The sequence below is a fragment of the Trichomycterus rosablanca genome, chromosome 20 (genome assembly GCF_030014385.1).
Source record: "Trichomycterus rosablanca isolate fTriRos1 chromosome 20, fTriRos1.hap1, whole genome shotgun sequence".
Classification (NCBI taxonomy): Eukaryota; Metazoa; Chordata; class Actinopteri; order Siluriformes; family Trichomycteridae; genus Trichomycterus; species Trichomycterus rosablanca.
In genome coordinates, this window is record NC_086007.1 from 24,131,387 (window position 1) to 24,419,744 (window position 288,358).

At 40.5% G+C, this 288,358-nt stretch overlaps 3 protein-coding genes across 5 annotated transcripts; 2 read left to right on the plus strand and 1 right to left on the minus strand.

Annotated features, from left to right (window-relative positions):
• Positions 1-702: 702 nt before the first annotated feature.
• On the plus strand, positions 703-28,027 carry arhgap32a (Rho GTPase activating protein 32a). 3 transcript variants are annotated; one of them, XM_063017389.1, is made up of 22 exons: positions 703-794; positions 4,904-5,021; positions 7,526-7,616; positions 8,537-8,631; positions 8,734-8,818; positions 13,698-13,784; positions 15,147-15,284; positions 16,090-16,182; positions 17,180-17,302; positions 17,406-17,483; positions 17,736-17,817; positions 18,580-18,729; positions 18,823-18,925; positions 19,866-20,010; positions 20,167-20,249; positions 20,482-20,589; positions 21,228-21,373; positions 21,486-21,687; positions 22,299-22,441; positions 22,527-22,595; positions 22,673-23,329; positions 23,891-28,027. In XM_063017389.1, the coding sequence occupies exons 2-22, from the start codon at positions 4,927-4,929 to the stop codon at positions 26,098-26,100; spliced, it is 4,983 nt and encodes a 1,660-aa protein (XP_062873459.1). In that variant the 5' UTR covers positions 703-794; positions 4,904-4,926; the 3' UTR covers positions 26,101-28,027. The 3 variants fall into 3 exon arrangements, with proteins under 3 accessions (XP_062873459.1, XP_062873460.1, XP_062873461.1); XM_063017390.1 differs by having other exon boundaries at positions 780-794; positions 4,908-5,021; XM_063017391.1 differs by lacking the exons at positions 703-794; positions 4,904-5,021; positions 7,526-7,616; positions 8,537-8,631; positions 8,734-8,818 and adding an exon at positions 11,897-11,902.
• A 10,411-nt stretch (positions 28,028-38,438) lies between these two features.
• cadm1b (cell adhesion molecule 1b) lies at positions 38,439-163,385 on the minus strand. The gene is made up of 11 exons (XM_063016771.1): positions 163,295-163,385; positions 82,457-82,477; positions 75,649-75,795; positions 69,010-69,162; positions 67,400-67,537; positions 64,276-64,434; positions 61,868-61,964; positions 60,454-60,626; positions 55,907-55,966; positions 39,692-39,817; positions 38,439-38,557 (listed from the first exon to the last, which is right to left on the minus strand). Exons 1-11 carry the CDS (start codon positions 163,368-163,370, stop codon positions 38,439-38,441), a joined length of 1,269 nt encoding a protein of 422 aa, XP_062872841.1. The 5' UTR covers positions 163,371-163,385.
• Positions 163,386-184,513: 21,128 nt separating this feature from the next.
• Positions 184,514-284,248, plus strand: ncam1b (neural cell adhesion molecule 1b). The gene is made up of 21 exons (XM_063016979.1): positions 184,514-184,652; positions 220,413-220,487; positions 222,047-222,256; positions 222,956-223,099; positions 227,887-228,024; positions 231,290-231,407; positions 233,886-234,046; positions 234,137-234,279; positions 242,590-242,619; positions 248,570-248,720; positions 251,638-251,825; positions 251,956-252,052; positions 252,736-252,906; positions 255,235-255,360; positions 260,095-260,097; positions 264,927-265,051; positions 267,849-268,029; positions 277,525-277,720; positions 278,570-278,686; positions 282,139-282,672; positions 283,675-284,248. Exons 1-21 carry the CDS (start codon positions 184,601-184,603, stop codon positions 283,790-283,792), a joined length of 3,078 nt encoding a protein of 1,025 aa, XP_062873049.1. The 5' UTR covers positions 184,514-184,600; the 3' UTR covers positions 283,793-284,248.
• Positions 284,249-288,358: the final 4,110 nt, after the last annotated feature.

Here is a 288,358-nt window from a genome sequence, read left to right on the forward strand (position 1 = left end):
CTGCCTAGATCTGCTTTGCATTTTGGGTGTGGCCATGATGTTTTGGCTCATCAGTGTACATTAAATACAGAGCTGTAGTTAATACAACATTGTTATAACTATATGTTAAAATATGAAGATGAATGTTGGTGTTTGAGCTGTTTCTAATAGAATATTCTTTATTTATGAGCTTGTAAGTGTTGTTTTTGTGAATATGTCAATGCAGCTCGTCTGAAGAAATGAGTTTGACACCCTTGGTGCAGTTGTAGCCTAATGGTTAAGGTACTGGACTAGTATTCAGAAGGTTGCTGGTTCAAGCCCCACCCCTGCCAGGTTGCCACTGTTGGACCCTTAACCATCAAGTGCTTAGACAATATACTGTCACAGTACTGTAAGTCGGTTTGTATAAAAGCGTCTGCTAAATGCTGAAAATGTGAAAGTGGTGCAAATCGTGTCAGGTAAAGTGCACACTCGATCAAGCGATTACAGAGCGCGGATTGGGACAGAGCCTCTCTACTGTTTTGTAGGCTACGTCATCCGGCTCTGCTCTGAGCCACGCCCACCAGCGCGCGCCTCTGCCTGAGCCTGAGGTGACCGCAGTAACGGCTGCTCTGTGTGACTGAGCTGAACTCCAACGACTCTCTACTCGCTTCTTTATTATTAAATTATTACATTTAAAATACATTTATTGGCTTTATATTCTTATAATACGTGTTTTAAAGGAGGACAGAGATGGACGAGAGGCTAAACCGAAGCGTTGAGTGGTTAATTCAGTGGATTTAGAGAGACGCACTGCAATATGCGGCCACAGATAGGTGAGTTATTGATAATTGAATGATAGTATAAGAGGAAATGTGACTAATAATGTATAATTTCTGATGTTTTTATTATTATATTCATACCTGAAATGATATTCCCTGTCCTAATTAACATCTAATTTACATACAATTAGCATATTATTAACATATTACCTGGTGCAGGTAGGAATACAGGTACTGGGGGTACAGGTACACTTTTAGTGCATATATTCACTTTAATTATGCGGGTGATTCTTCAGTTGGGGGAACTTTTACGTCCCTAGGTTATAAATTTGTGTAAAAATACTTCATACTACATCAATATTTTGCTACTTTGGCCTTGTCCCCAACCCAGACTTTAAAACTTTTCTGCTCTAATAAAATGCTAAGAAGTGATCAAACTCATTATATAGTTTTATAATAACTTAAAAAGAATGTAAACAAAATGTTTTTTTTTTCATATTTGTACAACCTATGCATATTTTTGAGCAATATATTACTGTCCCCAGCATTATCGTCATTACCGCAACAGTGTACGGTTTCTGTAGGGAATCATTTGAAGGTAACGCTTGTTTATGTTGTAACCATGGAAACAAAGACTTGCAAGGAAGCACATGCCAGCCACGAGAGAAGATTGACATTTTAATGTGTGGAAATGTGAGTAATTTAATCATGTATTCCTCCTGATCATAGAGTATATTTATTCAGCGTCATTACCATTTACATCAGTATGGCAGTACTTTACCAAAAAAAAAAAAAAAGAAATTTACACATTATTTATATGTATTTTAAGTGCATCTTGTACTAGCTGTTGACTAGCTTTAGCAAATCCATGGCCTAGCTAGTTTTTTTCTTAAAAAAAGTAAAAATTGTCATTACCGCAACACGTCATTACTGACACATAATGACATTTTGCTATGCCACTTCGCAAATAAATATGAAATATTAAAATTCTATATAAGCTCAATTGTAGCCATCATTAAGTCTTTGCTCTAAAGCATGTAAGCATTATCTTGACATAATTAAAACTAAATTATTACTGATTTTATTTTTCAAAAGTTAAGATGGTAAAAAGAGCCCGCAATTGAAGAATCACCCATGCATGTTTTATACACGATATTCAAAATTGATGTACACATTATGGCAAAAAATTATGTGGACACCTGTCATTATTGAAGTCAGGTCTTTTAGCCACATTAAAGTATTCAGGGTGGCAGGGTGGCAGGGTGGCAGGGTGGCAGGGTGGCAGGGTGGCAGGGTGGGTAGCACTGTCGCCTCACAGCAAGAAGGTCCTGGGTTCGATCCCCAGGTGGGGCGATCCGGGTCTTTCTCTGTGGAGTTTGCATGTTCTCCCCGTGTCTGTGTGGGTTTCCCCCGGGAGCTCCGGTTTCCTCCCACAGTCCAAAGACGTGCAAGTGAGGTGAATTGGAGATACAAAATTGTTCATGACTGACTGTGTTTGACATTAAAACTTGACGTTAAAATCCTAATAAATAAATAAATAAATATTCAAACTTAATGTACACTATATCGCAAAACGTATGTGGCCACCTGTAATTATTAAAATCAGGTCTGGCTAACAGGTGGATTCAATAAAAGTATTCAGTTTTGTTACAGTTTGACCCTGTGAACTATGTGAGGTCCATAAAGGCATGGTTGCTTGGCATGGAGTTTGGTGGGAAGAAACTTCATTGGCATGAACACTCCATTATACATCTTCAAGATGAATCGGAATGTAGATTGCAAGCCAGGCCTTCTTGTATACCCTGTGCCCTTTTGACAGAATAGACACAAACTCTCATGGATACAAAACAATATTTTATGGAACGCTATTCCAGAACAGTGGAGGCTATTTAGGTACAAATAAAAAGCTAAATCCACTTTTATAGCTTTGGTTTTGTAATGGGATGTCCAAAATTAATTGCTTCATGTCCAGGGTGATGGTGGGTCGGATGTTATCCCAAAGAATTGGGTGCACACGCAGGGCAGGTTGGCAGTCTGTTGCACTTAGTTCCTCAGGGCCCAAGTGCAGTGTGGCATCCACTTTAACTGCAGTACTATTGTGTTTCTTAAAAGGCTTTAATGAAGTGACTAGTTTATAATGCTTATGTTCTTCTGCTAATGTTGCTTTTGGATGCAGTTTGAGATCCAGTAGTTTATGTGGCAATCACGGACAGACCATTTTTACATCCTTTAATGCAACTCTATAGTAATGCCCATGGTTTTGGAATGGGATGTCCAACACACTCGTGGTCAGGTGTCCACATACTTTTGGTCATATAGTGTATATGATCTGCAGAGTCTCACATTAATACGATGGCATGATGCAAAATATCTGAATATTTTTAGTTTTGAAAGTTTGTGCTCAAATCCGCATGAGGATTGTAATATTCAGTCTGTTTACCAGCACAACAGCCTCCTTGTTTGTGGTTTTAATCATTTCAATGGTGCTCTGGTGGCGCCAGCCCACCACCACTGAGATCCAGGTTCGAATCTGCGTCAGGGATGGCGTCCGATGTAAAACTGCACCAAATCAGGTATGCAGACCCATTATGTGGACCAAAATCTGAAGTGGCAATAGAAAAAAGTTCCAGATGATAAACAGAAGATGGTGAACAGAACTTGGAAGACAGAGTATAAGGATGTAGTGAAGAAAGTCTTGTTGCCTAGCAACTAAACATTCATCAGCTTCTATAGGATCGCATACAGTGATGACAGATGATCTTCCACCAGCCATGAAGCAGCATGATGTTCCCCCAGGATTGGGAGTCTTTTAAGTAAATCAGAAGAATATTTAATAGAGTTAAAGCAGAAAGTCTCTGATTCACATTCAGGGCAGAATGAATAAACACAAGGCTAAAATATTCATTTATTCTTAAGGCAAACATGCTGACTAGGTAAAAATTCATACATGTATTTAAGCTTTTATCAGATAAAAGCTAAATTCTGCTGAGTCAGACACAGTTTGTTCACATGATCTTAGTCAGCAAAATCACCTGCCTGTTTAAAACAGAACTGCAGAGGACTGAGTGTCCTATTTTTCTTCTAACCACCAAATCTGTCACTTAGTGACAGAAATTTCAGGCTAAATCTCACTAGGTGTGAAAATAAAACAAGTATGTTTGGCTGCAAAAAGTCTGTATAAAATTATTTTTTTTAAAAAGCACAAGAAATTTGAATCCCATATAAGGTAAGATATCCTTTATTTGTCATATATACATATACTAACATACAGTACGGCGAAATTCTTTCTTGGCGTATCCCAGTTTGGAAGCTGGGGTCAGAGCGCAGGGTCAGCCATCGTACGGCGCCCCTGGAGCAGACAGGGTTAAGGGCCTTGCTCAAGGACTCAACAGTGGCTGCATAGCAGAACCTGGATTTGAACCGCCAATCTTCCGGTATATAGCCCAAAGCTCCACCCACTAGGTTACCACTGTCCCATTAATCAGCCTACATTAATCAGCCAAACCATCAGGACCACCTGGCTAACATGCTGTCAAAACAGCACTGACCTGCTAACACATGGACTCCTCAGGACTTCTGAAGCTGTCCTATTGTATCTGGTTCCAGGATGACAAGGACCAGCATGTCATAGAGTGCATCCTGGAGCCATCTTTTACTCGGGAACAACACACATGTGCCCGGCCCTCCGCTTGAAATAACTAAAATTCGTCAGACAAGGATGCTTTCTTCTGTCCAGTTCTAATGCTCATGTGCCCAGTGTAGGTGCCCTCGGCAGTGGACAAGAGTTAGCGGGGACACTTTGTCTGGCAGGCGCTCGGGTGGCGCGGCAATCTACAAACAAAAATTACAAATAAAATAGCTAAAAAAAAGAGAATGTCTTAGGCATCAATATTATCATCAGAAAATAGCACAACTGGAATATGAGGTGACCTTGAAAATGTCTAGTAGTTAATAAATCAGACTAAGTAATGAACCCTGTTGCTTTAAGTGCACACACACATAATCTGATTAATCCGCAATACATCATGTCGGCGAATGCAAAAACCACCACACGCGCTACATGCCATCGCTTAGAGTGGGTTAACGTCTAGCCATTCCGCTAGCCAAGGTTAAAGCTTTATTCGGTACCGAGCACCAATCTGCTCTCCTCCCTCCCCCGGCAGACAGGCAGCTGCTGAGGTGAAGCATGATCATGGAGGCAGGCAGCGACTCCGCTGCAGCACCGTACAGAGCAGCTTCAGCACCTTCAGGAGACACGGCCGCTCCAGATCCCCTTCAGAGGTGAGTCACGGATTCCCTGGCCTCTCCGATTTGCTTCGTGTCATTGTGGAGGATTATGATTAGTCATGGGTGTGTGTATGCGCTTGTCAGGGATTTTAAAGGGCTAGATGAGGAACGCTGTTCTAATCTGTATATGCTGCAAGAGCCTGCATGAGCCGTACGTTGTGGATGGGAAGTTGCATACGACATGTGACTGGGATTATATTTATGGAACCATCTATATTACGTATATTCGCTATGTTGTATTTCGGTCATTTCTGTAACAATGTCTTTATAAATATGGCAAGTTACATGAAATAAACCACCAGGAATCACGTAACATTAATTAAAATGTTTTTTTTTCATTCATTGAATTTCATCTCCCCATTTTACTACAGCTTTATCCTCGTCAGGGTCGTGTTTGATTCGATTTCCCTGGAATCACTGGGCACAATGTATTAACACACCCCGGACATGACACCAATCCATCACTGGGCCTCAGCCACCGCCTCCTTAGACATAGCCAATCATGTCTGTATGTAAAAGCCAATATGTGTAGTTTCTAGTGTAGTTATTCTACCAGCTTAGTGCCGGTTTAGGAATATTTCTGTCCTGTCAGTGACTTTAAATTCACAAAAGATTATTCTGTCTGATTGTGTGATGTTAGATTTGAATACAGTATGTACTTGTTACTTTAAGTTTCAGTTTGAGTTTCTGCATTCGTTTTCAGAACACAGAGTTTCATCAACCTTTGTGCTCATCTCTAGAGACAACAGCGACAAAACCACCCTCCACAACTCACATTGTTCAAACTTCAGTCTTTCATTTAATCTTTTTTGGGCACAATAAAAGCCTGGTAGGAGCACAAAGCCTCTCGGACTCACCTTACCCGCCCCACGCAGCTGCTCACATTTCAAGTTACTGTTTAAGCCGGTTCTTTATGTTGGCTTTTCAGTTGTGAATAACTGACTAAAGTGACGCTTTTGTTCACTGCTGAAATGCACTTGCTTTTTATGCTGTTAATCAGCGAGGTTTAGAGTACGCTACACGGCCAAAAATATGTGAACAACCATAGGGCATGCTTGGTGTGCAAGAACTCCAGACTTCAAACCTGTTGAACAGCTCTGGGATGAATTAGTACTTTAGTGACTCTTTAAGAACTTGACTGCCCTGTCAGTGACTTATATTTGGCAAAAGATTGTCATTCTGAAGTCATTATTTTGAATACATCTTTTAGAGTATTTGGTTTTACAAAATGGTACGCCTTAGCAGTATTAAAAGGGCAACTATGTTGGATTGGGTTGTGGTCAGGCTGAATGGATCGGGCCAGTCATGTAATGCTCATAGCAAACCATTTTTATCTACATTGAATTTTTGTGCATTTACATTTAGCTTCTTTAATCCAAAGCGACTTACAGTGACAGTATGTATTGTCTAAGGTTAAGGGCCTGGGCTTGAACCAGCAAGCTTTCGATTACTAGTCCAGTACCTTAACCACTAGGCTACAACTGCCCTCCAGCCAGCATGCTTTATCAAACTGGTGCCACAATGTATTAGCCTACATTTAACAGTTCTTCACTGGAAGAATCATACACTAGACTTTTGGCCTCTGTGGCTAAGAACCTCTGATCTAGGATGATAAACTCTAATTACTCATATTATGCTTTTTATTTGTAAAATCATACAGCGCTAGGTGGCAAGTGGTCTGTTACACTAGAGATACAAGTTTAAATCTCAGTGGTGCTATCAGCTGGACGTCTGCAGGGATATTATTGGCTATGTCTGAAGAGGGGGTGACCAAAGCCCCGTGATGGGGTGGCGCCCTCTCAACTTTTCGATTGATAGCCCTAAGCTCTACCCATTACATTTACATTTTTGACATTTAGCGGACGCTTTTATCCAAAGTGACTTACAGCAAGGGCCTTGCTCAAGAGCCCAACAGTGGCAACCTGCCAGTGTTGGGGTTTGAACCAGCAGCCTTCTGCTTACCAGTCCAGTACCTTAACCACTAGGCTACAACTGTCATTTCTGTATGTAGACGCCTGAACCAGCCCTGAATCCCAGCGATAGAGGGCTAGCGCCAAATTGGTATTTTAATCATTTAAATATTGCAATAGTTTGTAGTTTATATAATTTTAATTCAAGATTTAAGGAGTATATTTCTCCAAGTATGGCCAATAGTATCAAAACTTTAGATGTCAGCTTATATTTTGTTTGTTTGTGTGTCTTTGCATTTACGTAGGCCATAACATAGAAAGATTTTCATTGGTCATACGGTGCAGCCCTAATAATCACAATATCCTCCCGGTTAACCTGCATAATGTTGTTTTGCATATCGATTCATCCACAGCCTCGGAATTTGAATATGTCCTCTTCTTGTGTCATGCATTATCACCATGTTCCTCTAAATCAGAAGGTCAAACACATCAGGTTCTTTCCTTCCACATTCTGTTGTGCCATTTTAAAGGTAAGGTGCATTTTTCAAACGCTTACCCTTTTTACTGTGTGTACGTGTATGTACCCAGCCCCCACTCACCGGAGGAGGAGGAGGATGTGCAGGAGAGGAGGCCGAAAGCTGGAGAAAGAGCCGGGTGGGAGGATGCCATCGCTCTTATGGTCAGTATCTGATGCACATTCTTCGTTCAGCATTATAAAACGGATAGTTCCGGTCCTAAAATCTGATTGGCTGAGCCGCGTTCGAAGCCGTTGTAAAATCCCCGATAAACGCACACCTATGACCACCTCACATCATTCCATATTATTACGCCACTGAAAACACTGTTAACGGACTACGTGATTTCGCGGAAGAATGCTTTTTGTAAGTGTTTTTGTAAATAAAAACATTTATTTATTGAACATTGTTGTATTTTATTATATTTTATGTTGACTGCTGTTTTTTAAAAATAAATTTAGCGCGTCCAATTTCATCCCATCTATCATCCTCTCATTAGTGCGGATTCCTGCTCCTGATTGGGGCTGACGAGGCCGTTCCACGCCTCCTCCGAAACGTGCACAGCCAATCGACCGTCTTATCACCCACACTTGACGAGTGTAGCGTGGCAGAGTACTGTGCACGGAGGATCACACACTCCGCCACACCCCCTCCCGTCTCCATACAGGCGCCACCAACCAGCCAGCAGAGGGCGCAACCGCCCCGTTCCTGAGAGAGCATCCCCTACGGTCTCAAGTCCCGCCCCCCACCCGGACAACAGGCCAATCGTTGTCCATAGCCGCCCAGCCTCGACCGTAAAGGCAGAGCTGGATTCGAAACGACGCTCCTTCGAAATCCAGCCCTGGTTGCAGCGTGTGTCTTTTTACCGCTGCGCCACCTGAGCGGCGTTGACCGCCGTTACATAAAAGCAATAAGTTACTCGAGACCATGCGTTACTGCTATGATTTTATCACGGGGAAGGTCGTTTTGACCTAAAACGTCTTTCCCCGCAGTAACGCACGGTCTCTCGTGGCTTATTGCTTTAATATACTCAAGCGTATAGAGCGCTGTGTAATAATGTGTTGGCGTGTTTGTGTTTGCATAGGCGAGGGATGCCACCGTCCTCCCTGAACTGTCAGCTGACTCGTCTCTTCGCTCATGCACCAGCACTGCTAGCATGAAGGTCAAGAACGTGAAAAAGTAAGAGCCCCTCATTTCAGCTGTTTTCACTCCATTATGCTACAGTTTTATTTGCAACAGTATATAGCAACAGTGTGCTGATGGGCTTTCTTCTTTATGCAGACTGTCTCTCTCCAAAAGCCATTTCCCTCGCCTGGCTGAGTGCGCACACTTCCACTATGAGAATGTCGACTTTGGCTCTGTGCAGGTGAGCCAAACAAATCAGGCTTGCTTTTAGTCCAGGAAAAAAAACCTGAGTAAAATGTGTGTTTAATAACCAAACCTCAGGGCGGCACGATGGGTAGCACTGCTGCCTCACAGCAAGAAGGTTCTGGGTTCGATGCCCAGGTGAAGGGGTTCGGGTCCTTTCTGTGTGAATGTTCTCCCCATGTGTGTGTGGGTTTCCTCTGGGATGGGGGTTGGGAATTGTTGGCTGAAACATCAAGGCCATTGGGAGGCAGTGTAGAGGTACACACATTAGCGGTACACGTTTCCCTTGGTACCTGTGCCCTTGTGTGGTCCCATGATCTATATTACTATATAGCAACAGTCACACTTGGCTATTCCTAATATTCCTAATATACTGTAGAAAAGGCTTCATGAAGCCAGCATGCAAAAACCATCAGTAAATAAAAAAGCCAGTGAAGATATTTGGTCCAGTGACATCACTGTGTCTGTATCAGGCAATGTAAGAACTGCTCACTCCCCAGTATATTCCCCTGACTGGCTTTCATAAAGCAGAATTCTCTCCCTGGATCCTAGCACTCCTCGATTTGAATCTCAGCTCTGCTACCAGCAGGCTGGGCGCCTACACGAACAACGATCGACTTGTTGCTTAAAGGGGGGGTGCCGGAGGGGGTTCTTCATAACTGATGCGATTACGACCCCTGCTGGCTGATTTATGGCGCCTGCACAGGGACGAGGGATAGTGTGTGATCAGGGTCTGGCTCTCTGTACACAAAGCTGATCCACATATTAACTCACCTCGTGCAGGGTGAAGCGATGGAGTCGTCTACTGCATACGTACCGGAGGGGGCGTGTGTCAGTCACGGGTCTCCTCAGTCAGAGTGGAGGTTAGCAGCAGTAGAGAGGAAGCGAAATGCAATTAAGTAATTAGATATGACTACATTGGGAGGAAAATTAAGGGACAAATGCAAAAAAAAAACATTAAACAGCCACATCTGAATTTAAAGTATAGCCGAATAGGAATGCCTTTTCTCTGAACACTTTGTGCATTGTGCTTGGGTAGCACAGCCGTCTATTATGCTTGCCCACCACCACTAAAAGCCGGGGTTTGAATCTCAAAGGTGCTATGGCCTGACGGGCGTCTACACAGACTTGATTGGCTGTATCTAGGAAGGGAAGGGGGTGGAAATGGTCGAAGCCCTGCAGTGGTCCAGGGTATTCCTGTCATGTACTCAGTGTTTCCTGGTGGAACCGGACCCGCCGTGACACTGACCAGGATAAAGCAGTTAATGCAAATAAATTGAGGGAAGAAAAAACTAGTTTGCATTTCTCCTCAGTCTCCAGTAGAGAGCAGTAGTTGTCTGTTCTTGTTGACTCAGAGCTTCTCATGTTCTCTGCAGGCTTTACAGCGTATTGATTCAGGATGCTGGTGCTGTGGTATCTGTTCTCTACATGTCGTGCATCATGGTGTAAGAACACAAGCAGATGATGAATAGATTTTTGTTCAATCCTCAAGTCTCGGTCCTGTAAGCTCTGCACACGTCCACCATGAGTGTGATGCTGCAGTATCCTGCACCAGCCATGAGTTACTAGTGCTAAGTGTGTCACACTGACATACTGCAGCACACACACACACACACACACTGTATTGCCGCATCAGAATGCACCACCACACACCCACTTCCATTACAATAATCAACAGGGGTACTCACGATACGCAAACCCTTCATGAAGCACACCCAGCCATTTCTTAGTAAAGGTCGTTCTTGAATAAATAAGCCACTACAACATTATTCCGGGCTGAAAAGATCAAGGGCATTCTGGACAAGCAGGGTTTTAACCAGTGTTTAATTTGTACTTGTTCTCTCAGGCTGCCGTCACAGCATGTTTTATTGGTGCAAGGCTAATTTAATCCACTTGGCGTCCAACCAGAAATTTAGGAATGAGTGGAAGGAGTGGAACGACCTTGTTTTTGTATTTTAAACACTATAGCACTCCAAGCCTATATTTAAGGCCCTACCTAATTACTGCTGTGAAGAATGCATCATGGACCGTGTAATATGCAATTTGCTGTGAAATTCAAAATGTAAGGTTTGTGTTTAGCGATTTAACATTTTTTATTCACATAGCGTTCAAGTGCCTCACGTTTACTGGTTAATTTGCACTATGAGGTGTCCTAGCAATCCTACAGCAATTCAGTTAGCAATCGCTTAGTCAAAATGTCCAAGAGGTACTATTGGGTAACTGAGTTTGGAAAATTCCCAACCAATTCTGTGGATTCAGGATAACAGGCCTTAGTCATGAAAGACATTCTAAAATTTTTCTGTTATTGGTACACCAGTGAGCCAAAACATTAGGACCATCCACCTTATATGCTGTCAAAACAGCTCTGACCCATCAAGACATTGACTCCCAAAGACATCTGAAGGAGTCCTGGGGTATTAGAGCCCTCAACCAATAAGAAGTACTGCTCCCAATCCAGCTTCTGTATTTATATGATTGATGTGTAAACTGTGATGCATTTAAAATACAGTGGGAAGTTTATAAAACTTCAGAGTTTAGATGAATAAGTATTGTAGTCAGTAGTGTAGAATTTTTAAGCGTTTGTGATACCTTATTAATTAAAAAATAAAAAAAATAATGCAAACTGGCTCAAGCATCTAATACGCTACCTGACCACTGTGGAGTGTTTTAGCTCTTGAGTTGGAATCTCAACAGTGCTACTGACCTGACCTGTTGTTCTACACAAAGTGTGACTCCCCAAATGAGAACCTGCTGCTGGTTGGTGAAAAGAAGCAGCCAGTCACTGCAGGCATGTTAGAGGGGGCGTGTCCAAGTCTGTGGCTCTTTAGGGAAAATAAATTTTATACTAACATTTAACAAGCCTCTAAAATGAAATGACAACTTACTTAGCTACGTTGTCTTACTCCTGTTAATTTTCTTTATAAGTAATTCAGTTTGGACGAGAAATAAATGCTCAGCATTGAGAACTATTTTACAGATGAAGACTTGATTACAAGCTGAAAGATCGTCAGATCAGAAGAGCCATGTCACAAAGGGATTTCTGATTTGTCCATAATATTAAGACAACAGTGTGATATTCAGAGTAATGTTACTGTTATAATCTGCCGTCTCAGTACCCTGTCTAGGTGTCGTTCTTTCTGTGATCATGTCAGAAATATGAGGTGCTGATTAGCTGGAACTCACAGATCCATCTCTCGGTGCTGTATCACTCATTTTGTGCTTTTTCAGCACTGCTGTCTGCTGGCCAGCTGAGCCGTGCTCAGTCCCACATCACCTCAGGAGGGGGGTGGGGGTAAACCAGTGCAGAAGAGGAGGAGTTGGAGACCGGTTTTGTCCTGGTTTTTAGTTGTAATGAGACACAGCAGCAGACACATCTAACCGCTGCATTACAGCGAACAGCATGGGAAACTTTTCCCTGATGGATGTGTGCTGCTTTTCAGACAGATCTGGATTCCTCTTACACAGAATAGGAGGGGCTGTGTTTGATGAGCCTGGGCTGTTTGAACTGCTGTGACTGTGGGGAGTGTTTACAGAGTGGGACAGTTCAGGTGTTTACCAAAGCATTCAGCACGGAGCTGAATAAAGCAGGATGGGCTGATAAAATCATTCAGGCTCCATTGTGGTGAGGATTGAATAGTGTTCTCTTTTCGTGTGGTAGATGTATGGAAAGTAGTGCTGGAATGTGTAAATAAGTGTTGTATCTTGTATGATGAAGGATTGGCACTCTGTCCAGGGTTTGTTTTTGTTTTCACCAGACCCATCGTGACCCTGACCTAGATGAATTGGTTGGAGATAATGAATGTATATATAAATTATGCATGAGGACTCAGGATGTCTTGAAGGATGTGTTGAATAGCCAGTTGCTTTTTTCCCATAAAGCACTGTTTAGTTTTGTTATTAAATAGAGAAACGGTTTGTCATGTAAGAATTTGAATCATCTGACAGTTTTGTTAAGAACATTGTTAAGAACATTCTTCTATAAAACTCATGAATGATGCAGTCGGTTGCCAGGTATTGTCGTTCTCATTTAGAGATGTGCGAATAAGCTCTGTAAAGGCTTGGAAAATTTACTAGTCCCAAATTACCTACAACTAGTAGGGTGGCTCGGTGGGTAGCACTGTCACCTCACAGCAAGAAGGTCCTGGGTTTAATTCCCAGGTGGAGCGGTCTGGGTCCTTTCTGTGTGGATTTTGCATGTTCTCCCCGTGTCTGTGTGGGTTTCCTCCCACAGTCTAAAGACATGCAATGAGGTGAATTGGAGATACAAAATTGTCCATGACTGCGTTTGACATTAAACTAATGTAACTACCTGTTCTGTCATGAATGTAACCAAAGTGTGTAAAACGTGACCTAATCCTAATAAATAAATACCTATAACTAGTAAAAATGACAATGTACTATTATGTCTAGTTTGTTTTATCTGAACATGTTTTTTTTCAGCAGGTTGTGCATACATTATAAGCATAAGGTATAGGAAATCTTATCTGACCTTCCTCTTCCTCAGACAATCATTGTCTGTTTAGCGCAGATTAAAGAATTTACTCAAAAAGGCCATATAGAATTGAGCTGCAGTGGTCCAGAAGCAGCATCAGTCAAGACGTCCAAAATGTAGTAAAAATCCTTCCCAGAACGTGGCAGCTGTTAGCCATGAAAAATACAAATTACTGCCAATGGTTTTGTAATAGAATGTCCAACTCATGGTCCAACAAGCACATGGTTCATGGTCAGATGTGAACATACCATTGTGTTTTCCTTAGCTTTAATAGGAATCATCTTTCTATGTTAACACAGGTTGCTGACATGGCTGTTCATGCACTAAGGTCTGGCCCTCGGACCATCCGGTTGAATCATTTCTCTCTATCTTTTTCTCTCTGCAGCTCACGCTGACCGAGGAGCAGAACGATCCATTGCTTAGCAGCCTCAACTCAAAGGAGCTGGTGTATTTTATCCAGATCTCTTGTCAGGTATTGCTGGTCTTATTTATTATTATAAAAATATCGTAAAATGATGAGTGTGCATGTGTGTGTGTGTGTGTGTGTGTGTGTGTGTGTGTGTGAAAGAGAGGGAGAGCTCTGTTGGTTTCCGTAACATAAATCTGAATAGCTGGGCTGTTATGCCAAGCTTTGCCATTGTGGTCGAAAGAGGAACTATAAACTCAGATCAAAAGGGCAAAACAACCAGTACACTTGTTGTTGTTCCAAGGAACAGCTGACAGTTCAAAGCACAACCTAATCAGTGTTTGTGTGGTCAAAAGGTTATGGACACCTGTCTGTTATCTCGCTGAACATCCCATTCCAAACGCATAGGCATTAACATAAATTTTAACTTTAACAGTCTCTTCTGGGAAGGATTTCTACAACATTTTGGCTTGTGTTTGTGGCCCACAATCAATTTTTCATGGTTTTAAAGAGATTACGGTCAGGGCTCTATGCAGGCCACTGAGGTTTTGTGAACAAGGGCACAGTAATGCTGGAACAATAAAACACCTTTCCTTAACTGTTGCCACATAGTTGGAACCACATAATTTACTTTATACTATCATAAAAATAATTTTAAAACACCTGAGCAATGGGTTGGGGCTAAAACAGCCGAACTTAGTAATTAGTAGGGTTATAATTAAGAGCATTTACATTTGCGGCATTTGGGAAACCTTTTTATCCAGATCGACCTAAAGTTCAAACAATTGAGGGTTAAGAGCCCTAATAATGGGCCCAACATTGACAGTTTGGTGGTGATGGGGCTAGAACAAGCAACCCTCTAATTACTAATCCAGTCCCTTAACCACTGAGCTACCACTACCCTATATGTTTAACATTTGTCATTTAAATCAGATTATTACTGGTGACCCACTTTCATTCTTTCATTCAAATTAATTTTTTGATGTGCACCAACATTGATGTCTGAACAATGTGTGGAAGTGCAAGTTAAAATGGGCAAAAAGGAAGTTTAAAATCCTCACAAAATGGAGTTCTTCAGATTTAAATGCTGGGTTATGACGCTGGGTTTAGTTCTTGGTTAGTCCATGTGCTTTACAGTAATTCTTTAATTCTCCAAAAACGTACAATTGGCTGAGCTTGGTTGGGACAACTACTTACCAGCCATGGCATAACTGTTTTTAATCAGTTATCAGGTATGATTCATATTCTTATTTTCATCATCAGTGTTAGTGCCAGACCTGACAAATGCTCTTTTGACTTAGGAAATTCATTCCTTCTTTTAGTTTCTGCACCCTGGCATTTTGTTCTGTTTTGGTTAACATGGACATTGTATCCTGCTAACTCCTGTATTATTCCTGTGTGTGTGTGTGTGTGTGTGTGTGTGTGTAGGGAAAGAAATGGATTGTAAGACGGTCGTATGAAGACTTCCGCGTCCTCGACAAGCACCTCCATCTCTGTATATATGACAGAAGGTTTTCTCATCTAACAGAGCTGCCCCGATTTGAGAGCCTTAAAGACACTGCAGGGGTAGCGCCATATCCCTCTTTACTTTATGCTCCCTAAATAACAGGTTTAATCCTAAGGCTGAGTGTATGGAAGTAAGCATTTTTAATACTTTTAATACTTGTAAGTTTGAATCGTAGCTGTGCTACCGGCGTAGCTGGGCACCTAAACAGGCACGAGTGGCTGCTGCAAATGTGACTTCTGCAGGTGGGAAACTCACAGAGTAGCACATTATGCTCAGACAGGTAAAAAGGACAGTGGATGCCTAGTGGGTACAACTTTGGGCTAACGATCGCAAGGTTGTTGGTTTGAATCCTGGCTCTGCTGTGCAGCCACTGTTGGGCCAGTAAGCAAGGTCCTTAACCCTTTTGGCTGATCCCCCGGCTGATCTTACACTCTGATGCACAGCAAAAATAGTCATTGTACTGTAGAACCTTATATGTACTGTATATATGCCAAATAAAAGCATGCCGTATGTGATGTCTATAATCTAGGGCACCAGAGGAGGCAGAGGTGGATTTACAATCAGGGAATTGGAAACGACTAGATTTGGGATGAACCCAGATTCTGTTTGCTTCATGTTGTGTAATGTACAGCTGATTAAACACAACTGGTTGTGTATTCTTCATGCAGTGGGTGCTTTCACTAGCATTGATTTTTACTTTACACACCCAGCAAACACATAAAAACACATCAGACAGCAAATAGAGAGAAAACTTTTTTAATTAACTTACTTTCAAATCAGTTCTTCTGATTGTACTTAGGTCAGCTTGTTAACAAAATTAAGGTGATCATTATTTTTCGTCTGTCTGTCGTCTTGCTTCCTCAGCCACTTTCCCAGATGCTTACTGCCTACCTTTCCCGTCTTTCGACCATCGCTGACAACAAGATAAACTGCGGCCCTACGTTGACATGGATGGAGGTAGGGTGCGCAGCATTGGCTCATTGATTTTTACTCATCCATTAAGCTCAAAGCTCAGTCTTTCAATGAGCCTCTAGCAAATACATTCAGAGTGCTGTTTGGAAATGTGAGTTACAGACCAGTCTTGTGTGAAGATGCTGAAGAGACGCCCGTCGTCTCATGTAGCATTAGTCACTTGATGAACACAAAGCATCTTTGTTGCTGAATGAACTCGGATTTCACTCGCATAACACACCTGGTACACTAGGGAGTAACGTGCACCCATTATAGGTGCAGGTGGTTCAAATCTATTGTTATCAGAATGATTCCGAGTAGTACCTGAATTACTTTGAACTTGACAGAGTACATGGGCGAGGATTTTCATTTGCAATGGTTAAAGGTGGAATTGTTTGAACCTGAAAAAAAGAATGTGTATTTGTGAAAGTGCCTGGGATTTTTGTGAGATCCCTCAGTAAGTGAGATGAGAAGGCAGACTGAAATTGCTCCTGGCTCCCTTATGCTGAATAGACTTGCTTGGAGTAAAACACAAACAGCAAGATTTAGAATTTAAAACATTGTTTTATTATTATATAATCAGCATAACAATTTGAGTAAAATGTTTGACCTTAAACGATGATAGAATTTCAAAATATCTTGTATTGGAGTGCCAATCGGGTGGTACAGCAGTCTGTTATGCCAGGCCCCCACTGCTGCGATACAGCAGCTGTAACGAGTCAAGCTGGCTTAGCATTCAAGCTGGCATGGACTCAACAGTTTGTTCTGGGAGGGCATGGGCTGACCTCTAATACATATGAAGTCAGCCACATTATCTTTTTAAACAGCTGATGTAATAGGGCAGCTGAACATGTTCGGAGGAGAGCGCTGACTTGCCTTGAGAATCACAGAAAGCAGTGAGAAGAGCGCCAGCTTTGTTCTCTGAGACTTTTTGCTATATACCTGTATAGTTTTATCTGTCTAATAATTTTGATTGTTTTGTCTGTATCTTTATTTCACTCAGATTGATAATAAGGGAAACCATCTGCTGGTCCACGATGAGTCCTTTATAAATGTGCCAGCGGTCGCCGCTGCTCATGTCATAAAGCGCTACATAGCTCAGGCTGCTGACGAGCTCTCATTTGAGGTGATTTAGTCCCTTTAAGTCCAGGTTTTGTACTATTATTGGACCATTATTTGTTTATTTCTGTAAACCAATGCAGTGCAAAATGGTGTTTTTTAATGTTTAGGTTGGAGACATTGTTTCTGTCATTGATATGCCTCCCAAAGAAGACTCGGGCTGGTGGAGAGGGAAACATGGTTTTCAGGTTTGAGACACTTTATACCACTTTATTTCTCAGATGATCTGAAATCCACTAATGTACTAAACATTTGGTACTTCTACCATGCACAGATGAATGTGTGGGTATACAGTTACTAACTAAATCAGCATGGATGTCATGCATGGCGTGGAGCTCGACAATGTAGTAATGGAAATTGGATGAGAGAAGAGAGAGTATCCACTTATTTCTTTTTTTACTTGGACTGTTGACCTTCTTGCCTGTTTATCCTCTTTGCAGGTGGGATTTTTCCCCAGTGAGTGTGTGGAAATAATCAGTGAGAAAGTTTCACCAAATGTGACCAGTACATTAGCAAAACCAGGTAATGTGTGCCTTTGCTATTGAGAATATGTAAATAAAAGATGACCACTTGTAGGGTACACATATTCTGACCAAATGTTTCATGTTAAGGATTAAAACTGTACCTTGTGTATGTCTGAGAATCAGGTGTGGAACATTTAAGAGAAATTAGATAAATGTAATCCACCACAGAATTATAGATCTCGCTATATGGAGAGTGAAGTATAAGCTATTTTGTCACTCAGGTGGCATAGCGATAAAATACGCTAGCACACCAGAGCTGGGATTTCGAATACATCGTATTGAATCTCAGCTCTGCCATCCGGCTGGGCTGGGTGGCTATATGAACAACGTTTGGCTGTTGTTCATCCAGGGAGGGTGCCGGATAAGGACCTCAGAACTGGTGCAATTATGACCTCTGCTGGCTGGTTGATGGCGTCTGCACAGAGTAGAGGGACAATGTGATCAGGGTGTGGCTCTCTGTGCACAAGGCTGACTCCCATATAAACTCGCCTCGTGCAGGTGAAAAAGATGCAGTTAGCTACCGCTCATGTGTCGGAGGGTGCATGTGTCAGTTCACGCTCCACAATCGGGGCGGAGGTCGGCACCAGTAGAGAGGAAGCATGATGCAATTGGCTAGAAAATGGGAGAAAATGCATTAAAAAAGAATTAGCCATATATATGATGCCACAACAAGACATAATGTTCTTAAATATGTGGGACAAAAACTGGTCACATGACACTCTTGAGGGTTCAAATACTTTTTCGTTTTACTCTATTCCAGTGTCTGGTAAGCATGGGAAGCTGATCACATTTCTTCGTACTTATGTGAAGTCGAGGCCCACCAAACAAAAGCTTAAGCAAAGAGGGATACTGAGGGAAAGGGTGTTCGGCTGTGATCTCGGGGAACATCTACTGAACTCAGGCTCTGATGGTGAGGGAAGCACCGGAACCTTAAATTAGGAATCAATATCAAAACCAAAAGCATTACCTCACTAATGTTTTATTTTTAATCTTTCTGGTCCAGTCCCTCAGGTCATTAAGAGCTGCACTGAATTCATTGAAAAGCATGGGATCGTGGATGGAATTTACCGCTTGTCTGGGATCTCCTCCAACATCCAGAAACTGCGGTAACAAATCCCTTTTAATGAAAGCAATGATAGTTCAAAGGAATTGCGGTTTAAAACAAGAGAAGCTGAAATAACATTTGTTAGAATGTTTGACCCACTGGGAGAAAATGTACATTGGCAAAATCTGTTGAATCAGAAAGTGAAAATGGATCATTTATAATTATTCTCACTGTTCTGATAAGTAATAAGGTTCTGCTAGACTGGAAGATGCATAAACACATTTATATAATGTAAAAGATGGACATCGCAAAAGACCATCATATGGCAACAGTTTGTCTATCTGCCCTATTTTACTTTAACAGTGGTTAAGGCAGAAGTACCCTGGACAGGGTGCCAATCCATGGCAACGCTTCAGACGTCCCTCCCACCACCCTCCTCAGACAAAGCCAATCATGTCTGTGTAAACGCCCGGCCGGGCCGACAGCGCTGCTGAGATTCAAACCCGGATCTCAGTGACAGTGAGCTTTCGACCGATATTGTGGCGACCGGCTGGTCCACCGTTATAGTAAGGCGAGGGTAGGCGAGGGCAGAGCCCATGATGCCGTGCGGCCGCCGCCGAGGCATTTGTGGGGAATAAAAAGTGTGTTTTGTGGTTATTAAAGTGGTTTGCTTGTATGTAAATAGTTATAATCCAAATGCTGAAGCACGTAGTGCATTTTGTGTTCGTTGTGTACTTTGTGTTAGGTGGCAGGTGCACGTTCTGTGCTTGTTAAAGCTATTGTGGGAGTGGTCTGCCCACGTCAGATCTGACTTTTGTAATACAATGCAAGGGCAATTCTTAATAAAGAGCTACTGCTTCCCTATTAATCGCCGTCTGGCTGAAATACCTGAACCCAACAATCTCGACAGGTGTCCAAAAACATTGGCTGTACTACCTTGTTAAAAATACAGCTTATTTCACAATGTATTAATTACGGCTGCATCCTCTACTGTTTGTTAGGCATGAGTTTGATTCGGAGCACATTCCAGACCTCACTAAGGACACCTATATCCAGGACATCCACTCTGTAGGGTCCCTGTGCAAGCTGTACTTCCGAGAGCTTCCCAACCCTCTGCTCACCTACCAGCTCTATGACAAATTTTCAGTAAGCACAGACAGATGTTTTATTCATGAAGCTGCTGCACCGTACACATAAAACATCTACCCGACATTTGGACATCGGGTCCAGATGCATTATTAATACTAAAAACGTGACTGTTCATGTTTTTTTGTGTAAGTGTGCATGTGTGTACTTTTATAGGAAGCAGTGTCAGCAGCCACCGATGACGAAAGACTGGTGAAAATCCATGACGTCATTCAGCAGTTGCCACCTCCACACTACAGGTTAGTTTGGTGCACAGTACACTCTGCTGACAGAAGGTAGTACTGCAGTCTGTTCTGTTAACAGTACTGAAGCAAAAGTGGTATTAGGTAGATTTTTGCATTAATTACCCGTAAAATGTGATCTGATTCTTCATTATTTATTTGTAAAACTTCTGTACTAGATGTTTTATAGACTTTAACGTCTAGTTTTTAAAGATTCTTTTTATTCAATCATTATTATTTACTTTTTTAGAACTCTTGAGTTCCTTATGAGGCACTTGGCACATATGGCAGCCTTCAGTTATGTCACCAACATGCATTCCAAAAACCTGGCAATCGTCTGGGCTCCCAATCTCCTAAGGTAAGTTGTTTTATGCTGTTAATATACATTCAAAATTCAAGAAAACGCTGCTTTCCACTTTCTTAATAAGTTATAACTTTTCAGCAATACCTAGCTGCTCCTCTTTCGATTACCAGTTCCCTTGTCTTTAGAAGCCGTAACTAATCACCAGAACTTGCAAAAATTAAGCATAAACACAGAGGAAAAGGCGAGAACAAGGCGAGCCTCATGGCAAAACAAAGCTTATGACTAATGTAAACAAAGAGATGTTCACCGGCTAGCGGACAATTACTGAACTACTGGTCTTCACCGCTTCTCACGGGAATTTTAAATAATCAGGACCAGACATTCCGTTTTCCAGATTTTGTCCATTAAATCTGAAATCCATTAAATGGAGGTCCAATAAATCAAGGTTCCTCTGTTTTCCTCTGGTTCCTCTGTTTTATTTGGCTTTTTACTTCCAGTCCTACTCATCAGTCTACACTTAATCACCCAAAATGATTAAAAAATTGTTACAGTATGGATGGACTTTAAGGACTGTGTCCTATAAATTGTCTAATAAATTGGTGTGCGTGATGCAGTTTCTGACTTTCAGCATGCATACTGAGCACAAAGCTTGTGTAAATGCTTGTTTTACTAACGGTTCCTGTGCATCGTAGGTCTAAGCAAATCGAATCCGCCTGCTTCAGTGGCACGTCTGCCTTCATGGAGGTGCGCATTCAGTCGGTTGTGGTGGAGTTCATCCTTAATCATGTAGACGTACTCTTTAGCTCCAGACTCAGCACTCTGATTCGTGAGAGCTCAGGTACTGAAAATAAAAACGAATGCTTAATTCCACTCAGCTGCTGGACATGTGAATGTTTTAAGCATAATTAAGGTTAAGTAAACACATCTCTGTATCATGAATTAATTTACAGGCCACACCACTTTGTCCCGGCCCAAGTCTTTACTGGTGTGCTCACCGTCTACTAAGCTGCTGTCTCTGGAAGAGGCACAGGCCCGCACTCAGGCCCAGCTCTCCTCTCCTGTGTCTCCTGGAAGCAAGTACATCGAGGTGGGAGAAGGACCGGCTGCCCTACATGGCAAATTTCACACCATTATTGACCTTCCCCTGGACAGGTGTGCTCATTTGAGTTTATTGCATTACTGTTATAATACTATTACTTTTGTAGTATGATTTATTTGCATTGCTATTATGATATTTATGTATTATTGCATCTATCCCACTTTAGGTAGGTGTGTTGCAGACGTTAAACTCTAAATTGTTTGTATCTACAAAATACTATTAAGTGGATTAAAAAAACAATAGGTATCCTTTTTTGTACTTTTAATCGTTAATTCAAGGTTTTTGCGTATTTTTTATGCATTTTACCCCATTTTTTCTCCCAATTTAGCATAGCCAATCCACTGCTGGGGACCCCAACGGCGTCCAAGGAGGGTGTACCACTATTGGACTCCCTCTCTCTGACAGTGTTATAAATGAATTGCCCTGTTTTTGTGTAGGCAGACCATAATGATACATTATATAATGGCAGTGTGAACACGTGTGTGCTTTCAACAGTGTGAGAACAACAAATCAGAATGCAGACTGCAGACCAGACCTGGTGATGCAGTCTCACGGTGCTACCTTACTTGCACTCTTGTGGATGAATTGCAGCAAATGCCTGCAGTTATTTTCCTATTTGTTTGTCCTTTTTAATTAGACTAAATGATGTTTTATGCTCTCATAGAAAGAAGGCTCAAACCAAGGTAAAGAAATCTCCTGTGGCAAGCTGGCGTTCATTCTTCAGTATGGCAAAATCTACTACATCCAAGCGTAAAATGCGTCAGCACCCCAGTGAGCCTAGTGGAATAAAAACCATGGCTCTTCCAGGTAGGACATTTCTTGTATTACTTACCCACATTGTCTTTAAAACAACCAATAGTTCATGATCAGATAGAGACTTAACTTCTCTTAGGTGGTAGAGGAGATAACGGAACTCTACGGTCAGCCAAAAGTGAAGAATCTCTTTCCTCAAATCTTGAAGGTAAAATAAAATTCTGTTCATTTCAGTTGTTTGTGCCGTGTCTGTCCACTAAACATCTATTTGGATCCCTATTTTAGGTGGATCAGTGGTGTATCAATCACGCAGGCCTCGCTCCACCAGCGATGCCCTTTCCACCTCTTTCAACGAAGACCTGTTGAAACCCAGAGTCCATAAAGACTCACAGACAAGCTATAAAGACAGCAGGAAAGCCCAGGCTGTATCCATCACGTGTGTACCTGCACTGATATCCAGCCCGCAGTCGGCTGATGCAGATTTTGGCATAGCTCAGGGTCTGGACTGTGACCCAGCTTTGTTTCAGGGCAGTGCATTAGCTAGTGAAGGAAGAAAAAGAAGCACTAACCAAAAGGACAGAGGCACTTCCAGGGAATCGGGATCTTCAAACGAGGTCACCGGTCCCACTGGAGCGTCTGATTTCATTCCAAAGACCAGAGAAAATGCAAATGAAAGGCATTTAACTTCAGATAAGTTGATTACAGCGACTAAAGAGCCAGACTCCTCTGAGACGGCACCTGTGGGTCGCACCCAGAAACCTGAGGTAGATTCAGAGACAAAAGATCGGTCTGTTTCTTCCACTGAAGTAAAGCCATCTGTGGTCAAGGCCAGTACGTCTGCACAGGGCGAAGATCAGCACCAAAGGCCCTCTTCTCTACTTTCTGAAAGCCTGGATAAATCTACTGATGAGCAGGCCAGAACAGTGAAGCAAACAGAATCAGGTATGTTCATGATCCAAAGTGTTTTAGTCTTTATTAATGCGACCATCCTCTTTTTACCCTTATAATTAAGGCCCTACCTAATTCACAGCTGTGAAGAAATGAGCCTTTTCCTGTGTAATATGCAATTTGCTTTGAAAATCAAACTCTAATGTTCGCCATGTAACGTTTTTCATTCACATAGCATTTAAGTGTCTCACGTTTACTGGTTAATTTGCGCTATGAGGCGTCCTAGCAATCCTACAGCAATTCAGTTAGCAATCGATTAGTCAAAAAGTCCAAGATGTCTCAGTGTAAAGCAGCTAAAAACACGGCTCGGGTAACTGAGTTTGGAAAACTCCCAACCAATTCTGTGGAAGCGGGGTGGGTGTCAAAACACGGACGAGAATTTATGTCTTTGAGACCGTCACTGGATGTTTTAGGTTTACATTCAACTATTAAGGTAGCTGTGCTGTGTATTGTAGCTTCAGTTTATTCTATTATTTAATTTAATGACTGGTGCCATTCAAATCTCTGAATTGTTTATCTTGTTTGTGTTCTTCAATTCATGTTTCCTGTCTTCAGGTGCTGTGACATTTGACTGCACACCAGGCCTCGTGAGGTCCGTGTCTCTCATAACCTCCCAGCCGGCGGTAAAGAGCGCCGCCCGGATGCTGGCTCTGGCTCTGGCTGAATCAGCCCAACAAGCCACATCGCAGAGAAAGAGAGGTAGTTCCGAACCCCCCACTCCTATTTCTCCAGTTCATCTTCAGGACCCGCTTTCTATGTTGCTGTGGCCCTCACCGCTGTCCTTACAGCCTCAGAACTCGTCCACTAGTAAACAGGTAAAACCTTTGAGCACCATCTCTACCGGAAGCTACACGGATGCAGGCAGCCCACAGAGCACCCGTGCCTGCCACGGAAGTGAGAGTGGACTCAGCTGCTCCGATGGTGGTGGCGGATCTGCCGAAAGTCCTGAAACCGTTTTACCCTCCCAGGATGCATCTGCTGCAAAAGGACTAGATACTAAGCAGGCTCCCGAGAGCCACAAATCTGTTAAAGAAAATGTGCGCCATGTTGGAGTCGGTACTGATAACGGAAGTCCAGACGAAAGCTCAGAGGTGGAGCTCAATCAATTCCAGTTAAACAGTTCTGCATTGCATGGCTCCTCTGAACGTCAGTCAGCCTTGGCTGCTCTGCTCAGCAAGCAAGCTGCCAACGAGTCTAACTTTCGTGTCATACTAGCAGAAGCTTCCATGCCAGCGTCAGTCCATGACGTTCTCCCACATGCTCCAGTTTCTCCACAGACTGCACATTACCCAGGCAACCCCAGTGATAACATGCCGAGGACTTCGGGATACATTTTTCTTTCAAGTTCACTGGGACAGACGTGTCATTATCAGCCTGATTACATCCAACAGCAGCCCAAGATTCCTTTTAGGGATGTATACAACACCCTGGCACCAAGGACCATACACCAGTCTATTAAACACAAAAGTCAACGAAGAGACGACTACTATTCAAGTTGTTTTTATAGACACGGTGGCCCGAGATACCCCCCGATGGATGGTGCGTCCGTGTATCCCACTATCCGTAGGGTGCGCTCTATGCATGCACCACCAGATGACTCGTTTTTCTTCTCCCCACAATCATCCAACCAACACAATACTTTCCAGCGACCGGTTTCCTCAAATATTCACCACGTGCGACCGTACTTTGTGGATGGCAAAGTTCAGTACAGGTTCAAGCCCTATTCCGGAGCTCAACATAACCCGGATCAATATCCAACAAGCGGCCATGGGTACAGCCACTCCTACAGCCTGCGCAGGATGCCTTCTCATCCTGGTAGGGTTATAAGCGGGGGTGAGAGCCATCACAACCCCTGCGTCAACCTGCCTTTTAGCAGAGAGGGTAGTTTTGTAAACCAAGGCATCAATCCTTTGCCAAGGATGAAAACTGTTGCTCAGCATGAGGTAATGGATGCTGGTGTACAAGATCGACTTTTAAATCAGTCTGTCAGACAGAGGACTGCTGCGAAAAAGAAGCCACAAGATCCTAGTTTGCCCCTGCCCCATTTTCAGAAAGCGAGCCAGAGGTGGCAGGAAACAGTGCACACCAGGAACAAATCAGATTCAGGCAAAGATCTGCTCATTTCCACCGAAGGTGCTGATGGAAAATACAGAGTTACAATGGTGACACATTACTCACCGGAGCACCCACTATCCGACCCTGAGAGTTTAACTGCCACTGAGATGGGCGTGAAGAGGAGTGGGTACAGCACCAAACTCAAGCAGAGTCGTTCCATGCAGAACTACCCACAGCACATGCTGGAGTCTCAACCACTGCCGCCTAACCTGACTCTGCATAAAGAATACAGCTGCCCCGACTTCAAACACACCGACACCCAGATTCAAAGCCAGAACCAGCTGATCATGAGGAACTGTCCTAAAGAGGACTATCAGCACGTTTGGGTCAAGGACAGTGATCTACAAAGATTAGAGAGGTCACACAGCATGAAAACCCATCAACAACCCAGACATGTCAAAATGACTGTGGATCATGATCACAGATTATCATATCCCGCCCAGATCAGACAGAGGACTCGTAGCATGTTCGCACCATCTCGCACCAATTACATGGATTCTTATGTGCCTGTGCAGCCCAAAGGTCCTGTCATGTACCCAAACTATGGCTGTATGCCCCCTCATAGATCCAGACTGTACACCACAGATATAGGCACTGGAAGCTTTCTCCGTTCTAAACTTAGGTCTAAGACAGAAGTATACGCTGAATGACAGCCACTTGGTTGTGGGTTTTAATTATATTGGGAATTTTTTATGTTGGGAGTGTAAGAAAAACTTTTAAGACTTAAATGTGGTGTGAAATTTCAAGGGTCATTTAATGTCACACTACATAAAATGACACTCACAGAGCTTTGATTCATTAAATGAAGTGTAGGTGTAAAGAAAAATATCTGGTTGCTTTATCAATTATCACACATTTAATAATCATAGATTTTGATAAATGTGGCTCATATTTAAAAAGATTTCATTTTCAATGACCGCTTTGTCCCTGTCAGGGTGTGTCCGGTTCCTTTGGAATCACAGGGAGCAAAACAATTACACACCCAGCACAGGACACCAATCCATCATGTGACCTCAGCCATCCCACCCCTTCACCCTTTATTCCCAATCTAGTTGTTTACAGTTCTCAGATTGTAATAGCACCGCAGTCTGCCCTGACCAAGGAGTGCTGACCTCATGGACCACGGATAACCTCATGTTTTACACACTTTGGTTACATTAATTACAGAACAGGTAGTTACTGGTTACACAGGATTCATCAGTTCAGGTTTTACTATCGAACACAGTCATGGACAATTCTGTATCACTAAATCACCTCACTTGCACGTCTTTGTACTGTGGGAGGAAACCGGAGCTCCCGGAGGAAATCCACACAGAAAGGACCTGGACCGCTCCACCTGAGAATAGAACACAGGACCTTTTTGCTGTGAGGCGAAAGTGCTGCTTATACCCTGATGCTTTCCATATAACTAAAATATATCAGTGCTGCTTGCAACATCTTTAATTAAAAACAATTAGCATTTTCCTTCAAGCATTTTCAGGGAGTTCAAGTTCCAAACCAAAATTTGCTAGGCCATGCAAAAAGGCCATCTTCTTATTGTTGCTGTCTTGTTTCTTGTAGTGTTGATGGTTTTCGCCCAGTGTTTTCACGTGGTAAACAGGCCAGCCGCAACCCTGACCAGGATGGATCTGGTTGATAAAACTGGTTGACATTAAATATAAAATGATTTTATACACCTATTCGTTAGCAATGGGTATAGAGAGGCTTTAGCATACATGTGACTAAGACCAAAATCACTTAAATCCCCTACATACAGGGTTTTTATGCTGTAATACTTTACCAGTTTGTCATTTGTTTTTTTATTGTGTGCAAATTATTTTGGCAAGCAGATGGTCCAACTGTGACTCAAAACTGCAAACCATCACATCAATCTGCAAACTTTTCATTCCAGTTCATTACGTTCACTCAGTGAGACACTGATGTCTCATTTATGTCTATTACAGTGTAAAAAATGTCAATTAAAATAAATTATACACAAACACAATTGAGACAGAAGTTGGTAATGGCTTTAAAATATTATGTTAAAATATTAAATGTTTTTTTGCACTGAGCACTTTATTAGGTACACTTATTTAATACGTTCATTTATTGATTATTTTATAAGCTGCTCCTTATTAAATTGTAAAACCAAAGTGTAAAAACATGACCTTAAAATCCTAATAATGAAATAAACAAACAGATAGATGTACCTAATAAAGTGCCGTGAGTGAATGTAGTCCATGGATAAGGAAGCACTTTATCGTCCGGTCTCTGTTATGTAATAACTAGACATTTAAATAATAAAGAAAAAATTATTTAAAAATTTATTATTTCCCCAATTTAGAATTTTATTAAAGAACTAATATTAAAAGAACTGAGCTAGGGATTGACCCTGAAAAAAACAGGGTCAGGTGGCTGAATTGACCATTAAATGGTTACAAATAGAACTCTATTGTACATTTATATATTCATTTCGATCAAAGGAGTTGTCTCATTATTCACAGTGCAGTTGTGCATTATTCATGTTTGCTTATGTTGTTGAATCCTTTTTTTTTACATTGTACTTAAAGTCTTATTAAAGTTGTCTATTTAAAACAAGTGCTGTTCATTATTTCTATCTTGCAAAATATTTTAATGAATTTTTAAAGTGTTTTTTACAGTATTATTGCTTTCAGAGTTATCAACTATAACTACAGGAATTATACTGTATATATCATGTGCAGGTCACTGAAGTGTCTTTAAACTGAGCTTTTCGTCATGTCTTTATAGACCTTGCTTTGTGTTTGTGCACAGGGGCACAATCATGCTAGATAGGAAGGGACCTTCCCTAAACTGTTGCTGCCACATTGGAAGCATCTAATTTCCTTTATATAACTGATTTATTACACCTGTCTGTTAGCAATTGTTGTGCCATGAACTAAAAAATTAGAAGGGGTGTCCCAAAACATAGTGTGTGTGTGTGTTTATCTTGAGAATCTGCAGTGTATTATTTTAAAGAGCACGTACAACAGTTCATAGAGCTCATTTTAAAGTGCTGTAGCTGAATGATCCTGTTAAAACCTCCTCTTCAGTTGTTTTAATTCTAATGAACAGCAGAGGGCACCAAAGCAGTAGAAACGTTACACTTACTGCTGAATGTATTATTTCTTTATTAGGATTTATTTAACGTCATGTTTTACTCGTTTTTGTTACATTCATGACAGGACAGGTTACACAAGATTAATCAATTAACAAGTTTAATGTCCAACACAGTCGTGGACAATTTTGTATCCATAAATCACCTCACTTGCACGTCTTTGGACTGGGAAGAAACCCACACAGACACGTGGAGAACATGCAAACTCCACACAGAAAGGACCCATACTGCTCCACCTGGGAATCGAACCCAGACCCTTCTTGCTGTGAGGTGAAAGTGTTACCCACCGAGCCACCCTGCTGCTAAATAAATGTCATGTTTATTTTAAAACAGTGGAATAACAGTATTAAGATAACAAATGCACTGATAAAACAAAGCCCTGACTTTACTTATACCCTAATGCTTTCCATAGAACTAAAATATATCAGGTGGCGCATAGACACAGCGGGTAGTATACCTCACAGCTCCAGGGTCTTGTGGACCTGGGTTTAAACCTCACCCTCACCTCAGGTCATTGTCTGCGGTTCTCCTATTTGTGTACCTCAGGTAACCCTGAGGTAACCCCCACCTCCCAAAAACATGTAAAAGGTGCAGTAAGGATGTTAAACAGTAGCTCATTTCTTCTGTCCTTTCCTCATGGTGTAGTCTTACCTTAAATGTTGTGTGCCAGACCCACCATGAGTCTATAATTCGGGATGAAGTGGTTATTGACGAATGAAAATAAAAATGATTTCATTAACACTAATGCAGGATCTTTGTTGGATTGTTATATTTGGGTTTTTATAAAACACTACCCAGAACTGCAGAGTGAAGTAGGTTATATAGTTTTATACATGAAATGCTTTGAACTGACGGCAATTCATATAAAACATTGTTAATGAGCCACCTAAAGTGTTCCATCAAGCTGAGAGTCATAAAAATGAATTGATAAAACGCTCAGCCTAGAGAGAACCTCCTACAGACAGCCAGCTCAGATACAAACTGCAGTATGTTATACAGTGTTAAAATTTTGATCTGTGCACGGGCAAAGGGAGCGAGAAACCCAAAACCCTTGAATAAATCTTAATTTGCCAATTAAATTATGTATGACCTTAAAACTTTTACTACCTAAATTTCTGGCATGGTATCCATCCCACGTAACCTCTCATAGATGCATGGTGCATTCATGTTAAGGAAATTATTGTTAAAACCACTTGTTAAGGTCTTTTTAATTGGGCATATTTACAATCCCATTTCAATTCAACTTGGAACAGTAAGAAAAATGCTCATTCAAAATTTGACTGTGGTAACGTGTTTCAAAAAAAGTTGGGACAGGGGCCTGCTTACAATTGTGTTACATCATCTATTCAGTTTAACTGAGGACACAACAGTCCAGGATCTCTATTGTCATATACTGGCAGTTGTAGCCTAGTGGTTAAGGTACTGAACTAGTAATCAACAGGTCACTGGTTCAAGACCCATCACTTCCAAGTTGCCACTTTTGGGCCCTTGAGCAAGGCCCTTAACCCTAAATTGCTTAGACTGTATACTGTCACAGTAGTGTAAGTCGTAAGTGTAAATATTGCAGTTCACAATGAGCCACGTTTTCAACAAATTTAGGTAAAGAAATATTGATCTTTTATTTTTGCAGCACTGTGGTTTAACTTTGACACCATTGCATTTGTTTAATTGTCTTAATTTCCCAAGGCTACAAGGTTCCCACTGCTGGACTCACAATTTCGTTGATGGTTCTTATTTTTGAGGTTGTTATCTCATTAGTAAAGGCTCTTATATCAGTAAAGAAACAGGGGGAAACTTCATATTATTATTTATCCAACAAGCTTAGTTTTTAGTTTAGGTGCACATACATGAAAAATCTCTAGCCTGTGCCCTCTCTCTCTCTCTCTCTCTCTCTCTCTCTCTCCTCTCTCTTTTTTTCCGACAGCTTTCATCTCTGATTATACATTTGAGATTGGACCTCTGGCTCTGGTATATGCATGCTGATGGCTTCATTATGCACAAGAAGCTCTGATTTTCAGTTAAACTATTATCAGAACAGCCTGGCTGCATTTATACTAATTTACACCACCACAACTCATACATTACATCATTTACATTCATTCATTTTAACAGGAGCATTTAATAAACAAGAGTAAAGCCGTGCAATCTATAAGACAATCACAAGCTGTATTATGAGTCGCAGTGAAGAGCTCAGATACCTGATGCCACACTGTTATGTGAATCCACCTTTCTGGCACTCGGCAGAACAAGAATGAAGGAACTGCAAAAGATATTCAGATGTAAAGATTTGTCTTTCCAAACCAAACAAAGATCAGAAATGTCTAGACTGTGATCTTCTCCGTGGGTCTGTGTATGTGAAAGCTGGTGAATAAAAAAGCAGGACATGAAGAATTTTGATGCCTTTGAACTTGGTGCTGGTGAAGACTTCTGAGAGTCCTTAGATATCAAACAGACACAGAAATGGATCCTAGACCAAACCAAACCTCTCACTCGGTGTCTAAATAATTAAAGTAAAGTTTTATTTTGGATGTCATGAGAGGAACCAATTCATTTATTCAAGGCAACAATGCTTGGAAAAGTGTACAGGAGGGAGAGGACAGCCGACACTGAGAATCTACTGTGAATATTAGTAGGCTTTTTTGGATGGAGGTGTTTCTATCTCAGTGTGGTCTGTGTGGAAAGTACTAAAACCTTGGAGTCACTGCAGCCATCTATCTGAATGGGACACTTGGAGCTAAAGCGTTCTGTTTTTCTGTCCTCGGGAGGAGTCCGTGTTCAGCAACGGGACCATAAGAAATGAGACAGTCAGAGCTACAATCATTGTGCACTCAGCTATAGAGCGCCAATGGAAAACAGTAATGACTGGGCAGAAGCTATTCGCCGTGTGCAGATCAGTCTCAGATGTCACTTCAAGGACTGACTTAAGAATCTGAAATGTACCTCTACCAGTACTGTGCCATGTAAAGCAAAGCCCAGATGGTAACGGTGGCATGTAAGCAAATGTGCTGCTTACTAATTTATAAGACCTGGTGATCTTGATGTCCCTGAAATAACCTGGATCATTTATGATTAATATAGCTTCATTTCCAGGAGGAAAGGTTACTTACTTAACAAAGATAGAACACTTGATGTGAATGCAAAGTCTTCCATTAGATCTGTGGTTCCTAAACTTTTAAAAGTCCCGTACCCCTTGAGACATTTTAGTACCTGCTATTGCTCCATACATACAAACTTCTACCTACACACACTATATATTAATGGCTGGTATACTTCTACTTCACTGATTATACAAAGGATTATGTTTTTAAAAAATGTAAGCTGATGTAAAAGTCAGGAAGTATGAAAGCCAATTCCCATCACCTACAAGTTTAAGTCAAGTTTCAAAGCTCAATCTCAAAATGTTGCTTTTCTTTCTTTAATATTTGACTTTTTAATGACACTTATACTCAATATCTCAAAATATCTGAAAATGATTATACTTCTGTTCTACTTTTTGTCTCAGTATTCAGGTTTTATGACGTGGTTGTGGTCAGGCTGAGGCTGAGACATATTAAGAGCCACAGTGTTTAATATACTGGTAGTTTGATGGCTCTCTGCCTCACTTGACCAAGTTACTGATGGCAAGCTAAGCTAACCTAGTCCCAGTAAACATTAAAATACAGGACCATACAGTAAATATGAATATAAACAGCCATTCACATAGAATAGAGCTAAACTAGAGTCCTGTAAGGTGCTTGCACACATTGCTTGAACCCATTGTGAAATAATTGAATTGTTTTACACTAGAAAGATTTAGAAATGGAAAAAAAAACTACAGTGCCATGGTTCTTTATGGTGTGTTGATGCTATCAACATCTATTTTTAAAGCCCTTAATTAAAAAAGCTCTGTCTCCATGGAGAGTATATCAGATAGCATTTAACCTCATCAAAAAAAACATCTCATAAAAGACTGCATAAATAGACAGAAAAAAAAAGTTTGGGCCATGAACAATGAAGAACATGATTTGGATAATGATTTCACTCAAGTTAAAATTGTAATTAATTTAAAAACTAATTATCCATTAACAATGGTAAATAAGATTCAGGAGAGATAAATGATTAACATAAGTGCTGTGTGCTTTCATCGTGGGAAGTAAGAGGTTTAACAGTTAAGAGCAGAAATGTGCCGAGTTGTCACACCGGTGCTCACGGTGAGTGTTTCAGGACGTTACTGCACTGTTGAATAAAATAAATGAGAGAGGGTCTGATTCCAGCCTGGAATAATCATTCTGATCTTTAAAAAAAAGATATTTTAGATGGCAGGATAAGTCGCTCCAAGTCTGCATGTACTTCTTAACATTAATGATGCCTTCACACTTCTGTAAGTAACCTTTTATTCTTGCACTGGCTTTTTAAACCTTATGAGCTAGAAACAATCAGGAACTCTATATACCACAGCATGTTTCCACTTTGTAACAGTCCATCTGAGATGATCCTAGAGAAGATGGTGATGATTCTGGATGTTGCCAAGCGACCCACATTTTGTCCATGATTTTTACCGCTTACCCAGGCAACACAAACGATGCATCAAAACCAAACACAAAACGAAATATACCTGGTATCTGGTCCCACTGTGGTTTACAAGACGCAGCGTAAAGCCTCCACATGGACAAGTTCATTTTGTATTTATGTACCTGTTAAAATCTGTTTATTTAATTATTTAATTATTTAGATTTTTGTCTGCGACCCACTTTTTGGCTCTTGACTCCCCCAAGGTAGAACTCCCCCCAGTGTTTAACCTTTACTGTTACTCTTTAGCCAGCATGGAAACCGTTCATAAGCTTTGACAGTCCAGTGTGGGAATTTAATGTCTGAATTATGCAAAAAAGAAAAATAACAAACAAACAAACAAGTCTTAAACAGTCTTAACATGAATCTATCTATTTTTTATTAAGACAAGTACTGCTTCATTTTTTTAAAAAGGTACTTTCATGAGCAAATACAAATTGTGGATGTAAACATGAATACAGAAATACAAACTACAAAAAATGTGACAAAATCTTTGACAAAATGTATCTGAACAATGAATAAACTAACTGGGGCTGATTCAGCAGGTGGTCTGAAACATAACAAGGAAACTTTACTGTTTACTTTCAGATCACCTCACACTCGTATCATTGCTGTGACCGAGCTAAACAAAGAATTAACATTTAAACCAGTGCACCGGGTTCGAAGGATTGATATTAATAGAACTTACTGAATGGAAAATACTCAACATTATGATCTTCCATTCGTTTAGGAAGTGTAACTGTTTCGCTATGGGACCTACATTTTTTATTCTACCTGAGATGCAGTAAAATAAATTTGCACACAGACCTGAGACATAAGAATAAAACTGAAACTTTACATCTGACATTTTACTGTTTGTCTATAGTTTTGATTTACATTGTTTCCCCACGTACAATTAAACCTTTAAATATACAGATCTTAAATAAAAAGAAAACAAAAATAGCACTTAGTGGTGGATATTTAGGGTCAGTTTCATAAATATAGCCTTACTGATTGTACAGATGCTCTTACAGTAGCTTCTCATTTAGTCTCATTTGTGAGGCCAGCCGGTAGAATAAGATGTAACATTTTGAGTTTAAACAGCGCTGACAGTGAGTGCAGCTACACTCCGTTTTCCTAAAATCAATCCCAATACCAAAAAAGTAACAATGACAGAACATGTGAAACAGCACAAACTCGTGTAAACAAACTGAATCTTGAACGTCGTGAAGTTCCTGCCAAGATGTGAACTGAACGCAGCTCTGCTTACATTTTCTTTAAAGCTTCTTTTTCTCTTTCATACTGGAAGAGTCGAATTCATAACACAGACAAACCCTCAGAATTTAAATGTATCAGAAATAGGCTTGTCATTTGATTGAAGTCTTGTAATGTACTGGACTGTTCTAATATTTTTAGTGAGGAACTAATTCACACTGTTATTTTTAATTCTCCCAGAGGTGTTTTGATGCACTTCTACGAGGGTTCTTCAAAAAGTTTACGCACTTTTTAAAACTCTGTTTATTAATATTTTTTTTTATTTCAAAAACAAACTACATCACTTTTCGACAGTCACCTTCCAATGCATTTTTCCAGCGTTGTACCAACTTTTTTATAGCCACTGATGCAGCGCTGCTTTCACATCATCACATGAAAATCTTTTTGCCCTTCAAGCTTCTTTGAGTGTCCAAAAAGGTGGAAATCAGATGGCGCTAAATCTGAACTATAAGTGTCTCTCAGTCTCGCAGACACGACCAATTACTACTCCTCCACCCTCACTGTTTATAACCAAAATATAAAAGTGCAGAAACTTTCTGAAGATCCCTGGTATATGGGTAACAGCACACTGTTCAGCATTGATGCACCATTATTTATGTCTACCTCCTGTACTGAGATTTCCTCTAATGCTACAGTGGAAGCTGTAGATTATAGTTTGTACAGATTAATATTTATTTTAATGCAATTTTCTAACTTGCTGAGCACAGTTTCACTTTTAAAGTTCACTATTTAGACATACTCATCACATTTAGGGATGTTTCATGTCCTCTTTAATTCATAACACAGGCAAAACTAATATTTAAATATTTTAGAAATAGGATTGCTATTTGATTTAGTTCTCTCTGGGGTGTTTTAATGTACTGGTGCACTTTTTGCATCCTTCCTCAGGGATGGCACAGTGTCTCAGTGAGTAGCACTGTCACCTCACAGTAAGAAGGTCCTGGGTTCGATTCCCAGGTGGAGCGGTCTGGGTCCTTTCAGTGTGGAGTTTGTGTGGGTTTCCTCCGGGAGCTCCGGTTTCCTCCCACAGTCCAAAGACGTGCAAGTGAGATGAATTAGAGACACAAAATTGTCCATGACTGACTGTGTTTGAGATTAAACACTTGAACTGATTATCTTGTGTAACCAGTAATTACCTGTCATGAATATAACCAAAGTGTGTAAAACATGACGTTTAAATCCTAATAAATAAATAAATAAAATAAACATCCTTTCTCATGAGTAACAGCACATTACACTTCAGGGCACAAATTCACACTTCTTGTTTGTTTTGTAAGCTTGTATGACTAAACATCAGACAGACAGTGTTACATACTGCGTATCGTGTCACTGGTACTATTTTAACATACATATACAGTAATTCTTTACACTAGTGTGCAGTTTGGCAGTTTGGGATTCAGCCCACTTCCACTCGCTGTTACCTTAAGCTCCGTCTTTGGCTTGTAAAATTTTAATTGAGTTTAGTTTAAATAAGACTTTATTCTCAGACACCTTTAAGCCAAAATCCCTCATCTGTGTCTCCAGTCGTCACATTTCATTACATGGCTGGTATCGCAGGACGAGGTTTAAACATTATTACTCAAAACTAATTCTCTACGCTGAAAATGAATGATGTAGTAATTTCAGAATATCACTGATCAGATTTATTACTATTAGTTTCTCCCAACACATTTTTCTTTCTGCCTTTAAGCTGCGTTCAGCACAAAGCTGAACCACGGGAAAAATTTATTGGAACGCCCTTTTAATTCAGACTTTCGAACTCAGAGCTTTTCTGAGGTGTGAGTCTGTGGCATTGTTTTATTATTAAAAACCACAAAAACGCAGCAGGATATTTGTTTTGTGTTTGGCTTTTTGAACATTACTGGAGTGGAAAATGGGTAAGTAATGCTTTTTCTTTTTGGATTTAATTTAGTTCTGCTTAGATTTTAGGGAAAATCAAGGAAAATACACACTATATGGCCAAAAGTATATGGACACCAGACCATGAGACTGTTAGAAATCCCTCTTTAAAATTATAAGCATTATTACGTAGTTGGCCTCACTTTTCAGCTTCAACAATTTTCACACTTCTGGTAAGACTCTACAAGGTTTTGGGGTGTGTCTGTAGGAACGTGTGCCCATTTAGTCAAAAGAACATTTGACACCAGTGCCGAGTATCTGAATTCCTTGGTTCAAAACTCAGCGTTGCCACCGGTCGGCTGGGCGCCATCTGGCAGGCATAATTGGCAGTGCCTGCAGCAGATACTAATTGGCCACCATATCTGCAGGGTGGGGGCCGGACCATGTGTGTGTGGGTGGGACCTTCACATTTGTGAGGTCAGACACCTACGATGGACGAGAGCACCTGGCTCCCGACTGATGAGACCATTTATCCATAAAGTTTACACCGGGTTGAGGTTATCACTTTTCTACATAATTTCCTTCCAATGCATTTTTTCAGCGTCGTACCAAGTTTTTAATGCCATCAGCATTAAGTTTTTGGTTGAGCAAGTAGCCACTGATGCAGCGCTGCTTTCACATCATCATCACATGAATATCTTCTTCCCCTTAAAGCTTCTTTGAGCGTCCAAATAGGTGGAAATGAGATGGTGCTAAATCCGGACTCTCAGTCACAACCGATTATTACTCTTCTCACCCTCACCGGTTCCAACCAAAATATAAAAGTGTGGACATTTTTTGAAGATCCCTTGTGATTTCTTGAACAGCTTAGTAACTTGTCTGTGGAGATTGTATGGATTTATGCTGTTAGCTAAAATGGTCAAATCTAAACCTGGTGTACAGGTAATAATCTCAAATACTGCTCTGAACATGAACTCATATGATCTACACAACACACTGTGTTTTCCATCCTGTTCCAGCACCCATAATCCATCACAGGGGCAAAGAAAAAAACAGCAAAACAGAGTCATTATATAAACATGTAAAATCAGGACTTTAGGCATCTACGTAGGATGAGAGTTGAGAGTTAAAGAATAGAGATGTGGAACGTAAACAAATGAAGCTGGCAGGATGCCACTGAGAACACTGCAAAGGATCATGATGTACCAACCGAACCCGTCACGTGTTACTGTGTTTTATTAGGAGGAGAACATAATCTTACAGCTACCGGCATGTTACCAGTACAGATGCCTACCTGATGCCATCCTGTACGAACAGAAATAAAGCAAGAGCTGTGTTAAGCTGTGTGGTCTGAGACCACATGTCATTTCTGTGATATGTAATATATAAGAGACTGCTGGGATTACAGACCACCTCTCTCTATCAGAACCAGAATCAGGGCTGGTGTACTATTTGCTTTGGCATTCATTTTTAATGCACGCCTGCAATCATCATTAAACCACCGGGTGGGCATTTACGACGTGGCAGAAATTAATGAAGACTAATGCAAGCAGATTATTTGCACGTAGAGAATCGCTATTAAATAATGCAAGAGCGGAGGGCGAGTGCAACAGATTTCAGCTCAGGTTTGTCGTAACACTGTTATCCACCTTTAAACTCGATATCTGAGGGAAATGAAAAGAAAGAACGGATGACAAATCACTCGGAACAAATCCATTAAAAAGACGTAAACAGTTCTTCTCAGGCTAAATCTCGACCTTTGTATTAGCATGTGGGGCGCGTATTCCACTTGGCTGGCAAACAGCGTGAGCAGGAGTCGGAGGAACTGATTGGGCCTGCTTCAGGAGCGCCAGCAGTCTGCCAGCAAGTCGTGGGTGCAGGAATGAAAAGGTGTCGGTGAAAATAAATAGAACAAGGCACAAATATTTCTTCCACAAATGTTGAGAAAACTGAACAAAACTGGTGGGAGGTTTTTGGAGATGTCGGATGGGGGAGCTTGTTTAAAAATAAAAAATACAAAAAAGGAAAAAAAAGCAAGCTTCCCTTCAGCCCCTCCATGCTACACCTCTTTAGTCTTAATGGCAGCGTCGCTCCTTCTTCTACTGTGTCCTGTTTTTCTGAACTCTGTCAATCTGTCCAAATCCAGCTAATTAATCAGAAACCCAGGAAACCCTTCCCTCCTCAAAACCAGCGCTCGTCATCCAGCAAAGAGGTCTGCGTACAGAGTCTGAATTAAATGTAGTATTCCTTCTTGTCGTCCGTGTTGGTGTGTCCTCCCTCGGCGTTGATGATGGCTGTGTCGGCATCCGCAGCATCGTCCGCACCCTTGGCTTCGTGGGTGAAGTAGGTGCCTGTGATTTAGACAGGAAACAAAGCTAATAAGTAACATACAGTGCCTTGGAAAATCATTTTTTTCTATTTATTGATGCATTTTCTCCCTTTTTCTCCCAATTTGTCTTCCGCTGCTGTGGATCTCTGATTGCGTTCGAGGAGGGTATATTTGCTGCTTACGTGCCCTCCGACGCGTGCGCAGTCCTAGCGGACCCCTTCTTTATGCCCGTTGTTCTGCACAGATGCCTTTATCCACTAACCAGGGTCCTTGCACAGTGTTTGAAGACCCCACCCACGTAGTCCGGTCATTTCCCCAACCCAGCAGACACAGTGGCCAATTTGTGTCTGCTGTAGGCACTGCCAATTGTGCCCGCCAGATGGCACCCATCCAACCGGTAGCAGAGCCGAGACTCGAATCGGGGTGTTCAGAATCTCAGCACTGGTGTGCTAGTGGAATATCCCGCTGCACCACCTGGGCGCCTGAAAAACCATTTATAACCCATAAGCTGTAGGTCTGCATTTACTTAATCAGTTTATAGTTAACAATTCAGCTGGATAATTTTATCTGGGGTCTAATGGTATAGTAGAGACGACACGAGTCCGTACGACAAATCAAGCTGTTGTATCTAATCCCAAAGGGACATAGATCTGGAGAAAAATACAAGAACAACTCAAAGGCACAAAATAGACCTCAGATCTCAGTTTATTCCATCAGAAAATAGCTGCAATAGCTGACCCTGCGCTCTGACCCCAGAGCCAAGTAATACAATCCTCACTGGAAATACATTAAATATAATGCTGGTAGCATATTGCTGTGGGATTATTTTCAGCAGCAGGGACTGGCAGTCTGATTAGGATTCATTAAGAATTTGAGGATGTAAGTGCATTGATTTAAAGCTATCAAACTTAGCAACAGGTGAAAGTTTAAAGTGGAGGTAATTTGACACTAAGTGACCCAGTAGGAGGGTCAATTTAAACCCTGTTAAATAACTGAATAACTGTGGTAAGAATACATATTAAAAACTCCCGAAAAACTATATTCTGAAATATCCTGTACACTCCTCTTCTTTTTCTGGGGTTTGGGTCTCCATATAAGCCAAATAAAAAAAACAAAAAGTGTCAGTCTTTTCACAAGAGCAAAATTAAAGCTTCACCTTTATGTCTAGCAAAGTAGCGTCCCAAGATAATGAGCAGACAGAGCATGGCGAATACGACCACGGCTACAACCCCGCCAATGACAGCATGATCGATTTTCTGTGCCACTCCATCAGCTCTCGAATCTATAACACAAAAAATAGATACAGTTTAATAAAGCGGGACATGCTGTAATTAATGGTGAGTGAATTATGCTTATGTAACTATTATTTTATGTAAGGTATTAAACAATGTGTCACATTCTACAGTGTTTTGTTCCTGCACAGTCAAACAGACCCAAGTATTATTAAATCTTTTAGAATGGAACACTGGTCAAACTCAAAACTAATTAATTATTGACTAAAATTAGTTATTTACGTAAATACTACAAACCTCGAAGTACAAAGAGTTTGTGAAATGGTACTGAAACATTTGTAAGTATATATACCCTGCCAGGAATACCAGGGTACCAATCCATCACAGGGCTTAGCCAATCATGTCTGAGTAGACGCCCGGCCAGCAGATAACAGCACAACACTGTCCCGTTTCCAACGTTTTTGAAATTAAGGTTTGTAAAAGATGTATTACCATTCCGCTGTTAATAACAATAAGTAAAAGTGGTGTAAATTGCTGGGTAAATCATGCTACTACAATCACTAGTGTGTGTATTTTTAGTATCTGTTTACTTTACTCTGGGCCCTGATAAATCTGAGAACAGAATACAGAGTAACAGAATGAGTTAACATGTGGCACAGATGTGTAAGATGTGCAAAAAGAAATAGCAGTCAGTATCCAAGCAACTAAATATAATGTTAAATGTGTAATAGTCAGATCAGACTTGATAACTGGTCTGTAACTGTATTAGACATTAAGACTTTCTTAACTGTGATTAATCTTGTATTATTAAAGAAACATTTAAGAAGTATTATTAATGAACATGTTTAAAAAGAGACAAAACTGAGTTCAGCAGAGACAGATTTATGTAACTGAGATAACTTATGTAGACAAAGATTTAATACAGCATAGAGTACACAAACCCTACCCCCCCTCTTGGTGTCCACAGAATAGGTTGGTAGTTTTCCAAACTCAGACTCAGTTACCCAGTAGTGTTTGAGCTGCTTTACACTTCCACATCTTGGACATTTTGTCTAACCGATTGCTAACTGAATTGCTATAGGATTGCTAGGATGCCTCATAGTGCAAATTAATCAGTAAACGTGAGGCACTTGAACGCTACACAAATAAAAAACAAACAAAAAAACGCTAAACACACCTTAAATTTTACGTATTTCAAATTTAAATTACATATTACACAGGAAACGGCTCATTTAGGCTCATAAACGGCCATGAATTAGGTAAAGTTTTAGATATAAGCTGGTCCACAGAGTTCTTACATGTTCACCTGGGTTCTTTTGGGTTCTTCTGTTGCTTCCATTCTGCTCTTAGAGGAACACTTCTATAAAGCTTTTTAATAGAATTAATTCGAATAAATTACTGTAGTTGGCTGTAGGTTTTTAAACTTAAAAGTAGCTCTGTAACATTTGTAACATAACTGATATATTTTAGTAATTTTTTCTCCTCTTTTGATGACAACATATTGAGATCTTTTAGTGAGAGCTTTTAGCTGCTCCACGTTGCTGAACAGGTTCTATTTAACTGCTGTATATATTGAAGAGGACTTTAATCAAGCCCAAGTGTGTCCAATTAAACTTAATTCTAAATTAAATTTGGTTAATAGGAGGAAATTACTTTTTCTTACTGTGCTAGTTCTTTAATGACAGATGATCATTTAAAAAACTGTATTTTGTCAGTTCAGTCAGTTTGTTTGTATGTTAAGGATCCGCAAAAATCGACAAATCATGCAGGTAAACACTTGTGACCTTGAATAGGACGTCAATATTTCCAGGGAGAGTATTTTTATTTTTTAATATGATGGACTGCTTATGTGCCAGCTGTATACAAACACAACTCTGAGATAATGTAAAAGGTGAGGTTTTGAGCAGATTACATTTAGTTTGGTCATTTTAATGGGAAATAATCGACACTTCAGTCCATCAGAGGCCAGACTGGGTCAGCTCTTGTCCTTCTGCCAGCGCTTTAGTGCAGAAAAAAATGACATATCTAACAATGGTAATCTTTAAGTTTTGTGGTCGATGCAGCTCTTATGGTCACTTCTTGGAACAGGTTGCCTTCCAAAAGCTAAAAGTATACGTAAACATCACTGAAGGACCTTCTGAAATGTTCCCATTCATAGTGGGAGATAAAGAATATGTCCATGACCATCCACTTCTAGTTTGTAAACATGTTCAGCATTCACACAAGGCTGTACAAGTAGAGCGCATGTCAGATTACAAAAAGAATGCTGGGTGAATTTGAAAATAACTGTTAAATTTTCAGTGGATTAAAGGAGAAAAAGAAGATATACTTTATTTGTCATTTATACATATACAGGTGTACAGTACAATGAAATTCTTTCTTCGCATATCCCAGCTTGTTTGGAAGCTTGGGTCAGAGCGCAGGGTCAGCCATCATACGGCGCCCCTGGAGCAGACAGGGTTAAGGGACTTGCTCAAGGACCCAACAGTGGCTGCATAGCACAGCCTGGATTTGAACCGCCAATCTTCCGGTTGATAGCCCAAAGCTCTATTCACTAGGCTACCACTGTCCCAGTGTATAGTTTACATCTGCGGTCTTGAAAATTTTTATTGCACATTTAAACAATTTATTCAACAAAACGTAGTCTTTTCTACTAGATAGGATAGCAAGGATAGCTTACTGATCATAAGAGCAGGATTGTTGTGTCCACTTAGACACATTATGCAGATGATTTTATAGGTGTAATCACTAAATACCTAAGTTCTGATTTGTTAAATAAAGAATTGTACTTGTAATATGGTTTTTTTAATCTTTAAGTTTTAACTTTTGTGTGTTATTGGACTGGCTTGACCTTGTAAGTCATGTGGTTTGTTTGCTATACCTGTATATAACTGCTTGGACGTGATCTAATATTAGAGAATCTGTCACTTAAGAGAAATTCCACATTTCAAACAGGTAAGAAATGTAAACAAACAAGCTGCTTGAGAAGCCGAAGACACAATTTTAAATATCGTGTTTATACAAGCGTTTTGTGGAGCTCTCAAGTAGGATGAAGAAATCTAGAAAGAAAATACATTTTATGATGCATTATATAAATATAACCACAGAGGCCGGTCAGATTAAAAAGACGTGTCCAGTGAGAAGGTCATTATCAAGTCATAACCTCAACCAAGAACTAGCACCCAGTCCACGATTATACATTGATTAGAAAAAAGCACTGGTTTTATTTTGGTTGTTTTCAAATACCAGTTGGTGTCAAAGCTTGTATTTAAAGTTTCACAGTTAGGAAGCAGGAATACTGGCTGTTCAACTCTTCACCATTGTCAGATTTATTACTTTTATTAGCTTGGATGCTGCAATCACAATTGTGTAGCCCAACAGGGCCCAACAAGGGCTGCATGGCAAAGCTGGGATTCAAACTTTCAACCTTTCAATTGACAACCCAAAGCTCTACCGATTAGGCTACCACCATCCCTACATAATTAAAAATTTAAATTTTCCCATGTCCATGTGGACTACGTCTGATATCCATCAGGGATGCCCTGCATTGCGTCATGTAATACTCTGGGCTTGCCTGCAGCTCCACATGCTCTGTGTGCTTCCAGAAGCCTGTTCGCTAGTGCTAATTAGCACGAGACCAGCAATGGAGAAGAGAGTACTGTCACAATTCATTTTGTTCAGCAGCGCTGCCTCCTCCCGGACTTCTCCAGTCCTGAACTCGTCTCTCCTTTTCTGCTGTCTTCTGCCTGACATCCTCAGATAAATTAGCTGTCTGAGGGCACGGACGTCTCAGCCCGAGTAAAGAGGGAATTCGACCGAGCACGTTTGGACCTCAGAAACCCAAAAGGTGTGCTGAGATTAAACCGCTGATTTCAGGTATGGGGAAAGGGGGGTGGGGGAGTGAAAAGTCCATTTTTTCACAGATCAACTAAATTGTGTTTTGTAAATATGAACAAATTTAGAATTTGATGGTTGCAACACACTCCAAAAAAGTACACACAGGGGCAAAATAAGAGTAAAAAAGTTATAGTACATTTAAGTTCCAGCTTTCCACAATTAGCAGATTTAAAAAAGAATGTTTCTTAGTGCACAATGGCAAATAACGTAGTTTCTTTTTAACATCTACTGTTCATAATATTGTAAAAGGTTTCAGGGAATCTGGAGATCTTAGCCAGAAACCACTGTTGAATGTATGTGACCTTTGAGCTACTGTGATAAATATATGTGGGCTTGCAACCTGAAACTCTTTTACACACAGAGAAAGTCATGCATCAATACATACAGAATTTCTGCTAAATTCTCTGAGCCTGAGCTCATCTCAGATGGAAAGACAGTGGAGACGTGTGCTGTGGTCAGAGGAGGCATGTTTGGCACAGACAGGCATGTTCTTTGTGCCAAAGATGAAAAGGACCATCCAGTCTGTTATCAGTAAAAGGTAGAAAAGGCGACATTTATCATGGTATGGTGGTGCATCAGTGCCCTAAGCATGGGTGACTTGCATGTGTGTAAAGGTACCGCTGACACTGAGGCTCATATTAGGATTTTAGAAAGAGAGACACATGCTGCCATCAAGGTGACATCTTTTTCTGGTAAGTCAATGATTATCTCAGCAGGACGATGCCAGGTTTCATTCTGTATGCACTACAACAGCAGGGCTTTGTAGACACAGAGTGCGTATGCTTGACTGACCTGCCTGCAGCCCAGATCGGTCACCTGTAGAATGTATGGTACATTATTGTTGCAAAACTGCAATAATAAGTGTCCTCAGATAATAGGAAAGGTGATGGAACATGGGGGTAAACGTACCTCTCTCCCAGCTTTTTTGAGTGTGTTGCAGGCACCAAATTTAAAATGTAATTCTATTATCAAAATACAATAAAGCAGATCAGTGAACACACTGGAAACCTTTCCTTTCTTCCTGTATCATTTTAATAAAAATCTAAAAGAATTAACATCACAGATTCTTATCTTTATTGGGTTTAAAAAAAAAACATCCCAACTTTTTCTGGAAATGGGATTTGTACATACATAATAGATTAAATGCTGTTGCATTTGGCATGTTGTTGCCAGTGGCTTGTTCTCTTTGATCTCTTGCCTCATTGCCAGTGAAAGATAATAAGGAAACTCCCCGAGCTCTGCTTACTTTTAAATGTGATAATGGCCTCTCTGGGTCTTGCTTACAGTTGTGACTTCATTAATGTCTAGTGAGCTTTAGAACCCTGTACAAGCAGCTTTGTGAGCATTATATATTAAATAAGAGGGTAAAATAAATAAGGAAATAAAAATATGTTGATTTGTAGCTGGTCGAGGCTGTAGGCAATGCTTCTGATGTCAGCGGATCGTGCTTTACCGCCCTCGTTCATCAGTGCCGGAGTGAATAATTAAACTGCAGCTCAGTGACGTTACGAGGACAGACGGTAAAGAGCACACACCAGACCTCGGCTTCTGGCTCCTCCGGCTGGAGAAAGGCCCTCAGGTCAAGAGCAAGCATAGAATAAACCTTAGCAAATGAAAGTTCTTCAGCTTTGTTTGCCTTTAAAATGAATACAAAACACGTAAACAAAACGCTTAAGCTCAAGTCACTGAAAGAGCTTCTCAAGGTACAGAGGAATGACTCACTGGATCCCACAGCTTTATGTATTCAAAGACTTATGGATTATTGCATTCGGTTATTGCATTTCATAACATTTACACACACACACACACACACACACACACACACACACACACACACACACACACACACTGTTTACCAGAGGTTACACTGATGTTTTTCTGAATTATTTTACTGCTCATAATACAAACTTCATTTCCACAAAAGCTGGGACGCTTTCTGAAAAGGTAATAAAACTGAAATCTGTCATTTGTTCACTTGAACCTTTATTAAAAAGACAGTATTTTTAAAGACAAACTTAATTCTATTTGTTAAATATGAACACATTTAGAAACAGTTGCCTGCAACATGCTTAAAAAAGCTCAGACAGAGGCGTGTTTACCCCTGTGTTTCATCCCCTTTTTTTAATTAATAAGACGTTTTAATTGTTTGAGAATTAAAGATACTAATTGTTGCAGTTTTGCAAGTGAATTTTTTGCCCATTCTTAATGGATAAAAGACTTGAGGTGCTGAACAGTCCATGATCGCTGTCGTCTGATTCTCCTCTGTATGATGAGCCATACATTTAAGAGACAGATCTGGACTGCAGGCAGGCCAGTCAAGCACATACACTCTATGTGTACAAAGAATGAGCAGGTATTGTCCTGCTGAAATAGACGTAGAGTTTCTAATGGTTTTACAAACAATACAACCTGAGGGCTCAATGGTCACACTTATTCAGCAGTGGTTTTCCTTCTCTCTGAATCTTTTCATGATATTATGAACTGTAGATGGTGAAAGACTTGACATTTTTTACAATTTGGCACTGAGACGGTTTTCTCATGAAGTGTGGAACAATTTGGTGAACCACGACCCGTCCTTGCTTCCAAAGCTTTTAGTGAATGCTTCTTGTATCTTGATGACCTCGTCCTTTACCAGTTAACTGCTAACTGTGGAATCTTTCAGAACTGATTTACTTGTATAACCTTAGTCTTATTTTGCCCTCCTACTTTTCAAGTGTGTTTACAAAATACACAGGAAACTGGAGCCCCTGGAGGAAACCCACACAGACACGGGGAGAACATGCAAACTCCACACAGAAAGGACCGGGACCACCCCACCTGGGGATCGAACCAAGGACCTTCTTGCTGTAAGGCGACAGTGCTACCCACTGAGCCACGGTGCCGCCCCCTTTGGATAATTCTTATATTAAAATTGTGTGATCTGAGACTAAGTATCAAGTAATTTACAGCTGATCTACAGAACAGTTCTCCCAATCTTTTTTTTTTTTTTTTTCAAAATGAACTGAAAGCATTTAAACTGTTCAAGGATTAAATTATATAAAAAGCACAGATGATTTAGTGTGTTTAATGTGGTCTTGTGTTCTTTTCTGTGTGAACTCAACCATCAAGGTGCTTTACTGTATTAGAAGAACCTACATGGAAGGACTGCAAGAAAGAAAGTCGTCACTTAAAGCATGCTATACATCACTCGGATGTGTTGTGGTCTGATAAGCACAAAGTAGAGCACAAATTGATGTTCAAAAGTGGCCCAGTCAATGTCCTAATCTTAACCTCGTCTAACATCTGTGGCAAAAACTCATTATGGCTCTATTCCACCGTGCTAATAGACTTCCATCACTCCCCAACAAGGAACTGGCAAAGATTTAAAGCTCTATCATATTGTATATAAAAATGAGACTTGATCCAAAATACTATGTTACAGTAGCTGCAAAAGGTGTCTTAAACTAGTTCAGAACCACGGGATGATTAATTATAAATCGTAGCAATTTAAGGTCTAATAGATTTAATAGTTTTTTTTTGTGTTAATGAATAAAGTGTATCATTTGAAACTGTAATATCCTGGTTAAATGATAGAAATCCCAGGTAGTGACAATCATTTATGTGGAATAAAGCCTGAAGGTAAAGAAAATTAAAAGATAGAATGAAATAAGGCATCACACACTAAGGGTGAAAAAAATCTAATCAAAAATAAACCAAAAAAAGAAAAAAATCAAATTGCTCGTGATAATCCTCCTGGCATTTCAAAAAGTTCTGCTTTTATTTGTATTCGACCACAAACTTAGCCTTGAGGAACAAAATAACTGTCCAGCCTTCAAATGAGAAAGGCTTTATAAAACTAATAACATTTTCTCAAGACATCCTGGAGCTCTGAAAGCCAAAACTCAACAAAAAACTGTAATGAAAAGAAACATTCTGAACTTTGACTGGAGTGAAAGACGTTCTCAGGAAGAGTGGAGGACCTTTCCAAGCAAAAGAACTTAAATCATGTGGTGTCTTTCAACCAAGCTCTCTGAAAGCACTCATGCCTGCTGCCTTTGAATTGATCATTAATTTGCTAATGGTTTCTGAGAGCTCAGTCACAAAGTCAGATTTAAACTCTCTGAATACTACAACGTCTGGTCCGTGTGGTGTCGGCTCACTTTACTTTACTCAAATGAAACAATACAGAAGGCTGCTCCTCAGAGTCAAAGATTAGAAGATTACATACTACACCGAGGGTGTTTATTTCAAGAAATACTTTAATATGGAGAAAGCAGGATAAAAAATGATGAAAAAATGATAAAGTCTAGCAACCCTGCAAATTATATAGATCTGTTATCAACACCAGATGTTGTTCCTGATGCAACCCTACTGGACTGAAAGTACCCTGACAAGTGTATCTCCCGAAAGCTAGGCTTGTTTCAGGCACCCCCCAACCCCATGTTTCTTCTCATGAGGAAGCGGTTGGTTATCACAGAGAGCCACTCTGAACGTAGATATTTGCCGCCATGCATATTTGTGCCAATGCCTTGACCAAGTTGGAACAAAAGAAACTGTTAATTATGCATTGCTGTTAAATCTTTTTTTCAAGTGACCCTCAATTTCTCCATGATTTTTACCGTGAACCAGGCAACACAAACAATGCATCAGAACAAACTATTTTTAATTAATAAAAAAAAAAAAGTGGCAATCTGGTCCCACTGTGGTTTACAAGATGTAACGTAAAGCTTCCACCAGGGGGCGTTTATGTACACGTTGATTTTGTGTTTAGGTGCCTGTTAAAATTCGTTTATTACATCATTATTATGTTTCATTGCTACCGATTATTTTTTTGCTCGTGACCCTTGGACCCTTGAGTTATGATTCGCCATGTAGCCAAAAATTGGCAGTAAGTAATACGACAGTTTAAAAAAGTGTGTGCTAATAGGTCAGTAGTACAGATGATTATCAAAAAATCACTTTTAACACTAAATTACAGGCAAAGTAATATAACCCAGTGGTAAACATGTAAACATGCTCCTGTACCTGAAAGGCTTTCCACAATTCCACAGGATTTTGGTATAGGTTTGGGGGATTTGTGCACATTCAGTTAAAAGAGCATTTGTGAGGTGAGGCACTAATGTTGAGAAGACCTGATTCACAATCAATGTTCTAATTTAATTGATCCCAAGGATGTTGAGCCAAACGTGCAGCGATGAGCTACAACAGGTGACCAGCAAAAAGTGATTTGGCGTAATCAGACTACGAAGGAAAAAATGAGTGTCTCGGGTTGGAAATGAAGGGGGGTAAAGTCCAGTGATACTTTATTGAGTAAGACATTGTAGGACACGAGGGACAGGAGCATGGCGAATGGGGTTTTGTCATGGAAGAGTTCAGACTAGGGAAACAAATTGTTCCGCTAACCGTTGCTAACATTATCACACAAGTGTGACAAGCACATTCATTTCCCATGGATTCCGCCTCCTAAGGTTGTGTGTTCTGATAAATAGATGTGGTCTAAGAATTATTATATGACCTACATACAGCGAGATGGGAATGTGAGTGTTAGTACACGTCCAGTGCATACAGTACCCACTAAGCTACACGACAGTGGTAGCCTACTGGCTAGAACTTTGGGCTATTATTTAACAGGTTGAATAATAATAGTTGGGCTAATATTTAAACTCAGTTCGTTGTTCCACATCCATCCGTCATATTTGTAATTTTCTTTTTAAAAAAGAAAACTTGTGCCACACTGAATGCTGGGATTGCCTTCAGTGCTAAGGAAGCATTAGATGCTCCCTCGTTACTCAGTCAGATTATCGCTTAGAATTAAGGCATCTTAGTAGGCAGCATTTTAGAGTATCTAAGTATCTATCTTTAGACATGCCTTCTTCTCAGGAGCGTGTGTAGAATGATGTCAAATGCATCTATGTAGAGAGATCACTAGGTTTACGGACAGACCCTGTGTGTTTATAGACCTCGCATAGTGCAAAGGGGCACAGTCATGCTGGAATAGAAAAGGACCTTCACCAAACTGTTGACAGCATACAATTTCGTTAGCAATGAGTGTAGCTAAAAGACCTGAACTCCACATACGTTTTGCCATGTAGTGTATATTTCTCCGAACAGAAACCTGGGAGTCTTAATGCCACGTGCAGCACGATTAACCACATATTTCCTCAACACTAGTTCCTGCTTCTTCCAGCATATGTGCTTCATTCATGGGTAATCAGTACCTCATCCCTGCTCTCATAACAGACTAGGCTAATTAAAAAAAACGACACTAAAAAGGCAGCTCCGATGCTCGTAAAGTCGTCTGGGGTGGCAAAACAGCACGGCACAGAAATGAATCACCTGTGAAAATGATGGAACTGCAAAATAATGAGGCCAGAATGAGTTTGGATTAGCAGCATTGATGACTAATATACCTCAGCAATGATCCTCTGATCTGTAAACAATTGTGGAGTTTGGGGGAAAATCAGGGCTTGCAAGGGAGACTTGTTGAATGAGTGGGTGGGTGAGAGTGTGTGTGGGATTTCAAGCAACCCAGAATTTGTCCATGATTTTTAATGTGACTCAGACAACACACATAATGCATTTTACTCTGTGGTTTACAAGATATAACATAAAACCTCCATAATACATATAGTAATAAATAATGAAACGAATGAAACATGCAGATGGCGGGGTCAGAATTTGGCATAAACCACATGAATCCATATGTCATGCTGAGAGCTGCTAAGGAAACAGTACAGAGAAACTGCAACAAACGCCAGAACTGGATTTCACATTTGAGCGACTGAGAAAGAAGCGTAAAGCGAAAACAAAGTCCCCAGATAAATACGGAAAACTTTTAACGTAGTGCAACCACGTAGCTTACTGCATTCGTGTTCAAGTGCCTCACGTTTACTAGTTAATTTGCACTATGAGGCGTCCTAGCAATCCTACGGCAATTTAGTTTGTTTATTAGGATTTTAACGTCATGTTTTACACTTTGGTTACAGTCATGACAGGAACGGTAGTTACTCATTACACAAGATTCATCAGTTCACAAAGTTATATCGAACACAGTCTCCAATCCACCTCACCTGCACGTCTTTGAACTGTGGGAGAAAACCGGAGCACCCGGAGGAAACCCACATGGACACAAACTCCACACAGAAAGGACTCGGACCGCCCCAACTTGGGATCGAACCCAGGACCTTCTAGCTGTGAAACGACAGTGCTACCCACTTAGCCACCGTGCCGCCCCCTATGGCAATTCAGTTAGCGATCGGTTAGTCAAAATGTCCAAAGTGTAAATCAGCTAAAAACATGATTTGGGTCACTGAGTTTTGAAAACTCCCAACCAATTCTGTGGACCCAGGGGGCCCCCAGGGGGGGGAGGGGGGTGTCATCGCTGGATTGTCGCTGGATGTTTTAGGTTGACATTCAACTTTTAAGATAGCTGTGCCTTATATTGTAGCTTTTATTTATTCTATTATTCAATTTATGAGTGTTATTTAAGGACTGCAGTGAAATGGTGGCACTTTTCTTTTAAAAACCTTTAAAAATCTGTGATTTCTGAAAAACGAGGTCCATGAAATTAAGCAAATTTTCCAGTAAATTTAACAAGACCCTAATGATTGGTGTCTGCAGTAGCAATTGTCAGTTTTAGTTTCCTATTGCAATTTATTTGGAAGATGCATCATCAATGGTGGAAGCGAAGAGCAAAAGTTCCATCCAGCCTGGTTTCAATCTAGCAGTAGGGGATGTGTAAGTACCCAGAGACTTCCACAGTTATGTGTTCCAGTGATGAAAAATGAATAAGTGAAACAAGCCTGTTCTCAGATTGGCTGCTGTGGGGAGTGTTGGATTGGTGTTGCCGTGACTGTGTGATTTCTCGGAGAACGGCGGCGTTCGGTCGCCATCCACAGAAAAGCGTATTCAGGCCGTGAACTGTTGCCTGCTGCCTGTTGCTAGGCTACACAGAGAGAATGAAACATCAAACATGTATCGAGTAAGCGAGTACCGGGGTGCGAAAGCATAAAGCGTGCTCATGAAAGGCAAACCTCCTGATGCGCTCATTTTTAACAAATAGGTGAAGGAAGCACCGTTCAGCACCTGCGCTGACATCTGAGTTATTTTGTCGCATCCTGAGTCTCTCAAAAAGAAATCTTCACTAACACAGCACAGCAGAACACTATAGTAGGTTTTTCAAAACTACATTTAAAAGCGTGTCTGAGAAATATTAAGTAGAACGCAGGTTTAGCCCAGGTACTGCACTGGTAAAATCATGTTTTTCATGATTTATACCATACTGCATGGTAAATAAGCATGTCCATTATGGCTGAACAATGGCCTTTTGATTTGGTACACAATAGTGGACAAACTGAACAAGCAGAGGTCCAGATTTATCATCACAGGATTGTTTAAAAAGACATGTAAAATATAAATAACACAAACTGATTTACTGTGTTTAAAGGCCGTGCTGTTCATGTTGCATAGTGAAGTGGCCATTGTCAGGCTAAGACTGGACGACTGAAGCTGAGAAAAGTCCACCTTTGTGGCTTAGCTCGAATCAATCATTTTATCAGCCAAATATGACCTACGTACCAAGAATTTGTCTTTGTGAATTAGTCCGTGTGCATCTTTACATGACGAAAAGGTCAACAGTTGGGGCGCCCAGGTGTCACAGTGGGATAACCCACTAGCACACCAGCACTGAGATTCTGAGCTCCCAGGTTCGAATCTTGACTCTGCTACCGGTCGGCTGGGTGCCCTCTACCAGGCAAAATTGGCTAATGCCTGGTGGGAAAGACCGAAAGGGGTGTGGACCGGACTATCAATGCTGTGTAAGGACCTTGGTTGCCCAGGGTGCCTGTACAGAAGCACAGTGCAGTGACGCAGTGCAGAGACACACCGAAGTATGGGAGAACAAGAAAGGATGGGTGGACTGCGGACTGAAATGAGCAAATTAACATTGGTGGCATATATAAGACGCTTTTTATTCAAAGCGACTTACAATTATGACTGAACACAGTTTGATCAATTGAGGAATAAGGGCCTTGCTCAGGGGTCCAACAGTGGCAACTAGGTAGTGGTGTGGCTTGAACCAGCAACCTTCTGATCCTAGTCCAGTTCCTTAATTGCTAAGCTACCACTGCCCTAAAAGTAATTGTGCATTAAAAAGTGCAAATGTTTGTTTCCTGTGAGAATTATGATTACTTACTTTAACTTACAAAACCTTATAAAGGTTAACTTAGAAATACCTTATAAAATGTGTTGGACTTTCCCACGTTGCCAGTTTAATCTGTACATTTGACTAAAATTAAACAAACGCATAGTTTCAGTCCAGGAAATAAAATTACTTGCACGTTGTGTTACTGACGGATTCGAGTCACCTCACGTCTTGACCTGAACGTACAAAGAAAATGTTTAATATTTTCCCTCCAAATGTGTGACCAGGGGAGCGGAACACAGAGCCACGCTTTGGTTTAAAAAAAAAAAAGTAAAGCATTGGTGATAGTGGAGAGGCCATTTTCAGCATAATGACCCACCCTGTCATCTGTGTGTCATTTGCCCAGTGGCAACTCCATCATCCTCACACACAGCAGCATAAATACCCCTCATCAGGCAGATAAATGAAGCTGCCTCCTCATGCTTTACCTAAGGGCAACCATGCATAAGCTGGTACATACTGGTGAAAAAGCCCTGAGAAATATCTGGAGAAGAACTCAGTGTGTGGGGAAATGATGATGTCTACACTGACGTCTCTATTCATCTGTTTCTGGCATGTGACCAGGTCTGAGGTTTAGAACAATCTTCTAGTATTGGAACATAATACAAGCATGATAAGACTTGGACTGAATGTGTCAGCTTTTCTATATTCACAGAATCTATATCACTATCTATATTTGACCAAATACATTTATGTTGATATCTATCTACAGTATGTGAAGGAAGCTCTATGTCTATTTTAGCAGACAATTGTGGCTTTGTAGACATAGAGTACGTGTGCTTGACTGGCCTGCCTGCAGTCCAGATTTGTCTTCTTAGAAATGATATTTCCAAAAATATATACCCATCATGTAATAATGGAAACTGTTTAGTACCTGTGTGTATAGTATGCCATTTTCACCCCAGGCAGTCTTTTTTATTGGCATACACTACACTGAATTACCACCATGGAGGAAAACCGTGTTGTACAAATAAAGCTGCCTTGGCTGTGCTCTAAAAGCCGAGTGATTCTGACTACTGAGCTCCACATGCCCTAGAGGGAATATTGCAAAGCTTCAAGCTGTATTGGACATTGCTGATATGTATTTTTATCAAAGGCCAGAGAAAGCAAACTTCATGGCTGATAACCTTCTGTCTGCTTCAACAATTCCCACATGCCGGACTGGATTATTTTCCTTTGTGTTTGAATGGCAGGACTGACTGTAAACTAATCTGAGGTTAATACAAACATGGGTGATGCCCTCAGTTTCTTTATATGCACACAATCTAGAATCAATATCTACAGTATATATGACCCAATATATTTATTACACTTGTCTTAATTTCCTTCAGGATCATTAAAATATCTGTCTGTCTGTCTGTCTGTCTGTCTATCTATCTATCTGTCAGTCAGTGTATCTATCTATCTGTCTGTATGTCTGTCTGTCTATCGGTCTATCTATCTGTCCGTCCGTCCGTCCATCCATCCATTCATTCATCCATCCATCTGTCAGTCTGCCTGTCTATCAATCTATCCATCCATCCATCTATCCGTCCTTCCGTCTATCTATCTATCTATCTATCTATCTATCTATCTATCTATCTATCTATCTATCTATCTATCTATCTATCTATCTATCTATCTATCTATCTATCTATATGTCTGTCTGTCTATCTATCTGTCTGTATGTCTGTCTGTGTCTGTCTATCCGTCCATCCATTTGCTCATCTGTCTATCTGTCTGTCTATCTATCTATCTATCGATTTGTCTGTCCATCTATACATCCATCCGTCTGTTTGTCTGTCTGGCTAACTATTTATCTGTCTATCTGAACATCACTTACTAAATTACTAGTCTCAATTTACTACAAATTTGGGTCCACTGGGTATATCTTTGTTTTTCAACATAACTGGTACCATTCCTAACATTAACAAGCTTTACTTCTGTTGGTTACAAACCCTAGGCTGGCTACTTCTAGATGTTGACCTTCTGGATCCTTTAAAAGATTCCAAATAGATTTTTTTCCTGCCACCTTTCTAAGCTGGGCACCGAACATTTAGAGTTGTCCTATGTGGGCATGTAAATCAAGATTGCAACTTTAAGGTTGGCAGGTTTTTTCTAAGTAAAGCTGTTGGGGCGCATATTTTTATAGCTCCAAGCTGCAGTTTCAACCCTTTTCCATGGCATGGCTGCACTGGTTTTCCTTCCTTTGTTGGTGGAAAATGGTTTTATTTGGAATGTTAATGCAAGGTAAAGACCGATAACTCTCCACTTATTAATCCACACAGAAAATAAAAACCTTTTGCAGATAGAATAAACCTTGGTCACACGGATCCCTGACGTTCCTCTCTATACGACGTCTAATCCAAATTTGATGCTCCTGCCTACTGAATGTTTAAAGCAAAAGCTTTTTATTTTTTTAACACATACTTGTGTTTAACAGGTATTTGTACGCAGAGCACTTTGTATTTAGCAATTTATTTTGCATTATACATGATAATTATGCAGAAATGGCACAGCCACGTACAGGCGTTTTAGCGAGACATTACAAGATAATTTATTTGATGTTTTGGAAGGCAGGCACCTCTCTATCCTTTATTGCTTTTGCCAGTTCATCAAAAATTCATTATGGTGTTAAGTTCACTGGACCAAACAATGATATATTTGGCTTTGTTCTCCCAGCTAAGCAGCATTTTGTATGTAGAATAAAAAGAGCTTCTTCCATTTGACTGTCACTGCAAAGAAAGCTGTATTTGTTACCTGGAAAAGGTTCTGAAAATCAGTTCAATGTGCCCGTTTCTGACTTGTGAACAACCACAGTGTGCTTTTTGTACACAGTTCTCCAGACTCTCCAAGTCTAATAGGTGCAGTCAAAACTAGCCCTGACTTTTTCATTGGGTCATTGGGTGATCTGATTATGTCTTTTACCTTCTTGGTGTTTAATTGGTGTAAACATGCAAACATACACACACTCGAACAAATGAAAACATGCCACACAGGAAACACGAGGCACAAACAGACAGGACGATGCAGACAGGTGAGATGAAACTAGAACCCTGAAGCTGAAATAGGGATACGGTACCTTGAGCAGCATCAGGGTTGATGGTGGTAGTAGTATGTGAGGGGGTTGTGGCGAGAACATCTAGATGGGAAACAAAATGAACACACACACACACACACACACACACAAACACAAAAGACAAAGTGTGAAAAAAGATAAACAACTGAAGTCTTTCTAATACAGAGAAATCGAACAGAACATAAATTTGCCCCCTTTTGTAGCAGAAAGATTAATTTAACAATCTGAAACAAGCTGGTTAATTCAGTCTTTAAGGTCACATGTTCCTGCCTTCTGGATTAATTCATTAATCAAACTAATTGGCTCTTGTAGGACAGTTTGCCTTCAGGTTTCTTTTTTGTGAATAACTAAGCATTCCAGACTTTTACAGCCTTCTTATTAAGGGGATTAAAAATACTCCGGCTCTGGTTAAAAAATAATTAAAAAACGTGTCTTGGGAAGGAAGGGGGGTCATCTTAACCCTGTAACAGGGCACTGAGACACTGTCACAAGTAATACAAGGAAAAGGTGTGTTTCTCTGTATGTGTTAAAGCATTTCCTAAATCAATGGCTGGCTGAAAGGCAGTGACAGGAAGCTTAACACATGCCGGATTAGGAGTGAACTAGTTTGTGGCACCGCCCGGCCAGCAAGGGTGTTGTGCATGTGGCTTAGTTCATGGCTTAGTTTATTAGTGCAATGACCTATTGGCTATGTCTAAATCGGAGAAAAATTTAAGGGGGTGTATGCCAATAAATAAGTCACCTTGATGGCAGCATGCAACAATGGTTTTCTGAAGTGCTCCCAAGCCCATGTGGCTACAGTTTGTCATGCAATGCCGTCTAAGAACTTAAGGCTCACACACATTGAACAGTGTTTTCTGGCTTTGCCCTACACAGACTGCAATCCTTTCAGATTCCCAGAATCTTCTCACAATATTATGAACAGTAGATGGTAAAAGACGAGATGAAAGTAGATGCAATCTTACACTGTGAAACGTTCTTTTTTTTTGAAGTTTGAAACTCATCATTGATTCCCTCACGTGTTACCAATTCACCTGCTTATTTACGACCGCTGTAAGTTAAATATTCTATTTTTTTTTTGCTCTTATTTTGTCCCTATCCCAACTTTTTTGGAATGTGTTGCAGATCAAATTCTAAATGTGTTTCTATTTACAAAATACAATGAAGCTGATCTGTGAAAACATTGGAAATCTGGTTTTTCTGAGAATTAGCAAATCACAAGTCCCAGCTGTTTTGAAAATAGGGTTTGTACATTTTCATGAAAAAGTGAAACCTAAAAGTACTACAGACGCAACCCCTGATGGTACCACTCCATAAACAAGCAAAGGTATACTATAAATATTAGAATACTATAATAAATACTATTATTTGTGTTCCCTATCTGCCATGCTATTCAGTATGCAGTATAAAGTTTTGGACACAGTCGTTCATCATTTTGTGCTCTGCCTGTTTAAAGCATTGGATTAACTGAATTTGAAACTTAAACACATTTCTTCAGATTTGGTATTTGGTAGTATTCTGAAGTAGTACTAACGGACGTTTCCCAGCATGCAGTCCAGCACAGGTCCAAAGCCTGGTGCATGATCTACAAGGCAGCATTACATTTCACACAACCCACAAAATCACACCACATAATGCAGTGATGCTTTTATAAATCACTTTAGGTATCGAGCTGTGGATGGACAAGCCAGTCCGCTATCTGCCCATCATTCCCAATATTGTTTTTACCACAGACATGCAAACCCTTTACTGGGGGGAAAAATCACAGTGGACAAAATTGTCTCTCTGGCTCCGGCTCTTTATTCATCGATTTCCATCAAAAGACCCCAGTATGGATCCAAACACTTCCAACTAATGATAAAACATCAACGATGGCATTGAGCTGGGAGCCCAGGTTATAATATTTTTGGGAATTTCATGCGGCTAGTGGCACAGCTGCAGGCAGGTATTGAAAATGTCAGCGTCTTGTGCTGGAAATTGTGTATGCACCGACGCTCTGAATAGGATGTGGCATGCATAATAGTCAAGCAAACAGGAATATTCAACAGGCAGTTTGCAGGCCAGCTGACTCTCGGCTCATCGTGCTGAATGCTGAAAAATAAACGTGTTCCAGAGGAGAGGTGCAATATTTTCCACAGCCTGTAGAGATAAAAACACTTAATTCCAGTCTACTGGAGGTTTGTCACAAATCGCTTCCTTATCTTGTGCATCATTTGTCACCTGTTTTGCCCCACAAAGACTAGTTACACATTTTATACAGAAAAAGCACAAGCGTTAATATGGCATTTATGCCCTTGGCATCTGTAATAGTCTCCTAGATTCTTCACACAAAGTTTTGAAGTGTGTTTGAAGGAATTTAGGCTCTTTCAATTTAACAAGCATTTGTAAGCTCGAGCTTGGTTTTTAGGGGGGTTTTGTTTTTAATTATTGATAATGTATGGCTACATGAGCATGAATGTCAGTGGTGCGACCGGCCTGGTCATGAGCTCTATTAGCAAGACACAATGAGGAATCACCTCCATGCCGTGCACAGGGGAAGTTATTGCATCTAACATTTAATGCAAATTGCAAAGGAGAAATTTTACAACGAAGCAAAAATAGTAAAGGATGCAACTAAGTACGCGACTAAAGGAAATGCAACTTTATTGCTAGTGCACAAGAGACCAGTTCAGCACAACATGGACACCAGTAAAGCATTAAAAATAAGAATTCTCTTTTTCTTTATAATATTTTTTCAAGTGTTTTCAAGTGGTTTGTTGACGAATCATGATGTAGAAGAGCATTCACACACTGAGTCTGAATGGTGCTGATCTTTGTCCTCATGCTCTCTTGGAAACAGAACATTGTGTGTGAATGTGATTCACTTTTAGCTTCAGACAACATGCGTTATGATGTCTACAGTACACAGTTTAAGCAATTGGTGGTTAAGGGCCTTGTTCAAGGGCCCAACAGCAGTAACCTGGCAGTGGTGGGGCTTGAACCAGCGACCTTCTGATTACTAGTCCAGTAACTAGGCTACAACTGCCCAATAAAATAAATTAATACATTTACATTTTCGTCATTTAACAGATGCTTTTTTATCCAAAGTGACTTACAGTACTGTTACAGTATATTGTCTAAGCAATTGAGGTTCAAGGGCCCAACAGTGGCACCCTGACAGTGGTAACTTAACCACTAGGCTACAACTGCCTAAATACACTAATAATACATGAGCCTGATTTTATTGCACTTTTCCAGACAAAATTGACTGACAAATCAGAGCAAATACAATAAGTTTAGATGAAGGGATTAAAAAAGTAAACATGCAGTTAGCAGAGCCGGTTGATTAGCTTCATCATCGTCATGTGCTGGTGCTATTCCACTGTTCCTCTTGCACGAGGTCTGAGATAAGCAATATGCACTAATTAAGCTAGATCGTGTGATAAATGATGAAAAGCAATTCTGCTGTGAGCAACAGGTGTTTAGCTGCTCTCGTCTGATTGTTAAGCACTTTCGGCTGAGATGTGAAGCTTTTAATGTTATTAAATGCCTCAAACTCTTTATAAACCTTTATTTAAGGTTGCTCGGTGGGTAGCACTGTCGCCTTACAGCATCTGCTGTGCCCCTTTAGTATTTTAAAATGTTCTTGTCATTATTGGGGACTGTACAATCTAAAAATTATAATTTCACGTACTAAATTCATGAATCAGATGGAAAAGTTTTCTATTTATTTAGTACAAACATAACAATAGTTTTGATGCATTTTGTCTCTTTTGCTCCTAGTTCAGCATAGCCAATTTGTCTCCTGCTGCTGGGGACCCTGATCGTGTCAGAGGAGGGTGCATTCGCCCACCGGTCCACCGACTGAGGCCAGTCTTGCGCATGGAGAGTCACGCGCTGATCTCCGTGTTCCTCCACTTCTGTATAGGCAGCTCGGGCTACTAACCAAAGTCCTAACACAGCGTCAAAGTACCAGTCCACCATTTTTTTGTCTGGTCTTGTCCTACCCAGCAGACTTGGTGGCCAGTTTTGACTGCTGCAGGCACTAACCTAGTGGTTAAGTTACTGGACTAGTAATCAGAAGGTCGCTGGTTCAAGCCGTACCACTGCCAGGGTGCCACTGTTGGGCCCTTGAACCTCAATTGCTTAGACAATATACTGTAACAGTACTGTAAGTCACTTTAGATAAAAAAGCGTCTGCTAAATGACGAAAATGTAAATGTATTAATTTATTTTATTGGCACTATGCACTACATGGTCAAAAGATTATGCCCATGGTTTTGGAACGCTTCATTTAGACCTAAGTTAATTTCAATATTTATGATAATTAACCACCAGTTCAATTTGACAAACTAACACTGGCTAAATTAAATTAGCTGGCTGTTAACACTGGTGAGTGGCATTTCGATTGACCGATATGAGGTGATCAAGGTACTGCCCTTCAACAGACCGCTGCTCATGGACCCAGTGTGTACATCTATCATCACTTCTATAAAAAACAGTCGATCTGAATGACGTGTTTCTGTGCAGCTTGAGTATCTTGGATTAAAAGGTCAAAGCTGATAACGTACCGTACACATACAGGATGTAGTCATCGTAAGCTTCTCCCACCAGGTTGGACGCCACGCAGCGGTAGGTTCCGTTATAGGTCTTGTTGAGGTTCTCGATGAGGAGATCTGAACCTGTGATCACGGCATGTGAGGGAACATCATCGTCCACTTTGAACCAGTTAATTCGATGTGGCCTGTAAAACAGCGATGACACGTCAAACAAATCTAACCAAGTAATAATAAAAATGGATTTGTTAGAATTTTGGTCTGAGCCATGTTTCTATTCATATTTGTATCATTTTAAAAACTGAATTCCTGATTTTGTTGGGATATATACGCCGCCTTTCACAAGTATTCATCCATCTCGGCCTTTTTAACACATTATGAAGAAGTCTAAGTGAAAACCTAGACTTTAATCTGACTGAGAATTTGTGGCACTTCTTGAAAATTGCTTTTCACCAAATGTCTCCATCCAATTTAGGACATCTTGAGCAATTTCGCTACAATAAAAGAGAAAAATCTGTGTCCAAATGTGCAGATAGATACAGTAGATGGCTGGACTTTATCACCGAGGGAAAATTCTGGTACTACAGTATCACATAAATAAAATGACATTATGTACATGTAAGTAACATCAATGCAAAAAAACAACTATAAAAGACCTAAACATTTACACATCATGGACAAAGTATTGGGACACCCCTTCTATTTTTAATTCATGTGTTTCACAACAACAAATAGGTTTGATAAATCAGTTACATAAGGGACATTTTATCTTTCAAACACTGCAGCAACAGCTTAGGGAAGACCCTTTGCTCTTCCCAAAATGCAAAAACGCGATTTATAAAGACATAAAAGATCAGTGATCTCCAGTCCGGACCTCAACCCTACTGAACAGCTTTGGAATGAACTGGAACATCAATACAGGCTTTCTTGACCAACATCAGTGCCCAGCCATCTAAATGATCTTTTGACTGAATGGACACGAATTCACACAGAAACAATTTAAGTCTTGTGACAATTTAAGTCTAATTTAAGGCCTTAACCATTTGACCACAAGCTTATGGTCAGGTGTAAAATACTGTTTGCCTTATGTGTGTGATTACTGGTGTTTGTGTACAGATTACAGTTTTAAAGACTGTTACTAGATTTATAGGTATTTCAACCAGTTATAAACCCAGTGGGTCTTGTGGACCCCATGAGGTGCCAGAGATTTCAGATAAAGATCTGCAGTCTGTCTCTGCCAGGACAATCAAACTAAACATTCAAAACATCCAAAACAAATATTTTCACCACTTTTATAAAGTTTGTCATTGATTTTAGAGCTTACTGTATAAAAAGATCAAATATCCCCCATAGCACAGGGTTCAAGTACAGTGTTACCAGTTGTTCCAAAAGGATAAAAGAGGAAATGATGGATAGATCAGAAACTCACTGGGGTTTGCCTTTAGTTTCGCATGTCAGCTCGAGGTTTTCCCCCTCTCTCGTCAGGCCCTCTGGAAACTCCACTACGATCTTCACCTCTGGTTTATCTATCCAAAAGAAAATAAAGACATAAATCTACAGGTGACCTTACAGGCATGCACATTCTCGTTACAGTATCTGTCGTCCAGTTTAAATAGCCTTTACATTTTTTTCTGTTTATATTTCGCAAACATCTCTGCGGCAAATTATTAAACACATTTAAATCTTAATCAGCTCATTAGGACTAGATGCAAACACCCTTACAGGCTGGACAATGATCAAAACATACATCTTCAAACATACATCTACAATTCCAACAAGGTACCAATGTTACTAATGTAACTAATGTTGCTAATTTGTGGTATCTGAATAAGTTCTCCCTTATTATTTTTTTTATCTCTATTTATGCTTATAAATATGTACTGTACATATGCAGTCATGCATGTAAATTTGAAGGACATTTACTCTGTAAGTATATTAAATATGTTTAGTAAAATGTGGTTGAATATTTGATTCCCCTCACTGTACCACAAGCTGATAAAGCAGCTTATTCATTTCTTAACCATATTTTTCCAGTTCATGACAAAGTAATAGTATATCTCTTATAAGAGAAGCTGTAGGAATAAGGAATCTGGCCTGCAGTACATGACTCTTGGAGCAAATCTTTATCCCTCAGGTCTAAGGTGAACACTTGGGTGGTGCAGTCTGGTATTTAAACTCTATTTACTAGCAGTGTACTGTAAAATCCTCCTCTGGTTTTATGTGCGTTTGTCAAAATGTCAACCTTTTTCCAGCGAAGCTGATTTAGCCCGTCTTTTCTTCACAAAGGTCAGCTGGAGTAGTCATCCGTCTGAATAAATTAATATCCCACAAAGATTACAAAAGGTTAGGTCAACCTTTCTGGGACTCTGTATGGCCACAATAGTGTGCACTGATCACCCTCAATTATGATGCTATTTAGAGACGTGAATAGAGGCATAACAAGACAAAGCCGCTTTTAATTAAAGCGAATCCCAAAGCTCTGTCCAGGTTAATGACGTATAACAGACATGACTTTACTTCTTATTTGGTATTAAATCCTTTTTTTACTGAAACCTATTTCCACCCCCCAGTTTAGTCATAGTAAGTTTTTATACACTTGCTACAAATGCTTGTTATATACACTGATCAGCCATAACATTAAAACCACCTCTGTGTTTCTACACTCACTGTCCATTTTATCAGCTCCACTTACCATATAGAAGCACTTTGTAGTTCTACAATTACTGACTGTAGTCCAGCTGTTTCTCTACATGCTTTTTTAGCCTGCGCTCACCCTGTTCTTTAATGGTCAGGACCCCCACAGGACCACCACAGAGCAGGTATTTTTTAGGTGATGGTCTATTCTCAGTCCAGCAGTGAAAGTGAGGTTTTTAAAAACTCCATCAGCATTGCTGTGTCTGATCCACCCATACCAGCACAACACACACTAACACACCACCACCATGTCAGTGTCACTGCAGTGCTGAGAATGATCCACCACCTAAATAATACCTGCTCTGTGGTGGTGCTGTGGGGGTCCTGACCATTGAAGAACAGGGTGACAGCAGGCTAAAAAGGCATGCAGAGAAACAGATGGACTACAGTCAGTAATTGTAGAACTACAAAGTGCTTCTATATGGTAAGTGGAGCTGATAAAATGGACAGTGAGTGTAGAAACAAGGAGGTGGTTTTAATGTTATGGTTGATCGGTGTATATTATATGAAAATGGTCTGTGGTGCAAAAAAGGTTGGGGACCGCTGGTCTAGGCCACCCAAGCTAGACAGGTCTTTTTAGGGTTTGTGTCTTATTATATCTAATTTTATTTATGTATTTTGCCACTGTTGCCCTGACCTTGATCATTAGTGCCTGACTGCAAAGCTGATTTAAAAGTACCATAATATTAAGCACCATAAAACCATGAAGTATATTTATTAAGTACGTATACTTACAACATTTGGTCTGATCTTAGTTTTATCCACATTAATGAAACATTCAGTCCTGACTAGTAAGTATGTAAACCCTTCTTTAATTACTTAAGGACTCTCATTTAGCAATAAATCAGAAACAGTGGTGCTTTTTAACTATTGAATTTTTTAACTATTCCCGCATTTTATGCCACATCTTATCCTGGCTAAAATCTCTAAATGAATAATGGTGATTAATATGACCATAAGATTTATACTATTTTGTATGTGATTAGTTTAGAAAGCATGTAATAATGATTTGACTGCATTTTTAAAGGCTGGGGACTCCCCAAATGAATAATCATTACATTTATTAAGACCTTAAACCATACTAGAACACCTCAGCCTGAGTGAAACAGCAGCTCAGTGTAGTATATCTGACTGATGACTCACATTGTACTTCCAGATATTTTTGGGCTTGGAAGTCCTTCACAGCTGGATGGTCAATGATGCAGATGATGGCCGCTCCATCGTCTTCCTTGGAGACAGTATACCTGAGCCTGCTGGTAACAGTGAACATCCTGTCATACGTCTCCTCCACCGTCTCCTCGCCTGGGAGCCAAACACAAGAATGACAAGGTAACGGTAATGAGCACTCTCTCTCTCCGCTCCTCTCTGTTTTCAGAACGGCTCCTAATAACTCCCAGTCCCACATGAAGGCCTTTGAGAAATGATCCATCACCTCCAGACAAATCTAACATTCATTTAAAGTGGCAGACACATTTCCTAGCTGTCATGCTCCATACGCTGGCTGACACCCAAACTGTAGTTACATCATGTTAGCACCTTCGGATATAAAGAGGACACATGGTTGGTTTTTACAGAACATAACTGGTACTCCAAATCATCTATACATTATATTAATAAACTTTTAAGCTTTAATGATGGAATAAATACTACTACTGATAATAATACATTATATAATACTTACAAGCCATGTGGAGGCTTCACGTTACATCCTGTATACCACAGTGGGACCAGATTAAGATTATTTAGTTTTGTGTTTCGTTTTAATGCATTATTTGTGTTGCCTGGGTCGCTGTAAAAATCAAAATATACCTTAATAAGTCTAAATAGAAGCATTTTTTTGTAAATGTCCTGGACTGAAACTATTAAAGATGCTATGGCAAGATGGGAATTGAGCCTCAAATCAAATCAAATGTGTCAAACATCCTGGTTTTGTCAAATGTTAGATGATTTTTTTCTCTTTTTACCTGGTTAGGTCAGACTGAATCAGCTAGGCTACAGAAATGACTAAAATGTTTTATTAATCCCTTTAAAGTGCAGAAACAATTAGCATTCTCATTGCAAATATCAATCACTGTCTTTGTAGTGACGCTTGTTACACTCCTTAAGGAGATGAATGTCAGTAATGATGGACGTGGTTATCATACACTCATGACTGCTGTGGCTGTGACGTGTGATGAGTTGTTGTGGTACTGATGTTGCTGTTACACTCGTCGTGAGTGTAGTTTTACATTCACAGTTACATTTTCAGCATTTAGCAGACATTCTTATCCAGTGCAGCTTACAGAAGTGCTTCCACAGCTAGTTGTCACACTTCTGACAGGGATTCCTGTCACACTAGTGTTGAGGAAGGCTGTCACACTCATTACGGTGGTGATGAAACACACACTCATGCCTCATGATGAAAATGGTTGAAACATTTGGTTGCTGTGAGCCGTGAGATCACCTGATGCTCATTAAGCTTCGCAAAGGCCAGATCTTCATCCCGAAACGAGTGTGATTAAACTAAACTAAGGAGTTCCTAGAGAACATTTAGAGCACATACATTTGCAGGCTGTCAAAACTGTCGTTTTTTTAGACGGTACAGAAGCTCCAACAGCACAGAAGTCATTGCAGTGTTGATAATATATGCCAGGGATCTTCAAAAAGTTTCCACACTTTTATATTTTGGTTATAAGCGGTGAGGGTGGGAGGAGGAGTAATCGGTCGTGTCTGAGAGACTGAGAGATTCTTATAGTCTGGATTTAGCTCCATCTGATTCCCACCTTTTTGGACGCTCAAAGAAGCTTTAAGGGGAAGAAGATTTTCATGTGATGATGATGTAAATGCAAAAATGTTGGGGCAGGAGCATGCTTACCGCTGCTCTTAATTTATTGTTCTGTAATTGTTCGGGAGCTGTGGACACCAATTTCTGTAGCTGTGAAAGTGTTTCCCACATTATCTGGTAAATTTAGCACTGCTGCTGTACAACATTATATCACACTTCAAAATGTGATGCACATTTTCAATGAGAGACAAGTCTGGACTGCAGGCTGGCAAAAGATCAGAGTTTTTCAAACCCCACTCAAGGGTCGCAAGCTAAAAAAAATAATGATAATTAAATAAACAAATTTTAAACATGAAATGAACTTGACCACCTCTGCCCCCATGTGGAGGCTTTATGTTACATCTTGTAAACCACAGTGGGACCAGATTGCCACCATTTTCATTAATTAAGTATATTTCGTTTTGATGTATCGTTTGTGTCTCCTGGGTCGTGGTAAAAATATGGACAAAATGTGGATCACCTGAAAAACGTTCATGGTCTAGAAAAACCCTGGTTTAGATAGAAGCATTTTTGTCAATGTCCTAAACTGAACCTGTTAAAGATGCTGTGGCGAAACGTTCTGTAAAAAAGGGATTTTTTAGAAGACAACGCACTTCAACGTTCATTACCGTTCATTACTACACACATATTTATATATTTATATATAGTATATATAGTGTTCTCTTATATAGTTGTAATTGTCATACTGATGTATAATAGTCAATATTTTTAAATATTTTTTTATTTAAATTTAATTCTACCCTAATTTATTTACTGTACTTACTGTACTTATACTGTACTGGAGCTGCTGTAACACTCGGATTTTATCGTATCTTATCGTAATATAATGTTTTGTTTTATTATTGTAAGTAATTAAGTTGGCAAATATATTATCATGGTGATACAGAATCAGTAATTCACTTTTTTTTTTTTACTGTACTGCAAAAATATGCCTCTGTCAAGGCTTTAAACTACTGGTGATTAATTATTGACTTTTATTTTTATGACTTTTATTTCCACCCCTGACTAAGAGCACTGCTGAATTACTCGTTGCTCAGATTCTCCCAGTTATTTTCCCTGTAAAATGTTGTAATGAAAGTGTTTCTTGACACCAGATGCCCTCCCTCCTTGCATATCTTAATTTAGGAACGGCATTCATGATCAAATCACACAGGCTGCACACCCTCGTAACCACACAATCCACACTAGTAACTAATATCTAAAAAGAACCAGCTGAATGGTCGGGGTACAGCTGGAGCTTCTTATTCAAGTGCTTCCAAAACGTTTTACATAAATAAACCTCCAAAAATGATTCTTTTCTTTCCTTTTGTATAAAACGTCCCCGTCCTGTTAATGTCTCATTAAATCATCAGAACCCATCACAGTAATATGTACAGAGTGAGTAGAAGATGTTTAAAGTTGTGCATAATCAGAAAAGCATTATTGATGGGATGTAAATCTGACCTTGTAGGATCTGATCTCCTTTCTTCCATGTGATGCTGGAGGCGGGTTTGCTGCCCATGGCGGTGCAGGTTATCTCGGTTTCATTCCCCTCGCTCACCACGTCCTCACGCGACTCAATGATTGGGTTGCCCGGCGGAACTGGTGAACCGTAAACAGAGGCAGGATTAGAGAGGAGCTTGGGTCACCTGCGGCTGGATCTCTGTCTGAATCTTAAGCCTGGTCAACAACTTTCTTTTGCTCTGAGACCTGCTGATGATCATGTGGTGTGGATTTTTCTATACAGGCAGCACAACAGGGATTTGTGCTATGTGGTTTTACTTTGGGCTGTGGTTTTAATTTAGTTGATGAAGGCACTAACATATATTGTACATATTTATAATATATACTAATATAAGTGTTGGAATTACTGTTATAGGTATTTTTGGGTAGTGGCAATAAAATTTAATGATCAGAAGTATACATGTATGCACTTTGTAGATCTACAATTACTGACTGTAGTTCATCTGTTTCTCTACATGCTTCGTTAGCCCCCTTTCATGCTGTTCTTTAATGGTCAGGACCCCCACAGGACCACCACAGAGCAGGTATTATTTAGGTGGTGGATCATTCTCAGCACTGCACTGACCAACTAGGTAGGAGTGTCTAATAGAGTGGACAGTCAGTGGACACGGTATTTAAAAACTCCAGCAGCGCTGCTGTGTCTGATCCACTCATACCAGCACAACACACACTAACACACCACCACCATGTCAGTGTCACTGCAGTGCTGAGAATCATCCACCACCTAAATAATACCTGCTGTGGGGGTCCATCTGTGGGGGTCCTGACCATTAAAGGACAGGGTGAAAGCAGGCTAAAACAGTAAGTAGAGAAACAGATGGACTACAGTCAGTAATTGTAGAACTACAAAGTGCTTCTATATGGTAAGTGGAGCTAATAAAATGGACAGTGAGTGTAGAAACAAGGAGGTGGTTTTAATGTTATGTACAGGAATATACATGTAAGCACATACTGTATATTCATAGTCAATGTGAACACAGATTGTCATGTTTCTTATAATGAATGGTTGTGTGATCTGACAGAACAGACTCAGTTTAAGAGTCGTCTTCATAAGAACTTTGACTTTACAGATCATTTTATCTTATCAGACTTTGTGCTAAGGCTGAGCATCCACGCTGTGACTGTGTACAGCCCTGCATATCATTATGAAAAGAAGAAAGTCACTTCGGCGCGCGCTCACTTCCATTCATCTCTGCAGGATGTCCCAGTATGCTCTATAATAAAGCTCCATACATCAGTGCTATTCAAGTTTTTATATCCACAGTCGTACAAAGCTGACTTTCCAAAAAAAACCTCAAATCGTTTAAATGGGCCTTCTTAACAACTCGGAGAAATTCAGTGGATGCGCCTGTGAAAAGCAAATCATTCAGTATCAATAGTGCAACATCTGCTCCTCTTTTCTTCGCCCGTGTTATTGCAGACAGCATGAAGGTAATTGGTTGATATTGTGTTATGGTGGGATTCAATTAGACAAGTTCAATTGGCTGAAAGGATCGATGAGGGAAATCAATAATCATGATTTCGGTATTTACAAAGGCGGCCCGACTTACCCAGGACGGTGATGTCGGCGTAGGCTTCCTGTGGGGGGTCCGTGTAGAGCTGGCAGACGTATCTTCCCTCATCCAAGAGTGAAACGTTAGACAGCGACACACGCAGCTCGTTGTCGGAGAAGTTAACCAGCTGAAACCGGCTGTCCTTCAAAGCTAGGGAGAGAAAAAGCCTATTAGGAGAATGTCATAGCGTCAAGGCTTCATGCTCATTTTTACTGAAATACATGATTTTCGGTTAGTGATGTTGATTTTTTACACCCGTTGGCTGCTTTATTGGAAACATCTGTAGACACATGTGAATGTCCAATCTTGTAACAGCAGCTCAATGCATAAGGTCATACAGACGTGATCCAAGCACTTCAGATATTGATTACATCAAACATCAGAATGTAAAACAATCTGATGTGATCTGAAGGTCTTTGATCATAGACAGGCTGAAATGCTGATTTCCTTACACAAAGTGCAGAAATATCTCTTGATAAGAAAGGTCGGAGGAGAATGGCTATACTGGTTCAAGCTGACATGTAGTAACAAGACCAGTTTGTTTACTTTCATCCTGAGCAGACGCAACACGTCAAACCTTGAGATGAATGAACACACCTTAAACAGGGTGTGTATTTATCACAGGGTATCGCACACTCACCCATTCCCCATCACGCTTACAACTAGGGGCAGTTTGGAGCAGCATTTATGACTGGCACAAGACAAGGTGGCATTTTTAGGTGGATATGAACTGCATTACTATAAGCAAACCCACACAGACAGAGTAAGTAATGCCTTAAAGATCAAACCCAGGTCCTTAAGATCCTGGGGTTAGCCAGCACCCACATTATTTGCCTTCCTTATTTAGTAAAGGTCAGTGTTGTTAAAGTTTCGTGGCTCTTGAAGAAAAACCTGTCAAGTGCATTTTTCCAGCGTCGTACCAACTTTTTAATGCCTTCAGCAAAAAATGTGTTTGGTAGAGTGTAGCCACGGATGCAGTGCTGCTTTAACATCATCATCACATGAAAATCTTCTTTCCCTTAAAGCTTCTTTAAGCGTCCAAAAAGGTGGAAATCAGATGGAGCTAAATCTGGACTATAAGCATCTCTCAGTCTCTTAGACACAACCAATTACTACTCCTCCACCCTCACCACTTCCAACCAGAATATAAAAGTGTGGAAACTTTTTGAAGATCCCTTGTATATGTGACAAATAAAGACATTCTATTCTATATACGTGATTACTACTTTTTTTGCTTTTATTATTTCAAACATACAGCCCATTAAGAAATGTACTTTTTAAAATAAAAGAACTGATGAAATTTAGTTTTTGCTTTTTTCCTCTCCAGATGCAACACGATGGTGCATCTTATTAGGTTCTAAGAGACGACATCTCAACATCCACTTAATCACAGCTTCTAATGTTAAGAGCTTCTAGGAAAGAAAAATAAGCCACTCAGAATTACGATTAAACCCTCTCACTTCTGAGAAGCCAGAAAAGATAACAAGAATTTTTTCTTCTCTTTACTTCAACTGAATAGATGTCGACATGAGACGTTTTATTCCCCGATACATGCTACCTGTGCTTCCTCATCCACAGCACTCCAACTCTGATAGATCTGATAGATCTGATTTAACATTTTTATTACGTTTAATCCAATACGTGAAGTACAAGCCAGCTGTGCGAGCGAGATCAGTGGACATGAAAGAAGCATGACAGAGCTGCATGAATTATCTATGATTATTACAGTGCGCAAGAATTATCTGAAAACTCAGAGCGGCTGACAGTAAATGGATGTGATCGTCTCCTGTCCCAGCATGCTCTGCCTGACAGTTCTGCTCATTTCCGTTTTTGAAAGACAGAAAAGCAAAGCATAAAAAACAAGGAGTTACATGCTATTATATACAAATATTTTAATTTAAGAAAAGAAAACAGCAGAACTACAAAGAATTAGCATTAAAGAATCTGTTAATAAAGGTCTGGTTTTTAACTTCATTTATGTCAATATTTAATATTTATCCCTATATATATACCCACATATAAAACAATCTATATTATTACTCATATTGTATATAACTGATATATTGTATATAGTACACACTGATGAGGCATAACATTATGACCACCTTCCTAATATTGTGTTGGTCCCCCTTTTGTTGCCAAAACAGCCCTGACCTGTCGAGGCATGGACTCCACTAGAACCCTGAAGGTGTGCTGTGATGAAGAGATAATCAGTGTTATTCACTTCACCTGTCAGTGGTCATAATGTTATGCCTCGTTGGTGTATATATTATCAACTATTTAATCAACAGGGCTATGCAATATAGTCATTCAATGGATTGAAAAAGAATTCAGACCCCTTGATTTATATGGACAGAACTGCCACTATAGTGTTGCTTCGGCTATATGTATGGATGTTTTTGTATTCAGTTGCAATCATCCATCCCACAATTCCTGTTGTTGTGAAGCACCATCACAGCATGTTGCTGCCACCACCACGTCTCACCATATTAGCAAAGTGATGTGTAGTGCCTTTTTTTTTTTTTTTACCATAGTGCTTGCTGTTCTGCCCAAAGACGTCAATGTTCATCTCAAGAGACACTCAACAGTAGCTTCTGTCGTACAGCACTTTCATCCCTCTCTGACCAATGCCCTTTTTGCCAGAATGCCTAATGAATTATTGTATATCCTTGCCCCAATCTTGTCGCCTTTTCACAGTTTAATTGTGGACATCCCCAGATAGATCCAAGTGTGTGCCTTTCCAAGCTATGCCCAATTAATTCAAATTGGGACAAGTGGACTCCAGTTGAGTTCTGGACACTTCTTAATGATAATTGAAGCAAACAGGGAGCACCTGACCATGATGTGGAGTGCCACAGACAAGTAGAGCCAAGTAATTCAATTGTATAAAGTGCCTTGAAAAAAAACAATTGCCAGCTTTTGGACACACACAAAATGAGTTCATATTATTAAAACAAAACATGATGTAACACAAAGGGAAACTATGGAAAAAAACTTTATCTAAGAAATTAAGTTATCCAGCATGCATTTCACTCTTCTGAGATAAGACATTGACTCTAGTTAACTAGTTCAATTTAGCTTATTGAACACCGCCGGTCCTGATTTCAGTCAGCCCTCCAGAATGTTACACACATTATATTAAACATTACCGTTTATGCCAAGCACTCACTCAAAGGTTTGTATAGAAACACTATGTCAAAATCTGCATTTTAATTTATCCCAAGGGTTTAATGGAGTTTAGGTCAGGGCTCTGGGCAGGACGTTGTAGGTTCTCCACAATAAGCTCCACAATAATAAACAGGGGTGCAGTCATGTACTGCACAAGGAAATAGCCTTCTACAAACTGTTGCCATGAAGTTAGAATCACACACTTTTGGTCATACAGTGTACATGTTTAAGCCTGGATAGTTTGATATGGATTATTATGGATCTTTCAATATATTCAATATATTTAATAACAATATAAAAATTACAATAATTTGTGTTGGATTTCAATACATTCAATCTAAGTTGTTTTGAAAGCTTTAGACTGATTTGCAAATTAACTAAACTAACTGAGTAATGTGCTGTAATTAGAAAATCAATTAAATCTATAAGCATGTAAAATTACTGTAATAATTGTATGTATTTTCTCGTTTGTGTTTTTAACAGCGCATGTGGCCGTGGTAAGCAATACCGGAGAAAACCTCTGCTCGTATTTGTTTGCATCACCTCTGTTTGCATCACATATCACAGCAGTGAGTGACAAGAGCCATTATTCAGAGCTGACAAGCCCTTCAGTGTTGCCTCGCAACTAAAAACTCCCTCAGCACTGAAACTGAGAGGTTATACCTATGAATTGTTCAACAGGCCATACTTTTCCCAAAAAGCGAGCTGGCTGTCCGGTGAACATTAGACAGAATAATACATTATAGAAGTAGAAAGACTGGAGACTGAGTGGTCCGTCCACATCCCTAATGTAAGAGCTTGTGGCCAGAGTTTCAGATGTCATAATTTCTCAGTCTCTCTCACTAGGTTGTTTTTTTAGAATAGAGATGGTGATGAGCTCTTGTCAGGTGTAATTGCAGATGTAATATGCCTACTAGGAAAATTATGTAGCCCTAAGACATAATAATTAGATTTCAGATGAGGACATGACAAAAATGTGGCCTGACCTTTTTACTGATATGTTCTTTTACTTTCACACGAGCAAAGGAACGAGCAGAGAGCAGAATAATAATACTGGAGACAGAAAAATATTTTACTTACTGTTGTGGTTACCATATTTTATAGGAATGAAAACACCTGCTTAGAATTTAATTATAAACATTTAAGTCTGACACAACTAAATTAGATAGATTAAATACTTTCACAATACTGGAAGTACATGCACACGTGGCACGGTGGCAAAGTGGGTAGCACTGTCGCCTCACAGCAAGAAGGTCCTGGGTTCGATTCCCAGGTGGGGCGGTCCAGGTCTTTTCTGTGCTGATAGGGAGGGTCGTGTCAGGAAGGGCATCCGGTGTAAAAACTGTGCCAAATCAATAATGCGGCTCACGATCCGCCAGCGACCCCTAACGGGAGCAGCCGAGGAAATAGATAGATACATACATAGGACAGTTATTGCCTAGCGGTTAAGGTACTGGACTAGTAATCAAAAAAATCAAAAAGTTTGCCACTGTTGGGCATTGTTGCCCTTGAGCAAGGCCCTTAACCTTCAATTGCTTAGACAGTGTACTGTAAGTCATTTTGGATAAAAAGCATCTGCTAAATGCTGAAAATGTAAATGTAAATATTCAATATGATTTTAAACGTGACAAATGACTAACAGTATATAGAAACCCTTTCAGTTTATTCATTGCTGGTGTTATGCTTTTAAATGGACAGCAACAGTTTAGAGAATGGCTGGTTTCCTGTTCCCACAGTTTCCATTGGCATTTAGCAAATCTAAAATCCTCTACAGTACATATAAACACACTACATCTTTATGAAAACATATGCATTGTATACATAATTAATAAAAGTGTTAGTTAGCGTTTTTAAAAATTTAGCATTAATAATACATTACTATCTCAAGCATTTGATCAGGCACACAATGAAGAACAGGTCAGGTTAAAAAAAAAACGCTTTTTATTGCTTTATTGCCACATGAAACCAAGAAATAAAAAGAAGTCATTTCCGTATTGATTTTTATTGTCGATGTCATGAAAGGGCAAGTAGTAGGAAACAGGAGCGGTTTCCTCTTGTGGATAAAGCAGACATTGATTGCTGGGCAGAACGTCACTTAGCAGCTCATCAAGGCCGTTATTAGGCACAGAAGCCATGATTATATGCTCTGCATTCAGCATGCCAACGAGCAGCTAAATAATCTTAAGGCTGGAATACAAATGGTCTATTCGGAGTGCACTAATCAGGCCAACACAATTACACACTGTCACTCAGTTGTTAGAAGGACCTTGTCAACAATGCCATGCCTTGCTGCACATTCCAATAATAAGAAATCTTCAACTCAAGGCTCAGCCTGATCGGAGGGAAGGATGAATTTTGCACGGCTGTCAAGGAGGGAAAAAAAATACAGCTGCTTCCCAGACCTGAATACTAGTACACCAGTAAAAACATATTTAAATGTTTTATGCAATATGTGGTGTGAAAAAGTAATTGCCCCCTACTTGACAGCCTCTGGTAATGCACATGCCACCTGTAACTTTAGATCACTCAACAAAATAAAGGATTTTGACACAAAACATTTTGTAATACATTATTTGATTTATGTAAGGTAGAAAATAAAGCAACAACCACATCACATGGTGCAGCACCGCCACGACCCAATGCCTGAATAAATGCTTATAGTATTTGCCAGTAAATGTAAATATCCTGGTGCATAACACAACACCACCTAAGCTCAGGCTCAAGGATGCATGACCTAATATTCTCCTCAAGAATTTTCTCATAGCTGATGGAATTTACTGTTCTATTGTTATATGAATAACAGCAAGTCATCCATGTCCTAACCCAGCAATCACCCCACACCATCAGACTACCATGCAATGCAATGCTGTATTTGCTTTTCCACAGACATTGTTGCTAAAGGTTTACATTTTGATCTGTCTCTCCTCCACATTATCATAAAAATATCTCACATGCCATTCTCTCGATTAGCACTGGCTTCTTCCTTGCTGTGCTCTCCTTCGTATTTTGGAGTCATGAACACTGAGCTTGGCTGAAGCTAGAGACGTCTGCAGTTCTTCAGTTGTTGCTATTTCAAGTTTTCACTATTTGAAGGTAACTGCATTTTTGTGAGGTCCTGTAAACTTTCACATTTAAAACATTTTTCTCAGCTTTGTTGAAAATTTTCTAGATTGCAAAATATTTTACATACTTCAAAACAACTGCTCGAATTGTAAAAGAATTGGTTGAAATTAATGGTGAAGTTCAAGTCTCTATAGAACTGGCTGTCAGTGTGTGGTCAGTAGTCCAACTTGAATGGCAAACTTAACTAATCACTTTTACCACTGGACACCCTTATTCCCTAAATATTGCTTATATCTAAAATCACACGTGAATATATTATTTTGTTTAATAATCTTAAATAAATCAGTGTGACAAACACAGCAATGTATATGCTTAATGTGAGTAAACAGAGAAAGTGGTTCTTACGTCTGACATCTCGGAAGTAGATGGTCTGTCTGTTGGGGTTAAGGAGCTGGATGACCGAGTCGTCGTTGTTCTTCACCCAGCAGCTGATGGTGGCCGTCTCACCCTCAATTACTGACACATTTGCCGTCACCAGGTTTTGACCCTGTGCTGTACAGACAACAAAAGTAGAACGCAGGACGATTATAGAGTTATTTTTCACATTCAGTTATGTGTTAAGTCTAGGAACATACTTAACCCTTTAATGGTCTCACTAAGAAAATAAGGTTTCAAAATTATTTCTTTGCATTTCTCAGTTTCTTGGGACTATACCAACAACAAACAATTAAGAGTTTTACGAGTGCACACGGTATTTTTAATGAGTCTTTACCAAACAGTTGAGATGATCACAAAAATGATGTTTATTTATTTTTATTTATTAGGATTTTAACGTCTTGTTTTACTCACTTTGGTTACATTCATGACAGGGCACGTAGTTACTCAGTACACAAGATTCATCAGTTCAAGTCTTTCATTCCAAACACAGTCATGGAGAATTTTGTATTTAAACAATGCCTAAAAAGTATTTTACATACTGATGTTTAATCTGCATCAAGTATCTGTATCTTTATTTCATAGTGACCTATATTTATATAAAATGTTTAAATCATGCATCTGCGTAAATTCATTTCATAAATTGGACCATTTAATTCACTAATGAAGAAAAGCCTGAGATGCAACAGCTTTCTCCGTCTGATTTAATCAACATTCATCTGCATACAGCACCGTACAGCTGACACTTGTAGATGCACAGTTCATGTGTTTACAAATGTTACTTAAAATTGCGCATACATTGTAAAAATGCTCTATTTTTGTGGATTGAACATATCGATTTTACTGTGTGTATAACTGCCGAGTGTGGAGCAGCTGTGCTACACGTCTGCACATTGCATCGAGGAAAACAGAGACCTGGTAATTGCCGCTCACGGCAAAACTTTGTCAGCCCTCTCCATCTAAACACATGGTGATAGAGGCTGGCAATCAACAGCAGGCACTCAATGGTGTGAGATCTGCCTGTTCTGTTTATTCACACGAACACACTCTACCGGTCATCAACACACCTTTTACAAAGCAAATCTCATTCACTTTCTTCTTTTTTTTAAAGCTATCGTTGGCATAACACAGTGTGTTTATTAATGTATACATTATTAACAGTATTAACTTCATTATTAACAGTATTAAGCTTCATAACTGCAAACACACCCAGAAACATACAATGGACAGGGAGCCAGTCAGTGCCAGACAAGGCACCAAACACTAACCTATTCACTAATTTACTCAAACCTATGGCCAATAGATTTAAATAATTGTTCGTCGCCCCTGGAGCAGAGAGGATTAAGGGCCTTGCTCAAGGACCCAACATTGGCTGCATAGCAGAGCCTGGATTTGAACTGACAATCTCTACCCCACTAGGCTTCCACTGTTCCCGATTTACCAATTTAGTGAAGACATTTGTTGATGTGGAGAGGAAGAACCTATAGGACGTATTAAGAATATGAGAAAAACTTCACAGACAGTGACTGAATGTGATAATCGAACCCATGTCCTCAGGACACTTGTAGTTGGCACCCAATTTGACTGCTGCATCTATGTGCTACCATGATGCATTGCAGGAAAAAAAGAGAAACAGCAAAAGTCACATTGGTTCCCAAACAAATTCCTCAAACACACAGTGAGAAAGGGAGCCTTTAACAGTAGCTGTAAAAAAAACACTAAATTTAAAATTTTTATTGTGAGCAATCAGCCACCTTTAACCCACCTTGATATTTATGAAGTCAACAAAAGCATCTAAATTTTCTTACTTTTATAGGTTTAGACAGCCAGCTAACATGATTTGGGAATGCCTGGTGCACTCGCAGCACAACAACAAACAAGTAATATTGCTTCACTCCATAAATCGCCATTAGCAGGCACGACCGAGGCTGATAAAAGAACAGGAGATGCTGTGCCGGTGCGCACTGTGACCGCGCCTGAGGTTAAACATCCGTGACTCTCCGTTTCATATCACCAAATTCACCACGTGTAGAAAAAAACACATAAACAAATGAAAGCTCCAGGTCTGACCGGAATGTGGTTTGGTTTAACATTATATCCATTTATTTATTCATTGTCTGTGTTACCATCGCTTTATTAGATTCAGGGTCACGGTGGGTACAATTTACTGGGCAAAAGGTAGGAAATGCCCTGGACAGGTAGCCAGTTTATCACAGGGCAAACACACACGTTCAAACTTTTGTGAATTGGCAACCGGAGGAAACCGGAGCTCCTGGAGGAAACCCACAGAGACAGCGAGAACCTTTCAAATCCCCCAAATAGCATCTGTCATCAAGAAGGCTGAGCCGTGATACATACATAAATAAAGATCAAGAACGAGTGCAATGCCATGAGTAAATACAAGCAAATAGGTTCTGATCATTTCCCAATCTTACCTTGCCCCTGTCCCAACGTTTTTTTTGCAATGTGTTGCAGGCATTGAATTAGAAATCTACATATATTTACAGAAATGAATAGATGGGAAAAATGCTCCATCAGGAGAAGAATTGTTACCATATGAATCCATGTGGTTTTAGAATGGGATGTCCAACAAGCTTATGGTCAGGTATCCACATACTTTTGACAATCGTGTAAAAACACATTCATATGGAAAATAATTTTTTACAATTAATTCTTATGTATTAGTGTATTTATAAGCGAGTTCTTATATAAGGAAATGTTCAAGGGCAAACTAGATTGTTGTTGCTGACTCCTGAGTATTGAATTAAAACTGCAGCAACAAGGTCTTCCAGCAGTGTAAACAGTCTGTTGTTTATAACTGTAGGCAGCTTTAGCTAACTTCATGAGTACAATAAGAATACATTATTCAGCTTGCTAACTCAATGGCTTCCAGATAATATTTTACCTTTATATTTCAGGAGTTCACCATCTATATGAGTAGAGATGTTATGATGTATAGAACAAGACCTCACACCCTACAGCACTGCATTACAAACCAACATCCTTCTGCAATAAATATAATCATACTAGCATTCCTGTCTGCAATGGATTGTTTTTTTTCTCTACAGTGTTTCTACCCTGTGTCCAGTGAGCTCTACATCTATCGTGACACTAGCCAGGATAAAGAAGTTACAGTGAAGCCTCAGTTCTTGAACGTGTCACACATCTAACACTCCAGTTCTCAACCATATGCAAGTTCGGTTCTCGACCTACCAAGTTTTTATTGGCCAGTTTGCCTGTATCTGTTTTCAGTGCACACTTCTGCAAAAATTAGCTGTGTGAACCATCCTATTTCTCTGTTTTTTGTGTTTTTATTTATTTATTAGGATTTTAATGTCATGTTTCACACTTTGGTTACATTCATGAAATGGTAGTTACTCATTACACAAGATTCATCAGTTCACAAGTAAAACACAGTCATGGACAATTTTCTATCTTCAATTTACCTCACTTGCACGTCTTTGGACTGTGGGAGGAAACCGGAGCTGTCAAAGGAAACCCACATAGACACAGGGAGAACATGCAAACTCCACACAGAAAGGATCAAACCCAGGACCTTTTTGCTGTGAGGCGACAGTGCTACCTACTGAGCCAACGTGCCGCCCTTGTGTTTTTTTTTATATTCTTATTAAATAAGCCACCATGGGACCAAAGAAAGGTAGGGATATCAGCAAAACAAAAAGAACTCAGAGGTGGAAAAAGAACTCATAGCAAAATAGAAAAGTGGGTTTTGGGTGTGTGGTATTGCTATGCAGTTTGGACAGACAGAATTCCAGAGAGTCTCAGGCAGGTTTTAGTGGTGCGAAGAGACAGAGAGAGAAAAAAAACACCAGAAGGACAGTTAGCTGACATATTTTTTGGAAGATGATTCCCCTTTAAAACAATAACATCTCTCATCTTCACCTTCCTCACTACGCTCCACCTAAGTCATCAACTCTCCTCAGTAAAGGTAGAGTGTTAATTGTAAAGTTCATTTTGATTAATTTCATCTATTTATTGTGTTTAATGTTTGTGTATAATTTTATGCATGTACGTAATGTATTATTATACAGGTTAAAATGTTTTGATATGTGTAATTATGGGGGTTTGGAACAAATTAATCCAATTTACATTAATTTCTATAAACAAAAATGATTCAGTTTTTAACCAGCCTTCTGGAACCATCTAAGTTTGAGAACCCAGGTTTCACTCTCACATTTATTCCATCATTCTGCACAGGTCATGAGGTTGTCACAAAGAACTCTTGTTTCTGTTGTAACTTGTTTTTTTCTTGGTATTCGGATTTTTTCCTCTTTCTAAAAACTGTGCCAGTAGGTGGTTGGGTTACTCTGAATTTCCCCTAGTTGTAAGTCTTAAGAAGAAAAAAAATTATTTGATTGACTGTCCAGGGTCTATTTCCACTATTGCCACCAGAATGAAAGGGTTTAGGCTCTTGACCCACCTGATTTTGATTAGGATTACTAATCAAAGTTACTAAAGTTGTTAAGTTAATGTTAAATTTATTGGCGCTATGGGTTAATAAAATGGTGTTAGGAAACAGATTGCTGTGTAGAAAAGCACTGATGATAAAGTTAACCTGTTTTGAGGAGGAAGAGCTCCTTTGGGAACATGTGTTGTGTACTTGTTCCCAGCATGACCACTGGTGCAATATTTTTCTCCCTCTTTTTTTATTCCAAGGGCTGAACTGTCAAGAAATAACCCAGTGTGACTAGCAGGCCCTGCTGAAAGATAAAGCAGTGGCCTGAATTTATCCTGGGATGGATGAAGGAGCAGGAGAATCAGGTAAGAGTCAGGGGAGCGCTGTGTGAGCTGGCAGAAGAGATGGGGTGAGGAAGAGGCACACACTTGCACCTCAAACTGCTTCATCAATCCTCAGAGGAGTAAGAGCTCTTCTGCTTTTATCTTACTTCAGCCCAGAGCTATAAAGCTTTCTATCATTCATATCCATTCTCATTTTCAGCCTCGAAAAAATCATGCTAGGCAGAAAATAATCAGGATTCTGGGGCATTAAACACCTAGTTAATACCGATTGTTAAAAAGCTTCATTTGGGAAGTCTCCTAGCCAACCTAAACCCTAAGCCCTAGCTTTATTATTAATTTTAATAATAATTTATACTGTTACTGAGCCTCGTACTGTAGATTTATTGAAATAAAATAAAGAAAATAGTGTAGTGAACTGTGCCTTCACTAAGAGGTGATATATATGACTTTATTCCCATGTTAAAATAAAAAAATATCCTAATGTACAGAGGTGGTTTAAAGGACACTCCGTTAAATCCAGTTTACATTTTATTAAATTTCAGGCCCTGACCCTTAATACTCACAACCAGGACAAGTGGAGTGTAATGAGCACATTTTTAAAAAAAAAAATCATTTTCTATTTGACGCAGCACTACAGTAATATTTCTGTAGCTGTAAATGACCTTTTCCTTCGCACTGTGTGAATATATTAGTTTTTGAGCAGAAGATTGCCTTTTAACCGAACTGTGTCGAGATCCATCTAAAAAAAGAAAGAAAAAGCAGGCGAAGATGCAGAACTTGTTAGTGTGTGGGAGTGCACGGTAATTGTTTGCATCAGAGCACTGGATGTTGTGGAGGAACGGTCCTAAATAGATTTTATGTCTGAATTGTTAAGCAGGACTCAGCTGTGCAAACTGCAAATATTTTCTGTTATGCTGGTACATTTCTTTAGTGAATATGGATTTTTCCACAGGGCTGCTAAGTGGGTGGCGACACCTTTTCGAATTTACTGTGGCCTTGGATATTCTGCATCATAAAAATTGGCTCTGAAGCAAAACTCCAGTACATTCCAATCAAATCGCAGCATCCTTGGTGCAAAATTTTCTATGGCATTGTGTTGCTTTAAAGAGAAAATCCATTTCAATAAGAAGGTAGCTGCCACTAAGTTACCTTATTTTGTGTAAAGGTGAAGGTAGCACTGGCTGTACTATCAATGTACAAATCAATCCTACAATCCTCTTCACGAAACTGAAGTTTAATGAAAATTGTAAGAGACATGGCAACCAAATAGTCAAATAAACATGTTAATAAATGTAAAGTGCTTGTTCTGTTCATAGAAATCATGTGGATGGAATCATATGGCTTATATGGCATTTAATAAGTGCTAGTGCTTCTAAGAATTTAAACAGTTTTGGGGGGTACTGAGGTGAAGATTTCCTTGTAGTTGTTTGTATGGTAGAATTTTGGGGGCCTGGTCTCCTTTTAGCTGGTAGGTTTGGGTGAGTTTGGTGTGTCCTATGCGGCATCTTGTGTAGATAATTTGTTCCCATTGTTTTATAGGTATCGGGTATTGAGCTCTATCCGTGTTTATGGTAGGGTGGATCTCTACAGTTCTCTACAGATCTCTACAATAGGGACAGTTGTAGCCTAGCAGGTAAGGTACTGGACTAGTAATCCAAGGGTTGGTGGTTCAAGCCCAACCACTGCCAGGATGCCACTGCTGGGCCCTTGAGCACGGCTATTAACCCTCAATTGCTTAGACAGTATACTGTCATAGTACTGTAAGTAGCTTTGTATAAGAGCATCTGCTAAATGCTGAAAATGTAAATGTTGGTATATTGACAAGTACATTGTGTATTTAAAGTATATGTACATTCTAATGTCACTTTAAATAAAAACAAAACTTAAAAACTCCTTCACCCCCAACTGTACATCATTTAATAACGTCTCAGCTAGACACCATGCATCTGGAACAGTTAGCCATGCAGTACAAAACACTTCAAACACACAGTGAACAACTTAAGAATAGAAACAATACCTGTTATGGTCTGGGTAGCTCCTTAGGAGGCAGAAGGAAAGAAAACATGCAGACATGTACATGTTAAATACAGGAATTATAAATTAGAAATACAATGACATTGTTCAGAAGCAGTTCTAATTTCATCAATTAATTCTAGCAGGGGCGGCATGGTGGCTAACACTGTTGTGTCACAGCAAGAAGATCCTGGGTTTGATCCCCAGGTGGGGCGGTCTGGGTCCTTTCTGTGCAAAGTTTGCATGTTCTCCCCGTGTCTGCGTGGGTTTCCTCCGGGAGCTCCGGTTTCCTCCCACAGTCCAAAAACCTGCAGTCCGGTTAATTGGATACACTGAATTGCCCTGTAGAATGGGTGTGTATGTGTGTATGTGTGAGTGTCTGCCCTGCAATGGACTGGCGCCTCGTCCAGGGTGTTACTGTGTGCCTTGCACCCATTGAAAAGCTGGGATAGGCTCCAGCACCCCCCTACGACCCTGATTGGATAAGCTGTTAAGACAGTGAGTGAGTGAGTGAGTAATTCTAGCAGTATTTATTTTGAGTGCTGATTTACTATTTAATCAGTTGTGAGTCACTTTATTTTGGCCTACAGGTCTATACGGGAAAGGAATTCTGGGATAGATAACATTCAGGGTTACGTTTAGGAACATAAAAATAAGAATTAAGTGCCTTGCTGTGAAAAACTACAGAAATATACAGTTTAATGTACACTGATGAGCCAAAACATTAGGACCATCCCCAAATATTTGCATGACAATGCCTTTAACACTTGTAATGTAACGGTCAGTTCTGTATTAAATGTTGGGCTGACCGTAGTTACTCATGGATCACATGTTGAATGCAGCTGATATGAGCAGCACAAACAGACCCGAGTGACTCGGATTTGGAACAAATTGTTACGGCCAGATGAACACTACCAATCATTCCCTAAATATATGTACACGTTCTGATATCAATTATAATTCTAGCATAAATTAACATTGTCCTCCCACACTGAAATGTCTTGTTGCTCTGTGTTCTACCCACTTTGAGTTGCTCGTTCACTAAACCCTTTACCCACGTACATTCTCAGCTCAAATAATAAACACAGACGACTTGCCGACTTTGTTGCATTGAGTCACTGTAGGTGTAAATACAGGGTGAGGTGGTGGGTGGGAAGTGCCAGTTGTTCACATTGCGCTAACGTGTAGGAACCTCATTTACAAAAGCAACAAGGTTACACTTCTATAGTTTAATATAAATATGAAGAAATGTGGTCTCCTATAGTCATGAGATCTTGTGATCAGTGTCACAGTTACTCTTGGCAAATTCTTTCTACACCCAGCAAGCATGCAATTATTGTGGAAGAAGCAAATAAAAGAACAAATGTGGCTGCCTGCGGTGGGTGCCATGTCACATTAAATATGCTAAAAAGATATTTGTAAAGGGTGTTTAGAAGAAAAAACTGAAAAAATAGCCTGAACGCACTGGATCTAAACCCACTCATTCTATCTGGTAAAATGTGACACCAGGCACCTTTAGATATGAACTCAGATTGTGTGTAAGCCTTTGCTAACCTTGCATATACTGCAAAAGAAAACAAGTATTCACCTAGTACATGCATTTACTTAAAATGTACAGATGCAATGTATTTTGACCTTGTATAAAAATCTGTGTATTTTGAAGCATTATCAAGATACAGACAATATAAAAAAATTAGGGCTTTCGTTAATTGCGTTAATTAACGTGATTAATGCATTAAAATTTTAATCGTAAAAAAAGTAATCGAGAATAAAATTTTTAATCAAACTATTTTTATTGGGCTATGTTTGTGCCACTTTAAACATACATCACTGTGGTAATTTACACTGCTTTAACACAGCAACACTGTGTTTATACTGTATAACAATAAAACGGGTCTTTTTCCAGTTTGCGGTTGTGAGTTACAAATGACTCGAGCTGCTGCTGCTACATATTGGGAAATGTCGGGTGTTTTTAATAATAATTTTTGTTTGTAAAAAGCGTGAGAAATCATCACTAGACAAAATTACAGTTATTAATTGACGCTTTAATATCATCTTTGGTCAAAGCATGGATATGTGACGCGTTACAGGCTAAATGAGCTCAGACTCTGTCACCATGTCTAACTTTATTTCAGAGGAATTTGGATGGAAAGCCCATGGACTGAACACGTCGTGGAAACATTACAAACACTGGTGTTAAATGGATCGCAATGGACTGTGGATGCTTTAACATAGTTAACGATGTGGGTCGACATGACTTTATACGTGTTGCATATAGAAATGGTTCATATTAGTACCTGAGCGCCTGTTTTCAGTGGCAGGGTTACGCACAGGAAAAGATCCTCACTTTTGCCAGATAATGTGAAAAGACTTGTCAGTTTAAATGACTGAAAGATGGGTAGCTGTTAACAACTCTGGATAGGCATTGGCTGGCTTTCTAAAGATTTAATAATTTTATCATAATTTTATAAAAACATTTATTGGTAAACATGTTCTTGCAATATAAATGTGCATAACTGTTTAAATTTTGCTTAGTTATTTTTGCAATTGATTAATCATGATTAATTTTGTTCTAATCTCGATTTTAATCTCAATTAAAAATTTTAATCATGTGACAGCCCTAAAATAAATACATTCTTACTATGTTGCGATGCCTTAGTTGGTAACTACAGCTTAAAGCAAGGGTGGGCAATTAAATTTTCCAAGGAGCCACATAAGAACTTTATAAAAAGTCCATGTTGGTTTGTAGTTTAGTTAGCAAAGCTTCAGGTGGGATGCTCTGCATCGTTCAAGTTTTTGTATTTTTCTGTGTTTAGTAGCGAAACTGTGATATGAACTCTAGATTTAAATTGTGGTCCTTAAACAGCTTTACACCTGACTTTTGAAGTTCATGTTTTTTTAAAAACTTTATCGTCTCTGTCAGTTGCACTCGGTTCTGTTCGCCGACACATTACGGTGAAGCTGGATACACACGTCTCACACACATGTAAATCCAAACTTGCGGAAATTAAAAGAAATAGTGCTCCCGTCAAAATAAACACAATCCTGTTATATGGCATGTGTGATGTACAGTACATTTATTTACGTCTAATTTTTAATTGCCACTGACCTCATGCGGGCCGGTTGGGGATGGCCGTACAATGCCCAGGTCTGGCTTAAAGAAATCTGGGGGAAAGAAATAAGTGCATTTTTGCAACATTTGGCATTAATTTTGGCCCAGCTTTTTCATTATTCATTGTGGAATCACTTTAAAGTCTTCTACTCTTTGCTAATCGTACACTGGCACCTCCCAGACCATCCACAGTGATCTGAATGTAAACTGTTTGTTATTATCTACTGTATTGTTATTGTAGACCGCTGCTCGAGGTTGGTAAGCCGTATTTATAAGACCTGCTGCTGGTAATGATCCACCATACGATGTCTGAATGCTGGAGAAAGAGTGATGCAATAACCTGTCACTCATCGGGGAAGCAGATCAGAAGGTTTAGGTTCTTGTGTGAGGGAGCACATCAGCAGGGCAGGAAAGGGGAAGGAGAAGATAATGAGGACATCAGGACAGAGACAGCTGACAGGATATGTCATCCTCTCAGTAGGGTCAGCGCTGAGAGGACTGGGCTCAGGGTGATCGCTAGTTGCACTCGGTGATCACTGTGATGTTATCCATCACCCTGCACTGGCCTGATAAACTCCACCGTCAAAGTGAGCTGCAGCACACACTTCAGTTCAGTGTGGTGGTGTAATTATTCTCACCTTAAATAGAAACGTATTTATTTTATGTGTTTATTAAGTCACTATTTGTTGCATTTATTAAACGACTCATTTGCTTGTTCAGCCTGCAGGTAAACAAAACAGTTTCTAAATGAACTTGTCTTTTGTTTCAAAAAGCCAAAGCGAGTTTGATTTTTAAATGTGTTTCCTAGAAACAGCTGCTTTTACCATTTTAAAGTGTTTTATTAAACAGCAAATTATTAAAAATGCATAATTTTTAATGAATCTCTAAATATGTTATAGTATTGGTATTTTACAAAGAAAAGCCATACATCTACATTTTCGGCATTTAGCAGACGTCTTTATCCAAAGCAACGTACAATTGAGAGTATACATTGCAGGCAATTGAGAGCCTTGCCCAGGGGCCCAACAGTTGCAAGCTGGCAGATCTGCAACCTTCTGATTACTAGTCCTGTACCTTAACCGCTGAGTTACCACTGCCCATACAGATTTATTTTGAAGCAAACTATATTTTTCTCAAGTCCATGTTGTATTGGTCTAGTGTGATATATGATAGGGTGTCTAAATACTTCACCCCTTTCAATTTAGTTTGTCAGCAATACATTTGTCAATGTATAAAATACATAAATCTGCATAAAATATGTTTTATAAGCAAATTTAAAGAGCATTGCATATAAGATTGAAGAGGATATAGTTTTATATTAAATAAAAACATGATTAAATACATGCTTCACTTTACTGTACACCTAATCAATAAATTAATGCACATCTTACTTTTCATTACATTTTTTTATATATATAATTTTTATAATAAAATCAACTTTTGGTCTTTTCTCGGTTTCGACTTTAATGAAAAGTAGGACAGCTGTAGCCTAGTGGTTAAGGTACTGGACCAGTAATCAGAAAGTTGCCGGTTTAAGCTCCACCACTGCCAGGTGGCCACTGTTGGGCCCTTAAGCAAGGCCCTTAACCCTCAATTGCTTAGATAATATACTGTCACAACTGTAAGTCGCTTTGGATAAAAGCATCTGCTAAATGCCGAAAATGTAAATGTAAAAGTACAGCCTGGGCTAATGAGCTGGTTTTAGCTGGCAACCAGCCTCAGCTGCTCTGAGATTCGAGGGCTGATGGGTACTGGTCAGTATAAATATATTATGACCTCTGCTGGCTGATTGATGGTGCCAGCACAGAATTGGGAAATAATGCTAAACAGGGTGTGGCTCTCCGTGCACAAGGTTGATCCACATATGAACTCGCCTCATGCAGGTGAAAAGATGCAGTCGGTACTGCACACGTGTCGCAGGGTTGTATTGGTAAAGTTGAAGCGTAACGCAATCATTGGATATGACTAGATTAGAGAGGAAAACTGGGGGGAAAACTCGGAGAAAAAAATGAACAAAAGCATAAAATAAGCACAATGCAGAATTTAGCTTTTTCTATTTTACACTAAACTTATTTTAGCTCTGTAGAAAATCATTCATATACGATAGACGTTCCTCACAATGATACTTGAAAGCTAGAAACAGAGCGTATTGCTCTCAATCTCTTCAGAGCACCTGTGCTATTTAACATCCTCCCATCATAGCGGCGCATCTGTCAGCCACAACTCCATTCAGCAGGAATTTACAAATACTGCTACAATTTGTTTGCTGTTTCAATGTCTGCCGAGGAGCCGCAATCAGACACCTGTCAGAAACACCTGCTCCATTTCACCGGCAGGGTAAAGAACACAAGACTTTTGTTTTGCCCCGCGGTTTGTAATAAATACCGTTTCCAATCTGCACCCTTAATTTTTCAATTTCCCGCTCACCTTCTCAATCGAATCGTAGCCATCAATCAGACACGCTTTCTGAGAGACGAGAGGAAACGTGTTCAATAATAGAAATGTAGTCCAAACGTATTATCTGACCTTGTTTTCTGCACGTGGGCAACAAATTGCAGTGGCCACAGTGATGCGCTGTCTTAATTTCACCGACTGAACCTTGAAGCTCATTGTAGTCTTATAAAAAAGGAAAAAATGTGAAACTACAGCCATGTTGTCTAGGTCAGGCATTCTAGTCTTACTCAGCAACTTTAAAAAGGCTCTCATAAAAATGGCTGCTCTATCACAAACCATCAGAAGACAATGTTTATGAACCAGCCGATCCAAGATGTTACACAAAAAAATTTCGTTATGGTCTTAATGGTCTTGTGGTTTGGTTGGTTAGACCACAGTGAAACTTTCCAGCTTGAGTTAAAAACTTTATGCGCATAGATGTAACCAGTCAGGTAACATCTTTTTATTTTTATTGTCATGTTTTACTCTTTGGTTACATTTATGACAGGACAGGTAGTTACTGCTTACACAACATTCATCAGTTTAAGTTTTTAAAGTCAAACACACTCATGAACAATTTTGTATCTCTAATTCACCTCACTTGCTCGTCTTTGGACTGTGGGAAGAAACCGGAGCTCCCGAAGGAAACCCACACAGACACGGGGAGAACATGCAAACTCCACACAGACAGGACCGTTCCACCTGGCAATCGAACCCAGGACCTTCTTGCTGTGAGGCGACAGTGCTACCCACTGAGCCACTGTACCGCCCATCAGGTAATGTAATCTTGTTTGTAAAATATGACAGCAGTAACACAATGTTATGAAGATGCTTTTCAGCAGCATTGTCTGTCAATCTAATCAGAACTCCAATGGAAAAATGAATAATGCACAGTTCAGACAGATCATGGATAAACACTTGTGGTTTTAAATGCAAAAATGTCTGCAAATGCCGAAAACCATTGTTGTTTACTTTACATGTCCAGTATAAGTCATGATTTTAACCACATCAAACCTTAAGCAAAGATAGAAAACAACTGATGATGACCACATGACCTCTTCCATCTAACCAACCTGCAGAGGAATGTGCACAACTAGCTATACGTGGTTTTCACCATGCATTGCTGCTTTGAAGACCAAATCATTCTGGGAAAGGGAGGAAACCATTGTTGTTTTTATATTATGTTGCAAACCATTGCATTCCAAATAATAAAAATCTTTATTCACTGACAATGACATTTCCTTCCTAAGTCAGACAGGAGCACTTTCTGCATTCTGTCAAGCATTCCTTGAAGGCTGAGCTGGACGTGGATGAATATTTCATGTTTGTACATTGGCTCCGGTGTGAATTTGAAATTGCTGTAAATTATGAATGAATATTTTCTGCAGGCTTTCTGCAAATCAATGGCCAGTGACGTATGACGTTCCTGCTAATTCTGTAATGAAGGGAAAAAAGGACAGTTAATCATTCGGCAGTATTGCTGGCTGATCTCTCTGTGTTTATGGAGCGAGGTGGAGGTATGACGACACCAGTAATGACCCTTCGTTGACTGACAGTGGACCAGAACCGGCCATGAAACATCACTGGGCTGTGACAGTGAGTCAGAAAACGGTGATTAGCTCAGAAAGACATTTACAGATACTCCTGAAATCAATGCTGTTTTAAAACCTTGGTGTGGGAGCATTAAGACTTAAAATTTACATCTGGAGTGGATCAAAGACAAGCAGATAATGTACCTACATAATGAGCTTTCTTTTTATAAAAGTCTGGACGACTATTCAGTCTGGTATTACTAATGTATGTATATCAATGTGACATGGAAAACTACTTTTCTTTTGATACACTGTACGGTCAGGTGGTCAAACACTTATAATTAAGTTCAGGTGTATAAAAGCAACTATATTAAATCAATAAAAACAGCTTTTAAGTTTGTGGCTGTAACGAAGGGCTCAAGTAAACGAGGGCGGACAGACGCAGAGATGTTACGAAACGTTTATCATTGGGCAGTATTGTTTATTCATAACACAAGACAAGACACCAACACATGAACTATGCTAAATGCTAAATTAAATGCTACCTGCTAATGCTAATTTATTTATTTATTAGGATTTTAACGTCAAGTTTTACACACTTTGGTTACATTCGTGTCAGGACACGTAGTTACTCATTACACAAGATTCATCAGTTCAAGTCTTCGATGTCAAACACAGTCATGGACAATTTTGTATCTCTAATTCACCTCACTTAGACTGTGGGAGGAAACCGAAGCTCCCAGAGGAAACCAACGCAGGCACAGGGAGAACAAACTTTACACAGAAAGAACCCGGTCTGCTCCACTTGGGAATCGAACCCAGGATCTTCTTGCTGTGAGGCGACAGTGCTACCCACCGAGCCACCATGCCGCCCCTAAACACATAAAAACATTACCCTAAACGATGAGCAAGAGTGCAAGACAAGATACCCACACCAAGATACATATTCTACAGTACATGATTCTTAAAGCAAGATATCAAACAACATAACTACCAAAGTCAGAAACGTACAGTACATGCCTGGAGCATTTATCCTGATATGAGGTTCAGCTGTGGATCATTAGCTATAGTCCAATAATCATGGGGGCGTCCACTTGAAACTGTAAACAAAGCCTCCCGGACCATGTGCTCCATGAGCTCCGGGAGCACAGAGAGGCTGGATTAGTGACAGTGGCAACAGTTTGGGATGTGCCTTTTCCTTGTCCTAGCAGTGGTTTGACGGGATTGGTTTACAGAGCCTTGACCTCAACCACACTGAACATCATCAGAGGCAAAGTCATGCATAATTAGATTTATACTCCTGTTAGCAATGGGTGTGGCTGAACCACCTGGTGTCCACATACTTTTGACGTTGCGGTGCTGTACGTAATTGAATAATATGCTTTTTAAAAATGTAAAATGGGTTAAAACTCTGATAATGCACCTGCTAACGGTTCGTATCGCACCACTTCAACCCTTGAGCGGCTTTACCTGGCACCACACTTAAGCGTGTCATATTGATTGACTGTTTAATTACCTGTTTAATTTGTTGTTAATTTGCGGCTCATAGCAATCACGTATGACTGGCAAGAAGCCCGGTGCACAGCAGCTCCTATTTAACCTCCATCTGGCCCCACATCCTTACAACTGACGGAATATTATGGCCCTGAAATGCACGTTTAAAGTTGGGTTCGAGTACAATTCACGGCGGGACGTTTTACTGATCACTGTGCAGCTCTGATGGTTTATTAGTTAAAGCATTTTGTATTTCTGTTGTCTTCTACACTTACATTTCATGATATGGTATAAATGGCTCAGACTCTGAGCTTTCAGCTATTTCAGCTATTTTTGTGGCCACAACTGTGGACCCCTGACCATGAGAACATCCCATTCTGAATCCATGGACATTATTGGTATGCAAATATAACAGCCTCCACTCCTCTGGAAGGGTTTTTTTACAAGATTTGGTTGGAAAGGGGGGTAGGGCAAGGGTTTAGTGCCCAATGTATGACAAGTAGGTTGGGTTTGCAATTGAAGTTCTCATTCACCTAAAAGGATTTTAGTGGGAGGTGCAGGTGACTTACAGTGCCAGTCACCGGCTTCAACCTGCTTTTAGATTGTCCCTGATTTTTGTGGCCAAAACTGTGGACGCCTGACCATGAGTGTGTAGAACATCCCATTCATGGACATTATTGCTATGCAACTATAACAGCCTTCACTCTTCTGGAAAGGTTTTTTACAAGATTTGGTTGGAAAGGGTGTAGGGCAAGGGTTTAGTGCCCATTTGACAAAAAGGTTGAAGTTCCCATTTACCTAAAAGGATTTTAGTGGGAGGTGCAGGTGACTTACAGTGCTAGTTTTTAAATGGCAGTCTCTGCAGCTCATTCTCTGGCTGGGTTTTTCCTCCGGCCCACATGCTGGTATTCTTTATCTAAGACTCTGTTGTGTTCATTAAAAAATACTGTGTGCACTAGTAAAAAATATGAATTGTTTGTTGTTGGTTTTGTCCCAAAAAAGTAGGAAATGCAAAGAAATTATTTTTTAAACATTATTTTCTTGGTGAGACCATAAAGAGACGAGGAGTCCTTATTCTTTTTCAAAAACTCAGCTTGTCAGCGTTCATTTGTATTTCTTTTTATACTTTCATTATTTTGCCCATTTTGCATTTGTTACCCACCTGTTACAACAAAAATGGTTTGACGAGATTGGTGTCAAAGAGCTTGACAGGCACAGAGCCCTGACCTCAAGCCAATCTAACAACTTTGGAATAAGTTACAATAATGACTGCCCCCACTCCCCAGTGCTCTTGTGGGTTAATGGAAATAAATCCCACCACCACGTGCCAAACTCAACACGTATAAAACCTTCTCTGCAGACTAAAAACTGCTGCAGCAGCACTGAGTGATACAGCTGCTCATGGCTTTGATATAACGTTATTACTCTTGGCCGTGTTATACAGCCGCCACATGTTCCCTAAAACACAGAAAGCTCACCAAAGTCATTTTTTATCCAGACACTGGGCATATCTTCCTTTCTTCTATCAAGTCCAATTGCCGTCAGATCGAGTGATACAGCACAGTATGGGAGGACCACAGTGATGCATGTAAAGGGAGAAAGTCATTTCCAGTCCCCCATGGCTGTGAGCATAAATGTCTTTTTCCTCAGCATGGCACAGGCTTGTAATTGACACATGGCAGCTCTTGCTCACTGAATTTTAAACCGAAGCCTACAGGTAACACTGCCCACACACTGTCTCTCACATCTCACATTGATCTGATTCTCATGTCCTCAAAGCTCTACAGTACAGTACAGCTAATACAGTCAGTATGTTAATTGTATTGTTTTATTTTACTTTTTAGGTAAACCAGAATATGGTTTAAAATATATAAAAAATAAAAATTTTAAATGATTTTATTCATATTTGCTACATTAGATATGCAGTATGCCCTAATGAAACACCAATTAGCACGTAATTGCTAGTCTGCCGCTCAGGTGGCGCAGCGGTAAAATAAGCTAGCACACCAGAGCTGGGATTTCGAATACATCGTATCGAATCTCAGCTCTGCCAACCGGCTGGGCTGGGTGGCTACATGAACAATGATTGGCTGTTGTTCACAGGGTGGGAAAACCAGGCCAGGGTTCCTCATTGATGGCTGATTGATGGCGCTTGCACAGAGGCGAGGGATAATGAGGATCAGGGTGTGGCTCTCCGTGCACAAGGCTGATCCGCATATGATCTCGCCTCGTGCAGGTGAAAAGATGTAGTCGGTACTGCTCACGTGTCGGAGGGGGCGTGTGTCAGTTGTGAAGCTCCTCACTGAGCAGTGGAGGGTAGTATTGGTAGAGGGGAAGCGTAATGTAATCAGGGTAACTGGATACGACTAGATTAGGGGAGAAAATTAGAGAAAGGAATTAGAAACAAAATCATTGTAGATGTGTGGTCCTCCATGACCTCTGTTTGACAGACAAATGATAGGGTTCCAAATTTGGGTTCTCCCTGCTGTTTAAAAGGAGGGACGGGGTTTATAATACAACATATGATCTACAGTTGTTTTATACCTATATAAACATGTACCTGATAAAACGGCTAACAAATCTATATACATATCTATATAATACAGCATGTGCTGTAAGAGTCCCCAAGAGCCCAGAGATACGAAATCACACTTTGAGCCCCCAGACCGATTAACATATTGAACCTAAATAAATGATTTTTGTACCTTAAGGTCTCCTTGGGCCCCCTGTCTACTCGAGACTATTGGAATCATCCATATTTCAAATTTTCAATGAACGTCTCACTGTAGGTATATCCATCTCCTCAGAGGTTAGCATAGCATGACGAGAATTGATGTGAAGTACCGACCTGTCATCAACGGCAGCATCAAGGGAGGCAAATGACAATCGGTAAGTAGCAGTGAGTAGGTAGGTAGTGTATATCATTCCTTATGCTTAGTGCAATTACTGGTTCACTGAGGCACCGTTGGTGCATTGATGGGGGATGGGGGTGTTTGGGGGAGGGTCATAGAGCAATTCGACCTGCCCATGTGTCCAAACCGTCAGGGCAGCAGCAGTGGCACCACTCCCAACTGGTGGCCAAATCAAAGGGGATTTAAGTCTGTTTTAGCAAAGTTGCAGGAGCTTTCACCCACCTGCCTGTCTGCACTGTCTCTGTAATTGCAGAAACGGGCTTTAGTAAATTGCACCGAGCAAAGGGTCAGATGTGAGACAGGATCACGGAAACTAGATTTATCATTTTCTACCAGAGGAAGTGGTTCACTTCGTGATGCCTCCCTGAAGTGCTCCAGGCTCAAATGTGGAATGAAAGCCAGCAGGCATCTTATAATAACAACTTCCAAACAATTAGAGTCGACATTTCGCCCTGTAATGCGTTCAAAGCATCAAATAAAGCCTGTCAATCTCCTATTGCTCATCCACTTTTAACATGCAGTTATTCAGACCCGGATCTATTTTCCTCCCGACAGATGGAGCACATTTTGACTAAAGTATCGGTACTTCAAGATCAACAGATCCATCTATAGCACTCATTTGTGACTTGAAGGGTTGCCAAGGCAACAAAAGCACCCACTTATTGAAATAAATTTGTATTTGGGCTGCAATTAACTTATTTTAAGTCGGCTCCTGATTACTGCTCCAAAATGCTTGTGCTCTGGATTATAGAACTAGATTAAAGATTAGTATTGGTAAGCTTAGGCACTGATGTTTGGCAATTGATTCCACGCAGATCTATCAGACAATACATTTGACTTGAGAAAGGGAAAAGAAAAGTCAAGGCAATTGTAGCCTAGCAGCTAAGGTTGTCGGTTCCAGCCCCACCACTTTCAGGTTGCAGCTGTTGGGTTCTTGAGCAAGGCCCTTAACCCTCAATTGCTTAGACTGTATACTGTCACAGTACTTTGAAGAAAAGTGTCTGCTAAATGCTGAAAATGTGAATAAAAGTCACTTTTATTAAGACCCAGGCTACTGTGAAATACACTAATAGTAGGGCGACTTTTCCTCGGTTCGAAACTCATATAAGAATATACCCTCCTCAACTGCAGGAATCCCCCCACAACGGAAGACAAATTAACTACGCTGATTTGGGAGAAAATGCATAAAATATATATTTCAAAAATGGTCTAAAGTCTTTACGGACCTCAGTTCTGGAACAGGAAGAGCCTCCACAAACTGGTGGAGGCACAACATTGGAAGAATATAATTTATTTAATATGGTTAAATGGGTGTAACTGAAACATCTGACCCTGAATTTTGTAGTTTTACCATATAGTGTAAGTTTATTTTACTTATTATACAGAGGCAGTCGTTACACCCAGCAGTTATGTTAATAATTATACCTTAACTGTAACATGGCTCATCTGCTGAATGAAGTCGTGTCCTTCTGAGATGTCACAAACGACCGGAGAAGCCTGTCATATTGTGACAACCAGATCTCATGTCTGCACTATATGCGTTTTATCCACTTTCTCCATTGCAGGCTGCACTTGTTTTTGTGTCTTGTATTTGTTACTTTGTTTCTGTTATTTTGACCATCTTATTTATTTGCCTTTATCCCTTTGTTGTTCCTTCCAATCAACTCGTGTCCACACTATAGTTCTACATTGTTTAAAACATTTGCACTTGGGTTCTATCCCCATTTCTGCAGGCGTGTAGATTCACATTTAGAAGCAGACGCTTTTATCCAAATCGACTTACAGTACTGTGACAGTATACAGTCTAAGCAAATAAGAGTTAAGGATCTTTCTCAAGAGCCCAAACAGACACAACCTGGCAGTGGTGGGGCTTGAACCAGTGACCTTCCAAATACTACTCCAGTACCGTAACCGCTACACTACAACTGCCTCGTGCTTCATTAGAAAGACAAAACAAATCTAGCAGAGACAAAACAAAAAGTTTGCCTGCAGACTCTGACGACTGTGGATTTCCGCCTGTAAATCCTCCTGAATGCCGACTGTCTTTGTAGTCTGTAATATAAAACCAGCACAGAAATAATTACAGTGGTTTTCAAGGGACTTTCGGGAGCGGAGCGAGAAGCCGTGGGAGGGGATGAAGGCCAAATCCTTCAATGGTACGTTAGAATGCACGAGTGCAGCTTGTTTACACCGCGCTGTCATTAAATGTTTCATTTATTCAAACTGTAATAGAAAGATGTTATTATCTGTAATGTACTTTGTCTAGTGTTCGAAGAACACGTACAGCTGCTGATTATGTCTGTCATTGTATATTTGTTACAATAAATGATTACAGATCATACAACAAAGCATATTACCCACAGAGACCTTGAGAAGAAAATAATAAAACATGAATTCATTTATTTAAAGAGCATTTTATTTTATTTATTATATTCATTTAATTTATTATTTTAAAGGTATTCAACACCCAAAGCAACCTTGAGAAAAACAAACTACCATTAGTAGTAGTACTAACCAGTCCCCTAAATTTAACTGGTAAACCTGTTCAGTCAGCCATATAGATTATAACATTTCTTTCCCTTCCTATAAACATGATTATGGGAATTTGTACAATAATCTAATGCCACGCCCAGAATGTGCTTCCACTTTGTGTCCAGTGTTTTTTGAGTGCTCCAGTAATCACTACGGCTTTTACCAAGATAAAGCAGTGACTTAATATACATAATTACTTATTACTAATTATTAATTATTACTTTTTTACTTTTATTATAATTATTACCTCATTTCCAAAAAGTTGGGACATTAAGTAAAATGCAGTAAAAAGAATGTGTGATCCGTTAATTCTCTTGAACCTTTATTTACAATTTCAGCATTTAGCAGACGCATTTATCCAAAGTGACTTACAGTACTGTGACAGTATACAGTCTAAGCAATTGAGGTTTAAGGGCCTTGCTCAAGGGCCCAACAGTGACAACCTGGCAGTGGTGGGGCTTGAACCAGCGACCTTTCGATTACTAGTCCAGTACCATAACCACTAGGCCACAAGTGCCTTTATTTAACTGACACAAGTATATATATATATAGACACTTAAAATTTGAAGTTGGGACAGATGCAAAACAAGTGAAAAGTTTATAGAATATTAAAGTTACAGCGTTCCACAATAAGCAGGTGAATTGGTAACAGGTGAAGGATTCATGATTAGAAATTAGAAAAAGGAGGATCCACTAAAGAAGATTTACAAAATACAATAAAGTTGATCAGCAAAAACATTAAGAATACGAGGGATCTTCAAAAAGTTTCCGCACTTTTATATTTTGGTTGGAAGCAGTGAGGGTGGGAGGAGGAGTAATCGGTCGTGTATGAGAGACGCTTATAGTCCGGATTTAGCTCCATCTGATTTTCACCTTTTTGGACACTCAAAGAAGCTTTAAGGGTAAGAAGATTTTTATGTGATGATGATGTGAAAGCAGCGGTGCATCAGTGGCTACGAACTCAACCAAAACATGTTTTGCTGATGGCATCAGAAGGTGACGATGTAGAAAAGTGAATTCTTAATAAATAGAGTTAAAAACAAGTGCGGAAACTTTTTGAAGAACCGATTACTAACTGAATTGCCGTAGGATTGCTTCATAATACTAATTAACCAGTAAATGTGAATGTTGAATGAAAAATCACTATATACAGAACTTAAATTTTAAGAAGCCTCAACTATATGTTTATCAATTCAATGAAGATTCAAGTAAATTAACAAATCAGAGATTCTTCTTTTATCGTGTTTTATCAAACGCTGCAATTTTACTGCAAATTTAGTTTGTATTTCAGAAGCCTGCTGATTCTAAAAGCCTTTCCCAAAGTTTGGGACACTACAATTAATTTAGATATATCAAAAATGTTTAGTGCAAGAAAACCATTTCAGGATTGGTTCCTCAAAACTCCAGGGTCCTGGGTACAATCCATCTGAGTGTTTCTCTTATGTGGGTTTCTTCAGGTACTCCAGTTTCTGCCCATCTTCCAAAAATCTGCGCTTTACTAAATTGCTCCCAGTATTCCTTGTGAAAGAATGAGTGACCAGTGTGCTGTCCAGTGTATAAAACCAGTCCTGGATCTCATGGCTAGACTACAGACGTTTAGTTATCGTTATCAGGATTAAGCAGTTACTGTAGATCACTGACTAACTGAATGAATGCAAATAAAAAATCTCCATTCAGTCGGAGGTTCTTTTGCTTTCTGTGTTCTCACAGGAAACACTGTCCACTTCAAAATGTAAAAAATACAATAAAATGATCCATTTAAGATGTCTGTGCTTCCATTCCAATTTAAGACCAGACTGTTTGGACAGATGACACAAGTGTCAAGTGCAGTGGAGCTAAAGGAAACGACTATAAATGATTATTTCCAACGGTGTTTCCTCACAATACAACTCTGCTTTGGAACAAAAGGGGAAAAAAGCAGGAAATTAGCCTGTTAATTACTGAAAATTATAGCTGTTCCATTAATGCTCTATCATGGGCTTTTTAGAGCGAGTTACAAACCCTCAAAATGCTCAAACAAGAAATTTTCATTACTGCGAGTAATAAAACACACTGCTAGAGACACTGCTGGTGGACTATATGACATGAATAATTCCCTAAACAGGAAGCTTGTTTACTGCGCGCACTGCCAATCACATTTTTTAGCTTTCTTATCAGTAAACATCCTGAAGTCTTTTTAAACGATCAATTATTAAAATCGGCTTAGGCGACTGCCTTAGTCAACAATCTGAGAAAATCTGATTTATTCCCTGCTTTAAGACTTTTGAGAGGCGATTTTTCATTTAAATAACATTTAGCTTCTCTTATTAAAGTACATTATTGCTCATGTAGATTTATTTATTCAATGTGATAGATCATTAGTCTGATTAATGTAATGTGCTCTCATGCCATTAAAAGCGGCGAGCCTGCAGAGAGCTCGCTCTCCCTCTGACTTTCTTCTACAGCCCAACAAAAAAGCAAAAGAAATATGTGCTGAATGCTAAATTCACTACACTTTCTTTAGGTATGCCCAGGCATGCATGGAGCCGCTGGCATTTCAGCATCAAAACACAATTCTGAAACTCTAACTAAAAATACACAAAGATACAGACGGGTATAGAAGCATTTTATGGACATACTGGTGTTTATTAATGTACGTACATATCACCCTCCTAAACAGGGATCATTCCTACATCCTTCTGTTTTAAACTACTGCACATGCACTTTGCTGTAGCCGACCCGATGAATGCTGAGATGAATGTATCAGTGGCAGTAATAAGATCACTTAAGAACTAGGAACTTCATGGTGGGACTCCATTCACAACCCAACCCAACACTCTTGACCAAGAAGTGCTAGAAGGGTCAACTGGAATGTGCCAGAGGACAAGTATTCCCATGGTAAAACATGGGGGTGGGTCAGTAATCATGTGAGGATGTATTTCTACTACAGGAACTTCCAATCTTGACCGTCTTTCAACAATACAACATCCTCCTGTCTATCCCCCGCTCCCCAAAACCTCTTTTTTTCTCTGACGGCACTTCCAGAAAGAATGAATCCACCCCTCATTTCATTCAGTTCAGCGCTGTCTGTTAGCATAGACTGCATTAACGTCGATCCTGTGTCATGCCGCTACCTTAAATTGATCCCTTTAATCCACTGATTATCTAACCTGAAATCTCTTCCTTCAGAGAGACTCAGTTCCTGCACCTGCCAGACCAGACCAGGGTTCACAGGCCCGATCTTGCTTGTTAAAAAATCCAGTATGAGTTAAGATCCTGACCCAGCGATGTCGTTAAAGCTAAGCAGGAATAAAAAGAACATGAACGGCTTGTGTGACATTTTGTTAAGATAATTACTTGGTTCATCGATGCAGGGACAGTGATTCAGGTGCTGGAAACAGACCTCGGTAGGTCAAAGTCAAGCTCCTGAAGACAGAAATAGGGAGGTTTCTTCATTTAAATTAGGAGGAAATAAGAAAATAGCAAGGACTAACAAGCTTGACCCAGCACTAACCATGGTGGAAATTTAATCCCTGCCTCAGCTCATTTCTAACAGTCTGATATCTTTAGAGGTGGCGATCCCCACCGCTCCTTCCTGTCACCCCTGCGTTCCTGCTTTCCAAACTGTCCTCCTACCGGCGGCCTGCAGCCAGGCGTTATTGCGTCCGATCGATGCCGCGCTTTGACAGCCTGTTCAATCAGAGCCCCAGAGCGAGTTTTTTCCTGAGCTGCGGGAAACAGGTGGCCTTTGGGGTTGTCTTTAGAAATCACGCTCCGTGACAACGGGCGCGGTTTTGACAGCTGTTTTAACTGGCCTGATGTGGCTGTCTGGCAAATTAACACGGGGACGACGGCGTGTCGAGGCACCCCGGCCGGGGCCTTCTGCTGAGGCTCTGATTTTACCGGTGACACTTTAAAACAGTTTAATTTAGATTCTGCTCCCTGGAGCCCTGACACACAGATGTCTCCAGACCGAGGTGCATGTCCCATCATAACTCCCCTTCTGAGTAAAAAATCTATTTTGCTCTTCCCTGGGTGGAAGGTCCTTTTCGTGACAGTTATGAAATAGCTTTTCGGATGACAAAGCCTGAGAAATGGAAGTAATTAGTGATGGTGGACGTCATGGTACAGAGGCTGGAGAGGATGGCACGGATCTGTGCTAACTGCTCACATGCTAGCTAGGTGTCAGTGCTTAATAAAAGCATGTCAGGATACAGGCACATACACACAGGGTGAGTCTGGTTTGTAATTTTAAAACCAAATTAGACCGTAAGAGTTTGGGTAGAATTATTGACATTGTTATTATATTTAATCTGTAAGTACCTGCTGTTTGAATCTACTCAAACATGGCCTTTAGTAGACATAGAAATAGTTAACCATAGTTATATTTATTTATTATTAGGATTTTAACGTCATGCTTTACACACAAGATTCATCAGTTCACTGTTCACAAGTTTAATGTTAAAACACAGTCAGTCATGGACAATTTTGTATCCCCAATTCACCTCACTTGCATGTTTTTGGACTGTTGGAGGAAACCCACGCAGACATTGGAGAAGATGCAAACTCCACACAGAAAGAACCCGGACTGCTACACCTGGGAGTCGAACCCAGGACCTTCTTGCTGTGATGTGAAAGTGCTACACGCTGGAACACCAGAGCTGGGATCTCGAATACGTCGTATTGAGTCTCAGCTTTGCCTGTCATCTGGGCTGAGCGTCCACATGAACAACGATTGGCCTGTTGTTCAGATAGGGGTGGGATATTAAGCCGGATAGGGTCTCTCTCATAACTAAAGCAATTATGACCTCTGCTGGCTGATTGATGGTGCCTGCACAGAGGCGGGGAAAGAGTGCTGTCAGGGTGTGTCTCTCCGTACACAGTGCTGAGCTGCACTGCACTCGTCAGAGTGTAGGTGACAAAATGCATACAGCTGCAGCCCACGTGTCGGAGGGGGAGTGGGTTAGCTTCGTTCTCCTCAATCAGAGCAGGGATTGGCATTAGTGGAGAGGAAGCATGACGCAATCTGGCAATTGGATGTGAGAAAATGCAACATTTTTGAAGAACCCTCGCATATATTTATGTGATATAGGCAGATTTGATCTGATACTGATCCAACATTTCAGACCAGTATCAGACCTGATATCACTGCTATCCCTCAACCACAGAACTTGCGCCAACCTCAATCCAGAGAGTTTACAAAAACAGAATCTTTCCGAGTGAAAGCGTTCAGACGGGATTATTTAAAGCACCGTTCAGAATCCAGCTCTCTGTTTTAAGGGCACAATTAAGTCAGAACTTCAAAACAGACTGGAAAATTGGAGTGAAACTTGTAGATGGCATGGCATCAGTCTGCTTGATTAATAATTCATCATAAATGAGCCTTTGTGGATGAAAAACACTTTTTTTTTAGAGTCACTTCCACCATGAATAGCTGAGAGACGGCGACTGATAAAGATGACATGCTGAGAGCGACGGGAGCCTGTAATGACCTTCAGTTTTACAGTTTTCTACTTCTGATGTGGCACTCAGCTGACCGGGGGCTGCACCAGCTTGAATTAGGAAACGTAGAAAAACAATTTGCATGGACAAAAGACAGGGCGCAAAAATGGAAACCAGGAACTGTTGAATATCTTTTTCAAGCAGTGAAAGAACACCACATGACCATTGAAAGACAGGGTGAAAGCAGGTTAAAAAGGTATGTAGAGAAACAGATGGACTAGAGTCAGTAATTGTAGAACTACAACGTGCTTCTATATGGTAAGTGGAGCTGATAAAATGGACAGTGAGTGTAGAAACAAGGAGGTGGTTTTAATGTTATGGCTGATCAGTGTATATAGTTATAATAATAATTATCATTTAATGTTCTTCAGTTTACAGATGATGAAGTCATGATAAGTCATTAAGATATTAAGAGGTGTATAAAAGCAAAGATAAGGTTAACAGCCACGGTCCTGCATGCAAAATTACTTTTCAATCGGACACAAAGTCGCACCCTGAGGCATGCCACTGGGAGGACATTTCCATAACTGTGTTGCACCGTTATGCCTACATATTTCTTCCTTTTGGCTGAATAATTTATCTCCTGACCTTTAAAAAGAGAGACACAAATGTATTTGGGTGAAGATCTAGAGCCACAACTTTGATAAGCTAAGTGACACACAGTGAAGCCTGCAGAGAAACAAAAGTGATGCGCCGCAGGCAAAAACGTCAAAGTGTCCGTTAAAGTCTCGGCAGTGCGGCTTCGTGTATGTTGAAGGAAACAGTTTCTTCCATTTTACATGGAATAATGTGTTATATTTACATCACAGCATCACAGTTTTAAAATAGGATGTTCAACAAGCTATGGTCAGGTGTCCATATACTTTTGGCCAGTACATATCAGTGGATTAGATTGTGAAACATGCACGGTGGCTAAGTGGGAAGCACTGTCGCCTCACAGCAAGAAGATCCTGGGTTTGATCCCTAGGCGGGGTGGTCCGGGTCCTGTTCTCCCTGTGTCTGTGTGGGTTTCCTCCAGGAGTTCCGGTTTCCTCCCACAATCCAAAAACATACAGTCAGGTTAATTGGAGACACTGAATTGGCCTATAGGTGAATGTGTGTGTGTATGTGTGTCTGCCCTGCGATGGACTGGTGCCCCGTCCAGGGTGTTACTGTGTGCCTTGCGCCCACTGAAAATCTGGGAAAGGCTCCAGACACACACACACACACACCCCTGACTGGATAAGCGGTTAAGAAAGTGAGTGAGAGTGAGTGAACATGCCAAACAAATCCATCTTTATAGTCTATGTTGGCACAGAGTGCAGAGTATTGTGTGTTTCCTGCCCTTCATCTGACCTTTTGCTCCAAACGCTGGGCCAGTTTTACAGTGAGAGCGGATCAGGCAGAAACAAGAAGCGAAGACGCTCAAGACTTTGATAAATCGGCAATTAATGCACATTAAACAGAACTGCGAGAGCATTGTCTAAACATCAAGGTCAAATTAAGTGTACCAGATATTTTCCAGCATGTGAAGCCACTTTTTAAAGCTCATTAGAGATCAGAAAAGCAAAATGCACTGATGCTGACAAGCTATTCAGCATACTGCAGGTCGGAGAAATCATTTGGCCGTGGATGGAAAGTGAAGCCTCATCGATTTTTTTTTTTTGGTGCACTGTTGGAGTCTTGCAGTTTGGGCAAACGTTCAGAAATCGGGACCTTTATGCTGTAAGTTTCTACCATCAGAAATGTAGTGAGACTGACGTGTCCGTCCTGCCAGCTCCCTGACATATCAGCATCCCAGCTGAAGACTTACAAGCAATGCAGGCTGACCGAATCTTAGTCGAACTTAACACACACAGAAATGTGGCACCGCAACCTTCTAACACCAGCACGATCGACATATTGAATTACCTCTCCAGTGTACCTTACAAAATGCTATATTGCCAAAAGTATTTACTCACCAGACCTCAAATTTCAATTTCAATACTCTCCATAGGTCCATAAAAACATGGTGTAAGAAGTTTATTGAGGTGACCCGCCCAGAGTCCTGACCGCAACCTTATTAATCACCTTTGGGATAAATCGAAAATGGATTGCAAGCCAAGTCTCAGTGCCTGACCTTATGAGTTTGATGGACTCCTTACTCCAAAACCATGGACATTAAAATCGAGTTGCCCACTTTGCAGCTTCTGGAGGTGTGTCTGGGAATTTGTGCCCATTAAGTCAAAAGCTCATACATGTCATTTCCAGATTAATTGGTCTGAATGCTCATTTGAGTGAACAGTGGACAGTCTCTACCATACTGATAGACCTCAGAAAAGCTCATTTAAGGCACTTTATTACAGATATGAAGGACAAATAGATGGATGTATGTATTTCAGTATAAATAAAGAACAGTCTGTGCAGCTTGCTGTTTAATAGAACGCCTTATAAATGACCTGGTTCAAAATAAATATGCAGCTGAGTCTGCACTGACATATCATTACACTTTTCCAGACTTTTTCAGTCGTATAATGCATTTGCTTCAAGTTTAATATTAATAAGTATATCATGCTGGATTATTTATGTACCCGACGTAGCCAATTTCTCACACGCCGTTGGTGCCGTATTTCAGAAAACACTGGCAGGGACTAAAAACTGACAGAAGCCAGACTATCCAAACCAACAGCACTAATCTCTCATTTCACAAATACAATCCTGTGTGATCCTTGGCAAATGTTCATGTTGATTTAGTGAATAATCTGGATACCAACCGGAAGAGTATCAACGCATTTGTTGACAAGGCCCTGTTTTTCTATTTTCATGCTACATTGATATTGTTTACTGTGAATACACGGATTCATTGGAGTCTGACAATAAGCCAAACTTGTTCAATCACAAAAAAGCAACATTCCATGAAAGAGAAGTATTTTCAAAACGTCCAATCTCTTTAAATGCGCGAAGCCCCAAAACCTTCCCACTGAGCTCCATGTGTCGATCCGTCTGGCGCTGCATCTCTTCATTAGACAGCTCCTGAGAGCCAACTAGCAGTCTGTGATAAGAACATTAGATTGCGTTTCCTCTCTCTGCTGCGGCTCTTTAAAACATGTATGAAACGGTGAAGAGATAAAGCCTGTTTATCACATGTCCATATTTCTAACTACATTTAAGAATCTCAGCTGTGAACTGAAATGACTAAAATAAGGAATGATCACAGGGTAAACGGCTCGGTGGACGTATGTGGAAGTATGTGGATTGGTTGTCCAGTCTATGGGTCTGTCTGAAAACCTAGTGATCTCTCTACATAGACGCATTTTACATCATCCTACACGCTCCCGAGAAGAAGGCATGTCTAAATTCTTAGATGATTTAAAATGCTGCCGACTGAGACGATTGATATTCTGACTGAATAATGAGGAGCTCATGAGGAGCTAATGTGTGCTATCTATCTGTTTGTTTATCTGTCTGTCTGTCTGTCTGTCTATCTGTCTGTTTATCTATCTATCTATCTATCTATCTATCTATCTATCTATCTATCTATCTATCTATCTATCTATCTATCTATCTATCTATCTATCTGTCTGTCTATCTATCTGTCTATCTGTCTGCCTGTCCATCTGTATATCTATCTATCTATCTATCTGTCTGTCTGTCTGTCTGTCTGTCTGTCTGTCTGTCTATCTGTCTGTCTGTCTGTGTGTACGTGTGTGTGTCTATCTGTCTATCTATCTGTCTCTTAATCTGTCTGTCTATGTCTGTTTGTGTGTATGTCTGTCTATATGTCTGTCTATCTATCTATCTATCTATCTATCTATCTATCTATCTATCTATCTATCTATCTATCTATCTATCTATCTATCTGTCTGTCTGTCTGTCTATCTGTCTGTCTGTCCTATTTATCTGTCCATCTATCCATCTATCTATCTGTCTGTCTATCTATCTGTCTATCTATCTGTCTGTCTGTCTATCTGTCTGTCTATCTATCTATCTATCTAAATTTCAAAGGTCACACTCCAGAGTCTAGTAAAAGCCAGGACCAGTTCATATTAATGCTCATGGTGTAATGTTGTGTCCACTATACTTTTGACCGTATGAATTGGGAGGTCACTAAACTTTGTTGTGCAATGAAATGTCCCACACACAGGGGCCACAGCACCGCTGTATTAGTTCTATTTAAAAAATCTCATTGGCTGATCATTCATCTCACATCTGACCCTGATCCACTGACCTCACCACACATGAGCTGTGATGGATGTGAGCATTTATAGGTTCGGTTTCGCCAGGAGAAAAAAAGCCGTTAATTAATGTCTCAATTTAGTTATCTCTCATTTATTTCTATAGTGCAGAGGTGACTCTTACAGCGAACCCAGAACAATACACATCGGAGGAGAGCGTCTTTTGGCAGAGGTGTGCGCTGAAGAAATGCTGAATAACAATGCCGTAATCCATCACGGCACGCTGAGAGGCAGCGGACGATATTCAGCCAACGAAGGACGTCCTGAGAGGAGTTTGTCCAGTCCTGCAGAATGTACTTGGTCAAAGAACAAAGTCGGTGTGAACAGATTGTGATATAAACACTGATTTAATCCATTATATATTTATACACATACTGTATGCGTTGATTATATAAAAAGTGAAGACTTTTAGTTTTTTTTACTGAGTGGAGTTTAGTATAAACACATATCACAACTCCCTAGGGTTCTGAACACTAGTCCTGCACCTGATCACTAGTCCACATTAACAGCTCCCTAAGGTTCTGAACACTAGTCCTAAACCTGATCAGTAGTCCATAGTCATAGGTACTTAGGGTTCTGAAAACTAGTCCTGCAACTGATCACTAGTTCACATTAATAGCTCCATAGGGTTCTGAACACTAGTCATGTACCTGATCACTAGTCCATAGCCATAGATCCCTAGGGTTCTGAACACCAGTCCATAGTCTTAGCTCTAAACACTAGTCCTGGGTTCTAAACAAAGGGTTCTAAACACTAGTCCTGTACCTAATCACTAGTCCATAGGCATAGCTTCCTAGGGTTCTGAACACTAGTCATGTACCTGATCACTAGTCCACAGTCACATCTCCTTTTTTTCTAAGTACTTTTGTTTCCTTTTACATTTTAAAATACAGACTGGATGCTCAGCTCACGATCAGGTATCCACACACATACTTTTGGCCATATAGTCTCTGTACTCATGTACACGCCTAAAAACGCAGTTTCTGTGCTTTATTCATGCAAATACAAATACTCATCACACAAAAATGAGGATGTAGGCGCAAAAATCATGAAAATATGAAGAGTTTGGCTATTACATATTCTGTTTGATTTATGTTTGATAAAGGTTTGGGCATTTAGCCATGCATGCCTGATGTTTTTTGTGTGTATTTTTTTGGCTTTGGCTTCTAAAATCTGCTGTAAACCCTCTGAGGTCAAGTTACTGTTGCCAGGTACTAAATAATTTTTTTTGTAGCTAAATTAGGTTACTTTGTAAACAGATGTGACACTTATACAGTATCCTGCTTTTATCTGGCAACCCTTACATGGTTACGCAAGATTCATCAGTTCCAGTTTAATGTCAAACACAGTCAGTCATGGACAAGTTTGTATCTCTAGTTCACCTCACTTGCACGTCTTTGTACTGTGGGAGGAAACCGGAGCTCCCTGAGGAAACCCACAGGGACCTTCTTGCTGTGAGGTGACAGTGCTACCCACCGAGCCACTGTGCCACCCTAATGTGCAATATTAACACTACTGTACATTATGTACATCATTAATAAATTATTCAAAAATCAGGATCCTGACGCGACTGAACACCAGTCGTTCCATATTCCGGAATATTAGAAGATGAAAGTATCGAGTCATCTCGAGGTCTGGTTTTATTTATGCAAATGCAGCTCTGATCAGGCAGTATAATGATCCTCGTCCCTTACATGTCTCGGATTTAAAGTTCCATTAAATCTCAACCTCAGTTCATTAGAAGATTGATTGAGCAATAGTAGAAAGATGAAAGCTCTGGGTTTGTGCTGCTACGATCAGGAAGATTATTACACCGCGGGCGTGGCTCCTCCTGTCGGCTTAACCTTTTTCCAGCCCTCATTAACTCGGAGGCATGTCTGAGGGTACCGACTTGTCGTGAGAAAATAAAATTAACAACACGAACGATTACTTAAAAGAGGCAAGAGCTTCAAAACTGAGGGTATGTTTTAGGTATATCCTCATTTTTTTCAATTAGCCTTTGAATTGGTGCAGTCGATTCATCTTTGGCTTGGTGATATTTGCAAATGGTCATGACTACTGTAATCATGACTCCTTTGAAAGGTAAACCTCTGTAGTGTGATCAAGTCTACAAGTTAAAATTAATGTTACAGTATAAATGCAATCTTCGAAAAGTTTCCGCACTTTTACATTTTGGTTGGAAGCAGTGAGGGTGGGAGGAGTAGTAATCGGTCGTGTCTGAGAGACGCTTATAGTCTGGATTTACCTCCATCTGATTTCCACCTTTTTGGATGCTTAAAGAAGCTTTAAGGGGAAGAAGATTTTCATGTGATGATGTGAAAGCAGCGATGCATCAGTGGCTGATGGCATTAAAAAGTTGGTACGACACTGGTGATTATGTAGAAAAGAGATGTCATTTGTTTTTGAAATTCTTAATAAATAGTTTAAAAAAGTGTGGAAATTTTTTTGAAGAACCCTCGTACATTAATCGCATTCACAAGTAAACCAACTGGACGTTTTTCTTCGTCACCTTCACCCTCGGCTTGCTCAACAGGGTTTTTTTGGTCTGTTGGTGCTGGATTCTGTAAAGTTGCTATGAGACAATGTCCATTGTAAAAAGCTCTATACAAATAAATTGACTTGACTTGAGTTGACTAAAGTCTGACGTTTAAACCAGTTGGTCCCTTTAAAAATAAACTTTGTGAAGTAGACACTTCTTCACACTTCAGTTTGGAACAACAATACAAATACAAACGGCCACTGTAGCTGTTTTCAAAGATGAGCTCTTTGGAAAGGACCGCAGACTTTGGATGCGTCTCAAAACACTAATTGATGCTTTTTCTGTTCATAGCTTCTATGTCTGGACGTCACACAAAGATGACCATCTCCAAAAAGTCTCATTGCTCTAAATGTGCAAAAAATTTTAGAAAACAAATTGAAAATCTGAGGCTTCTAGATTGAGGAGACATCAGCCTGTCCTACATGAGGGTCTTTTGCAACCTGGTGTGTGACTTAGCCTTATAGGTGTTCAGCCCACAACCCTACATCTGGAGCAATTTGAAAGCAATGTCTAATACAATTTGATATAATACTTATTGTTGATGATATACTAATTAGCATATTTTGATTAACTATAGTGACATTCAGCACAGCTACTAACAACCAGCCTAAATGCTGCCATGTCACCCCATCGCTGCGTTCTCTTTAAAACCGTGATGCTCGTCTACAAAGCCAAAAATGGTCCAGCTCCAAACTACCTTAGAGAACTCATCACACCCCGCTCTGTACCACGCAAACTATGAGCCACCAGTCTCTCTCACCTTGATCCTCCAACCAGAACTCAAGAGAAAAAAGACATCAAGGGTCTTTTCTGTACTGGCACCCAAGTGGTGGAACGAACTTCCCCGTCTGTCCGAACATCTGAGTCTCTCTCTCACTAACGCTAACTACGTTAGTAACTCACTAACGCTCTTAATTTACTAACACTCCTAGTTATTTCTTATTTATTCATTTAAAAAAAAGATTTTGTTTAAATGGTTAGATTTGTCTGGTGTGAAAGAACTCCAGTGGCTTGGAGGAACTGGATGTTGACTGCAAGCTAAGCGTTCTTGTCCAGTACCCAGTGCTCGACCTTTCCAAAGCTGTTATGGCTGAATGGTTGCAAATTTACACAAACAACCACAAATCTTGTGAAAAATAGTTCCAGAAGAGTGGAGGCTGTTATAACCATGAAAAGTGGTCCAAGTTCATATTAATGTCCATGGTTTTAAAATGAATTGAGCTCATGCTACAGCTAGTAAATCGGAGTTCAGCCTTTGAAGATGACCAATATCATCCAGCTAGCAGAGGAACTCAGGAGAAACTTTAATAATGTGCAAGTGGCTCCTAAAAAGGTCGTATGAAAGGAAATAATTTATTTCTGGGATCATTCCTCCACAGAGGATTTGATCAAAGATAGGTGCAGCGGAGAACATGTGACAGCATGAAGAGGAAGGAGTGTGAATTGAAGTCTCGCCACTCAGTGGAATCCTGCTCGTCTCTTCTCTAATGCAATCTCATTAATGGCAGTGATGTGAGAGACTGGAGTAAATCATACACACCAGTCAGGATTCTATGACACTCAAGCTCTGAGTATTGGTCAGGACCTGATCTGATACTGATCTGATACAGACATCATCAGGATAGTTGACTTTCTGTAGACATCTGATGCCAAGTTATTTAGGAGCAGGTTGTGTGTCATGCTAATATATATTAGAACAGTTTTTTGCCCAATTGATACATTTACAGCTTGCAATATACCAGTGTATCCATTAACAGTAAATATAATACAGGTACATCTCTACATCTACTGTATATCCAAAACATGCCTTTTATAACAGAGTTTATCCCCCGACCTACTATTTTGGAAAGAATTTCTATTTTATTTTACACATGACTTGAAAAGAATTAACCCATAAGAGCTCGAGTTGGATTAAGCAGATTCTTCCAAGGGCTTTAGGTCAGGGCTCTGTGAAGGTCCGTCAATCAAACCATTTCTACACAGATTTAGCTTTAGTCATCGGAGTGTCTGCTGTTTTACCTGCCTTCAAGCTAACACTTGTCTAGAATGCCACCTGTCGGCTGGGCGCCATCTAGCAGGCATAATTGGCAGTGCCTGCGGCAGATACTAATTGGCCACGGTATCTGCAGGGTGGGGGCCGGACTATGTGTGGGTGGGTGGGCGGGTCTTCATACGCTGTGTAAGGACCCTGATTGGCAGAAGAGACGCCTGTGCAGAATGCAGGGGCGAGAAGAGGAGGGCTGTGCACGTGTCGGAAGAGGCGTGTGCAGCGACGTGCTCTCCTCGGATGCAATCTGGTATCTCTCAGCAGCGGAAGACAAAAATTGAGCGTGCTAAATCAGGAGGAAAATCGGGAGAAAATGCATTAAAAAAAAAAAAACACTTGTCTAGAATGCTATTGATGCTGTAGCTGTTAAGATTTAAGGCTACTAAAACTAAGTGGTCCAAGCCAAAAGCATTAAAATTAGCCTTAGATCAATTTTGGGAATAATTTATTACAGCCCTCTGTGGCAAGTACATTCTTAATTGCAGAATGATTTGCAAGATAAAACAATGTGATGCACAATACTCAAGTAAGAGTCGGGCGAGAGAGAGAGAGAGAGAGAGAGAGAGAGAGAGAGAGAGAGAGAGAGAGAGAGACGATTTCATGATCACGACAAATCACTGATGAAAACCCAAATTCTTTCCTCCTGAACCCACCTCTGAAACAGCACACAGAAGTCCATAGCTACTCCTAACACAGATGGTGTGGAAACTTGGGGCTCTTGTACGTCCCTTTTTCCGACCCATCCGATCACCTCTTCAGTTGTTTGTTTTAAAACCAAAGGTCATGACTGGCATTTAGAAATCAACAAAAGCCTGGAACATTCACATGCCCTTTCTTTGACATGCTACAGGAGCTGTGATCCCTCCTCAATCAGCCTGAGCGGGCTGCTAATACTAATACGCTCTGTTAGCAGCAGTTTTTTTTTTTTAATGGACGAGCGACAACATTCTCGTAGTGTCTAACATGGACTGACATTTTTACACTTACTCATTTGTGCCCTTCTAGAAAGGACAGATCTGAGCAGCCTGTAGTTACAAAGCATCTATCTCTTTAATTAAACATTTAAAATGACTAAAATACAGCTTACAATGTCTAAGAAAATTATAAAATAGCAGAATGTATAAATAATAATAAATATTCTAATTTAAAACCTCCCAATCTTGCAGTCTGTTAAATATGGGCTTATGAGTATGGTTGGAATTACTAGATGGGGGAATTGGAGGGGTCTGACCTTCCTAATTAATACCTGGACCCCCCCTAAAAGAGGTGAAAACAACGTTTTTTTAAAGGGGGGTCCTTAGATAGCAATAATAATAAACACTCTGTTTAACAGCGCGTGGTAACAAATCAAAGCGGCTGTGTCCCAAACCACACACTAGTGCACTAAGTTCTATGCATAATTAGTGCACTACTAATGGTTGAACTACACAATATGTAGCACATATGATGCATTTTGGGACGCAGCCAGGATATCGATTAAATGTGAATAAAAATGTGAGTAAAATGTGAGTAGAAATGTAAATACTTGTAAGATATAAACTGTGGACTGGATTTAAAAGTGTATCTATTCATTTTTTTTTTTTTTAATGATCTGTAATTCTCACACTGTTTAAAAGCGGGTGAGAACAAATCAAAGCGGCTGTGTTACAAACCACACACTAGTGCACTAAGTTCTACGCATAATTAGTGCACTACTAATGGTTGAACTACACAATATTTAGCACATATGACACATTTTGGGACGCAACCAGGATATCGATTAAATGAGAATAAAAGTTTGAGTAAAATGTAAATATATGTAAGATATATGCAGTAAAAATGAATAATTGTACGATATATGGCATAAAAAAGTAAATATTTGAAGGTTATATGCAGTAAAAATTAATAATTGTACGACATATGCCATAAAAAATTAATATTTGTAAGATATATGCAGTAAAAATGTGAATATTTGTAATATTTAAACTGTAGACTGGATTTAAAAGGGTGGAAAGGAGAAAGGACATAAACGTAAAAAGTACAACAGTGCATTAAAACACATTCAAAATGACTGATTAAAAATAAGCTCTTGAGACTTGGCTTGTTTACTGAAGTTAATGGTGTTTTTCTGGTGTTGTGGATTAAACTTTTCTGGTGGATTTTAAAAATACTTTGGCTCAATTTCAGTGCCGTTCATGGGCAATTTTTCTACGACTTTCCTCAGATGCAAAATCCTGTTAAGAAAATAGAGCTGGAACCAGAAGAATGATCAGGTTATTGACTGAATGTGTGCTTTTACCAAACAGACACGTCCTCAGCATTTCAATGTGGTTTTGTTAAAGAGTTTATGAATATCCATTTTAATCAGATTCTCCAGTCCAATATTCTGAGCCTGTTCGCAATTTCTCAGAGTTCAAAAGGAGCGGAACGGAGTGGCGGCCGCTCTATCTCGCTCTTCCTAAACCAATGATTGAAAAGTCTATTACATCACAGCTAGTAAATCACCGCTCAGGTCTGGAAGCCGAGTCTCGATGTGCACTCTCGGTTCTAGAGTCCTCTGGTTGAAATACACTTTTTAGTACTTTCAGAGCTTCGATGTCTCTTTGTCGTCAGATTACAATGATAAAAACCACCATACTACATTCACAGGTTCCTTCAGTTTGACCTCATGTTGAACGCTATTTACTGCTACGTTTCACTGAGGAGCCGCTGTCTTATTTTATGACTGTTTTATGGCTGCGCTAGCTTAGAACAAAAAGCACTCAAGGGTGCAGTACAATTATTCCCTTTGTAGGTATTACACATTTATTGCTCACTAAACTTACAGTAATTCTACAAATTTGCTGCAGACGTTTATGGAATGTATTTCATCAATGTCTGTGTGATATTTCTAAATGTTCCTCATCTGCACATTAAAGTCAGTTAAGCAGGTTTTTTTCTTTGTTGATTTATTTCACATTTATCATTTAAATCAGAGCATTAACAAGTTCCAGAAACAAAACAAGTTTGAAGTTTCTGCTCTATTGCTGATAATAATAATAATAATAATAGAACAGTTGAACTATAGACTGTGGGTCTGTCCGAAAACTTTTTACACATTTTACATCATCCTACACTCCTGAGAAGAAGGCATGTCTAAATTCTCAGATGCCTTAAAATGCTGCCTACTAAGGTGCCGTATAATGAGTGATAATTTGACTGAATAACGAGGGAGCGTCTGATGCTTCCTCAGCACTGAAGACAATCCCAGCATTTAGTGCGGCACAACTTTTCTCACAAAACAATAACAAACATGGTGGATGGATGCAAAGCATCTTTTCAAATGTAAATGATTAATTTAACTTGTATAAAGAAGGATGTACAAGTGTCATTTATTTGCAAATTCAGGCTCGTCGGACAGTTTAACCGTTTTCGGTACACTGAGGGAGATGCTAGCAGGTTGTGCCGCCTCAGCCCATTGGTTTGAATGGCCTGAGGCTAAATGCATTAGCTTGGTAAGTGTGTCACTGTCTAAGTAGTGCGTCTAAATAATCTGCCTTAAAAGTTCAATGTTTTATTAGAATCCTCTCTACTGAGGCAGCTGCCCAGTAGCTTCCCCACTGGCTTCCAATAGACCCAGTGTCTGTTTGTGTTTATACTTACATCCAGGGGCAGTTGGGAGTTGCCACTGCACCTTTTACATGTTTTGGGGTAATTGGAGTTACTTGATTTCCTGTGAGTACTAGTAGATTAGGGCAGTTGTAGCCTAGCGGTTAAGGTACTAGACTAGTAATCGAAAGGTCGCTGGCTCAAGCCCTACCACTGCCAGGTTGACACTGTTGGGCCCTTAAGCAATGCCCTCAACCCTCAATTGCTTAGACTGTATAATGTCACAGTACTGTAAGTTGTTTTGGATAAAAGTGTCTGCTAAATGCAGTAAATGTAGATTATGTGCTTGGTTACTGTTTGCATTAGAAATGTGCTCCCACTAAGTGGATTAAGTTTAAGATTTTAAGCCATAGCGTTTGCTTGCATATATAATATGTTTATGCTTTTAACATCATGGTGGTACAGCTGGTAACAGTTGGTTGCTCTTGCGACACCTGAAGTGCTGTTGTTGAGACATGAGAACGTCTAAGATACTAACAAAGGTGAATCACGTTCAGTTCACTGAATCACTCGCCCAGATGAAGCAGCTTTAGATCGCTCTAACCGTCCTACATAATTAATGCACCTTTTCTTCCCTCCAATTATAGTCCACTTCATCTTCCAGAAAATCCATAAAGGCCAAATAACTTGGCATTAATGAGAAGGAAGCTTGTTCAAAGTCCAAATTCACATCATCCATTTATCGATCTGAGCTGTCTGAAAAAATGATGCTTTTTAAATACAAGGTAAAATTTTCTTTGAAACAGCGATGCTTTAGTCATACACTAAAGTGCCAGTCTGATATTCGGCAGGTCTCCTACGGGGGCGTAGGGCTGCATAAATACGATGAGGCAGGGACCTCACAAGCTTGCAGAAACATTCTGTAGGTCAGTGATCCCCAACTTATTGGGTCATAATTATCCCCCTGTCATTGTTTGATAACGATGAGATCTGGGGACGTAAGTGGAAATGGCAAAACCCCAAACTCTTTCCTCCAAACATAATTTGGCGTCTCTAGATGTGTGTGGCTGCGCATCGTCCTGTCGGAAGAGGCCAAACCAATCAGAATGAATGCAGGGCATGAACGGGTGTGACTCGTCAGTAAGGAGGCACACCAGCAGAGAGATTCTGAGCTTTCGGGCTCGAATCTCAGCAAGGTTACATGGTGCTTTAGTAATGAATCTAGACTTTTCAGTGGTCACAATCTGTGAAGTTTGATATGACCTCTTCTTGTTTATTTGATTTTTATTTTATTAGGATTTTAACGTAATGTTTAACACTTTGGTTACATTCATGACAGGAAAGGTTACTGGTTACTCAAGATTCATCAGTTCACAAGTTTAATGTCAAACACAGTCATGGACAATTTTGTATCTCCAATTCACCTCACTTGCACGTCTTTGGACTGTGGGAGGAAACCGGAGCTCCCGGAGGAAACCCACGCAGACACGGGGAGAACATGCAAACCCCACACAGAATGGATCCAGACCGCTCCACCTGGGAATCAAACCCTGGACCTTCATTCTGTGGGATCTCCTCTTGTACTTGTAGGTTTCGTCCTAGTACTTCAGCTTCCCACCACTTTAAAAAAACATGCAGGAGATAGATTGGCTGCTCTAAACTGCTCCTGGGTGTGTGTGAACGAGTAGAAAAGCAGAAACACACACTGGGCACCATGCCAGTTAATTCCAGGGCAACACACACTCGGCTACTCGCTCAAGTGCTTCCGAGTGGCACCGGTCCCAGATCAGAATGAAGTTACTATAGAAGATAAATAAAAGTACAGAAGGTTCGTGAAGTTTGAATAATGAATGTGATGGAGCTGAGTCTGATGCAAAATGTCATGCACTTAACGACAGCAATGAGTGCCAAATAAGTGCAAATATGCAACTTTTGGAGAAAACGAATGCTAAAACATTCCGAACAAGAACGCGGCACACATACGACGGCGCCTCCTGCATGCCGTGCCATCTGTTTGCGCAGCGACTTTGGACAAGTTACAAAAAGGATAATGATGTGAATATCATGCGACAGTGTGCAGCAAAAGAAATTGCACCACCAGGACATAAACACAGATGGGAATCGACACAAGGTGAGATGGATTAATACAGTGTCGTACCAAAAATGCAAAAAATGCCCACCTGTGAGTTTGGATACTGTTACAACAGTGACGAATACACTGCCCTTCAGTACCGGTCAGAAGATGTTGTGTATATGTACGTAAACACTACAAGGCCAAAAGTGTGAACACAGTTCTATCTGATTAGCCTAGTTGGGGAAAGGGGGTGGTAAGTTGGGGGGCACAGTGGCTTGGTGGGTAGCACTGTCGCCTCACAGAAATTCCCAGGTGGAGCGGTCCGGGTCCTTTCTGTGTGGGGTTAAAGGTGCACAAGTATCATTATTTTCAAATTTGGGCTCGTCAGGGACAATTTAACTGTTTTTGGTACATGGAGGGAGACTGGCATGTTAGCTGGCATGTTAGCGGGTTGTGCCACCTTAGCCCATTGGTTAAAATGGCCTCAGGCTAAATGTGTTAACTTAGTAAGTGAAAACTGAGGTGACATAAGTAGTGCGTCTAAATAATCTGCCTTATAAGTTTGATGTCTTATTAGAATCCTCTCTACTTAGGCAGCTGCCCAGGTAGGTAGTAGGCAGCAAGGCAGCTAACTAGGATTTTGAACAGACCCCATGTCTTTATAAAACTTGGCACAGGGGCTTAGTTAAGTCATGGTCAAAGTTGAAAGTGTATTTATTTTATATAACTGATTGAACCTGGGCGGCACGGTGGCTCGGTGGGCAGTACTGTCGCCTCACAGCAAAAAGGTCCTGGGTTCGATCCCCAGGCGAGGCGGTCCGGGTCCTTTCTGTTTGGAGTTTGCATGTTCTCCCCGTGTCTGCGTGGGTTTCCTCCCACAGTCAAAAACATGGAGTCGGGTTAACTGGAGACACTGGATTGCACTATAGGTGAATGGGTGTGTGTATGTGTGGGTGTACGTGTCTGCCCTGCAATGGACTGGCGCCCTGTTCAGGGTGTTACTGTGTGCCTTGCGCCCATTGAAAAGCTGGGATAGGCTCCAGTACCCCCACTGCGACCCTGATTGGATAAGCAGTTAAGAAAGTGAGTGAGTGATTAAACCTGGTACCAATGAGATTGGCAGGAACACCCAAATTCAATAATTACAAAGGGGTGTCCACATATTTTTGACCACAGAGTTTCTTGGACTGTCTTGTACTTTGTAATTGTCCAACAGCGCTTACGTTTTAAGAAACGTTAAGAATTTAGCAACATCAATCTCCTTTTTGTTTACTTTAATCCACTTCCCGATGCTTTCAGTGCAAATCCGGTGCAAAACACCCGTGACAAATGGACGCAACCGGAGGAAACGCTGCCAAAGAAATTCAGATGCCGCAGTGCTGAGGAACAATACTCATTTTCCTGATGAGGAACCATTCATCTTAAGGCAAAGCTCTCAGTTTTAGTACTGCCAGGTGGTGAGCTTGTGGTCAGCACTTGATGGGTAGCTATAGCTCATAAATAAAAGCTTCCAAGTCAGCAGCTCGCCGTAGGTGCGCACATCTATCCTGCGCGCATTAAGCCTTCAGCCATGTGATACGTCACCTTAATCAGACCTGCCTGCTGTCATCGGCACGGCTCGAGATCAGACGCAAAGACCCGCCGTTATTGAAAAGTGCTTACCTAGAAGAAAAGAGAGAAAAGCAGTATTAGGTTGGGGGTTATTCTTCGCTTTGCAGCTGCGCTGTATTCAGCTGGTGTTGTGAATCTGTTCGCTGTTCTGCTCGAGTAGAGGCTTTTCATGACTCCGAGTAAAAAGGGTTGATTAGTGACTGTGTAAAGCGGCCGTATCCAGATCCGCAGGCGTCGGAAGCTGAGGTGTGCTCATTCCCTTAATGTAATCATTTTGTGAGCCCTGTTGTTCCACTTCAGAAAACCGCAGGAAACACGACGAATTCAGAAACACAAAAACAAACTGATAATTTTTTTCTTCACCTTTTTGGAAACCTTCTATGTTTATATTATTTATTAGGATTTTACCGTCATGTTTTACACACTTTGGTTACCTTCATGACAGGACAGGTAATTACTGCTTACACAAGATTCATCAGTTCAATTGTTTTTTGTTTTTTATTTTGTTTATGCATTTTCTCCCCTTTTAGGGCGTCCAGTTGCCAGATTGCATCATGCTTCCTCTCCACTAATGCCGATCCCCGCTCTGATTAAGGAGAACGAAGCTAACCCATGCCCCCGCCGAAATGTGGGCAGCAGCCATATGCATTTTGTCACCTACACTTTGACGAGTGCAATGCGGATCAGCACTGTGTACGGAGAGACACATCCTGACAGCACTTTTTTCCCCGTCTCTGTACAGGCGCCATCAATCAGCCTGCAGAGGTCGTAATTGCATTAGTTATGAGAGAGTCCCTATCCGGCTTGTATCATCACACCCCTATTTGAACAACAGGCCAATCGTTGTTTGTGTGGCCGCTCAGCCCAGCCGGCAGGCAGAGCTTAGATTCGATATGATATATTCGAGATCCCAGCTCTGGTGTTCAGTGTGCGTTTTACCGCTGCACCACCTACGTGGCATCAGTTCAAGATTTTAATGTTAAACACAGTCATGGACAATTTTGTATCTCCAATTTACCTCAGTGCACATCTTTGGACTGTGGGAGGAAACTGGAGCTCCCAGAGAAAACCCACACACACAGGGAGAACATGCAAACTCAGCACAGAAAGGACCCGGACTGCCCCACCTGGGAATCGAATTGCTGTGAGGCAACAGTGCTACCCACCGAGCCACCGCGCCGCCCTGAGAGGATAGATGATAGATAGCTTAAACAATGCTGGTGTTTTATCTTAACGCTAAAATCAGAAGAATAACAGTGGACGCAAATACAAAAAACAACTCCTAATGTCTCTCACAAGTGAAACACCCAAGAGGCCGGACCGATGCTAATGGAGGAAGCTAAAATGACAAGGTCGCTCGGCGTGGAGGAGGAGGGAAACAGACCCTGTCCACACCACCCTCCATTCACATCGACACTCCACCGCTACCGTAAGCCATTTAATTAAAAGCAGCTGAGCTGTGACAGGCAGGAGAGGGGCGAAATCTTCCCCACGCCATCGATCCGTAGCGCCGTGTTCGGCTCCTCACTGTAAGCGTATCAATCTCTGCCCACTCTCTGCATCAGACAATGACCGATTCGGAGAGGAAATAAAGGAGAAACAAAACATTTTACTCGCAGCTCCTCGGGGAGCATCCCTGACTAAAAAGCAGATGGTTTTAAATATGCTTGCATGGTACTGGGTAATTTGGGGACCGGTATAGAACGCATGACGTGTCTACAATACTGATGGAAAAGTGAAACGGAGAAACGAAACAAGGTTCGGGATCTGAGAAGCAAATCAGCGCTGACACTTCTGCTTTAGGGCTCGGTGGGTAGCACTGTCGCCTCACAGCAAGAGGGTCCTGTGTTCCATTCCCAGGTGGACCGGTCAGGGGTCTGATTTAGAGTTTGCATGTTCTCCCTGTGTCTGTGTGGGTTTCCTCTTACAGTCCATAGACGTGCAAGTGAGATGAATTAGAGATACAAAATTGTCCATGACTGTTTAAGATTAAAGACTTAAACTGATGAATCTTAACCAGTAACTACCTGTCCTGTCATGAATGTAACCACAGTGTGTAAAACATGCCGGGTAGTTGCTAGTACTGTAATCTATTAATCTATCAGAAGTATATAAAGGACACTCACTCACTCACTTTCTTAACCACTTATCCAATTAGGGTCGCCCGGGGGTGCCGGAGCCTATCCAAGCTTGTCAGTGGGCCCAAGGCACACAGTAACACCCTGGATGGGGAGCCAGTCCATCGCAGGGCAAACACACACCCACACCCACACCCATTCACCTATAGGGCAATTCAGTGTCTCCAATTAACCTGACTGCATGTTTTTGGACTGTGGGAGGAAACCGGAGCACCCGGAGGAAACCCACGCAGACACGAGAAGAACATGCAAACCCACACAGAAAGGACCCGGACCGCCCCGCCTGGGGATCGAATCCAGGACCTTCTTGCTGTGCCGCCCTTATATAAAGAACAATGACAGGATTTATAAGAACGGATGAAACGTGTAACATTACAGACTTTGCTTACAAAATTCACCTATGAAGAAATGAAATAGTGACAGTAGAATAGCCGAGCTCAGAGCTCACAGGGTCTCAATACGGCTTCGAAAAGTATACAAAAGTATTATTCAAACCCAGCTGTGTGAATTAGAGCACCGGCAAGTAGAATATTAACTGTCTGGAATGACTGAGGTTGAGCTGAACATCAAGGCTTGGTATGTATACACACAAAACATACACCAGCAGATGGTCTGTGAAGTGGGACTGGCAGTGATCTTCAGCAGAGCAGCGAGCGGCGCGGACGATGCCAAACACGAGATCACTGCCACGTGGCAAGATGAAAAAAAAGAGCAAATGAATGGGTGTTAGAAATAGAGCATATGAAATTAAGCTACATTAGCCAGACTCTTGACGTCTGCTGTTGAGTTCAATAACGCCTGCTGAAGATCTGACGTGAGCGCTGGCTGTATTCTACAGAGAGAGGAGAGAAGTATTCAACCACTTTTTATTTTGTTCACTGATACTGAAGCAAATCAGCGTGAGCAGGATTGCTTTAGGATTATGGAGAGTTGTACTGTTTAAAAGTCTTGGGTTTGAAAGTAATCAAGTATGTTTTAGTTATTTAATATACTGTCAGTACAGGTATCCACTTCAAATCGGTCCATTAAACCCTCATTTACATTTTCGCCATTTAGCAGACGCCTTTATCCAAGCGACTTACAGTAATGTGACAGTATACAATCTGAGCAATTGAGGGTTAAGGGCCTTGCTCAAGGGCACAACAGCAGCAATTTGGCAGTGGTGAGGCTTGAACCAGTGACCTTCTGATTACTAGTCCAGTACCTTAACTGCTAGGCTACACCTCATTGCTTCTACACTCACTGTCCATTTTATCAGCTCCACTTACCATATAGAAGCACTTTGTAGTTCTACAATTACTGACTGTAGTCCATCTGTTTCTCTACATACTTTTTAACCTGCTTTCACCCTGTTCTTCAATGGTCAGGACCCCCACAGGACCACTACAGAGCAGGTATTATTTGGTTGGTGGATCATTCTCAGCACTGCAGTGACACTGACATGGTGGTGGTGTGTTAGTGTGTGTTGTGCTGGTATGAGTGAATCAGACACAACAGCACTGCTGGAGTTTTTAAACACCCCCTTGCTGCGTCACTGCTGGACTGAGAATAGTCCACCAACCAAAAATATCCAGCCAACAGCGCCCCGTGGGCAGTGTCCTGTGACCACTGATGAAGGTCTAGAAGATGACCGACTCAAACAGCAGCAATAGATGAGCGATCGTCTCTGACTTTACATCTACAAGGTGGTCCAACTAGGTAGGAGTGTCTAATAGAGTGGACAGTGAGTGGACACGGTATTTAAAAACTCCAGCAGCGCTGCTGTGTCTGATCCACTCATACCAGCACAACACACACTAACACACCACCACAATGTCAGTGTCACTGCAGTGCTGAGAATGATCCACCACCCAAATAATACCTGCTCTGTGGTGGTCCTGTGGGGGTCCTGACCATTGAAGAACAGGGTGAAAGCAGATTAAAAAGGTATGTAGAGAAACAGATGGACTACAGTCAGTAATTGTAGAACTTCAAAGTGCTCATATATGGTAAGAGGAGCTGATTAAATGGACAGTGAGTGTAGAAACAAGGAGGTGGTTTTAATGTTATGACTGATCGGTGTATATGGTTTACAGGTGAACCTGGATTGGTGTAGAACTAATACCAGCTGCTAGAAAGAATCACAGCCATCTGAGAAATGTGTCAAAAAACTGCACCGTCTCCCTGAGGGCACCGGCTCACACTATGCCAGCAGCGGCAGCGATCGCTCATTCAGCTCTTCTGACAAGGCAGCAAAATCCTAACTGAGGAATCTGTGGGCTGGATGACCTCCGAGATGAAGCTCACAATGCAAAACCTTCAAAAACGTTCTTTGTAAAATGTTCAAGTTCCATTTAACGATTCTACAAGTACCAGAAAGGGACCAAATACAAAAGAGGTCAATCATCAGTTGCCTGCAGTAATAACCATCATCACAGACTTTAAAATCAAATGATGACGATTGCTGAAACAGGCCGATGCTTTCATTCATGCTTTAAAAGCTACTCAACTAATCACCATTTGGCAAAAAAAAAAAACCTTCACCAGTGCGACCCAAGAGTCTCTCAGTGAGTCTTTCCATCAAATAATGAAGTGGCTGATGCCAAGTGAAGGTCATTTTAAAGATCGCCCTTCTGCTAAAGAGCAGAACCAGATTTGGCTCCGTTTTACTGCAGTTATAACCACCCCTCTAAGTAGAGCAGCAAAATAAATGTTTATTTATTATATTAGGATTTTAACGTCATGTTTTACACACTTTGGTTACATGGCAGGTAGTTACTGGTTACACAAGATTCATCAGTTTAAGTTTTAATGTGAAACACAGTCAGTCATGGACAATTTTGTATCTCCAGTTCACCTCACTGTATAACAGACAGCGAATGAATGAATGAATGTCACATAAAACAGTATGTTTTCTTTGACATAGTGTGACAAATAATGACACAAACAGTTTAAACCTGAGTAAAGTTGGTAAAATTATCCAAAAATTATGTGGACACACCTTTTAATTACTGAGTTCGCCACTGTAGCTAAAACACCTCCATTCTTCTGGGAAGGTTTTCCAAAACCTGTCGGAATCCCTTTTAGTCAATGTATGAGGTCTGGTACTCAAAGACAAAACCTGGCTAGAGATTGACATTCCAATTCATCCCAGAGGTGTTTATTGGTGTTATGATCTGGGGTCTGTACAGTCTACTGGAGTCTCTCCACACCAAACAGGGACACAGTCATGCTGAAACAGGAATAGACCTTTTTGAAACTGTTGCCACAAAGTTGGTACCACCATATAAATCCTATAGAATTAATTTCATTTACCTTATTTGGTTGTTGCCGAAGCAATGAACTCAATAATTAAAAGTTTTGACAATATGGAATACAGTGCACCTCTGGGTGTACCGAATCCACAGCTGTATATTTTTTATTCTGAATTGAAGCATTACAAGGTGATGTTAGACCAAGACAACAGCCATCTGTCTTTATTAGTTGTTCTAATCTTCACCAGGGATCTGAACCTTGGGTACAGTCTGTGATTGATAGCTTTGTCTCTTTTCTGCTTTTTTCGCCTGAAGAATTGCTGTTGTAGGAATAAAAAAAGAAAACCTACAAATAGAACACGGCTTGTGAATCTATAGCATGAAAACACTTGGATCTTTTTACTGAACTTATGTTTTTTAACAAAACCATGTGTCACAATTATTAGTGCTTTTTGCAACCTTCCATGGCCAACATCAAAGCACTAAGTCTTCTATAATGCTCAATAAATAGAATGCTACTAATAATTGCTACTAACAGCTAATTCCTATCCAACACTGTAAGCAAATGAAGTAAAAGACTGTGAATAAATGCCAAAAATGTGAAAATGCAGCAGGAAACATTCACATCTTCCTTAAAGAAGGTACAGTTTAACTTATCAATATTATCATGACTTAAATATGACTAGAACCTAAGCAGGGAAGGTAAATATTGCAGTAATCATATGGTAATACTGTATAATTACAGTTAATTGCTCTGATCTTCGTGGTGAGTGGTATCAATTACATTAGCTACTCTTCATCCTCAATTCTTATTTGCATTTTTGTCCTATAAATGCTAAAAACGGATCTCCTAAAAGTTAAAACTTATATCTGTGCATAGACTTTATCTACACCTACACCAAACCTTTGGGTTCTACTCTCAAAAAATCGACTCTTTTAGAATTCCAGCCCTTCTTTTAGTAACACATATGAATGAGCACCGCAGTTTAATTCAGATCTTTTGGGTCTTAATTCATTGTTCTTTTGGAAAAGAGCACAGTGGCAGCAGGCCATGAACAGATTTCAGCTCTTTATGGGGATGTTCTCAAGCCAACCATAAAATATAATTTCTCTATCGGCTGCTGGGTTTGCCCCTTGGTCTCTGTCCACCGGGATGTGCCTGAAATGGTGACAGCAGGAGTGGATCTTGAGGAAAAAAGAAGCATCCTTGTGAGATGCTCGAACCACGTCAAGTGGCATTTTCGAATTTCAAAGGAAAATGTTGTTTTAGTTTTTTGTCTGCTGGATCCACAGACATTCTTATTTAAGCTGTGAGAGATAAGAGCTATAAGAAAGGTCGGGTAGAAAGCGATTGTTTTGACTTCCATTAAAGGTAGACTTGTCATTTTGTACTGCCAGGATTAGGATTACTGATGTCTGACCCTGGAGCCAGACTAAGGGTTAGGGGTTCACAGCCAAGCACCTGGTGACTGGGGCATAATAGCTTTGCCCAAAATCACAATGTGAAGCTGGGATGGCAAATCAAATTATAAAAGAAAAATAGTTTAGGGAATTCTCATTTCCTAGATACACACTTTACCTTACACAGTGGTACCTTGTAACCCTACATCCCCTAAACTCGAAATCTTTTAAACCCTTTGTACCCTTAAACTTGACGTTTCCCTTAAATTCGACATGTTCAGCCTTTAAGAACAAACAATTAAGATTACGATTAAGAAGCATAAGAAAACAATAAAGAAGTATAGTAATAAAAATATAGTATTGTACTTTTATATTGATTTTAGCTTTTTTTAATTGTATTTCAGTGTTTTTATATTATATTTGTGTTATTTTCAGTGTATAAGTGTCAAAACCAAGCCCATTATTTTAAACTCCTTACAGTTTCCTGTATGGCACATCAGAAAGACATCACACCTTATTCAGATAATCCTCATGCCTGGAATTCCTCCAGTCTCTTAGCAAGTCAAGCAATTTAATCACGGTGTTTGCTCTGCGCAAACAGTTTGTTCCTGTTTCACTACAATAAACTGCAATATGAGACTCCAGATTCAGCCCACGACGGTCAGTGACTTTAGCAAACAGCGACCTGAAGCAATAAGCAAGCTGAGCCCTTACATTTTAACTATGAAACAGAGCGGCTGTGCTTTGTAACGTTTCATTGTTCTCGTTGGCTTATCAACGGAGTCTTTGGTAATTTCATGGCTCACAGAATCAAATAATTAGCCCCTAAAAAGAGGCAGACATGCCGCTTACTGAGCATACGCAGTGCTTTAGATTACCAACCAGTCGCTGCGTGCAAGGTTCCACTGTCTTTCAACCAGTAAAGAAAACTTTTAGTTAAAACATTTTATTAAAAGATAGATTTAGGAAAGAAAACACACTTAGTTTTATCAACATATATTTAAAAGACCCTGGTACCAACATATATTTAAAAGACCCTGGTACCAACATATATTTAAAAGACCCTGGTATGCTCTGTTTAACTGTAATGGTGCTTATGGTGACCATATTTTGGATTCCAAAAAAGAGGACACTTGTGGAAAGATGGCAGGATGGAGCAAACAGACACCTGCACTGGGTGGAAGGTTTAGTTTTGGGAAGGTAGAGGTAGGGGTTTCAATATTTGACAAATGCATCAATAATGCAACTATGTTATTGAACAAGACAACAACACAACAACTTTCAGTTTGCCAATGTCGACATGGTGGCTCGGTGGGTAGCACTGTTGCCTCATAGCAAGAAGTTCCTGGGTTCGATCCCCAGGCGGGGCGGTCTGGGTCCTTTCTGTGTGGAGTTTGCATCCTCCCACAGTCCAAAAACATGCAGTCAGATTAATAGGAGACACTGAATTGCCCTATAGGTGAATGGGTGTGTGTGTGTGTGTGTGTGCCCTGCGATGGACTGGCGTCCCGTCCAGAGTGTTACTGTGTGCCTTGCACCCATTGAAAAGCTGGGATAGGCTCCACCACCCTACACCGATCCCCCCACCACCGTGACGCTGATTGGATAAGCGGTTAAGAAAGTGCGTGAGTTTGTGGAAAAACACTTAAACTACTATTTGCAATCCCGAGAAAACACTGGGTATACTGGAATGATGGGAAATATTTTATATGTTGTACTTGTTAGTCCATTTTACACCATAACTGCAGGTAAATGATACGGTGCGCGCTAAGCAGATTGTGTTTGCCTTGCTTGCACTTCACTAGAGAAGCATATGGAGTGTATAGAGAGGAATAAGCAACCATGCAATCAAGCAGATCAATCATATTGATGGCTGGTTAGCAGAGGTCAGAAGCAGGTCGCGTTTCTTTCCACCGAGGGGTCTGAACGACATCTATTCAGAAATTCCGCCCGCTTCATAATGGTTTATGGAAATGATGCCTTTAAGACATGGTGGGTCTCACTGTAGATATTATGTACGTTATTCCGGTGTGATTACTTTTTACTGCAATAATACACTTATTCCAGGATACATTCATCAAACAACAGTGCTTTGTAATAACGTGGGTAGAATTTATAATGTGATGTAGCCGGGGTCAGCGATCATCATTTATACAAAAGCATATCACAGGCAGTGTTGCCATGACAGGCAGAAGGTTCAGAAAACACAATATATAATGATGCTACTAGGCAGCACAGCCAGAATGAATTAAAGTGAGGATGCAATTAGTCCTAAGCACTCATCATAGGCTTTCTTTTGCTTTAATTAACATATTTTGAAACCGGTGACACAGAAATAAATATATAAATGTTAAAAGAAGAGGAGTGGTTGAGGGAGTCATGGAGACCTGAAGCATCTGGTAGCGTCCCTGGGGTTCAGCAACTACTTCCCTCACCCTCCCTTATTCCCAAAACCACACACACACACACACACAGAATTTTTTCTTTTAAACATGCATGCATCTGTTACCCCGTTGCTACAGCCTCCAAAACCAAACTCGGTCCATTGATAGATTATTTAGACTGTCACAATTAACCATGACAACAATAAAATAGACAGAATTGCTGCTCAAGACCTGTTGAAATAGTTCATATCCTTGTTAAATCAAAAGCTTTTTATCCTTTTGTAGAACAGTTTAACAACAAAGAACCAATAAAAAAATCACAATGTTTTTGTATGCTTAAGTATTTACACCGATCAGCCATAACATTATGACCACCTCCTTGTTTCTACACTCACTGTCCATTTTATCAGCTCCATTTACCATATAGAAGCACTTTGTAGTTCTACAATTACTAACTGTAGTCCATCTGTTTCTCTGCATGCTTTGTTAGCCCCCTTTCATGCTGTTCTTCAATGGTCAGGACCATCACAGAGCAGGTATTATTTGGGTGGTGGATCATTTTCAGCACTGCAGTGACACTGACATGGTGGTGGTGTGTTAGTGTGTGTTGTGCTGGTATGAGCGGATCAGACACAGCAGCGCTGCTGGAGTTTTTAAACACCTCACTGTCACTAGGTAGGAGTGTCTAATAGAGTGGACAGTGTATGGACACGGTATTTAAAAACTTCAGCAGCACTGCTGTGTCTGATCTGCTCATACCAGCAAAACACACACTAACACACCACCACCATGTCAACCAGTAATTGTGAGGCACTTGAACGCTACACAAATGTAGAAATCGCTAAACACAAACCTTAAAGTTTGAATTTCACAGCATATTGCGTATTACACTGGAAAAGGCTCATTTCATGGATTGTGATTGTGAACACCTTACAGCACCTTAGACGGGTCAATATTACTCAATGTGCTGGTCACCCAGCTTTGTAAAACAAGCTTGGTATGGAAACATTGATAAAGCTTTCAATAGATCAATCTCAACCCCTGAGCTTAAGGCCAAAGGAGGCTGTTGACTTCACCTTTGATCGACTGCAACGGAAAACACTTGATGACCGATGTGCCCTACAGACGAACAAGAAGAATATGGCATCATCAGTAATGCTGGTAAACATAAACATCTAACCAGCTCAAATATATACATGATTATTTTAATTAAACATGTAAGGGCAAAGACATGGTGAGTTCATTTGATATTTGGACTATGCATGATTTAAATAACACTGACAAAAATGCTTACATATTCATCCCCCAACCCCATGCTGTAATTGATATAAAGTATATGAACTTTACTGCTAAAAACATAAAAGTATACACCAATCCAGCATTACATTATGACCCCAGACAGGTGAAGTGAATAACACTGATTATCTCTTCATCACGGCACCTGTTAGTGGGTGGAATATATTAGGCAGCAAGTAAACATTTTATCCTCAAAGTTGATGTTAGAAGCAGGAAAAATGGGCGAGCGTGAGGATTTGAGCGAGGGCCAAATTGTGATGGCTAGACGACTGGGTCAGAGCATCTCCTGTGGGGTGTTCCCGGTCTGCAGTTGTCAGTATCTATTAAAAGTGGTCCAAGGAAAGAACCGGCGTCATGGGCGGTCAAGGCTCATTGATGCACATGGGGGGCGAAGGCTAGAACGTGTGGTCCAAAGTTAATGCTGGTTCTGATAGAAAGGTGTCAGAATACACAGAGCATCGCAGTTTGTTGCGTATGGGGCAGCAAAAAAGGGACCAACACAATATTAGGAAGGTGGTCATAATGTTATGCCTGATCAATGTAAGTGAACAATTATTAAACAAAAACATAAAGCCGGTGGTCGTTTGGTAACAGCATCAGTGAAACGATTCACACACATTACATACATACACTTTAGCATGTACTAAATTTATTATTATGGAGAGGCTAACTGAATATTATATAATAAACTCGATAGCACGTGCTAGTCTGTTACATCTGACTGGCGACAAAGAGACATATGCAGCACTCTCCCTAGATACCAATTAACTAGCTCTGGCTGGCTCCAAAAACCACCGTTTGCTCTCATATTCTCTCCGCTCAGCTGCAGTGTGATCTGCTAAAGAGACGCCGCGAAGGCTGTTTCTCAACAACAAACAGAAATGAAGAAAGCAATTAGCACGGGCGCTAAAAACACAATGAGGCTGCTAGCATAATGCAGGTGGGATAAAGAGCAACACGGATGATTTCCGCTAGAGAAAAGCATTCTTTATCCTCCAGATTGAAATAAATTCAAGTTGGATTTACTTTAGATGCTACAGTATTGCTTTAATGTGCTGCTCCGTGAGACAGGAACCAAGTGAAGTGCCCATCGCTAAGCAATAGCTTTTCAAGTGAGCGTATGAATACCCTCCTCACGGCAGCTTTTCATTTTCATATCCCAGAATCTCCCGGGCGAACGTGGTGCTGAACCACATGCTGGACGACCTAATGGGAGGCAGGACGATGCAGATACGAATGGCGGCGCTCCTTTGTGGTCGGGAGTCTCGGTTAGACAGTATGCGACGTGCACAATGGAGCAAGACAATGAGACCCAGGCTGGAGGCAGTGATTCATTTCTCTGGCTAACTTCTCTCGCCCATCTGTCTTCCTCACTAAAGTAAAACGTCGTAGCACAAATTGTCGTTAGCATCCAAATCAACAGCTGCCGGAATTCAAAATGCAGTAAAACAGGTGGACGTAAGCGCGCATCTCTTAATCTTGTCTAATTAGGCAGAATTTGTTGATGGAAAGAAGCCAGTCTTACTTTGTACAAAGTTTTATCCAGTTTTATACAGTGACAGGCCTGTTGATTTAGTAACGTTGCGGCTAATCCTAGTGGATTACCTTCTACATATGAGGTAGATCTAAAACGGCACTTTTTATGAGCTAATGAGCTAATTTTTCATACGGTTGAACAACAAACATCGGCCACTGTTTAAAGCTCAACTGTAGACCTGTTCAAACAGTCAGTCATGTGTAGAAGTGCAATGCATACAGACACAAAAGTAGCTTTTTTGGAGCTGAAAGGTAGGTTTAGCTCATAAAATGGCCAATAAATGTATGTTTAAGAGATATTTTTGATAAATTCCTTAGCAATTGATGGACAATACATGGACAGAAGCACTGAGACACTGTTGTTCCTGCTGTTTTCAGGTAATCCTGCAACACTTTTCTACTGGCTGCTGGCTTTTTTATTATTAGTCTTTGGACATGTTGTGAAATCAATAACAATGGCAACATTAACATTAAAACCAGGTGACGGTAAAACACGCTAGCACATCAGAGCTGGGATTTCGAATACATCGTGGCTATCATATACTGGCTATATGAACAACGTTTAAACAATGTTGGATGTTGTTAATTCACTGATGCAATTATGACCTCTGCTGGCTGATTGATGGCGTCTGCACAGAGTCAAAGAATAATGCGATCAGGGTGTGTCTCTCTGTACACAAGGCTGATCCGCATATGAATTCACCTTGTGCAGCTGAAAACATGCAGTCGGCTACTGCACACGTGTCGGAGGGTGCGTGTGTCAGTGTGCTCTCCACAATCGGGGCAGGGGTCAGCACCAGTAGAGAGGAAGCATAACGCACTAGGTAAAAAATTGGACACGCTAAAAATCGGAGAAAATGCATTAAAAAAAACAGGTGACATTTAAGATTTTTAGTTTTGATTTGTGTATAATTTTTACTTAACATATTCATATTAAGTTTAAATAGGTGGCTGAATACTTTTCCCCATGCCAAATGTTTTTTTTTAATAATGGTGAGATATGATCTCTAAATATCTGCACAGTTCTGTCAATGTGCTAAAATTAGAGTTATATTTATCACAAGTTTGTTCTATGCTTGACTTAAGTCAATAATGAATCCAATTTTCAAACCTTCACTCATTTAGTCATTTATTTCTTGCTTATACCCTGCTAAATTCAAAACGGTGGCTTATCAGAGATAGCGGATCCTCCCAAGTCTCCGGGATCCTCATGACTGATTATGTTCTTATTAAATCCACCCTACTGTGCTTCAAGAAACTATTAAAATAACTAGACACCTGGGGACATGATTGCTATTTTATCTGAGTGTGCTTAAACGCTAATGCAACGTACGTATATGCACTTAGCTACTAGTTAATTATGGACACCTTCCATAGGTGTTTGTTTTAGAACAAACACCTGTATTCCAAAGTACTGTGAGTTTTTGTTGCAGCATCAACAGCTAGAGTTCCTCCAAACCAAACTTATCGAACCATGCCTTGCCTTGTGCACAGAGGCACGCTCATGCTGGAACAGGAAAGGATCTAACAGTAGGTGTTCCTAATAAAATGGCCAGTTTTAACCAACTATGCTTAGGTAGGTGGTACGTGTCAAAGTAACATCCACATGGATGGCAGGACCCAAGTCAATGAGCCTTGGCCGCCCATGACCCTGTCGCCGGTTTACCACTATTCCTTCCTTGGACCACTTTTGATAGATACTGACCACTGCAGACCGGGAACACCGCACAAGAGCTGCAGTTTTGGAGATGCTCTGACCCAGTCGTCTAGCCATCACAATCTGGCCCTCATCAAACTCGCTCAGATCCTCACGCTCGCCCATTTTTCCTGCTTCTAACATCAACTTTGAGGATAAAATGTTTACTTGCTGCCTAATATATCCCACCCACTAACAGGTGCCGTGATGAAGAGATAATCAGTGCTATTCACTTCACCTGTCAGTGCTCATAATGTTATGCCTGATCGGTATATATACTTTTATATTATTTTTAATTATTCTAATTACTTTATTTTATTAATTTTTGGCAATGGGTGTTGCAGAAATAATGTTGTCAAAAGTATGTTGTCTACATACTTTTGGCCTCATGTGTTCCGTATGTTTAGTTTTACTTTAGATGTTTTATCTCCAGCGCCCGTGAGGCTCCGTCACGTCCACACCGCCAGACTCAAACATCAGACATCACACACACACACACATGCTGCCAAACAACAAACTCCTTTCTGTTCCCTTCGAATGAGACCAATCACGCCTGAGTGGGGGCAGCAGCTGTACCTCTCTTTGTACCCCTACGTTTACGATGGCTCTCCAGAGGAACAAAGCACAAAAGGAGTCAAATGCGTTTTCTGCTCGCGGAGGTGAGTCGGGTCTGCCATCGACCAGCCATCAGCCTCCCAGCATCGGGAAGAGCAGCAATCATCTACGGCGGCCTGATGGATGGAGTGTTATGGCGCCAAGCCTCCCTCGCTGACCGCCGGACTCATTCGCCTCACGCTGCTCAGAGACAAAATGCTGCACAGCTCAATTATAAACAGATCGACAGCCACACTGAGCCATTATCAACAGCCTGGTCACCTAAGGCTAAAACGGATGGCAAAGTGGATCACCAGCACGTGCACTTTATAGCAAAAATTATATAGACACCTGACTCTGAGCTTATTGGACATCCTATACCAAAGACTTGAATATTTATTTATATGGAGTTGCCAGTTAATTATATGAATGAAACACTTCCAACTTTGTGGCAATTGTTCGGTCCCACTGCTGCCATTCCTCTTATTTGGGGCATTAACAGCCTACACTCCTCTGTCAAGACTTTCCACAAGAGTTTGGAAGGTATTTCTGGAAATATGTGGCCATCAGGCTTCGATGATGTTTGATAAAAGGGCTCAGCTTGGAATACAGTGTCTATTTGTGTTAAGATCAGAGCACCCAAGATTTTCTCCACACCAAACTTCAAACCATCCATGCTAAAATAGGAAAGAAACCAGTGCCACACAGTTCTAAGTATATTTTTTATATTATTAATTTTTTACACCAGAAAAAGCAATAGAAAAATAAATCATTAGCAGGGGTATCCACATAGCTCTGGCTATAAAGTCCATCATTTCTAAAAGCCCCTTTGGCAGTAATTACAGCTTCAAGTCTAAATACAAGTCTAAGTACACCTGGATTTAGACAGTTTATCCCATTCTTCATGACAGTTCCTCTCAACCTCTGTCAGACTGAATGACAATCATCTGTGAACTGCCATCTTTACGTCTCTCCACAGATTTTTGACAGGGTTTACAGTCTGAGCTATTAAGGGTTAGGGGTCTTGCTCAAGGGCCCAACAGACCCCCAGAGCAACGACCTTCTGATTTCTAGTCCAGTACCTTAAACACTGTGCCACAACTGCCTACAATCAGGTGGGTCTGAGAGAGGAAACGTCCGATGCAGGAATGCGAAAATGTAATAATTAGATTTATTTATGTCCAAGAACTTAAATGAAAGTAAATTAAAGTGTATAAGTGAGTCAGCCATGTGGACGAGTAAAATCTCTACTTCCTCGGCTGCTCCCGTTAGGGGTCGGCGGCAGATCCGGCAGATCGTGACCCGCATTTCTGATTTGGCACAGTTTTTACACCAAATGCCCTTCCTGATACAACCCTCCCTATTTATCCGGGCTTGGGACCGGCACTACAGTGCACTGGTTTATGCATCCTAGCGACTGGGAACCTATAGGACAATTCAGTGTCTCCAATTAGCCTGGCTGCATGTTTTTGGACTGTGGGAGGAAACCGGAGGAAGTGGGCACCCGGAGGAAACCCACGCAGACACAAAGAGAACATGCAAACTCCACACAGAAAGGACCAGGACCTTCTTGCTGTGAGGCGACAGTGCTACTCACTTAGCCACCGTGCCGCCCATGTGGACGAGTAAAATACGAGGGCAATATTCAAATAAAAAAAAATTTGTTTAACTAAACATGTTCCTCATGAATTGGTAAAGAGCTGAAGAGTTTAATTTGTGATGAGCTGGTATTATTTCCTAAAACCCTGAGAACCCTAAATGTTTCTCTGTTCATTCAAATTTAATGATGTTAACAGTCCACTAAAGAGCCTTTTTATATGATTTGTGGTTAAGTGATTTTTTTTCCATTAAATAATTAAAGTAAAACTATTTTGAGAGAATTGAATAGAATATTTGATGATAAAATGTTAATAGTCAGAGCTCTGGAAAAGTACCAAGTGTATTTTTCAGCAGCTCTACTTTAAAGATGATAATTGCTCTCAGAGGCGCATTAGCTTGATATTTTATGATCTGTCTGCGAATGTCTTATTTATAACCCAGAACAAGTAATGAACAAATGTAGGGATGTAAATGAAGACGTGGCCAGACAAACTGCGGAGGGCATTTTCATCATCACCGTGTCATTTTATCATGCTTTCGGGAAAGAATTACGCCCCGGCTCAGATCATTATTCGCCCATTTTGAGGGAAGAGCCTCATACAGGTGTTCATTACCACCACGGCTGATGTTTTGCTCTGTGCAAATGGGGCCGGATAAATCAGGCTTCTTGACAAACAAAGGCGTCTCACTCGAGTGCAAAAATAAATAACGTTCAAGCTTTATGTCTGATACGATAGCTGAAATGCACACCTGGGCCCTGATTTACTGAGAGTCCGAATAAACAACTTACAAATTGCATAAACTGTATTGTCACAAGTATGTGGACACTTGGCCATTGGTTTATAGGGTCATCCCAGTTTAAAACCATGTACAATAACAAAGAGTTTCTGATCCCTGTGTAGCTATCAAATAAAATAAAAATAAAAATAATAATAATAATAATTTCCTTCGGGATAAATAAAGTATCTATCTATCTATCTATCTATCTATCTATCTATCTATCTATCTATCTATCTATCTATCTATCTATCTATCTATCTAGCTAGCTAGCTAGCTAGCTAGCTATAACAGCCACTACTCTTTTGGGAAAGCTTTTAACTACATTTCCACAGACACACTCCTGAAACTTGTGTTAAGTCTAAATATTTATTAATATAAAGGTCCCCGCTTGCATGCAAAACAGCCAAAGGCATAACATTAAAACCACCTCCTTGTTTCTACACACACTGTCCATTTTATCAGCTCCACTTACCATATAGAAGCACTTTGTAGTTCTACAATTACTGACTGTAGTCCATCTTTTTCTCTGCATGCTTTGTTACCCCCCTTTCATGCTGTTCTTCAATGGTTAGGACCCCCACAGGACCACCACAGAGCAGGTATTATTTAGGTGGTGGATCATTCTCAGCACAGCAGTGACACTGACATGGTGGTGGTGTGTTAGTGTGTGTTGTGCTGGTATGAGTGGATCAGACACAGCAGCGCTGCTGGAGTTTTTAAACACCTTACTGCTGCATCACTACTAGACTGAGAATAGTCCACCAACTAAAAATATATCCAGCCAACAGCGCCCCATGGGCCCCTGGGACCACTGATGAAGGTCTAGAAGATGACCAACTCAAACAGCAGCAATAGATGAGCGATCGTCTCTGACTTTGCACCTACAAGGTGGACCAACTAGGTAGGAGTGTCTAATAGAGTGGACAGTGAGTGGACACGGTATATAAAAACTCCAGCAGCGGCAGCGCTGCTGTGTCTGATCCACTCATACCAGCACAACACACACTAACACACCACCACCATGTCAGTGTCACTGCAGTGCTGAGAATGATCCACCACCTAAATAATACCTGCTCTGTGGTGGTCCTGACCATTGAAGAACAGGTTAAAAAAGTATGTAGAGAAACAGATGGACTACAGTCAGTAATTGTAGAACTACAAAGTGCTTCTATATGGTAAGTGGAGCTGATAAAATGGACAGTAAGTGTAGAAACAAGGAGGTGGTTTTAATGTTATGGCTGATCGGTGTATATTAACGCCTAAAAAAAGAGCCTGACGAGTCTATAGGTGACTTTTCTGCTGGTGTGTTTCCACTTGTCTGTGTTTTAAGCATACAAAAAAATCTTTAGGCATCTTCTGAGTATTTCTCTAGAAAGAAAAAGAAGCTAAGAATTATAGACCTCGGCACCAAGTCCGCGGTGTTAAGTAAATCATAAGGCTGGCTTTAGCTGGCTGATCTCTGGATGATATAGTTCAAACTTAGTTCCCTCCTCCCAGCGGAGCATCCAGGATACCATAAAATTAAAGCGGCCACATTGAGAGGAAAAAGCTCCCTGACCTATTTTACTACAAAATATATTGCAGCCATAAACTAGTGCAGTGAACACTTTCAGTATCGCTGTGTGTAGAGGCTGAAAAGACCCAGATTTGATTTAGAGACTTTTATTGCTTTACAGCAGCTCACCTGCCTTTTACTGATCATTCTGTCTACGTCCGGGACATTAGGCTGAACTTTAGCTGCATTATTAGACAGAAGAAGGTTTTGACTGTGGCAGATAATTGAGCTTCTATTGAAATATTTCAATATATCTGGAAAGTAAAAACCTAAACTGCTGGTTTGGACAAATATAGCAATGAAAGCTGAAGCTTATACGGTAGTATTATCTCGTATTTTTGGGTCTATTATCTTACATTGGCACAAGTGCACTAAGGCACTGGTTATTCTGAACGGCTTTGAAAATATGAGTATTTATGAGTCACTTTCCGGCCACCGTTATGTCTCAAACTAATATTTCGGTGCCACCAGTTGCCTGTGTCAGAGGGAGGAAAGGATGAAGGGAGTTTAACCTTCTTGTTATTGCAGCACTGACTCTTAGGGCATGAAAGCCTCAGCGAGCGGTGCAGTAAAACATCATCAAAGTGTGAATATGAGACGAATCTGCATTTGTGTGGAATAACCATCAAATCCACTCTGTAAGCTCCACATGTATCTGTGTTTATCTTGATTTTCCTCACTGTTTCACTTTTAAACTTGTGTTACAGCTCGAGGTTCTGAGAAATTGTGAGAATCAGCTTTTCCGAGAGTCTAAAACACTTATCATTAAAAAAAAAAAAAAAACAGGAGCACTAAACATCTCTTAATTATTACTGCTCATAAGTTCTCTCTAAAAATGAAATTCCTCGTTGTCATCAAATCTTATTTGCATGCCTGGTAGCCAGTGCAACCTTAAACTGGACAACAATAAGTGGACACCTGACCATGCCGGACATCCCATCTAAGAATCGTAAGCATTGTTACTGCTAAAATAGCATTTACTCTTTTGGATAGGCTTTTACCCAGGTTGTAATTGGAACCCATTCTGTCAAAAGAATACAGTGGTACCTTGAAACTCAACATCAGTTGGTCCTGAGAGTGGCATCGAGTTTAAAAGGCGTTGAGTTTCAAGGTATTTTTTTCCATAAGAACGTATGGGAAACCTGTTAATGCGTTCCATGGTCCAGTGGAACTGCATATATTTTAGGCTAATGTAAAATAATGGGGTTGTTTTTGACACTTATACACTGAAAATAACACAAATATAATATAAAAAACTAATGAAAAATGAAAAATCAGAATGAAAAAAATGAAATATAATTGAAAACTAAAATACAATAAAACATAATGGGAAAAATTGTGAGTTACGGAAACTAAGCGCGCCACACAGCATAGGAAACAACGGTAAAGCAGCGCTAAAGCGGTTTTTGTAAATGCGCCCTTCCTCTTATCCATTTGTTTACATCACATGCACGTTGACTTTAAGGGTACAAATTTCTTGATGAAGGGCATCAAGTTACAAGGTATTACTGTATTTCTAAGGTCAGGCATTTACACTTCAGTTCATCTCAAAAGAAGTTCAATTGGGTTCAAGTAAATTCAAGGGTTCTCCACATCAAACCAGGTCTACTGTGAATCTTCTTTTTCTTCTATTTATGTTGGAACCGGAAAAAGCCTTCCCCAAACTGTTGCTACAATGATATACATGTATATCATTTCTTGTGTATAGCTGATTTTGGCTGATACAACTGTTAGCAATGGGTGAATAAATAGAAGAGACATCCAGAGCCAAACTCTATTAACGGCTGTTGGAAATGTAAACACTGATTTTAAACACACGCTTGAAATCGTAGCCCGTCTGTCGGTTCGGGTATAGATCTCTCTCCCTATTGAAGCCTTGACTTGTATGACTGAAAGTATCTGCCTGAAGGCAGGGCAAAGAAGCAACACTGAAGAAGTAAACAGACTTGGTCTAGGAGGACTCTTGGTAAACCATGCCCAAGGTCGACATGTGTCGATTAGGTGCCGCAGGCAAGAGTACAAAGTACAGGGCCTCAACGTTTTTTATCTCCTACCTCAGAGCACACTTTCTTTCTCCTCATACCAGACCAACATCACTTGGTACCAGCAAGAAAATGAACCTGCTATATTTTTATCTATCATATATGGAGACTGTAAGATGTGTAAACAGATGTTTGATTTCTGTTTTTGTTGTAAACATGAGAAGGTTTACAGTATGTTGTGTGTTGAGTTGGGTGTTTTGTTGTAAACATGAGAAGAGCAGGTTTACGCCGCTCAGGTGGTGCAGCAGTAAAAAAAAACACACGCTGGAACCAGAGCTGGATCTGGAATACATCGCATCGAATCTCAGCTCTGCCTTGCCGGCTGAGGCTGAGCGGCCACATGAACAACAATTGGCCTGTTGTATAGATATAGGCAGGACTAAGCCAGATGGGGTCTCTCTCTCTCATGACAATTACGACCTCCGCTGGCTGATTGATGCCGCCTGCACAGAGATGAGAAAAGAGTGCCCTTAGGGTGTGTCCCTCCATACACACAGCTAAGCTGCACTCATCAAAGTGTAGGTGATAAGATGAATATGGCTGCTGCCCACGTGTCAGAGGGGCATGGGTTAGCTTCGTTCTCAGAGAAGGGGTCGGCATTGGTGGAGAGGAAGCATGATGCAATTGGACGCACTAAAAAGGGAGAAAAAAGGGGAGAAAATGCATAAAGAAAATATATATATTTTTTAAAGAAGAGCAGATTTACAGTATGATGTGTGTTCTGTGTGTTGAGTTGAGTGGTTGTGTGTTGAGTTGTGTTGAGTTGAGTGGTTGTGTGTTGAGTTGAGTAGTTGTGTGTTGAGTTGAGTGTTTGGCGTATTTTCTGTACATCTAGCAGTTTTATCTCAGCTTTGACCTAGTTCATAGTAACACATTTGGTACGGAGGTGACAGACCAGTGAGAGGAGAATTACTGGCAGGAGGAATCCGCTCGGCCTCCAGGCATGGAAACATATCGCAGGTGGTGGACACCGCGGGATTCATCCAAATCGCTACGTCCCGATTGGAAGCGTCGTCTGTTGAAGAAATGAGGAGGCTCGATGCAATATGCTGCGTTTTTCCCCTGGCTTAACAGTTTGACCTCTTTGTATGAGTCAATTACCAAGAGAGCTTGAAAATAATTAATGATCAAACTGATTTACAAAACTTTACATCTTCATAATATATTCATTATTATGTGTATATTGAGCCTAGGACGGCAGTCTGCTCTTAGATTGTATTTATTTTACATTTGTTCTTTATACTGATGCCAAAAATGTCAGTCCATTACAAGCCCATACAGAATTATACTTGTCAATTTAATCCAACTAATTAACCTCTGGGACCAGATCAGAACATTTCAGAATATGATCCAACAAAGTGGGAAATTTCCCACTCATTCTTACTGATAAAATCATAATAGTAAATATATGTTAAGTCTAATGGCCTGGTAATACTAAAACTGTTTACACCTGTCAGGATGAAACGAAGATTTTAGACAGAAATGCTGATTCATTTTGATTCAATAAGTAATTTAGCCCAAACAAAGTCTTTTAGTTTAATTTTACTTGTAATTTCACTGTCCTTCAATTAATTGGGGAACCAAATCTGTTCCTATATGTTGGAAGTTTGTTGACAATCTTCCTTTACCTGTCTGAGTCACTATTAGCAAGCAAAGTTATCTAAACCCTGTATAACAAAACACAACTTTAAAAGACATTTTCACATTCTAATCCATCCATCTAACCAAACCATGGGGTTATATTTTATATATTTTAAATAACTCTTGGGTTGTGTATTAAATATTGGCCAGTTCACTGTTATACAGTGTTTTGCTGTTTAGGGTTAACTGAGTAGCAGTGAGAAGCCCCGCACCTTTAGAGGTCAACACAGTAGGAGCAGGTATGATATTTACTGTATAGAATTTATATGCAAGTTAAAGTTTAAACTCCTGCAATATGTCTGGCAAACTGTATTTACTTTAGTAGTTAGCGGTGCAAAGTTCTTATTCTGCCCACATTACTTTAAATAAAATAAAAGAACGTAATGTTACTGTTACATTGAACCTAAAACACTAAAACTGAAAAATAAAACAACTAAAGAATTTTAACCATAATTCCTAACAAACTGTTGAAAAACAACACACCAAAATACAATTACCGAAGCAAGTTTGGCATTCAGACCTAGTTTACACTGGACTAACTAGTTGGGAAAATCAAGTTTTAACTTAGAACAAACTTCATCTTAACACTGAGACATGTGACACGTGTAAGGTTTGACATTAACAGACTCATTAAATTAAAATTAAACCAGAATTAAGTCATGAAGAGCAAAATTTTGTGCAGTTCAAATGCAGGTGAATAACTGGTTGGGGAAAATTCATCGTGCCTGAAGCCTCGCACAGGGAATTTGGCTCATTAAAATCCTTTAACTTAAACATGAAACAACAAGTGGGCAGAATAAAAAGTTCCACCTGTGCCGTAATTTAGGTAAAGCTTCTGAACCGCAACTAATGTGGGTCCCCGTGTAGTTCTCCAGCTCTGTTTTTCTTCTCGGGTCAGAAGCCAGGAGCATGGAGGTGCTCCATCTGCTGACCCTTCATCTTGTCCTGAGGAGAGTGCTCCACCTTACCAAATGGTCCCTTCCAGCACTTCACCAGGAGGTAAAGCACTCGCAATCCACAGGCTCCCTCTTTACCAAAATCTACCGGCCAAAGAAATGAAGCAAATGTACGGCATCTTTAGTGCACATCTGTAGCCTTCAGTTCTCCAGATTTAGGGCATGAATCAAGCATTGACCAGTTTAATTGATAAAACAGTCATAAGAAATGGTAATACCAGTATGATAATACCATATTTATACAACCATAATTACCCCACCTTCATTAAAAACCAGACAAAGAACAGGCTGTTTTCGACTGCTTAAGACTTTAATAGGACCACCGTTGTCTCATTTTTGCATTTTGCCACAAAGAATGCATTAAAAACAATGAATGACTGAACATTTGGCTGAGTGACATGAAGGCAAAGTTCAAAGGGATGCTGAATTACAGCAAGTTGCATCATTTCAGATACGGAGGGAATCAGTTGCTGAGGAAAATGAATTCTCAGATTTGAATAGAGCTCAGCAACATGGAAACGGCTGGAAACTGCATCTTGATCAAGACCTGTTTAATGTATTCTGACACAAGTGAGATGCCAAAAATTGTGTCTGAGATCTGAGAGAGGGAAAAAAACAAGCAAAATAAAGAAGTTTAAAAGAAGATTGGTGTAAATAAATGGTTTTTATAAAGCTTTAGTCTGTCTGTTCGTTTTCATGCTTGTGCTACTGAATTATTTGTCACTTATTTTGTCGTTTCCTTGCACTGTGCAAACAGCCGACAACTAAGCATGCGTGCAATTATGTTTCAAAAACAATATCGTCCAACCATGAATTAAAACGAAAATTAGACGTTACGCATGCTCGTAAATCCCCGTCTGGACGGTCGACATAGCAAAAGTCTTAGTGTGTTCGCGTAATCTGACCATGATGGTCTAACTGGAGCGTGGTTGTGTTCACCATAAGCCACGTGAACACACCCACTGATCACCACCCGACCTCCACACTGGGCTAAACACAGGGCGTTTCCCTCAGCATGAACATAATAACACCCTTCTATTTCTGTGTGAGCAGATGGGAGCTGGTTGTACGTTACGCCCCAGTTTTCGATCCGGTTTCTGCAAGCCAACTGTCGGGAGCGATTTTGCAGGGATATTATATTGTATTTCCGCTCAGGTGCATTACAAGGTCTTTAAAATGAACCCTGTAAGGAACTTCAAATAATGAGACACAGCACGACATTTCTGTGGCTTTAAAAGCCTGAGAGGATCATGTAGAGAGGTATAGTTAATTGTTAAGTAGGCCTTAAATGTATAAAATGTACAGAAATTCAAACACAAGTGCAGGAAGGGGGAGGAAACAAGTTAATGCTGGATAAAAATGCATTACCTTGCATAAGTATTCACCCCCTCTATATGTTTTTCACATTGTGTTGCCCTATGTTACACAAAATCATCAAATTGATGGTAAAATCTCTTGAAGGGTGGCACGGTGGCTTAGTGGGTAGCACTGTCGCCTCACAGCAAGAAGGTCCTGGGTTCGATCCCCAGGTGGGGTGGTCCGGGTCCTTTCTGTGCGGAGTTTGCATGTTCTCCCCGTGTCTGTGTGGGTTTCCTCCGGGTTCTCCGGTTTCCTTCCACAGTCCAAAAACATGCCACCAGGCTCACTGGAAACACTGAATTGTCCTATAGATACCTAGCCGCTAAATGCACAAACCAGTGCATTGTAGTGCCGGTCCCAAGGGCATCCGACGTAAAAATTGGGCCAAATCAATGCGGATCATGATCCGCCGAGAGCCGCCCCGGCAATCGAACGGGACAAAGGCCGAGGAAGAAGAAGAAGAAGAAGAGGGTAAAATCTCTTGAATTCTGATGCACCTAGTTGCCCTATGTTGCCAATAAGCTGCACAGAGGTGAACCTGTTCAATACCTACCATCAAGTGTCATGTGATCTCATTCTAAATATATCACAGGTCCTGAAAGGCTCTAGCCAAACATGTTACAAAACATCTAACAACATCATTAGGAGCAAAAAACTGTCAAAACAAATGTTCCAAACGTTGACCATCCCGCAAAGCACCAATTAATTAATTATTAAGGAACTTAAAGAATATGGCCTATTAACTGGGACTCTATGTAGAGGAGCCTGCTCATTAATCAACTCAGTGACCAGGTGAAAAGGGCATCGATCAAAGAAGCAACCGATAGGTCAAAGGTAAACTGGTCAAAGATGAAATCAAGATAAATGCAGCAAATTAATATTGACCCAACAGGGCTAGAATTGTACGTAACCAACAAATGTCTCATTTTTTGTTTAATTAACTTTTGTGTTGTTTGCACATTCCAGGCCTTAGACACATTAAATAAAGCAAATTAACTTGCAGGTGACCCTACTGGGCTTTTAACAAGTTGTAACTCTACAAAAGGAGGTAAAATTAATTAATTAGTACTTCTTTTTATGCTTCTTTTTGCAATTCTTTTTAATCCTTAGAGGATTTTTTCAGGGGTTCTTTGGTTGGGCAGTGAATAATGCTTAGTGATCCTTTGCCGTTTTAAAAAATGGTTCTTTTTTGTGCCAATTCAAATATTTCACAGTTGGATTCACAATGTGTTAATGGTCACTGATTCTTTTCTCCAGTGCATGAAGGCCCTTCACAATTATAACATTTTAGCTGACCACGTATTGTGAGAAAAACATTATGAATAACAGTTTGTCATTTGTGCTGCTGTATGTCACACTTTCATTTCTATTTTATGAACTTTACTGTGATTGGGATCACACACAATGACATGTGGGAATAGTGGGCACAGGGCAGGAATACACTGGACAGAGTGCCAGCTTATACATGAACTCACTCACTCACTCACTCACTCATCCACACCTAGGGGCAGTTTTAGAGCCGTCAGTTCAACTCTTGGCACAAATCTGGAAGGTAGGAGACCGCTGGCGTATCCAGAGAAATACTGTGGAGAACAAAAACTCCTTATAGACAGAGTTTTGAGAAAAGCCTGAGCAAGGGTCCCAGGGATCATGGGGCTGTGTGACAACCTCACTACCTGCTATGCCAGGAGGTCAGCCTTACATTTATTTATTTTTATTTCCAATTTAATAAAATACAAAAAATTATATGATGACTGGAGCAAATTACAGAGCAGGTGGTGCAATTAAGTATTGACCCAATAGGGCTAGAAACTTATGTAACCAACATTTGTGTTGTCATATATCGTACTGAAGTGACAAAAAGAAATAATTCATAGTAAAATAAAAGGAAAACTAGTTGTAAATGATTAAACTTAAATTATATGTGAAGTCACAGTGATTTTATTTAAAATATAGTCATTTTTAGTGCTATAATTTATTTTTTGATAATATTGTTCCTAATTAAGGATGAATCCTGGATACTTAAACATGAAGCTTTGGATGGTAAAATTTATTTTGTAAAAAGCCACAACATTTAAGCTACCTAAAAACTAGGCATTGTCAATACCAAAATGAGAGGTGTCCTTAATGTTCAATAGGCTGAATAAAATGATTTGGTGTGCTCCGGTGGCTCAGTGGTCTATTACGTTAGATCTGAATTCAAATCTTAGCAGTGCTATCTGCCGGCTGGGCATCTTCGAAGAGACATGAGTGGCTGTGTCTGAGGGAGGGTGATGCCCAAAGATCTGTGATGGATTGGCACCCTGTCAAAGGTCATCCTGCCTTGTGCCAACTGTTTCTTGGTAAACAACTTAATCACTGACCAGAATAAAATAGCTGATGAGAATTAAACAAAATAAAAAAATAGCAGCACAGAGTTTCTGAACTCCTCGGTTCGAAACTCGATGTTGCCTCCGGTCGGCTGGGCGCCATCTGGCGGGCATAATTGGCAGTGCCTGCAGCAGATACTAATTGGCCACCGTATCTGCTATGTGTGTGTGGGTGGGATCTTCATACGCTGTATAAGGACCTGATTGGCGGAAGAGACGCCTGTGCAGAATGCAGGGGCGAGAAGAGGAGGGCTGTGCACGTGTCGGAAGAGGTGTGTACAGCGACGTGCTCTCCTTGGATGCTATCGGGTATCTCTCAGCAGCGGAGACAAAAATTGAGTGTGCTACATCGGGAGGAAATGGGGAGAAAATGCATTTAAAAAAAATAGATATCTGATTGGATAAGGGGCACCAAGTAGGATGCTTAGGGCCCCTACATGGCCGATATGGCCCAACACACATGATTGATTGGGTTTGATTTGAATGTGTTAATGACCTTAGACTTAAATTGAGCTCACCTCTTCTACAAACAGAAGAAGCAGATGTAAACAATCAGACAGTCCTGAATACTCAAACATTCCCGTCCAGCTCTTCAGCATTCTCCCCCATACACGCCGGTTACGGCTCCTACAGTGAGAAACTAATAAATGTCTTCAGAAATGTGATTTGGATATCTGCAGGGCTCACAAGCTCACCACTTAAGAGAGAAAATGAGTGCCAGGCTTGCATTGATGGAGACGACCGCACGCTGCGCATCCATTTTAGCGCTGTGATTGAGTTTATCTGAGAAGTTGGCAAAACATTCTTAAGAAAAACCTAATAAAGCTTAAAAGCTTATTTCCAATAGAGCACTTCTCGTAGGCAGAAACAACAAATTTACAGGTGGATGATAATAATCCTAAACCACACCAGAGAGTTCTGCGCCCAAATGAACCTTCAATTTAGTACATTTGATTTACCAGCTATTGACAATTAAAAGTTATTCAGTATCATAAAAGCCAAAGCTGTTGTGACCACAAGTATCAGTATCTACCAGTATTTTTATATTTTCTTTATATTTTTATATCTTTATATATCTTTTTTATATATCTTTTTTGTATATATATATTTTATGCATTTTTCTCCCATTTTCTCAGTTTAGTGTAGTCAATTTGTCTTCCGCTGCTGGGGATCCTTGATTTTTTGCAGTCGAGGAGGGTATATTGCTGCTCACGCCTCCTCCGACCCACGCGCAGCCCTTAACGGAACCCTTTTCCACCCATGCATTCTGCACAGGCGCCTCTATCCACCAATCAATTGAAGATCCCGCCCACATATTCCATCCATCACACCCTGCAGGCAGTGCCAGTTATGCCTGCTAGATGGCAACGCCAAGTTTCGAACCGAGGAGTTCAGAATCTCAGCGCTGGTGTGATAGCTAGCGGAATATCCCGCTGGACGGGCTTTATATATTTTTTAGATATCTTATATCTTATTTTTGCACAGCATTTTTATTTACATTTTTTTCACTTTATTTCCTTGCCCTACATTGACGTGTTTTTTTTCTTTTCTTTAGTCAGTTAAACAGAGATTCAAGAAAAAAAACACAGATTCTTGTTCTTACTGTTCCAACTTTTGTGGAAATGGGGTTTGTACATTTGGTCGTGCTTTGACCAGACAGTAGGGGTGCCTGTTGCAATTGCAAGGAGGTAAATCCCCAACTGTTTTACCTCCCTCAGACACAGCCAACTGTTCCTATTAAGCAGTTCTGCTAAAAATCTTCAGGCTTTTTTTCTCTTTTCTTTTTTTTGAAAATACAAAAACACAATTTCCTAACTGTCTGTCTATTGAAATTGTTTAATTCCTTGCAGTTTTGCACCATTTTAAGTGTCACTGCTGCACTCACGGTATCTTATCTTCTTATCAGTTTTACTGGTTTTATTGTTCGTGTGCCGTGTACCTTAAATAAAACCGAATCTATTTTTCTTTTGTTGTGCTTCATACAGAGAACATCGACTCAGCTTTCATGCGAACAATACAGCTGTCCAAATAAATCTCTTTATCAAGAAGGGCCCTAGTGTGTGTAGGCACTGGTGTTGGGTGATGACGCCTGGCTTGTAGTTGGCCTTGCAATTCATCTAAAAGGTAATGGATGGGGTTGTATTGGGGGATCTGTATAAGCCAGTCAAGTCCTTCCAAACTAAACAAGACAAACTACTGTTCAACGAGTTGGTGCAGCCACTTACAGTTACATTTAAATACTCTTGATAAAGAACTCAAACTTTTAGATCTCACTCTACACAGTCACTGTAGTTTTAATCCTCCAGAAAAACAAACACGTTTTACATGAATTCAGAGAATAATGTCAGGTCAGTTATAAAGATTCAGTAGAGCTCCTGAGCTCTCTTTTACAGTAGAAGTGCAGAGAATGCAGTGCGTACCGGACCAAAACAGATTGCTGCAGTTAACCACAAATGCTGACAGATGGCTTCTGAACCTTTTCAGTGGCAGCCTTTGTGGTTACGAGGGAGCTCGGCAAGAAAAACCACCCATTTGGAAGTATTTTTGGACTTGTTCTGGGTTCTTGGGGCCGCAGGCTTAAAATATCTTTGACATCTAGGGCAGATGGGAGAGAATGAAAATATACTGTAAATATGTTAGAAGAAATCCAAATATTTTAGCTGCTTCCTATCACCACGTAGTTGTGAACATTTTTACTTCCTGCTGCTTATGTTTGCCAATAAAATAAGTACGCGTTGTGAAAAAGAGTCTTATAAGTTGTGGAAATTGAACTTCTAGTTTGTTACAAGGATTTTGTTTTCATTTCTTTGAAAGGTTCTTTAAATATTAATTAATTAGACATTTAAGTGACATTGTGGAGGGGATATAAAAATACTTTTAAGCCGCTCAGATGGCGCAGCGGTAAAATACGCTAGCACACCAGAGCTGGGATTTCAAATACATCATATCGAATCTTGGCTCTGCCATCCGGCTGGGCTGAGCGGCCACATGAACAACGATTGGCCTGTTGTTCATATAGGGGTGGGGTATTAAGCCGGATAGGAACTCCTCGTGACTGATGCACTACGACCTCTGCTGGCTGATTGATGGCGCCTGCACAGAGGCAGGGAAAGAGTGCGGATCAGGGTGTGTCCATACACAGTGCTGATTCGCATATATGCACTCGCCTAGTGTGGGTGACAAAATGCATACGGCTGCTGCCCGCGTGTCGGAGGGGGCATGGGTTAGCTTCGTTCTCCTTAAATCAGAGCAGGGGTCAGCATTAGTGGAGATGAAGCGTGAAGCAATCGGATGTGCTAAAAAGTCAGGAAAAAAGGGGAGAAAATGCATAAAGAACATATATTTCAAAAATAACAATAATTTAGATAATTTATGAAAATCACGAATGTTTTTCCTCTCACAGTCCAAAGACGTGCAAGTGAGGTAAACTGGAGATACAAAATTGTCCATGGCTGTGTTTGACTTTAAAACTTGAACTGACAGTGTATTCCATCCAGGATGCAAATCCCATCCTGACAAGTGATCACTGTAAGGAAACTATTCAGTAAAGGAAGTGAGATTGGCTTCCTTTTACCTCAAGGTTACAAAAGACAGTCAAAGTTAGTTAAATGAAACACTTAAGAAAGCAAAATCTCATTTAAACCTAAGAAGAACCGCCCTAAAAAATCCTCACCCTGACATGAAAGATCTCCTCAGTGATGGCTGATTAATTGGAGCTAAAACAGAAGAGAAAGCTCGCCAGACAACGTGGATCCCAGAGTTTCCTTTCCTCAGACAAGAAAAATTTGCTTGGCTCAGTAAGTTCCAGTCCATCACTTCAGCACCCCCCTCTCCTCCTCACCACCGTGACGGCATGGCCAGAGGTAAAGCTATTTTTCCGAACTGCGGACCATAAAGGAAAACAATCCTCCAATGCCAAGTTAGCGGTCGAGCCAGACTGCGTTCCTGAAATAAGATGTCTGTGAAATCCAGAGCAGAGCTCCTGACAAGCTTAGAGAAACTGAAGCCACGTTCAGTTACAGAATGAGCTGAACTGAATTTAATAGAAACACTCGACTAGCACGCCTTCTTATCCTCCAAATGAAAAAATAAATAGCAACAGACCTGAATTTTTTAATCGAAGAAGGAAGTTGGCAGAGAGAATGTGAGAAGCACAACTACTGTTGTTTTGAAAAGGTTGATTTAAAAATCATAAAAAAGTGTAAAAGAAGGTTTAGCCTCCTCAGCATTGTTTACTATTTGACAACACCAGTGCTGCCCACTTCAAAACCCAGGCAGAAAATCACAACAATAGCGATTATTATCATATTATTATTATGTATTATATTGTATAATAGAATCGTATGATTATTATGTATCATCATGAACTTTTTTCTTGCTTTGCCTTGATAACTGAGGCAACTATAAATTGATTTCTTGGAAAGATGGCATCATGTAATAATTTCTGTACTACTAGGCTACTAGATTAAGCCATAATGAATGGACAAGGGCGGATGTGTGTACATTAATAAACTTTTAGATTCTGCACATGATCAGCCATGTAGAGGGTCGCACCACCTCGTCCTGAAATCCCTTCCACAGCAAACATGCACACAGCGGGTCCACCACACAGCGGGTCCACCACACAGCGGGTCTTATGGAGAAGTGTAATGTTTTCTTGATTTTCTTTGACACAATAAGTTAAATCATCTGTGCCCTGCATGGATTTTCTGCTCATTTAAGCACCAATTTTTCTATTTGTTACAACCTTAATTCCAAAAAAAAATTGGGACAGTACTCAACTCAATTGTATCATCATGAACTTTTTTCTTGCTTTGCCTTGACAGATGGGCGTAAGAGCCACACCCCTGATAACAGCAGTGCATGACTTCTGGAGGGTTCAAATCCCAAGCTGGGCTCACGAATACAGAAGGCCAATTACATTATGTAACGTGAACCTAGTCATCGCAGGAAAACAAACCAACGTACCCTTAGTGCCAATCCCAAACCAGGATAGATAAGAGACTGCATCAGGGAGGGTTATTGGCTCAAAAACTTTGCCGAATCAAATATTCACTATGGCAACCCCAAATGGAAAGAGTCGAAAGGAATCGTTTATTTAATTTGACAGATTTAAAGTCACTTCTGTGTGTCCAGGCAAACCAGACTTATTATTATACTATTATTTACTTTTGTAGTGAAGCCGGAATAATTCATCAAATGTTGTACACTGTACACAGTGTTAATAAAATCACTCCTACATAACTGAATTTGAGCACTTCACACCTTTGGAAGTCTTTGGGTCTGTCTGAAAACCTAGTGAGCTGCCTTGCTGCCTACCTGATCAGCTGCCTCAGTAGAGAGGATTCTAATAAGACATCAAACTCATAAGGCAGATTATTTAGATGCACTACTATTACAGCAATTACGTTGAAGCAGTTTTAGCTTACTAAGCTAACACAATTAGCCTCAGGCCATTCAAACCAATGGGCTGAAGTGACACAGCCCGCTAGCATGCCAGCTAACGTCTCCCTCCGTGTACCGAAAATGGTAAAATTTTTCCTGACGAGCCTGAATTTGCAAATAAACGACACAACAAATTAAAAATCAATGAGAATTTATTTACATTTAAATTTATTTACATTTCTGCTGCACTGAATGCTGGGATTTACTTCACTGCTAGGGAATCATGGGATGCTCCCTCATTATTCAGTCAGATTATCATTTAGAATTAAGGCGCCTCAGTAGGAGCATTTTGAGGAATCTAAGAATTTAGACATGCCCTCTTCTCTGGAGTGTAGGATGACATAAAATGCATCTATGTAGAGAGATCACTAGATTTTCGAACAGACCGTTTATCATGCTGTCATACGGGTCCTCTGAAAGCCCTCTGATGTCCTGTCTGCAATGTCGCATCTCAGACAGGATGTCAACCAATTCTTATGTCACCTTCAAATAGCCTGTGCTGGACTAAATGCTTGATTTATACATACATATATATACTGTATATCCACTTGTAGAACACACGCCCTCATCACAAGCGTTCTGGATGACGGTTTAACATGAAAAGCAATGAACAGCACCGTTACTCCACTTTGCATATTGTGACAACCTTGTGTGTCATTGTGATGACTTAATACACCGTAATTATGCCATTGTGAATGTCTGTTAGCAGGGCAACAGTGGTGTGTTGAACCATCAAACACAGAGAGATGTTTCACTTAAGAACGCTGCATGAATATCAGTGGAAACGAAGCTGATGAATACAGCGAGGTAACCCGCTCAGCGTGCCTGATAAGACTAATGACGGAAACAAAAACAAACATACGTTACAGAGCTACTGTAGCCGCGAATATTAGGAGTGATTATGAGTAATTACTCGCAATAAATATCTCGTAGCAGAAGAGATTATTTATTAGACTATTCTAGGCTCGTAAATACAAAGTAGGAAAACACCAACGCATTAATAAATCTTCAGCTACGGCCAGGTGGACCAGATGGGTTTAGTGCTCCTCAGTAACTGATCTGTACACATCTGGGTTGTGGTGGTACAGAAGCCTAATCACAAAACAACATAATAATAAACCCCAGTAATAACAAACTCACCTAATCTCGAGGTATTTTAAAATAGCCAATACACCTACTACCATGGTTTTGGAAGGTGGGAGGAAACCTGACTACCTGTAAGAAACTTGTATGGATTCAAGGGCTGAAAGGTTGAGGATCCTTAAGGGTGAGGATTTCACATTTAACCAGTTAAACATTCAACAGTCTGTTACACCTAGTCTTTGTGTAAAATCACCAGGTCATTTGGATCTCTTTTACCAGTTCTTTAATCTAATGTTTCCCTAAACTTGACATGTTTGTAGTAGCTTAAGATTTCTGCATCCCCACCTCAGCCACACTCTCTGAGGTACTGTAAAATAGCCAATACACCTACTGCCACGGTTTTGGAAAGCTGGAGGAAACTTGTATGGAGGAAATAGGAAACTATTTTGGTGTGTCCACTGTAGAGCTCTAATGTGGACAGTAGGAAGCAATTTGGGATCTTTGGAAGTTATAAAAACAACCGTAAACATGCACTTTATATAAAGACCTCATAGAATAAATATGGCTTATGTACACAGATCAGGCATAACATTATGACCACCTTCCTAATATTGTGTTGGTCCCCCTATTGCTGCCAAAACAGCCCTGACCCATCGAGGCATGGAATCTGACACCTTTCTATCAGAACCAGCATTAACTTCTTCAGCAATCTGAGCTATAGTAGCTCGTCTGTTGGATCGGACCACACACGTGCATCAATGAGCCTTGGCTGCCCATGACCCTGTCGCCGGTTTACCACTGTTCCTTCCTTGGACTACTTTTGATAGATACTGCAGACCACTGCAGACCAGGAACACCCCACAAGAGCTGCAGTTTTGGAGAAGCTCTGACCCAGTCGACTAGCCATCACAATCTGGCCCTTGTCAAATGGTTGCTCAAATCCTCACGCTTGACCATTTTTCCTGCTTCTAACATCAACTTTGAGGATAAAATGTTCACTTGCTGCCTAATATATCCCACCTACTAACAGGTGCCGTGATGAAGAGATAATCTGTGTTATTCACTTCACCTGTCAGTGCTCATAATGTTATGCCTGATTGGTGTATATTATTTTAGATTTAAAAAAAAGTCAGCTCTGTTAGATTTCTGTTTTCCCAGCAGATCAACCTTTACAGTCCAGTTAGTTAGTGGTGAGCCAGCGTGGACATGTTTGGTAAGACAGATCGCTGACCATTCAGACAGACATAAGCCTGGTCTTTCTGAGTAGAATAACTGCCTGGTAGTCTTTCAATAGGGCATAAAGTACACTTTGCTTATAATTATATTTAAAAAAACTGAAAAACCAACATTTTTACTCCCTAATCAGAGTCTCATTATCTTCTCGGAGTCTGTAAATGTGTAAGTCAGCTCACTTTCCAGCATTGTTGTTTTTTTGGCTTTCCTAAACCACTGATAACATGTGAGAGGGCAAATGAGGTTTCACAAATAGTCCGACTTCCACGACAGCAACCCAATTACCACGGTGAAGATAACCTCTCTCCTGTCAAAGGGAATTAGCTGTTGGTCCAGCAACACAGTTTTTAAAAGCAAATCAGTTTGGAGCTCGTGTCATACTCTTTATGCAGAACTAATTATTTACGACTCTTCAGGCAGCTTATTTACGTTTGCCTTAAAAAAATAACACTAATTCATAAATGTCGCCTCTTGCTTTTAATTCCATGTTGTAGCCAAATGATGTGGTGTTTTGCTTTAATTTTAATGCATTTTCATTCGATGCAGCTTTTAAGCAGTTGATTTTTAGAACTTTCTCACTATACACCAGGCATTATTAACCCTGTTTTGATAAATGTTCCCAATGTTCATATTTTTTCAGTATTGAAACATAAATAATTTCATATGTTATGGATTCTTAGCTATATAATCATGACTTAAAAGCCTTAAAGATGTTACAGCATGCTAGGTTTTATTTTTTTAGTTTATTAATACATAGTGCAGTCAGGCAGCAAATTTCAAATCACAGCCACAGTCATAGTACAGTTTCTATATATAATTCTCTTGTTGTTGACACCCAAAAATATCAGGGATGAATTCTGAATGAATGTGCCCCTGTGCACAAAGCAAGATCAAAACAAGACATGATGAGTTTTTGTTGCCTGGAGAAAGTATTAGCGTTGAAATAAGTCATCACACTCGCACAATGTAATTGTTTGTTCATGATGTCTGTTTCCCTTCTTCTAATTTCCAGAATCCCAGTCTCAGAAATGAAGCCCAGATAACCAAACTGGACCTCTCTTATTTTGGGAACATTATGAGAGACACAAATTCACTGGAAAAGATATACTTTAAGGAGTTGAAGGTAAAAGAGAAATGGGGCAGCCATCAAGAAATAGATGGACACGATTAGAGAACAATAATGAACAAGCCATTAAGAAGCCTGAAGAGCCAGAAGGCATCATGTTGTGGAGAAACACTATCCATATGTTCACCAGGAGTCCCAATCTACTTAACGGCATGGTGTTGAGGATTCATTTATTTATTAGGATTTTAACGTCATGTTTTACACATTTTGGTTACAATATTTTGGTTAGATATTTACTGGTTACACAAGATTCATCAGTTCACAAGTTTAATATCAAACACAGTCATGGAAAACTCCACACAAAAAGGCCCCAGACCGCTCCACCTGGGAAACGAACCAAGGGCCTTCTTGCTGTGTGGCAACAATGCTACCCACCAAACTGACCTGGTGGTGAGGAACTCCAGTGGTCTGCACCCCATTAAACACCTTTTGGATCAATTGGAACCTTTCCAGAAAAGTGGAGGCATTTTTGATTGATGATATGATTTTAGATTGATAGTATTGATAAGTATAAATATAAAGATAAAGATATAAATATCATTTTAAGTATAAATATATAAATATATATAATAAGAGCAATAATATACAATGGTATATATATATATATATACACACACACACTAATATAGATTATAACTGCTATATACATATAGGTATAAATGTAATATAATAGTATAAATGTAATATTAATAAAAGAGGAATATGTAGGTTTGGATATTGAGTTTAGTTTGATTTTGGAATAATATAGTTTATGTGGAATTGTAACTGTTGCTCACTTTTGAAAGGACATTGGTATCATAATGTATAGTAACATTTTGAAATAAACATACAGTTCATTAAACCTGGACAATCATGATGATGTCAAAATAGAGCTAGGTTTAACTTTGCAAACACTCATGGCCATCAGATCACCTCTTCATGTGTTAAATAATGAGATATAGCATCAAGAATATTCACTGTCCTGACACATTATTTAGCAGCTCGACTGAATAGCATCTTCTTCCTCTGAGCCACCGTCTTTATGTCCTATTGATCGGTCAGTCTGGCTTGCTCATACAGTGCCACTTTCTGCATCGACTTATCAATGGTTATCTGACCTGAGGTCCAGCCTGCATTCAACAGAACACAATGACTACACCTCAGTCCACAGCCGGCTTTCTCTGATCCAGATATTTATAGTACAGTGTGGCTGAGAGTTCCAAAAAATAAACATGCATTAAAAAATCAATCATATGTGTTTTTGTCATGTTTTTGTAACATTTTTTGTATATAAAAAGTGTACACTTGGTAAAACCTGGCTTGTTTACTTGTTTACACTACTGTATGAAACATCTGATTAGCCCTGCAACCTTCCAATATGACAAAAGGCAAACTGGCTAGTTATGCATGAAGGTAAAGCATATTTTTCACTGCGTTCAGAGGGAAGTGGGTATGTTTAATTTAAAGAAGTATAATAATCTTCCTATTAGGATTATAAACTAGTGAAATTGGCAAAATCTTAGTTTATACAATATCACGATAATTAGTCAACAATAAATACTCTAACAATAAATCCTTTTATCCAAAGCAGCATCCAAAGTTACAGTACTGTGACAGTACATTGTCCAAGCAACTGAGGGTTAAGAACCTTGCTCAAGGGCCCAACAGCGGTAACCTGACAATAATGGGGCTTGAACCAGTGACATTTTGATTTCTAGTTCAGTGCCCTAACCGCTAGGCTACAACTGCCCTGATAAAAAGATTTTTGTGTAATTGTTAGTAATCAGGTAGGTCTGTTATATTTTCATTAGTTTTATTACATTTTTTTACTCCATCTGGCCCCTAACAAGAAGAAATGTTTGGACACCCCTCTCTTAGACGAGTGGGACTGAGCTGAGATGCGACATCACTGTTATCTGAACTCGGTGACCAGATGAAACAAGCTATTATTCCCTGCTTGCCCTGAAAAACATCATTTGCTTTTTTTCTTTTCTTTTCTTGGCCGGTGCCAACATTTAATCAGTCGTTGTGTAACCAGGGTAGACAATGAATTCTTCCCATGAAAGACAGGACAGCATGGAAACAATGACATATTTATCACAGCAGACGTGAACTCTGTCCTCTCGTCATATTCGGCTCTCATTAAGCGAGCGCTGTCATGAATGAAGCATTCTCTGTACACGGCTACAGCACCTCCAATCTTCTGCCTCAAACCCACTTTGTCCTCTACTAATGACTATCTTTTATTATTATTTAATAATCAAGACATGTATACCACCCAAAGCTCTGCCTCATGCATGACACCCATGCTGGCCGAGGAGGACCAGAGACTAGAACATACCCCCTCTGTTACATGTAAGTGAGCATCTTGTGATAGACCTTTCCAGGAAAGTGGAGGCATTTTTGAGATAGATGAGTAGATGGATAAACATCCAGTCGACATTGCCTACATCCAGCCTTCCCTCCATCAGACTAGTGTCTGTAGGGTTTCCGACCAGACCGGTAGCATTGCTGAGACTTTAATCCATTAACATTTTTTGGCTCAACATTTTTGTGAACCCATCACAACCCACTGCACCCATCAACGTGAACATTCACGTGAATATATATCATTGCTTTATATATCACACTTAACATAAAAGTTGCTGCTTAAAAAATACTTTGGTGAGCTTGTGCCAAAAAATAACAGTGTTTCTGGACAATAGTGATGTAGCTTTTATGTTAGATAAAACTTAACACAGTTACAAACTGTGTTTAAAGTCTTTTTGAGCTCATGTGGTCATAATCAATAAAGAAGCATGTTGGTTTTTAATGCAGTACCCTCTGAGGGATTAAAGGTTTCGGACATCAGTATTGGGCGTTCAGTATTGGTTTTTGGCTTTGAACTTTATTCTTCCAAATGTGCTAAATCTTTTAATAATGTTATGGACTGGAAATGGTAAAAGTTATTTTGTTACTATACAGTTTTACTATTCACTTAAACTATTGGACAGTTGGACAGTCTACTCATCATGTCACATAACTGGGCCTTTAATTATTCCACTTTTTACACTAATATGACATTGTCATTATAGACAGTGACTGAAAACATGGACTGAACCAAGGTTCTTTTTTTTCCGGGAGTTGCTGTGTGGCACCCACACTACTAGGTGCACCACCGTCTGTGCACTTTGCTTCTTGCTTCTACAAACACAAATGAAAGCTATTAACAATGAGCTATCAGCAAGATTTAAAAGAAAATCGGCATATGTAGTTTCTGCAAGCGCAAGTTATGTGTGACTTATGGGTTTACCATCAGGAAACCAACTAAATCCCTTTGATGTGACTCCATTAGCACTGGCCATGACCATTAAGTGGTATATTTACTGTCCATTATTTGGCAATTACAGAATGTGTTATGCGTCAAAGGATAATTAAAATTTAATGAGCTAAAAAGTGTATAGTTTTAAATAGAAAGCTATACATAGAATAGTGGCTTTTTTTTTTTTGAGTTTTTTATTATTAACTAAGAATAACACATAGATGAAACAGACTAAAATAATTATTAAAAAATATACTCTACACCAGTGTTTCCTAACCTGCTTAACCACTGTGCCGCACAAATGCAAAACCATTTAGTATTATTAGAGATAAAGTACAAAAGTGCAGCATCACCTCATGGGTTACGAGTTAAGAACCTCTGCTTGACACGTTTACCAGTGAGGAATGATGCACACACAAAAAAAAAATCGATGTTCCTACTCAAGGGTTCAGACGTGCATTTATCAGCATCAGCATTAAAAACCGGAACGTCTCAAAGGAAACAAAAATAAAGGTTTGGTGCGGCCTGAATCCCACTGAGATAAATCTGAATGAAAACAATTCTATACAGACTAGAGGGTCTAAATTCCTCCACAGAGATAAAAAGACTCATCAGAAGTTATTATAAACATGTGACTGCAGCTGCCTGGGTGCCATCTTAAAAAACTGGAAGCAAGGAACATAAACTGGACAGGGTACTAATCCATCACAGTGCATCACACATTCATCAAACTCCACCTTCTGCATATTGCTGGACAGTAAAACCCATGCAGGCACATTAAGAACAAGTCAAGCTCTGGACAGACAGAAGTGAAAAGGGTTGAACCCTGATTCTCAGGACCATTGTACATTCACATTTTCAGCATTTAGTGGACGCTTTTATCCAAAACGACTTACAGTACTGTGACAGAATATTGAGTGTTAAGGACCTTGCTTAAGAGCCCAACAGCGACAACCTGGCAGTGATGGGGCTTCAACTAGTGACCCTTTGATTATTAAATTAACTGCCCTAATATATTCTCATCGTATGTGCAGACTTAATATGTGTCATTACTTCTCTAATGAACCTGCTCACGATTCACTTCAGGATGCTAGATTCACAAGCAGAGAGGTGAAGTGTTTGGGGGGGGGCTTCATTCTCACAAAGCCTCAGAGTCTCCGAATAAACCTGTTGGTGGCTTCTTTTTTTCTATAACGATATAAAGCTTGCTTGACTGTGACTTGATTTTATCAGAATCAGAATCAGATTTGTTGGCTAAGTATGTTGATACACACAAGGAATTTGGTTCCGGCTGATGGAATCTCTCTAGTATAAATACAGTATACAAGCAATGTATAAATTAAACATTAAACACAAAAATATACAAACTATAAGACTATATACAGGCAATACAGTGCTGGCCAAAAGTATTGGCACCCCTGCAATTCTGTCAGATAATACTCAATTTCTTCCAGAAAATGATTGCAATCACAAATGCTTTGGTATTAATATCTTCATTTATTTTGCTTGCAATGAAAAAACACAAAAGAGAATGAAAAAAAGTCAAATCAATTATCATTTTACACAAAACTCCAAAAATGGGCCGGACAAAAGTATTGGCACCCTCAGCCTAATACTTGGTAGCACAACCTTTAGACAAAATAACTGCGAACAACCGCTTCCGGTAACCATCAATGAGTGTCTTACAATGCCCTGCTGGAATTTTAGACCATTCTTCTTTGGCAAACTGCTCCAGGTCCCTGAGATTTGAAGGGTGCCTTCTCCAAACTGCCATTTTGAGATCTCTCCACAGGTATTCTATGGGATTCAGGTCTGGACTCATTGCTGGCCACTTTAGAAGTCTCCAGTGCTTTCTCTCAAACCATTTTCTAGTGCTTTTTGAAGTGTGTTTTGGGTCATTGTCCTGCTGGAAGACCCATGACCTCTGAGGGAGACCCAGCTTTCTCACACTGGGCCCTACATTATGCTGCAAAATTTGTTGGTAGTCTTCAGACTTCATAATGCCATGCACACGGTCAAGCAGTCCAGTGCCAGAGGCAGCAAAGCAACCCCAAAACATCAGGGAACCTCCGCCATGTTTGACTGTAGGGACCGTGTTCTTTTCTTTGAAGGCCTCGTTTTTTTTCCTGTAAACTCTATGTTGATGCCTTTTCCCAAAAAGCTCTACTTTTGTCTCATCTGACCAGAGAACATTCTTCCAAAACGTTTTTGGCTTTCTCAGGTAAGTTTTGGCAAACTCCAGCCTGGCTTTTTTATGTCTCTGGGTCAGAAGTGGGGTCTTCCTGGGTATCCTACCATAGAGCCCCTTTTCATTCAGACGCCGACGGATAGTACGGGTTGACACTGTTGTACCCTCGGACTGCAGGGCAGCTTGAACTTGTTTGGATGTTAGTCGAGGTTCTTTATCCACCATCCGCACAATCTTTCGTTGAAATCTCTCGTCAATTTTTCTTTTCCGTCCACATCTAGGGAGGTTAGCCACAGTGCCATGGGCTTTAAACTTCTTGATGACACTGCGCACGGTAGACACAGGAACATTCAGGTCTTTGGAGATGGACTTGTAGCCTTGAGATTGCCCATGCTTCCTCACAATTTTGCTTCTCAAGTCCTCAGACAGTTCTTTGGTCTTCTTTCTTTTCTCCATGCTCAATGTGGTACACACAAGGACACAGGACAGAGGTTGAGTCAACTTTAATCCATTTTAACTGGCTGCAAGTGTGATTTAGTTATTGCCACCACCTGTTATGTGCCACAGGTAAGTAACAGGTGCTGTTAATTACACAAATTAGAGAAGCATCACATGATTTTTCAAAGGGTGCCAATACTTTTGTCCACCCCCTTTTTTATGTTTGGTGTGGAATTATATCCAATTTGGCTTTTTGACAATTCTTTTTGTGGTTTTCCATTGAAGACAAATTAAATGAACATTTTAATATCAAAGCATTTGTAATTGCAATCATTTTCTGGAAGAAATTGAGTATTATCTGACAGAATTGCAGGGGTGCCAATACTTTTGGCCAGCACTGTATATAGAAAATGTATGGACGTGTGCATGTATGTATTACAGTATTCAGTGACCAATGTATGTATGTACATATAAGCAGAGGTACACAATATCTGGTAACATACCAATGGTAATATACAGTAATATACAGATATGTAAGTTAGCCGCGTGTGGAATATTTACAAAAACAGTAAAGTGCACAGCATGTAGTATGAGTACTACAAAATGTAGTCAATATTTATTCACAATTTAGTTTATTTAGTCAGCCACAACATAATACTCATTTGCTCATTTACTCAGGTGCTGGACAAGCCAGAGATTAGAACAGTTTTGTACCACGGTTTCAGAACCACTATGACAGAGAACTGTGTGAGGGAACAGTCGAGTCCGACTGTACATCATTTGAGTACAAATTCTATTCTTCACGCTGATTAGACACACAATCTGGAACTAATACGAATTAAATTTTGCCAGGCTTACAAAAACACAACACAGTAGACTGAATCAGTGTTGTGTGTACTGTGTTATTTTCCTGATTGTGTTTATTTGTGCTGGATGAGGAACAGAACAAACTCCCACCATAATATTTTTTTTAATGTTTAGAAGAAAGTACTTTTGCAGCTCAACAACAAATGTACCTTGTAATTATCATCGCTGGTCCACTATTTTCAGCCGGCATGTTGAGTTTGCACCTGCTGCCTGGTTAATTCCACATTAAACACAGTTTACAAGTTTTTTACAGGCTGTTAAGGACCTTAAAATATATTTTGATCTCCTCAAGCAGTATAGCCCATCCTGATTACTCCACAGGGTCACTTGTAGCTCACTAAACAATGTTTAAGCACCACCTTTTGTTTGTCTATATGGAAAAACAATAAAAGTCACTTATAGAGTCTAAAAAATAACTTGCAGCTATAGAAATAGTAAGCAGTAAACAGCATTGTGTGTGTGTGTGTGTGTGTGTGTGTGTGTGTGTGTGTGTGTGTGTGTGTGTGTGTGTGTGTGTGAAGAATTGTATGTAGAGCTCAGGATTAGTGTTGCTTCAGGACAACAAGTCTGGTACGGGCAACCCAGATGAAACAAGGGACTGAATTATAAGTGTAGATGGATGGATGGATAGATAGGTATTCATCCCAAGGGAAATTACTGACAATTAAGTGACTCGATATCAACTTCAGGAGTGACTACATCAATGGTTTTCGCCCATTACGTCAAGTCTAATGTATTTGTATAGCGCTTTCTACAATAGACATTGTCTCAAAGCAACTTTACAGAATCCAGGACCGACAGACCAAACCCCCTGTTAAGCAAGCCAAGGAAAAACTCCCTTGAAAAGAACCAGACAACAGCAGGGGCCGCCATCCTCCTTGGGTGGCCTGGAGAATAATTTGAATGAAGTAGACTTACACTAATCATACATGCACCACCCTTTAGGTGGGACCCCACATAGGGTCACCTGAGATGCAGTGCAGCCCTGATTTTCTAAGTAAAAATAATAATAAAATAATAATAAACTATAAAGTCAAAAGTGTGGACACAGCCATTTCCTGTCCCAGCTTCTTTGCACAGAGCGAGGTCAATAAAGGCACTCTTCATCCTGACCAACTCCACAGCACAACCTTGGAATGAATTGGAATGATGATTGCTAGCCAGGCCTTACAGTCAGTGCCTGATCTCACAAATGCTCTTTCCACAGAATGAGCAGAAATTCCCACAGACACAGTTCAAAATCTTGAGGAAAGCTTTCTCAAAAAAGTGAAGGGGGAGGGGACTATGATGTTTAGCTTGCTCGCTGTCATGTGTCCACACAGTTTTGGATAATTAGGTGTTATTTTTGTTTCTTATATAATCATACATGACAGTAAAAGGATGTGTGGATCAAACCCTAGACCATGGGGCTGTACAGCACCAACACAACCTGATGCGCCACATGTCAAGTTTTGCACCAGCCTGATGATGGATCAGATCAGATTTAAGTTTGTCCTCTTGTCCTATTCGTTGTCACAATAGTTAATCCTGGTCAGGGTTGCAGTGGATATGGTGCCACCTTGAAACACTGAGAGCAAAGAACACATCCTGGACAATGAACACACATTCATTGAACCCACTCACTCACATTTAGGGGTAAATTTGTGCACTCCACCTTCTGCATACTGCTGGACAGTAAAACCCATGCATACACATTTAGAACAAGTCAAGCTCTGGACAGACAGATGCAAAACGCATTGAACACTGATTCTCAAAACTACAATGCAAATTTCCTAATGTCATTAGTTCTCTAACGAACCTGCTCACGATTCACTTCAGGATGCTAGATTCACTAGCAGAGAGGTAAAGTGTTTGGGGTTGTGGGGGCGGGGGGGGGGGGGGGATTTCATCTTCACAAAGCCTCGGAGTCTCCGAATAAACCTGTTGATGGATTAGATGCCAGAGGAGGGCAATCCCACCAGTCCAATTATACTGATGCTTAGGGTGGTACACTACAACGGAGCACAATGTGCAAGCGTCTGCTGTCCATAGGGCTCGGAAAATGCAGCGGTGCGCTAAAGAAACCATATGGGGTTTGATTCAGTGGCACCTATTTTTGTACATAGAATAGAAACATCGCACTCAGACGTGTGATGCGCAAATATACGACGGATGGTAGGACTTTTTCACACTTACATGGAAACCTGGCAGTGGTTGGGCTCGAACCGGCAACCTTTGTTGATTACTAGTCCAGTACCTTAACAACTGAGCTACAACTGCACTTACACAAGATGCGTGCAAATCTGACCGGCTGAATATTTCCTTTATTTTTGAAGAAGGTCCCAGGTTCGATCCCCAGCTAGGGCGGTCAGGGTCCTTTCTGTGTGGAGTTTGCATGTTCTCCCCATGTCTGCGCGGGTTTTCCTCCGGGAGCTCCGGTTTCCTCCTACAGTTGAGATTGCATCCTCATGGCAGTCCAGGTACTTTCTGTGTGGAGTTCTCCCCGTGTCTGTGTGAGCCACAATCAGGGTTAGTAGCACCTCACAGCAAGAAGGTCATGGGTTCGATCCCCATGGCGGACCAGGTCCTTTCTGTGTGGAGTTTGCATGTTCTCCCCGTGTCTGTGTGGGTTTCCTCCGGGAGCTCCGGTTTCCTCCCACAGTCCAAAGACGTGCAAGTGAGGTGAAGTGGGGATACAAAATTGTCCATGACTGACTGTGTTTGACGTTAAACTTGTGAACTGATGAATCTTGTGTAATGAGTGTGTAAAACATGATGTTAAAGACCTAATAAATAGATAAACAATAAATATCTTGCGCTGTCGGTTACTTGGCTGCATCCTTAGCGCCGACTTAGTAACACCGAATATTAAAGCAAATGATTCAAAACAAGTCCACAAAGTCTCCTAATTAAATAAAAGCAAAACAAGCCAAAACAAGCCGGTGTGTATGAGAGACTTTATGCGCTTACGACGCACTGAAACCGGCGCAAAGCGCGCAGCTCTGACTCATTCACCGCAGAATCCACACATCATCCTCCGCTCAGTTCAGCCACCATGTCCACACACCAAGTGCTCTAAAGTGGAACAAACTCTTACCTTTGTGTAGAAGATGCGTTATAATGAAGCAGACGAGGAGAGGAAACGAGAGAGATCCGCTCACTGAGCTCGCCATGTTGAACACCTGCTCCAGACTGGCGGCGCTAAATCACCTCCACACTGTCCGCACCGCTCCGCTCGGCTCTCTGGATAATGAGATGCACCGGGGGAGGAGATGAGGAAGCACCGCCGCCACCTCCTCCGTGAGGAGACGCAGCCAGCCAGCGACCCTGAACCTACCGTTCACATCCTAACTACACACATCCTAACTACACACATCCTAACTACACACACCTCACTACACACATCCTAACTACACACATCCTAACTACACACACCTCACTACACACATCCTAACTACACACACCTCACTACACACATCCTAACTACACACATCCTAACTACACACACCTTACTACACACATCCTAACTACACACATCCTAACTACACACATCCTAACTACACACACCTCACTGCACACATCCTAACTACACACACCTCACTACACACACCTCACTACACACATCCTAACTACACACACCTCACTACACACATCCTAACTACACACACCTCACTACACACATCCTAACTACACACACCTCACTACACACATCCTAACTACACACATCCTAACTACACACACCTCACTACACACATCCTAACTACACACATCCTAACTACACACACCTCACTACACACATCCTAACTACACACACCTCACTACACACATCCTAACTACACACACCTCACTACACACATCCTAACTACACACATCCTAACTACACACACCTCACTGCACACATCCTAACTACACACATCCTAACTACACACATCCTAACTACACACATCCTAACTACACACACCTCACTACACACATCCTAACTACACAAATCCTAACTACACACACCTCACTACACACATCCTAACTACACACATCCTAACTACACACATCCTAACTACACACACCTCACTACACACACCTCACTACACACATTCTAACTACACACATCCTAACTACACACATCCTAACTACACATACCTCACTACACACATCCTAACTACACACACCTCACTACACACATCCTAACTACACACACCTCACTACACACACCTCATTACACACATCCTAACTACACACACCTCACTACACACATCCATAACTACACACATCCTAACTACACACACCTCACTACACACATACTAACTACACACACCTCACTACACACATCCTAACTACACACACCTCACTACACACACCTCACTACACACACCTCACTACACACATCCTAACTACACACACCTCACTACACACATCCTAACTACACACATCCTAACTACACACACCTCACTACACACACCTTACTACACACATCCTAACTACACACATCCTAACTACACACACCTCACTACACACATCCTAACTACACACACCTCACTACACACATCCTAACTACACACATCCTAACTACACACACCTCACTACACACACCTCACTACACACATCCTAACTACACACATCCTAACTACACACACCTCACTACACACATCCTAACTACACACATCCTAACTACACACACCTCACTACACACATCCTAACTACACACATCCTAACTACACACATCCTAACTACACACACCTCACTACACACATCCTAACTACACACACCTCACTACACACATCCTAACTACACACATCCTAACTACACACACCTCACTACACACATCCTAACTACACACATCCTAACTACACACACCTCACTACACACATCCTAACTACACACATCCTAACTACACACATCCTAACTACACACACCTCACTACACACATCCTAACTACACACATCCTAACTACACACACCTCACTACACACATCCTAACTACACACATCCTAACTACACACATCCTAACTACACACACCTCACTACACACATCCTAACTACACACATCTTAACTACACAGACCTCAATACACACATCCTAACTACACACACCTCACTACACACTACTCCTCCGTTTATAAGGCGCAACCATTATGTGTTTACATTTTTAGCATTTAGCAGCCAACTACACACAAAGCGTAGGGGCCCAGGTTCGATTTACGGGGGTGAGGTGGGGGACTGCCCCGCCTGGAGATCGAACCCAGGACCTTCTTACTGTGGCTCACACAGACATGGGGAGTACATGCAAACTCCACACAGACCGGACCGCTCCACCTGGGGATCGAACCCAGGACCTTCTTGCTGTGAGGCGATAGTGCTACCTCAACTGTAGGAGGAAACCTGAGCACCCGTAGTAAACCCACGTGGACACGGGGAGAACATGCAAACTCCACACAGAAAGGACCCGGACCGCCCCGCCTGGGGATGGAACCCAGGACCTTCTTGCTGTGAGATGACAGTGCCACCCACTTAGTCACCGTGCCGCCCCCACAAGACACGACGATCAATGCACTTAAATAGTGCTAAAATGTAACAACTGTTTTTGTACTTATTATACTTTAATTGTACAAAAATGATACAAAATCTTGTCTTTAACTGTGTTAAGGCTACTACACTGTACAAAATTGGTACTATTTTAAGTAGATTTAATTCAACTTTAGGTATACTGCATCATGGGGCTGGAAGGTATGACCAAAAATTTGTATCACGGTATTTAAGATTCTGATGGTTTCACGGTATATCACGGTATGTTTTTTTGGGTTGAGTACTATAAACTTTGCTTAGCCCCACAAAATGGCACCATATATGATGGAACCAGTACATGTGAAACAGTTGCAATAAATAAAATTTTTATTGTTTATTTAATATCCTCCACCCAGGTCTCGAGGAAGACAAGCATCAAAGCTCTTCTCTGTACTGGCACCCAAGTGGTGGAACGAACTTCCCTTGTCTGTCCAAACATCTGAGTCTCTTGCTGTCTTCAAAAGACGATTAAAAACCTTCATCACCTCTTTACTAAGCACTTAAGCTGAGATGTACTTACTTGAATGAACACTCTTATTCATTTCCTGCAAAAAAAAAGAAAAAAACACTTTGGTTCTAACAGGGTTTCAGTAGATTTATATTCTTGAAATGTTGTTTACTTAAACTAGAGTAATGAAATGTTTACCATGGAAGCTCTTCTGTAAGTCGCTCTGGATAAGAGTGTCTGCTAAATGCCAAAAATGTAAATGTAATATTGAAGTATTGTACAATTACCCTTAGCTCTACCTTTTACAAATAAAACCACGTTTGAAAAGTGGGCTACTTTATACATCTCCACTTCCAGTTCGCTTATAACGTTGGTTTAACCACTGACCTGAAGTATTTTCGCCCCGTAAGACAGACCTGGAATCCAGTGTTTTAATTATTGCTCTAAGAGCTTCTTTCTCGACTGTCTATAGACACATCGTGTCCTTGCATATGTGAATTGTTACTACATTTGCACCGTTGTTTGCAACAGCCGTGGCTCAACAAACCGTACAGTATATAGTCTTTTAAGTATATTTAATTCAACTTTAAGTATACTACAGCACATATAATCAGTACTCCAAGTGCTCCAATTTTACAATAGATTTTAAATATATTTTATTCCTTTACTGATCCCCATGGGGGAAGTTTGAGTGTTACAGTAGCTCTAGCTCCAGTACAGAATAAATACAGTTAAAGATAGAGTAAATAAAATAGGGAAGAATTACTATTACTACAATTACTATTATACTGTATTAGGACAAATTCTAACTGTATTAGAATTTATAACTCTATTTACATTAACATACATTTACATTTTACATTTTCGGGATTTAACAGATGCTGTTATCCAGAGCGACTTACAGAAGAGCTTCCATAGTAAACATTACCTTACTGTAGTTTAAAAAGACAACAGTCCAAGAATACAAAACTGCTGAAAACCCTGTTAGAACCAAAGTTTTTTTAATGCAAGAAATAAATAAAAGCATTAGTAAGTAAGTACATCTCAGCTTAAGTGCTTAGTAAAGAGGTGATGAAGGTTTTTAATCGTCTTTTGAAGACAGTGACTCAGATGTTCTGACAGACAAGGGAAGCTCGTTCCAACACTTGGGTGCCAGTACAGAGAAGAACCTTGATGTGTGTCTTCCTCGAGTACTGGGTGGAGTACAGCACCTTCTCTGGTTTGTGCAACTGCAACCTTAATGAAGACGCAACCAATAATGGGATTAAAGGCAGGCAGACCAGACAAGACATGATATGGATGACCCCGCCACTTGTCACTGTGTAATTCGCAGTCTGCAGGGGCCCAACAGACAGACAGAGGTAGCAGACAGACAGAGGTAACTTGGCAGTGGTGGGGCTTGAACTTGCAACCTTCTGAGCAATAGTCCAGATTCATAAACACAGAGCTCCAGCCACCCTGTTAGCCTATAGTCATGTATCCTTTCAATATATCCACATTTAGTGGCCACTTTGTTAGCAACTCCATACTTATACTGGCTAGAACAACCACACACAACCAGACACAAACACACGTTTGCTAGGACAAACACACTCCTTACTTGCACATGATGTTAACAGTGTAAACCTTACAGATGTTCCCAAGAAAGTATCTATGTGGTTTGAGTTCAATTAGCTCAATTGGCTTGCCAAGTACATTTGGTAAACTGGTCCCCAAGGGGCAACAAAGGTGTGTTGTATAGCTTTAAAATGGGTTGTGTAATTTTAATGTTTTGTTTAATGATCTAAAGCCATGCTGTGTGACATATTAAAAAAACAGATGCTGGCAAAACAGCAGCAACTTTTTTCTCAGATTGTAGATAAAGTCAAAAGAAGTTAAAAGCCTTGGATTAAGTTTTATAGGTTTTCTTTTTAATTTAATGACATATTTAAGTGTAAATATATTTTCATAATGTATTTACATTATATATATATTGCAGAATTATTTGTATCTCATTTATTCATTGTCTGTTTTACTACCACTTTATGATGTTTAGGATCGAGGTGGGTACAATTCACAAATTCACACCTAAGGCATTTTAGTGTCTCCAATTGTCTTTGGACTGTGGGAGGAAACCCACACAGACATGGGGAGAACATGCAAACTCCACAGAGAAAGGACTTGGACCACTCCATTTGGGAATCGAACCCAGGACCTTCTTGTTGTGAGGCACATTACAACCCACTGTGCCACCGTGCCATCCGATTTGTTTCTAATGTATTTATTTAATTAATTGCAACCCTTAGTGCTATCAAAAGAACATGTTTATTTATAAACCCACACATTGTGATGTCTCAGGGTTAATGTCTTCTAACAGATTAACTTTGAAAGTTAGAAAATTTCTAATGAGATGTGGGATTGACTGTGTCGAGCACCAAGTCCTGTTAGCGATCTATATGCAGCGCACCATCTGTCACCTAACACAAACTCATCTAATCCTTCCGTTTATAGTACGCTTGGGTTTGAGTGTTTTTCAAATAAAATGTCGCAGATATTAAATTATGTGTGCTAGAAAATTAAATCAACTCAAAGTCACAATATTCAGCTTAGTTCCAGTTTAAAATAGAATCAGTGACACTGAGTTAAGTGTATGGTCAAGTGGTTTTTAGCCTCGTCTATTGGTAACATATGTAAAATTATATTAAATAAGGGTTTTGCTGATAATACGCCTCCAACCTTGTGGCAGGTTTATGGTTTCAGCATGACTGTTCCCCTGTGCACACAACAGGTCCATAAACATGATTCAAGTTTGGTAAGGGAGAACCTGCACAGAGCCGTGATCCCAACCTCTGTTGAACACGTGTGGGACAAATTGGAAGGTCTAATGTGAGCAAGATCTTCTCATCCAACATAAGTGTCGCACATTTAGTGAAAAGAGCATTTCTGAGGGCAGAGTTTATCACAGGCACACTCCAAAATCTCATGGAAAGGCCTCCTAGAGGGGTGAAGCCTGTTAGACTAGAAGAGGGTGTTAACTGCATATTAATGCTTGTAGTTTTAGAATGAAAAGCTGCTGGTTTAAACCAGAAAGTGTGTCTGGACACCAAATAATAGACCAATGAAGATGACTTTTTTAAGATACTGAAGATAGATAAACTGTTTCCCACAACTTTTTGATGGTTGTGGAAGCTGTTTGCTTCATTAGTGTGGAGTATATTTGTATTATACAATGTACATCTCATACAATTCCAGAACTATACACATTAAAATATAGTTTGTGGTTAAAACAGCGTCCACTTCTATGGAAAATGGAATTCATCTGTGTGGATTTGTGCACATTATGACTTTCATAAATGAAAGGAGCATTTGTAAGGTCAGGCACTGATGTTTGACAAGTTCAGCCCTAGGCAGGGTGTCCACATACTTATATAGTGTACAAATGGTTGTTGTTATATATTTCATGGCTAGGTGCAGCTGTTTTGTGGAAGTGCTTTGCCTTGTTAGGACTATATATCATTATTATATCGCTGCTGAAATTTTTTAGCACTTTTTTTATGGCCCCGCACATACAAACACTGAGTATAAGCTAGCGGCAGTTATTTTTTGATGGTTCTGAGCCAGCAGAATCCCATCTAATTGCACAATTTATTCTCAGCTCTATTGAGGGTGTTCATGTCAATCCTCATTCAGCAGGGTACACAAATAGCATTTACAATCTCATTTCAATCTCCCACACAGCTTTTCTTTCCACAGGATTTAATTTCACACATCAAGTTCACTTCTGATATCGTTATCCGTGGCAGCATGCCTGGTCTAACTTAGTTAGAGGTGGTAAGTGCCGCATCGAGAAATTGTACGGCGGGAATTACAGCGGCCGTGCGTGCTGGATCTCCACAGTTATGTACATTTAGCGGATGCTAGCGTCCAATCAACGTTAAGAGATTCGACACTCATTCGAGTTTCTCAAAATTTGGTTTGCAACGGTTTTCTAAAAAAAAAAAAAAGGATATTTATAAAACTATTTCTGTTTATTTGTTTGCCCAGTTAGCAGATGTTTTTATCTGATTTGATTTACAGCTATGACTGTATACAGTTTGAGAAATTTAGGGGTTAAGGGCCTGGCTCAGTGGTCCCAACAGTGGCAACTTGGTGGCTTGGAGGCTTCTGACCTTCTGATTACTAGACCAGTACCCTAACCACTTAGTTACCGCTGTCCTATATTGGTAATAAACAGAATTAACCTGTTACTTATAGCACATGTTACTTGTTGCACCAATATAAGGCCAAAAGTATGTGCACATGTGACTATCTGATTCCAAACCATGAGCATGTTTGCAACCAAATGTGACAATTGTATATAGTTTTTTATATTAGCATAATGAACAGCCAGTGTTCTAGTCTTCTGGGACTTTACTCACATGTTCCTGTAGCTGATGTTCGGTAAAGAATAAACACATTTCTACAAAATCTTCTTCTTTAAAAACTATTTGAGCAGATCTATTAGATCTATTACACAGGTTTAAATAGAGATAGTGTTAGGGCTTATTATGTATCAGTGTTGAGTTCTCACAGGATCTAAATTGTCAGGGTTTTCTTGTTAGATGTGCCACGTGCATAAGTAACATGTAGGCTGAATGATAATTTTGATTGTTCTCCCGGGACCAAACATGATCTCTAACAAATTTGCATCTGGGGAAAATTTGTGGTTATGAACTGCAGAAACAATCAAGGCTACACCCACAGAGATTCTAACCCCCCAATCCATCACTATTCCTGCACAAAGATTTTTGCAAAGTGAATTAACTTGTACAGAGGAACCTGCTATGCTCTGTGTATTCCTCAACCACTGCTGCTGAAGTTGCTGTTGCAGCAGCAAGGAGGTAAATCCTATTCGACCCTCTTTTTCTTAGACACGACTCAGCACCACTGCTGAGACACAGACTTACAAACACATTTTATAAGCTCTCCACATTTTTTTTTTCATATTAACATTGCAAGGTTTTGTCCACTACATTGCTAGTGCCTGATTCCACATCTGGCCCCCGCTTCCTCAAACCTGGTCAATTGTCAGCTGAGCTGGACTAGATGGGTGGCATCAGTGAGATTCAAACTCAGATCTTAGACTGCTACCACACACCACACACACCTACATTTTTTTCCTGTTTCGACTTTTCATAAGCTTGGATTGTGAACATCTTCAAAATAAAAGATGCAAGTGGTTTATGAGACACTGCACTGATGACCGAGGTTTTCCTCCGGTCACTTTGGTTTCCAGGTCTGTGTGTGTGTGTGTGTGTGGGCACGTATGCAGGTGACCGCAGTGCCATTGAACTCTCCGGGGAGCCACAAGAAGGACAGAGAGCCAAGACAGTCAGGCTCTCTTTGTTTTGCCCGCAGGCTATGGGAGTAATGAATGCTGACAAAACTCATAAATTCCTAATACTGGGGCATGGCCAATTCCCTTTTTCTATAGATCAGAGAAACAGGGGTGCCAAATGTAATACACAAACAAAAAAAGAAACATTAAGCAGTTTTTCAGAAAAGAATATATCTTAATATCTGAAATAGAGTGTGTAAATTATTATGAGCATTGTCACAATCATGTCTACAGCGTATATTTTGTCAAAACAGCCACTTCCAAAGTTTAAATGCCGTTTTATTAATAATAAAAAATGGATTTTAATAAAGGCATAGTGCTTTTACCTGTGATAGTCTGGCAATCTGTCCGGGGGGGGGGGAGGGTGATGTGTGGTTTCCTACATTTCACCCAATGAATCAGATGCACCAGGACCCTGACCATGATAAAACAGTGGTAAACTGGACAATGAATGAAGAAATGAATGAAAGTAGTAGCACAGCAGCACAGCATAACCTCTTTAACTTCCAGACATTTAATTATGCAAATGCACTTTAATTATGCAACAGATTCAAATTTAAAAAGTAAAATATAAAATTAGCAGGTAAAAAGTCTTGCTTATCTAAAAAGAGCAGGTCTAAAGAGGGCGGCCAAAAGAGTAGAGACTTGAGCACCACCTGGGACTAATCTGTGCAAGCGCCTGGCTGGCGAAACCCTTTCAAAGTCCCACCATCATTGTGTAGCCAGAGCAGATGATGAATTATCACCAAACAGAATAATAACCATCCATAATTTTGTCTAAATATTAATAACTGTGATAAATGAGGTAAGAAAAGAAGAAGACATCATGGTGAGCACCATGTGGAAAACCTTTCTTAAACTATCGCCATATTGTGGACAAACCTCCTAATTATTGAGATTAGCGTCAAGCCTTCTTTTATTCAACATTCACCCATAAAAACAATATTTGTGGAAACAGTTTAAGGAAGTCCCTTTTCAGTTCTAGTGCACAAAACCAGGTCAGTGAAGACTTGGTTTGAAAGTTCAGTGTGGTGAAACTCCAGTTTCCAGCACAAAGCCCTGATCTCAACCCTGCTGAGAACCTTAGGAATGAATTGGAATGCCAAATGTCAGTGCCTGTCCTGACAAATGCTCTTTTAAAGCAATTTGTACACAATTTCCACAGACACACTTTAAAACATAGTGGTTTTACAGTCACACGGGGGTCCAACAGTCTTGTACTCATCAAACATCAACATTTTTTACTTTCAGGTGCAATTTAGACAGCCAACCCACCTATTTATTTAAACACACATTCATTTCTGATTCCTTTCTAATTTTTTTAAACATCTTCATTGTTCATGACAGAGGAAGTGTAAATTGAAGAATAATATTGCAGTAGGTTGCATGTGTTTAATTGGATTAATTTGCATATGAAAATTACTTCTATGTATCTTCAAACAGCATAATCCATAATATTTTCCCCGTGCAACATTTCTCACATTATTTCCATAATATTAATTAGTAAATCATTATGTCATGAAGGGAGAATTAAAGTGAATGTTGATGTGCATTTTTTAAAATGTAAAACTAGAATAATTACCTGCGGTTGATTCTTTGTCTCTGACTCTAATGCCTCTAATATGGGACCAGGCATCAGATGGAGCAGACAGACTCAGAGCATTAATTAACTTCCATTTTCATTGTTTTCACCAAATTTCACGGGGTTAAACTGAGTTCAGAAGCCCACAGGTTAAACAATTAAATGCTTTTTTTTAAATGTATTTATTAGGATTTTAACATCATGTTTTACATTCATGACAGGACATTACTTGTATGTCTTTGGACTGTGGGAGGAAACCGGAGCTCCCGGAGGAAACCCACACAGACACGGGGAGATCATGCAAACTCCACACAGAAAGAACCCGAACCGCTCCACCTGGGAATCAAACCCAGGACCTGCTTGCTGTGAGGTGACAGTGCTACCCACCGAGCCACCGTGCCGTCTCCTAAATGCTTTTAAGTTTAGTTAACTTGTGTGCATCATCATCATCATTTATTCATTCACTGTTTGTTTTACCACTGCTTGATCGTGATCAGGGTCACAGTGGGTCTGATTCACTGGGAGGAAGGCAGGAAACACCCCGGACGGGTCACCCGTCCACCACAGTTCAGACTCACAACAAACACACACACTCTTACACACACACACACAATTGGGGCAATTTCTAGTACTGACCTGAAAGTAAGGCACCCGGCCAAGGAATGGAACCCAGGCTCTTTTTTTTTAAGGAAGAACTGTAATAAAATTTTAACATGCATCTTGCTTCTTCTTTCACTGTAAATCATAAATGAACAGTTATTATTAAGTGTTCTCTATGCAGCACTCAAATGTTTGTCCCTTTAACTGTCTGTCTGTATTTCTGACTAGGTGTCTGTCTTGCTTTTTATCCAACAGTCCGGCCGTCTGTGTGTTTGTCCCGCCATATGTCTGTTGGTCAAGCTGTCTGCCTGTCTGTGTATATTTGTGGATGTGGCGTGTGGGTGGGTGTGGGTGTGAATTAGCATACGCTTTTTAAAATAAAAAGAGAAGAAAAACAAAATTTTAACAGTGAGGGACGAAAGGGGGAAAATAAATAAAATATTTAACAGGAAAAAGGAGAGAAAAAGAAAAAAATACAGAAATTAAAAAATCTAAATGAAAAAAAGAATTTTAAAATGGAAATAAAATCAAATTGAGGTAGAAATTCAGTTTATATAACATTATTGTCTAGTGCTGTCTACTGTATATGATTTTTTTTTTTATTATTAATATTATTATTGATATTATTATTATTATTATTATTATTATTATCATTAATATCATTTTATTATTATTATTATTATTATTATTATTATTAATATTATTATTATTATTTTATTATTATTATTAATATTATTATTATTATTATCATTAATATTATTATTATTATTTTATTATAAATATTTTTATATTTATAATAATAAAAATTTTTATTATTACTATTATTATTAATATATTATTGTTTTTATTATTATTACTAATATTATTATTATTATTATTATTATTATTTTAATTCCCTTTTATTATTTTTTTCCCCTTTTTTTCACAAGAACCATCACTAGATAATTGAATATAAAAAATAATAAAACATCATCAATCACCTCGAATGACTATTTTTAGGTATGTCAAAGGTTACAGCTAGCATTATATATTGCATTCTCAAAGACATTATTTTAAAACCTGCTGTCTTCTGCATGAAAACACTCAAACACTTTCATCTTTACTCAGCAGAGTTTGGTTATAACTATTAAAATGATTTAAAGAAATTAATGATTGGATAATTCAGCTGTAATACTTTAATGCTGTGTAGATTTTTACACTGTGCTAACCGGTCCTGATGCAGAGATAAACACGAGCTTCATGCCTCACAAAGCGGAACTGCACTCCTCTAGCAATTTGGAGGTAACAAGTTCCTCCTTGTACCTCATGAGACCATTTTTACACAATTTCTCCTGACTGAGCTGTCAGTCACAGTCTGCCGTGGGTAGCGCAGGAAGGGACAGTATTAATCTATTTGTGTGGAAATATGACCAATAATCCCACTCAAATTGTCAGAGATTCGTCCTCCTCTGCTCGTTATGCATCGTTCCTCCCATGGGAAGAGGAGGCCCTCACCTAAAAACAGGCCGGTTTCAGGAGTGATATTTTTAAATAATTGGCACCGGACAGACCGGACCTTCCCGTGGGGTCACAGTTGATGGCACAGCAGCATTAAAATCGTTCACAAGCCAACCTAATTGCATGGATCACGATCAGGGCTGCACGGTGCTGCAAGAGGTGTGGGTGTTACGCGACACGAGGATCCTGGGATCTGGATTCAAACCTGTCCTCAGGACATTTTGTTAACTGTGATGAAAACGAGAATCTGTAGCGTGTTTATTAACAGACAAAAGTATAAAAAATAGACTTTTAATGTTGTCACGGACCAACTTGATTGTTCTGCAGAATTAATTCTATGCAGAAACTTCATATAGGTGTTTAAACACAGAACCTCCTCGTGTTGAGTGTTTGACTCTCCATCTGCTTCAGTCTGGTTTCTGTTTTCTTCTACAGTTAATAACTGAATTATGACAGATGTGTCCAGCAAAGCAGATAAACTTTAATGCTTCATGTCAGCCTGATCATGGATAAAAATCTCCAGTATTCGTGCATTAACTGACAGGACTGGAAACGGTCTAGCGCAGCAGCTTGGGGGCTCGTGTGGCCAGTCAGCTGTTTACATTACAGACAGGCGTTCTGGGTATTCGAGGCTGAAGGAGTTATAAATAATAAACTGTAATTACACAGGCTTGAATTTCTACAGTTTTTGTGGTCCTGGGTGGTAAACAATGACTTTGAAACAATGATGTTTTTAAAATTCTCTGGCAGCACACGACATTTTGTGACGGTTTCTCTTCAGGTGAGAGGTAAAATATGATGCATGTTCAGAAAATCATGAAACAGTAATCTACACGAGCAAACAGAACCAGATTCCTTCATACTGGTCAAAAGGCAGGGCAACATGGGGCAGCAGTTTGGGGAAGGATACACTTTTATCCAAAGCAACTTACTACTAGTACTGAGACAGTATATTGTCTAAGCAGTTGAGGGTTAAGGGCCTTGCTTAGGGGCTCAACAGTGACAACCTGGCAGTGGTGGGGCTTAAACCAGTGACCTTTTGATTGTTGGTCAAGTATCATAACCACTAGGCTACAACTGCCCTATAAGCATGATTGTTATTTCTATTTGGAAGGATATTTGGCGGCACAGTGGCTTGGTAGGTAGCACTGTCACCTCACAGCAAGAAGGTCCTGGGTTCGATCCCCAGGTGGGGCGGTCCGGGTCCTTTCTGTGTGGAGTTTGCATGTTCTCCCCGTGTCTGCGTGGGTTTCCTCCGGGAGCTCCGGTTTCCTCCCACAGTAAAAAAACATGCAGTCAGGTTAATTGGAGTCACTGAATTGCCCTATAGGTGAATGGACGTGTATATGTGTGTCTGCCCTGCGATGGACTGGCGCCCCGTCCAGGGTGTTTTTGTGTGCCTTGCGCTCATTGAAAAGCTGGGATAGGCTCCAGCAGTTAGGAAAGTGAGTGACTAAATAAATACTAATACAATTAATAAATAGTAATTTCTCTTTACTGTATTTATCCCATGCTGGTTAAATCTCAGAACTGACTGATGCAGGATCACGGGTGTAAACGATCAGAGACAAAAACTTTCCGCATCTGTTTGCAGAGAAGTGGAATAAAAGTCAGAAGGGAGCTCCAGTTCTCCCGCATGTCATTTCCAATTTAGTACATTGTTTGGGGACTTTGTGACAGATTAGAACGCTCAGAAAGGCCTTACGAGGCCTCCATGCTTAATGAGACCGGGCCGCGAATTTAATTTTCCCTGAGTAATGATCTAATTTATTACATTATGTAATTATCTAAGCACCAGCAAACTTTATGAAATGGCCAAGCGTATCATTTTCAAGAAATTATAAGCAGACTGTAACGCTGGCATGTTGCAGTGGGGGTAGTTTTTATAAAGATTATTTATTTTGGAGGTGCTATTAGAGTTATATTCAGTGGGATGTCATTTATCATTTATCCAGAATGCATCAGAGCTACTGTACAGGAATCTGAAGTAAAATATAACCCCGTTATACAAAAATACCTGCAGTAGATATAGATCTTATCTTATATATAACTAGTAAAATAGTGTGGAGTACCTCCAAGCTTTCAGAATTCCAGTGGGCAGGTAAGAAGCTTCAGGAAGTTTGTGTTCACAATCGAGAATTTTGAAACTGACCACCTTTTCATCCAGATGAAAGCTTTCTGAGCTACTTCAGTCAGGTAGGATGTAAATAATTCTCTTTGATATCCTCCTCTTTTGGCTCACTTGCTACAATTTTACCTCATAGCAGCTTCATTATCATCCTAATTAATTAAGTTATTTTAATAAGTGATGCCTTTCATGTTTAGCTTTATGGCTTTTTATGTGTATTTTTAACCTCAGAGTATAAATTCAGGTTAAAGCATCACAGTGGCTGTGTTCACTTGTTGGGATTAATTTTTTTAATGTGGAAGTGTTTCTTCTGACTGCTGTCAAAAAGAAGAAATATAAAAGGTGTCTTTATTATTATTATTATTATTATTATTATTATTATTGTTATGATTATTATTATTATTATTATTATTGGCAATTTTTATTATTATTATTATTATTATTATTATTATTATTATTATTATTGGCACCTTTTATTATTATTATTATTATTATTATTATTATTATTGGCACCTTTTATTATTATTATTATTATTATCATTATTATTATTATTACCGTCTTTATCATTATTATTACGACTGAATGCCTTTATTTGTCATATATACATATCTTCTTCTTGTTGCTCCTCAGCCTTTGTCACGTTTTTCAGTTACGGGGTCGGCACTACCGGCACTACAATGCACTGGTCTGTGCATCCCAGCGGCTAGGTAACTATGGGACAATTCAGTGTCTCCAATTAGCCTAGCGGCATGTCTTTGGACTGTGGGAGGAAACCGGAAACCGGAGCACACGTGTACAGTACAACGAAATTCCTTCTTCGCATATCCCAGCTTGTTTCGAAGCTGGGGTCAGAGTGCAAGGTCAGCCATTGTACGGTGCCCCTGGAGCACAAAGGATTAAGGGCCTTGCTCAAGGGCCCAACAGTGGCTGCATGGCAGAGCTGGGATTCAAAGTCTCAACCTTTCCAGTTGATAGCTCAAAGCTCTATCCACTAGGCTACCACTGTCCACTGTCCCTGATGACTGTCGTCTTTATTATTATTATTACTATTATTATTGACATAGGTGTCTTTATTATTACTATTATTATTATAATAACAACTGTAACAGGTCCTTCTTTTGTCTGCTGGAGATACACTGCCCCCCAGAGTTCCAGAATGTTTCTGCTTAAACAGAACTGAACTAGGAAGAATTTCTACTGGATTTTAAATTGTGTTTGTGGCAATTTGTGCCCATTCAGTCAAAGAAGCTTTTGTGAAGTCATGTTGACTGAAGACTAGAAGATCTGACTCAACATTTCGACTAAAATACTAAAAGCATTTAATTGGATTCCTTCACTCCTAAATCATCAAATTAACTTTTTATGTAAAGAAGGGTTGTGTAACATACACCAGATGGGGTTATGGGGTTCCTTGTTCTTTCTAGGACTGGTTCATCAGAAGGATTGTCATGACCTTGGGAATAGAATACATTTTCATCAGCCACATTTAACTCTTGTGTTCTGTTGACATTGACTTTACTGCCTCGTTCTTTGTGGTCGCAGTGACCCCGGTGTTGTGTGGGTAAAATAAAATTACATTAAGTTTAAAATGAATCAAATTAATTAACCAAAGTAACCAAAGAGAGAGAGTGGTGTGTGTGTGTGTGTGTGTGTGTGTGTGTGTGTGTGTGTGTGTGTGTGTGTGTGTGTGTGTGTGTGTGTGTGTGTGTGTGTGTGTGTGTGTGTGTGTGTGTGTGTGTGTGTGTGTGTGTGTGTGTGTGTGTGTGTGTGTGTGTGTGTGTGTGTGTGTGTGTGTGTGTGTGTGTGTGTGTGTAGAGCAAGCCATAGCCTAGTGGTTAAGGCACAGGTCTAGTAATCCAAACGTTGCTGGTTCATGCCCCACCCCTACTAGGTTGCTGCTGTTGGGCCTTGTAACTGTAATGTAAGTCGCTTTGGATAAAAGCGTCTGTTAAATGCTGAAAATGTAAATGTGTGTGTGTGTGTATATATACACATCAGCCATAACATTAAAACCACCTCCTTGTTTCTACACTCACTGTCCATTTTATCAGCTCCACTTACCATATAGAAGCACTTTGTAGTTCTACAATTACTGACTGTAGACTCTCTGTTTCTCTGCATGCTTTGTTAGCCCCCTTTAATGCTGTTCTTTAATGATAATAATGGTAGATCATTCTCAGCACAGGACGCTGCCCTATTCTCAGTCCAGCAGTGACAGTGAGGTGTTTAAAAACTCCAGCAGCGCTGCTTTGTCTGATCCACTCATACCAGCACAACACACACTAACACACCACCACCATGTCAGTGTCACTTCAGTGCTGAGAATGATCCACCACCTAAATAATACCTGCTCTGTGGTGGTCCTTTGGGGGTCCTGAGCATTAAAGAACAGGGTAAAAGGGGGGTAACAAAGCATGCAGAGAAACAGATTGACTACAGTCAGTAATTGTAGAACTACAAAGTGCTTCTGTATATGGTAAGTGGAGCTGATAAAATGGACAGTGAGTGTAGAAACAAGGAGGTGGTTTTAATGTTATGGCTGATCAGTGTAAATGTGTGTGTGTGTGTGTGTGTGTGTGTGTGTGTATGAGGGTAATAAAAGCTGAACATAAAGATCTTCAGATTACTATAGTGATGGACTGGACTAGTAATCAGAAGGTTGCTGGTTCAAGAACCGCCACCGCCATGTTGCCACTGTTGGGCCCCTGAGCAAGGCCCTTAACTCTGAATTGCTTGAACTGAATTCAATCATCATGGGCAAATCATGAGCATCCCGAGATTGTCATGACATCACACCTCCCTTATAAGTGTACAGGAGTGTTTGAGTTAAACGTTGGGAATTATCAGTTGACTTCCTTCTGAGTAGAACCGGATCCGCCGCGGACCAGACCAGGGCAATACGGTTAGTAAAAATAAATAACATTCATAAACAGACGTTATACATGTGCATTGTAGTTATTAAACCAGAAGATGGCAGCAAAGACCTGAAAGTGAAATCTTGGGGAGAAAAAAATCACATCTAGTTATTTTAGGTCGTAAATCTTTATTTGGTTGTTTATTTTGAACAATCTTACTTATTCTGACTTATTACCCCATCAGAATGATGTAACATTTCTATCCTGTAGCCAAATGTCTTTTCTAGGATGACAGTGTCCCCAGTATGTGGTTTAATGAATATTAATGAAGATTCCTGAATGTACACCAGATGATCTGACCTTAGATGTCACCAGATCTCCACCACCATCATCAAAACACCAGTACAAGGAACAGACTGGTTAGCAGAATGGTGTTCAGTTCTCTAGTATAGATCTGCAGATTTGTAAAATCTAAGCCAAGGCCCATTAAAGCTCCTCAGACAAGATTTATATTTCTGTCAATGTCACTGAACGTCTGTAGGTCACTACATGTATGAATCCATCTTATCTTCTACTAAAAACAGACCAGATCCCATCAGAGCAAACACCCACTGCAGTTTCTGGCACCTCTGAGGTTTCCTATAACCACATCACCCAGTTTATCATCGTAATTGCTATTGGCTGGTAGCACTAAAGGCTGGAGGAACATTAAGCTACCCACAGTGAACCCACCGTCCATTAACTTCCCATAATATCCTTAGAAGAAATACTGTACATGTATTTTTGTTATGATGGGAAGGCTATTCTGTTGTCATTTTTGAAGCTGCCAATATAGCTAAATCATGCTTTAGAGAAAAGCATGAAATACTGTACTTTGTCAAAAGTATGTGGACACCATTTATTATTTAATAGTAGGTTCTGCAGTCACGCTTCAATATCAAGTGGAATGAAGGTTGCTGCATCAGCAAGGGGACTTTATCAATATTAATGGTTTTAAAATCATTTATTCAACATGCACATACAGAAGTGGTGTTCTGCTTTCCACACATCAGTGGCTATATAGTACTATAAACGTCTACAGAGTCGATTGATACTAATGGCCTAGCCTAGGCTGTGTGCCTAATCTGTTTTGAGGTGCCGGCTAAGCTTTAAGACAGATATTGTTCTTTTACGGCCGGACCACATGGGGTTCTTTTCTAAAGCCAGTTCCCTTTCAGGCCTGAATGGAAGACAAAAGGGAGTATCGGTTCATTCATCTGTGAGGGAGATCATTATTTAGAGAGGGAGGAATAAAGCTCAGGCCACCATCAAAGCACATTTAGAGCTCTGCATTACCGTCCTAGGAAAGGCAGCTTAGATCAGCCAGCCGTGCAGGTTTAGTCCAAACATCTTGTTTGTACAGCTTTTCTTGCTTCTATTTTGCATGGCTGCGGTAGACATGACGTCCTAATATTTTTGACTATTTGAACAACACATTTTAAACAGCTTCTGTTGGCCATGACCTTGTTGCACATTTTATTCCAAAACCTGGGGTATACATTTACAGCTGGCCCGGCATTTAAAACTATAACAGTCACCACTCCTCTAGGAAAGCTTTCCGAAAAAAAAAAATTTGGAACGTGTCTGTGGGAATCTGTGCTCATTCATTCAAACATGCATTTGTGAGGTCAGACTGTTGGATTCGAGGCTTGGTTTGAAATAAACATGCTTTCCTAAAGCCGAATGATTGAACTTAATACACTATAAGCCCACAAGTTTGTAGAGACCCCATCTAATTAATAAGTTCAGGTGTTTCAGCGACACTCATTGCATATATAATTGGTGTATAACATAAATTATGCAAAATAAACCATATGCTTCAAAGCGAGGTTCATAAAACCATGGTTTGACCAGTTTGGTGCACAGATACATGACCACAAACACCTCTGCAATGAACTAAAACATCAAACCTGAGCCACGCCTTTTTTTGTCCAACATTAGTGCCGGACCTCATAAACACTTCTGACTGGGCACCCAGGTGGTGCAGCGGGATGTTCCACTAGCACACCAGAGCCGAGATTCTGAACACCTCGGTTCGAGTCTCGGCTCTGCCACTGGTCGGCTGGGCGCCATCTATCGAGCACCCCTCCTTGAACGCAATCAGGGAGCCCCCAGCAGCAGAAAACAAATTGACTATGCTAAGTCAGGAGAAGAAGGGGAGAAAATACATAAATAGATGAAAAAAATAAACAAATACTCTTGACTAAAAAGGAATAAATGTTCACAGACGTACTCCAGAAGCTTGTGAAAAGCTTTCTCATAAGAGTGGAGGTTTTTGTAGTAGTGAAGGAGGGCAACTCAAGATTAATGCCCGTGGTTTTGGAATAGCTTATTTCAGCCTTACAATCTCTAAGCTCTTGCCAACGTCAAGCTTGCCTGACTGTAAACACTGTCACCCTGGTTCCAGCCTAATCCAGTTTCTATTTCAAGGCAAATGTGTATTTGGTGGTTCTTGGATTGGGTGGCAGTTTTCTTTCTGATCTTGGTTAGAGACCACTGTTCCATGTATTTTAAAAAGGTGCAGCTAATGTCAAAGGCTAAAATCAGTCATAAAGCAATCATCAAGAAATTATGAGGACACAGAACTAAGTTAAATGAAGCATGAAATGTATGAAATAGAAACTTGGGAACATTTTTGGAATGAAAATGCAGAAATCTCTGAAATCCCATGACAGTATTTCCATTCATGCTTTTTGCTGATATGTATCATTAGGAGTCACTGTGGGGTGGAGAGGGGAGCACTGGGAGGGGCTTGATCACTTTCCCAAGCTTTACAAGAAGTGAATGACTGGGGAGATTGATTAACTGTGTGTGTGTGTGTGTGTGTGTTTGTGGTGTGTGTGTGTGTGTGTGTGTGTGTGTGTGTGTGTGTGTGTGTGTGTGTGTAGAGCTTTGCCAGGACCAAATGTCCCCGTAATAATATGAACACAACAGCAGATTGTGAACCATACCTACTGGATGGTTTCTATATAATGATAAATAAAGTAAAACTGAGTTTCTCACTCTTTCTCCTATTTCTGTTTTCTCCACTGCTATTCTTTAAACCCTTTTTCCTCACTGGTTTCTGCTTTTTTCTCTTTCTCTCCATATCTCTCTCTCTCTCTCTCTCTCTCTCTCTCTCTCTCTCTCTCTCTCTCTCTCTCTCTCCATATCTCTCTTTAGTAATTTTTCTTTGTTTTTCCTCCACCCTTTTCATTTTAGTGTATTTCTTTTTGTTCCAGATTTATTTTTAAATATCATTTTTCTTTAATTCCTTGACAAAAATGAATTAATCCTAATCAGGGTCGCGGTGGGTTTGGTTGCACTGTAAGAATACGGGGCGCAATGCACGGACGCACCCTGCAGAGGGCGCCAATTCTTTGCACACGGTCAACCAGGGTGAGAGGAAACCGGAGTATCCGTGCAAAACCAGGCAGAATGCGAACACATACAGAGCATAACAAAATGCTGTGATTTTTTGTTGTACGTTTATCTTTTTCTCTAAGAGCAACGCTATGTAAGGAGTTTGGTATGTTCTGCTTGTGCCCACGTGATTCATGGGAATTCCTTTTTGGGGTTTTTTCTTTATCGCAGTGCAAAATGTAGGTTGGTGTTCTGCCTCTGGGTGTAGGTGAGTAATTATGTAAGACTAGCACACTATCCAATCAAGGTGGGTCAGGCACTAAATGAAACAACGCTAACAGTGAAACAAACAATATATATATATGAATGGCTCTGGTATGTTTAATGCCCAGTTTTAGTTATTTTAATTTTACACTGGGGCCCCCTGTCATGGGCCCCAGTGCACCTGCCCCCCTTGTAGTTACGCCCCTGCTTATGGCAGAAAAAAGTGCTGTTTTTGAACGCTGCACGGTTGCACAGCTGGTGGACACAGTGCCGCACAGCGACATACGTCCTCAGGACCTGGGTTTGATCCTCTTCTTTGGTTACTGTCTGTGAGGAGTTTGCCCCAAAACATGCAGAATGTGAGCTGGCTGATCTAAACTATCCATGGATCTTAGTGCATGTTGCTTTAAATGTGGCGTATTGTCCGTGAGTGGTCCTGCCTACTGGATCCACCGCGTCTCTGACCAGGACTTGTGCATTTCTCGTAAAGACAGTAAAACCAAGCACGCGTGTGTGCGCGCGCGCGTGCCTGTGTAGGCTGCCAGCGTGCACGCGCGCTTACTTGAGCATCGCCATCCTCGCGCTGACACGCGCTCTCGCATTTCGCCACTACTCGTGTTTATAAGAGAGCAAAGAGCCACATCATCAACATCTCCATCAACATACAGCAAAAACAGCATCAGCACATCAGCACCGAGGCTCCTGCAGGCTCACACGGATTATAATCAAGTGCGATGGATGTGATTAGGGAGATGATCTTGATGCTGCTTTATCTTGGCAGTGCAGGTAGGATTTATCTCCACTCTTCGTGCATTTGCTTTGTCTGGGAGCTTTCGTGCACCAGTACGGTTTACATGTCTATTTTTTGGGACATCTTGTTGTTTTGAGGGGTATTAAGGAGGGCGAGTGTTGGGCTGCAAGGTGCATGAGAGGGTTGATGGATGGACCTGTTTGAACGGTGCTTTTCTTTCAGACTCACACGGGCTGCATTTAAATCACACTGCCTTGTTAACCCAGCTAGCTTTGCTCGTTCCATTAAATGCACACGATTGGGTGCGTCTAAAATGCATCAATAAACAGATAAGATATTTATCTTTAATTGTTTATGATGGTGTGTTTTATTCGTTGGTGCTCTTGGCTAGTGGGACCCTGAATTTTAGTGCGGACAGGACATAAATAACAGCTCCCCCCCCTTCCTGTCATTCTGTTCTTCTCTCAAATGTACCAGTTCGTTTAGTGTGTTTTGTGTGTTTTATATTAAATTTATATTAAAATAGCATGTCAAATCAATTTAAATCACACTCTTGCTTAAATAAGCATGTTATTTTATATATATATATATATCTTATGCATTGGATGAAACAGGGCTGGGTAGCTGAATAAAATCTCCCGGGATTTGGTGTGCCCAGTTATATTTATAGCCAGCACTAGGTCCGCTTACAGCAGCCAATCACAGAGCAGATCATTCTGGCGGGAAACAGCCATCTCTATAGCTTTTTAGTAAACTGTGAGGTAGAGTAGGTGTTGAGGTACCAAACAGATCCAGCACCAAGGGTTCAATGACTGCCTGTGGTTATTCTCCCTGAAGGTACTCCAGCATTTCTTCATAGAACTGGACCACCCCTTAACCCTTTATAGAACTGGACTATCCCCATCTCACCCCACCTCACCCCCTCGATAGAACTGGACCATCCCTTAACCCTTTATAAAACTGGACTATCCCCATCCCACCCCACCTCACCCCCTCAATAGAACTGGACCATCCCTTAACCCTTTATAAAACTGGACTATCCCCATCCCACCCACCTCACACCCTCAATAGAACTGGACCATCCCATAACCCTTTATAGAACTGGACTATTCCCCCCAATAGAACTTGAGTATTCCCCCCAATAGAACTGCACTATTCCACCCAATAGAACTTGACTATTCCCCCCAATAGAACTGCACTATTCCACCGAATAGAACTTGACTATTCCCCCCAATAGAACTTGAATATTCCCCCCAATAGAACTTGAGTATTCCCCCCAATAGAACTGGACTATTCCCCCTAATAGAACTTAAGTATTACCCCCAATAGAACTTGAATATCCCCCCCAATAGAACTGGACTATTCCCCCCAATAGAACTTGAATATTCCCCCCAATAGAACTTGAGTATTCCCCCCAATAGAACTGGACTATTCCCCCCAATAGAATTGGATTATTCCCACCAAAAGAACTTGAGTATTCCCCCCAATAGAACTTGAGTATTCCCCCCAATAGAACTTGAGTATTCCCCCCAATAGAACTTGAGTATTCCCCCCAATAGAACTTAAGTATTACCCCCAATAGAACTTGAATATCCCCCCCAATAGAACTTGAATATCCCCCCCAATAGAACTTGACTATTCCCCCCAATAGAACTTGAGTATTCCCCCAATAGAACTGGACTATTCCCTGCAATAGAATTGGATTATTCGTACCATTTTAGAGAACTGCAAAATTGAAATGCTTGTTAAAACAAAAAGCAGTGACGTGTACATTTTCTGTATGAATTATGTTGTGGCAGTTGTAGCCTAGCAGTTAAGGTACTGGATTCGTTATCAGAAGGTCACTGCTGTTGGGCCCTTGACAAGGCCCCTAATCCTAAATGAAAGCATCTGCTTGGCGTCTGCTTAATCCTGAAATGTAATAATTAATATAACACATTTTAAAGGTGGTGAAACTGGAGCATGTTCAACACTTCAATGTATCACCTCACCTTGACCATCACTTAATTGTTTAGTGGCTAAAGGAACCAACTGATCCAGTTTTAAAAGCAGAATATTTTGCCATTTGTTTATTATAGACTATTATAGTCTTAATTTCATAAACTGTATAGATATTCATTGTTGTATTTTGAACTTTATAATGTCACACAGGTTTTAATTGGGGACAATTACACACTGCAGGCAGGCTGGTCTAGCACCCATTTTATGATTATACAACCATTCTGCTGTTACTTGTGTAGGTTCGTCTTGGCGTTGTCATGTTGAAATGAGCATCATCTACAGTGGAGCAAATATTTCTTCAAAATGTACATATCATTTAGTGTTATTACAATACCATAACAGTAGACATTTCTACTGTAAATTAGATATATTCCGAGTCAAAGCCCAGGAGAGTGGGTGTCATATCGGGATCTTGTTTACATATGGCTTTAACTGTGCATAGTACATTATTGAATTTGTGGATTTCTTATGTCAAATTAAATAAAGATCTGGCTTAAAATTCCCCAGTATATTTTGTCATTCATGTTGTTTTTAATGAATTGTAGTGCCCTTCTACTATTTGCAAAGAAGCTGCCTTATATCATGATGTGTCCATTTTACACCTAAAGTTGTAGCTAATTACAGTCTAGCAATTGGGGTTTAAGGGCCTTGCTCAGGGACTAGAACCAGCGACCTTATGATAACTAGTCCAAGACCTTAAGTGCTGAGTTACCACTGCCCTATGATGTTTGATGTAGGAATGGAAGTAATAGTCAAATGTACCATTTCCTACGGACACACTACCAAATCTTGTGGAAAGCATTAACAGCTGTAATACACCATATTAATGCCCATGGTGTTGAAATGGAACGTCCAATAAGCTCCAATAAGCTCATGGTCAGGTGTCCAAACTTATGATGGACCATATAGTGTAAATTACATAACAAAAATAATGTATTTATGTAAGCTGGATTTGTGTTTGCTTATTTATTTTCTCTTTTTTGTGATAGAATGGGATTTGATAAGTAGTCACGTTCTCGTTACTCCAGGGTTTTAGTAATAAATCATCTCGGATGTAATTTCGTTATTTGCTCTTAAGCTTGTCGTGGGAATTTTAATTAGCTTTGCTATAAGCAGCTTCTTTTGCTTAATGAAACTTGTAGAGTGTGTAGAGTCGAATACACAAAATAACTGTGGTGAAGATAGTCATGTAGTTTCAAGAGAAATGTGGCTTCTGACTGAATTCTTTCATTAACTGTGCAAGCACAGTAATTGTAAAGCCAGAGGAGGTAAAACTCCGTTAAATTGAGTTGAGTTCAGTTTTATTTGTATAGCTCTATTAACAATAGACATTTTCACAAAGCTGCCTTACAGAGATCCAGGTTTAGACTTTTAATGAGTATGCCAAACGCGGTGAGGAAAATCTCCCGGTGACTGCATGAAAGAAAGTCTGAGACAAGCCGATTCTTTAAATTCTGGATCTGCTCAGGGTTTCACAGCGTAGGGCTACAACAGCTAATTAAATAAATCGATATATTTTATCCGTAAAAATGGTTGGGAATAAATTTAATTTAAGATTAGTCAAAGGGATCAAATTTTTGACTGATCATCATTAGCCGACAAGCTTTTAGCAACCCAATAAATGACAATATACGTCCAGAGGTATGTGGACAGCTAATCATGAGATTGTCTAACATATCATTCCAAAACCATGCCTATGAAAATGCCACTAGAGTTCCTTTACACCCAACTCATCAAAGCATGTCTTTATGGACCTGGATTTGTGTCCAGGCTTTTCCCAAAAGTTGGAAGCATATAACTGATTTTTGCATCATTGATTTGATACATTTGTTAGCAGAGAGTGTGTTCATATATGTACACTACACACGAACAGTGTTCGGCAGTGATAGCTCAGTCGTTAAGGTACTGGACTAGTAATCAGAAGGTTGCCGGTTCAAGCCCCACCACTACCAAGTTGCCACTGTTGGGCCCTTGAGCAAGGCCCTTAACCCTCAACTGCTTAAAAAATCATGTTCAGTCATAACTGTGTGTCACTTTGGATAAAAGCGTCTGCTAAATGCTGAAAATGTAAATGTAACATGGTTCTGTGTGTTAGGCCAGGGATTTGTTAAATGTTGGGTCTGTAGTAGGTACTCGTGGTTCACATATTAAATGCAGCAGATATGGGCATCATGAAGACCTGAGAGACTCTTATGAAGACCTAATCGTTATGCCCGCATGAACACAGTCTATGAAACATCAAAGAGTGCTCAAAGGCAGCCGTGGTGAGTGCCCACTGACAGTGGTCCCAGTAGAGACACACCACAAACTGCCAAGGTTGTTAGGTAGCCAAGACACATGATGCCAGAGGACACGGAGACTAACAGTAGGGCTAAAGTGGCTCAAATCGCAGATCCTTCTGTATATTGGTGCTGCATAGTGGCAGGTCAGTCAAAGTGCCCATCCTCTTCGTATTGACTGAAGATCTTACAGTGGGCACACAGGCATCAAAAGATGGACATTAGAGCAATGGTAGAAGGTCAACTGGTCTGACTAATCCTCTATACTCCACGATATGTTTCCCCAATAGATGCTCAATACATGACAGTCCTCATTCCTTGACCTTCATTGGTCACCAAGATGGTGTTGTAAAACTTACATGGTATTCTTTACAAGGATCCAGCCCAGAGTGTTTAGTGTCTCTCTGAAGAATGGAGTGGTGTTTCTCCTTTGTGTTGTTGATTATGTGCTTGAATACATTTCTGAATCATTCCATTGTGGTTGTGGTCAAGGCTTTGTGCAGGCGCCCGGAGTGCCTCAACACCAAATCTGTCAAACCAGTTGGTTTTATTTTATTTTGTTAATTCTCAGACATCTTTTAGCAAACGCTTTGGCTAAACACCTGAACACATCAATTATGATTGTGTCCACATAGTTCTGGCCATGTAATGTGCCATTTCTTTTTGTGCTGATGATTATCACATCTGTAACACTGGAGTTAGAAGAGTGTTGAAGGTACTTGACTATTGACTGAAAGTGACCATTAAGACAGTAGCTCAAGCCCAACCCTGCCAAGATGCCACTGTTGGGCCCCTGAGCAAAGCTTACGATCAGCTCACGGTCAGGTGTCCACATATGTGTGGCCATATAGTGTAAGTTATATAACAAAAACAAAAGTGGTTGAGAACTTGCATTTATTTATGCCAGTGGAATTTGTGTTTGCTTATTTATTTTCTGTTTCTCTTTTGTAATAGTATGGGATTTGATAATTAGTCACATTGCTCGTTAATCCAGAGTTTAACCCTAAATTACTTGCATTGTCTTTGGTTGCAGTTGTAAGTCACTTCAGAGAAAAGCTTCTGTGAAACACTGTAAACATAAATGACTATCAGACTGATCATCTTTCTCTGTAATTCTCTTGATTCTCTGCACTCTGTTCTACCCTCCAACCCCCTCGCAGTAAAAAGTTCAGCATGACTCAGTGACCTCCACTGACTGAAAGGCGTCACGCTCACTTGGCCAAGTGAAGCCGGATGTGTCATGAACCCCATTGCTTCAGCTTTGTATTTTCTCGGATGTTACATACCGAGCATGAGGCAAGTTACTGCTGACAGTCTGACCATTTTGTCAATATAAAATAATGTCTGATTATTAGATGATAGTGAATAGGATGAGGCACTTACAACATAACGTAAATGTTTCATCTAGGGTGTTAAGGGATTTTTACAGAATGAGAACTCAAAAAAAGATTCCCATCCATCTGATTGGATGGCGAGCGTCTGTGAACTGTCATTTTCTGCTCGCTCCAAAGACGTTTAATGGGATTTAGGGAACATACAGCATTCGGAAGCTTGCCATGAAGCTACTCCAGTGTTGTTTTGGCTGTATGCTTTGGGCCAGTGCTGGGTTTGTGAGCACTCTGTAGGATGTTTCTTCAAGGATGTTTCTGTTTTTGGCTGAATTTATTCGTCCCTCAGTTCTTACCAGTCTCTCTGGCGCTGCCGCTGATTAGCACCCCAAAGTGTGATGCTGCCACCACCATGTTTCACTGTAGTGATGGTATTAGCCAGATGAAGTGCAGTGCCAGCTAAAATACACTATATTGAGAGGTGTGTGTGTGTGGACACCCCTTCTAATTATTGAGTTACAGCCACAACAATGGCAATTATATATATGTATAAAATGTATTATTTTTCCAGCTTTGTCAACTCACTGTCAAGTGTCCGCAGACTTTTGGTCATATAGCGTGGTGAGCTGAATATACAACTTTGGCCATATAATGTAAAGAGTTGATATTGTATGGCTGGAAAAACTCAGTGGGTCTCTGAAAAGCCATTGTCTAGACAGCAGCATATGTTGCTCCAAAATGCATATGTACCCTTAAGCATGAATGGTGCCTTCACAAATGTACAGGATACCTATGCCATTGGCACTTAGACACCCCGTATCATGACAGAGCCTGGCCTTTAAACTTTGCCTTGGTAACATTCAGGATGGTTTCCTCTTTGACCCAGAGAACACGACGGCCATTCTTTCCGAAAACAATACTTGATGTTTAACAAACCTCCCAGTTTGGCATGAGGTTGATGAGGTAAAACATTAAATATCTCTTCATTGTGCTGAGATTTAACATCACTTCTGTTAGTATTAGCATTAATCTACTGTCCTAACCTTTTTCGGAATTGGCCTTGTACCTCATTTTTATTAAATGTACGTTGCTTTATATGATTTTCAGTCAAGCAATACATTACGTCATGCTGTACTGAGGGCAAGAAACACAGCTTGCATTTCTTTATACGCCTGGCTGCCCTTAGACTGCTGCCTTGTAAATACTGTGTGATGGAACAGGGTCACTTTGCCTGTTTTTTTTCCTCGTGAGCAGCATGATTGCATGTAGCCACATAGCGCATTTACTGCCATTCTTCTATTCTAGCATGACAGGAGAATTTATTTAGCGTTACTCAGTTATGGCTGTCGGACAGCTTCTGATAGATGTGCATTTATATCCAACATCAATGTTGTCCTATACTGTATTGTCCAATAGGTGAATAAAGCCCATTTTTGTACAGGAGCAGGAGACAAACACTACATGGTCAAAAGTATTTTGACACTCCTCCCAACTCCTAATAATTATGTTCAGGTGTTACATCCACACACTGATTTCTTGCAGTTTGTATTTTTACCACTTCAAAACTGCCTCTGGAAGCAACATCATCAGGAGCATCATGGACTGGGTTTTCTTAGCCAAGCAGTGGCTCCAAATCCTAAAATATCACTATGTAATGCTAGAATCAGATGGACCGATGTAAAGCACACTCTCATTGGACAATGGAGCAGTGTAAGCAAATATTTGGAGGGATTAATTCAACTTTACCACGTTAGCTCTCAAGTAGAATGGTCAAATGGTCATCATGTTGCCTAAACAGTTGCAACAATGTTAAAAGCATAGTTGATTGTATATGACTGATTTTATTTATACAGCTCTCATTAATAAAGAGAAGTGTCCACATTATTTGTGCCATAAGTATATATATGCCATAAAGTAGCTGAATATCAGTTGCTTAAAAATAAAGATTTCTCTCATCTTCTTTGACATTTTCTCATATTCTGAGAACATGATGAGTTCATTTTGGGAGAAAAAACCCCGTTATCGTACCCAGTAGGGTTGGAAGGCAGGAAGGTGTGAAGTGGGGATTCCATGGTGGGTATTCACCTGGTTAAAGCGACCCTATTCATCATATGTAAAATTGCAAATGCCTGAAATGGCTTTCCTCGTTTTACCTTCTGAATGAGCACCCAATTTTTTTGGCATGACTATTAAGAATGAGCTGCTGGGGCTTGGCATGCTGGGAAGTGCCTCTCCACCATCTGCTGCCCTGTCAGATACGACACAAGCCTTCGCTGGAAACTAGAAACTAGAAACTTAGCTGAACAGAGATGATATTTTGGCAGATTTGCTGCATTCGTTTCATACGCTGATGTTTGTGACTGAAATTCTGAGTGTAGAAACGTTCAGTCAAAAGTGTTTGTGTTTAACCGCAACAAGGGTGAGTTTAAACATCAGGTTTGCTTCTGAACATGTGGACAGATCAGATGGACAGGTCCTGCTGGGTCATAGAGTTTTAATGCCCTTGTTCCTCCATCCAACCAAATTCTGAATACATTCCAGTAATGATGATACAGTCATACTGCATAACCCATCATACATCACTTAATTTTAATTTTTTTATTGCAGTATAATTTATTTTAAACAACAGGACTATATTAGACTGCTGTACCACTCAATTGCCCCCTCCTGAACATTTTTAGCATGCCATTACTAAACTAGCATAGGCTAGTTAATGGTCACTTAGCAAACCTTTTGTAAAATGTACACCTACTTACAGAAAAGAGCCGATGATGCGAGCGGTGGATTTGTAGTGGGGTTGGGATTTTGTATGTGGGTGTGTTGTCAAAAATAATATTTTTTTGTTTAAGTACCCCAGAACTGCTAATGTACTCTTGAATTTTAGATGAATGTTTCCCACTTGTAGATGCAAATTATGGGCCACAGGGATCATTAAAATTCAGTAATGACATTTCAAACATGAGGACAAGTGTACAAGTGCATACAAAAAATTGCAGAATATAAGTATACAGATGGGCGGCACTGTGGCTAAGTGGATAGCACTGTCGCCTCACAGCAAGAAGGTCCTGGGTTCGATCCCCAGGTGGGGCGGTCCGGGTCCTTTCTGTGCGGAGTTTGCATATTCTCCCTGTGTCCACGTGGGTTTCCTCCGGGTGCTCCGGTTTCCTCCCACAGTCCATAAACATGCCACCAGGCTAATTGGAAACACGGAATTGTTCTAAAGATACCTAGCCGCTAGATGCACAAACCAGTGCATTGTAGTGCTGGTCCCAAGCCCGGATGAATAGGGAGGGTTGTGTCAGGAAGGACATCCGGTGTAAAAACTGTGCCAAATCCCGCCGGCGACCCCTAACGGGAAGAAGCCGGAAATGCCGACCCCGTAATCGAAAAACGGGACTAAGGCTGAGGAACAAGAAGAAGAAGACTTTAGGTATACAGGTGTTCCCCCAGTTTTCGAGCATTCACTTTACTCCACTTTGCTTTTGTCAAAAACCTACATTAGTACTTGTTTCTACTAAAATCTGATTTTAGTAAAGATTTTTGCTTTTACAAAAAATAGGCCAAAGCAGAAATAGCCTTAAGAGTTTTGTTTTGCTGTGAGTCATTATAGAGGCATTCACACATCATTACATTACTCGCATCCCAAACTGCTTCATGTCTCTTCACTTTTATAAAAGATCTACATTAGTACAGTACCTCTTTTGCTAACCAAAAGTCCAGTTTTTTTTTAAAAAGGCACAAACCAGTAATACAGGTATCCCCCACTGTTTGAGAATTTACTTTATTCCATTTTGCTTTTATGAAAGACCTTCCACAGCATTCCCAAGCTGTGTATTTATCAGATCATTACTGCTTTACTGTACTTGTGTTATTAGTAGGGCCCTACTAAATTTACGGGAAAATGTGCTTAATTTCACAGACCAAAAATCACAGATTTTACGGATTTGTAAACAAAAGAGCCACATTTCACGGCAGTCATTAAATTACACTCATAAATTGAATGATAGAATAAATAGAAGCTACAATACACAGCACAGATATCTTAATAGTTGAATGTAAACCTAGAATATCCAGCAGCCGTCTCAAATACGAAAATACTTGTCCGTGTTTTGACCCCTCTCTGCATCCACAGAATTTTTTCACAGGAGTTTTTCAGACGTAGTTATCCGAGTCGTGTTTTTAGCTGCATTACACTTCAACTTCTTGGACATTTTGACAAACTGAATTGCTGTAGGTTTGCTAGTGTAACAGACTTTTCTGTGCTGTAGTGTGCTGACAATGTTTGATGTGTGTGTTTACGTACTGAGTGCATTTTGTCCCTTTGCGGATTCCATAATCAATGGAAAAGTGTGTTTCTCTACACACGTGATCATCTCTGTGTAGTCTGTGTGCACCTCAAAGGAACAAACCAGTAAAGTTTTCTGCTCATGATAGTTTGTCTGTGTGCAGTTTATTTCTTACTTTATAAACACTAGAAACACTCTAAAGACGCTCGATTACACTAGAGGGTGAGGTAGAGGTAGACTGGCCGCTCTAAATAAGGTGTGTTTGATGCAGTGGAGTGTTTGATGGATTGGCTTTATGTCCAGAGTGTATTTTTTTACATTGCACCCAGTGTATCCGGGCAGGCTGAAAACACATGAGTAATGCTCAAATAAATAGTTTTTTTTTTCTTTGCCTGTCCAGATAAAAGCTTGTTTTAGGCATGTTCAGCCTTTCTGAATCAGCCCAGAATTACAAATCTCGCTTTCGAACCCAGCAGTGCCTCTCTGGCATCCTGGGATTTCTGAGAAACAACATTTTTCAGACTTTGTTCTGTGGTCGTATTCTCAGCTCAGGCTGACGCTTATCGAACCCTTTTATTGAACTCCATATTTAATTACAGTGAGCCACAGAATTATCCCCACCGGTATGCATCAGTCCATCAACCAGTCACCGCATCAGAGATTCTCGCAAGAAGTAACACGATTCTCAACCAGATATAAGCCTCAAACCATTCATTATGTGCACCACTCATGAGTTAATGCAGCTAACACGGTTTATTAGCACAGTAGGAAACAGAAAGTGTAATTTATGTGTTGTTCCCCGTGTAACTGAAGCTAATTTAGAATTCTCTTGTGTAACCAGATACTGACTGGTAAATTTAGTGGTTCTGTATGATTCATTCCAGTCTGTGTATTTTAATTCTTGTATGTAGCCTAGTGGTGAAAGTGCTAGACTAGTAATCAGAAGGTTGGCAGTTCAAGCCCCAGCACTGCCAGGTTGCCACTGTTGGACCCTTGAGCAATGACCCTTAATTGCTCAGATTGTATACTGTCACAACTGTAAGTCATTTTGGATAAAAAGCGTCCGCTAAATGCTCACTCACTCACTTTCTTAACCGCTATCCAATCAGGGTCGTGGGTGCTGGAGCCTATCCCAGCTTTTCAATGGGCGCAGCGCACACAGTAACACCCTGGACGGGGCGTCAGTCCATCGCAGGGCAGACACACACACACACTCATTCAACAATTTAGTGTCTCCAATTAACCTGACTGCACGTTTTTGGACTGTGGGAGGAAACCGGCGCTCCCGGAGGAAACCCACGCAGACACGGGAAGAACATGCAAACTCCACACAGAATGGACCCGGACCGCCCCGCCTGGGGATCGAACCCAGGACCTTCTTGCTGTGAGCCACCGTTGCTGTCACTGCAGAAAATCCCACACAAAGACAGGATGTTGCAAATTTAAGCAGTGTTTTCATCTCTAATTATTTATTCTTTCTGTGCGGCCCGGTAATAAATGAGTGGTGGTTGGGGACAACTGGTGTAAAGGGTATCAAGTTGAGTGTCTGCATAAAGGTAAGGCAGTCATAATAGTAAAAATAATCACGACTATAGAAAAAATAATCATGGAATTAGATAGTGCCACAAAGTTCACGTTTAAAAAAGTAGAAGAGACAAAGAGATGAATAAAAATCTATATCCGATAACAAAACTCACAGTGAAAACTGAGGCATCGTTAGTATTTGTTGGCCGCCACCCCCCCTCCCCCCAACCCCCTAAAAAAGAAGAGAAAATCTTTTTATGTAGAAGTACCACAGAACTGGTAATGTATTCTCGCATTTAAATTAATATTCCCCACTCATACATGCAAATTTTGGGCCAAGGGGATCATTAAAATTCAGTAATGACATTTCAAACATGAGGACATGGAGCGTCTCCCCCAGCAGCTGTACTGCTTCCCTTTGTCTAGACGCTTTGTGTGATTTAACATTAAAAAAGGCAAATGAATAAAATAAAATAATAAAATAAAACACTCTCAAAGGGAACAGAACTACTAGATTAAAGTGATTTTTATTGAGGGGATCTGTCGTTTTTACAGTCTGGCAGAAGCTTTCAGAGATGTTTCAGAGACTGAGCATGTTTTATTAAACACACACTAGATAAGAAAAGATATTAGAGATAAAATAAACAATGATTTAATCTTTACATTTGTTTGCATTCGACATAATGTTGAACTATACACCCACTTACATAATGTCATTTTACTTTGTACTACGAGTTGGCTTTGTAACCCTTTTTGGACCAATTTACCTGATACATGTCTGTTTCACTGGTATCTTTACACATATGCAAGTTATCCATGTTGTAACAGATGTTGGCTTTTGCATATTTCACTGATAACAGTCTGGAAGGTCTTTTTAATTTTTGATCCTGAGGACTCAACAAAGCCAGTTGAAACCTGGACTCATCTGACGACATCACGTTTCCAATGTCTTTTGGTCCATCTAAGCTTGGAAAACAGTTTTCTGAATTTCTGTATGGCTTTTGCCATGATTGATGCAGCGGTGGACTGTGTTAAGTGACAACAGTTTTCCGAAGTACTTCTAAACTCATGTGGCTGAATTTATCACCACATCATGATTGTTTCTTATGCAGGTTAGGCACAATGAACTGTGCTTTCTGGACTTGCCCTACATGGTCTGAGATTTCTGTAGATTCAATAGAAGATCTGACTCTTTTTTAACAATGCATGGAGCTTCATAAGGTCTAGAATCAGACCACCGCCACCATTGACTATTGAGCATATCAAGCAAGAATTGACACACATTCACCATGCAAAACTGCAATAATTAGTGACCCTGTGCTCTGACCCCCAGCTTCCGAACAAGCTGGGATATGTGTAGAAAGAATTTCGTTGTCCTGTACACCTGTATATGTATATATGACAATATATTACTGCATTTTCAACAAGTGTTTCCACTGTGGTGGAAATGAGGTTCGTATATTACGTCCCACATATGAGTACAGGGATAAAAGGAGCTTTCCATCTTAAACTGCGGTCGGGTTTTGCAGCTCTGTTGACACCTCGGCCGTGGGCAGTGTTTCCCTCACCGCTCTTTATGAGTTCGTTCGCAGGCGTCAGTGGACGAGTCAGTATTTTACCATGTGGGTGGAGATGCAGATCTTAGTCACGGTGTTCAGAACGCAACGGCTCACAGAAGCTGAAATATTCTACAGTTTTATAAAACTGAGGTGATAAATCTGATTCTCTTAAACAATGTAAAAACCTCACACTAAACCTCGGGACTCTTTGTGTCTTGGAGTTTGATATGATTTAACTTGATGAGACTTTTACTACTCAGAAGAATTTCAGCAGGATTTTTCTATATTTCTTTTAATTTTCCTTTAATTCACTCAGCATCCTACTGTGGTAATCAAACCGTACCCATGAGCACATCCGTAAGTGCTTGATGAAGAACCAGAATCACGGATGTTGACATAAAGTGGTGTCTTCTTGCACCTTGCTGCATTAACAGCCTTCACTCCACTGGGGGAGCTTTCCATAGATCACTCACTCACTCACTCACTCACTTTCTTAACTTAACATAAGCTTATCCAATTAGGGTTGCGAGGGGAAGGGGGGGGGGGTGCTGGAGCATATCCCAGCTTTTCAATGGGCGCAAGGCACACAGTAACACCCTGGACAGGGTGCCAGTTCATCGCAAGGCAGACACACACACACATTCACTTATAGGGCAATTCAGTGTCTCCAATTAACCTGACTGCATGTTTTTGGACTGTGGGAGGAAACCGGAGCTCCTGGAGGAAACAGGAAACCCACGCAGACATGGGGAGAACATGCAAACTCCGCACAGAAAGGACCGGGACCTCCTTGCTGTGCCACCATGCCACTGTGCCGCCCTTTCCATAGATCAGTGGATCTCAAACTGTCTTTATTTCATTTTAATGTTTTACCACAGCTTTATCTTGGTCAGGTCTGGTCTCTGCAGAATCACTGGGCACAATGCAGTACCACACCCCGGACAGGACGCCAGTCACTCACAGGACTCAGACATAGCCAATCGTGTCTGTATGATGTCCTCTCCTCCTTCTGCCTGGCGTCTCCATCCTCAGCACCCTTCTCCTGTTGGAATCCCTTCTCTGCACGTGCTCACACCATTTCAGTCCCTCCTCCCTAACTTTGTGCTGTCCCTTTAATAAACTCCTTCTTAATCTTATCCATCCTCATCACTGCCAACGAGAATCAAAGCTTCTTCATCTCTGTCACCTCCAGCTTCGTCGATTGTAAGCCGTACAACGTCGCAGGCCTCACTACTGTCATGTAAACTTTCCCTTTCACTCTGGCAGATTCTCTTCTATCACAAATCACTCCAGCCACTTTACACCACCCACTCCACCCTGCCTGCACTCTCCAACACTTTGTACACTCAACATTGAGTATTTACAATCGTCCACTTTCATCACCTCAACTCCTCCACCCTCCCTCTCATTCACACATGTAAGTTCGTTTTACTCCTGCTAACTTTCATTTCCCTTCTCTCCAACACATGCCATCTGAGCTTGGAAAACCTGCCAACCTGCCAACGTTTCTGCATAGAATTGATGTATGGCTTTTTATGAATTTAGTTCAAGTGTTGCATTAATTGATGCAGTGGTACTCTGTGTTAAATGACAGCAGTTTTCCGAAGTACTTCTGAGCTCATGTGGCTGAATTTATTCTGGCCTTGCCTAGATGGACTGAAATTTCTCTAGATTCAAGTTCTCTTATTGAAAATGTATGGTCTAGCGTAAAGAGGAGAATCAGACGATGGCCACTGTGGACTATTTCATAGCGGAAGTCTGATATCAAGCAAGAATGGACAAAATTTGTACTTGCAAAACTGTAGCAAGTAGTGTCTTCATTTCCCAAACCATTACAAAGTCTCATTAATAGGAAGGGTGATGAAACACAGTGGTAAACACGCCTCTGTCCCAACTTTTTGGAGTGTTTTTTCTTCCTAATATTTTCTTTTTGCATCTATCTCTCCAGACTCTCCACAACCTGCTTCATACTCTCACTACAAATCCCAACATCATCCGCCAACATCATAGTCCAAGGACCTTCAAATAAACATTCATTCATTCATTTTCTTAACCGCTTATCCAATTAGGATCGCGGGGGGGGCTATTCCAGCTTTTCAATGGGCGCAAGGCACACAGTAACACACACACATACACACACTCATTCACCTCTAGGGCAATTCAGTGTCTCCAATTAACCTGACTGCATGTGATCGGACTGTGGGAGGAAACCGGAGCTCCCGGAGGAAACCCACACAGACATGGGGAGAACATGCAAACTCCACACAGAAAGGACCTGGACCGCCCCGCCTGGGGATCGAACCCAGGACCTTCCTGCTGGCGACAGTGCTCATACAGTGTCTGGTGTTTAGTCTATACACTGCGTTGATTAAACACCCGAACGTTCACTTCGATAAACTCTTCCCACATCTCCTCTCGAGCTTGTGTCTCGCTGGATCAGGATCAGCAGCTTTTCTCAAGATGATCACTTTGCATTCTCAAGTCCCCTCTCTCAGCACCCGCCGCCTGCTCTGTCCACTCAGAATTAAGAAGCTCCGCTAAAAGCTGGCACTCAGCGTCGGGGCTTTGGCTTATTCCTGACAGATTGGGCTCCATTGGCCTTTATCACTGTTGGTTTCAGAGAGCTTTATCTTCCACTCATGGATAGAAATACAGAGCGCTGTTGTGCCTTGTTGTTTTTTCTCACTGGGTTGATTTTTCACGCCTCACTGGCTCGTGCTCTCTTAGTCTGCGAAGGCGAATGAAATTCAAGCACCAGATCTGCAGGGTTTCTTTAACGTGCCCAACAGCTAAATAATATTTCAAATTTGATTCAGAGGTACGTGACTGAACACAACTGCAGTACAGTACTACAGAAGAATGAATTCATCGTTCCAAAAAGATTCATCTTTTACTGAAATTATGTTGATTATATGATTTGTATTGAAAAACATTTAAAGTTTAACATTAAATTTAAGACAAATGCACAACAGCTGAATTTATTATGAATTACTGGTAGTTTTAGATGTTCGGCCCCCACTGTATATGCACAGCAAGTCTATTAACAACTAAAAATAAGTCATTAACTACTTGTTTTTATTTACGGGACTTTACATTGTGTGTATTTGCTTGTTCAGGGGTAAAAACTGGCAAACTGGTAATCTACCACATGACGGTAACATGTTACCGTATGTTCAGACTGGCAGCAAAGCGACGTGCCAAAGCGACCGGCAGCTATTCATTTTCAATTAGAGCTGGCGATTTCCAGCAGCAGGAGCTAAAGCAAATGATGGCGACACCAAGTGGGCGGAGTCTGTGACACGACAAAGCTGAGCATAGTTTAACCTTATGCAAATTAGAATCGAAACCATGTAGTGATTACCAATAGGAATTGAGCGTTAAGCAAAGTAGCACACACTATGGGTCTGTTCAAAATCCTAGTGAGCTGCCTTGCTGCCTCGACCTACATGGGCAGCTGCCTCAGTAAAGACATCAAAATCATGAGGCAGATTATTTAGACGCACTACTTAGACAGAGATTATGGTGATTACACTGCAGTTTTACTTTAATAAGCTAACACAGTTGGCCTCAGACCATTCAAACCAATAGGCTGAGGCGACACAACCCACTAGCATGCCAGCTAACGTCTCCCTCCGTGTACCGAAATTGGTTAAACTGTACCTGACGAGTCCAAATTTGCAAATGAATGACACTTGTATAATTCTACCTTTATACAAATTACACATCAATGATCATTTCTTTACATTCGATAAGAACTCCGTTGGTTGCTCCGCATTCGTCCGTCATGTTTGTCATTTTTTGTGAGAAAATTTGTGCCGCACTGAATGCTGGGATCGCCTTCACCGCTAAAGAAGCATTGGACGCTCCCTCATTATTCAGTCAAAACACCGGTCAAATTTAAGGTACCTTACTAGGCAGCATTTTAAGGTATCTAAGAATTTAGACACGCCCTCTTCTCAGGAGTATAGGATGACGTAACAAGCATCATTGTTGAGAGATCACTAGGTTTTCGGACAGACTCTTTGTTTTTGGTTCCTTGTCGATAGTTCCTAAAAGAGAAACACTGTCGCAGTGTCAAACGTCTGCAGATATACAGCAGCAATCGCAAAGAACAGGCGCAGTTTTCTTGTCATGTTGACTGAACAGACAGTGATGGATCATGCAAGGATGACAATTATTGATGAGCGATTTTCCTCCAGGATTTTTATTTTTAGCAGGAATGAATCTGATTTGTGGTAAATCTATGCAGAGAAAGAATCTGATTTGTGATTTATGCTTTGTAGACTAGTCAGTAAAGTTTGCTGTACTGCCACGGCATTTACTTGAGTGATCAGCGTTCGGGCGACAAGAGGTGAAAAATCGCTGCTGGTCTAAACGGAGGGTAAAAGACCCGAAGTCGGCCGCTCGGGTGGTGCAGCAGTAAAAACACACGCTGAACACCAGAGCTGGGATCTCGAATACATCGTATCGAATTTCAGCTCCGCCTGCCGGCTGGGCTGAGCGGCCACATGAACAACGATTGGCCTTTTGTTCAGATAGGGGTGGAATATTAAAAGCCGGATAGGGTCTCTCTCATAACTAATGCAATTACGACCTCTGCTGGCCGATTGATGGCGCCTGCACAGAGATGAGAAAAGAGTGCTGTCAGGGTGTGTCTCTCCGTACACAGTGCTGATCCGTATTGCACTCGTCAAAGCGCAGGTGATGAGATGCATACGGCTGCTGCCCACGTGTCGGAGGGGGCGTGGGTTAGCGTCATTCTTCTCAATCAGAGCGAGGATCGGCATTGGTGGAGAGGAAGTATTTACACAGAGCTTGAGGTCTGGTACATACACAATGTTAAGCTTGAATTCTGGGTCCGGACTCTTTTGTAGCTATTCTAATCTCTAACCCACTTCCTACACCGTGCACGTTTTTGTCAGTGATGTCTGTTGCTCAGCATGAGTTCTCTTCTTTCCCCCAAATTACTTGGCAGTTGATGCCATGTGGGCTCCATCGCCCGAGGATGTAAGCAAGGACGTTTCAGACACAGTGACAAGTCGGTGGTGGTACTTGATAACACGAGTTTCTTTTGACAGTGTTTGCAAACAACATACTGTTGGTCCTCCAGCTTCAGCTTCTCATAATTACTGTCAACCTTCAGAAAGCCAGCAGTCCATCTCAACACAAGCCAAGGATTCAAATTTGTGGCCAAAACAGGCAGGTAAAATATCCTTCAGCGTGAGAGCGTCAAGATGTGCTTGTTAGAAACAATCTAATATTATTAAGTGCCCTTGACTTGCGTTCTTTGTCACAGTGTTTGCGGTGTGTTTTTGCAAGCCGTTTTTCCGCTCTCTCATCCACAGGAAATAAATAAAAAGCAACAATTCAGTGATACCTGAGCAATACAAAGCACACAGGTTTATAACAATGCTCTGAAAGAACACATTTCACTCTCGAAAACAACTTGCATTGTTATTGAATTGGCTGCTTTCAAAGATTCAATTTAAATACTGCACCGCTAGAATGTAAATAGAAAATGTAAGTGCTGGTACGAAAAAAAGGCGAAATACGGCATCACTTTACGCTTCCTTATGTTTGACCCCCTTTTTAAACCCTACAATATTTTGTACTGCCCCAAAAATGCTCCCATACACAAATATACTAACAAAAGGATTCATCCTCAGAGGAGTTCCAAACATAGATCTGATTAATATACAGTCCCGAATTACAATTTTACTTTTTGTTCACCACAGTGGATCATTTGTCTCAATTTTGTCCTGTCCTGAGCATCCTCCTCCATCACCCCAACCACCCACATGTCCTCCCTCATTGCACTCATAAACCTCTTAATAAAACTCTCACCCCTCCTCTGCACATGCCCAAACCATCTCAATCCCTCCTCCTTAACTTTGTCTCCTAAATGTTCAACCTGCTCCGTCCCTCTAATAAACTCCTTCCTAATCTGTTAATCCTCGTCACTCCTAACAACAATCGCTGCATCTTTATCTCTTTTACCTCCAGCTTTGTCTCCTCCTGTCTTTTAATTAGTGCCACTGCGTCCAAGCCCATTTGGGGTGCACGTATCGTTGTACTCTTAGTGCCAGTCCCAGCCCGGGTAAATGAGAAGGTTGTGTCAGGAAGGGCGTCCAACGAAAAAAAAAACTGTTAAATCAAATATGCAGATCAAAAGGCCAGGTTAACAACATGTTCCTCAGATTCCGTGTTCATCTGTCAGGATGCTAAAACTGGGTCAGGGTTAAATCTGGTAGCAGGATGGTAAAACAAAACATAGAAATTCTTTAATTGTAACAAACTCTAAACCTAAAGCCTGTTGAGAAGCTGTGGGTGAGGTGAAGAGGAGAGTCTACAGTGAAGGAACCAGTAACCTGAAGTAACTTTAGAGATTCAGTTCTGAAAGCTGCTGTTTGATACCCTCACTCCAATATTACTGCAAATGCTGGACACTCCAGTATTAACTAGTGTTAAAGACATAGACACAGTTATGTTATGTGGGAAAGAGATGAGTTCCTTCAGGTTAAAGACATAGACACAGTTATGTTATGTGGGAAAGAGATGAGTTCCTTCCTTCCGACACGTGCACAGCCCTCCTCATCTCGCCCCATCTAGTATCTGCTGCAGGCACAGCCAATTATGCCCGCCAGATGGCGCCCAGCCGACCGGTGGCAACACCGGGTTTCGAACCGAGGAGTTCAGAAACTCAGTGCTGGTGTGCTAGTGGAATATCCCATTGCGCCACCTGGGTTCTTATGCCTGATCATATTTGCTGCTTTTTTAATGTTTACTACTAGTAATTATCATCAGCTCAACATGTAATAAATCCATTGTTATAAAACGCGCATTTTGGCTCCTTGTTTGGCTCAGCATATAAACAGCCGTCTGGTTCCCCCATAAGTCCATAAAGAAGCCAGAATGTCCGGCTGAAAAACACTGATCAAACCGGTGTTAATCACTGACATAAACCATGATTACAGGTTCACTAGTTATTATCATGAAGCTTTCATTTCACCACATGGCTCTCGGGGCACCACAGATCAATCGGATCCCTGAAGCCCGAGATATGTTCAGAAATATTTTTGCTTTAGAACCTGCTGTGATTCTGATTAAACAAAAATGATCCAGCCATTGATGAATTCACTTTGTTCAGCTTTACTCAGTTTTGAGTCTGCACACAAACTTCAGACTGAATAGACTCCTGACTGAGCGCTGATCAATAGCAGAGCAGAATTAGATCCAGGGTGAGTCATAAAAAAAATCGAGACGTACATTAGACCAAGGATTTGAAAAGAGAAGAGGAGAGCCTGGAGATGGCGTGCGTTCCATGAGACTTTGCATCATTCTTCATACAGATCGCTGGCTTTTATCTGAAACGCTGATTGTACATGTTACCAATTCAGATTTGTCACTAACAAGTCCCAGTTTTACTTGTTTAATGGCTTTCTGCTCCCAACAAGAGCAAAATAGCCATTTAAACAGCAACATCGGGACCAGACTCGATTGGCCATAAACAAGTGAAAAAGCTGTTTAAATGACGTTCTGAACACTAATACTGGTGGATAAATTATTGATACCTAATGACCGGAGGGACGGTTCTCCTGCAGGTTCAACTGTTCACATAAATATTAGAATTTAAAGAACTTCCTCCTGAATCGAACAAAAGAAATGTCCGGTCAGAGAAGCAGATCTTCCTGGACCTCTTAAACTCCCCGCCTTTAATCTCAGCTTTCACCGATACGCAACCCGATCTCCTTTAAATCGAAGCGGAGACGAGAGCAGAGACGTCTCTGTGGAACCTGGCTAGTATAAAAATCAGGTTTTGTTGTCTTATTGAATCTCTCGAAGTGCTTCATTCCATCTGTCAGCGCTGTTCCCTGCTAGCCGTCGCTCATATACGCTCTCATTAGGAGCGGCTAAACGAATTATTGTCTGCACACTCAGACCCTGAGAGCTTTTGTTAAACTGGAAGAAGTGCAGGCAGATGTTGATGGCTGTAAAACTGCTTAAATTTAGACGGATTGCTGGATACAGTCACGATTCCCTCAAAGAGAGGAGAGGAGCTGATCATCCAGGAAACGTGTTCAGAAAAATAACAAGACAGGACAAGAATTTGCTCATTTCTTTCTTTTATAATCGATTTTGAAAATATACAATCAACTCTTTAGACTCGCCACACTCGCACCATGCACGACACCAATTAAAGACGGCAGCGAGATAGCAAGCGCCTTATTGGACACGATGCTGGTTGTATTTCTTCCAATATGACTTAAATCTGGCTTTGCCCCCCTTGACACAGTTAATTGAACTCAAACTCTGGTCTTTGCAGAAATCTCCTAGCTCATTAGACATTCCGATTCAACCCTAAAGTTTCTCCATATCGAACTTGTAAAACCATGGGTCTGTCTGAAAACCTAGTGATCTCTCTACATAGATGCATTATATGTCATCATAGATAAATAGATAGATTGATAGACGGACGGACGGACGGACGGACAGATAGATACTTTATTGATCCCAAAGGTAATTAGTAGTCCCAGTAGCATTATACATCAAATACACACTATAAAAATTCAACAATATAAATTCAAAAAAAACAGCACGAACATAACCAAGATTGAAGGTAACCTGAGTTTTACATATATTGCATAACTACAGAGCAGTTATTAATGATGAGGATGGATTGAGTGTAAATGAACAAATGGAATGGAATTAAAGGTGCAGGAGGGTGCAGTTCCAAGTATTCAGTATATGGTACAGATTAAATATAGATTAAGTGATGAGTATTGCACATTGAATTGGGCCAATATAGCTACTGTATATATATACGTATATATATATATATATACAGTGTATCACAAAAGTGAGTACACCCCTCACATTTCTGCAAATATTTCATTATATCTTTTCATGGGACAACACTATAGACATGAAACTTGGATATAACTTAGAGTAGTCAGTGTACAACTTGTATAGCAGTGTAGATTTACTGTCTTCTGAAAATAACTCAACACACAGCCATTAATGTCTAAATAGCTGGCAACATAAGTGAGTACACCCCACAGTGAACATGTCCAAATTGTGCCCAAATGTGTCGTTGTCCCTCCCTGGTGTCATGTGTCAAGGTCCCAGGTGTAAATGGGGAGCAGGGCTGTTAAATTTGGTGTTTTGGGTACAATTCTCTCATACTGGCCACTGGATATTCAACATGGCACCTCATGGCAAAGAACTCTCTGAGGATGTGAGAAATAGAATTGTTGCTCTCCACAAAGATGGCCTGGGCTATAAGAAGATTGCTAACACCCTGAAACTGAGCTACAGCATGGTGGCCAAGGTCATACAGCGGTTTTCCAGGACAGGTTCCACTCGGAACAGGCTTCGCCAGGGTCGACCAAAGAAGTTGAGTCCACGTGTTCGGCGTCATATCCAGAGGTTGGCTTTAAAAAATAGACACATGAGTGCTGCCAGCATTGCTGCAGAGGTTGAAGACGTGGGAGGTCAGCCTGTCAGTGCTCAGACCAAACGCCGCACACTGCATCAACTCGGTCTGCATGGTCGTCATCCCAGAAGGAAGCTGACGCACAAGAAAGCCCGCAAACAGTTTGCTGAAGACAAGCAGTCCAAGAACATGGATTACTGGAATGCCCTGTGGTCTGACGAGACCAAGATAAACTTGTTTGGCTCAGATGGTGTCCAGCATGTGTGGCGGCGCCCTGGTGAGGAGTACCAAGACAACTGTATCTTGCCTACAGTCAAGCATGGTGGTGGTAGCATCATGGTCTTGGGCTGCATGAGTGTTGCTGGCACTGGGGAGCTGCAGTTCATTGAGGGAAACATGAATTCCAACATGTACTGTGACATTCTGAAACAGAGCATGATCCCCTCCCTTCGAAAACTGGGCCTCATGGCAGTTTTCCAACAGGATAACGACCCCAAACACAACCTCCAAGATGACAACTGCCTTGCTGAGGAAGCTGAAGGTAAAGGTGATGGACTAAACCCAATTGAGCACCTGTGGCGCATCCTCAAGTGGAAGGTGGAGGAGTTCAAGGTGTCTAACATCCACCAGCTCCGTGATGTCATCATGGAGGAGTGGAAGAGGATTCCAGTAGCAACCTGTGCAGCTCTGGTGAATTCCATGCCCAGGAGGGTTAAGGCAGTGCTGGATAATAATGGTGGTCACACAAAATATTGACACTTTGGGCACAATTTGGACATGTTCACTGTGGGGTGTACTCACTTATGTTGCCAGCCATTTAGACATTAATGGCTGTGTGTTGAGTTATTTTCAGAAGACAGTAAATCTACACTGCTATACAAGTTGTACACTGACTACTCTAAGTTATATCCAAGTTTTATTTCTATAGTGTTGTCCCATGAAAAGATATAATAAAATATTTGCAGAAATGTGAGGGGTGTACTCACTTTTGTGATACACTGTATATACATCAACATACATATGCATGTGTATGAATATACTTAAGTACACATACAGTATATATACATGTATTTACACATACATACATGGCTACATGTAAGGCCTTCAGTCCTTAGCGATCACCCGCTGTCCTCGAATGCTGGAGTTATAGAGCCTAATGGCTCTGGGGACAAAGGACCTTTTTAATCTGTCCATGGAGCAGCTCAGTGACGGCAGTCTGTCACTGAACATACTCCTCTGTTTTATAATAACAGTGTGCAGGGGGTGGTTCACATTGTCCATAATGGAGTGAAGTTTGCTAAGGGTCCTTCTTTCAACCACAGTCACCAGAGATTCCAGCTCAATGCCGACCACTGCCCCAGCACTAATCATAAGTGCACTCTCGGGAAGAAGGCATGTCTAAATTCTTAGATACTTTAAAATGCTGTTTAATAAGGTGCCTTGTTTCTAAGCGATAATCTGACTGAATAATGAGGGAGCGTTTGATGCTTCCTTAGCGGTGAATTTCTCTCACAAAAAATGACAAATGTGGTGGACAAATGCAGAGCAACCAGCGGAGTTCTTTTCAAATGTAAATAAATTATCAGTTATCAGAGTTTTAATTTGTATAAAGGTGCACAAGTGTCATTGGGGCTAGTCGGTGATAGTTTAAAATTTTTTGGTACATAGAGGCACATGTTAGCCGCCATGCTAGCAAGTTGTGTCACCTCAGCCCATTGGTGTGTAAGCTTAGTAAGCTAAAACTGAGGTGACGTAAGTAGTGTGTCTAAATAACCTGCCTTATGAGTTCAATCATCTAGAATCATCTCTACTAAGGCAGCTGCCCAGGTAGGCAGTAAGCAGCAAGGCAGCTGACTGGGTTTTCAGACAGACCCGACGTCTTTATGTAGCTTCATGCTGGAAGGTGTCCGCATACATTTGACCATACAGTGTTAAAGTTCTTTTCATGTGTGAGTAAACGTCTGAATTTAAGTCCTTGTTCTCCTGCACTGGCAGAATGATCATGATTAGTGAAACTGTAATTTCACTATTGATTCTTTTCTTGTCATAAAAGGCGGTGGAGCTTCATGAGGATGAATGTGCTGGAATATTCATGCTGACTGGAATTCATTAGGTGTAATTGAGCATGTCTGCAGGTTCTACACTGTAGGCTCTGTCTGTACTTTCCGCTCTGGTCCACGGCGGCTCGTTCGGTTCCTCCAGCTCTTTGGCGTCGTTTCCTTTTCACATGCGCTTTTTACGAGTTGTGAGGGAGAGACGGGGATAGGAGGGAGGTTGTCATGGTAACGGGCAGCAGGACCCATCGCTGTGGTTTGCGCCACATGAGCTGCAAGCAAATGCAAGCCCGAGTTAACAACCGCTGCCAGCTTAACCACACACTTTGGTCCCAGTACACCGCCGCTCCATTCGCCTGGGTAATTTTATACTGGTTTATTTACTCCACTAATAAAAGTGGAGAATCTCTACATTATTTTACTACTGTTCACTTTTACCTTCATAAAAACCGCTGACAGGTTGGGGGGCGGTCAAGACTCATTGATTCCAGAGGACGTTAAGGCTATGGGGTCTGGTGTAGACCGGCAGAAGGGCTACTAGGGCTCAAATAGCAGTACATTTTAATACTGGTGATGAGGTGAATATGTCCCAAACAGCATATTGAACCCTTCTGTGTATGTGGCTGCCTAGATACAGGCCATGCTAACTTCTGTCCACCATTGAAAGCACCTACAGTGGGTACGCAGGCATTGGAACTGGACTTGGCATCAATAGAAGAAGGTCGACTGGTCCGTCAAATCCTGTTTTTTATAAGATCATGCGGGGCGCCAAGGTGCCACAGTGGGATAATCCGCTAGCACACCAACGCCAAGATTCTGAGCTCCCAGGCACGATTAGCTTCCAGTCTGCTTCTTGGGAAAAGACTGGACTAAGAGGGTGGGGTCTTTGACACTGTGTAAGGGCCCTGGTTAGTAGCCAGAGGCGCCTGTTCAGAAGTAGAGGAATGCGGTGGTCGGTGCGTTACTCTCCATGCGTTAAACTGGCCTCACTCGTGTAAGGCCACTGAAGTGTGAATGAATCAGAAGGGGTCTGAATGAGCTGCAGAAGACAAATTCTCTGCACTAAATTGGGAGCTAAAGGAAGAAAATCCATAAATAAAAGAGCAGAATTGTCGCGAGCTATTATACTGAAAGATACAAAGATTTCAAACTCAGTGTTTATGCAGCGAGCACACGAGCTCGGATAAAAGCTTTGCTCAGCAGAACGCTTTACTTTTTTGGGAGTTTTGAAAGCTGACAATATGCACAACATCCTACTGATAAGCAGCTCATTATATCCTGTATACTGTGGCACCAGTGCTGGTACAGTTCAGATTAAAAACACCCAGAGCTCAGACAGAACCTGGAGCTGCATCATGACGGGTGTCTTACACATCCAAGACCAAAATAATAATAAATAAATAAACCTCAGGACTGGTTCAGGATTCGGAGCTGGAGGAGGACAGGCGCTGTCGCTATTGCGGTTTAATCAAACGTAGCGCCTTGGTGCTGTCTTTTTAATTAACGTCTCAAATAAACAGTTCAAACCTCAGTAATAACAGCCCTAATATAATAACAGGAAGAGCACTTATATACGTGTACTTAATTATAAGCTTCGTGGTACTATTAAACCTGCCAGCATGATAGCACGCTGTTATTATTGTGAAAAAATAGGTGCATTTATTCTGATTCAGTCAGAGATAAACTTTTTTAGCAGCATTAAAATGAACAGACGGTGGGTCACATCTCAGTAATTTAACTCTCAGCAAACCAACCCTGTCTGGTACCCCGTCGTCCCCAAGCTGCTATTAAATGCACAGATCACTTTGCATTCTGTATATAAAATCAATACAATTTGTGCAATATTTATATATATATATATTAGGGCTGTCGAAGTTAACGCGATAATAACGCATTAACGCAATCTCAATTTAACGCGATTAAAAAAAATAGTGCCGTTAACGCAAATTCTAGTTCATGTTGAGACTTGACTGGTAGAACAAACGTTTTAATGTCGGACTTGCCACCGTTGTTCATTTGCGGTTTGTTAAAATAATATAACTGAGCGTCGTAGGGATGCACTTGCATAATAAAGAAATAAATACACGCTATATTCACAAGTTGTCGGGAGCAAAACACTTTATTAACTTAATCTGTTACGGCACTGAATACCGGAGTCGAGCACGCTAGTCCATGAACTATGGAAGCCCCAAAAGGGTCAAAACACACTCACTTCGTGTAGAAAGGTCCACTTTTCACATTTCACTTAAAAAACCTTGTTTTCTATAACATTTACACAGATTTTATTTAATGCGATTAATCGCGATTAACTATATGAAATTCTGAGATTAATCGCGATTAAAATTTTTAATCGTTTGACAGCCCTAATATATATATATATCAGTTACGCTGTTCTGTGTATATATCTATATTACAATGTAAATACTCTATATCTATATTTTCTATAAATTAATCTTTTTTGTCATACCTAATCATATAGTTTATTATTTTACAAAAATACTTGTTTAAAAATATAATAATTTTTATTATTATTAATAATTGTTAATAAAAATAATAATTATTAAATAATTAATATTTATTGTATATTATTTTGTATATTTTATGTTTATAATTTAATATATATATATATATATATATATAAGAAAATGTAATAACAAATATTTTAAAAATATTAAAAAATATATGATATATATTTTTTTTTTATATTTTATATATTTATTATAAATATATTTGTGTATATATATGGAGCTACAATGATGAGTTGGAAATGACTAAATTGGGAGTGAAGTGGAAAAATCCCTAAAAATCAGTAGTTGTTTGGGTTGCCGAGCAGTCTACTGCGCTAGCCTACCATACCAGTCTTGAGTTTTCCATTGGTGCCACAGGGAGGCTGGTTGACAGGGAAGTTAATAGAAGCAGTTGGACGTGTCTGAGGAAGAGTAGGCTGGTTGTGGTGTTGCTGTGACACAGACTAGTACTGTTTGGAAGAGAGGAGTCTGGTTTTCTGATTGCGCCGGTGGAATGAAGCCTAAGAGCATATTGCTGCTTTGTTCAGAAGTGCAATAAAACATCATCAAAGTGTAAATATGAGACAAATCTGCATTTGTGTGGAATAACCGTCACATCCACTCTGAAAGCTCCACGTGTATCTGTGTTTATCTGGATTTTTCTCCCTGTTTCACTTTTAAACTTGTGTTACAGCTCGAGGTTCTGAGAAATTGTGAGAATCAGCTTTTCTGAGAGAGTCTAAAACGGTTATCGTATAAAAAACACTAAATAGGACTTAATGTATTAAAAGAATGACACAGAAACACTAAACCTCTCTGCTCATAAGTTCTCTCCACTGATGAAATTCCTCGCTCGTTGTTTTAATACAATAAGAAACGTTAAGGTTTGTTCACGTTAAGCGTAGTTTATACAGCCTGAGTCGCTTTATATTAAACAGTTCGTCTCATTGGAGGCGCTTTGAAAAGGTCAGCGGCAAACAGTTTGTGAGAGTGCACAGGGGAATTGAGCATATCCAAAATAGAAACAGTTAAAATAAACATCTTAAAGAGGATAAAGAAAACTTTTTCAGATATTCCAGTCTCTGTCTGCAGCATGCTAGCACGTACTGCTCACCCACAGGCAGCAGAAAAGGAATCCTGTTACTTTAAAAAGTGCCACTAAACAAAAGCCTAAAAAACTGCAGAACAGAACACAGCTGACAGGGCCGCCCGCCAAACTCGCCCTACATTCAGTGTTTCTGAAGCACCGAGACCTTTCACCCCTCGCCGGGGGAGTACCAGACACGTCATCTCCAGCATTAACATACACTGCACACAATGCCGAGCGCACCACTCAATTTCACGTTGCCAAGCAACAGGGCCGTCGTGGCGGGAACGCAGCGGATGGGGTTTGGAGCGAGCCTTCGCATTCAGAGGACGGTACAGCGGCGTGAAGAACATCTCGTCATCAAGGAGAACAGAGGTCTAATTGGGCAAGTTATCGGACCTGTGAGGTGTTAAGTTTAACAGATACTGAATAAATCTAGAAGTTAAAACTGTCCGATTAGGACCTAAATGTGAAATTCCAAATGTGTTTGACCTGTGCTTGTTTTTGTTTGGGAGTGGTGAGAAGAAATGTTGCACTTTTTGCTGTTTAGAAGGTAAATAAATTGATTTTTTGGACGTGGAACTTTTAGAAAATGATAAAATAATTCACTAGCTTTGAATTGTACGGTGACTCGGTGGGTAGCTCTGTCGTCTCACAGCAAGAAGGTCTTGGGTTCGATTCCCAGGTGGAGCGATCCGGGTCCTTTCTGTGTGGAGTTTGCATGTTCTCCCCGTGTCTACGTGGGTTTCCTCCGGGAGCTCCGGTTTCCTCCCACAGTCCAAAGACGTGCAGTCAGGTTAATTGGAGACACTAACTTGCCCTATAGGTGAATGAATGTGTGTGTGTGTGTGTGCCTGCCTTGCGATGGACTGGTACCCCGTCCAGGGTGTTACTGTGTGCCTTGCGCCCATTGAAAAGCTGGGATAGGCTCCAGCAGCACCCCCCCCCCCCCCCCCCCCCCCGCGCGACCCTAATTGGATAAGCGATTAAGAAAGTAAGTGAGAGAATTCACTAGCTTTGACTTGTACGGTGACTCGGTGGGTAGCACTGTCGTCTCACAGCAAGAAGGTCCTGGGATCGATTCCCAGGTGAAGCGGTGCGCGTCCGGTCTGTGTGGAGTTTGCATGTTCTCCCTGTGTCTGTGTGGGTTTCCTCCGGGAGCTCATGGCATTAAAATTGTAATTAATTAATCCTAAATTATTGCTGATATAATTACAACCAAGGATTTTATGGCTGGGCTCCACAGTGCCACCACCCATTAACAGAGAGCTCAGGAAGGGTCGACTGGAATGTGCTGGAAGGAATTTGGATAGACATCCAGGGTTCTGGGACAGTCGGCGGCAAATAAATAAAGATTCTAATTGTAATTTTAAATGGTCGATGCAGGTATATAGAAGGATGGAATATATATATATATATATATGGTCTGTCTGACAACCGAGCATTTTGCATCACATCACTTTTCTGAGAAGAAGGCATGTCTAAATTCTTAGATACCTTAAAATGCTGCCTACTGAGGCACCTTAATTCTAAGCATTAATCTGACTGAATAATGAGGCAGCGTTCAATGCTTCCTTAGCGGTGAAGTCAATCCCAGCATTCAGTGCGGCACAATTGTTCTCCCAAAAAAATGACAAATATGGGGGACGAATGCGGAGCAACCAACAGAGTTCTTTTCAAATGTAAATAAATTCTTATTGATGTTTAATTTGTATAAAGGTGTAATTATACAAGTGTCATTTACTTGTAAATTCAGGTTTAACCGTTTACGGTACACAGAGGGAGGCGTTAGCTGGCATGATAGCGGGTTGTGCCACCTCATCCCATTGGTTTGAATGGCCTGAGGCTAACTGTGTTAGCTTAGTAAGCTAAAACTGAGGTGACGTAATCAATGTAATCTCTGTGATGTGTCTAAATAATCTGCCTTATGAGTTGATGTCTTATTAGAATCCTCTCTATTGAGGCAGCTGATCAGGTAGGCAGTAGGCAGCAAGGCAGCTCACTAGGTTTAAGATCAGACCCTTTATATTGTTATTGTATTGTATTTTATATTATATATAATATATTTATTATTGTTATTGTATTGTATTTTATTTTATATATAATATATTTCATATTGTTATTGTATTGTATTTTGTATTATGTATAATATATTTTATATTGTTATTGTATTGTATTTTATATTATATATAATATATTTATTATTGTTATTGTATTGTATTTTATTTTATATATAATATATTTCATATTGTTATTGTATTGTATTTTGTATTATGTATAATATATTTTATATTGTTATTGTATTGTATTTTATATTATATATAATATATTTATTATTGTTATTGTATTGTATTTTATATTATATATAATATATTTCATATTGTTATTGTATTGTATTTAATTTTATATATAATATATTTATTATTGTTATGTAATTCTGCTTTCTGGAGTCTCTTTAAACCTAAGAGCAGCGCTCCTCCTAAAGAACTGTACGTGAACTAATACCATATTGGCCAGTACTGAAACGTTCTGTAGGTCCATCTGCTTGCTTTATGTTTATCAGAAAATACTGTGAGTACAGTAATTATGTCGTGTAGTTTTCGTCCCGCTCGTTCTCCAGATGTTCAGCTCTAGGCATAAGTACCCGGCTCTACAATCAAAATCCATCGTCCACTGAAGCACAGAAAATAGCCGTGTAGTTTATTGTGGTTCAGTAACTCGCTCGCTTTCATCTGTTCTGAATACTGAATCAGCTGGGTTGGGATGGATATTTAGAATGGATATTATTTTGTCAGTACGCCCCTGATTTTTTTTAGAAGACGTTTTTAGCAAAGTGTGCCAGCACACAGCCTCGGGTCAGCGGAATACTCAGACCCTCCTGTTCTCCGTGTGATCTGTTCAGGGTCAGGCTGGCTCTTGCAAAATGTCATTTTTAAAACTACACATATTGGCTCATAAGTTTTTTTCGCAGCAGCTACGGTTCCACTGAAAAACACTGGCCGCAAGGCGGGAAGACATTGGACAGGGTGCCGATACGTCACAGGGTTTTGGGCATCCCTAATTCAAACCCGGATCTCAGCGGCACCTGAGCACACACCAGAAATACATTGAATAAATATCAAAACGTGGGTTGTTGATCTGGACTGTTGATTCAGAAAACAGTTTTCGTTTTGACTGGGTCTGGGCTTTTCATTTTGCTTTGAGGCCAGAACTCGCGTCTGTAAGTCGTACCTTAGCTTTAATAGCTCGATTCCCAGTTGAGACCTGGCCATGTCCAAAAGCAATTAACAGAACTCGAGGCCAGACGTATTTTCTAGGCCTATAATAATTGTCTGGCAACCACTGCTGTTTATTGTGCATTAATGGCACTTAAGCAGGTACGCTGGTGTTTCCTGTCGACATGGCTTCATTTTCTTCCGTTAAAAGATTCCCTAAGACAAGTAACGTCTAACATTATCAGGGTGAAGCGTGGGCGGTTATTTCCTACCTGTTTTCAAAGTAAATTGCTTCCTGTTTAAAGCTTGGGACTCCACTTGAGGTTACCTGGAATGCAGATAAATTTTGTACTGTGTCTGTGCCCTTTGGGTCAAATTTGCACGACGTTCCAATTCATCCCAAAGTTTTCAATGGGGTTGAGGGCAGAGCTCTATGCAGGCCACAGCAAACAGGAAACAAGCCTTCCCTAAACTGTTAGCACAAAGTTGGAATTTTTACAGTTACAGTCTCTGTAACTCAGTTGGAGTTACAGTCTCTGCTGGCCATTCGAAGCCTGCACAAGGGTGGTTGGTCAGTCGTGGGTGGCAGTGGTGGCTCTCAGTGTGCGATACTGGCAGGTGAAAAGAAGCGGTTTGTGGCAGGGCACGTGTCAGAGGGGGTGCGCGACAGTCTACGGCTCTTCTCAGTCAGGAGCAGGAGCAAGGTTCCACTTGGATATGAGAAATTTGGGTGAAAAAAAGAGCTAAAATGAATAAAAACTAAAACATCAGCCAAACAAGTGGAATATGAATAAAGATTAAAATATTATTATCATTTTTATTATTGCCAGTTTTGTTCTTATAAGTACGTCAAACTCACAAGGCTTTCCAAGCTGATTTAATACAGTTTGGTGACTGATATAAGTAACATTTTTAGAGTTTGATGAAATTTGATGCAGTTTAAACTGAGGTCATGTTTAGCTAGCTGCCGATCTCACAGTCTGTGCCGTATTTAATTCACCTCTCAATTCCTGACAGGCAAATTTGTTCTGACAGCAATAAACTCCTCCAGAGAGACGACAAACATTTCTCAGCCCCCCCCACACAAACAGTCATTAACCGGAAGTGCTATTTGATTTACGAGCTGCTGTTTCCTAATCATTCATTTCTCGGTTAGCGTAAACGTAACTCATTTTGCATGCCGACAGCGGCGTGATGAAAAATAAAGCGTCAGGACTGAACTGCGCAGCAGGCTTTTACACATCGTGCTGGATTGGATAGGAAACAGAACCTGACAAATCAAGCGCTAAACAGATACGTCATGTGACCAAAGCCAGTGACTAATAATCGCACCCGCAGCAGCTAAAATAACATTAATTCTTTTATAAAAATGCTTTTTTTTCTATTTACTTGCATAAAATAACAATTGTAGGCTTGAATTATTTGTATTTATTTGTTATTTGTAATTAAAATATGACATAGCGGACACAGAAGTCTATTACACCAGCCCGGTGGTCGGTGGTCAGCGCTCAATACACACACTAGCCCTGTCTGAGGGAGGAAAGGCTGAATGTGGTGAATACCGTCTTCCATACATGCTCAGAACATCTGTAAGAATCCGCTGCTGGATGGGGTAAAGATGTGATACCAAAGTCCTGCAACTGGCAGGAAAAAATTGTATTGATGGAGACTTCAAGTAGCATTTTTATGTATGTATATATATATATATATATTAATTCTTTTTTAATAATATTTAGTAAGTTTCATTTAACCTTCACATATGTGTGTGTTTTTAATATAGTCACTGAATGCTTCTTGTGGGGGGCATGGCAGTAAATTACACTAATCCACTGCTGCTGGGATTGATGGTTCGAATCCCCAGCAGTGCTGTCGGCTGGTCAGAAGCTACATACAGACGTGGACATGATGGGCAAATGTATTGATGCCCTGGTTAAAATGTTTAGTTCAGCTTAAATGAATGATGTTTTCCTACAAGCCAAAAATGGACCAGCGCCAATCTACCATAGAGAACTCATCAAACCCAGTTCTGTACCAGTCTAGTCTGTCATGATCCACCACTCATCAAGGCTCTTTAAGCTCACCTAGCACCCAGGAGGTGGAATGAACTTCTCATCTGTTCGAACAGACGAGTCTCTCGCCGTCTTTAATAGACGATTACAGACCTGCCTTTTTACTAAGTACTTTAATAGAAACTGACCTTAAAGAAAAAGACACTTTGCCTGTAAATTTGAAGCAGGTATTTGCACTGTATGGCCAAAAGCATTTAAAAACAGCTATTAAAATAGTGACCTCTAACTTCTGAGAAGGCTTCTCACAATACTTTGAAGTCTGTGGGAATTTGTGCCCATTTGGTCAAAAGAGTATGTATATGGCTTGGTCAAGAAAGCCTCAGTTGATGTTCCGGTTCATTCCAGAGCTGTTGAGTGGGGCTGGGGTCAGGGCTCTGTGCTGGACACTGGAGTTTCTTTAAGCTGAGCTTTTCTTCATGTCTTTATAGAGCTTGCTTTGTGCACAGGATCATAAAAGAGCCTTCCCTAAACTGTTGCTGCAAAGTTGGAAGCATATAATTTCCCTTATATAATTGATTTATTTAAACAGTTAGGATTTGTTGTGGCAGTAATTCAGTAATTCAGTAATTAGAAGGTGTGTCCCAATACTTTAGTTCATATAGTGTATATTGAATCCTCTCTCTGTTTATTTAAATCATGTTATATATTTATTTCCTGTTTATTGTTTAGAAGCACATTAATTATGAGGATGTTCGCTTCTAATGAGGCTTTCAAGTCGGGTAGCTGTTATTCTGTCAAGCAGCCCATCGAACAGTGACCGATGCTGTGTCCCAAACCACTTATAGCTGCACGAAACCCACGTCAACGGTTTTAGTTCCAGACAAGCATGTCCAGTTTAGTGTTGTACAGCATTAAGGAGTCTGATTAGGCATCAGTCTTTCATTTGCATGTCCATTATGCACTGAAATGTGGATCTTTTAATAAAGAAGGAGGCTGAGAGGGATAATTAATACATTTTTAACGACATTTTGATACAGAAATGTTTTTCTAAAGGCCTGTACACATTTATTTGAAACACACACACACACACACACACACACACACACACACATTATGTGCCTCACTAATAACTGTGGTGTCAAGAAGCAATTAATGCTCCTTCTACAAAAACAACACATTAGCAGGGCTATTGACGGAACAACTGATTTAATTACGTTCGGCTCCGGTTTGCTTTCAAATTCTTTATTAAATTTTTCGAACAAACACCCACCTGAGCACGGATCAATGTTTTCTTTTTTAAATGTCTCGCTGGGTGGAACATAAAAATGGAAAACGTTGCCCTGTCCAATCACGTTTAAACCAGGACGGATTGGATTATGTTCTGCTGAGATTGAATTGTTGGACGGTTCTGGCTGTTGCTTGCTCTGGTTCTCTCTGCGGTGTTCCTGTCACTCAAGAACCGTTTTTTTTTTTTTTTTGGCCAGTCAAATTTTTAGCGACGGGAAAACAACCCTACCCGCTTGCCCCATCAGGTTATTATTCCAGTGCTGTATTATGAAGTATGTATTATACATTTCAACAAAATAGTAGCTTATGCTGCTATTAAAAGCCTCCATTCTTCTAGAAACGTTTCCAGAAGATTTTGGAACGAATGCTGTGGGAATTTGTGCCTGTTTGGTCAAAAGAGACACTGTGAGGTCAGGCACTAATGTGGACTAGAGGCGGGGTTGAGGTCAGAGTTCTGTGCAAGCCGCTGAAATTTGTCAAATCACGTATTTATGCACCTCACTTTGTGCACAGGGGTGCAGTCATACTGGATCAGGAAAGGGCCTTCCCTAAACTGTTACCACAAATATGGAAAGATATTTTATTATTATTTTATGTAATAGTTTTTATACAACTGTTAGCAGTGAATGTGACTGTAAAAACTAAACTCAAAGTTAGTGATGGTGGTGTCCACATACTTTTGGCCCTATATTGTATTTATTCCTTTGTGCCTGTTTTCCTGGATGACAGAGGGTCTGTCCGAAAACTTAGTGATCTCTCTACATAGACACATTTTACATCATCCTACACTCCTGAGAAGGAGGCATGTCTAAATTCTTAGATGCCTTAAAATGCTGCCTACTAAGGTGCCTTAATTTTAAGTGATAATCTGAGTGAATAACGACGGAGCGTCTGATGCTTCCTTAGCGGTGAAGGCAATCCCAGCATTCAGTGCGGCACAACTTTTCTCACAAGTAATGACACATATGGCAGACAAATGTGGAGCAACCAACAGAGTACTTTTAAATGTAAATAAATTGTTATAATCGCTAAGTAGTGCATCAAAATAATCTGCCTTATAAGTCAACATTTATTATTAGGTGGGTTGCCTAACGTTTCTTTTCAAAACGGTTCCTACAAAGTTGAAAGCTCATCGTGTATTTCAGATTATTTTGACACTAAAACACTTGATGTTTATAATTGGGACAGTATATTTAATGTCTGTTCTTTTCTTTCTTTTTTTTTAGCCTCTCTGCAAGTGAGCATCACGCCTGCACAAGGTGAAATCAGCGTCGGAGAGTCCAAGTTCTTTTTGTGTGAAGGTACACAAGCAGTTTATTCTGTATTTAACCCTTTAATGCTCATCTTGTTTGGCCCGTATGTACTATTGGTAGATGACACTTAATTTGTCTTCGTTATTACTGGTCATAAGTGCTCTGTACTGCCCAAATGTATCAGTCATTGTTTTAGTACAACAAGCCACGTTACGTTTTATTTTTCACGTTAAGCGTTTATACTGTCCGGGTCACTTTTACTACGTCATATCACACAGTTTATCACTTTGAAAATATCAGCGAATATCAGCGGCAAACTGGATTTAATCAGGTAAACTTTAAAAAATAAAAGTGCAGCGCGAACGCGGTTTTGCAGCTTCTCAAACCTCTACACCCTGACACACCCACAGATGACGTCACGGTTCGCACTGAAAAACCAAGTATTCTGTGGTGGCAGATTAGAACGCTAGTTCGCTGTCTGGAAGCCCTTTTTTGGGGGGGGAAACAGGCAGAACCAGTTTAAAATAAAGTTCGCGAACCGGAACAGACCCGGATCTGCATGGGTGGAAAGGGGGTAACTGTGGTTTTAAGAAAACAGCCTTTCTAACCTTTATGTCAACTTGAAGCTAACAGCTGAAAAATCACCCATGAAAATTCATCCTACAGATTCTCTCCCGGACGGTTTCCCAGCTCTCTCAGTTTCGGGTTTCGTTATACAGAGCGGCAGCTTTAATAATCGCTCCCTTCGCTGAGCCATTACCGGATCTCACGTATTCTGGTTCAGTGATTCGGCCCTCGTGCTCGTAACCAGTGATTCAGTCGCCGCTCGCAGGCAGGTGTTCTGATTACAGCCCAGCATTAATGCCAATCAATTCCACTGGAATATTCTTTCATCCGAGCCTAATTTACTCCACTTAGAGACTCATCTGCTTCATGGATGTACTCATGGCATTTGTTTTAAAAGAATGACATTCATCAGGGCTCATCAGGTAGCATAATTAATGTAAGGTGTGAGAAGTGTGAGATGTTGGCATGTTGTCTCGGTGTTCAGTTCCAACGTCATGCTGTTTCGCTGTTGATGCCTGGGCTGCTTTGTCAAGTCAAGTCCAGTCGAATTTATTTGTATAGTGCTTTTTACAACAGACATTGTCTCAACGCGACTTTATAGAATCCAGGACCGACAGACCAAAACCTCTTCCTAAAATTACAGGAAGAAACCTTGAGAGGAACCAGACTCAACAGGGACCTCCATCCTCCTTGAATGGCCTGGAGAATAATTTAAATAAATATAATTTACACAAACCATAAATACACAAAATTCATTTAAACTTGAGGCAATTGGAGTCTTTCATTTTACAGTCCAGTCTTTAATAAGGTCCGTAGTGAGTTCTGGACATTTTTAGTGCAAACACGCCAGGTTTCCGTCACATCTAGCAGGAGCTGCATTGTTGGCACGGCAGTCTTGACCTGCAGGCTTCAACCTCAGGTGGGTAAACAGGTTTCCATCAGAGCCACCTCAGGGTAAAATGACAGAAAATGTAGTGAAAATGTGAAATCAGAGCTTTTTCAGAGCTTGATGATGATGATGATGCTGGTTAACTATTTAGTGGCCGGGGGAGTGAAGGAAATGGACTGGTTCTCACCCACTGGAGAGAAGATAGAGTCGAATCGGCAGGACATCACGGTGATCCGGAATGATGAGACGTCCTCCACGCTGACGATCTACAGTGCAAGTGTGGAGAACGCCGGCACGTACAAGTGCATCGCTTCCAACAAAGGGCAGCAAGCTGAGGCCACGGTCAATGTCAAAATATACCGTATGTCCAGCTGTTTTTTTTTCGCACGTATACACACACCCACACACGATCAGTACCAACGTTTGGACAAACCTAAGTAATATTTTACTGCATTTTTTTCCACCTGCTCCTGAATTTAAGGAACGCCACAGTGGATCATTCTGGTCTGCATACCTGAATTGGTACAGTTTTTACACCAGATTTTATTCTGGCATGGGACCTGCACTGACAAGTGACAAGTGCACGTACCAGTAGCTTGTGTGTTCAACCACCCCCCCTCCTGACACAGCCAATCATATTTGTGTAGATATGCACCTCTGAGATTTGAACCCCAGAGTTACAGGCTGGCATGTTTTACCGCTGCTCCACCTAAGTTCCAACTAATTAAGTAAAAATAAATAAACCAGTCGGAGCTCAGAATTCCAGAAGTGTCAGAAAAACAGTGGAGGTGATCGAAAACTGAAGCTGTCTGAGAGAAATCCAAGCAAAAGGTGGTGATTTTAAAGACACTTAAATAAAATCTAATATGGTTTTAATTCTTTCACCACTAGGACAAATTGCAGCTATTGGTTAAGAATAATTAATTTTTCGGGTCCCTAACTTTTACCATTCATATTAAAATGTGATAAATTAGTGCAACATTCCCCAATTGTAGGAACAGATGTTATTATTCTAGTTGTAATTTATTGACATGAATCATGTTTATTTCTTTCCATGCAGAAAAGATCAGCTTTCCAAACGCTCCATCACCTCAAGAGTTTTCGGAGGGGGACACGGCCATCATCGTCTGTGACGTGGTTAGCTCTCCACCACCCACCGTCATCTGGAAACACAAAAAAACTAAAATCGATTTCGATAAAGACGGTAAGACCTGTTTCTACTGTAGTACAGACTGTGTAATGATTGCACTGGTCAGGTTGAATGTCAGGGTCAGTTTCTTCTGCTCTTTACTGGTCAGCATGGAAACCAGCTTTGCTCCTCGTTCATTCTGTTACACTGTATGGACAAAAGTATTGGGACACCCCTTCTAATATTTGAATTCCTAATAGTTTTAATAAATCAATTATATAAAGGAAATTAAGTGCTTCCAACTTTGTAGCAACAGTTTAGGGATGGCCCATTTCTATAAAGACAGATATAGGAGAGAGTCCTGACCTCAGTCCCACTCAACAGCTCTGGAATGAACTGGAACATCAATTAAAGGGTAGTTGTAGCCTAGAGGTTAAGGTACTGGACTAGTTGAAGATGTTGCCATGGTGATGGTGGACGCTGGCGCATTTGGCTGCCGCTACCGTTACCGTATTTTACCGTATTTTACCGTATTTTATTGTATTTTTATCGTTTTTCGTTTTCATCTTTTTACACACCTTGTGGATCTATTTCTTTTATGTTACTTTTGATACTTTTATTTGTGCTTTTGATACTTTTTGTTCTTTCTACTGTACATCGCGTCTGCGGCCGGTGGTGAACGGTGGATGAGTTTTCCTGGGATCGGCACGATGTTGAACTATTCCGTTGACCAGCTGAGGAAGTTCAACAACTGCACTACTCCATCGTGTATTTCAGTCATCAAACAGCTTGGACTCCTTCGCCGGCCTCGTTATATTCACAGGGGCTCCCGGAGAAAGCTTGTTTATCTTCGAAACGGTAACGCTATTCCATCCTTCTGGTCAGCCGTGCGCACTGTCGCTCCGCAAACACGTCATCAGAGCGCTGCTGCCTTGCACACCAGTAGCGGTGTAGTCTCCATGACAACGCTGTCCACGGAGTGGGATGGGAAACGCGGAGTGGACTTAGCAAATCTCCGTTCTCTTCCTCGTTCCTCACAGCCAACTACACAACAATACCACTTGAAAATGGCATTGCTTAATGTTCGTTCACTCAACACAAAAAGTACTGTACTCAGTGAATTTATATCTGACAGTGAACTAGACTTTTTCTGTCTCACTGAAACTTGGCATAAACCCTTGGATTATTTTACGTTAAATCAGACCACGCCAATGGGATACTCGTATATTGATGAACCTCGTATGGAAGGGCGAGGTGGTGGTGTTGCTGCAGTCTATAGGGATGATATTAAAATAACCACTTTGTCTTTTCCTGCTGCTCTTTCTTTTGAACACCTGGCTTTCAAGTTGTCAGGGCCTACTCCTCTGGTCACTGCTGTAGTTTATCGTCCGCCAAAGCCAAACGCTTCCTTTCTCTCTGATTTTTCAGATTTTTTAACCCAGCTTAGTGCCCTCTCATCCTCTGTACTGCTTATGGGTGATTTTAACATCCATATTGATGACAACAACTGTAAATTTGCCAGGGAATTTTTGGAATTGTTACAGTGTTTTAATTTCACACAACATATACATTTTCCAACTCATAAAAAAGGTCATACTCTTGACCTTGTCTGCTCTACTGGTGTCCTAGTTCATCAGCCGTCCAGCCATGACCTTACTGTCTCTGATCATTTGACAATCATCATGGACATTGAGGTCACTAGGCCCATCACTAGAGCTAAACGTAAAATATCCTTCAGGAATCTTCAATATATCTCTCCCTCTGCTTTCTCAGATTCTCTTGTTAAAAAGATGTCTGTCTGTCCTGTACTGTCTAGTAATTCATCTGACCTTGTCGATTACTATAATGACATACTCGCCTCATGTCTTGATGAGCTGGCTCCTTTGAGAACCAAATTTGTTTCATTTAGTCATTCCGCACCATGGTACACAATTGAGCTTCACCAAATGAAATCCCGTAAACGCCAGCTTGAAAGACTTTATAAGAAAACCGGTCTAACAGTACATTATCAGATTTATTCTGATTATCTTCAACATTACAAAGACGCTCTTACGGCAGCCCGATCCACTTACTATTCCGAACTCATACATGCTGGATCAACAAATCCTAAGACTCTCTTTTCCACAATAAATAAACTTCTCAAACCAGTTGACAATACTACCAATTCCTTTACAGTTGACAAGTGTAACTCTTACCTCTCATTTTTTCAAACAAAAGTTGAGAATATCCACAATTTTCTGACAGTTTCCCCTGTCATCTCTGTTTCTCCGCCTATCTCATCTCAATTTATTACCCAGCCTCTGTCTCAGTTCTCACCTGTGTCTCTTTTGGACCTATCTGAGATCTTAACAGGGATGCGAAGCTCCACTTGTGTTTTGGATCCTGCTCCATCAAAACTTGTTAAGGGTTGTTTTCCAGTTATCTCATCACTTATCACAGAGATAATCAATTCCTCTCTTAGTTCTGGCTCAGTCCCTCAATCACTCAAATTGGCTGCTGTTACTCCCATACTTAAAAAACCTGGACTTGACTCTAACATTATGAGTAACTTTCGGCCCATTTCCAATCTTCCATTTCTGTCGAAAATACTGGAACGTGTTGTTGCCTCACAGCTCAAAGATCACCTAAATTCCAATAATCTATTTGAATCATTTCAGTCTGGTTTCCGCCCCCAGCACAGCACTGAGTCAGCCCTCCTCAAAGTCACAAATGACCTTCTTCTTTCCTCAGACTCTGGACAAATTAATATTCTCGTCCTCCTTGATCTTACTGCAGCTTTTGACACCATTAATCACTCCATTCTTCTGTCCCGCCTTGAATCCTCTGTCAACATCACTGGTACTGCCCTTTTGTGGTTAAGGTCATATCTCATAAACAGACAACAGTTTGTTAATATCAACAATTGTAGTTCTGCCATTGCTCCACTGTCCCAAGGCGTTCCCCAAGGCTCAGTGTTAGGTCCCCTTTTGTTTATTCTTTATATGCTCCCCCTTGGTGACATCATACGTCGGCATGGTTTACATTTCCACTGCTATGCTGATGATATTCAGCTTTACATCTCCTCCAAATCCATTAATACTGAACTTCACTCCACTCTGACAAATTGCATCACTGAAATGAAATTGTGGATGAAAGCTAATTTCCTCAAATTAAACTGTGAAAAATCAGATATGATCATCGTAGGTCCTACAACCCTGGCAAAAACCACAAAAAATTTTCAAATTACCATTGATAATGACACTTTGTCTCCGTCTTCTAACATCCGAAATCTTGGTGTAATTTTTGATAGCAACCTCTCTTTTGACCGCCATGTAAATCACATCACCAAAACTGCTTTCTTTCATCTAAAAAACATAGCACGTCTACGTCCATCACTCTCCTTTTCTGCCGCCGAAACCTTGATTCATGCTTTTATTACATCCAGAATTGATTATTGCAATAGCATCCTTTATGGTACATCTAACAAAATCCTAAAAAAACTTCAGTATATCCAGAATTCAGCTGCTCGCCTCCTTACTCATACTCGCTCCCGTGATCATATTACACCTGTTCTACAAAAACTTCATTGGCTTCCCGTTGCTCAACGCATTCAATTCAAAATTCTTCTATTCACTCACAAAGCTCTCCATAATCAGGCCCCATCCTACCTCACCGACCTGCTCCATCAGCACATTCCCTCCCGTAGCCTTCGCTCTTCTGAGGCTAACCTACTGTCCATACCCTCTAGGACCAAGCACCGGACCTGGGGTGACAGGGCCTTTTCCATAGCTGCTCCATCTTTATGGAATGCTCTCCCCAAACACCTACGAGATTGTCCTGACCTGTCCAAATTCAAGTCACTTCTCAAAACTCATCTATTCAGAGTGGCATTTAACTTGTAACAACACAAAATAAATGCTTTTATTTTTGCTATTCTTTTTAATAGTTTTTATACTTAGATCACGACAGAAATGTGAAGTCCTAGATCCTAAAACTTGTAAAGTTTTCAGTTTCCTGATTGCATGTAAATCTGTCCTGTTTCTGTCTAATTTTAAGAAATTGTTCTATATTTGTTGTTCTCTCTCATAATTTAGCTAATTTTTAATGAACTGTCTTATGCTGCTCTCTTTGTTTTTATCTTAATTATTCTTGATGTTGATGTACTATTTTGATTTTGTACTATGATTTGTATGGTGTATGTACGTATTTGTTTTGATTATTTGTCTTATGTAAAGCGTCTTTGAGTATCTTGAAAAGCGCTATATAAATAAAATGTATTATTATTATTATTAGTAATCAGAAGGTCACTAGTTTAAGCCTCACCACTGCCAGGTTGCTCCTGTTGGGCCCTTGAGCAAGGCCCTTAACCCTCAATTGCTCAGACTGTTTGCTGTCACACTACTGGAAGTCACTTTGGATTGGATAAAGGTGTCTGCTAAATGCCGAAAATGTAAATGTTAATTAAAGCTTTCTTGACCAACATCAGTGCACAGTGATACAAATCCCGTTTGGACTGAATGGGCACAAATTCCCACAGACTTATTTCAAAGTCTTGTGAGAAGCCCTCTCAGAAGAGCTGAAAAGTTCACATGGAGGTCACTCCATACCATATCTTAATACCATATCTTTTTGAAAGAAGATGTCCAACAAGCTGTACATACAGTGTATTTCTAAATAGTGAATATAGGAAAGTTAGAATAGATTGATCGCTGTTTTGTTTTCAGATAATTAAGGACAGTTTATTTAAATGATCTAAGAGTGTTTATGCATTAAAGATTTTTGTTTAGATGTTTCTTTACTTTGATGTCTAACTTCAGTCAGTCCAGCTTTTTGATTTTGTTTGTTTGTTTTTTTGGTTGTAAAATGTGTCGTCTGGCTTCTAGTTCGCTTCAGTGTTTTGAACAACAACCACCTGCAGATCAAAGGCATCAGGAAGGCAGATGAAGGCGTGTACACCTGCGAGGGGCTCATCATGGCCCGCGGCGAGATCGACTTCCGCTACATCCATGTCGTGGTGAACGGTGAGATCCAGTTCTTTATCTTTCGGGCGTCTCGGTTTCGGCTTTCTGCCGTTTTTAAATTGCCGTTCAGCACATATGGACGCCGTGCTGTTTTTCGTCCCAGACGCTCATTACGACGTCTGGGTCTGAACGAACTAATTTAGCGCCAAGTCGTCCTGAAAACCTGCGATGGAAGTTGATCAGGCGTGATGAAACACGCAAGCATAGCAAAGTGAGAATATGAACAGCAGGGAAGTGTGGTTTAGTCTTTATCATTAAAACTATATTTTAATTACATTATTATAATTACATTTATAACAACTATATTTTAATTACATTATTATAATTACATTTATAACAACTGTATTTTAATTACATTATTATAATTACATTTATAACAACTGTATTTTAATTACGTTATTATAAATACATTTATGACAACTTTATTTTAATTACATTATTATAATTACGTTTGTAACAACTGTATTTTAATTACATTATTATAATTACGTCTATAACAACTGTATTTTAATTACATTATTATAATTACATTTATAACAACTGTATTTTAATTACGTTATTATAATTACATTTATAACAACTGTATTTTAATTACATTGTTATAATTACGTTTGTAACAACTATATTTTAATTACATTATTATAATTACATTTATAACAACTGTATTTTAATTACATTATTATAATTACGTTTATAACAACTGTATTTTAATTATGTTATTATAATTACATTTATAACAACTGTATTTTAATTACATTGTTATAATTACGTTTGTAACAACTATATTTTAATTACATTATTATAATTACATTTATAACAACTGTATTTTAATTACATTATTATAATTACATTTATAACAACTGTATTTTAATTACGTTATTATAATTACATTTATAACAACTGTATTTTAATTACATTGTTATAATTACGTTTGTAACAACTATATTTTAATTACATTATTATAATTACATTTATAACAACTGTATTTTAATTACATTATTATAATTACGTTTATAACAACTGTATTTTAATTATGTTATTATAAATACATTTATAACAACTGTATTTTAATTACATTATTATAATTACGTTTATAACAACTATATTTTAATTACATTATTATAAATACATTTATAACAACTGTATTTTAATTACATTATTATAATTACGTTTATAACAACTATATTTTAATTACATTATTATAAATACATTTATAACAACTGTATTTTAATTACATTATTATAATTACGTTTATAACAACTATATTTTAATTACATTATTATAATTACATTTATAACAACTGTATTTTAATTACATTATTATAATTACGTTTATAACAACTATATTTTAATTACATTATTATAATTACATTTATAACAACTGTATTGTTATTACATTATTATAGTTACATTTATAACAACTTTATTTTAAAACATTATTATAATTACATTTATAACAACTTTATTTTAAAACATGATTATAATTACATTTATAACAACTTTATTTTAAAATATTATTCAGTTCAAGTCAAAAATCCACTGACTTCACTGTATATAAAACTTCCACCAGTCACTCGGTTCATGGTCCAGATTAAGACCCACAGTGCACAGAACCTGCATTTTATAAACATAGATTATACGGTACAGGACCACACTGCACCCCCTTCCCAAAAGTCTGTCAATTGAAGTAAAATAATCCAAACCCCCTAGAAGCAAAGCTAAGCTAGCTAATGAGGCATACATGATAATACAGCATGATGAAATGATTTGTAATACTATAGCATGTCTCCCATCAAGGACACTCTTTGTCCTTAAGTGCTTATTTTACACTATATGGCCAAAAGTATGTGAACATAGGTAGGTAGGTAGCTGGGTAGGTAGAGCCAGTGCTATATAAATAAATAAATACATATATATGTATAACAATGTATATTATTGCTCCTATTGTATATATTTATCTGTCTATATGTCGGTCCATCCGTCTGTCTATCTGTCTGTCTGTCTGTCTATCTGACTGTCTTATATACCTCATTTTGTGCATAGGGGTACAGTCATGCTGAAGCGGGAAGGGGCGAGTTCCCCAAACTGTCACCACACTGGAAGCATACACTTCATATTATATATCTATTAGCACTGGGTGCGGCTGAACTCAAATGAACTAAAAACCTGAACTGGACACCCCGCTCAATTGTCCAGTTTAACAGCAGAATTTGAAGACGTCGGGTGTGCTGGTAAACACTCGTCTTGCCCAGCAGACGTACAGTAGAAGCTGTTTTCAGTTCGCTCATGCTCTGCTGATTTCTTGTGTAGCTTTGTGAGGAGAGTCATTGTTGCAGTAAATTGCTTTGTGCAGACCAAATTCCTGAAATGGGCGTCTGGAGTGAACAGCAGCTGAGCACCTCTGTTATAAATTCACTACAAATAGCCTGAACAGTCAGCGTACACTGTTCTCCAATATCAGCCAGTTCGGGTACAACTGCAACAAAACATGTTGAACGTAAGACCGGGTTTAATATGTTGCCTCAAATCGAAAAATAATCAGTACAAAATAAACCAGCTGTGGGGTCCGGACCCCAACCGTGGGTCCCCTAAGGTGCCCCTGGGGTGCCAGGAGATTTATACCACGCTGATAACATCGAGTTCAATGCAGATTAATGGAACGTATAATTAGAAATTGATATTTTCATAAGCTTAGGCTATTAATATTGAGCTGCCCCCAGAGACACACACAAAATATTGAAGTGTGTCTGTGGGAATTTGTGTAGTTAAACAGATTTTTTGGAGACAATTAGCAAAAGTATATGGACACAGACAACAGGCTAGTTGGACAACCCATTTTAAAACCATGGGCAAGGGCATTTACATGGAGTTGGACCCTCCTTTTCGACTACAATAGCCTCCAGTCTTGAGCACACATTTCCACAAGATTTTAGAGTGTATCTGTGGGAACTAGATGTGTAATAGAATTTTTTTCGGTATGCATATAGTTGGACATCCCATTTAAATCCATATGGAGTTAGACCCTCCTATATCTGTACATGGGCGCCTTCCTGATTCAGGGAGGCCTTCTCCAAAATCTTGTGCCTGTGTCTGTGGGAACTTGTGCCTGTTTGTTCAAAGAGAACGCCGATTGCAAACCACACCTGTAGGTTTTATCGCCTCAGATAGCACAAGCATAAAGTGAAGCCTAACAGCATTTGAACCCACCTATGAAGTGCGCTGTCCCAGTGCTGCATCTATCATCTTTTTTTTTTTTCCACCCTCAGTTCTCCCGACTGTCAGAGTCCGGTACGCTGAGGTGAATGCCACCGCAGAAACGGGCGGCTCTGCCATGTTGGCATGCGACGCAGATGGCTTCCCTGAACCCACGGTCACATGGGCGCGGTAAGTTTACATTTAACATCTCTGAATCATAAAGACCTATCGAAGAGCCGCCACCTCTCAGCGTGACTCGTGGGTGTTAAAATGCAGCAGAGAGAGTCTGGAGATCAGGACCAGAACGTTTGTGGATGTAACGGCAGTAAGGAAGCAGAGATCATTAGTGGTGTTACAGCCTGCTGCTTTCTTCACCAGATCCCGCCTGATCTTGTCTGCTGTGAGCGGCGTTTAGGAGATTGAAGTACACAGGGAGGAGGGGGTACCGCACTTAATGCAGAGGGTGCTGGGGGGGGTTTGTTAGACATTAACAGGCCCTTTTCTCATGGGGGTTGTGGTGTAGCTTTCACATATAAGAATTTCACATATGCTGCAAGAAAAAAGCAAAGTGATTAAAGTGAAACATTTTATTGTACAGATTTCTTTTTTTATTCATCAGTCTGACTGTGGTGGGTAGAGTATTTAGTTCTCTATTTAATAGTGCATGGTCATTACTACTACAAATACAGTGGGTATCACTGAAAAACACTAATGACACTTTTAAAAGCAGTTGATAATATAATGTGATTAGAATATAGAATATATAGAGAGAGGAAAATGTTAGAGGAAAATGTTGGAGTTTAATAAGGAAGCATTTGTGCAGGTTTAATTGGGATTAGTTTTATGCAGATTTAATAGGGATGCATTTTAGACATATTTAATAGGAATTAGTTTTCAGGCTGATTTAACAGGGAGTATTATTGATGCAGATTCAATATGGATTAGTTTTTAGACAAAAATTAATAGGGGGTTTGATTTAGGCTGATTTAATAGGAATGCATGTTTTGGCATATTTAATAGGGATTTTAGACAGTTTTAGACAGATTTAGTACGGATTAGTTTTAGGCAGATTGAACAGGGATGGGTTTTAGGCAGATGTAATGGGGATTAGTTTTAGGCAGATTGAACAGGGATGGGTTTTAGGCAGATGTAATGGGGATTAGTTTTAGACAGATTTAATAGGAATTAGTTTCAGTGCAGATTTAATAGGAATTAGTTTCAGTGCAGATTTAATAGGGATGGGTTTTTAGGCTGATTTAATAGGGATTAGTTTCAAGGCAGATTTAATAGGAATGCATGCTTAGGCAGATTTAGTATAGATTATATTTAATAGAGTTTAGTTTCAAGGCAGATTTAATATAGATAGATAGATAGATAGATAGATAGATAGATAGATAGATAGATAGATAGATAGATAGATAGATAGATAGATAGATAGATAGATAGATAGATAGATAGATAGATAGATAGATACTTTATTAATCCCGAAGGAAATTGAGGCCTCAGTAGCAAGTTACATAAATCAAAGTCAAAAAGTAAGTAATAGTACACACTACAGAGATTTACATTATACAAAAAAGTATCTGTATAACCACAACACTTGGACAACACACAACAAAACAGGACCTGAGGGTACATATGGTACATGTGATACATATGAAGGTGTTATTTCAGTTAACACTGCAAGGCTAGTATGGATTATAAGTCACAGTTGTAAGATATAAATAATAAAAAGAATTTAAAGTGAATTATAAAGTATAGAGTATAAAGTGATACTTTATATGGGTGCATGTTTAAGCAGATTTAATAGGGATTACTTTTTAGGCAGATTTAATAAAAATGAGTCTTTAAGCAGGTTCAGTGGGGATGAGTTTTCAGGCAAGTTTAATAGGAATGAGTTTTTACACAGATTTAATAGGGATTAATTTGTAGGCAGATTTAATAGAAATTAGTTTTAAGACATTTAATTTTAAGCATTTTTTTTGCAGTTTTTAGGCAGGTTTAATGGGGATTAGTTTTCTGGCAAAATTTATAGGGATTAGTTTCAAGGCAGATTTAATAGGGATGAGTTTTTTTAATGCATATTTATTAGGGATTAGTTTTTTATGCAAAATGATTAAGACTGAGTTTTTAGACAGATCCAACAGGGATGAGTTTATACAGATCGAATTGTTTCAGGTTTTTGGTGAATATTACATGTGTAATAAAAACTGAGCTGACTGTCTCAGACTGACTGGCTCGGCAGATTAAAAAAAAGATTTCATTTATTCTGGGCTTCTGGTGAACTGAACTCTAATTAAAGCTTCATGTGATCTGTCAAACAGGACTGACAGAGCACAAAAAATTCAACACGAATAAAGTCCTTGTACATTGTGATACAGTTTATATTGTGATAGGATGATATAATATGAAATAAATTGTTATATCGCTCATCTGTATTTATACTTTACTTAAATCAGAAATGTGTGTGTTTCTGGTGGCGTTTTACTCTCCAGTGAACTACAGACTAGAAGACAAATGTATTTGTTTTCATTTTTAATAAAACCACTGGGTGGAAAATCAGGCTGCATATTGAAAACATCTCCAAGGTTTTTTATTGGTCTTTTCATCTGTTTTGCTACGGATCTAAGCTGCACAGAGAGTTTTTATGATTTCTAGTTCTCTCAGGAGCGAGGTTCTGCTGGAGAGCGGGGATAAGTACAGCTTTAACGAGGACGGCTCCGAGATCACTATAATGGATGTAAAGAAGCTGGATGAAGGAGATTACACCTGCACCGCCACCAACAAAGCAGGAAAGAGTGAAGAAGAAGTCAGCCTGAAAGTCTTTGGTAAAAAGCTTTTCGAGATAAAAGATTCACACATTAAACGACTGATACTCGATCCCGACACCTCACACAAATTCTCCCAAATTGTTTTAGTGAAACCTAAAATCACATTCTTGGAGAACCAGAGCACTACGGAGATGGAGGAGCAGATCAGGTTGACGTGCGAGGCCACCGGAGACCCTACACCGAGCATCACGTGGAGTTTCGGCTCACAGGTTTTCACAGACGGGGAACAGGTACGCACCAGTTTCTCTATTGTTGAATTCCCAGTGAGACCAGAGCTAGCGTAGTCATGTTTCAGCTCTAATTTCTCAGTAGCGTAGTGAGGTTGGAACTGCCTCTGGCTGCTTCACACATGAGATTTGTTTCTGTCTGCAGGAGCATCTAAAGAGGATTTATCAGGTATGAGATCAGAGCAGCAGGTACAGTAACCAGAATGTCTAAAAAAACACCAAAATCGACCATCTTTTTTTTATTAATCCCCGATTTGTCGCAGAACTCTGATAACGTTCTGTCAAGTTACTGCCTGCTGCTAGAAATCCATTTCTGTCAGAGTCCTAAAGACACGATGTTATCAGAGATGATTGAATTAAATTGTAGAAAGAAGAAACACTGCATGCAGTTTAGAGGAGCTTGTCATGTCATTGCAGCGCTTTCTTTAATTAAAGGAGGCTGCTGCAGATGAGTCTGAAACAAGAACACATGGGCCCTGATTTACTGAGCTCTTATATTATAAAAAACACAGATTCTGTCCAGCAGTTTTGAGTAAAAATGTCAAACATTTCATTTTGTCTTGATGCTGCAGTACAAACGTTACAGTAAACACAGAACCCACTTTAATTCCATGTTTTGTTGAAAATAAGTTAGGATTTTATCCATAATTACATTTTAAAAACATGGAAAACAATTAAAAATGTGGTGTTTACAAAATCATTTGCGAAAAAATATAATATTTTCAGTACAGAACCTGTTAACTTATTATTATTATTATTATTATTATTATTATGGAATATTAGGACGTGTTCTTAGCCATATTAAATAGTGTAAATACTATTAGTATAAACAATGTAAATACTATTAGTAGAAATAGTAGAAATAAATCTAATTAGTATTAGTATATAAATAGTATACATAAATATTAATAATATAAATACTATTTAGTATAAATACTATTAAATAATATATATATGACTGTTTGACTATATCACTATACGGACGAGCGGTCATTTCTTGCGTAGGTAGTTTTGTTCCTGATTAACATTTAATCATACAGACAAATTTTTCTCATGGCACAGAGCAACAATTTGTGTTTTCTTGCCAACTTTGGCAAGAGACAACTGTTCCACGTGTGTTTTAACTTATTTGGGATACTATGACATACAGTAGACCCTTGACTAACGAACATTTTGGGTTACGACCAATTTTTTTCTATTTAACGTACGAACAAATTTCGGATTACGAACCGAAATTCACATGCGAACGAAACGTGTGATTTCATGAACAAGTTGACTCCGACCGTCTCTCTCTCTCCGTAGAGTGAGCAATAATTTGGACAGTGGTCGGTGTTTTTCCTGTGTTTTGTTTATATTTTGTAAAATTCAATATTAAAATGGCCCCAAAGAAGGTGCAGAGACAGCGCAGTGTTGAGAAAATAAATAATTCTATTACTATTATTAGTATAGTATGAAAGTTATTGTTGTTTCTGGTAGATACATTTTATAAAAAATAAAAAAAAAGAAGGAAATTTATTATGGTGTATGGTACAGCACATGTACTGTACTGAAATGTGATGTGTGTTGTTTTATGTACAGTACTACTGTGTATTGTTGTTTATTATTGTTTATTACAGAAATGTATATTCTATAATTTAAGATTTAAGGGAAAATATACTGTATTTATAACAAAAAAGACCATTTAAGACATTAGAAAGGTTAGGTAAGGGGGGGTTTGGGAGGTCTGGCACGGATTAATTCTTTTTTACATTATTTCTTATGGGAAAAATAGGTTTAACTAACAAACATTTTGACTTAAGAACAGCCCTTCGGAACCAATTAAATTCGTGAGTCAAGGGTCTACTGTACTATACTAGTATATATTCTGTAAATGCAGAATTTACTTATGAAAGAACTCAAAATTTGTAACGTTTATTTATAAAAAAGAAACAGTCAGTGAATTCATTAAAATCTCAAAACTACCCTGGTGTGCTTGTTCATCTTAGTTCAACTGAATGTGCTTCTCAAATACATCAGAAACGAGCGAGGCTACATTAGGCCCAGACTAGACACAGATCATTACTGCTTGTTTGGTATCTTAATAAATCAGGGCCTGGATTTGTCTTCTTGTTTCACCATCATCATCATTCACATCATGTTTTTGCTTTTGCTGAATCTGTCTTTGTTTCCACTTCATCATCATCCTCGTCCAAACATGGCGGATGTGTTTGTAGGTTGTCATTTTGGTTGCTGAATGTGCACATTTACATTAGCCTGTGTGGTTAGACAGCAAATCATCATCATGGTGATAATAATTAGCACGATTCCTCTTTCATCATCTGCTCGGATTTACACTTATGGCCAAAATATGTGGACACCCCTTCTAATCATTCAGCCACACTTATTTCTAACAGGTTTCAAAAAGATATTAAATAAATAATGTGCTTTTAATTTTGTAGCAACTGTTTCAGGAAATTTGTCCTGTTTTAGCATTAGCACAATATAAAGTTGATACTATGAAGATCTTTATCACATGGCTGGACGAGGGCGCTGTATTGGTGCAGCGGTAAAACATGCTAGACCTCTACCGCTTCCCAAGAGAAGAGGGGTGGGATGCTGAGACCAGGTGTCCACATACTTTTGTCCATCTAGTCTGTTGTGTCTGTTGTGCTCCTATCCAGTTTTGTGTTGAATGTTACTTTTAAATGGCAGGTTGCTAATATCATTTTATAACTGCTAATTTCTTTTGGGGGTCTTATCACTGTTTGGTGTCCTGCTGTCCAAACCAAGCACAAAACCTACTCAGTAGCTGCTTGTTGAGGAAGCTTATCACAAAAACACAGGATCATCCACCCAGCAGGATTTTAATAGCTTTGATAATCTGCACGATCTTGTGAACAAACTCATCTCCTGTCCTGAGATTCTGAAGTGTGACACATGTGCTGGATGCTTGGTGTTGTGCTTGTGTTTGCACGTACATCAAAAAATCCAATACTCGGTTACTGTCTTGTTCAAAAATGATGTCATATTTCTCCAATTTTCTTTTCTATGTTTGAAAATAGATTTTTTTTCTCCTTCTGGGTTTCTTTGGTTTATTAGTTGTATTTGGGGATAATAAACAAAGAATCTTACACGCTGTCATACATTTTCTAGTACTGGCCAAACAACCAAGAGCCATAAAGACAGTAGACTTGAGGCTTTGTGGGAATCATTAGGAATTGAAGGAAATGAATGAAGGATGGATGGATGAAAGGAAGGAAGGATTTATAGATGGATGGATGGATAAAAGGATGGATTGATGGAAGAATGAATGGATGGATGGATTGATGGAAGGATGGATGGAAGGAAGGAAGGATTTATGGATTGCTTTTATACCCACGTCAAATCTGTATAATTGCTTTTTTCTTTTATTTTTAGCCATATAAATTAATATGCACTTAATGGCCAAAAGTATGTGGACACCTGACATCCCATTTTAAAATAATGTGCATTAATAGGGAGTTGTTTTTCTGCTTTGTGGCTATATTAAGTTGAATACCTTAATACAATATTTGTTTAAAAAAACATTTATATCTAATTTTATGTATCTTTATATTCCTATTTTGTAATATATGTATAAACATGTTATGTCTCTATATAGTCTTGAAAGCTGCTGTAACATTGCAAATTCCCTCTATGGGATAATATGAGGCTATCTTATCTTATCTTATCTTATCTTATCTTTCTTATCTTAATAACCTCCAATTTCGGAAAGGCTTTCCACCAGATTTAGGACTGTGTCTGGGGAATTGAGTCAAAAGACCCTTTGTGAGGTCAGGCACCTGATATCAGATGAGCAGATCTGGCTCACTGTAATTCCCGTGTTCAGTGGGGTTGAAATTAGGGCTTTGTGTAGGTCACACCAGTGTGGTGACACCAAGTCTTAATAGACCTCGCTGGAACAGGAAAGGGTTTTAATGAACTGTAATGGTGTGTTCCTGCTAGCAATAGGTGTGGCTGAAATACCAGAGGTGCCAAAATCACACCACACACGGGTGCAGTTTTACACTGAAGTGATTGTGGATGCTGCTCATTTCATCTTTTATCCTCAGAAAATGGCTTTTCTTTTCCCCAGGACACCTTTAACTCATATCTCATCAGCCATATTTGGGTACAGTAAAAGGAGTTTTACACCCGTCGTATTTCCTCAGCTCTGGCTCACTTAACCAGGCTGCCAGATGAATAAGAATGCCGTAAACGCAGCAAGATTGAAGATTCGGAGGAGATAGAGCGTTCAGAATACCTGTCAGAAGCAGGGTCCCTGATATATCAGCCCCTAGCTTCTGGATTTTTTTTTGCTAGCTCTGCTGAGAATCTCCGAATCAACTTTTCCATGAGTCACCTGTAAAAGGGATTAGCGCCTCCAGTCAGGCAGACGGCATTAATAATGTATCAGCTATCAAGCCAAAGATGGAGAGATGCAATACGGCCAAAAATGGACACCAGTATAATCAGATGTCTTCATGTTCGGACAGTTTTAGCCACAATGAGTGCCACTGTAGCACTAATGTTTGTATATAGAGGGTACATAGCTTAGCATAGTCTTGACTTTCTGCCCTTTTTAGCAAAGACACTCATTAAATAGCACCTTCCAACTAGTCGATTTGCTCCATCCTGATATTACTGTGAATTTAAGTTTATCTAGGAGCAACAACAGCTCAGACATCAAGCTTTAGACCTAAAGTTCTTGGTTGCAGCACTAATTTCTTGATTGTGAACTACCCCAGGAAGCAACGTCTCACATGAGATGTTAAGCTAAAGAGATTTTAGGGTTTTTATGGTAAAGCACATACATATTTGCACACAAGCCTAAGATCACCATGTGCAATGCCAACCACTAGCTAGGGCTGTAATCTACACACAATGGTTAAACGTATGTGGAAATCCCTCCTAATTATAGAGATTAGGTGTTTCAGCCACACCTTAAATAAATTATATACTTCCAAGCTTGTGGCAACAGTTTGGGGAAGACCTCAAACTGTTCCAGCATGACCATGCTCATGTACAAGAATGAGGTCCAGTTAGAATGCTTTTGACGAGTTTGGTGGCCTGCACAGAGCCCTGACCCTAACCCCACTGAACATGTTGCATGTTGATGGTGGCAACCTGGCCCCACTGTGGTTTACAAGTTGTAACATAAAGCATCCACAAGGGGGCGTTCGTGTACGAGTTTATTTGTGCTGAACTGTTCAAATTTGTTTATTTAATTATTCTATTTTTGGGCTCACAAACCATCCAAGGTTTAAACACCCTGCTATAGATGGATGTGATGTTCGGGTGTCCACATACTTTCGCCAGTGTAGTCTAGCGCACTTGAATGTATTTTTAATTGGCTCCATGCTGTCGCACTGATAAAGGGATTTTCTCCTAACGAACGCTTTGTGAGGTGAGCGTCTAATAAAGGACGCCTTGTATCCAGCAGAAACAATGTCCGTTCAGATACTGCGTGTCGTCTGGTAGCGCCGGGGTGAATCTGCCTTTTCTCTCGTACCAGTGACCCACTGCTGACCGCTCGCCTCTCCTCTGAACCTGTACTCTTGTCACAGAAAGAGCCCCCAACCCCCTCACCCCGGCCCGCGTCATAAAAGAGACATTGATCCTGTCTCTGTATTTATGACAACCTGAACACAATGGGAAATCTTTACAGCACATCAGAATCAACAACTGGGCCGAGGATGCAGGATTTTTTAGACGACGTGATTTATTATGTTCTCCGTTTGCTTCAGTTCTTTTCATTCACGTTGTTAGTGGCGATTTTACATTTTAGTGCTGCTTGTTCTTGTAATTAATTCATCAGTCATGGAAATTATAATAAATTTCTTTCCCAAATTCTGCCTCTGCCCCTCATAAGAACTCCTCATATTCTCCTGATAAGAACTGCATAAGTACTGTGTGTGCATAATAAGGGCTGATTCAATTTGTCCACACGACAGTGATACTCGGACAGTTCGGGGTTTGGGGACAAACCATGAACCGTTGACAGAATGTTGGGTGGCCAAGACTCGCTGATACCAGAGGTCAGCGAAGGCTTTGGTGTCTGGTATGGGAAGCAGAAGGACGACCAAGGCTTAAATTGCAGTTCATTTGAACAGTGATGCATAGTTGCAGGCCAGTCAAAGTGGCTAGCAGTTGTCCATTCTCAAAAGCATCTACAGTGGGCATGTGAGGATCAGAACTGGGCACCAGCTACAGGAGTTTAAAGACATGCTGGTATCCTGGTACCAGGTACAACAAGGCACCTTTAGATGTCTTGTGGAGTCCATGTCTCAAGAGATGGGCAGGATAATAGCCAGTGGTGATTTTAATGCATTAAAATAAATGCATTAAAAGGCGCCCAGGTGACGCAGAGAGATATTCCGCTAGCACACCAGCGCCGAGATTCTGAACTCCTCGGTTCGAAGTTCAGTGATGCCACCGGTCGTCTTGGCGCCATCTAGCAGGCATAATTGGCAGTGCCTGCAGGTAGGGATGACCGGAATATGCTGTGTAAGGACCCTGATTGGCAGATAGAGGCGCCTGTGCAGAGTTCATGGGTGGACAAGGCTTCTGCTAAGGGCTGCACGCGGGTCGGAGGCCTCGTGAGCCGCAATATACCCTCCTCAACTGCAAAAAAAGCGGAAGACAAATTGACTACAGCTAAATTGGGAGAAAAATGCATAAAATCTATATAAAAAAAATGCTTTAAAATGCACAAACTCTGTAAAGACGTGGGGTGTCCACATACTTTTGGTCATATAGTGTATTTAATAGTCGTAAATTTTTCACGTCCTCCATACCAACCACCAATCCTGGTGTTTTTTCGATGCTGAGTGTTTTTGGTGGTGTGGATGTTGCTTTCAATCACATATCGGAGACATTTGTAACCTGAACACCGCTCCATAAATGGATTTGTACAATTTACCGTGGTAACTGTCATTAAAGCCGCTATAATTGACTTTCCATTTTTTAAGGCCTGTTAGACGGTAACAGTAGCTAGGGGGCGGGGCTTATTAAAGTGTCAATTAGTGGCTTTAATTGGGCTACATGATACTCAGTACTGGATGCTTCAAGTTGCTCTCAGCTCTCCCGGGAGGTTGTTAGCAGCAGGAGAACCAGTGGAGTGTCATCTTCAGATCCTCATCATATCACACGTGCTGTGTTCCTGTCACGTCAAGATCTGCCTCATTCGTGAGACGTCTGCATGATGTAGAAACGATGTCGATCTGCGTGCTGTCGCTGATGTACCGCCCTGCTTCAGCGGCGATTTCCATTCCGGTCTCGTCGTCTCATTACATTCGCTCGTAACATCGACTTCTCATCAGACTCCCTTCATTTCATTCATGCTGTGCAAATGAGCATAAGGATGGAAACAAGACTGTACAACATATGGCCAAAAGTATGTGGACACCCAATCAGGAGCTTGTCGGACCTCCTGTTCCAAAACCATTGGCATTAATATGAAGTCAGCTCCATAATATGCAATTTTTGTGTCTGTTGGCCTATTTCGTCCAGCAGGTGTTTATATGATTGGGGCAGTAATATTAAATGAGAGGGCCTGGCTCACAATTGATGTTCCAATTCATCCCAAAAGGTTTAAAGAGGTTCAGGAATCTGTTCAGACTGCTGGATTTCCTTCACACCAAACTAGTAATCTGGTATAATTTCTTAATTGACCTTTGTGCACAGAGGTGCAATCGTTCTGGAATGCTGATTTTATACCTGTTACAACTGGGTGTGGCTGAAACAGCTGAATTTAAAATGTGTGTCTACATACACTTGTCCATATAACGTTCCTTAAATGTGTCTCAGTCTCATCTTAAGTTCTTTGTTGTTGGTTACATGTAATAGTTGTATTTCATGTAATTACCATTTTTTAAATTATGTTTAGGCTTTATGTCATCAATATAATATTGCATAAACAATTTTATGCTCTCTTGCTTTATTAATTATAATCATTTTATTCTGGACTCATGTACAGACAATCTATATTACATTACATTTACATTTTCGGCATTTAGCAGACACTTTAATCCAAAGTGACTTACAGTACTGTGACAGTATATTGTCTGAGCAATTGAGGGTTAGGGGCCTTGCTCAAGGGCCCACCAGTGACAACCAGGCAGTGGTGGGGCTTGAACCAGTGACCTTTCAATTACTAGTCCAGTACCTTAACCACTAAGCTACAACTGTCCTATTGGTATTGGTAGAAATTAATTGTACATTCTCATTTTTTTCTTAATGCATGTCCTGACAATTCATTTGAAGGCTTCATATGTTTGTTTTTGTTGTGATTTTTTATTTGTTTCTTCTCTGCAGGCCTCGTGGACTCGGCCCGAGCAGCATAAGGTACAGCTTCAATCCCCACGACTTCATAATCAAAGACTTTTGAGCCCCTACAGTAAAATTGCTGAAATTTTTAAGTCAGCATAAAATAATTGTTTTATTTTACCACAACATTAGCACGTGTACATGTGAAAAGAATTGTGGCAGGAACGCCCTGGATAGGGGGCCAGTCAAGGCATGATTGGCTATATCCCCGTCTCAGACACAGCCAATCACGTCTATGTAGACGAACCACCGAGACTAAGACCACCCGGTGGGCTGGTGTAAAATAAAAACTCTGGTTGTTCATTTTATTTTTCTGCATGCAGCCTAAAACCTAATACGTTCTGCCTGTTTCCTGGACAGGACACCCATTAATCACACGACACAACACTCACACATTTCCACCCAGGGACGGTTAAATGCAGCCAGTCCACCAGTCATGTGTAGGAGTGGAAGGATAAATAACCTGGAAGCAGCTTGTATTAAAATGATCCAGTAAATCTGCTGGGTGTGAGTGTTTAGATACAACAGGATTTAAGACCAGATGCTCTTTAGGCACAAATGTCATGGTGCTAATGGGACATGTTTAATTGCTTGAGCGTGTAAGTAAATTAAATCAACAGTTAACGTTTGCATGCACGCAAATGTGTCGCGTGAGAACCAGTATTTTCTTTTTATGGGTTGCCAGTCCATTGTGGGGCTTGATCACCTCCCCACCTCAGACACAACCAGTCATGTCTGTATGTAGTGGTAGTGGGCTAGTAACCTTTATATCTTAAACTACAGGTTTGACATGGCATGTTTTGGGTATATACATTTTCTGCATTGAGCAAACACTTTTATTCAAAGCGACTTACATTATTCAGTCTAAGCAATTGAGGGTTAAAGGCCTTAATGGTTTGAACCAGCAACCTTCTGATTACAAGTCCAGTACCTTAACCACTAGGCTACACTTATCCATACAACAGAGTGTTTACATTTATTGTATTAAGCAGATGCTTTTATCCAAAGCGACTTGCGTCTTGCAATTGTGACCAAGTACAACTCGAGCAACTGAGGGTTAAGGGCCTTGCTCAGGGGCCCAACAGTGACAACGTGGCGATAGTGAGGCGTGAATGTATATATATATATATATATATATATATATATACTGATCAACCATAACATTAAAACCACCTCTTTGTTTCTACACTTACTGTCTATTTTATCAGCTCCACTTACCATATAGAAGCACTTTGTAGTTCTACAATTACTGACTGTAGTCCATCTGTTTCTCTGCATACTTTTAGCCTGCTTTTACCCTGTTCTTCAATGGTCAGGACCCCCACAGGAGCACCACAGAGCAGGTATTATTTAGGTGGTGGATCATTCTCAGCACTGCAGTTCCATTGAGTCGGTCATCTTCTAGACCTTTATCAGTGGTCACAGGACGCTGCCCACAGGGTGCTGTTGGCTGGATATTTTTGGTTGGTGGACTATTCTCAGTCCAGCAGTGACAGTGAGGTGTTTAAAAACTCCATCAGCACTGCTGTGTCTGATCACTCATTCCAGCACAACACACACTAACACACCACCACCATGTCAGTGTCACTGCAGTGCTGAGAATTATCCACCACCTAAATAATGCCTGCTCTGTGGTGGTCCTGTGGGGGTCCTGACCATTGAAGAACAGGGTAAAAGGAGGTTAAAAAAGTATGTAGAGAAACAGATGGACTACAGTCAGTAATTGTAGAACTACAAAGTGCTTCTATATGGTAAGTGGAGCTAATTATTTATTTAAAATTTTTGGGCAGAAGGTGGATTTTCAAGCACATCACATGTTAATAATTATTACATTTATTTTCTTTTGTAAACATCAACAACAACATTTTTCAGTCTGTAAATGACGTAAGCTGTTCCCCCGTCTCATTAATTTCTCGTAAATGATTTCAATACTTTCTTTCTTTTGACAAACGTTTCATCAGCGCTGATGCGTTTCTCACGACAAAGCTGAACATTCGGGCAACACGCAGCAGCGGCTGTGACAGCTAATGGCAGACGTGCATAATTCAGAAGATTCCTCTGCTGAAAACTGTGGGCATGAAACATTCATACGGCGCCGCTCTCACATTGCAAATGAATAGCCGGAGCTTTATAGCAGAGAAGAATGGCAGATATATAGTGCACTGACATCCACGTCTGCCTCCTGTAGCTGATTTATACTGTTCCTGACACACACTCAGTGTCCGGTGACAACAATCTGTCCTAGAGGTCAGGGGTCATGCTCTGGCCATCTGAACCTAACAGAAGCAGAGGTGTCCTGGGGGACAGCGAGAGGCACACTGACCACGACCAATCCTCTTATTAGGGGGTAGATTAAATGATCCTGTGCTGAGCAGATGGAGAAGCTGATGATGTGTGGATGAAAGGGAGGCGCGCCTGATGAGTCCAGAGACAGCAGGGGCACAATAAGGGTCTAGACACGCCGAAATCATTCACAAATAGAGCTGCAGAAATACCCCGGTAATAGGAAGAGAACTCAGAACTATAATATTGTACTGGTATTTCTTATACTCAGGCTTATACGAGGGTTCTTCAAAAAGTTTCTGCACTTTTTTAACTCTATTTATTAAGAATGTATTATTTTAGAAAAGGCGAGAACAAAGCGAGTCTTCCGACAAAATAAAGCGTATCACTCATGTAAACAGAGAGACGTGCGCTGCCTAGTGGACAATTACTGAACTTTTCCAGATTTTGTCTGTCAAATCTGAAATCTGTTAAATAAAGGTCCCTTAAATCGAGGTTCTACTGTATTACGTTGATACATTGTCCTCATAATCATAAATTCCCTATATTTTTTTAACATTAGCCTGATTTGAGTTTTTGCGCTGGACTGAACACGCCTGTCTAAAATAGATTTGTTTACCCAGCGCTCTTCACTCCTGAACGAGCAATGTGCGAGCAGCTGTAACAGATCTCTTCTTTACCCCTTTTTATCCTCTCGCAGTAAGAACACAGGAACAGCTCGGCTTCTCTGCGCTCATCTCAAAGCCTGGAAAGTAGCCAGCACAGCGCCACTGTTCCAGTCTATTCACGTTCAGAAATAGCATTTAAACACTTACTATCCAACCATACGAGAAAACAAGTGTTCAACCGGTTCGGTGTTTATTTATTGTACGTTCAGTGCATATGTTCATACTTCCTTTGTTTTCATCATTATTCCTGCATACTGTGTATAATTTTCACAAATAATAGCAACACTTTTTTAATGACTCTTTTTACCTTTAAATGTTTTGTTTTCTAATATTGTGTCTACATCATTTTTCTCTGATGCGTTAGAAGTGTAACATGGTTGCTGCTGAAGTAGTTCGGCAATGAGCCATGCTAAGAGTCGTGTACTATTTTGGCCAACAGAGGGGGCACGGAGGCACAGATGATTGATATGTCAGTTTTCTTTTTTTTATTTATGCATTTTCTCCCAGTTTAGCATTGTCAATTTGTCTTCCGCTGCTGGTGGATCCCTGATTGCAGTCGAGGTGGGTATATTGCTGCTCACGCCTCCTCGACCCGCATGCAGCTCTTAGCGGAACCCTTTCCACCAATGCACTCTGCACAGGTGCTTCTCTATCTGCCAGTCAGGGTCCTTACACAGCGCTTGAAGACCCCAACCAGTTAGTCCGGTCATCCCGCCCTAGCAGAACCGTGTCTGCTGCAGGCACTGCCAATTGTGCCCGCTAGATGGCACCCAGCCGACCGGTGGCAAAGCCGAGTTTTGACTGAGGAGTTTGGAATCTCGACACTGGTGCGCTAGCGAAATATCTCACTGCGCCACATGTCAGTTTCTGTTAATTGACAATCACCTGCCTTAAGTCGCTTCAGCTGGAAGTTTTTCTATATATTACGGTTTCTCCCTCTCACACTTGCCTGCTCTTCTATTGGTAAACCTTCAGTTTCTCTAAAGCCAAGTAAGTGAATATTTGCACTAAAATTTATTAAATAACCAAAACAGACATGGTTGAACACTTGTTTCTGAACACTGTGTGTGTGTTATTAGAAACTGCAGAGTTGCTAGTTAAACATGAGTCGTGACGCATCAAGAAAAGACGTCATGAGTAAAATCAGACTAAATTAAGTCAGGCTTCCAACGTAGGTCAGAAATGGCTTTCCTAACTTGTTCTTTGCATTATTGATGGATCTTACTTAAACCCCCAGCGCGTACACACACACACACACACACACACACACACACACACAGCTTTAGTGCATAAAAGTCAGTTATTTTTATCTGCCTCATACAGTCTGTTACTGTTTTAGCCTCCAGGGTGGATTAAGGTGTCACACTTTTCAAGCAATAATCACCTCATAACATCTTGGTTACACAACACTCTGGAACATCTTTAACAGCAGTATCAGAACTTTTGATGTCAGGAATCAGAAATTGCACTTGCTTTTACTGGTTACCAATCTGCTGCCAGATGTGGCTACCAGTTCATGCACCAGCAGGATGATAACACGCTTTCTTAATTTTGAGGTTAGGCGCTTCAGACACATCTGTTACTTATAGGTGTATAAAATCAATTATATTATTGGTATAAATGGTATGATTTTAACTTGGAAAGAGTTTGGGGAAGGTCCTTACTTGTTTCAGCATGACTGTGACCCTGTGCACAAAGCCATTTCATAGCAGCCTCCAGCAGCCTGCACAGAGCTTTCACTTACGACTGAACGGGCACGAATTCCCACAGACACACTTGTGACTTGTGAAATGCCTTTCCAGGAGAATGAAGGACATGTTAATCACACAAAAGGTCAACTTAAGTCAGAAGTGGCATTTTGTCCATGTAATGTACTGGTGCAGAGTGTTTGAGATCATCCAGGTTCAAATCTCAGCGGTGCTATCAGCCGGCCAGGCGTCTCCACAGACATGATCAGCTATGTCTGAGCGAGGGAATGGCCAAAGCACTGTCAAGAGTATTCCTGCTTTGCGTCTGTTGTTTTCCAGTAGAACCTCACCCACCACAACCCTGACCAGGATACATTTAAATAACACTTTGCTCAGTTGTTCATTGTTTATGTTTCTTTTAATTCCACTTTTATTTTTAGACATTTATTGTTCAGTTATTTACTTTTGGTGCTCAGGTGGCGCAGCAGTAAAGCACGTTATCTTACCACCTCTGAGATCTGGGGTTCGAATCTCAGTGGTGTTTCCGGTTGGTCAGTTGTCTGCACAGACATGATTGGCTAATATCCTGGGGGGGAAGGGGTTGCCGAACAGCCTGGCCATTGGAAGGTGCACTCGTCAGTACGCTTTCAGTGCAGGTCCCAAGCGTGGATTAACATAGGAGAGTTGTGTCTAGGGCGGCTAGGTGGGTAGCACTGTCACCTTACCGCAAGAAGGTCCTGGGTTCGATCCCCAGATGGGGCAGTCCGGGTCCTTTCTGTGTGGAGTTTTCATGTTCTCCCCGTGTCTGCTCCAATTTCCTCTCACAGTACAAAAACATGCAATCGGGTTAATTGGAGACACTGAATTGCCTTGTAGGTGAATGGGTGTGTGTGTGTGTGTGTGTGTGTGTGTCTGCCCTGCGATGGACTGGCGCCCCGTCCAGGGTGTTACTGTGTCCCTTGCGCCCATTGAAAAGCTGGGATAGGCTCCAAAAAAAGTACAATTATTTACTTTTACTCCATTCTTTAATTTCATAATTAAAAGTGTCGTGTTTTCATTTCCTCCACGGTTGTTTTTCCCACCTGTTTACAGATCTTAAGGTGCATCAGAGACCTAGAGACTTTTCTCCTGCACATAACTTTGATGTTCAGCACCTGAAACGTGACAGAATTTCATTAGCACTATAAAGTTAGTTGTGTTTCAGGTTGAGGAAGTGTGAACGTAGCCGCAGGCGCTTTCTGTTCACTTCACATTTTGTTGGATGCTGAGAAGCAGCTGTACCCGGGTTACATCGGGTTCCTTTAAAGCTCTGTGTTTGTGTGTCTGTAGGGTGAAGACGGCAGCGTGGTGGCACGCAGCGACGCTCGTCTCTCCTCTCTGACGGTCAAGGACGTCCAGTACACTGACGCCGGCGAGTACCTCTGTACGGCTACCAACGCTGTAGGCCAGAGCTCCCAGTCCACCTACCTGGAAGTGCGGTGTAAGATCATCTTCATTTTTATTCCACTGTCTCATGTTACATTAATGCAGCTCTAAGGGGCAGCAGGATGTGCTCTGCACCCAGCTTGAACTTGAACCTTCCAAAAACAAGCTAAAGGTGGGTGCGGCAACTAATTAGGAGGGCTGTTTACATCCTTTTGGCCACGCAGTGTCCTCAGAGTTATCGTGATTAAAAAAATATATCAACATGGTGAACAGACTGATAATAAAAACTGACTCGGCCTGATGCACCTAATTTTGTCCACCTCACCAGGCGGTATTGATTGGCACTCCAGGTCGGGTGTTTGATCAATACTGCAATCGAAGCGCCTCACAGATGGCATTCCGGCCAGTGATTGATGTCCACTTCCTTCCTTGCCCTTTTCTAATTTGCAGAATGAGATTACACGTCTAGATGTGTAATATACACTCACACTTACTTTATTAGATACACACAGATGAACGTTGTGGGTATACATTTACCAACTGTGTCCCATCTGTTGTTCTTCACGCCATTCATCTGTTAAAAAGGACCACAGTACGAGCACAGCTGACCAGATGATGTTTGGCTGGTGGACCATTCTCATTCTCTGTTGTTCTGGTGTGAGCGTGTCAGGTGCAGCAGTGTTGTTGGTATTTTTAAATACTGTTGAAACTTACTTTATAAGGAACGCCGACCATGTTAGCGCTTATTATAGGTGTTCTGAAATTGTTCTTTATTAGTGGACACGTTCTAATCACAGGACGCTGCCGGCTCTAGATTTTTGGCTGGAGCGCTATTCTTCACCCGTCACTGAGACTGAGCTGTTTAAAATCCCAACAACACTCCTAAACCTGATACACTTATATAAGTACAGCGCATACAAACATGTTAGTGTCATTGCAGTGCTGAGCATGGTTCGCCACCCAAAAACATCTACGCATTCTGGGTAGACAGGGGTTACAAATTGTTCAGAAACACATGGGCTACTGTCAGTATTTGTATACCCACTGTATATAATACGCTACGCCACCATATCTTATGCTAGGCAACTCGAGCTCTCGAGTTCATGAATCTGAGTGCAGCTATCAGCTGGCTGGGCACCCACACAGACACATGATTGGCTGTGTGTCTAAAGGGGGAGGGACAATGACTAAAACAGGATTCCTCGTCACTAATTTAGCCGCCTGAATGGGAGGCGGCAGGTCACGGGTGCCACTGCATGGCTCTCCACACGCAATATTGCTCTCGGTGTGACTTTGCCCATTTTGAATAGATTATAAAAGTCATTGTATTCCTATCTAGAAAGTGTAGCTTAGAAACTAGACAGGTGTACCTAATAAAGTGCTCGGCGAGTGTATACCTCATTCATATTTAAGAAGTAATATCAGTGTCATCTAATATCAGTGGCTGAATAATTAAGACACGACGGCTTGATGCGTAAATGTTTCGAGGAATCGTTTTACCCTGATTAATCTGAGATCCTGGAGCGTCTGGGACTCAGAACAGTCCAAGCGGCGCTGCAGAAATCCTGCACAATGTGTGCAAGCATGTGCTAATTGTCCCACTGTGCATATTGCTGTTTTTGTTTTCATGCTAATACGAGCACATGCCGCACAAAGAATTGCCAGCGTCTTTGTCTCAGACTTCTGTCGACATCCCATCGAGGATTAGCTGATAGCATTCGCCGAAGATCTCACGATCACGAGTCCCAGGGACGGCATCACGGGAGCGGCAGATTGCCGTTCGAGCTCGTAACATGTGGACTGATGCACGTTTGTAATGAGCTGCTTTCGCACCAGCCTCTGCATGTTCCTCCGGGGTGTGTGTGTGTGTGTGTGTGTGTGTGTGGGTGGGGGGGTGTTTGCTTGGATTTGGCAGAAAGGCATCCATGCGTAACTACTGCTCTTATGTAAGATAGCAGCCAGATGTGTTCAGCCTGATGTTCTCTCTGCCCTTTTCTCGGCATCCCAATTTGCATATCTTCAATTTGTTCACGCGTGTCCGACACGTGTGAAGGCGCCGGTCAGCGGCAGATCTTTACAGAGAGTCTTAGTACATAAACAGGACCGTTGCAGGACTGTTGCAGTGGGATGGAGGTGATACCCCAGTGGTGTCTGGTAATGGGCAGGTAGAGTCAGCAGCACAGTCAAGCCAAGCCGTCCTCAGACACAGCCAATCATGATGTCTGTATGTAGACACCTGACCGGTTGGTAGCACCAGTGGAGATTCAAACCCAGGATCTCAGCGGGTGTGGGCTAGCATAATTTACCCCCTGCACTTTACCTTTACTTTTTCAATGCTTCCTTATGCTTTTTAATCGTGGAGATGCTTGATCTTGGAATACCGTATTCTGTTCAGTACCGGCGCATTCACATAAGAAGTGAGAAAACCGCTTGTTGCGCAGACTGTGCCGTTATTTCCTATGAAGTGTGACGGTGGTGCACAAAGCTTAACGTGACCTATTGTACTAAAACAGCGAGTGAGGAACTTATGAGCAGTAATAATTAAGAGAAGTTTAGTGTTTCTGTGTCGTTCTTTTAATACATTAAACCACATTAAGCTTTTTTTTATCAGTATGTGTTTTAGACTCTCGGAAAAGCTGATTCTCACAATTTTTCAGCACCTCGAGCAGTAACACAAGTTTAAAAGTGAAACAGTGAGGAAAATCCAGCTAAACACAGATACATGTGGAGCTTTCAGATTTGACGGTTATTCCACACAAACGCAGATTCGTCTTATATTCACACTTTGATTACGTTTTACTTCACCATTAAAGCCGAGCGCTGAACAAAGCGGCTGACATTTTTTTTAGAACAAAAGCTGAACACGTTGAGTTTAAGGGAAGTGTTGAGTTTAAGGGTACAAATTTCTCCCCAAAGTGCATTTCGAGTTTAGGGGACGTCGAGTTACAAGGTACCACTGTAATCTGTTTCAGATGCACCTAAACTCTTGGGCTCGTTGGAGGTTTTCACATGGGAAGGGAACCCGGTCAACATCAGCTGTGTAATCTTGGCTCACCCCAGTGACGTGTCCATCATGTGGATGCGAGACGAAATCCAGCTGCCCAACGTCAACATCACCAACATCAAGATCTATAACACCCCAAACGCCAGCTACCTGCAGGTAACTCACGCAGTACCACAACCTGAACTGCAGGATTTATCAGCGATTAACATACATTATGTAACAGTAGAATAAAATCAGCAGCCTCGAAGGATCCCGAAGCTTAATCTCTGCCCACTTTCCACCGCAGGTAACCCCGGATTCTCAGAGTGACTTCGGCAGCTACAACTGCACCGCCTCTAATGAGATTGGGACCGAGTCCAAGGAGTTCATCCTGATTCAGGCGGGTCCGTCAGTTCCCTGTGACATGACCTTTACTTAAAGCTGCCATGTTTCCCTCAGGGGGTCTCAGAGGGTTTACAAGCGGTTTACTCATCTATAATGAAGCTTTTAGCTTTGATTGTTCTTGCATGCTCTGAAAATGGTCTATTGATTGATCAGTACAAGGCTTTTGAACGGCACAGGCACCTCTACAACCCACACTGCCAATCCCATTTCATTTTGTCCATCGAAGCCTGACTTATTGGAGCAACAGAGGTTCATAAAGTATTTTTAGCTGCTTTAAACTTCGACATTTTGGACATTTTGACTAACCAATCACTAACTGAATTGCCGTAGGATTGCTAGGACATATAGGACTCATAGTGCAAATTAACCAGCTAATTAATCAATGAGGCACTTGAACGCTACGTGAACACACAACAATCACAACAAATTGCATATATTTGTACTGCTGTGAATTAGGTAGGGCCTTAATTATTAGTTACAAGGTATGTTGTTTTATATATTATTATATATAATACTATATTATATGGTTAATACAGTATTTTGTGATGAAAATCAGGTTACACTTATACATATAACACACATTCAGATCATAATTTCACATTTCTATATAAACTACAGACAGTATTATATTGATGAGTATAATGTCATTAACACTCTGTTCTGGTTTGCCGTTTTCACGTAGACGTGCCCTCGGCTCCAGCCGTCACTCAGGTGAAGCCGTACTCCAGCACCGCTCAGGTGCTTTTCAACGAGCCTGAGTCGACCGGAGGAATTCCCGTTCTTAAGTACCACGTCGAGTGGAAAGCGGCTTCCAAAAGCAACTGGATCCAGCATGTCTACGAGGTCCGAGAAGGTACGTCCGTTACGCATAACAGCCAGTGTCAGTGTCATACATGTCACGTGTCGGAGGGGGCGTGGGTAAGCTTCGTTCTCCTCAATCGGAGCTGGGGTCGGCATTAGAGGAGAGGAAGCGTGAGAAAATGCATAAACAAAAAAAAGAAAAAAGAAGGGGTGTCCTAACACGTTTGGGTTAAATACTGGTTAGAATTAAATTGTATGTAAACGGTGTGATTAATAAAATCATTTTTCCTCTGCAAGCTCAATTGGATAAAATATCAGTTCAGCAGATGTTTGTGCTATTAGAGCCTGTTACTGGTCACAGAGCAAAGAAGCGAAGTAATAACGTTAGTATTGATTTATCTTTAGTCCATATAGTGTGTTTCTATACGTAGGGAAAATGTGAAAATGCCAAAAAAATTCAACATTTGGGTTAAATACTGGTTAGAATTAAATTGTGTGTAAGTGATTTGCTCAGTAGACGAGAGTTGCTGTTCATGCTAAATGTTTCATTAGTCGTGGGATCGAGTGTGGACGGTGTGATTAATAAAATCCTTTCCTCTGCAAACTCAATTGGATCAAATTTCACTTCAGCAGATGTTTGTGCTATTAGAGCCTGTTACTGGTCACAGAGCGTAGAAGCGGAGTAATAACGTTAGTATTGATTTATCTTTATCCAGATTGTTCCCAACGCATCTCATATTTCTTCTCAGCAGACGTTCATGATTTGCAGATTTGCTTTCATGGTGGCTTCACAGTCTGACCAATCAATTTAATTGCTCAATGATTTTCAGTTCTAGACTCATCCTAGAGTCGGGTTACTTCCTTCTATTTGTAGGCGTCGCCATAGTGGATCATTCCGGTCCGCATGCCTGATATGGAACAGTGTAAATGCCAGATGCACTTCCATGCACGAACCTCTTTTTTTACCCGGGCTTGGGACCGGCATTGAGAGCGCACTGACAATCAAAACTACTATAGACAAATCCCTACTGACAAATCCCTACTATAAAAAATTAATCGTAGCATTATGACACATTTACAGCATGTATGCTGGAATATACCCAGTATGAATGAAGAACTAGGGCAGTTGTAACCTAGTGGTTTAGGTACTGGACTAGTAATCAAAAGGTTGCTGGTTCAAGCCCCACTACAGTCAGGTTGCCACTGTTGAGCAAGGCTCTTAACCCTCGATTGCTTAGACAATATACTGTCACAGTACTGTAAGTCGGTTTGGATAAAAGCGTCTGCTAATGAAATGTTAAGTGTTTTCAATCAGGTGGCACAGTGGCTTAGTGGGTAGCACTGTCGCCTCACAGCAAGAAGGTCCTGGGTTCGATCCCCAGCCGGGGCGGTCCGGGTCCTTTCTGTGCGGAGTTTGCATGTTCTCCCCATGTCTGTGTGGGTTTCCTCTGGGAGCTCCGGTTTCCTCCCACAGTTCAAAAACATGCAGTCAGGTTAATTGGAGACACTGAATTGCCCTATAAGTGAATGTGTGTGTGTGTGTGTGTGTGTGTGTGTGTCTGCCCTGCGATGGACTGGCGTCCCGTCATTCACTTCCTTTCAACAAACAGTGAAGTCTAGGCTTAAACACTTGAAGTAATTCAGAGGGGCGTCTACATACTTATAATAATAATGTGGAGAGAGAGAGAGAGTGTGTGTGTGTGTGTGTGTGTGTGTTGCATGGTTGCATAACAGGTAGCAGGTAGTGTCAGTGCAGTACTGCTCTAGAAAGCCAGGATCAGTCCTGACCTCCTGATACTGGTTATTGTCTGTGTGGTGAAACTCAGGGTTTGTCTGAAAACCTAGTGAGTAGGGCTTTGGGTTATCAACTGAAAGGTTGAGAGTTCAAATCCCAGCTCTGCCATGTAGCCACTGTTGGGCCCTTGAGCAAGTCCCTTAACCCTGTCAGCTCCAGGAGCGCCATATAATGGCTGACCCTGCGCTCTGACCCCAGCTTCTAAAAAGAAAGCATTTCGTTGTACTGTACATCTGTATATGCATATACTGTATGACAAATAAAGGTGAGCTCTCTTGCTGCCTACTACCTACCTGGGCAGCTGCCTAAATAGATAGGAAGCATCAGATGCTCCCTCATTATTCAGTCAGTATATCGCTTCAAAATAAGACACCTCAGTAGGAGCATTTTAAGGTATCTAAGAATTTAGACATGCCTTCTTGTAGTATGACGTAAAACAGACAGACCCTCAGTGTTCCAGTGATAGGCTCCGGACCCATAGTGATCATACATCCATCAATTCATTAACAAATCTATATTTGTGAGCAGAAATTGTAGAATAAGCTTGTATTAACTATTATTTTATTTATTGTTTTACTCCTGTAGAGATGAGATCACTAACAATCACCGGCCTAAAACCAGAAACCAGGTATGAAGTCAGGCTGTCCGCTATCAACGGCAAGGGAAGAGGCGAGAGCAGCTCCGTGATCAGCTTTAAGACGGAGCCTGTTCGTGAGTACTGTGTTTTTTCCCTTCTTGTGCTTTCTATTACAGGCACGCCCTTTCATCATCACTTTCATGCTCACGCTGGCGGTGTGAAGCCACAAGCCGATATGCCGACTCTCAAAGGGACGTCTCTCACAACCGCAAGATTTCACATTAATTACAAGACTTGACGGAATCTATACTTTCTTAACCTTTCTAACCTTTTGTGTACTTTCTAATCTACGCCGCACTTCTCCGCTTTAATGATGCAATCAAGCTGATGATTAAAAAAAACCTGTTTAAATATTTCCCAGCTATTAAAATGTAGGATTTGGAGCTTCTAAGTAAATCATAGATGTGAAGCTCATGATACATTCAGAAGTTCACACTGAATGAATTTTTGGATTAATAATGCATTTGTTTGTGCAATTGCAAGTGCAGATGTGCTGCTGGACCTGATCCTTATGCCAGTTTCTCACCTTTTGCTGATGAAGCCTTTATGAATGATAATGATCAGCATGTCCTGTTTCTGGCAGAGCAGTCACTGATACAGATGTGGTGATGTTTGATGTTACATCCCTTTCACGCTTAGTCCTGCTTAAATACGACAATCTTCACCATCTAGATAATAATATGCAATTTATACCTGGTGTCATTATAAAACATGTTTCTGAAGTTTCCCCACATCAAACTAAGCCTCGATTTGTGCTCGAGGTACAGACATGGCGGAACAGTAAGAGCTCCTTTTTAAACTCTTACCACAGAGCTGAGAGCTTATTCATTTCAAATTCATATCATGGATTCAATGCACCAAGTTGGCTCGGTGGCTAGCACTGCTGCCTCACAGCACGAAGGTCCTGGGTTCGAGTGGCAGGTGGAGCGGGACTTGCACCCAGGTCCTTTCTGTGTGGAGTTAGCATGTTCTCCCCGTGTCTGTGTGGGTTTCCTCCTACAGTCCAAAGACATGCAGTGAGGTGAATTGGAGATACTAAATAGCCCCTAGGTGTGTGTGTGTGTGTGTCAAGGGTGTTTCCTACCTTTCGCCAATTAAATTGCACCCACCGCGACCGTGAATTGGATCAAAATTTTACAGATAAAGGTCAGATAAAGGTGTTACCAATTAGGTTATTATGTTAATAATTAGGAGTGTCCACATCATTTTGGTTAGTTTGTTTTCCAATCAAATTTAGTTTTTTATGCGTATGAATACATCATTTTAGTTTGTTTTTTATATATACAAGGTCAACAATTGATATGATTTGTAGATATACTGTCCAGTGTAGCTCGGTTGGGTGTTTTGATCATTATATACATCGTCCAGTAACGTTCCTGTACAGATACCGAGCAGATCCCGAAAAACTGACCCATTCCAGCAGTCGAAATTAATTCTTTCCTCCTGATGTCTCAACAGTGTTAATGTTTAAATGACCCACCTCAGTATTCACTTCTACCTGGTAATCAGCTTTTGTTTGCCCGGTATTCACGCGGCACCTGTACCAGGTCAGGATAAACTGCCATCTCAGGTAACAGGTCACACACCCATCTTCACACCTAAAGTCGGATGTGTGAAAGACTACGTGACCTGAGGGCTTTAGTCCCATTGTGCCCCCTGCTGGCCGTGTCAGTGTGACCCTTTGGTTCTGAATACAGCTGGTCAAATGTCTAAGTAACTTGGCAGGAAACCTTTGCACATCTGAATGCACAGTTATTTTCTGAATACAACGATCGATTGATTCCCTTCGGATATCAGATCATTTGACCACATATTTGACATCGAACAGGAATAAAGAAAGATTAAATCATGCTGTTCCACAATACTTTGGCACTTAGGTTACATTTACAGCGCTGTACAAAAGTGTTTTCTATTTTTTATTGATTTATTTTGCATATTTATTATAAAGGTTTCTGATCCTGGTACAACATGTAATACAAGGTAATAAGTAATGACACAAGCCAGTTTTTCCAACACCTATATCACCCCTGTGAGGCACTCAGGAGGCACAGATGTAAAATTACGCTAACCTTCTACCGCTGGGAGGTTTTGATATTTCCGGTTTAATGTTGTAGTAACGTAACCTTATAGCTTCTCCTGTTGGGGTGCACCACAGCAGATCATTGGACCACATATTATATATTTAAGGCCCTACCTTAATCACGGCCGTACCATGTAAAGCCCGGCCGTACATGAAAGACATTTTACTTAATCATTTTAATACACGTAGCGATGTGTGTGCTGGATACGAATGAACCTCATAATTAGATGGATGTCCACATACTTTTGGCTGTATAGCGTATTTCAGCCTAACACTTCACAGTTTCTGTTCTGTGTCTGATTGAACAGATTGATGTTTTATTTCTTTGGATTTTAGTTGTTATAGCCGAGCTGAGCCAAGAACTCCTACATTAACCGAGTTTATGAAACGTGTCGTGTTTTTGCTCCCAGATGGTATTTTCCTCTCTTTTTTTCACTGAGGTTTGTTTAGGTATCACACGTTGTGTGTTTTTTGTATCCTGTTATGTATCTGAAGAACATTCAAACAGCTAACTTTTATTCTAACAACAGATGAAATGAATTCAGTCTGACTTTCAGTCGCTGTAATTACAGTCTGGATTGAATGCAGTAAATGAAACTTCAAAGTAGTTGAAGTAGTTTGACACTCAGGTTACATTTACAGTGCTGGAAAAAGCTGCCCTTCTGATTTCCTGATTTATTTATTTATTTATTTTGCGGATTTATCATAAAGGTTTCAGATCCTGGTACAAAGAAGTAAAGACGAAACACAAACCAACACCTTTTTTCCAACACCTATATCACCCCTGTGGGGAGCTCTGGTGGCACAGAGGTAAAATTAGGTAAAACAACCTTCTAGCGCTGGGATCCAGGGCTTGAATCCTTAGTGGTGCTTTGGATGGGTTAGGGGCGTCTCATACAGACAAGGTTGGCTTCGTTTGGGGGCCTCGCCATTGATCAACGTCCTGCTTGGGGTTTGTTACTGCCTTGCGTTCAGTAATTCCAGGGAAATTACACCCACCACGACCCTGACAAGGATAAATCTGTGGTAAAATATAAATATAAATGAATTGATGACTGAATCAACCAAGGCTTATGACTGGTGTGACCTTAAGGCAAGCAAATGCTCCTGAAAAATGGAGATCAGTGTTTTTAGTTGTAGTGACATGTTCTCTGTTGAAGGTCCTGACAGTTTCTTATTGGGTTTCTATTCAAGACTTTGAGCAGGTAATGCCAAATTTTTGTTTCATTTTCATCAACTGAGATAATGACTCTCACTGTGGTTCACTCAATATTTCTTTTGATTGCGAGATATTTTATGGTTAACTTAGGTTGTCTTTGACTTTTATTTAATGTATTTTAAAGATCTAAACAAATCAATACAAATCAGGGCACTTTTTCCCAGCGCTGTTGCTGCCGTACGGGTGACATTTCATAAGTAAATTCTCCACACGTCTTTAGGTAACCACCTTTAAATAAACAATGAAGTGTGTATGAATTATTAACAGCTCAGATTCCCTAACTTCCCCAGTTCATCACAAACTATCATTCTCATGCATTTGTCTCTCTTATGCTGAGGATTATGGGTCATATTCAGAGGTACAAACACCCAGCTTGTGCGCGTTGGCATTTAGAACTTAGATTTCCATTATGTAGCCAAAAGTATGTGGACACGCATTTCCAAAAGAGTGGAGGCTGTTATGCTGCAAAAGATACAACAAATGATTGATTCCCTTTGGATATCAGATCACTTGACCATATATTTGACGTCAAACAGGAATAAAGAGAGATTAAATCATGCTTTTCTGCAGTAGTGTGACAGTTAGGTTACATTTACGGTGCTGTACCAAAGTGTTCCCTTTTTTATTTTGCATATTTATTATAAATGCAAAAGTATGTGGACATGCATTTCCAAAAGAGTGGAGGCTGTAATGCTGCAAAAGAAAATGGAAATGACCAATTTTTATATCATTGTCCATAGTATTGGACTGTCATGTTTAACAAGCTTGTGGTCAGTTGTGAGCATACTTTAGTTTTAGCCATATAGAGTGTATAATTATATTTTTCCCTAGTACCACAAGTGTTGCAAGTGTTTTTATGAATCTTTATATGCGTAGTAGTAATACATTTGTAGACTTTGACACGGAAAACGTGGAGAATTCCAGATCCAGTATATCGCCTCATTTAATAGTTTTAGATTCGACACCCCTGTTGATCATTTTTTGTTGATTTAAGTGAAAATATTAACACATGCTGTGCAGGAAACTGAAAATTTGACACTTTAGTGCACAAAATCTAGAAATATGTGAAAAACATAAAACATTTAAAAGAATATTGGCTGTGCTGTAACTCTTGCAGGTTTAATCTACTTGTTTATTCCCTGTACAACAACATGTTCACTTATTCTCACTTAAAAAGTCAACAAAACATGAAACGAAATTAAAAATTGTTCAATTTTTAATCAAAGCTTTTACCAAAATATGTAAAATGTCATTTTCCCAGATGCTTCTCTGCTGCTTTTATTGTTCTGATCAGTGAATGTTGTGTTGTGATTCATGCCTGTTGTGTTAACTGTTTCTAACTCTGTCTTTCATGTCCATGTTTACATCGTCTCTGCCCCCCCCCCTTCTCCCCACACCCCCATGTGCCTTCCTTCGATTTTCCTCCAACCAATCATTTGCGTACGCACGATGTGGCTTTTGTCATGTGGCTTGCATGGTGCTGCTGATGTCGTCCACCCTGGTGAACAGAAGGTAATCACTCAGCTCTCGCTCTGCAGCTCTTATGTGTAGGAATAGTAAAGCCGGATCGTTGCTTTCACCTCTCGCCATCCCATCATGCACCCACAGCATCTGCAGAGCCACACACTGTTTTCCCTCCACCTTTTGTAGGGAAAATATATCCCTCCCTTGTCCTCATATCTGACACACTCTTCCCCTGAGTGACTACCGGGTTCTGACTTTGTTCCTATAGATACAGTTTCAGCAGCGACCTTCCAACCATAAAAAAACTATTTCAAAGGCGGTGGAAGTGAAAAACAGTTCCTCAGCAGCACTGCTGGGTACCTGCGAACATCCGCTGCCTTTTATTAGCACAATAAACAGCTTTACAAGCAGAGGTTTAGTGGATGTTTCTGTACTACTGCACAGAAGGGTAAGACCTAATACAGCCTATATGGCCATATGTACAGCCATATACCTGTCCTAATAGTTTAGTTTGGGTGTTTCAGTCACAAAATTGAACTCCAAACTGCTTCAAAAAAGTTTGGACATTACATAAAATGCAAATAAAAACAAGAAGCAATGATCTGTACAGACACTACAGAGAACAAATATTCCGTATTCCGTGATTGATGTCTGCAGCGGATTAAGAACATAAATGCTGTAAAATGATAAAATAAGAAACAAAAACTAAAATTTCACTCACTGTCTTAACCGCTTATCCAATTAGGGTTGTTAGGGGGGTGCTGGAGCCTATCTCAGCTTTTCAATGGGCGCAAGGCACACAGTAACACCCTGGACGGTGCGCCAGTCCATTGCAAGGCAGACACACACACACACCCATTCACTTATAGGGCAATTCAGTGTCTCCAATTAACCTGACTGCATGTTTTTGGACTGTGGGAGGAAACCGGAGCTTCCGGAGGAAAACCATGCAGACACGGGGAGAACATGCATACGCACAGAAAGGACCCAGACCGCCCCGCCTAGGGATCGAACCCAGGACCTACCAACCGAGCCACCGTGCCATCCAAAATTAAAATCTAGCACATTTAATGCTGCCATGATTGTTCACAAGTAAGGATTTGTGTACAGAACAAGAAATTTATGGATTTTGCCCTCTACAGTCCATAACATTATTTAAAGAGTTTGATCTAAACTTAATGCCTCAGTAGCGGTGGTGTGTGCAGTGGTTCTTCAATGGTTTCAGCTTCCATTTGCAACATCGAGTGTGTTTATATGTACAAAATAATCAGATAGTGGCTTGGTATATACTTGGAAATAGTATTAAAACAGTATATTATGGTGTAACAGCACCCCATTATGAGTGCACTTTCTATTCAAGCCACATGGGTCCTAGGTGCTGTACTAAGCAGTGTTTTGTATTTACTCTACTGTGGATGTGTATTGCAGTTTGGGGCACTGTACACGCTTTCAACATGCTCCTGAGCAGAATTAATTCATCAGCCAGGCCGTTATGATAAAGCTGTAATAAACTCGCACATATTTATACATTTTACTAGCCAAATACTAAGGAGATGGGTGGATTTTGAGTGCAACAGCCAACAGTTAGGACCTTGAACACTTGTACAATGGTCACATGTAGCAAGTGTAAGCGGGCTCAACTAGCTGTAGCTTTAATGGCCAGTTGGCTCGTTTGTTCTGAAATTGGCATCCTAACATGGTAAATTTACAATAACAGAAAAATTCAGTGATCAGATTGTTACTGTTCATGTAAATACACTCGTTGACTTTGTTCATGTCACATTTCATCATCACTTTTGCAAGATTGTTTTGACTATACTGTGAGGGTCAAAAGTCTTAGACCGCTAATAAACTTGCTTCTACAGTATTTTGCAATTTGTATTAATTTAATTCAATGATTTTCTTTATGAATCATACAATCAGATTAAAAACTGAAGTTCAAATTTTCAAAAGAAAATGTATTTGGTGTGGCCAAAATGATAAAACTCAACAGTAGCTGCTAATTAGTTAACAGATTCTGATAAGTAGACATGATCAAACTGAAGGAGATCGGACACGGACAGTTTCACAAATGTGTTTACTTGGTTTTAATTGGTGCCAAATTTGAAGAAATGTTTTCTCTAACATTGTTTCACTGATTATACGATTTTTAATAAAACAAATGAGAGAAAATCCAAAAGTAGAGTCGGTCTCAGACTTTTGATCCTCATTGAATACTGGCTGCATTTTAATAAATGTCTGTGCTTATGATTACAAGAACATTTATGAATGAGCTCATTTTAACCAAAATCTACATTTTTCTTTTATAAATTTAATAGTTTTAATAGTAGGTTTTACTCTTACTGGTACAACTTTGCCTTTAAGTCATATTAACTGTACCGATGGACACAACACAGTGGTGGGAAAAAATGGCCCAGCAGTCGAATACCTGTCATGGCTCAAGGATACCAGATCAGTTACACCAGACTTAATAAAATAACACAAAGAATTAAATAAAAACACCAGAGACTAGATTTGAATAAAGGAGAAAAAGGCTCTGACTTTATTGCAGGTGCATAATTTACAACGAATGTAAAGTACAGCTCAGGATACATCTATTGTATGTATTTTCAAACAGGGGACGTTATCGCCTCGCCTTTCTTGTATGTAACTATTTTTAATTAAGACACCATTAAATCCAGGTGATGATTTAATAAATAACGTGGACACGATTAGATACAGAATATTGCTTCCTGCACTGTACTGCCCCCTTCATTTTAGACTGCTGTTCTCCATCTTTTAGACACAATTATCTACAAACAGCAGACGTTTCATTTATTATTAATTTTTTTTTCCTCTTCTGGTCATCTTGTCCTGGTATGGAGAAACCCTCAACCTGGCCTTGCCGCTTCTGTTCTATCTGTATCAGCTCAAAAATGCTGGGGAGGTTCAAGGCTCATTATTTCACAAAATCAGTACTACTAGTGTTTTTGTAATCTCTGCAGCTGCACGTTTTATTAAATTTCTCTCCCCTAATCATCACAAACCAAGCAGCTTATTAACTCCATATCTTAAGCCTCCAACTATCGAGATCAAATCTTAGTGGTGCCACCTTTAGCCACGTCTGAGAGAGGGAAGGCCGGAGGGGGAAATGCTTCCTTACAGCAACAACAGAATCCTACTTTCTGGTTGAGGCGCCAACACAAACAGTTGGGAGAGAGTATCGAGCAAGAATATGTAATTGATCATGTACAGCTGCAGGTACAGCAACTTTATGTTCATTAAAGGTGGGACTAGTGCTAGACTGGTGAAGGGGTCACTTAGGTCGGTCAATTGGGAGTGCACAGAGAAGTTGGGTATATCCAAATTGGTCCAATGCAAAGACGTACAGCTAATAATAAAAAATACTGATTGCCAGACACCTGAGCTTTTTCATCAATTGTACAAAATTATAGGGCAGTTGTAGACTAGTGGTTAAGGTACTGGACTAGTAATCGAAAGGTTGCTGGATAATGCCCCACCACTGCCAGGTTGCCACTGTTGGGCTCATGAGCTTGGACAATATACTCTCACACTACTGTAAGTCACTTTGGATAAAAGCATCTGCTAATTCTGAAAATGTAAATGTAAAGCTGCCAACAAATGAAGCCGATAAATGAAGAGAATCAAACAGCACAACAAAAAATCCCCTAAAGCCGCATATTGTTGTGTGTTTACGTTGAATGAGACCTTCAGAGCGTTTAATAAGCACGGGTAATGAGCGCTAATGGGACTAAAACGGCTTCATTTTTCTTCTCATGTGTAGCCTCTCTCTCCAAGCCTCACTAATGATGTTAAATGTCATTCTACAGTGTCCAACCAATCGAGGGATCAAGTCAGCATACGCAGCTCATTAATCTCTAATGGATTATGAATGTTGCTCCATGAAATAGAGGTCACGGTGCTCTCAAAATCACGCGAGTTTGGATAATGATTGTAGGCCTCAAAGTTGAACCAACTAGGTCACATCATTATATCATTGCCTAAAATTGATTACACTTTTATTATTTTAATTATATAATTCTACTCTGTTCACTTTATCCACATTTGTAACAAGTTTGCCACTGGCTGCACTGTACTCCTCCACCACTTGTGCAAGTGCCTTAACCAGACACTAGGTGTCACTGTTTCTGTCAGCCTTCCGTTTTTCAAACAAGTCCAATAGTTTCAGTTTCAAAAAGGCTACTTTGTTGAAGTGTAATTAACCAGTTATATAAAGTAAGACTTTAAAATACAACAGTTTAGGGTAGGTCTTTTCCTGTTCCAGCATGACTGTGGTGCCACTGTGCACAAAGTAAGCCCAGTAGAAGCATGAAGAAAAGCTCAGTTTAAAGAAACTCCTGTGACCTACACAGGGTCCTGACCTCAGCCCCACTGAACAGTTTTGGAATGAGCTGGAACATCAACTGAGGCTTTCTTGACCGACATCAGTGCTCAGCCATACAAATACTCTTTTGACTGCATGGGCACAAATTCCCAATTCACAGACATTTTGTCTTGTGAGAAGCTTTCTCAGGAGAATGGCTGTTGCTATATTTTAATACCATTTATTTAATGGGATGTCCAACAAGCTCATGGTCAGGCATCCAAATACTTTTGGTCATATACTGTAGGTGCATACACAAACAATCAGAATCATGACAGTCCACACAAATGAAAGCAATTTTTAGTACACTACATTGTTGGGAGATTATTTTTATATTATTTTTATTTTTATATATTGTATTTTATAGGTATGTTACATGTTTAGTGTAAAAACCTGAAGTGAGTATCAGGTTATGTATTTTTGCAGGTATGTGGTGCAGGTGACATAAAAAGTTCAGGGTTTTTTGATCAGAATGAATGATTTGTATTTCCAGGGGAGCCCAGTCCCCCTAAACTGAAGGGCAGCCTGGAGCCCAAGGGCAACGCCCTTAAAGTCAACTGGATCAAACAGGATGACGGTGGCTCACCCATCACACACTATCTAGTGCGCTACAAAGCTGTAAGTATCACTGCTTCTGTTATTTTTTATTTTATGTTTTCTTTCATTTGGTTGTTACAATAACAGGACATGCTGAGATTTCTTCTTTATTATAACGCTGCTATAGAAAAGCAAACATACATCCGTTGTTGGTGTAATACAGGTGTAATAAAAATTAAATAAGGTCAATAATATGCTGTTATATTATGGAAACAGTTTAGGGAATTCCCTTTCATTTTCAGCATGACTATGCCCCTGAAAAAAAAACTAGCTCTTTAAAGAGTAGAGCTCCAGTTGCCCACACAGATCCCTGGTTGGGCCCGCAACCCAACCGAATTCTTTTGGGAATTCTGACCTCACTGACTCTACTGAATGAGCACAAATCCCCACAGACACATTCCAAAGACTTGTAAAAGAGTTTTCCAGAAGAGTGGATGATATTACAGCTACAAGCTCATGGTCAGGTGTCCCAGAACTGTCGACCATATACTGTAATCAGGACTTCAAGAAGAATTAATTCAAGAAGACATGAATCTAAAAAAAATCTATCTAGACATATCAGCATCCCTAAACAAAACAAAAGCAGAATAAAAAGCACCTTCAGCAGACCACTAGACTTCCACTATATCAAATTCATCAAACCGTCTTTTGTGGACCTCGCTTCCTGTAGTTTTTCTGTCAGTTCGGACCAGTCTGGCATTTCTCTATACCAGCGGTTTCAAACTTATTCTCACTGAGCGCCACATCAGCATTATGGTTGCCCTCAGAAGGCCATTTGTAACGTTTCCTGCTGTGACTGCAGTCTGCCTTTATCTCTTGGATAATTTGTTGTTTTTCTTGGAGGCTTAATGTATCATACTTAGCTCCGTGTTTGGTGTCAAAATGCCTAATTTATATTGTATATCTATATTGCATATCTGTATCTATATTGTACTTCTTTATCACAGACACGGCCTCATAACAAAACAGACACACCGGTTTTTCTTCTTGAAGCACAAGCGTATTCAATTTCCCGTCTATGATTAAATTGCCTTCTTCTGCCTCAATTTTCTCTTCTTGTTTGTATTGGAATTATTTTTGGATATTTCTCAACTCCACTTGTTGAAAAACCAATCATATGCCTTTTAAGCTCCCGCGGGACACATAAAATGACGTGGGGGCCTTGAATTTGACACGTGCTCTACACTCTCTTTCACAAACAAACTGTTGAGTTTGACACGTGCTCTACACCAGCGGTCCCCAACCATTTTTGCACCACGGACCGGTTTCATATAAAATTATAATTTCAAGAACCGGTGGGGGCGGGAGGATTTAAAATAGAATAAAATAGAATAACTATACTGCTCACACATTTCGCTGCAATGAGGCGCTGCTTCCACCTGGGGGTGATATGAGACTATAAACACTCGTGTGTTGGAAATGGAAGCAGTGTTTTCCTTGCTGATGTATCTAATTCAGGGGTGGCCACTACTCTACACTCTTCTTTATGAACAGGCTGCTTCTGCTGGCTGAACTGCTGCTCACTGGATGTTTTGGTTTTTCACAATACTCTGTAAACTCAAGACCGCTGTGTGCGTAAATCCAAGACGGTCAAAGTCACTCATAATTTCCTGGATTGTCTGTATAATGGTATGCAGTACACTGTCGCCCCACATCAGACCTTTATAGGTCTCGTTTAGTGCACGGGGCCACAATCATGCTGGAACTAATTCCCCAAACTTGCAGTCACACAGCAGCAATGGTTGCATCACAAACACTAACAACAAACACCTAAACTCAATACAGACTCAATGTCTGCTTACTTTTACCCACATACTGCAGTTTTAGCTAAAATTAGTAAGTATAAATAATTTCTGTTTATTTGTCTGTTCCAAATTCACACACATTTCCTCTCTTACATAAGTTACTGCTGCGTGACTCCTATAGCGTGTGTTCTATAAATCTCCTACATTTACCATCTGCACCGGCCGAGACAGTAACACAGTAACGTCCCACGTCTTGTCCTTTCATTTTCAGTCCTTAGATTTTAAGGGTTACAGAACTCAACATATTTCTCCACCTCCATAATGACCCCCGTGGTGGCCGTTCTGGCTTCATGAATCACTCCAGTTCCTGCATGTGTTAGTCATGGTGATGGGATTAGTTATTAGGTTAGTACACTGACCAATATTTTCAAACCATCAGTTCCAAACCCAATTTCAAGTGAAGTTGGGACATTTTATGCATTTTCCCCTCTTTATCTCCAAATTTTGCGTAACCAATCCGCTGCTAAGGGCCTCGTTGGCGTATAAGAGGGTGTATGTTTGCCTGACACACACTCCCTTCGACGTGTGTGCAGTCTACCAATTCCTTCTTATTCTCCCGTACTTTGGTGGATTTGCTCGGGATGTCGGCTTTAACATCGTAGTGCCAAATTTATGTGGACACCTGTGCATGCACTTTTTGGACATTCAAAAATCTCATTCATATTAATTGCCCACATTAATATTTGTTGTCTTAACCAACCTTTACTATTCTGACAAGATGTTAAAACTTGCCTATGGGAATTTGTGCCTACTTATTCGAAATGGCACATGTGAAGTCAGGCACTGATGTTTGACAAAAAGTAGACAGTTCGATTCTAAAGCTAAAGCATCCTAAAACTGTTCACTGGGGTCGAGGTTGGGCTACTAGTGTGACTTTAGTGTGGTCTGTCCATATACTTTTGGCCATTTAGTGTAGCAGTATTATACTGATGTGGATTTCTGTGTTCGTGTAGTTCATGTTTATATGTTTATGTAGTTTCTTATTTGGCTCAAACTCTCGGTGTCGCCTGCAGAAAGAAGACGCCCAGTGGAAGACAGAGATGCGCGTGCCAAGCACGACTGGCTACGCCCTCCTCAGCGGCCTGGACTGGAACACCGAGTACGACGTGCTGGTGGTGGCTGAGAACCAGCAGGGCAAATCACAGCCTGGCATGCTGAGTTTCCGCACGTCCTCGGAGCCCTCCGCCACTCCGGGTGAGTTTCAGTTAACTTATTTTGTTCTTCCGTCTGTCCGTCCGTCCATCCATCGCTTTCCTGACGCACAACATTAACGTCTGACTCAGAGCTGTAATAGCACCAAGCACACAAATTCAGTGAGAAGTCGCCTTGTTCTCACTCTTACGTCGACCGTTTGCACTCTGATGCGCGGTGAGTCATGAGAACAACTGTTCGTCTGTGAGTTTGGCAAATTTTACTTAGATTTAATAAAAAAGTGTCTGCAGAGAGAAAATCATCTTCATCCATCTATTTTAATCATCTAAAACAGGGATTTTCAATCTTTTTTGGTTATTTGTTATTGCGACCCAGGCAGCGCAAACAATGCATCAATACGAAACACAAAACAAAATATACTTCTTTCACTTTATTAACTGCTTATCCAGTTAGTGGGGGTGCTGGAGCCTATCCCAGCTTTTTAATGGGCGCAGGGCACACAGTAACACCCTGGATGTAACGTAAGGCTTCCACAAGAGGGCGCTAATGAACAAGTTTATTTCGTTTTTATGTACCTTAATTTATTAGTGCACAGAATTGGGAGTTTTCTAAACTCAGTTACCTGAGTCGTGTTTTTAGCTGCTTTAGACTTCGACATCTTGGACACTTTGATTAAACGATTGCTAACTGAATTGCCGTAGGATTGCTAGGATGCCTCATAGTGCAAATTAACCAGTAAATGTGAGGCACTTGAACGCTACATGAATTAAAATTGTTAAATTGCTAAACACAATCCTTAAATTTTGAAAAGACTCATTTCACGGTTGTGAATTAGGTATGGCCGTAATTATATCATGTATTATTGTACTGAATTCATATACGCCCAGACGCTACCGGACACGAGTTAATTACTGAACTCAGTAATTTAGAGGGGTGTCCACATTCTTTTGGTTTGTATATTTACGTCATTAATAATTTTTGCTGTCACACGATAGTGTCCCTCCATTGATGCTCCGGCACTATTACAGCGTCTGAGTCACTGTCCTTTGGGCACCGTTATGCCAGCCACATTATTAAAGCACACAGCAAAGGATTTCTGCTCCACGTTCAGACCAAGTCGTTACTGCCGGTCATCTGTTGGTGCCCACACAGAGCAAAGCGGCGTAAAGCGAGCACCCGGGGTGAGTACGACCGGGATAGATGTGTTACGGCCACAGCTGGACTCGCTCGCATCACTTCGGCTAAATGAGCATCTGGTGCATCACGTCCCCGAGAGTCTCTCTTATTAACGCTGGCGACAGCTTCATACGTGTAGGAGACTTGGATTCACACTCTGCCTGGCACAGCAGGACAGCAGTGGATGGCATCCAGAGCTAGTTTGTTTCTCTCCTCCATCTCTCACTTCTCTGCAAGAGCCACACAAGCAGCATGCCAATGAGACGCTCTTATGGCCCAACGGCTATAGGCGCTTCCACAAGGGCGTCCATAGAAATAAGAGATTCAGAGTCTAAATTAAACTGAGGTGTAATCTTCTTTTGACGTGTGTTCTTGTTTTACGTATTTATCTCTCACGTGACCCTCCGAGATCAACAAAGCCCCACCCCTCGAGGGACGATATGATTGGTCAGTTTTACTGTCATTTAAAATTGGTCTCTCTACAAATTCACAGCTGAATTACCAATCACTAACCAGCAATATCAGAGGCAGACCTCTTTAATTTAACCCTTGATATTCCAACACACATTAAACAGACAGGTATGAAGGATTCATTTGCTTAGATTTGTATGTGTTTAAACGTTGATTGTCAAATACATTAGGCTGGGGGTCCTGATGGTTCCCCTCTCCCATTTTTACCCCAAAACACTAAAACAATCAGCCCAATAAAGCAGATATAACAGTAATTTACTAGAATGTTGTAGATGTAGCTAGTTCTCCATTTTATAAATTATTTTTTGGATTGTTCTAATTTAAAAAATACTTAATTTCTCTGTGCACTTTGTCAAGCTATGCTGGTTAAGCTATATTTATCCTTGCCAAGAAGAGCCTCACACTTCTCTCTTTATTCTTCTGCTCATGTAAGAGCCTCTACCAGAAAGTAAGAGATGTGTTGCAATGGCAAGGGGGCTATACCCCATCTGGCCTGTGGCGTCTAGTGGTGGGCTAGCACAGCGGTTCTTAACCTTTTTTTCTCTTAGACCCCACCGTCAACACAGGTTATGTTTTTTGTCTATTTATTGATGCATTTTCTCCCTTTTTCTCCTGATTTAGCGTAGCTCCACCTCCCCTCCAACATGTGCGCAGTCCTTGCGGACCCCTTCTTTTCCGCCCCTGCTTTGGTGGATTCGCACATGAGGCTCTTCCACTTCTGTACAGGCACCTGGGGCTGCTAACCAGGGTCCTTGCACAGTGTTTGAAAACCCTACCCACTTAGTCCGGTCTTTTTCCACCCAGCAGACATGATGGCCAATTTTGTCTGCTGCAGGCACTGACGATTGTGCCCGCTAGGTGGCGCCCAGCCGACCGGGAGCAGTGCTGAGATTCAAACCAGGGACCAGGGCTCCGCCACCTGGGCACCCTGGTTATGATATTTTTCATACACTTGTAGCAAGGATGACAAAACATATTGTGTTCTTGCTCATGGAAAATTCAGTGAATCCATGATGAGGGTAAATATCATAGAGTTTTCTGATTTAGGTTGATGTAGAGCCTTTACTTCTGGTAAACTGGTGGTAGGAGCTTCCTCACCTTCATCTACTTCAGTGGGATCTGAACAACTGAATCGTAATCTTTTGTGGTCACCGTTTGTTGACCTCAGCACTTTTGTGATGGGCAAATCAAATGTGTCCATCTTCAAATACCTAATGTAGGCTGTAGGTAGTTTAAAGCAGATCTATATGACAGCACAAAAATCTCTCATATGCCAGCAGTTCCATCACATGTCATTCTTTTTTACTTTTCTCATTTAAATTAAACAGGACCCCCCTCTGGGCTCACTGAGACCCCCTAGGGTGCCTCGGCGCCCTGGCTGATAGCCACTGTGCTAGCGTATTAGGCTGCCGTGCCACATGAGCAGCCGTGGGGGGTCTGAATTTGATGCACTGCTTTATTTCTTTAGTGCTGATGTACAGTATTCGCACTAGCAGTCTCAGCTCTGCTTTCAATTCAGGTATCACCTCTCGGTGAGCTGTTTTATTGACCTACAGCTCTGGTTTTTGGTTACTCTGTATGGGTTTAATATTTACGTAGCACTCATTTGTGTGGTTTGCCACCTCCAGCCACTGCTCGTATTTCTTTCACATTCTGTCTTCCCACAGATGACTTTTTGTCCACTAGCAATTAATTTAGACACCGTGTGAATGTAGCTTTGATGCCTGATTGGGACCGTTTTGTACATGAAAATAGGAGGTAATGAACTTATATTGTAAGAACGTACACAAAGGAGAGGAAATTGGCAGTGCTGGAACTCATTAAGGCTGCGTTCACACTGGCTGCCTTTTCCCCAAACACCGGGACGTATTTCACATGGAAGCCGATGGGAAGTGGCAGCGCTGCAATCAGAAAGTCGCCAAACCTCAGCCAGCAGTTTGTTTTTCTTTAGAGCGGAATGCTTTCAAACGTTGACGTCAGGTGTTTTTGAGCAGTTAGGTCTAAATGAAAAGCCCTAGAAAACAAACTTGTTGTCCCATGTTCATATCAGTAAATTGTTCACCAAATGTCAACCAAATCTGTTTGCTGGTGGACGTTCTAAATTCGTGCTTACGATTGGTAACTTGGCTTTTACAAGATAGGAACATTTCATCAAAACTCATTTCATCGGGTGGTCAGGTGGCGCAGCGGTAAATCACAAACTCGTCAGTCGAATCTCAGCTCTGTTACCGGCAGACTGGGCACCGACACGAACAATGATTGGCTGGACGTGGATTCCTCATAACTGATGCAATTACGACCTCTGCTGGCTGATCGAAGGCGCCTGCACAGAGACGAGGGATAGTGTGTGATCAGGGTGTGTCTCTCCGTACACAAAGCTGATCCACATATGAACTCACCTTGTGCAGGTGAAAAGATGCAGTTGGTACTGCACACGTGTCGGAGGGGGCGTGTGTCAGTCGCGCTCTCCTCAGTCAGAGTGGAGGTCAGCATCAGTAATGCAATCGGGTAATTGGATACGACTAGATTGGGAGGAAAATTGGGGGGAAAAACATCAAATCAATAAAAAAATTTCTTTCACTATCTTGCCTGGAAATCCAAAATTTTGAAGATGCTCAATTTTGCTTTGCACTCTGGTGCCATTCATATGGCCAAAAATATATGGACACCCTTTCTCACTTGCATTCTAGTGTTTTAGCCATGTCCATATCTAACAGGTATATAAAACCAACTGTGTAAGCTACATTTTATGTCTTAAATATTGTGGCAACAGCTCGGGGAAGGTCCTTACTTCTGTCACAGTTCAGTGCTCTCCTGCAAGTGTAGCTCGCTGCTTTTGGGTTTGGTTTAAATGTGCCAAGTAAATGGGCATATATGATGACCGGATTGGGTAAAAGTAAAGTGGGTCAAAGTGACAAATATTGAAGCGTCTTTAATCTACTAATTTAAAGGTTCAGTTTTACACCTAATGCATCATACAGCTGGGTTGGAGCAGGGCTCAGGTGCTGCAGTCATTATTCATTATCTGCCCTGTGCTTCCTCTCTGGAGTGCTGTTCCTCACTTCCTGTCCTGCATGGCTTAACATCTGCTCAGTTCAGCATTTTACTCGTTCTCATACAGGTTTATTCTACAAAAGTGTATTTTGTTCTTCTTTTTCCATTTGTCTTTTTTGTCGTCTAACTAATCGCCTGTCCGGTGTCACTGGCTTTTTCAACACTGCCAAAAAAAGAATCAATGAAAGTCTTTGGTAGAGAATTGGTAATCAGTTTTCAAACAGGGGATTAAAATTAATTTTGTTCAATTTGTCTGGTTTGTTTAATGCTAATTCATTCAAATTTTCCTCTTGACCACCCAAAGAGGATGGGTTCCTGTTGGGTCTGGTTTCTTACAAGGTTCCTACTACTGGAGTAGTAGTACTACTATCTATCGATCTACTTGTAGTATTTAGGGAGGGTTTTTTTTTTTTTGCCACTTCTGCCCTTGACTTGTTTAACAGGGAGTTTTGGTCTTTGATTTTGCAAGGGGAGCTCAAATACTAACAGTGCATGTGGTTCCTAATAAAGAAGCCAGTAAGTTCAAAGATCAAGTATTTAAAAATCCCAACAACATTGCTGCACCTGATACACCCAGAGCAACACACACTGCCGTGCCATTAGTGCAGAAAACGTATCAGCACCCAAACATCATCTGGGAAGGGAAGGTGGGGGATATAAGAGGGGTTGACGTAGTGTACAGAACAACAGCTTGGCTACAGTCAGTAATTGTAAACCTACGAAGGTTGCATCTGTATGGTAGGTGTCACCTAAATAATAAATGTCTATACCAGATGGGGTGGCACGGTGGCTCACAGCAAGAAGGTCCTGGGTTTGATTTCAACCTGGCAGTGGTGGGGCTTGAACCAGCAACCTTTTGGTTACTAGTCCAGTACCAGTACTAGTCCATGGGAGATACAAAATTGTCCATGACAATTTGACAATGTGTTTGATATTAAACTTGAACTGATGAATCTTGTGTAGCCAGTAACTACCTGTTCTGTCATTAATGTAACCAAAGTGTGTAAAACATGTCGTTAAACTCCTAATAAATAATAAATGTACTAGATAGGTGTGCCAGGTCTGCACCTAATAAAGTGCCAGCAAGTTCTGCATCTTTTCGGGACAGGTTCCATTGCTACACACTGGGTACTAGACAGGAATACCCCTGACAGGGCAGCAATCCATCACAGGGCTTCAGCCACCCCCCACATATATTCGGTCATTTCTGTGTAGACGCCCAATTCAAACCCGGATCTCAGCGGCGGTGGCGTAAAGCTGGCATAATAGACCGCTGTGCCATCCGAGCATGCATCAGTGTGGTTTCAGTCCTCTCTTCTGATTCCTCGTCTTTATTCTCCTCTTGCTTTCTCAGTGCTGAATATGCGAGAGTGATGAATGAGCTCTGTGAACTGTTTTCTCATTCTTGGATTCAGATCTAATTTGGCTTCTAAATGACTGAGCTTGATAAATAGTTGCGTTCGAATGGAATATCTCAGAGTGCAGAAAATCCAGGATTGTAAATGATGAGCAGTGCTCAGGAGGAACCGAGCTGCTTTACCCACCCGCACACGCTTTTTTTCTTCACATTCACTTCACCATTTTCCTTCCATGACCTCATATCACCTTTTGTTTCAATTTCAAACTTTATTTCTGTGGTTTTGACGGTTCTTTCTCTTGTTTTTTTCCTCCCCCTGTCTCTCTTCCCCCTCCTATTCTCCTATTTCCCTCTCTCTGTTGTCCTGTGTCATTGTGCCTGGTGTTGGATACGGACGGATCATCACATTTCCACAAACGCAATATATTTTCTACAATATCCTCCTCCTCTCTCTTCTTTTTTTCTTTACTGCATTCATGCAATCTATTTGTGTACATGTATTTGTGTACGTGTTGTGTGTGTGTGTGTGTGTGTGTGTGTGTGTGTGTTACAGTCACACTCGGCAGCAGTTCAGTAACGTGCGCTGTTTTGCCGATGGTGCTGGCTTTGTTCATGCTGTTCTTGCTCTGATATTGTACTGTGAGATAGATGTCGTCGTCTTTTCTTTTTTTATCTCTATTCTGAGCCTGGAGTGAGAATTAACACAATTAACATTGAAAGCTCGCTCAGTTTCCCATCATCACATCTTTATTGTAAAGCATCTTTTCTATCCAGCCGAGTGACTCTGATTCTGTACTGTTTACGAACAAAGTGAATACTAAACTGAGTTCACGTACGGTAATTTTCTGTACCGTATTCTGCCTTTCTGTAAATATTTAACCCATTTTCTCACGACTGGAAGCCTGTATAAAATGTACATTGTATGAACTTTAATGAAATACTTTGTAACATTGAATGTTATTTTATAAAACGTGCAGATCAGACTGTTACCCCGTAAACAGGCTGAAAAAATATTTGCCTTGTATTATATTGCCGTGTGCACATCTGGATTATTAAATTTTTTATATACTGTACAGATAAACTAGCTGACTATTTAATTAATTGCGTTACAGTTTATTACAATTTTATTTTTAAATAACAAATGTCACACTATTAATAATTAACCTTTAAATTTAAAATCCAAAAAAAGCATTTAGTATTTGACTTTTTGTTGAGCATTGCAGTTTATTAAGAAACTGTTTTTTCTAAATAACAAGTGTCACACTATTAAATATTAACCTTTTAAATTAAAAGACCAAAAAAAAGCATTTAGTATTTGTAAGGGGTGGCCTTGGGGCTAGGCAGACTCCAGCCACTAGGGGGTCAACAGCGAGCCGGCAGTCAGGCCTAATGCACAACACCTGTGCACAGGCCTATAAAGAGACAGAGAAGCAACCAGACATTGCTGGGTCTTTGTCTCATGTGAGCAAACACACGCAACCGGTAACCCGGGTAGAGGACTGAAAGCTTTCACTCTCACCCTCGTTTCTTTCTTGTGTCAAGTTACACAAGCTCTTATAGCCCTCACTCCTCTTGGAAGGATTTTGGAGTGTGTCTGTGAGAATTTATATCCATTCATTAAAGACAGATGTTAGATAAGAAGCCCTGGCTTGCCATATACCTTCCAATTCATCCCAAAGATGTTCAGTGGTTTTAAGGACTGATGGACTGACAGGAGAGGAAGGGGGGGGTGTTGATTTGATGGCCTTGGACTCACAATGGACCAGTGATTCCGGGGAAGCCAGTGTTGCTGTGACCCTGACCAGATAAAAGTGGTGGTAAAACATGAAAATGAAATGAATATGATTTTCTGCACATGTGAGCAATGGTGTATCAGAACCACCTGAACTCAAGGAGAGGTGTCCACAAACCGGCTGTATAGTGTATGAGAAAATTAAATATAAAACTTTCATTAGGATTTAAATTTTTTTTTTTGGTAAAGTGCTGTAGCAAAGTGCTACCTGTGACCCATTCATCATCTAATTAATTTTCATAGCATCTGACATCATCAGATTAATTGTTGCTGATTTGACTGGTAAGTAGTTTTGTACTACTCAAAATAATACAATCTTAAGATCTAAACATGCTTGTGCAATAACAGTTATGTTTAATCGAACCTCTGCAGATTTGCTTTTTTAATTTTATATGTTTTATTAACTACTGTAAATGCTTTTCTGATGCTGCTTCTCTGCTAGCAGTTATAACTATTTGGCATAAATGTATTATAACATCAGAATCTATAATACAGACTCTAAAGCAAAACTAAAAACAATGGATCTTCCATGGTACTATGATGCCCGAAACACTATTTACAAAGTTTATTCCCCTTTGGTTTCTTCTCATTTTGCAAATTTTGATCTTCAAATAAAACTGAACCTGAAATACAGCACACAAAACTTCAGATTATTTACTAAACAAAAGTAACTGCTACTTTAAACTCAATAACTTGTTATGCCAACTTTAGTAGCAACTCCTGAACAAAAATACTCCGGATAATCAAAGGCCAGTAATTCAGTGTCGTGGAATCTCTGTCTCCTTTTCTTGACAGAATCCAGTGGTGTAATAGGAGCTCATGGAAGATTTACCGCTATGCTACTGTTTCTCCATTTGGGGATAATGACTCACACTGTGGTTTACTTTAGTCCCAGAGCCTTTGTTGTGGCTTTGTGATGTTCAGATTCAATCAGTAATCACTACATTAACTTCAAGTTGCTTAAATGTTGCATGAAGGGCAACGACGAGTCTGTAATTTAGCCTAATAATAAAAGTACACACTTCGAGTATGCTTAATAAATAAATGAATAATAATTAACTTAATAACTTAATAAATTGATAACGATCATTTATCGTTACCTTTATTTCGTTTTAAGGGTGCAGTATTATACCGGAATGGTGAAATAACTCTTCTGTTATCATATATAAGAGCACGTTGTGATATTAAGGTAAATAAGCTGATCTGGGGCTCTACAGACACCATTTGCCGTGTCTGAGGGAGGGAAGGTCTGATGAGGAATCACCAGACCCCTTCTGTTAGGTTGAGACACAGAAACAAAAGTCGCAGATCTAAACGGAGGAGTGTGTGCTAACCTACAACCCTCAGGGGTGCAATGGGGAATTAGACATATCTAAATTGGGATGTGAAAAGCCTACTTTGGTCCAAATGTAACCTGTTCCGGTTCTGTTTGGTAGTGGAGAGGCAGCATCAGTGTCCCATTTATTTCCGACTTACCGCTTCAGTGTTCGTCTTTGCTTTCACTAATCCTTGTAGTCAGATAAGTGGAATAACTCGCATTAGCTCGACTCTGCTGTTTACGTTAGCTTTTGTGCTTTTCTTCCATGTCTGAGTGATTTCTCTCTCTCTCTCTCTCTCTCTCTCTCTCTCTCTCTCTCTCTCTCTTTCATGCCCTGCACCCCCCCCGCCCGCTGTTCTCTCTCCCCAGACTTCATAGAGGACGACGCCGGCCTGAACACAGGTGTGATTGTTGGAATTCTCATCCTGGTTTGCGTGGTCGTGCTGCTGGTCGTGGACGCCACCTGCTGCTTTCTCAACAAGTGTGGCCTGCTGATGTGTCTCTGTGGCAAACCAGGCACGGGCACCAAGGGCAAAGACGTAGAGGCAGGCAAGGCTGCACTTGTGTAAGAACAGAATTATCTACGGTTCTATTAATCCTAAAATATTTGTAATGAAAACATAACATCCATACGCCACTTTTCAGTGAAGACTTTCAGCAATATTTCAGAGTGTGGATGTATTTGTGTCCACATTTAAGCTGCAAAGTGGCACCGATGTTGGACAAGAACTGGCACACATTTGACATTCCAGTTCATCCTCACTTACTCATTCACTCACTCACTCACTTTCTTAACCACTTATCCAGTCAGGGTCGCGGGGGGTGCTACACACACACATTCAACTATAGGGCAGTTCAGTGTCTCCAATTAACCGAACTGCAGACACGGGAAGACCCCATCCCCCACCTTCTTGCTGTGACGTGACAGTGCTACATACCGAGCCCCCGTGCCGCACCCAGTTCATCCTAAAGGTGTTAAATGAGGTCGAGGTCAAGGTTCTGTGCAGACCACTGGAGTTCCTTCATACCAAACTTGCTTTCAGGACATGGTGGACCATAAAGAGCTTTCTCCAACCTGCTGTCACCTCACAGCAAGAAGGTCCTGGGTTCAATTCCCAGGTGGAGCACTCGGGGTCCTTTCTGTGTGGAGTTTGCATGTTCTCCCCATGTCTGTGTGGGTTAACTACCTGTTACTACCTGTTCTGTCATGAATGTAACCAAAGTGTGTAAAACAATAAAAACCTAATAAATAGAACATAATAATATAAATTACAATAAAAATACAAACTTCCAATTAGCCCCCCTACTGTCCCTACACAGTACACAGGACTACATTAGCTATTTAAATCGAATGGCTACATCAACCCTTTACATTTTTACTGTACATTAAATCTAAATGTCTCTCTGCTCACAGGAAAGACGATTCCAAGGAGCCTATAGTGGAAATGAGGAGTGAAGACGGACTCACAGCCAATCACGATGTAGGAGGACACTCCGAGCCCAATGAGACCACGCCCCTTACAGAGCCTGAGTAAGTCTGGAGTATTTGGGATGCCACTACCTCATTGTTTACTAATAAAAAGTTTGGAAGCTGCTGCTTTATACAGTTGTATACATGTTTGTTTTTAGTTTTAGTTTTAGTTTAGGGCTGGCTCGATACCACTTTTTTATGTCCGATACTGATACTTATTGTGTTTAAGCAGTGTTTTTAGATGTGGCAGTAGTAGATGATTTTTTTTTTATGCTAAAAGTTGAAGTACAGGGGTTGGACAAAATAACTGAAACACCTGGTTTTAGACCACAATAATTTATTAGTATGGTGTAGGGCCTCCTTTTGCGGCCAATACAGCGTCAATTCGTCTTGGAAATGACATATACAAGTCCTGCACAGTGGTCAGAGGGATTTTAAGCCATTCTTCTTGCAGGATAGTGGCCAGGTCACTACGTGATGCTGGTGGAGGAAAACGTTTCCTGACTCGCTTCTCCAAAACACCCCAAAGTGGCTCAATAATATTTAGATCTGGTGACTGTGCAGGCCATGGGAGATGTTCAACTTCACTTTCATGTTCATCAAACCAATCTTTCACCAGTCTTGCTGTGTGTATTGGTGCATTGTCATCCTGATACACGGCACCGCCGTTGGATGCACATGGTCCTCCAGAATGGTTCGGTAGTCCTTGGCAGTGACGCGCCCATCTAGCACAAGTATTGGGCCAAGGGAATGCCATGATATGGCAGCCCAAACCATCACTGATCCACCCCCATGCTTCACTCTGGGCATGCAACAGTCTGGGTGGTACGCTTCTTTGGGGCTTCTCCACACCGTAACTCTCCCGGATGTGGGGAAAACAGTAAAGGTGGACTCATCAGAGAACAATACATGTTTCACATTGTCCACAGCCCAAGATTTGCGCTCCTTGCACCATTGAAACCGACGTTTGGCATTGGCACGAGTGACCAAAGGTTTGGTTATAGCAGCCCGGCCGTGTATATTGACCCTGTGGAGCTCCCGACGGACAGTTCTGGTGGAAACAGGAGAGTTGAGGTGCACATTTAATTCTGCCGTGATTTGGGCAGCCGGGGTTTTATGTTTTTTGGATACAATCCGGGTTAGCACCCGAACATCCCTTTCAGACAGCTTCCTCTTGCGTCCACAGTTAATCCTGTTGGATGTGGTTTGTCCTTCTTGGTGGTATGCTGACATTACCCTGGATACCGTGGCTCTTGATACATCACAAAGACTTGCTGTCTCGGTCCTCGGTCACAGATGCGCCAGCAAGACGTGCACCAACAATTTGTCCTCTTTTGAACTCTGGTATGTCACCCATAATGTTGTGTGCATTGCAATATTTTGAGCAAAACTGTGCTCTTACCCCGCTAATTGAACCTTCACACTCTGCTCTTACTGGTGCAATGTGCAATTAATGAAGATTGGCCACCAGACTGGTCCAATTTAGCCATGAAACCTCCCACACTAAAAGGACAGGTGTTTCAGTTATTTTGTCCAACCCCTGTAGATCAGTGTGTTTTAATTTCTGAATGGCTGCTGCGGATGAGATCAGTGGCACATGTTAATGATATCATCAAGATGCACCTTGTTACGGCAGTTGCCGAGTGAGCTGGCAATAATCGGCACTCTGTTGGAACGTATCTTTGTGTGTTATTTGCTTTACACACAAACAATGGCCTTATTTACATTAAGTGTTATTTACATTAAGCAAAAGTATCGGATCGGATTACTCGTATCCAATCCAGTGATTTGGGCCAAAATCGGACCGATACCGATACAGAGTATCAGATCGGTGCCAGCCCTAGTTTAGTTCTTTCTGTTTTTAGAGTAACAGCTCCCCTATGTGTTCATCAAATGTGTACATACACCCGTGCATGTGACTGCTTTGAATATCAATGATTTTTATAATTAAATCATTGGAACACCAGTCCAACAAAAATCTTGAGTTTAGTTTCTTTGGTTTTATTTATTTTATTAAGTTTATTGGTGGATTTCTGTGGCACACATCTACAGCACGTCTAGTTTTAAATTTCAGACTTTTGGCAGCTCCATTACCAGTTTTGACGTGTGTTTTGGGTCATTCTCTTGCTAAATAAACCCGCTGTGTTCGGCCGCATCTTTAGAAGACAGAAAACCACATTGCGTACAGAGGACCACACTTTTCTATTATTATTCAGTAAGAGGTGATATTGTAGCGTCAAGGAGGCGAATACCTATCAGGTCTCCCCTGCTTCAGACATGACTCGGGCTGAACTGTCAGCTTCAGGTTTTCAGGTTGTATTAGACTGTTGCATCATTCGAGCGCCTTGCTGAAGAATAATCCATTTTCTACATTTTTACTGCTTATTTTGGTAATACCCCAGCAAAACAACCCCAAATCATTTTTCTTGACAGTAGTTACAGAGTTGCTAGGTTTAAATGCAATACTTTTCCTCATCCAAACATACTCCTGGTCATTGTGACCAAATGACATGTAAGTTCATTTGATCAGAAAGAAATTTGGGTCAAGATTTAAATGATTATTAAACTAGAGGCTTATTTGATGCACACGAAGATGCTTGCTTGACTGTGGACATTGACATTTATGTTAGAACAGCTTATAATTCATTTTAGTCCTGTTTAGTTCTGACTGTTAGGTAAAGTATCAAGGTGTCCATAAACTTTTGGTGACTTGTCCTTCTCTTCTGGCTTCTGTGTTACAACAGAGTTGCGGGGTGGCACGGTGGCTCAGTGGGTAGCACTGTCGCCTCACAGCAAAAAGGTCCTGGGTTCGATCCCTAGGTGGGGTGGTCCGGTTCCTTTCTGTGTGGAGTTTGCATGTTCTCCCCGTGTCTGCGTGGGTTTACTCCGGGTGCTCCGGTTACCTCCCACAGTCCAAAGACATGCAAGTGAGGTGAATTGGAGACACTAAATTGTCCAGGACTGTGTTTGACATGTGAACTGATGAATCTTGTGTAATGAGTAACTACTGTTTCTGTCATGAATGTAACCAAAGTGTAAAACATGACGTTAAAATCCTAATAAACAAACAATCAAACAACAGAGTTGCTTATTTCAGTAATAGCTAACCATAGCACCTGTTTCAACAGGTTTTATTCCCCCCCGAATGTTAACAACCCCAACACGCCTAACCATTAACTTGGTTCGGGGCTTTGCTCATAAATAATTCTCTTTGTGCTTTACCATTAAAATCCCTCTAAGCTTAGACATAGGCTCACGTTCTCATGTACACCTGTTATTTCCTACTATTTAAATTCTCTCCTTCATACAATAAACTGGAAGCTCACTCTTACTGTCTGTGTGTGATGAGTTTCTTCCCGTTCGCCCTCAGGTTTTGCAGGACTTCCTCTCTCAGACTTAGCAAATGCAATATTAAAAAGCACTATTAATACAATCTTAATTGTATTCTCTCTCTCTCTCTCTCTCTCTCTCTCTCTCTCTCTCTCTCTCTCTCTCTGTTTATCTCTGTTTAGGCGACACACAGAAGTCATGTCCTCAGTGGTGGACCTCCCCCTGTCCGTTGCCACCAACTCAGACACGGTCACCGACACATTCGATCTCAGCCAGAGTAGCCCGATTAGCGAGAGCACCACTCTCACCTCCAGCCTCACTGCCCCTCCCTCCGAGCCCAAACCCACATCCAACAGCTTCCAGCCCTTAGACCCCTCCCTGCTCTCTTCAGAACCTCCCTTAGTAGATCTGGCTGATCCTCAAACCAGCGGCCCTTCAAATATCCCAGCAGAAACGCAGATTAAACCTTCAGAGCTTGACACCCAGGCTCCACCGTCCCCTGCGTTTAGTGCAGATAAAGAACCCAAAGATCTGGAGGCAGAACCGACGCCCACAGGGCTCTCCACCAATCCACCGATCAGTGCCGCTCCCGTCTCCTCAGAGAACCACGTGCTTCAGATAGATGGAGACGCTGCTTCACTATCACACCTCCCTCAGGATGCCTCCGACTCTCTGGACACAGCTGCCTCGGTTGGCCCATCTGCTCTACCAAATGAGTACGGATCTCTCTAAATGTTCAGTGTGGGCTTAGTCAGCAGTTTAAGTTTATAACAAGTATTCAAGTATTGTTTTTGTTAATTAATATACTTTTAGTTTATGAATCCAAAATGTATCCATTCATAAGCATAAAATATTCAAACACTATAATAAAAATAAAATCTGAGGCACTTGGGTAGTGCAGCAGTCTACAACACTAGCACACCTCACAAACTTACAGGTTAAAATCTCAGCAGAGCTACCAACCTGACCAGGCATACACTCAAACACAGTGTGACGGAGGGAAGGTCGGACAGGATCTCTTGACCTTGTAAAGGTGGGGTGGGGTTCACATGGAGCTTAGCATGGCTTTCCATATGCATTATGTCTCTGAGTGGGAACCCAATACTGGCAGGTGATAAGAAGCGGCTGAGAGGGGGCGTGTAGTGATCCGGTTCACCACACACCAGGACAAATTACAGAGGAATTTTATTTTATTGGCCAATAAACTAAATCTGGATGTTTTAACAAGACAAAAACTCCAAACGTGAAGCCATAAAACTAGTTCCTAAAAGAAGGAGTGAAGGTGCTTGCATGGCCTGGCAAATGCAGGGAATTACAGTAAATGGTCAAACGTATGTTGATACCTGAGACCACTGTAGTTTCTCCACACCAGACTTGTCCAACCATATCCAACCTCAGCGGACGGCATGGTGGCTCGGTGGGTAGCACTCTCGATTCCCAGGTGGAGCAGTCCAGGTCCTTTCCGTATGAAGTTCTCCCCATGTCTGTGTGTTAAAATCCTTATAAAAACCAAATGATTGATTGTATTCACTTGTTAGCAATACACCTGAACTGAATGATCAGAAGGGCGTCTACATACTTTTGGCTATTTGTCATATATTAGAAAACTTGAACTGAGAAGTTGAATACTTGTTTTTCCCAGTGTAGATTTCCAGGCTATTAAAACGAGCTTGTAGACATGTGTGTTTATGCTGAACATGCTCTGCTCTCTACATCAGGAACATGCTGGAGGAGAAGATGGAGAATGGCACTGAGGAAGAAGAGCTGAAGAAGATTCAGCCCGGAGCAGCGGCGGAACCAAATGCCATATCGCAAACAAACGGTGCCGAGAGTTAGGCGTGGTCAGGCAAAGCACCAAAGAGAGACGCGGCGGCATCCTGATGAACACGGATACGTTCATTCTACAGTGCCCTTAACCATGTATTCTGAAACTGTAACGTGTATCAGACATAAACCTCAAGACATTCAGGAGAATCACAGCACATGTTCACTAACCTCGGTGAAGTTCGAACCCCATGATCTGAAAACACATGAGAAGATTTTTGTCTGTTTGTGCTCCGGTTGTACTTAGAAATAATCTGTGCTTTTTTGAAGTTTGTCATTTTTATGCCCAGATCAGGTTTTGTTTTACCATCTACTTCATAATCGCACTATTTCTTCAGCATTTGTGCAAATGAAACATGGTTTGATCTGATTTTAAAGTTGACGAGACATGTTTCTGCCCAAACAAGCAAAAATACCTTCATACATTTCCTGATTGTATTTTTTACTTTATTAAAGTATTTACCTCTGGTTGAATTCTACATATTTTATTATTCATGTGTTTACCTAGTTGAAATGTAAATGAAGTCTTTGGAGCGGTAGTCTTGTTTAATGGTTTGTATATTCTGATAACATTCCATTTTCATTTTCTAGTTTGTATTTGTTAAAGCTGCAGTACGTCACTTTACGGGACAGAGTGATTCAGAGCCCCTCGCTGTCAGAAAAGTGGTACTGCAAGTAAAGATAGATTGTGTATCAGGTTATGCCATCTATTTACTTGCAGTACAACTTTTCTTTCCAGTATTGCTTTCCAGAGTGCAAGCCCTGTTAGTGTAAGTTAAATCAAGTAGTGCCTAAGCAAGTGTTGACTGGTCAACAGCTTCATGAGCAGAACTGCCAGATTATAACCATGACGAACAAGACATGACTTTTCACCACAAGCTTGCTTTAGCAACACCAAATAAACCAGTTTAACCCCATTAAAATAAATACACGGTGGCTCGGTGGGTAGCACTGTCACCTCACAGCAAGAAGGTCCTGGGTTTGATTCCCAAGTGGAGCGGTCCGGGTCCTTTCTGTGTGGAGTTTGCATGTTCTCCCCGTGTCTGTGTGGGTTTTCTCCTACAGTCTGGAGATACCAAATTTTGTCCGTGACTGTGTTTGACATTAAAAACTTGAACTGAGGAGTCTTGTGTAACCAGTAACTACGTGTCCTGTCATGAATGTAACCACAGTGTGTAAAACATGATGTTAAATTCTAATGAATAATAAATACAGCTCATATTTAAAAGCCATTAGTTATTATTATTATTATTATTATGTTATTAAGGAGCTCAGTAGCAGTGAAGGTGTCACGCATTCACAGGGCTGCATCTCAGTTGGCAAACCCTTACTACATAGTAAAATAATGACATTATTTGTGCACTGATAAGATGCACTGTTTTGTATAGCAGTGTGTATTTTTTATTTTATTTCCATACTGCAGCTTTAACAGATGGTTTGTGTTATTTAAAAAATGTCAGACACCACACAACTTGCAATGCAGTAGAACAAACGGCAGAAGTGTGTTCTTCTTACCAACCTTCGTCTTCTTATAGCATCTCTGATGACTGGGATTTTTTATTTGATATACTTATGCCTACATTTGAGAGCATTCGAGAAATCGGAGCATTTTTATACTCGTCGGGGAAAACGTAAAAGTTTCACACTTGACTTGATTGCAGACTTGTGCACTGTGTTCGTGAATTCTGTCTGTTTTTGTGAGAATATCTGCATATATTGATGGTGAACGGAAGTTGATTTTACTTTTCTATAACATGATGTAAATTAATATTGACACCTGCCTTCGCAGACACAAATCAGTCAGACTCTTCGATCACTTCAAGGGCTGGATTTACGGACCAAGATCAGTCCTAATCCTAGGCTAAAAGAGATTTACTGTGGTGAATCTATATTAGCATTTCAATTCAGTCCAAGACTGGGCCTAGTTCACGTCCACTCCAGGAAACTGGGCCGAAGTGTTCTTCTTACTTCACCGCCATTGCATGAGTATCTGCTTTCCCGTCACTGATTTTTAAGGACAGGTGGAGGAGACAGATGTGCATGCCCAGAGCTCTGTGTGGGTGAACTGTTGGTGTTCAGCGTGCTTTATTTTTCATCTGACAGCCCATGTTTAGACTCTGGGTTGCCACTGTACTCGAGGTGTGCTGCTTTGTTTAACCAGGCAATTGTAGTTCTGTAATTCTGAGCTGGACTGGACTGGACTTCAAGAAAATTGTTGGACGATAATGACTGTGTTTTTCCTGTTAAACATCAAGATAACATGTTGTGTTGTTCTAACACATTTTGATTAAACTAATTGAGAACAAGGCCTCTTTTTATGATTGTTCATATTTCCTCTTTTATTATTCAGTAATTATTCATCATAGTCCAAAAGTAAGAATTACACTTACAACTGTGACAAAAATATGTGGACGCAACACAAGAAATTATGCAAAATATGTGTTAAATGATTAGATGCTATTAATAATAGTAACATATTTTAAAGGGGTTTAAAAAAATTTACTGAAATGCCCAGGCAGCATGGTGGCTTAGTGGGTAGCACTGTCACCTCACAGCAAGAAGGTCCTGGGTTCGATCCCCAGGCGGGGCGATCCGGGTCCTTTCTGTGCTGAGTTGGCATGTTCTTCCCGTGTCTGCATGGGTTTCCTCCGGGAGCTCTGGTTTCCTCCCACAGTCCAAAAACATTCAGTCAGGTTAATTGGAGACACTAAATTGCCCCAGAAGTGTGTGTGTGTGTCTGCCCTGCGGTGGACTGGCGTCCCGCCCGTAGATATATTACAATTCCAAATACATTATTAACCAATACAGATTATTCATTCTATATACTTAAATAACAACAACACACCCTTTTAAAGTCATGCAAACCAACCCAAAGCTCCTTCATTACCAAATACGGCAAATATTTCTTAAATACGCACAATCTGGCAACTTCGTACATATACAACAGCAGCGTTCATTTACTGTATTGGCCAGAAGATGGCACTGGTTTGCTTTGTAAAACCATCCACTCATTCATCGTCTCATTCAGGTGAGGGTCGCGGTGGGTCCGATTCATTGCGCAAAAGGCAAGAGACACTACGAACAGGTCGCCTGTCCATCACAGGACATGAATTCATATTTAACACATTAAATTTGATACTGAATTTCACCACACTGCTAGTGCCAATAGCTTCCACAGTATTAAATAAGAGCTCATGAAGTAGAAATGTTCTAATGTCATCATTTTTAATAATAATACAATACAATAATACATATCTCTGTAATAACAGGATGGCTCAGTGGCTTACAGTTCCAGCAACTGGGTTAGTTTTCTACCAGGTGCTCTGGTTTCCTCTCACCTCCAGAAGATGTAAATCTACGTAAAAGTGTGAATGAATGAATGAATGAATGAATAAGTGTGCAATGAGCTGACTTGTCCAAGGTGTGATACTGTAGGCAACTAGCCATTCAATACAGCCCACATCTATTTCTCTACTTACTATTTATATTAGTCTCTTCTGCCACTTAATTAGCAGCACCATAATAATACTATAATACTACAAGGGTGCTCAACAGCCTCTGTTCATTGTTCCCTGGATTCCACAGTGTTGGAAACGTTCATTCAAAACAGTTAGTGCTTCATGTTGGCATTATTGCATTGCATAATTGCTGCAGGTTTGTCAGCTGCACATTCACTTGACTTGTGCTTTTGTGACACGGTCATTATCATACTGGATGTAGCCATTATAAGATAGTAAACTGTGACCATTAAGGGGACGCACGTGATCAGCAACAATAGTCAGATGTGTCACGGCTCTGGCTTTTAAACCATGCTTGATTGGTATTAGGTGGCCCAATGGGTGGGATGAAAACATTCCCAACAGCAATACGCCACCAGCAAATTGGTGAACCAAATTGTGACCTACCATTTACAAATGGCTGCAGAAATCATGATTTATCAGACCAGGCAATGCTTTCTGATCTGTCCCTAGATTTCTGTTTAGGCTGACAGATGAAAATCTAATGCGGTCATCTAATGGTGTTACCTTAAGATTAAACATGTTGCATGTTCTGAGATTTTCCACTCAATACAGAGGCAAACATGGTTAAGGATCAGGTTAAGATCATTCTCCTTTGACTTCTCCTTAAAAAAGAAGCATTTCTGCCAGCAAAACTGCTACTCACTGGATGATTTTAAAACTTAATGCTGTGAAAACCCCAGATTAGTGTTTTCTGACGTATCTAAACCAGCAACCAGTAAATTAGCTCACCAGACACTAACATACTGGTGTTCAATTTTTTTGGAAAAAGTAAAAGCACATCACTTGCTGAGGTTCAAACCCAGACTTACTTTTAATATATTTTAAGAATCTCGTCTTTTATAGTAGCCTGAGTGAGCCTGTGTTTTCTTTATTTTGAGGGGCTGTTTATTGTTTTTGGTTTTTGTTGCCTAAAATTGACTGTATTTCTAGAAAGTAACTTGATCTACCTGGATGATCGTCCTCTGTTACTCATAAGCTGTGTAACACGATTGCTGCTACCTGAGGCATGACATTGTCTTCTCCACAAGAAACAGTGCCAAAATAAATAGAACTACAG

What these genes read in the sequence shown, in the direction of transcription:
- arhgap32a (XM_063017389.1), top strand. Translation starts at nt 4,927, where the DNA reads ATGATCATGGAGGCAGGCAGCGACTCCGCTGCAGCACCGTACAGAGCA. An exon ending in CAGTACATTAGCAAAACCAG is followed by an intron (nt 17,818 to 18,579) that starts GTAATGTGTGCC and finishes ACTCTATTCCAG; the next exon opens with TGTCTGGTAAGCATGGGAAG. An exon ending in TCTGATTCGTGAGAGCTCAG is followed by an intron (nt 21,374 to 21,485) that starts GTACTGAAAATA and finishes ATTAATTTACAG; the next exon opens with GCCACACCACTTTGTCCCGG.
- cadm1b (XM_063016771.1), bottom strand. Translation starts at nt 163,370, where the DNA reads ATGGCGAGCTCAGTGAGCGGATCTCTCTCGTTTCCTCTCCTCGTCTGC. An exon ending in AGGAGATCAGATCCTACAAG is followed by an intron (nt 64,435 to 67,399) that starts GTCAGATTTACA and finishes TTTGGCTCCCAG; the next exon opens with GCGAGGAGACGGTGGAGGAG. An exon ending in CTACTTTGCTAGACATAAAG is followed by an intron (nt 38,558 to 39,691) that starts GTGAAGCTTTAA and finishes TCTAAATCACAG; the next exon opens with GCACCTACTTCACCCACGAA.
- ncam1b (XM_063016979.1), top strand. Translation starts at nt 184,601, where the DNA reads ATGGATGTGATTAGGGAGATGATCTTGATGCTGCTTTATCTTGGCAGT. An exon ending in CAAGTTCTTTTTGTGTGAAG is followed by an intron (nt 220,488 to 222,046) that starts GTACACAAGCAG and finishes TTAACTATTTAG; the next exon opens with TGGCCGGGGGAGTGAAGGAA. An exon ending in AATCGATTTCGATAAAGACG is followed by an intron (nt 223,100 to 227,886) that starts GTAAGACCTGTT and finishes TCTGGCTTCTAG; the next exon opens with TTCGCTTCAGTGTTTTGAAC.